Source organism: Micromys minutus (assembly GCF_963924665.1).
Source record: "Micromys minutus genome assembly, chromosome: 5".
Classification (NCBI taxonomy): Eukaryota; Metazoa; Chordata; class Mammalia; order Rodentia; family Muridae; genus Micromys; species Micromys minutus.
The window spans coordinates 13,914,312-14,202,669 of record NC_137974.1 but is presented as its reverse complement, the minus strand read 5'-3'; the positions used below and the strand labels follow the sequence as shown (position 1 = coordinate 14,202,669).

Here is a 288,358-nt window from a genome sequence, read left to right as displayed (position 1 = left end):
AAGATTATTCTGAGCCCCAGTCTTGTTCAAGCTCCAGATCTGACTCTAATTGTTCTGGTATCTTAAAGTGGCTCTACAGAATTCTTCCTATCTTTTGAAGAAAAACTCTAACAAGCCTGCTTTTTTGTTTGTTTGTTTGTTTGCTTGCTTAGGTTGTCGTAGTTCAACTTGGTGCTCTGTGAAATAAGCGAAGCAAAAGCTTGAGTTCTTCTACCACCCAAACCCTCTGTGCACCATGTGAGGGAAGAAATGTTTCTAAAACAGTCAGCTTCACTGGATCACAGCCTTACCTTATTTTATTTGTGCATGTATGCGTGTGTGTGTGTGTGTGTGTGTGTGTGTGTGTGTGTGTGTGTGTTGTTAAACAAAGTGATCTCTCATTTTATTAATTATGAAATAACATTTTTCTTCTTTATGATTACACTAATTTCCATATGTCATCCTCCAACATTTCTACCAGGAATCCACAAAGTGAGGAACATCTACTGTAGATTTCATTTATTGACTATGGTGAGTTATGCTCTATGAATGCATAAGTACATCTTTGTGTTCTTTTCTACATGCCTGGGTTCTATGTAGCTAAGTACATCGTAATGGTAATTTTTTCGAAGGATTTTTTTAACGACTTCCATAGTGTCTGCCAAAGCAATCCTGAACAAAATGATCAATGCAGGAGTTCCCACAAAACTTGCTTTAAAATTCTATTAGAGAATCACAGTAATAAAATGAGTATGGTGCTGATAAAAGAAGACATAAATGATGAAAGAAATTGTGTACATAGAAATAAATCCATGCAGCCATCCACTATTTTTAATAATGTTGGCCAGATCTATCTGTTTCAAATAAAAAACAAAATACTGAGAAAATAGTATATGCCTACAGAAAACTATACACAATTCGTTATTCATACAGTGACATAGCTGATTTGATTGTTGGCTATTGTGAATAATGTCATAATTAAGAAAACTACCAAGATATATTTTCAACATGCTAATTTTATTTTTTAAACATAAATATTAAATATTATTGTTGCTATGATATTTATATTCTTGGCAGTTGAGGACAATCCTAAAATGTTTCAGAACAACCCTAGTAATTTGCAGTCCCAAGAACATTTCACAATGGTTTTCCCTTTTATGCACTATCTTTTTCTGTATAATTTTAGTTCATATCTCACTGTGGCTTTTATTTATATTTAGTTAATGGTTTATAATATTGATCATTATTTTTAATGTTGCTGGTCATTTGCATGTCTTGTTTTAGAAATGAAAATTGAGTGGCAGAAAATTTTGGCTCAATAGATCAGGAGCACATTTTTAAATAGCCTGATGGCCTAAGTTTAGACATTAGGACCAAGTCAAAACACGGCAACGCTGGGCACTGCCACATGGATACCTATTACCCTAACAAAACCACACTAGGATATAAAATGAAGTGTAGAGAAAAAAACTCAGGGTAGCCAATCTGTGTACCGAAGAGGAAATAAGAAGACACTCTTTTAAGGTAGATCATGAGAGAGACCACTGTACATGTCCTCAACACACACACACACACACACATGCACACACACACACACATGCACACACACACATGCACACACACACACACACACATGCACACACACACACATGCTCACTCACTCAAAAGAAGAATTGTACATTGAGGCTTTTCCTCATTTGTAAAATGGTGTTTTACTCTGTCAGCTCACTCAAATAATACTTTTTCATTTTTTTTTCTACTTCTGTTGTTGCTGTTGTCCGTGTTCAGGATTACCTTCCTAATTTACTTATATTTTATTTGGCCATGATAATAAAATTATACATAAATAAATTGCATATTTATTTTTCCTATGATTTTTCTGATCCACTTAAATATATACATCTTTGTCTTGGTCCATTTTTAAATGTTGTCACAATTATATGTTGCATATAACAATAGACTATGTTATCAATATCCAATGTTGTTCCACAGTAAAGTAATATCTAATCCATGTATCGAAACTTCTACTTAAATAGTATTTTTGTTTGTGCCGAAATATAAGTAGTCATCTTTATTAAATTTTTGGAGGGCACCAGCTGCTATTGTAAATAGAATAATCAAGAAAATGACTCCCATACATTACTACAAGCCATGCTTATAGAGGAAATTGTTCAATCACAGTTATATTTCCTTGGCTGTGTCAAGTTGACAATGGCATCTTACCAAAACATTATAAGTACAATCTAATCAGTGCAATGTAAACTCTGACATCCTTAAATGTTGATTAACAAATACTAATTATAAATGGTCATAAGGTAATATATGACATTCCAATACAGTGTGGACTCTGTACTTAAATTCCTGGCTGATGAGATACAGGTATGAGACATAAAAGGCCTTCTTTTCTAGCTATTTACAATGTACAGAATCTGGTATTTTAAACTGTAAACAAGACACTGATTCCTGAAATAAAATACACAAAATTAATTTTATCTAAATATGCTTAAGTCCTTGTTATCAAATTTCAATCCTCCTATCAAGCTTATTTGAATTGCTAGTCATCATTAAATTTCCTGAGAGTATCAAGTACAAGACTTTAATATTTTTCTTTTTGGAACATGGGTGTATGGGTATGATTTTTTTCAGAAAGTGTGTGTGTGTGTGTGTGTGTGTGTGTGTGTAAATGTGAGTATGTAAGTGTGATGTGTATGAAGGTTCACAGTCACACACAAAGATTTGCACTTAAGGATTTCACTTATTATAGTTGACCTCATTGTTGAGAGTTGAATCTCTCACTGACCTTGGGGCATTTGAATTAGCTAGGCTGTCTGGCCTACAGGAGCAGAAGAACCCCCTGCTTTTCTCTCCCCTCAATGAAGGACTCACAGGGAAGCAAAAAACTACCACCTCCTGCTTTTTACTTAAATTTTAAGATGGCTACTGAGTACAATTCTGGGGTACTCCAACTTATGTACAATCACATTACTGATTAATATGTCTTCCCCAGTCTTCCCCTCCTGTTTTACAGACTATCTTTGGACTTTTATAAGACTTTAAAAGTTATAATAATATACAATTAAATGGCATTTAGTACTGTATAGAAAAACAAAATAAAAAATTAAAAATTTGCCCTAAATAGTCTTGTCTAGAAATACTAAAAAAAAAAAAAAAAAAAAACAACAAAAAAAAAAAACCAAATATGATGGAGAAATATATATATGAGGCATTTATGAGAAAAATAAGGTGCACTTTTGAACAAATAGAGGTAAATTTATATTACTAACACAATTTAAACAGTAGGTAAATTATCTAACATATAGTTGAGGAATATGACTTGGCTAATGGTTAGGAAAAGTAATATATTATTTTCTGATTCACAAAAGAAATTGTAATTCTTTGATTTACAATAATGACTTTTTATAAAGTTTACTAGAATGCTTGCATAAGTCAGTTTTCTCTTTCCAATATGAAGATTCGAGTCAAACTGAGCAGGTAATCACAGGTTTTTTGTGAGAAGGTATGAAATCCCAGGAGGCTGTTTTAATACCAGATGAAATATCTATATCCTGCAATGTGGAACCCCTGGAATAATAATTTGCCTGAGTTCTCATCTGAATCCTGGCTCTCTCCCTCCTGGCAACACTGTATAAATGTTGATTACCCTGAGTAGTTAATGTCTTCCTGGCTTTGACAGCAAACATCCATTAAATTCAGATTACTCTCCTTTCAGATTTCTAAATTAGAATCACTGACACCTTGAAATTAGCTACAATACATCAGCTAAAATTATGAATGTTTTATACTCACTTCTGTGTCAGGTTTCTTCATGATCCATTGAATTACTATTGTTTGCGTCTAAAGATGAATCTTTTTCTAATAGTATAAATTTTCAAGTTACATGCGGAAAATCTTAGATTTAAAATCTTTTTAAAAAATGTTTAAAATGCTTAATAACAATAATGATAATAATAATAATATAAAAACAATCAATTTTATTACAAGTAGATCAGTCCTTCAAAGGGAAATATTATAGATTTTTATCTCATATATACAGTAAATATTGACTCACCATTAGATGTTACATTTGCTTAAAATATTAATTTGATTGAAACTTGTTTCACAAATTATGTTATCATATTTGTACTTCACCAACAATTCCCAGAACCCACCCATTCTCCTCCTCTTCTAACTGCATTCTGATTCTCCTGTTTTTATCTGGTTTTATTAACCATACTCAAAGGGAAGCTTCATGCTCAGTACTAGTTGGCAAATACAAAATAGATTCTATTATTTTTATTAATGTATTGAATATTTTTTACTTACATTTCAAATGCTTTTTTCTTCTGCAGATTTCTGTCTAGAAACTCCACTTCCATCTCTTCCTCCCTTTGCCACTATGAGATGGTTCTCACTCCAACCCATTTCCTCCCATCTAACCTCCCTAACATTCCACTTCAAAGGGCTATTGAGACTTCACAGGGCCAAGGGCCTCTCCTCTCCTTGATGCCTGTAAAGGCCAGCTTTTGCTACATATACAGCTGGAGCTCTGGGTCCCTCTAAGTGTACTTTTTGGTTGGTAGATGTGATGGTTTGCATATGCTTGGCCCAGGGAGTGGCACTATTAGAAGGTGTGGCCTTGTTGGACAAAGTGTGTCACTCTGGGGGTGGGCTTGGAGACACTCCTCATAGCGGCCTGCAGATGCTTAATCTGTTTCTGGCTTCCTTTGGGTGAAGATGTAGAACTCTCAGCTCCTCCTGTAACATGCCTTCCTGGATGCTGCCATGCTCTTGTTGTGATGATAGTGGGATGCACTTCTGAACCTATAAGCCTTCCCCAATTAAATGTTGTCCTTTATAAAACTTGGATTGGTCATAGTGTCTGTTCACAGAAATAAAACCCTAACTAAAACAGTTAATTAGGGCCTGAAAGTTCTGGGGGAGGGGTGTGTGAATGGGGTGGTTCTGGTTTGTTGATATTGTTGTTCTGCCTATGAGGTAAGCAAACCCTTTACTTCCTTCAGTCCTTTCTCTGACTCCTCCACTAAGAACCCCTTTTTCAATCCAGTGGTTGGTTGAGAGCATCAGACTCTATTTCTCAGGCTCTGGCAGAGCCTTTCAGGAGACAACTATATCTGGACCTGTCATCATGCACTTCTTAGCATCTACAATATTGTCTGGGTTGGTGACTCTATATGGGATAGATTCCTGTGTGGGGCAGACTCTGGATATCTTTTCCTTCAGTATCTGCTCCACACTTGCTTAATGTATTTCCCCTTTAAAATATTTTGTTCCCCCTTTTAAGAAGGACTGAACAATTCACTCTTTGTTCTTCCAACTTCTTGAGCTTTTTATGGTCTGTAGATTGTATCTTGTGTATTCTGGGGATTAGGGCTGATATCCACTCATTAGTGAGTGTATACCATTTTTGTTTTATTGTGATTAGGTTTCCTCATACAAGATGATATTTTCTGTTCCATTAACTTGCTCAAAATTTCAGAAACCCATTGTTTTATATTGTTGACTATTACTCCATTGTGTAAATATACCATATTTTCTGTATCTATTCCACTGTTGAAGGACATCTGGATTCTTACCAGCTTCTGGTTACTATAAATAAGGCTGCTATGAAAATAGTAGAACATGTGTCTGTGTTATATGTTGGAGCATCATATGGATATAGTCCAGGAGTGGTATAGTTGGGTTATCAGGTAATACTATATTCAGTTTTCTAAGAAACCCCAGACTGATTTCAAGAGTGATTGTATAGATTGGAATCTCACCAACAATGGAGGAGTGTGCCTCTATTTCCACATCCTCTCCAGCATCTGCTGTCACCTGAGATTTTTATCATAGCCATTCTGACTGGTGTGAAGTGGAATCTCAGGGTTGTTTTGATTTGCATTTCCTAATGTCTAATGATGTTAAAATTCCTTTATGTGCTTCTCAGAAATTCAATATTGTTCAGTTAATAATTCTTTGTTTATCTTTTTTCCCCATTTAAATGGGGTTTTTTGATTCTCTGGATTCTAACTTATTGAGTTCTTTGTATATAATGAATGTTAGCCCTCTATCAGATATAGGATTGGTAAACATCTTTTTGCAATATGATGATTGCCATTTTGTCCTATTGACAATATATTTTGCCTTACAGAAGGTTAGCAATATCATAAGGTCCCATTTGTTGATTCTTGATCTTAGAGCATAAGCCATTCATGTTCTGTTCCAAAAAATTTCCTCTGTGCCTATATGTTTGAGGCTCTTGACCTAGCATTTTGCTGCATACAGGAAACACACATCAGTGCCAAAGACAGACACCATTCACTATTGTCACCAAAAAATATAAAATACCTTAATGTGAATCTAGCCAAGGAAATGAAAGGTTTGTATAACAAAAATTTCATGTTTCTGAAGAGAGAAATCAAAATAGATCTCAGAAGTTGGAAAGAACACCCATGCTCATAGATTGGTAGTTTTAATATTGTAAAAATGAACATGTTGCCAAAAGCAATCTACTGATTCAATGCAATCTCTATCAAAATTCCAACTCTATTTTTATAGAGTTGGAAAGAGCAATTTGCAAATTCATCTGGAATAACAAAAAGACCAGGATAGTTAAAATTCTTGTCAACAATAAAGAACTACTGGGAGAATCATGATCCCCAACATCAAGTTGTATTACAGAGCAATCCTGATAAAATCTGTATGGTATCAGTTCAGAGATGGGCAGGTAGATCAATTGAATAGAATACAAGAAGTACCAGAACTGAACTCACACACCTATGGTCACTTAATCTTTGATAAAGGAGCTAAAAACATTCAATGGAACAAAGACAGAATCGTCAACAAATAGTGCTGCTTTTGTGGCCCTTAGCATGCAAAAGTATGCAAATCAATCCTTTCTTATCAGTTTGTGCAAAGCTCAAGTCCAAGTGGATTAAGGACATCCACATAAAACCAGATATACTGAAACTAATAGAAGAGAAAGTGGGCTCGATTCTATTGTTTAAATATGTTTATTTGTGTGTGTGTGTGTGTGTGTATGACAAGCTTTCTGTTTTTTGTTTGTTTGTATTATTCATTTGATTTTTTTATAAATAAGGGAATGTTCTGATTTTACATTGGTTTACACAGATGAACTATCTTTGTTTAACCATAGTTCAAACACAATGATTATTATTTCACATTTTAGATTGTAATACTCATTTGTTTTGCAGTAATTGCAATTTTATACCATTAAAATTATTTCCTCAGTATGTAAAATACCTGACCATTTTATATAAATAACTATACACTACTGATATGCATATAGGCATAAATATATATTTACTATAAAATAAGAGTTATATGACTATTTAGAAATTTTAGCTTAAATCTTATTAATATATTATTTATTTATTATAAAATACGTATGTAGATAGTCCTGAAGCAGTTTATATTTTAATGCTAATTCCAATTCCCCAAGAAGGGCCTCCTAATCACTATTCAAGAGGTGACTTCATCTGGTCTTTCCAATTTCAGTTAGTAAAATAAAGAAAAGCCAGTGACTGGGTGGAGCAAGGGGGTGAAGAAGGCAGAGAGGTCTGGAGAGGCAGAGAACAAGGAAGGATCCATTGCAAAATGGAGTTTCCCAAGAACCAGCTAGACCCAGGTGATATATATTGGTATTAAATAGCTATGAACATTAATGGTTTTATAGGTCTAGTATCTCATATAAAAAGGCAGTTTGTATCTTTGTCTATTTGATGCAATCTTCTTGGTATAGAGGGTTTGTGGATTGAGAGTTGAATATATAAACCTGTAAGAAAAGCTATCAGATTGCAGAGTTGTGTTTCTGAAATTTTGGGATACAGAAATACCCCAATACAGAAGCTAAGAGCAGGCGGTAGTAAACCACCAAGGGAAGGGAGTTGTGGGAATGGAGTGAAATCCGGGTGGCGGGTTAGACTGGGTGTGCACGCCTCTGTATCGGTCAGGACTGAGGAAAGAAACCTCAGGCCCGGTAAAAAGATAAAATTAATATAATATTTAATATTTACTGCAACAAGTGGCACACCAACATGTTAGACAAGAATCCACTAAAAGGCTTACAGCTATCCGCCTAAGAGTTAGTTAAAAAGCATTTATTTTCTGAGTAAGAGGTGGTAAGCACCATTTTGAGTCATGTGGTGACTCAGTTTGGGAACCCTAAAGAGATAGCCTTTGCTGACAGGCTGTAGTGGCCTGTAGCAAAAAAGCAGGTGATCTAGGTACACACAGAGATAGAGAAAAAAAGATATAGGGAAAGAAAGAGATGAGAAAAAGAGAGAGAAGGAGAAATAGAGAGAAAGAGAGATAAGTAACTATTCGATTCATTAAAAATTGTTTTCAAAAATAAAAAGGTTATTTGTTTTAAGATGGTATAAAGAATCGAGATACAAGTCAAGTTTGTTTTTCTACTTAGAAGAATAGTGTATAGAATTTATGGGAATCCCATGGGAATCTTCATCAGTGGTTCAGGACTACGATAAGTCTGTACACAAGAAAAGTAAATACACACATATTAAGTTAGGTTTTAATAAAGAAGCTCTGATTATACAGACTGAGGGAAAGACAGATCGAAATAGATTGGGGTAAGGTACTTGATTTACAGTATTGTTTAGTAAATATATAAAAGATTGGTTCAGAATTAGATAAAGAAAATTAGTCACTGACTCCAAGAGAGAGAATGGTGATTTTTGCAGATTAAAGATTTCTCACTGATAGAAATCTATGTCACAGAGAGTATATACAGACATATATTAGGGAAGTTATTAATAATTAAAAGTCTGATAAGCCAGATTGAGTGGTAGAAAGATCAAAATATATAAACAAAGCTCTTGGTTTTACACATTGCTTACTTATTGATTTGTAAGTGATCGTAATTTTTTGTGAATTATCCTGCTTATCAGATGCTGGCTAGCAAGACTTTATAATTATCTTAATTGTTTACATTATTTCAATATATATATATGGTGTTGGGTTTTGTGTTTATAGTATTTCTGTGGGAGAGAATACAAGATACAAGATACTCGAGTTGCCATCTAAAGAACATGCTATTTTGGGAGAAAGGTTTTGTCTTTGTGTTCATAAAAAGTGTGATTCCACACTATGTGCCTTCCACAGTTATATAAATTAGATTTGATTGAGATAGACCTCTTGAAAAACAGAATTTAAAAAGATCAAACAAAATATTTCTTGATACTAAAATGTTTTCTGTTGAGTTTTATATGTTTCCGAATTTATAACTATGATAAAACTTGTCATCAGAATGTTGAACTGGCCTGATTTCAGACATCAGAGACTTCAACAACCTTCAGTGTGGCTTTTTCTCTTGAGGGCTGCCGGCTTCTTGATTCCCTTGCCCTCTTCCAAATTCTCAACACCCATATATTCAGCTTGAAAAAGCTTAAGATGAATTGTCCAATTCCCTGGACTTTGGGGGGTTGTGAAAGTGGTTATTATAAGGTTGTTTTTATAAAAAAATGATCATAATTATACAGGAAAGAATTAGCCAGACTTTATTATATAGTCATTATCTTATTTTGGTAACTATGTGAACTCATATCTTCATTGGTAAGAATCTAATTGATACAAACTTAAGGTTATTATCCTTACAGTACTAAAAATTAATTTGATACAGATTTAAAGTTTAAACATTGTGTTTAGTTGGTTAAATAATACTAGTTGAGGGCTAGATAGAAAGCTCATAGTTCTGAGTCATTAAAGGGTGCTTTTTAAAAAGGACAATTTCAATTTAAGATAGCCAAGAATAGTCAAGGTTTAACAGTTCTGAGATGCTTTATATAGATAGATAATCTTCAAAGCATCAGAAGACTACAGAATATAATATGTATAGAATTTTTTAAATTAAATATTAATTTACTAGAGACCTGTCTGCTCCTGAAAGCACCCCTTCTTAGATTCTAAGAAGAAATTGAGCATCAATAGAGTTATTGCAGTTGTGGTGAGACAGCCACTTGGCAAGAATTGCCTCATTCATCTACAGACAGTACTGTCCAGAAATGACTTTTTGCGGAATAGTCGACTGATAATCTTTGGCAAGCCAAAATTATCAACCCTTAAGATTTCTGCATTAAAAAGTCTGTCAGATATGATCCTGGGCCAGAAAGCTAGAGACTGATCCTCTAACATTTTGAGAGATGTGAGACTGTTCAAGTGATTAGCAGCAGTCTGTATATAGTAGCTAGTTTTGAAAGCTCTGTTTTTTGCTTCTCATTATCAGGTAATATTCATTATTCTGAGATTTTCTGATGTTGTGGAAGACTGGTAGCCTTATAGCCAAACCAGCTCTTTGGCATTACGAAAGTTAATATAGATCTTAAAATGTGATTTTTCAGATGACATACAATCTAAAACTGAGATATAAGTCAGATATAGAATTATGGTCTTTCAAGATAGATTAAAAAGTTACTTTATTTGATAAACAAAATTGGTAGGCTATATGTTAAGGCTGTCTTATATTTTATAAATTGTAAAATGGTAATAGTTATATTCACCTTACAGTTAAAAAATGGCAGGGGGAGACCTGTTAACTGAATTAAAAGGAGGAAATGTAGATTGTCCTGAAGCTGTTTGTATTTTAATGTTAATTTCACTTCCCTAAGAAGGGGTGCCTAGTCTCTACTCAAGAGGTGACTCCATCTGGACCTTTCCATTTTAATTAGTGAAATAAATGAAAGCCAGCGACTGGGCGGGGCGAGGGAGTAGAGATGTGGAGAGGTCTGGGGAGGCAGAGAACAAGGAAGGAGGAAAAATCTTTGACAACATGGAGTTTTCCAAGGACCAGCTAGACCTAGATGACATATATTGGCATTAAATAGCTATGAACATTAAGGATTTTACAGGTCTAGTATCTCATAATAAGGCAGTTTGTATCTTTGTCTATTTGATGCAATCTTGTTGTGTAGAGGGTTTGTGAATTGATAGTTGAATATATAAACCTGTAAGAAAAGCTATCGAGCTGTAGAGTTGTGTTTGTAGGATTTTGGGCTACAGAAACACCCCATCACAGAGGCTGAGAACAGGTGGTAGTAAACCAGCAAGGGAAGGGAGTTGTGCAAATGGAGTGAAATCGGAGGAGGGGCTTGGACCAGGTGTGCAGTGCTCCATATCAACTTCAGGCCTGAGGAGTGAGAACTCAGGGCCTGTAAAGAGATAGAATTAATATAATATTTAATATTAACTGCAACATACTTAGATTTTAATGAGTTCTATAAGTGTCTGCTATCACTTTGAGGCATATTACTTCACCTTTACCAAATTAATCAGTTCCAATAATAAATGTTTTGGCACTCTCTGATCATACATGTCAGGGATAATAGAATACTCTAAGAATTTTTCCATGTGCTCTATGGATTAGCAAACTTTTACTTAATGAACTAAGCAGTGTGTGTCGCAGGCAATTGCAGCTTATGCTCTTATTTACAAGTACAGATATCCATTATTTGGGAACAAAATGAGCCATAGTTAATAGTTAAATGAATTTTACAGGACTTTACCAACATCTTATTTTACTGATATTTTATTTGTTATTTTATTTACTTACATTTCAAATGTCATCCTTTTCTGTGTCCCCTTGGCAAACCCCATATCTCCTTGCTTCCCCTACATACCCACTTGCTCTTGCCTCACCATCCTATAATTCTTCTTTCCTGGGGCATTGAGTTTCCACAGGAAAAAAGGGCTCCTCTCTTAGTGATTCCAGACAAAGTAATTCTCTGCTACATATGCAGCTATACACATGGATCACTCCATGTGTACTCTTGTTGGTGATTTAGTCAATGGGAAATCTAGAGTGTCTGGTTCATTGCTATTTGTGTTCTTCCCCCTTCAGTCCTTCCCCTAACTCCTCCACTGGTGTCATTGTGCTGCATCCTTTGGTTGCTGCAAATCCCCTCATCTGTATTGGTCAGGCATAGAGTACAGCAAATCACTCCATATATGGGGAAACTGATGCCAAGAGGGACAATGCTTTCTGATGATCAATAGTGGAAGCTACCATGATTACATTTACTAAAGTTCTTAGCTTCATAAATACTTTTGTGTTTAGGGAATTTTATTTATAGTATATTGCATAAAGTATTTTTCTGCATATTGAACCTATTAATTTTGTTTTTCTGTGTAATAACTTGTATTAGAGGCAGAATGGAAATCCCTTTATCAGGCAGAACCTGATAAGGCTAAGGTATAGTTTTATCCCAGAAAGACTACAATGACTGAGTCTGAGGGCCAGAATTCAGTTCATTCTATTATCTTTTCAAAATTACAAATTCTCCAAGTTTAAAAAAAAACATGTCAAATTAAAAAGAAGCTGGGTAGTTTTTTTTAAGGCTGGATATAAGGATAAGTTTATTATAATATTTAGTAACAATATCATTTTTTGAGCTACAGACATATTCAATAATGTTTGTTGAAATGTTAATAAGCAAATTGTTGTATAAATACAATACAGATTACATAGGATATAAACACTAAAATGTGAAATGTAAAAAGACACATTTATCAAAACCATAAAGCAGTCAATTACATGCAAATGACATATACATTTTTATGAGGAATAGGGAATAGGCGTCCCTGGATCTCCACTGGTCCAGGTGGCAGATGGGCCCAGCCCTGTTCTATGCCTCAGGGTCGCCGGGTGGGAACAGAGATTCCAAAGTTCTGTTCCTGGTCCCTGGATCAGGCAGGTAGGAGGGTGCACCCCGCGTGTGCACTTCGCAGAGATCTCTCTACTCCCTGGCCGCCCAGATCTCCCACTCACCAGTTTCTCAACCCCTAGGGGCTCGTGGTTTGCATGGCAGATGGGCCAGGCTCTCCATACATCATTTCTTATTCTTATCTGAGTAATTTACTAATTTTTGTATTATCATAGTCACTAAATTGTCTGAAAACACATTGTATATGTATGCATACACACACCCACACACACACACACACACACACACACACACCTTTTGTCACAGACCAAATCAGATAGTTTAGTACAGAAACATTACTTGAACTTTAATGTGTCAGAGAATTGTCTCAGTTACTAGTCACCTGTGTGTTTGGCACCACAGGATAACAGGGGTAGAAATTGTGTTTCGGCTTAGATTAATCCAGTTAGAATGGAGCATCATAAATAGTGAGAAAAAATATTACTTACTAGATAGACATATTTAATAACTGTATATGTTAAAAATTTAATAGAAAATACCTACAAATGTATTCACCTAGGTATATACTATTGGTAAATCACTTATTTGCTTGACACGAGAACTAAGAAAGGGAGCAAAGGTCTATAAGGTTTGTAATTATGGAATCTTCTATAGAAGAACCATGGCTTTCCATGATTTATATTAAATTTATCTCAGCTCCTTATACATCGAAACGCTGCATTTATGGTTTTCGTCTTAACTTCCCTTGGCACTCAATTCTTTTTGAGTAAACATAAAGTTTGGTACCAAGTACTCAAAAAATGTAGAAAAAATAATCAATATACAAAGTACATACATAAAATTTTAACATCTGGTTTATTGTGATTATACTTAAAAAATGATAAAGGTGTCAAGGCAGTGAGACTCAGTTGCTAAAAACAATTCCTGCTCTTCTATAAGATTTGGGTTTGAATCCTAGCACCCATATGGTAGTTTATGACCATCTATAACTTTCTTTTGGATTCTGGGAGCCATTACACAAATGATGCATAGACATATGGAAAAGTAAGATTAGCCAGATGAAGACTCATAATAGATAAAACAAAAACCAAAAAAAAAAATTACATTATCATCTTTAGCATTATCAAGATTAGGGATTTGATAGACAGCTTAGTCATTGAAGTAATTAATATAAACAATTGAGGGCTGGAGTTTACACTTTTAGAATCTTTCAAAAGTTCAGAGGGTTATCTCAGGCACAGATTATCTGAAAGAAAAGACAAATGATTCCCAGGGTAAGTTGGTTATGGAGAAAAGTTGGAAATTGTTTGCTCCGGGTAAAGTTAGACATATGGTGGAGGTTTGAAGAAGAGACAGGGTCTTAATGCTCTCTCTCTCTCTCTCTCTCTCTCTCTCTCATTCTCTCTCTCTCTCTCTCTCTCTCTCTCTCTCTCTCTCTCTCTCTCTCTCTCTCTTTCTCTCTCTCTCTCTCTGCTTTTTCCCCAAAGCTTAGGCATTAGTATGAAAGACTCAGAAAAAAAGATTTCACACTTAGAGGCAGTAGATAACAATAAAGAAACACTGCTTTCTGGACACAGAAGCATAACTGTATATATAAACCAACAACAGTTGTGACAGGACACACAAATCATGCAAGCCCAAGCCAGCATTAATTGAGTACGGATCAGTCACAACATATTACCTTTGTCTGAAAAATTACTGTCAATTGATAGCTCCTGTGAGAAGAGAGTTAGATTTCTTTTAAAAAACATACCCCATGAAAGATCAACCAGTCTATAGTGGAAGGCCACGTTTCCAAGAAAATATACTTAGGCCAAATTTGAATTGGCAGGTTGAAACTCTACACAAAGATAAAAAGTTAATTAAGGAATGTGGAGAATATGAGAAATAGTTTCCCTAGGGGAGTCCACAAGAACTGGCTATGCAATCCCAAATGGTCAGTTTTGGCAACACACATAAAAGTTATATGATGCAGCTGAGAAGGTTATATGTAGTACTTATATGAATATATAACAACTAAAGAAAAAAGAGTGGCAAGGAGAGAGGGGCACATAAAAGAATTTGGAAAAAGAAAAGGAAAAGTGAAAAAGATGTGATTATATTAGAAGCTCAAAAAAAAAAAAAAATAGAAAAGAAATAAATCCACTCTTTGAAATGAATGTAAATATCAGTGAGTACACCCAAGAGAAGCCAGCAAAGGAGATGAATTTGATTAAACTACCATGAATAAATTTTTCAGCAAACTAATAAGAAACAAAAAAAATAGCAAGTGCTCAGAAAGTCGTGTTAAACATAAAACTACATCTTTAATAACAAGAAAATATTTTTGAAGTCTGGAAGCATGCAAATTATTCTCAAAAGTGATGATTTAATTTAGTATGAAGGAAAGAAGAGAAAGAGTGACTTTTTATAGTGCTTATTTCCCACACATAAGAAATGACACACATGAAAACTTGAGGAGCATGTGTAACAATAGCTGACAGAGAACTTTTATTATAATCTGTAATATACAAACCTTGGCGACATAGGACATAAACACAATACAGCATTGCTATGTAAAAAGACAAATACTAAGAAGAAGCACAAAGATATGAACTATAACTATGAATATAAAATGGAGAGAGATTTAAACATAACATTGAGAGTGAATATTTATGATCACGTTTTGATGTAAAGAAATTCAAAATGACTTTACTTTGATCTACATAAAATTGCTCTACACTTCTTTGAGCTTTCCTTCCCTATCTACCATAATGTAAAATGAAACATAAATCATGTCTTCATTCAGCTGGTGACACTATAGTACCTATTGCAGTCTGCGGTCTTGTATAGGTATCAGAGAGGAAAAGATAAAAAGCAAAATCCCATATGGAGTTGCAGAGGACGCCAAAATAAATGAATAAATATCCAATGTCCATCTTCTAAGTCTTATGCCCAGAGGTGGAATGAAATCACTGAAGGTAGGAGTCTATCAAGACTGCTTAATCATACCTCATGGTCACTGCTGTCGAGCGCTCCTGTCACTAGAGGCCACATTGCTCAGTATGAGAAATTAATAGAGAAAAACTCATTTTTTCAAAAATCTAATTCCTGTTTCAGGTGCCTCTGGATATAGGTTGCTGCTTTCATTATAATGTATTGTATAAGATCAACATCTTAAAAATGGCCATCCTACCAAAAGCAATCTACAGATTCAATGCAATCCCCATCAAAATTCCAACCCAGTTCTTCATGGAATTGGAAAGATCAATGTGCAATTTCATCTGGAATAACAAAAGACCTAGAATAGCGAAAACCATCCTCAACAACAAAAAAACATCAGCGGGAATCACTATCCCTGACCTCAAGCTATATTACAAGGCAATTGTGCTGAAAACTGCATGGTACTGGTACAGAAATAGGCAAGTGGATCAATGGAATAGAATAGAAGATTCAGAAATGAGCCCTCATGTATATGGTCACCTGATTTTTGACAAAGGAGCAGTAAACATTCAATGGAAAAAGGACAGCCTATTCAACAAATGGTGCTGGTCCAACTGGCACTCAACATGCAAAAGAATGAAAATAGACCCGTTCTTATCTCCTTGTACAAAGCTCAAGTGTAAGTGGATTAAAGATCTCCACATTAAACCTGATACACTGGAATTATTAGATGAGAAAGTAGGGAAAACCTTAGAACACATAGGCACAGGAGAAAATTTCCTAAACAAAACACCAATGGCTCAAGCTCTAAGGTCAAAGATTAACAAATGGGACTTAATGAGATTGCAAAGTTTCTGTAAGGCTAAAGACATAGTCAAGAAAACAAAACGGCAACCAACAGAATGGGAAAAGGTCTTTACCAACACCACATCAGATAGAGGCCTAATATCTAAGGTGTACAAGGAACTCAAAAAGCTCGACACCAGAGAATCAAATAACCCTATTAAAAAATGGGGTACAGAGCTAAACAAATCTTTTTCAGTTGAGGAACTCCGAATGGCCGAAAAACATCTGAGGAAGTGCTCGACATCCTTAGCCATCAGGGAAATGCAAATCAAAACAACCCTAAGATTCCACCTCACTCCAGTCAGATTGGCCAAGATCCAAAACTCAGATGACAGCAGATGCTGGCGAGGCTCCGGAGAAATAGGAACACTTCTCCACTGTTGGTGGGGTTGCAAGCTAATACAACCACTCTGGAAATCGGTCTGGCGATACCTCAGAAAATTGGATATAGTACTACCTGAAGACCCAGCTATTCCACTACTGGGCATATACCCCAGAGACACTTTAATACACAACAAAGATATATGCACCACAATGTTCATAGCGGCTCTATTTATAATAGCCAGTAGCTGGAAGGAACCCAGATGTCCTTCAGAAGATGAATGGATACTAAAATTGTGGTACATATACACAATGGAATACTACTCAGCCACCAGAAACAATGACTTAACCAAATTCTTAAGAAAATGGCTGCATCTAGAGAAGATCATCCTGCGTGAGATAACCCAGTCACAAAAGAACAGACATAATATGCAGTCACTGATAGTGGGATGCTAACCCCAGAGGCTTGCACTCCCCCAGAAACAACTCACAGACTGTATGAAGTCCAAGAAATAAAGAAAACAAAAACTATACATATATTCACAAAACAAGAAGACTTTGACTATTCCCATGTTGCGTTTTGTTTTGCATGTACTTTACGCTTATTGCAACTAGTACGTTTTCAATGCATACTGTGAAGCCCTTGAAAAAAATCAAGTACCGACTAAAAAACATATTCACATGGTTTTATGTAAAATTTATTTTAATGTCTGAAAAAACAGTACTGACAAAAATGTATAATTTTAAGCAAAAAATGTTTAAAATCTTTACACCTATCTTTGTTTTGAAAAATAAAATTGTTTAAAAAAAAAAGAATTTGAAAATGGTCTAGAATTTGTGGTAGAGGCTACAAAAATAAAAAGAAACAGGAGATAATGGAAAAAAAATAATGTATTGTATAATTTTGTGCAAAAAAATGCTTGAAATCTGTACATTTACCTTTGTTTTGTAAAATAAAGATGTTAAAAAAAAGATTTTCTCTTGAGGAGATCTATGATAAACCTCTATGTTTAGAAAAAAAAAGTCAGAATGTGCACACCTAAAAGTAAACAAATTATTTAAAACACAAAAGAAAGGAAGCTAACCAGGAAGATGTGGAAATATGAGTGTTAGCCCATTTTCATGTAGTAGGTGATTAAACTGATATTTAAAATACAAAAAGGGGTTTTTATAAAAAGCAATCAATATATATAATGGAACAGAAAAATACTTCTAAATTAGAAACAAAAAATTGAAGATTTGCAAGTTTTATTTTAAAGACTTTTAAAGGGTAATTAGAACAAATTATAGAAAGCAGTCATTGATACTGTTTTATTACTTTTTTCTTTATTGGTTTATTCTTATATTTCTTTTTTCTGTTTTTGAAAATTAAATTTTTCCTATATAATGTATACAGATTATGGTTCTTCTTTCCTATATTCCTCCCAGTTCCTCCCCACTATCCCTACAAGAAAATGCATCCACTTTCTGCATCTCATTAGAAAACAAACAGGCTTCTATGCCACTAAAGAATATGTAAAATAGAATATAAAATAGATAAAATACTAACACATTGGAATAGGACAAAAGAAATAAAGGAAAGGAGTTCACAAAAAGAGAAGAAACACATACACACAGACACTCTCTCAATCCCAAACTTGGGAAATGATCAAAAACACATAGGTAGAAACACAATCTTTGTGGCACTCTCAGGGAAACAAATGGTTTTTAGCATACCTTATAAGAGGCCATCTTGAAACTCATGTATCCTGCAGTTAACTTATAAACAATATATATTTTTTATTTTAGTTTGCTTATTTCTGAAACAGACTTTACTTTCCAGCAAGAAGACTTACGTCCCTCTGATGAAGTAGAGTGCTGATGTACTCTGAGGTAGCCATTCACATACTCCAGCATCTACTGAACATCATGAGGAGATTGTGAGGTTTTAAAGAATTTTTCCAAACTCCTGGTCATACACACAACAAAAAATATTCATAAATGTGGAAAGGAAATTTCTAGAAAGAATAAGAGGACAGAGGCCAAGAGAGAATAAAACCTGTAAAGTTAAGGTTATAAGAATGAAGTATTAAAATGACAAAGAACATTCTAAGGGATCTTTAGAAAAAGTTGAGACAATCATTATATGTACATTAGTATGCAAAAAAACCCAAAGTGTAAGTTATGACTTTCATTTATTTTGAGGCTACAAACTTTGCTGGTGCATATTGTTGTTATAACATGATTGATTTTTAAAATCTCCACATAATGTCCTAAATTTATAATTTAACAAGAGGTACTGATGTATGTATTTATTGAAAGTATATTGATTGCACAAACAACAAAATGCATATCTGTCAATTTTGTATTAGTTTGGGTTACTATCATGCCATTACAAATTGTGGCCAAGAACAATAAGGCAGGAACTGATGTAGAGTCCATGGTGGAATACTGATTACTGCCTTGCTCCTCATGGCTTGCTAAGCTTAAGATCTAAAGACCATTAGCCCAGGGCTACTCACAATGAGGAGCCCTCCGTAATCAATCATGAAGTAAGAAAATTTCTACAGGCTCTCCTACAGCCATGTCTAATGGAATGGTTTTCTCATTTAATGTTCCCTTTTTTCAAATGTCTCTGGCTTGGGTCAAGATGACATTAAAGTAGCCAAAATAATTCTTAATAGCTTTTTCCGAGAAGTTTTAGATTTAAGTCAGTCGTTGTACCAAATTAATGAAGCAAATTTAATCTTTCCACGGAATTACTAATCTATTGTATATTATTTTTGGAATTGAAAACTTTGACTATATTATTTTTAAGAGATTGACCCACCTTGGGATCCGTCCCATCCACAGTCACCAAACCCAACACTACTGATGATTTGAAGAGGTACTTGCAAACAGGAGCCTGTTTTAGCTGTCCTATGAGAGGTTTTACCAGCACTTAAGACAGATGCAGATACTCACACCCAACTGTCATCAATGGACTGAGCCCAGGGACCCAAAAGTAGAGTTAGGGGTGGAACTGAAGGAGCTGAAAGTAATTGCAACCCCATAGGAAGAACAACAACATAAACTAACCATACCCATCAGAATTCCCAGGGAGTACACCACCAAAGAAAGAGTTTACATGAGTGGGTCACTGTCTTCTATCTTCTACTACCTATGTCACTGAGAAATGCCTTATTTGGCATCAGTGGGATGGGAGGCATTCAGTCCTGTGGAGGCTTGTTTCCCCCACCAAAAGGGGAAGATAGATGGGTGAGGCAGAAATGGGTGGAGAAGAGAATACTATTAGAGGCAGAGGTGAGGTTGTGGCAGGGAGACACAGAGAGCAGACATTAGAAACAAAAAATGATAATAATTTATTATTAAATAAATTTTAATTATTATTTAATTATTAAATAATTATAATTTGTATATACAAAAATGTATATATTTGAATATAATATTTTATTGCATTAGTTGTGTGTATGTGTGTATGCCAATGTGCAACCATTACCGTGTGGAACTCAGAGGAATCCTGACTAGAATAACCTCTCATTTTATAATACGTGTCGCAAGGGTGAAAGTTCAAACTTAGATTTCTGCTCTTGGGAGAAAAGCTTTCATTTGCTGAGACATCTTACATGACCAGAAAAACGTGTTTTAAATATTAGTGAAATTCAAAATATTTCTTTTTTTGCATTTATTAGTAGATAATTCCACGAGTACAAACACATAAGATTGAATTCTTTCTATCAAGGGAAATTACTGTGTTCTACATTTTCTTTCTTAATATTTTCAATTCTCCTCATTTTTCCTCATATATTTATTATATTACATTTTATATAGTAATTATATATAAGCCAAAATGTTATATATAACTAAACAATATACACCTATAAAACAAATATTAAAATAATTTAATCAAGAAAATTTCTAAATTAGATTACTAATATCAACATTTTGTTAAAACCTATGTTATAATCCACCTCCCTCACCTCTTGTGTGCTGAGATTATTGGATTCTACTTTCAAGCCCAAACCTTTTATATCATAATGATATAATCATTATACCATAGACATACATTCATTTTCTGGCTTCAACGTTTGAATTATCTTTACATATCTTTGTAATCATGTTAGAATCAGATTTATTCTTATTCTCTAAATTTATTTGCATTTAATATTTGTTTCTCATTTTTACCATATTTTTTAAATAAATATTTCAGTCTTTTTTGATACTGAATTTTTGTAATCTATGTACACATATACAGTGGAATATAATTTTAGTTGTCAAAGATTATTTACTGATCACAGTGATGTTCCTTAGTCTCTTAATGTTAACATTTTAAGATTTTTTGTTAAATCATGCTGTTGTAGAAAACAAAGCATTTAAGATCTCTGAGACTTTTCCAAAACACCCATTTTTGAGACAGTAGGCAAAGACAGAATTTACTTACTGACAGCCACAAGGTCTTGTAACAAACTCCAAATATGCATCATCATCAGCCTAAACTTCTCAAAATTTTTGAAAATGTATGAACAAAGTTTTAGTAGACAGGTCAGGCTACACTGACTAAGCTGAGTAAAGACAAACAATTCTCAGAAAAAGACTCTCTATCCCTCCCAGTGATAAATTTGGAGTAAAACCAGCATGAGTCAGCCTGACCATGCCTGACCACTCAGTTCCTCTCCTCTCAGAGCCTTTCAGCTTGGCCCTTCACCCAAGGCCAAGCACAGGGCTAAGTGAGGAAATTATTAACTGAACCAAGAACAGCCCCTTGAGCGGGGTTAGCCAATGCCTGTGAAGATCCACCAATGAGAGTAAGCCAACTACTCAGTCCAAGCGCGTTTGAGTATTAATTACATTTATGGACTGCTCAACCTCTACAGCCACAATAGCGATAACATTCAACTATTCCTACTTAAATAACATGGGGATCAATATATAATTAAATACGTTACCTAGGTAAATTACAGAAAAATTACTGTGTCTTCAGTGGTCAAACTAATGAGGCATTATTTAAATGTGGCTATGGACATTCTTTGGATGTCAGAGTGGTTCTTAAAGAAAAGTTTAGTGACAATTATTATTATTGTAAATTTAGTACATCTATATTTTGTTTCTGTTTTCAACTTTCTTATCCTTGTTCCCTTTTGGTAAATGGTGTAAATAATTTACACCTTTCAATTAAATATTATGGATATTAGAGTTGTATTACTATGTGTTTGTTCTTTCTGCTTGAACATTTTATACAGAGAGACAATAAAGAAATCATATTTAAAGAATTACTTCAGTTTAAAACACTGAACTATTAGAATGTAAATGCAATTATCCAGCGGTTAGCAGTAATACCTTTTTTTTCTTATATTGAATGGCTTTTTTATTTAGATATCAAATATGATCTCCTTTCTGGGTACCCCTCCAGAAACACCTTATCCCCTTCAACCGCCCCCTATGTTTTATGAGAATGATCACTCATCAAATATCCATCCAGTCCTGTCACCCTGCTCTGGCATTCCCCACTTTGGGGAATCTAGCTTTCAAAGAACAAGGACCCCTTCTCCTATTGATATGCAAAAAGGCCATCCTCTGCTACATATGTGGCTGGATCCAGGGGTCCCTCCATAGGTATTCTTTGGATCATGGCTTATTCCGTAGGAGCTCTGGGAAGGGGATTGGTTGGTTGATATTTTTGTTCTGCCATACAAAAGCTTTGAAATTTCATAAGGTCTTATTTGTTGACTCATTATCTTAGAGCATAAGCCATTGGTGTTCTGTTCAGTAAATCTTCACCTGTGCATAAGCATTCTAAGCTCTTCCCCATTTACTTTTCTAATAGTTTCAGTGTGCCTGCTTTTATTTGGAGGTCCTTGATCCACTTGTACTTGAGCTTTGTACAAGGAGATAAGAAAAAATTAATTTGCATCCTTCTGCATGCTGACTACCAACAGAACCAACACCATTCATTGAAGAGGCTGTCCTTTTTTCATTGAATGTTTTTAGATCCTTTGTCAAAAATCAAGTGACCCTATGTGTGTGGGTTTATTTCTGGGTCCTCAATTCAGTCCCATTGATCTACTTGCATATCTCTGTACCAATACCATGTGGTTTTTATTACGATTGCTTTGTAATATAGGTTGAGAACGGAGATAGTTACTTATATTACTTATATAAGTAATTACTTATATTATTGAGAGTATATTTTGCTATTCTAAGTTTTTTGGTTTTTTTTTTTTTTTTTTTTTTTTTTTGCTTTTCCAGATGAATTTGCAAATTGCTCTTTCTAACTCTATGAAAAATTGAGTTGGATTTTTGATAGGGATTGCTTTGAATCTGTAGATTACTCTTGGCAAGACGGCAATTTTTACAATGATGACCCTTCCAAACCATGACAATGGGAGATCTTTAGATCTGTTGAGAATTCCTTCAATTTCCTTCTTCAGAGACTTGAAGTGCTTATCATGCAGATCCTTCAGTTTCTTGGTGACAGTCACCACATGGTATTTTGTAGTATTTGTGACTATTTTGAAAAGTATTGATTCTCTAATTTCTTTCTCAGGCATTTATTTTTTGACTGGAGGAAGGTGGTTGATTTGAGTTAATTTTATGTCCAACTACTCCACTGAAGTTGTTTATCAGCTGTAAAAGTTCTCTGGTAGAATTCTTGGGGTCATGAAAGCATACAAGCATACTGTCATATTAGTGATATTTTGACTTCCTCCTCCCAATTTGTATCCCTTTGCTTTTTTTTTTATTCTAGTCAGGACTTTCACTACTATATTGAAGAGGTAGGGGGGAGTGGGTGGCATTGTGTAGCCCATAATTTTTATGGGATTGCTTCAAGTTTCTCTCCATTTAGTTTGATGTTGGCTACAGGTTTACTGAATATTGCTTTTACTGTGCTTAGGTATAGGACTTTGATACCTTATCTTTCCAAGACTTTTATCATGAAGGGGTATTGAATTTTGTCAAATACTTTCCCAGAATCTAGTGAGATGATCACTTTTTTTGAGTTTGTTTATGTAGTGGATTACATTGATAGATTTCTGTATGTTGAACCATCCCTGTATCCCTGGGTTAAAGTATACTTTATCACAGTGGATAATTGTTTTGAGGCACTCTTGGATTTGGTTTGGAAGAATTTTACTGAGTATATTTGCATCGATGTGAATAAAGGAAATTGATCTGAATTTCCCTTTCTCAATAGTGTCATTGCCTGATTTATGTATGATTTTGGCTTTGAAGAAAGAGTTCGGTAGTGTTACTACTGTTTCTATTTTGTGGAATAATTTGGAAAGTCTTGGTATTAGGTCTTCAATAAAAGTCTGATAGAATTCTGAACTGAAGTGTCTGGTTATGGTCTTTTATCTTGTTAGGGGTTTGAGGACTGCTTCTATTTCTTAAGTTGTTATGGTACAGTTTAGTTGGTTTATCTTTTCCTTATTTAACTTTGGTATCTGGCATCTGTCTAAAAATTTGCCCAATTCCTCCAGATTTTACAGTTGTGTTGAGTATAGGCTTTTGTAATAGGACATGATGATTTCTTGAATTTCCTCAGTTTTTGTACTTATGTTTCCCCTTTCACTTATGACTTTTTAATTTTAATTGTCACTTTGTGCCTTCTAGTTAGTCTGGCTATGTGTTCGTTGATCTTATTTAGTTTCTTAAAGAACCAGCTATTTGGTTTGTTGATTCTTTGTATTGTTCTTTTTTTTAATTGAACAACTTTATTTTAAAAAACAAAGATAAATTTACAGATTTAAAGCAGTTTTGTATAAAAGTATACAAATACATTTTTGTCAGTACTTGTTTTTTTTTTTAAAGGTTGATAGTGTGCATTAAGATCTTACTAGTTACAATGAGCATAAAGTACATGTAAAATAAGATGTAACCTGGAAATATTAAAGTTTTCTTGGTGTGTAAAGATTAAGCATAATGATTTTTCATCATTTTATTTTTGCCCTTTGTTTTTCTTGAACTTCATATAGTCTGTGAGTTGTTTCTGGGGTGTTTAGAGCTTTCTGGAGTTAGTATCCAATTATCAGTGACTGCATATTATGCCTGTTCTTTTGTGACTGGGTTACCTCACTCAGGATGATATTCTATAGATGCATCCATTTTCTTAAGAATTTAATGAAGTCATTATTTCTGATAGCTGAGTAGTGGTCCATTGTATAAATATACCACAAATTTTGTATCCATTCATCTACTAAATGACAACTGGGTTCTTTCCAGCTTCTGACTATTATAAATAGGGCTGCTATGAACATTGTGTTGCATGTGTCTTTGTTGTATGTTGGAGCTTCTCTGGGGTATATGCCCAGAAGTGGAATAACTGGGTCTTCAGGTAGTACCAATGGGGGGGTGCACTTACTGAGCACTAGACCCAGACCTCTCTGCGCCCTGGCTACTTCCAGTTCAGTCTCACCAGTCCTGTGTCCCTGGACCTCTGCTGTTCCTGGTGGCCTCTATTTCATTTTACAATTCCATCACCTGTTTGTGTTTTCCTGTAGTTTTTTAGTGATGTTTGTGTTTTCGTTGAGGAATTCTATTTGTTTATTATGTATTCTCCTAAAGTTGTTTAATGGACTTATTTATGTGTGTCTTGAAGTTTTGATGTATGATTTCAAGTTTAAGACTTGTTTTTTCTGCTGTGTTTGAAAATCCACTGCTTGTTGTAGTGGGAGAGCTGGATTCTGATATTGCCAGGTTGTCTTGGTTTCTATTACTTGGGTTCTTTTGCTTTCCTATTGCCATCTTGTTATCTGTGATTATAGGTGATCTAGTTGTCTCTCACTGGAGCTCGTCTCTTCTGTGTATCTAATGGCCCGTGAATTCAGGTCAGAGTTTGCACCTGGGTGTTTGGCTCCATGAGGGCAGCAGGCATTGGGTTTTGATGGCAGTGCCTCCATTCTGTCTTCGTGGGCTCAGGTGGGAGAGTACTTGAGAGTCTATCGTGGGAGCTCAGCTGTCTGTGGGCTGGTCCTGTGACCTGATGACGGTCACCCTGATGGAATGACCTGATGCCAAAGTACATCAAGCTATATGCCCTCTGAGAACTCCAGCTGTTCCCTCCCAGGACAGCAGGTGCTGTTTGTGTCAGGCTCCTTGTGGGTTCAGGTGGGAGAGCAGCTTGGAAGTTGTTCTGGGAGCTCAGCCATCTGTGTGTGGGTCCTCCTTTCAATGCTATCTTAATTGATTTTTCCTAGAGAAACAAATAAATAATGTAAGTAATTATTTGTCACTGTATGCCATTATGTAGTAGTATCCCATTTGACAGGAATATGAAAAAAACATTTCTTTCTTTAATGTCCAATAAAATAATGAGTGTTTTGCCTATTCTTAAGTGGCTACAACCACTTCTGGTTCCTATATTGCATCATTAATTTGACTTTATCAATCTTTATCAGCAGCAATTGATAGTGAATTTTAATATATATATATATATATATATATATATATATATATATATATATATATATAATTTACATTTGTGTTTTATTTTTTTTCTGCTAAAAGAAGACTGTAGAAGAAATAGTGGAAAGAGGATGAGAGCCACATACTGTGATTGTTAAGAAACATTTTCTTGGGACACAGCAGGGCAGCAGCATATAGGTACTTTGTACTGTAGTGACAGCAGGCACAAAACCTGTAGAAGTCATCACAGTTCTATTTTCATACTCTGATAGTGAGCACATGCATGTGTGCACACATGGATTGTGCTTGCACATACATATAGACAAAGCAATGAGACACACCCAAAGAAAGGTTAAAAGAGAGTGTAATGTTACCTAAGAATGTTACCAAAACATTGCAAAGCCATAAATGAGTCATTCAAATCCAAGTAAGCTAATTGAGATATCTGCAATGTATTCAGACTGTTTCTGGCTCCATTTTACAATAAAAATTTAAGAAAATATTTCTTGATTTTAATACCAGTAAAAAAGGAATGTCTCCAATTAGCAGAAAAGCAGACAGATGCCTCACATATTTTGATGTAAATAGTATCTGTGTAACTGATGCTGAGATTTCAAAGTAGTTCTGTTTGCCCATATAAAAAATATTTGGAAAATGGCAAAATAGAGGTAATTTTTACAAATGTCCTGATAATTATAGTAAATTATTCAGAAAATTGTGAAAAGCAGCTATGCAAAAGATAATATTATTTTAAAAGATTTTTAAAGGTTTATTTCATTTTGTGTGTAAGTTGGATGTGAGTGGGCATGCCATGTGAGCATGACTGTCATCGCTGTAAAAGGCTAGACGTGGATAGTAAAGCTGGAATCACAGGATGGAGATTCCTCATATAGGGCTAAGGAGTAAACTCAGACTCTCTCTCTCTCTCTCTCTCTCTCTCTCTCTCTCTCTCTCTCTCTCTCTCTATCTATCTATCTATCTATCTATCTATCTATTTATCTATCTATCTATCTATTTCTCTCTCTCTCTCTCTCTCATGGAAAAAGGGCCAACATCAGGAGAGCCCTGCCTCCCCATTCCATCATATGCCTGTTCTACCCACCTGGGTGATGAGTGGGGACATTGCTGAAGAAGTACAGCCAGTCTCACAGAAAAGACATTCATTGTTGGTTGGAGGTGGGAAAGGTATGGGTGAAGTGTAGGAAGCCGTTGGCGCCAATAGATGGAGCCAGCTTCCCGCCCATTGTTCAGCCTGCAAAAACCTTTCCCCTCGTGTTCCCTGGTAACCACATAAGTCACAGCCCAATCTCGGGGCACGTGATTGAGCTACTGGAGGATGCACCAATCAGGTAGCAACACAAGTCTCTTAGGCATTTTATAAGCAGTGCATTTCTCCCCCATGTGAGGAGATTGCAAGAGATAGTGGAGAGATTGCGGGAGACACCACGTGGAGAGATGGCAGAGAGATACCACGTGGAGAGAGACCCGATAGTTGAGATTGTGGGAGATCCCACGTGGAGAGAGACTTGGTAGGAGAGATTGTGGAGAGATCCCACGTGGAGAGAGACTGGGCAGAGAGATCGCACGTGGGAGACTGCACGTGAGAGGTCGCCTATACAGTAGACCCCGGTAGGGAGTCCCCGGCTCAGAGAGAAGTTTCCTGCTCAAGAAGTCCCCTGCTCAGAGTGCTATACAATAAAGGTTGTCCGCAGAAAAATCTTGTTTGTTGTTGCACTCCTGTTCCTACCTGCGGGAAGCGTGGGCACGTGACAGGTGAAGTACAGTAAAAATGCATAGGTTTCCATGTTCTCAGCTACAAAAATTACAGTCCTTACGCAAGAGAAATGGGAGAGCTTAGTAAGGGTGGATTGTCCTATATGAGCCTGGAGATATCTGAGGTCCTAGGACCTTGGAAGTGCCCTGGTGAGGTAGGATAAGAATGAGAGCCAAGCATCCAAACTCCCAGTGTCCAAACTTACATAGTTCTAGGAATGGGTTTCATGTGCCAAGTGAGAAATGAGATTGCTTCCTCTTGTTCTGGTCTAAGAGAAGCCTCCCTGAAAGGGAGGCTGGCCCCCTTAGTGTAGTGTTATTTACCTGTCCTAGTTCACTGAGGACAGCTAAATGGAAAGGGAAATGTTCCCTTGAAATATCCATGGACCAAACCTAGTAGAAACAGATCTGATTGAGGCAGCAGAGGGAGTTTCAGAATGTACATGTGGGTAGAAATGTAAGCACATGATATGGATGTATTGCCACATATGCATGGGGAAAGAACATACCTGGAGCTCTGGCAATCATGTGTGTAGATGAGAGGAGGAGGGAGGCTGACTTACAAGGTCTACAGAGGAAAAAAGAGTGACACTTATTTTTTCCCAAGCTGTCCTGATCACATATGGTGCTGTGACTGAACAGTGAACTAGATAGGAGAGTGACAATTAGGAGGGTTCCCTGAATCTAAGATGAGTGAGACCAGAATGCTCCAGGAGGAGGAATGGGACACTGGAGCCCTGCTAATAAACACTCCTCCATGTGCATGTGTGAATGTAAGGAGGACTCGAGTAGCTTGTAGAGAGAGGTCTTGTCTGAATTCAGGACTACACGGGAAACAGAGGGCGGTGACATTGAGACCATCTGCAATGCCCTACCTAAGAAGAAGAGGACAGATGGGAACATAACAAGATAAGAAGACAGTTCTCCTCCCATATTTTTAGGTCAAGAGATACAAACTGGGTCTAGATTTGAGGAGTACTTGGTTCTGGGGGAGCACCTTTCTTTGAGGTGTACCTGTAGTCCTGGGCTGTTCACTTGTATCTTGGAGACTGAAGAGGGGAGTCTGTTTAACCATGCCTCTGGCCAGCCCTATAGAGAGATCAAGAACTTAGAAGGAAATGGAGTCCGGAGCTTAAGAAACAGATGTGTTGGTGGAGGGTGTGGATGTGTGGCTCAGCCTAGGTCACATAGGCTGGCTTGGAAGAGGCTAGGTTTGTTTGGGACTCTAGGCTCAGACAGAGCTCTCAAGTCACTGCTCTACAATCCATGTGTGTTTTCTCTTCTCCAGCATTCAGCTGAGCTCCTCTGCAAAGGAGCAGGGCCCTGCTGGCACGCCACAGTTTCTCTGCCTCAGGAGCATGTAACTTGAGATTCTGGTAACAGACACACAAGTGGAACAGAGTGGAAACTATGGCTTCTATGCCCTGCCTCAGCTCCCCAAGCCCCTGCCACCCTTGGGACATAGACGGAACATGACGAGATTGCTCTATGAGGTGGCCATTGCTATGCTTGGTGGCTTCTGCTTCATCTTAGCATCTTCCCTCCTCTTTGTGGTTTGTATGCTGGGAGGTAGACAAGGAGGAAGATGAAAATACTCATTGGATCAGGCTGACTGGGCAGGGGGTTCAGCTGTGCAACTGCAGGTTGTCTCAAGCCTGGAGAGGAAGATAAAGGTGATGATGTGGAGGGAGCTGGAGTTCTGCAGAGTGGCTGCCATCAAACCATCCCTTGGGAAGGAGCTCCAAACCCAGCTGCACCAGATCCCATCAATGGGATGGTGGCACTGCCCAGATGGCAGGGGAGGATAAACTCAGGATCTCAATAAAAACACATGGTATGTACTCACTGATAAGCGAATACTAACCCAAAATTTGGGAATACCAGAGAAACAATCAACAGACCTTATGAAGCTCAAAAAGAGGAAGGCCAAAATGTGTATGCCCTATTCATTTTTAGAAGGGACAACAAAATACTCATGGGAGGAAATGAATGGAAAAATAGAGGAGCAGGGATTAAAAAATATTTCATTCATAGACTGCCTCACCTGCAGATACATCCCATATGCAGCCATCAAACCTAAGAACTACTGCTGATGCCAAGAAATGCTTATGGGATGGAGCCTGATATGGAGGCCTCCTCAGAGGCTCTGCCAGAACCATACTTATACAGAAGAGCATGCTTGCAGCTAACCATTGAACAGAACATGGGAACCCCAATATAAGAGCTAGAGAAAGAGCTAAAGGAACTGAAAGGGTTTGCAACCCCATGGGAGAAACAACATTATCAACCAACCAAACACTTCAGAGCTCCCAAGGACTGAAATTATAACCAATGAGTACTCAAGGAAAGATCCAGGGCTCCAGATGCATATGTAGCAGACGACAGCATTGTCTGGCATCAATCAGAGAAGAGGCCTTTGGTCCAGTAAACTCTTGTGTTCCCAGAGAAGGTGAATGACAAGGCACTGAGGTGGGTGAGGGTGGTTGAACGAGGGAACACCTTCATGGAAGCAAGGGGAAGGGAGATAAGAGTAGGGGAAGGAGATAACATTTGAAATGTAAATACAGAGAATATCCATTTAAAATAAATAAATAAATAAAAACAGTGCATGTTCACAACTACTAAAGCATTTTCGCCCTGGAATTTAATAATAATGATGAATTTTAAAATATATATCTAATTTTCTAATAGTAATAGCTAAACAATAAACTTACATAGGTTTACACATGTACAGATCAAAGCTTTGGAATTGTTAGAACTGATTTTAAACCATTCAACTAGACAAGTTCTTTACTAACATTCTCCAAAATATTTTTCTATAAAGATCAGCAACTTAAAATTATTCATGCCTATATTTTTATCAATACTGCTTTTAAAAAATCTAGAAAGCAAATAATGCTTATCACTGCCAGCAATATAGCTTTGCCAAAATTAAGCAAAACTTCCTGAGTGATTTCTCTTAACTTGGTGTTTTTGGATCAACCACCCCTCCAAAAAAAATAATAAAATAAAGAAAAAGCTGGAACATGTTCTGTTAAAATATTTCAGACCATAAATTTGACTATTCATGCCTTCCTATTATTTGACTTCTGGTTGAAAAGAAACATAAATATATTAGAAGATATAGCACTAAACTCAAACAAAATCCAACTGTATAAAATTTGGTGCCAGGTTATTTTGTCCTAGACATCAGAATTTAATGTGACTTTAATAGTTGGAATGTTACTTAATAAAAACCTGTACTCACTTTCAGATGACAGAGTTTGGCATTTCTAGGTCTACTTCACAGTAAAGAACATCTTAGGCTTTAGAAAATCTGTCTCTTGGAATTAATCTATTATGTGTAACTGCTTAGAAAATGTTTTAGTGTCCTAGAGAATATTCTATACTCTGGGCTGAAGGCTGCAGGCTCTGAAGATTTTATGATGGCTCCCTTCAATAGATCAAAGAGGATATATAAAATTCAATGATGATGTTTCATTCAATCTTTTCTATAGACACAATGTGATCTTGAAGGTTCAGGAGGCAAATTGTTTCATCAGAGATTTAAAAAAAAATAGTGTCCAGTGGATGCCACTAAGATAGCCTCTTGGCAAGGGTCCATTTAGTAAAAGTGTCTGGTGAAGGCTAATAAATTATGAGTAGATATGAACACAGTTAAGAGACTGCCACATACAAAATAAGGAGAAATTGAATGAACATACTTCATAGTAATAAGACCATGTATCTGTAAGTTTAGGGGCACAAAAGTAATCCTCAGAACCGGCACCACCTGAATAAGGTAGACTTCAAAGCTGTGTATGTTTTGATTAGTTATCTCCAAATATCTCATGATGTTTAGGTGACTCCATGCATCCAAGCCAATAATATACACCAACAAAGGCCAAAACTTAGCTATCTACACAGAGAACAACTTCATTGCTTCCAGCTTTCCATCTGATAGTTTCAAGTTCCTGTTGGTAATGGCATTATATTAAAGGTTAGAATAGGTTTTGCTGCAATTGCATTTCATGTATTTTTAGTTCATTGCATTATTGGATACAAAAAATTGATAATACTCTGCAATTTTCACACTTATTCTTAGTGTTCGGCATTTGTGCCTCATATAATGCTAGATCTTCAGAAAGAAATAGTCCAGTTTTTATGTTCAAATTTTGAAATGTAAACGAATAACACTGATAATGATTGAGATGTTAAATTATGAGATATTGATAATATACAAGAGGCATTATAAAAAGATTGTTACACACAGAAAAATATTTAGTTAGACTAGTACAATAGTTTGGAAGAATAAAGTTTGGAGGTATTTTCAGGAATGAATGACATACATGTGGGAGTCAACATTCTGTCTACTAGCCGGAGACCAGACTTAGTCCTTGTTATATGTCAGGGCTTCCTTTACACACTGACACTTATCAAACCGTAACACTTTCTTCACACTGCACACCTGCCATGTAAGTAGGACAAGCTACAAATACACAAGTTAATGCTGCAGAAGCATTATTTAACAAATGTCATTCATGGCATTGTTAGATAAGTTTTCAGCTGTCTTGTTCAACATTTGTAACAACTCTGAAAACAATTAGGGATGCCTTATGCCATGGAAGTGTTGAATCAAGCTGTATCTAACTAGCTACTGCATAAAACCCAACTCATAAAACACATTTCTTGTCTTTCCTACATTCTATCCATTGTTTGTATACCTTTATATAATTATTTTGAAATTTTTCTGCCAACAAATTACCCACTCAGAACATATAACCTCATTTTGGTACCATTTTTAAGGGCACCTTAGTCAAAGCAGAATTGACAGAAAATGTTTAGGAAAGAGGAAATGAGTGTATCCAGACATAAGAGTATTGGTTACTTCAATTATATAAATATGATGCAGCTCAGAAGAGAAAGTGAATCCAATGCCAAAGTTAAAAAAAAAATTAACAAGAGAATAATGTAGTAATGAAGTAACATAGGATTGTCTGGGTCTAAATGATTTAACTTTTCAGTTGCTTTTTGAAAGTATAAAACATGATTATCTGAGGTAGAAATTAAATAAAACAAAAAGCAATGCAATAAGTAATTTCTACCCATTCCAGTAGGAAAGATTGTCTATAATGACAATTTAAAAAGAAAAAGCTCACTTAAGTATAAAACAAGATTATTATTTTGTTTTTGATTTATAGCAAAAAATTAAATTTGTGTGTGTGTGTGTGTTTTATTGAGCAAATGACAATTACTTTGAAAGAAAGGAAGAAGTGTGTGTGGGATTGATTAGAGGAAGAAGAGTAAAGTAGATAGGGATACAACTCTATTCAAATCACAAAATGATACTTATTCAACATAAGAAAAGTAAATATAAGTTTATTAAGTATAGGGTAAATATCTGCAAATGTATCTGAGAAGATAAGACAATTGTATATCAGGGGTTCTATTCAGTAACCTATTTGTGTATAGGAAGATAAAATGAGAGACATTGCATATATCAAGACAGAACAACTCGACTAGCTAAATTATCTATTCTTTCTGTAGTCATTAAAATATGGATCCCTATAGGACTCTACTCAAAGTTTAAATTCTGAAGCTGTAATATGAATTTCAGGATGGCTTAAAGATTTATAATTTAGGGCCTAACCTTTTTTTTCTGATCTTTCTTAAACTTTATTTTAACAAAGGAAGATAAAAGAAAAAATTTTAAACATTTTTGCATAAATGAATATAAATACATTTTTGTCAGTGATTACCTTTTTTTTTTCTTTTTGTTTTAAGGCTTGATACTTTGCATTAAGGTCTTACTAGTAACAATGAGCAAAAAGTACATGTAAAAGAGGATGTAACCCAGAATTAGTCAACGTTTTCTTGGTGTGTAAGGATTGAGGATAATGTTTTTTGTTTGGTTTTGTTTTTTTTCTTGAATTTCACACAGTCTGTGAGTTGTTTCTGGGGCAGTCCAAGCCTCAGGGGTTAGTATCCCACTATCAGTGACTGCATATTATGTCTGTTATTTTGTGACTGGATTATCTCACTCAGGATGATATTCTCTAGATGCAACCATTTTCTTAAGAATTTGGTTAAGTCATTGTTTCTGATAGCTGAGTAGTACACCCTTGTGTAATGTACCACAATTTTTGTAACCATTTATCTACTGAAGGACATCGGGGTTCTTTCCAGCTTCTGGCTATTATGAATAGAGCTGCTATGAACATTGTGGTGCATGTGTCTTTGTTGTATATTGGAGTGTCTGTGGGGTATATGCCCAGAAGTGGATTAGCTGGATCTTCAGGTAGTACTATGTCCAATTTTCTGAGGACTCGCCAGACTGATTTCCAGAGTGGTAGTAGCAGTTTAAAACCCCTCCAACAGTGGAGAAGTGTTCCTCTTTCTCCACAACCTCTCCAGCATCTGCTCTCATCTAAGTTTTGGATCTTGGCCAATCTGATTGGTATGAGGTGGAATCTCAGGGTTGTTTTGATTTGCATTTCCCTGATGTTGAGAACTTCCTTAGATGTTTCACAGCCATTCCATATTCCTCAATTGCGTACATTTTGTTTAGCTTTGCACCCCGTTTTTAATAGGGTTGTTTGATTTTCTGGTGTCTACCTTTTTGAGTTCTTTGTATACCTTGGATATTAGGCCTCTATCTGATATGGAGTTGGTAAAGATCTTTTGCCATTCTGTTGGCTGCCTTTTTGTTTTCTTGGCAATGTCCTTAGCCTTTCAGAAACTTTGCAATATCATTATGTCCCATTTGTTGATCTTTGATCTTAGATCTTGAGCCACTGGTGTTTTGTTCAAAAAAAAATTTTCCTGTGCCTATGTGTTCTAAGGTTTTCCCTATTTTCTCATCTAATAGTTTCAGTGTATCTGGTTTAATGTGGAGATCTTTAATCCACTTACAGTTGAGCTTTGTACAAGAAGAAAAGAAAGGGTCTATTTTCATTCTTTTGCATGCTGAGTGCCAGTTGGACCAACACCATTTGTTGAATGGACTCTCCTTTTTCCATTGAATGTTTACACCTCCTTTGTAAAAAATCTGGTGACCATATATGTGAGGGCTTATTTCTGGATCTTCTATTCTATTCCATTGATCCACGTGCCTATTTCTGTACCAGTACCATGCAATTTCAGCACAATTGCCTTGTAATATAGCTTGAGGTCAGGCATAGTGATTCCCGCAGATGTTTTTTTTTTTTTTTTTTTTTTTTTTGAGGATGGATTTCGCTATTCTGGGTCTTTTGTTATTCCATATGAAATTGCATATTGATCTTTCCAACTCAATGAAGAACTGGGTTAAAATTTTAATGAGGATTGCATTGAATCTGTAGATTGTTTTTGGTAGAATGGCAATTTTTAAAATGTTGATCCTTCCAATCCATAAGCATGGGAGATCTTTCCATTTCTGAGATCTTCCTCAATTTCCTTCTTTAGAGGTTTGGAGTTTTTGTCATACAGGTTCTTCACTTGCTTAGTGAGAGTCACACCATGGTATTTCATAGATTTTGTGACTATTGTGAAGGGTATCTTTTCCCTAATTTCTTTCTCCACATGTTTGTTCTTTGAATATAGGAAGGCTACTGATTTGTTTGAGTTAATTTTATATTCAGCCACTTGGCTGAACTTGTTTATCAGCTGTAGGAGTTCTCTGGTGGAATCTGTGGGGTCACTTAAGTACACTATCATGTCATCTGCAAAGAGTGATGTTTTTACCTCTTTCTTTTAGATTTGTATCCCCTTGATCTCCTTTTTCTGTCTAATTGCTCCAGCCAGGACTTCCAGTATTTTGTTGAATAGGTAGGGGGAGACTGGGCAGCCTTGTCTAGTCCCTGATTTTATTTGGATTGTTTCAAGTTTCTCGCCATTAAGTTTGATGTTGGCTGTTGGTTTGTCGTATATTGCTTTTATTATGTTTAGGAATGGACCTTGGATTCCTGTTTATTCCAGGACTTTTAACATGAAGGGGTGTTGAATTTTGTCAAATGCTTTCTCAGCATCTAGTGAGATGACCATGTGATTTTGTTCTTTGAGTTTATTTATATGGTGGATTATATCAATGGATTTCCTTATATCAAACCATCCCTGCATCCCAGGGATAAAGCCTACTTGGTCATGGTGAATGATCGTTTTGATGTGTTCTTGGATTTGATTTGCATGAATTTTGTTGAGTATTTTTGCATCAATGTTCATAAGTGATATTGGTCTGGATTTCTCTTTCCTTGTAGGGTCTTTGTATGGATTAGGAATGAGGGTTATTGTAGCCTCAAAAATGAGTTAGGTAGTAATCCATCAAATTCTATCTTGTGGAATAGTTTGGAGAGTATTGGTGTTATGTCCGCAACAAATGTCTGATAAAATTCTGCACTGAACCCGTCTTACCTGGGCTTTTTTTGCTTAAGAGGCTTTTAATTACTTATAATTTTTTAGAAATTCTCTTTAAGCCCCACTTTTTATAAGCTAGACAATGTGCCTACATCTTTTAAGCTATTTAGATAAATGGTATGCTAATACCTTAACATACACTGCTTGAATTGCCAAATCCAAATACAAGCATTTATTTCTATTTTAAGCAGTTTCTCCCTATATCAATTCCATGAATTTCTTTCATACCTAAAGTATTTAATTAATGTATATTGACACATTTTCCATGTTTTTTTTTTTTTTTTTTTTTTTTTTTTTTTTTTTTTTTGTGCTTGATTTGAGCTGGAGCTGATCAAGATGTATTTTATTTTCATTGAGTTCACTCTGCTATGGTAACTATCCTGCAACTTTTTGACTTCAATCTGGTAGCTTTCCTATATTATATTTCATACTCCCAATGATTCTCTTGATCTCTTTATAAATAGAGCTTCATAAATAGTGACCCAGTGTCAGGAATACAATATTAATATAATTAATGGTTCCTCAAAAATGTGCATAATAGCAATTTCTGTAGAAAAATTTAAAGGAACAACATGGCTACTCTGGCTGAATTCCAGACATGACCTTAGTACACACCTTTAATCCCAAACCATGGAAGCCAGGTTGGTTTGTAAAAGAAAACAGCTAGGTTAGAAAGTGAAGTATAACTGAGGGTCAGACAAAATGATGAAAGAGAAAGGGTTGACATAATGATTCAGAGACAGGATATGCCCAATTCTCATAAGAACAGGTTTTGATATTTAAGAGCCATACAGGAAGAAAGAGGTGAGTTGAAGTCAACTCAGTTCAATTCAGTTAGGTTAGCTGGAAGCCACTGTATTTAGTGCAGTCCAGGGGAGTTGAGTTGTTGAGTTCATGCATTTTAGTGCAGTTCAATAAAGAGAGTTGAAGCCATAGGATAAGATGGAGCTGAGCGATTAAAAGAAATTGTGAGTTAGTCTGAGGCCAAACAGAGCAATGCAATGGGAAGCTTAAAGAAACCAGACTGAATCAGTCAACTTGGAGAGAAGTTTCAGCCAGAACAGCTGACTTGAACTTGGCAGCCCAAGTTCAGAAAGAACTAGAAACAGGGAGCTTTTCAGCAGTAAATCTTAGAGGGTGAAACCAACTAGGCTTAAATTAGATTTTACAGTGGTCAGCTTTCAGGAGCAGGTCTAAATTAGCACAAATATATAGTAAGCCTTTCAGACAATGAATTCAGATTGATAAAAGATAATTTCACAAATTTCAAAACCTACAGGATAAAAATTGAGAAGAATCAAAACAAAGTTTCTTCATGTATAACCACAGAATTTGCATAGCATAAAATTTCAATTTAAAGGATAAAGTGAACAACTAGATATGTCCAACCTTATAAAACATAAAAGGAGATATAAGATATTTAATAAATAATTTGTATTTGTTATTTGAAATAAATGCAAATTTGTGTGGCAAAGTAGATGAACACTGGGAGGGAGAAAACAAAGCCAAGTAAAGTAAAGGTAAACAAACAAGCAAAGATATTAATATCCTCAGTCTAAATCCATTGTTTAAAATCCTCAATGTTTTATCTCTGCAAACATCATTTTATGATTGCTTTTCTATGTACTCAAATTAGTAATTTAAAATACCTTCTTAAAGGGAAACATAATGTTTGCAGTTAAGATTTGTGAGCTAAAAAAATAAAGGAATCAATCATTTTAAAAATTGACTAACAGCCATATTCAGGAACTTGACAAATTAGCAAGTTAGATTTTGTTCTGTCATTGTAGGTAGCAGATGTTTACTTATCTATCCAGACTGTCAAGGTTAGTGAGTATACAGTGCTAAGCTGACAGCATTCCCGTGCTTTATGGCCTGATTAAATGCTCAGTCTCTGACACTAAATGATTGCTTAGCTTAAGCATGGAGAAAAAAATTACGTTTTTATTCTGAAATGACTCTGTTTATTTCATTCCCTTCAATTCAACATTTGATGGAAGAAAGGATAAACTTCCTTATGAATTATTTCAAGAAAATGAATTTTAAATGTTCTCCTACAAATATTGACAGGAATTTTCTTAGGTTTAGAAAAATTTAAATAATCATTTTACTCATGCATTAGCCCATTAATATTTGAAGCAGTCAAAATAAGTAAAAATTGATGAAGATAATTTTCTGTTGATTTTAATGAGGAAGAAGGAATAATTATCTGAAAAGACATGTATCATAATTATGAAGTTTGCACTTCACATTTTTTCTGTGCTGTAAATAGTTTTATTTATATTTTATTATTTTCCTTTTCTTCTCGAGTATTTTTATAATGCTCATTTTTAAATGTTTGAATTTCTATGCATTTTCTTGTCAAAATAAAGAATGTATTTTTTGAAATTCAAACCATTCAAGAATAAAAACCAGCTATATCTTATTGAGTACCATATATTCATTATTTTATAGTATATACTCATCCTACAGAATAATGGGCTTTGCTTTGATCTACTATGATTGTATAAAATAATTTGACTATATAAACATTCCTCTAGACATTTGGTTTGTCTTTCTTATTTCCTATTTATTTCCCAATAATTCTCCATCTACTTTATTCTTTATATGTTTTAAAAGCATTGTTCATTGTTAATGGTGTTTCTACAAACATAAATGTGTTTGGACATCAGTTGTGCGATGAGTTTGGTTCCTATGTGTGTTTTCAGGAGTTCAATCACATTGTTATTACTAATTTTATTGGTAACCTCTATTCAGTTTCCCATAGCTCTACAAATTTCTCCTGTAATACAGTCCTTAAAATTTCAGTACTTTAAAAAAAATCCTCAATATATCAGGGCTGGAGAGATGGCTCAGAGGTTGAGAGCACTGACTGTTCTTTCAGATGTCCTGATTTTAGTTCCTAGAAGTCATGCGATGGATTACAACCATTGATAATGAGGTATGGTGCCATTTTAAGGCATGCAAGTACCATATGCATAATAAAATATCCTTTAAAATGGTTCAATTATTTTTTAAATATTGAATGTCTTCTTTTATGTCCTAAATTTGTCAATCATGGCTTCTATATGTTTTTTTTGTTTGTTTTTATTTTTTTATTTTTTTATGTTATATACTCTTTCTCAGCTTCATGCCCCTTGACTTCCTGGTGTTGCCAAAATGTTGCTCTCTAGCAAACAGACTTTGGACAAGCTGGACAGGAATGGGAAGCAAGTTGTGATAAGGGTGGACTTCAATGTTCCAATGAAGAACAACCAGATAACAAATAACCAAAGGATCAAGGCTGCTGTTCCAAGCATTAAATTCTGCTTGGAAAATGGGAATGAAGTCAGTTTTCCTTATAGGCCACCTGGGCTGGCCTGATGGTGTTCCCATGCCTGACAAATACTCCTCAGCACAAGTTGGTGAAGAACTTGAATCTGCTAGACCAGGATATTCTGTTCTTGAAGGACTGTGTGCTCCCAGAAGTAGAGAATGCCTGTACCAATCCAGCAGCTGGAACTGTCACCTTCTTGGAGAACTTCTGCTTTCAAGTAGAGGGAGAAGGGAAGGGAAACAATGTTTCTTGGAACAAGGTTACAGGTGAGCCAGCTAAAATTGATGTTCTTTGAGCCTCATTGTTCAAACTAGGAGATGTCTATATCAATGATGCTTTTGGGACTACACACCAAGCCTACAGCTCCATGGCGGGAGCAGACCAATTTGATGAGAATGCCAAGACTGGCCAAGCTACTGTGGCCTTTGGTATACATGCTGGCTGGATGGGCTTGGACTTTGGTACTGAGAGCAGCAAGAAATATGCTGTGCCTGTGGCTCAAGCTAAGCAGATTGTTTGGAGTGGTCCAGTTGGGCTATATGAATGTGAAGTCTTTGCAAGAGGAACCAAGTCACTCATGGATGAGGTGGTGAAAGCCACTTCTAGGGGTTGTATCACTATCATAGGTGGCAGAGATACTGCCACTTGCTGTGCCAAATTAAACAGAGAGGATAAAGTCAGTTACAGGAGCACTGGGAACAGTGCCTAGCAAGAGCTCCTGGAAGGTAAAGTCCTACCTGTGGTGGATGCTCTCAGCAATGTTTAGCATTTTACTGCCTTTGGTTTCTATGCACTGTCCTTAAGCCCCCCCTAGTATTCTCTGCATCTCTGTTTGATGTTAGTGAAAGACTGAGCAAAAGGAACCCTTGAACAGTTGCACACATCTCAGCTCATCTTTGCTGCATTGGAATTTGCCTAAGTTCTTCAAGATACCATTTAAATTCCTGAGTGATTAAAACCATTGTGCATTGTAGAGGGCATCTATTTATATTCTGCCTGTGAAAGGAAGCAAGCTGTAAAAGTGTGGCTCTCTGATGTGTGTAACCTCTGCTTAGCTTAGTCACTGTTCATGACTCAACATGGAAATACGATGAAATTCCAGCTGTAGTTTGGAGAAGTTGATGGTCTATTAACCAACAAAGATGTCTTGTGGGGGGGGGGGTGTTCATAGTTTCTTATGTCAAAAGGGAAGAAATGGCACAGGCAGAATCAGATCAAACCAAAACTAAAATCCAACTAAGTAAATATCATAAAGTCTAAGTTGGCAACTCAGAATCTTTTGGTCTACTATGGCCTTGGGAGCTCAACTTCTTCTAAATTTCCATCTATCTATAGCATGCAGCTTATCTGGAAGCCCAGTTCCCTTCAGTAGACACTGACTGTTAGCCTTGGTGTTCTTCCCATAATCTGGTTTCTTAAACATGCTCAGTTCTCCATTGCATCGGAGGCTCTTACCTCACCAATGGTCTTTCCCAGTCCTTTCTTTGGGTAGTGCATCCATGTCACATAAACCTGAAGCTTCAGCTGCTGTCCAAGAGCTTTAGTGACTTTAAAACCAACAATACCTGGTTGACTGTTGCACATTATCATGTTTAGCTGCCATTGCAAAACTCACCTTCTTCTTGTCCAGAACTTCTTGCATGCTGGGACTGAAAATACATTTATCCAAAGATTTTTGACAAAGTGATTCTGGTTTATTATGTTTGTTTTTTTTTTCTTTTTTTATTATTAAACGTAAATTCTTCTCCAATTCAACTTGACCCAAGTTGTTTTCCCTGAAACCATTCCTTTCAGTCTCCACCCCACCCTTTCTCTTTCCTCTATTCATTTTTTGTCCATCTTCTTTCAAAAAATATAAACCTCCAAAAGGCAAAATACAATAAGCCCTTACACTGAGGTTGGACAAGTCATCCAATAGTGAAAGAATACCAAGAGCTGGCAAATTAGCCAAAGGCACACTGACTCACACAGTTATGGGTCCCAGAAAAACACCACAATAGCAGCCTCAGGATATACACAGATAACCTGGTAGAGAACCCTGTAGACTCTATCATTTCCTCTACAGTCTCAGTGAAACCTTATCTCTATGATGAGTGAATTTATCAGGCAGTGTTCTCTTGAAATCCCCATGCCCTTTGACTCTGACAATATTTCCACCCCTCTTCTACAGGAATAAAAGAGTTCCTAAGGAAAGGGCCTGAGGGAGATTTCCAATTTATAATCTTTCTCCTCATAATGTCTGGATGTGGGATTTTCCTCCTGTTCTCATATGCTGCAAAGATCTAGGATTATGTTAAGAGTACTATTAGGAATCATTTCACTGACTTCTTTTCAGTTATGCTCATGTCTACCTTAGCTCTCTGAGGTATCCAGGTTCTGGTTCCTTGGAATCTAAACAGTATAGCACATGGGTTCCTTCTCCAGGCATCTGACGTCAAGTTAAATCAAACTTATTCTGCACCACCATTGTCCCAGCACATCTTGAAGATGGATTGATATTTTTATGGCTGGGTTGATGTGTATATTTCACTTTCGGTAGCCTACAGAGTACCGTATCATGACAAAGAGATTAGGATATATACATACAGGTTTTATGTAGGCACCAGATTGACCTCTCTCCTTTCAATGAGTGGTATGAATATTATCCTCATAAATGGGACAGCGGCTTTAAGAGAGTAACCCATTGTCTTAGAAACAGCCCGGGTTGCTTAGGCATTATTTTATGGGATACCCTCAGCTAACAACTCTACAGTATGCACCTAGGTCCCATTACTAGGAAAAGGAGACGGCCAGTTTATAATCCACATGTCATATTACTAAAGGTCTTCACAAAACTCACCCTAATAAATTTCAAGAAGTTTTTAGGGCACTATGTTTCCACCCAACATCCTCAAATACAGACAGACCCCTAATCCACCTGTCTCTTCTAGCACTCTCTCCTTTCATTTCTCCTCCTCAAATCTGATGCTTTCCAATCCTGTCTCTACGAACTCTAATCTCACTTGCCAATTTATTCTATTTATTCTTTGCAGGGAGATGCATACATACCCACCTTACATTCCCAGAGTTATACACTTTACCTAATATCTCTGAGTCAACTGACTATAGTTTGGTTATCATTTACTCTAAAAGTAATATCCACATATAAGTGAATATATATCTGTTTCTGGGTTTCCCAATCCATGAATATTTGTATTAGTTCTATTATTTCTAGTAAGAAATATTTGTTTATATGTGCACATAATTTTAATTGGTTCTCTCCTAGGTCTATGTGCCATACAGCCTCTGGTTTCTGGTTGCACAGGCAATGTTAGGGGTGAGCTCCATCTCATGGGTTGGATCTCAAGGTGCAACAGGAATTAATTAGCCACCCCCACAGTTTCTATGCCACCTTTATGCCAGCACATCATGCTGGCAGGACTAATTGAATGTGGAAGATTTTGTGGCTGACTTGGCGTTTAATATCCTTCACTAGAAATCTTGCCTGAATACATTAAATGGTTGGTTCAGGCCCTCTATACCCTATTACTAAGAGTCTTAGCTAGGTTCATCTTAACAGATTCCTGAGAGCTACCATTACACTAGGCTTCTACCTAGCCTGCCAGTTGCTCCCCAATTTTAGTTTTCCTGCATCCTCTCCCCTCCTGATTCCCTCATACCCATCCCGACCCAACTCCTGTCCACTCAGAATATTTATTCTTTTTCCCTTTCTCAAAGGACCCTTTCACTTTCTCTTGAGCCCTCTTTGTTACTTTCTGAATGTACAGACTTTATTATAATTCTCCTTTACAGTTATTATCCATTTACAAGTGAATACATGCCATGTCTTTCTTTATGGGGTATGATTTATCTTTTTCAAAATATTCTTTCTTTTAGTACCTTCCATTTGCCTGCATATTTGATGATATCATTTTTAACAGCTGAGTAATACTCCATTGTGTAAATGTATAACATCTTCTTTCTTTCTTTCTTTCTTTCTTTCTTTCTTTCTTTCTTTCTTTCTTTCTTTCTTTGGTCTAAGAACATAAAAAATTTTCAAGTTTCTGGATATTGTAAATAAAGCTTCTATGAACATACTTGAGCAAATATCTTTGAGGTAGGATAAAGTGTCTTTTAGAAGTGGTATAACTGATTCCTGAGGTAGATCAATTTTTAATTTTCTGAGAAACTGTCATACTGATTTACAACATGTCCCTACAAGTTTTCACTCCTACCAACATAGAAGTGTTCTTTTTGTTCAACCTCTTTGCTAACATGAACTTTTCTTTTTTCTTTTATCTTAGTCATTCTGAAATGTATAAAATAGAATCTCCGAGCCATTTTGATTTGTATTTCTCACATGACTATGGATTCTGACCAATTATTATTAATGTTAGTGCCTAGTCTGCTTCAGCAAAATATGGAGATCATTCTTGGCACTGTCTGGATATTTGGTGGTGAAAAATCTTACTTTACCAGGACATTCTGAAGCTGATTCAGGAACCTGGCTTTAGTGCTATGCCAGCCCAGGATAGGCCTGAATTAAATACATTTGCATCTGAAGTTCAGGGCAGAACACTTATGATTAAAGCCCAGGGAAGTACTTTGCATTTGAAGCTCAGGTTGGAACCCTTAGAAATGTAGCTCAGGACCACACAGTATCTTTGATCCCCTTTTGTCCCTGATCTTCACACCTGACCTCCAGAAAAGCATTTACCAGATCTTTGATTGTTAACTTGCTTATTCCCAGTCTCAGAACTGATCTTATCTTTCTGCATGTAATTAAAGTGGTTTATAAGAGAACTAAATAAACAAGGCTGGGCATCAGCCACAAGACTGACTTAAATCATGTTACAATTTTGACTAACTGTCTCATTTTTCTTTCAATCCTCACTCTCATCCTGGGGAACCTGTTTGACCATGCTGGTCTCAGACAACAAAACATTGACTTTCAAGAAAGTTTTCAAAAAAACATTATATGACAAAACTGAGTTTCCAATAAAAACTGAAATGTCCACTACTTTATTGTGGATTTTGTTGCTTTCTTGCTTGCTTGTTTGTTATGCTGGCTTATGTCAATGTGCTAATTTCTGGGAAGTGAGCCAAGAACAATCTGTTGAATCCATGAGGCAAAGACAAGGGAAGGAGAGGCAGCAGCTGGGTGAATCTGAGTGATTTATCAGCTGTAGAAACACATTAATTGGGCAATATCTGGGGCAGAGTGTTGAGATTCTGTAAACCCCACCCCTCAATTACCTGGCAGTACCTACCTCTCTCTCCACATGCTCATGGCCGGCCTCTACTCCTCTATTCCTCTTCCCCTCTCTCTCTGCCTCTACCACCCTCTTAACTCTCCCATGACCTGAATAAACTCTATTCTGTACTATACTATTGTGTGGCTGGTCCCAAGGGGGAAGGGATTCCCAACATGAAACCCCCAGAGGCATCCCCCTTACCCCCAGGCCTTGCCACACTTCCATGGGCCATATATCCCCCACTCTCTTCATCCTTCCCCTAACACAGAGCATATAGATTTATGTAAAGTCAATACATGATTGAACAGGTGGGTAGAGAAAGGGGGAAAAAACAAAACAAAACAAACAAAAAAAAAAAAAAAAAACAGAGATTGAGAAGGTAAGCAAGATGGAGCTGGAGAAAGCAAACCTAGATCCAGGTGGACTTAATAGGCCATATGTAGATATGAATATTTCAAGAGTTTTTATAGGTCATTTTATCTCATATAGAAGGGTAGTTGGTGTCTTTGTCAGTTGGATATAATGTTATTGTACAGAGGGTTTGTGAATTGAGAACTAACATGGTGATCCCAATGAAGGAGATAGAGAAGGGACTGAAGTAACTGAAAATGCCTGGAACCCTGGGGGAAGAACAAAATTATTATGTGGCCAACCACCCACCACAGCTTCCAATGATTAAACACCAACCAATGAGTTCAAATGGAGATACCTGTGGCCCCAGGTGCATATGCAGCAGAAGGTAGCATTCTCTGGCAGCAAATGGAGGAGAGGCCATTGGTCTATCGAAGGCTCTTTTCCCAGTGTAGGGGAATGCCAAGGTGATGAGGTGGGAGAAGGAGCCCCTTCATGGAGGCAATGAGAGAGAAAGTGGGGATGGAATTAGGGGAAAGAGGATAACATCTATGTATATAAATACAAAGGATATCCAAGAAAAATGAAGGGAAAGAAAAAGAAAAGAAAAGAAAAGCAACCGGACTTGGGAGTTATGTTTGTGCTGGGCAATAGTAGAAAGAAACACACTGGAATGGTAGAATCTGCTCAAAGCAAAAGCAACAGGACAGGTAGAGGGAACCGCCAGAGAAGGGAATCTCATTGAGAGTGTAGCTCATGGACCCAGGTACAGGGTTCGTTGAACTCCGTACTAAAGCAGCATCTACAGAGTATGACAGCAGCAGGGGCTGATGGGGGGGGGCGATAAGGAGATAAGCCATTCCATTTTAATATCTGGTGCAACAGTTTTTGATCAGGAATAGCCTATGTTCTGCCTGATACTGGGGCTGGGACATAGCAAACATTGAAGGCTAAGTAGCCAGGAGAGGATAGTCTATGTGATCCACAGGAAGCATGGAGAGAGAAGAGGGAACTACATCTAATGTTCTACTGCAGCAGCAGAGAGGATTCTCAAGGGTGGGAGGCACCCTATCCATTTATCTCTATATATACATATAAAATGAATGAATATATATTAGATAATATATGGATCTATATATGTATTAATATGAATGAATACATATGAATATATATATATATATATATATATATATATGAATAGAAAACATATCAAAAGTTTACAAAACATAGCTCTATATATTGAAAAAATATATTTTGTACATATTATAAAAACACTCAAAGAGAATAATAATTAAAAGTCTAGAATGATTTTCAGGAAACCTAAAAAAAACACTTTATTATTTATCTGAAGACTCTTTCAAAAGATACTAAAATATCAAAATATCTATGAGAATTAAGTAATATATTTTAAATATCCAAAATCTATAGACACCAATTGTGCATAAGAAGTATACATTTCTTTCTCTCTCACTTTCTTTCTTTCTTTCTTTCTTTCTTTCTTTCTTTCTTTTTCTTTTTTACAATCCATATTCTATTCCCCTCCCAGTCTACCTCCATATCCCATATATCCTCCATACAAACCCCTATATCTATGCAAATGTCTCTACCCCAGCCCTATTTTTTAAATAAAAATACAGTTTCACTACTTCTTTGTAACCTCTATTTCTACCAACATCTCTCCCCTACTCACTCTCAAATTCATAGACTGTTTTTCTGTAACCATTACTGCTATACATAAACACAGATGTACATGAATAAATATATACATACAGATCACTGAATCTATTTAATTTTGCCTGCATGTATACATTTCAAAGGCAGATCACTTAGCATTGAATAACTGATTAGCTGCCTTATTCTGTCATTCACCTCTCAGCTGTAGCTCTCTATCCAGAGTTGGAGTCCAATGAGATTTCTTAGGACAATATTGTCATGTTATTTCCTGTTGTCATAGTTCAGGTCTTTTTCAGGTACCTATATTGTTAAGACTTCATGTGTTGAAAGTCCCCATCATATCTAGAAGACACTATCTCTAAACAGACTTCCTTGTTCTATGGCAGTACAGCTTTTTCATGAATTCTTCTGAGATGTACCAGTTTTCAGTGGTTATTGTTACACTCAAAAACTCTCTGAATTTTGAGCAGTTTTAAGTTTCTGCAATGTTTTCTGTTTTCTTTAAAATCAGATTTCAGGGATCTGAGGTTGGAGCTACACATAATAGTGGGTATAAAGATAAATATTTCAATTGCATTTTGTAATTGTACAGAAATAGGAAAACGGCAATAATAGGTTCTCCTCTAAGACAGATGACATCATTGGTCATAGGTATTTGGAGTTGGCAAGGTTTTTCCTTCTCTTGAGCTAGCCAGAAATTCAATTATGTAGCTCTTTGTTACCTCCAAGATGTACAGCTCACAATTACACTTTCAGTAGTAATTGTAAAATCTTACAATTCTAATCATTGTGGTCTATAGGAACTTTGGGCAAGGTAAGAGAGATTATTTTTCTCTCTTGAAGAAATCATATGATTTTTTTTTTTGTGCTATAAAATCTAGTGAAGAGGGAGGAAGCTTTCAGATTCATTTCAGCTGGATTTCTCCTAGACCTATCCATGAAGCAAATTATAACTTCATTAATAAGAACTAATGTCCTAGTTCCAGGAAAAACCTAAGGATAGGAACAATACTCAATATTCTATGTAGACTTTCTTTGACTCCTATGACCAACAACTTGAAAGGATAGATCTCATGCCTAGATAAACAGTTTATGGATCTTGTGATAAGCATTACCATTCCACATCTCAGAAATCAAGAAATTCATGAGTATATATTCATATTATACACATATGTGTGTGTGTTAATTACAGGTAAATATAAAACTTCTGGTTGTTAAATAATTTTTAATAATATTTCTATACCTTCCTCTCAAAAAATTACATTCTAATAATGGATAAGAAATTCTAACAGAAAAACAAGATTTTAAAGAAGAAACACAAAATTTACAAATATATCAGTTATAGTAAAGCAATGATCTTAAAAGATCAAAAATTGTTCATTCGAAATTATTTCTCTTTAAAATATTCATGACTATCTTTGAGAAGAATGAAATCTTCCCATATAGACAAAAATTTACTCAAATTTGCTAAAACCTGTAAACAAGAGAAACTATTTAATAAATAAAAAATACTTCTTAAACTAAATTAAATCAAAACTAAAGTATATAAAAATAGTATGCATAAACTGTACACAACATGAATGAAACTAACTGTGAGATAAGGAACTGCTTGCTATGTTTCTGCCTCTAATAATGTATAATATACTCAATTCTACTACTTATTTATAAAGTTACAAATTAATTTGTAGTGTGCACGGTGTATGTGATGGTGTATTGAATGAGAATAGCTCACATCCGCTGATAAAATTGAACTCTTGGTCTCCAGTTGCTGAAATGTAAAAAAGTATTAAAATGGGAGGCAATGGTATGATTATGTATAGGAAGTCAGGAATTTGAACAGAGGTGTATAGCAATGGGGGATGGAGAACTGGAGGTAGCCACCAGCAATTCTGAGATCCCAGGAAGGCAAGAGGCTCCTAGGATCAAACAGTGAAGAGATGAGCTGAAATGACTAACAAAGGGGAGAATGAGCCTGTAGAGACCATAGGGGGGGCACCAACTCATATCCAAATTTTTAACCCATAATGGCTCCTGTCTTAAGGAAAAAATGGACAAAGGAAAAGCCATCTGGAGACAGCTCTACCTGGGGATGCTTCTCATATACAGGTACCAAACCCAGACACTATTCTGGATGCCAGGAAGTGCCTGCTGGCAGCAGCCTGTTACTGTTTTCTCCTCAGAGACTATGCTAGAGCCTGACAAATACAGATGAAGATGCTCACAGCCAACAATTGGACTGAGCATGAAGAACTCAATAGTGGAGTTAGAGAAAAGACTGAAGGAGCTGAAGGGATTTGCAGCAATATCAACCAAGAAGAGCCCACAGAGCTCCCAGGGACTAAACCACCAACCAAATAGTACACAGTGACAGACCTATGGCTCCAACTGCATATGTAGAATGTCCTTGTTGGGCAGCAATGGGAGGAAACCCCTTGGCAAAGCCAAAGTTTGATGCCCCAGTGTAGTGGAAAATCAGCGTGGTGAGATGAGAGTTGGTGGGTGGAAGTGGGAGCTCCCTCTAGAAGCAGGGGGGAGGGGGATGGATGATGGGATGGGGGTTCTGGAGGGGAAACAAAGAAAAAGGATAGCATTTGAAATGTAAATACATAAAATATTCAAGAAGAGTTGGCCTTACTCCCCTGGTCATGGGATGCGGCCACACATTCTTCTCAAAATTTTTAACCCAGAAATGTTCCTGTCCAAAAGAAGAACTGGGACAAAAAACAGAACAGAAACTGAATAAAACGCTATCCGAAAACTGCCCCACAGAGAGATTCATCCTGTTTACAGACACTAAAGCTGACAGCATTGCTATATCCAATAAGCACTTGCTGACAAGAACCAGATATGGCCTCTTCTTGGGAGGTTCAACCAGCAAATAATCAATGAAGATGTGGATACTTGGAGTCAACCAAGAGACTGAGCCTAGGAATTGCAACACCACAGGAAAAACACCATCAGCTAGTTGGACTACCCAGTTCTCCCATGGACTAGATCCCCAATCAAGAAGTATTCAGGGAGAAATACATGGGTTCTGAAACATGTAAAGAAGAGGATGGCCTTGCCTGACATTAAAGGAGGGGAGACTCTTGATTCAGTGGAAGTTTGATGTCCCAGAGTAGGGAGATGCTGTAGGGGTGGGGCGGGAGTGGGTGGGTGAGTTGGGGAGTACCCTCATAAAGGTAAAGGGGAGAGAGGAAAGAGAAGTTGTGGGATGAGAGGAGGCTTGTGGAGGGGTAACCAGGAAGTGGTAAATCATTTAGGATGGAACAGAATGGAATGATTAAGAAAAAAACAAGTGGTCTTGATAGAAGTGGGTCACTGTGAGTGGGCTTGAGGTTTCAAAAGCCTAGATCATTACAGTTATTTTTTTCTCTGTTTTATGGTTCTGGATTAGATATAGGCTTTTATCTTGTAGGCTGCCATGCTGCTGGCCATATTTTTCATGGGTTTGTCACTGTGGGTCTTTCTGCTCTTATGGATTACAAACTGATTTAATCTATGAGGGTAATGGGAACAGAGACAGTTGGTAGGAAGTTTAGAAGCCCTGTGAGTACCTACAGTGAATAACCACACCTAGACTAGCTATTAGCAGGCAGATCAACATTACTTAGGGTGATTCAAGGGTTATTCACGTTACCTGGAGAGTAAGGGTAGGAACACCCATCATGTCCTTGGCTGTGGGCTTAGGGAACCTGAATGCATCATTGGCATAAAAATCATCTCAGACATCTCAAGAAATGGCTGAGCAGGTTCTTATCCAAGGAAGTAAATTACTCCTAAGGATACTCAACATTCCTCAGGTAGAGGCATGTATAGGGGGATAGAATTCCCTAGGGAGACAGGTCAGAGAAGAAGAAGCCCTACTAATGAAGGGAGTTTACCATATTGTGCCTAACCCAGAAATTATCCTAACATGGTGAATTTTAACTTTAATTAGCAGAGTTTCCCACACTCACCCTCTAAAATTATAAACAAACCTCCAATTAAATGATTGATTTTACTGTTCACCTTGGTCACATTCAATCGAAAGTCATCTGAGATACATGGATTAGAATTTTAAATGTGCCATTTGGTCAAATATGTGGTAAACATAGAACACATTTATTTGGTCAGAATATGTAATTATTATTAAATACATTTAATTTTCTGACAAAATTGGACATACCCTAAAAATATAACATCGCTAATTAATCGCTAATCATTAGTTTCTTGGAGGAAATGTTAAAGCATATGCATACTACTATAATTTATTTTATGATTAATACATTGTGTTTATTTTTAGAAATACAAACTATAAAACAGGAGCAACATTCCACCAAAGACGACTGGGAATGTCTATATAGTTAGGTTTTACATATTAGTGAAAAGAAAAGAAAAAAAGTATGATTTATTAATATTTCAAGTTTGTGTTCTGGTGAAACACAGCATCATTCTCATTACAAACTATTTTTAACTTAGCTGCAATAGAAATTAGGTTCCCAGGTAGATTTACCCTGGGAAATTTAACAGGTGTGATGCGGGTTATTAATAGCAAGAACATTTCTTAGGGGATCTGTGCATTGGCTAGTTTAAACAACTTTTCTAATGTTAGTGCTTAGAGGCCTATATCTCTCAATGATGTAACTCCCCTTGGCTAAAAAAAAAAAAAAAACAGGACTCATAGCAATTCTAGAACATACAGAGTCAAAATAAATAAATAAATAAATAAATAAATAAATAAATAAATAAATAAAAGATTGAATAGCCAACCTTAAGGTCATGGCTTGAAAGTGAAGGAAGTCATGAAGTCAATTTTTAAAAAAAAGCCTTATTCATAAATGAAATAATGACTTGGAGGATGGAGAGAGGGATTGAGAGAAGTATTGGAAGGGGACAATCCTAATGCATGTGCTATATATAAATAGTAAAAAGTCCAAGAATAATTATGACAAAAACTTACATAATATCTGAGTCCATTTCTATAACAATTGTAGGAAATGAAATCCAGTCTGTACTAATAGAAAAATGGCTAGGAATAGGGAGAGTGATGCAATGGTAAAGACACAGGCATTAAGAACCCTTTTTCCCTCTGAGAGATTATGCAGTCTCCAATATATCCTAAGCAATTTTTCGTCCTTTCTAAGTACTCAATTATGTAGTCTCTTCTTCTATAATTTTGTAAAAAGCACTGTTTCTAATCTATTTTTCTATTCATTTTAACTCCATTTGCTTTTCTACTTTCCAATTCAAAGTGTTACATTTGTAACAAGAGATTTCAATATTCTGAAAGCTAGATGGAAAAAAAAAAAGATGCATTTCTCATAGCTCATTCAATCCATTCCAAGTGCAGTTTTGTTTTATGGATAGCCATTTCTAATATTATCTTCTCAAAAATATAACTTTAAATGGGTAGCTGTTTTATTACATAGCCACATGCATTAGCTTCTCCTAAATGCTTCCATTCATATTTCTGTTCTAGTGGTACATGTTTGTGTAGACGTATGTGTGTACATGTGTGTTTTCTGAATTATTGATCAGTATTTCTGTTTGGGAGGCTTCACTATTATATACAGCATTTGTGGAGAGACTGTATCTTTGCATTAATAATAGAGATGATTTACATTTATATAAAATATGCATATAAAACTATTACACATTTCCTCAGAAAATTTGTTACTTTATTGTTTTTTGCCAAGTAACAAAAATTAGAAAAATATTGTAATATATTGCATATAGACATGTGAAAAGTTAATGGGGTCTGGGTAGAAAGATGTTCCATTTTATAAAGCACTGCTATAAGATTCAGGATCAATCCACCACCAGGACCAGCAGAGACCCAGAGACACAGGCCTGGTGAGAAGGGGTTAAGACTAGCCAGGGGTCAGAGAGATATCTGCTGAGCTCATGCAGAAAGGGTGCCCTTGCCTTGCTTGATCCAGGGACCAGGAAGCCAGCATTGGACCCATGTTCCCAGCCGGAGGCTTTTGGATGCAGAACAGGGCTCAAACCATCAACCACCAGGACCATCTGAGACTCAAAGATACAGGCCTCGTGAGAGTGAGAGGGGGTTCTGTCTAGCCAGTGGGTTTAAAGATCTCTGGGGAGCATGCAGAAAATGCTCCCCTGCCCAGCTTGATCCAAGGACCCAGGAACCCAGCATCAGGCCCTATGTTCCCAGATTGCATCTTCAGGGTGCAGAACAGCCCTCAGACCATCCACCACCAGGAGCAGCAGAGATCCAGAGACACAGGCCAGGTACAAGGGAAAAGCAAGAACCAATCACTGACAACAATATGGAAAGAGGAAAGTGAAAGAACTTACCCCAGGGAAACCAAGACAACCTGGCAACACTAGAACCCAGCTCTCCCATCACAGCAAACAGCAGAATGCCAAACACTCCAGAAAATAAGACTCAGACCCAAAATCCTACCTCAAGATGATGATAAAGATTCTTAAACAAGAACTAGAGGAAAAGCATAAAGAATTAGAAGCTTTTAAAAAAGAAACAAGAAAAACACTCAAAGAACTAGAAGAAAACAGAACCAAAGAGATGAAGGAATGGAAAAAGAGTTTAAACCAGAAATGGACACTAAAAGAGACAACCCTAGAGGTAGAAATTCTAAAAAAGAAATCAGGAGTCACAGATGCAAGCATTTCCAACAGACTACAAGAGATGGAAGAGAGAATCTTGGGGGCAGAAGACAACATTGTAAACATAGACAAAACAGCCAGAGAAGATGCAAAAACCAAAAAGCTCCTAACCCAAACAAAATGTGCTGGAGATCCAGGACAAATGAGAAGACCAAACCTAAGGATAATAGGAATAAAAGAGAGAGAAGAATATCAACTAAGAGGTACAGTAAATATCTTCAACAAAATACTGGAAGAAAACTTCCCTATCCTTAAAAATGAGATGACCATGACCATAAAAGAAGCCTACAGAACTCCAAATAGTTTGGACCAGAAAAGAAATTCCCAACACATAATAGTCAAAACACCAAGTGCCCAAAGCAAAGAAAGAATATTAAAAGTAATAAGGGGAAAAGGTCATGTAACATATGAAGGCAGAACAATCAGAATCACATCTGATTTCTTAACAGAGACTATGAAAGCTAGAAGAACCTGGACAGAAATCATGCAGACCCTAAGAGAGCACAAGTGCCAGCCCAAGCTTCTATACCCAGGAAAACTATCAATCACTATAGATGGAGAGACTAAGATATTCCAACACAGAACTAAATTCACACAATATAGAACCACAAACCCATTACTACAATGAATTATAGGTGGAAAACCCAATACAATGAGGAAAACCACCTCATAGTAAAAACAAGAAAACTCCTAAGCAAGAAAACTAAAAGAAAGAAGACAAACAGGCACAATTCTACCTAAAAAAGCAATAATAGCAGAAAACAGCAACAATTATTCCTCGATGTCTGTTAAAATAAATGGACTCAACTCCCCAATGAAAAGATATAGGCTATCAGACCAAATACATAAAAAAAAAACAAAAAAACAAACAAACAAAAAAAAAAAAACCCAGCATTTTGCTGCATACAGGAAACTCATCTCAGAGACAAAGTCAGACACTATCTCAGAGTAAAGGGTTGGGAAAAAAAACCTTCTAAGAAAATGGCCCCAAGAAGCAAACTGGAGTGGCTATTCTAATATCGAATCAAGTAGATTTTCAACCAAAAGTTATCAAAAAAGATAAGGAAAAACACTTTTTACACATTACAGGGGAAATCTGTCAGGAAGAAGTCTCAATCCTTAACATATATGCTCCAAATACAAAAGCATCTATATTCATAAAATAAACCCTAATAAAGCTAAAAAAAACCCATTTTACCCCACCCAATAATAGTGGGAGACTTTAATAACCCACTCTCATCAATGAACAGATTATGGAAATAGAAACTGAACAAGAACACTGTTAAATGAGCAGAGATTATGAACCAACTGGAATTAATAGATAACTACAGAACATATCATCTTAAAACAAAAGAATACACCTACTTTTCAGAACCTCAAGGCACCTTTTCAAAAATTGGACACAGAAAGAGGCTCATTCAATATAAGAGGATTGAAATTCTCCCATGCATTCTTTCAGATCACCATGGTCTACGGCTGGTCTTTAATAACAACAAAGACAACAACAAAAAAAAAAAAAAAAAACCCATATACATATGGAAACTAAGCAATGCTCTATTAAAAGATAACACTCAAGCCGAGACCCAAAATAAGACCTTCTCTAGGATGCTTTTGTCAAGTGTTCTGTATCAACAGTGAGAAGATAATACAGCCTCTTAGAGGGGTGTTCTGGGAACCACCAGTCCTTCAGCTCCCTTGCTTCAGCCTGTGATCAGCACTCTCATGGATGTCTCCTATGAACAGAAGCAATAAGTCTTACAAGCTTGCTGAGCCTCTCCTTATCGTCATCTCCCAGAGAGTCTTAAACAATTTCTGTTTCTTCAAGGCTGATCAGAGACATGTTTGCTCCATGGTCCTCAATTCTTGGTAAATTGACACATGCTCATTCGGGCAATATGTGAAGTCACTCAGATGCAGTTCCAATTGTCTCTGGTTCTGAGGGACTCTAAGGGCCATTACAGTCCCACACCCTTCTTACAGCTTCCTCCTCCCACTGAGGGTCTTATAGCTCACCTCTTCCACTGAGGGCTTTTGTGGTCTTGCACCCTCCAGAAAGAAATTCTTCATCCTTATCCGGGCAGCCCTGGAATGTAGGGCATAGGTCCTGAGATACAACCCACACTGGCAGGAACCAATTAATTTAAAAATCAACTAAACCCACCAATGCTTGTATACTTAATCACCATCGTTGTAGCCCACCCATTACTAAGTGTATAAAAACTATACTAATGAAGGGCTCTGGGTTGCCTCGCCTCTAGATGTAGGCCACCGCACTGCACTGGACTAATAAATATCTTGCTTTTGCATCAAAAAAAAAAAAAGATAGCAGGGTGAAAGAAGAAATAAAGAAATAAATTAAGGATTTTCTAGAATTCAATTTAAATGAAAACACGACATACCCAAACCTATGGGATGCAAAGAAAGCAATACTGAGAGGAAAACTCATAGCTCTTAGTGCTTCCAAAAAGAAACTGGAGAGAGCTTACATCAGCAACCTGACAGCACAGTTGAAAGCCCTAGAACAAAAGAAAGCAGATACACCCAAGAGGAATAGAAGGCATGAAATAATCAAACTTAGGGCAGATATAGACCAAAAAGGTGAGACCTTTGGTGAGAATGTGGTATTGAGGTCTCCCAGTATTATTTTATGGGATAAAATGTATATTTTGTGCTTTAGTAGGATTTCTTTATGAATTTGGGTGCTCTTGTATCTGAAGCATATATGTTAAGAATTGAGAGTTTCTCATGACAAGTTTCCCCTGGAATGAATAAAAAGTTTCCTTCCTTAGCTTTTTTGACAACTTTTGGTTGAAAATCTACTTTATTTGATATAAGAATGGCCTCTGACATAGTGTCTGTCTTCGACTCTGAGATGAGTTTCCTGTATGCAGCAAAATACTGTGTTTTTTTTTTTTTTTTTTTTTTTTCTTTCCTGTATCCAGTCTGAAAACCTATATCGTTTTTATTGGTGAATTGGGTCCATTTATGTTAACGTATATCAAGGAATAGTATTTGCTGTTTTCTGCTTATTTTGCTTTTGGAGGTTGAATTGTGTCTGTGTGCCTTTCTTCTTTTGGTTTCCTTGCTTAGAAGTTTTCTTGTTTTTACTAGGATGTCGTTCCCCTCATTGTATTGGGTTTTCCATCTACAATTCATTGTAGTGCTGGGTTTGTGTGTAGATATTGTGTAAATTTAGTTTTGTGTTGGAATATCTTAATCTCTCCATCTATGGTGATTGAGTGTTTTGCTGGGTATAGCAGCTTGGGCTGACACTTGTGCTCTCTTAGGGTCTGCAAGGTGTCTTTCCAGTCTCTTCTACCTTTCATAGTCTCCGTTGAGATATCGGGTGTGATTCTGATTGGTCTGCCTTCATATATTACAAGACTATTTTCTCTTACAGCTTTTAATATTCTTTCTTTGCTTTGGGTACTTGGCGTTTTGACCCTTATGTGTCAGGAAGAATTTATTTTCTGGTCCAACCTATTCTGATTTCCGTAGGCTTTGTTTTATGCTCATGGTCATATCATTCTTAGAGGTAGGGAAGTTTTCTTCCAGGATTTTGTTGAAGATATTTACTGTGCCTCTTAGTTGACATTCCTTGCCTTCTTCTATTCCCATTATCCTTAGGTTTGGTCTTCTCATTTTGTTTTTGATCTCATGGACATTTTAAATTGGAGCTTTTTGGTTTTTGCATCTTCTCTGAATGTTTCGTTTTATGTTTTCAATGTTGCCTTCTGCCCCTGAGATTCTCTCTTCCATCTGTTTCATTCTGTTGGAAACTCTTGCATCTGTGACTCCTGATTTTTTTTTTTTTTTTTAAGTTTTCTACTTCTAGGGTTGTCTCTTTTATTGATTTCTTTATTGTGTCCATTTCCGTTTTAAATTCCTTCTTCCATTCCTTCATCTCTTTGGTTTTGTTTTTTTCTAGTTCTTTTAGTTCTTTGAGAGTTTTTCTTTTTTCTTCTTTAAAAGCTTCTAATTCCCTATGATTTTCTTCCCGTTCTCATTTTTAAGGATCTGTATCATCATCTTTAGGTATGAGTTCATGTCTGAGTCTTCTTTTTCTAGAGTGTTTGGCATTCTGCTGTTTACTGTGATTGGAGAGCTTGATTCTGTTCTTTCCAGCTTTTCTTGGTTTTCCTGGGGTATGTTCTTTTCCTTTCTCTTGCCATCTTGTTGTTGGTGTTTGGTTCTTGCCTTTTCTTTGTCCCTGGCCTGAGTCCCTGGATCTCTGCTGTTCCTGGTGGTGGATGGTCTGAGGGTCTGTTCTGTATCCAAAAGCTGCCAGCTGGGAACAGACAGCCCAATGCCAGATTTCTGGTGCCCTGGACCAAGCAGTGGATGGCTGGCACACTTTCTGAGTGCTTAGTAGAGATCTCTCTGCTCCCCGGCTACTCGGAATACCTTAGTACTAGGCCTTTGTCCCTGGATCTCTCGATTATATATTTTCTAATTAGAGGTCAATTTGTTCTGTTTTTCAAAAACTGGTTTGTTTCTAATGATTATATTTTTACAGTTTTATATTCACCAATATATTTTTATGTGATTTTGAAACATTTCAGGCAATTACTTAAATAAATCTATGAAACTCAGCATAATGCAAATATCTGAAGGAACAGAGATTTGGTAGAGTAGGAAAAGCAAGTCATTAAAACTCTCTTTTCAGGGTGTAAGTATCTGGATAGTAAGTAACATTTCCCCGATTTCTCATATCTTGGAAATAATAGGACTCATTTCAATCAAAGACATCACAAAAGACTCTTTTCATGTATCATTATCATAATTTAATTTTCAGGATCATTGTTAGAAATGACAGTAAAAATGAAGATCAATTTACAATGTACCATACTAAAAACAATTACTGACAAGCCATGTGCAGCACGGTCCCGAAAGAGTGGATATAATTTTAAAAAAACACGAAAATATGCATTTACTTCCAGAAATATGGCATTTATGTTTAAACATGACAGAAAGATATTCACTGGATTTGGAACACATTTACATGAGTAATAGAGAATAATTGGCACAATTATCAAATGTCACTATATAAATGACTTTATAACTGCATCAAATTAATTTTAATCATTTTTCTCCTTATATATCTCCTGATAACAGAAAAAAAAAAATCTGTAGCCCACTGCTAAAAACTGGAACAGCAAGAAACTCGGGATTCTCCACTGAATAGCTACACACTGATATCTCCCATTTCTCATTGCTTTCTTTCTTAGTAAAATTTCTGTCCAATACTCACAGGCTTCTCTTTATTCTTCTCTCCCCTCACACTCAGAAATATGCTTATCAGATATTTCTTGGATACACTCTAATTCAAAGTATCCTCTACTTTCACGACAAATTTATCTTTCCTTTCAAAATATAAATATTGCTTATCATATCTATCAATAAAAAATATAACCATAACATATTCTTAATTCATAAATATAGTTTATAATGTCAAATAGATTCCATATAATCACAATTTTTCTAGTTCATTCCCAATTTTGAACTCAACCAAAATTAAAACGACTTGTCTCTCCATTTTTGTTGAAACTACAATTTTTAGGTCACCCTTCCTTGACTATCATGAATTTGTTCCCTATTTTTCTGAAACTGTCTTTAATGTAACAATTCCATGTGTTTATGAGCAACATTAATTGACATAGGAGGTGATTAAAAACAACAACACAATCAAAAATAAAGAGTGCATGAATCAAGAAGAGAGATAGAGGAGGCATTACTATAGAATCTGAGAGAAATTATAATCCAACTGTATGATCAATATGCATTATATAAAAATTATGTATAAATTTTAAGAGAATAAAAATATTTTTAATATTAAAAACACAAATAAATATTTTATAAACTTGGAAAATATGACAGATCATCACAAACTCAAGGAAATAAAGCAACCCAAAATTAAAAACATAACAAATGTTTGTTATAGACAAAAATTCAGAAATTAGTTACAATAATTTCAAAATAAATAAGAAAGTAAAATTTACATTATGTAACAGTTAAAGAGTGTCAATATTTTAAATTGTTGAGTGTTTGGATTTTTCCAAGCATATAGACAAAAATACAAACCAGGAAACCATTACTATCCCTATGTATTCACTTAAAAATCCAGGTCTAATAAACATTTTGAAAAAGCTACTTAAAAAGTGGAAAATCATAAATATGTATGGTTGATACTAAAAAGAAGTGAGGTAAAACTTTTACACACAGAATAAAATTTATTTGAGTTATACATTCATATATTTATAAATCAATGAAGTGGATTAAATGAGTTAAAAGAGTAATATTTACACATTGAAAAATAACATTCCCAATCTTGTGAATTAAATATTTCTTAAAAGCAAACATCTCTCGTCATAAACTTACTTTATTTACAAGTAGATAGAAACTTAAAAATACAAATGCCTAAGAATTTCATGAAGTCATTGTTTTTAATATCTGAGTACTAGTATTTCATTCTGTAAATGAACCATATTTCCTGAATCCATTCCTCTGTTGATGGACATCTGGGTTCTTTCCAGCTTCTGGCTATTATAAATAAGGCTGCTATGAAGGTAGAGGGTCATGTGTCTTTGTTATATGTTGGAGCATCTTCTGGGTATCTGAGCAGGAGTCATACAGCTAGGTCCTCAGATAGTACTATAACAAAATTCTTAGGCAAATAGAAGGTACCAGAAAAAAATAATCTTGAGTGAGGTAACACATTCAAAAAAGTACACATATTGTATTCATTCTCTGATATGTGGATAGTAGCCTAAATGCTCAAAATACCAAAGACAAAATTCACAGACCATAGGAAGCTCAAGAAGAACAAAGTCCAAAATATGGATACCTCAGTTCTTAGAAGGAGAAAAAATACTCATGGGAATAGAGGATGAGGGTAGAAGGAACTTGAGAGGAAGAGAGCAGGGTAAGGAGAAAATGAAGGAGCAGAATCAGGTATGGGAGGTGAGAAAAGTCTGGAATTTGAACAAAGGTGTGTAGCAATGGGGGATTGGGAAACTTGGGATAACCATCAGCAAGTCCCAGATGCCAGGAAAGCAAGGAGTTCCCAGGACCTCCAATGGCTGAGGTTAGCTGAAATGTCCAACAAAGTGGAGGAGAAACCTGTAGAGACCATAATCAGAGATTAGGCCAAGCCCCAGTTGGAGGATGGAACCACACTCTCATCTCCAAATTTTGAACTTAGAATGGTTCATGTCTACGGAAATACGGGGACAAAGTTTGGAGCAGAGACTGAAGAAAAGGCCATCCAGAGACTGTCCCACTTGGGGATCAAACCTATAGACAGTCATGGAACCAAGACACTATTGTGTGAATGCCAAGAAGTTCTTGCTGACAGGAGTGTGTTAAATCTGTCTTCTAAGAAGCTCTGCCAGAGCATGACAAATACAGAGGTGGATGCTCATAGCAAACCATTGGACTAAACACAAGGACTCCAATAAAGAAGTTAGAGAAAAAAACTGAAGGAGCTGAAGGGGTTTGCAAATCTATAGGAAGAACAACAGTATCAATCAACCAGAACTCCCAAAGCTCCCAGGGACTAAACCACCAACCACATAATACACATGTAGGGACGCATGGCTCCAGCTGCATATGTAGCAGAGGATAGCATTTTCTGGCATCAGTAGGAGAAGCTCTTGGTCCTGTGGAGGCTAGATGTATGGGAATGTCAGGGCAGTGAGATTGGATTGGCTGGGTTGGAAGGGGAGCACCCTCATAGAAACAGGGTAAAGGGAGTTGGGATAGGGGAGTTCCGGAGGGGAAACTGGGAACAGGAACAATATTTGAAACATAAAAACATAAAATATCCAACAAAAATATTTTTAAAAAGAAGTAGCAATGCCTTTCTTAACCAGAAGCTACTAAGAGGCAGAAACTATCTCATTCTTATAAACAACAATTCCTTATGTGAGATTTTATAACTTTTGTTAACTGAATGTCAGAAATGCCATTTCTTTCTAGAATTGGTGGTAAGTGCTTTAACCTATAGGCTGTCTCATCTACCTAGAAATATATATTTGTATTATGCATATTTTCAAAGTTTTTTATGGTACTTAACATTAAATTAATCAAAGTGATGAAAGTGAGAAAGATCACAGATGACACAGATTTTGCTGTCCAAACAGTTGGAATTCAAAATGCTGCCTGTATTTTCCAAGTGTACAAAGGGGGAAAAACACTCCTGATTGTAAAAACAAACTCTCTCCATGCTTAAATAATAGACTTGGCCTAGTTTGTTTCCTATTGCTGTGATAAAGCACTGATCAAAGACAAAATAGGAGAGACAGTTTTATTTTAGGTTGTACATCAGAGTCCAATTATCAAGAAAAGTCTAGGCGACAACTCAAAGCAAAACCCTGGTGACTGAAACCGAAGCAGTAACAAAACTGAAATGATGACAGCCTTGCTCTCTTAGCTTTCATAGTTTTATTTCTTAAATAGTGCAGGCTCTCTTCTTATATTTAATTATCTATAAGAAAAAACACCCCTAGCAGGAACTGAAATTTCCTTTTCTCAGGTGTGTTTGGTGTTCTATCAATTTATAAAAACATATAAGCCCAGGGATAATCCTTTAAGGTTTTTTATTGGTTATTTTATTTATTTATATTTCAAATATCATCCATCCCCTTTCCCACTTTCTTCTCCACAAACCCTCATCTCCTCTCATCTCCTCTCCCATGTACCCAGCTTCTATGAGGGTGCTCCCCCACCCACCTACCCATTCTTGCCTCAGCACCATACCATTTTCCTATGCTATGTCATTGAACCTCCACAGGATGCAGGGACTCCCTCACATTGATACCAGATAAGGCCATCCTCTGTTGCATTAGCAGGTGTAGCCACGGGTCCCTTCATGTGTACTCTTTTATTAGTGGTTTAGTCCCTGAGAGCTTTGGGGGTTATGGTTGATTGATGTTGTTGGCTTTCCTGTGGTGTTGCTTAATCTCCCTCCTTGTTATTGGATATATTCTTTACTTATATTTTAAATGTTATCCCCATTCCTGTTTTCTCCTCTGGAGTCTCCTTATCCCAACCCTCTTCCCCTTGCTTCTATGAGAGTGTTCTCTTTCCTACCCTCTCCCACTGATCTCCCTGTCTTTGAGTTCCCCTAAAGTGGCATATTGAGCCTTTGCAGGGCCAAGGACTTTTCCTTTCTTTGATGCCTGATAAGGCTATCCTTTGCTACATATGTTGCTGAAACCATGGGTTTTGCCATGTGTACTCTTTGGTATGTGGTTTCTTCTCTGGGAACTCAGGGAGGAGGGGTGGGTTCTGGTTGCTTGATATTGGTGTTCTTCCTGTGGAGTTGCAAACCTTTTCAGCTCCTTTAGTCCTTTTTCTAACTCCTCTATTGGAGACCCAATTCTTAGTCCAATGGTTGGTTGGGAGCTCTGACAGAGCCACTTAGGAGCCAGCTCTATCAAGGATATGTCAACATGCACTTTTTGGCATTCACTTTACTGTCTCGGTTTTGTAATAGTAAATGGGATGAATCCCCACAGTCTCTGGGTGGCCCTTTCTTCAGTCTCTGCTCCAAATTTTGCTACTTTTTTCCTTAAAGAGATAAAATAAAGTATTACTGCAAACACCATGCACTTCAATGCAGAGCTCAAACATATCTAAGCTGGAACTGATGAAAAACTCCCCTTGAGAATTAGAATTTGTAGTATCAAATAGTGCCATGCGAGCTTCTAGAGGAAGCCACCAACATTTCTATTCAGTAATGATGTCTAAAAAACACAGAAGAGACAAGAATGGCATCATGAATTTAATGTTAAATTAGGGATGTGCATATGGCAATTGATTATCTGGGTAATTGCAATTAAGACCAGCACAAGAGGGAAATGATGCCTGGTATTGGAAACCTAGCCAAATACTCAAGTCTACTGAAGTCAATGATCTTACATGAGAGTTACTTTATTAGTACAGTATAATTCCTAAGGAAAATTTAACCTTGTCTCACAGATAAGTGTAGACTACCCCTTATCTAGGAAACTTTTTAATTTTTTTTTTTTTGCAAGAGACAGAGTTCATTATAAGAGAGCACACCTTATTAAACTGCCAACTTGTGGAAGCTGTCCCAATAGATAAATCTATAAAACACTCTAGTACCTAAGACTCACAGAACAATGCAGAAGAAGAATACAAAAGATGTATTAGGGGGCTTTCTGTAATGTTGTGTCATTCATAGGTTCCCATCTAATGGCTGCCTAAGCACAAAACTGAACATTGGTTAGAACAATTAATACATCAATTGGACAGAGGAAATCTGAAGCCCTCAACACTATACAAACAACTTCAGGTAACTCCCAAGAAAGAACACATCAATTGGTTATAGGACACCAAGTTGTCAGCCCTAAGGAGATACATCTGAGTAACAGATTGGGCACAGCATATTTAGGAATATAGCTATATGCATGTAAACATTCATAGAATGAAAATTAATGGGAAATTAAACCATTAAGGAGAGCAAGGAGGAATATATGGACAGGTTCCATCCTCACATAGAATATATAGAAAAGATGGTGAATTAGAGCAAGAAATATAAAAAAAACAAAACCTTCTTTTAAACAACTCTGGCCTCTGTCCAGGTCAGAACCAAAGGCATTTGGCCTTCTTAATTTTGGAATTTCAAGCCATTGGCAAAAAAAAAAAAAAAAAAAAAAAATCCCTCCTCATAAGTCAAGAATATTACTGTCTACTGACTATTAGACAAGGGAAAACTGTTCATTTTTGAAGTGCCTTACCTTAAAGGCTTCCATCCAATTCCTATCTTCTGATATTATGAAGACAATATACACTTTAAAACATGTCATGATTTGATGAGAAATGAATTATTGATGATTCAAATAATAAAAGCTAATGACATTCCCCTTCCACAAAAAAGCATAGAACATTTTAGGAAATGAAAATCATAATAAAATTTCTTGAAATCAGGGTGTTATACAAACACTGACTATAAAATTTAGACTAACAAATGCATAAGTATGTATATTTAGATGCATATAGATGTAAGGTAGATGTGAAAGGTATATACATGGTCAATATTAATTGGATAGATTCATTATAAAGCTGTGTTTACAAAATAGTCAGTGCAAGAGTTATATGAAATAATTCAGAAGATAAGATGATCAAGCATGAGATTATGCGATAATAGAGAAAAAGTAATAGCAATGGAAGTAAAGAGCTCCTTTCTGGTAAAATTACTTGACATATGTACAGTACATCCTCAAGAAGAAAAATATATTCAAGTTACTAGTAACTTCATTGTAAAAACATAGAAACATTCTTTAAAACATAGAAACTTTGACCCTGGAGACAACTCTGTGTCCAATCTTTCCACTCACAAATCCTGTCAAAAGAAAACTGGTTTCCCAGAAGTACTGACTCACCCAAGATCACAGGTGAATCCACCATTACTGCTCCAATAGCTGGCCAAAGAGGAAACCTGCAGGACCTGACAGGACACTAGAACCACAAAGCACCTAGTGACAGGATCATTCTGATTTTCATCTGCAACCCTGATGTACCCAAATACCACCATGAGAGAACTGGCTTCCCAAGAGAGCTGACCTACCTAAGAACAGGCTCACAGGCTTACAGCAGGGACAAGTTCTAGTCATAAACAGCAAAACAGCTAACACCAGAGCAAACTAAATAGCAAGAGGCAAGCACAAGAACCTAAGCAACAGAAACCAAGGCCACTTGGCATCATCAGAACCCAGTTCTCCCATCACAGCAAGCCCCAGGTACTCCAACATACAAGAAAAGCAAAGTCCTAATTTAAAAGTACATCTCACAATGATGGTAGAGGACTTTAAGAAGGACATAAATAACTCCAGTAAAGAAATAGAGGAGAACACAGGTAATCAGATAAAAGCTCTTCAAGAGGAAACACATAAATTTCAAAGAAACACGCAAACAGGAAAACAACCAAACAGCCAAACACGTAAGGAAAGTAAAGAAAACCATCTAGTATCTAAAGATGGAAATAGAAAAAAATAAATAGATCACAAATGGAGACAGCCCTGGAGAAAGAAAACCTAGGAAAGAGATCAGAAGTCACAGATGCAAACACCATCAACAGAATATAAGCCATAGAAGAAAGATCTCAGGCTCAGAAAATACCATAAAAAATTGACACAAGAATCAAAGGAAATGTACAATGCACAAAGCTCCTAACACAAAACATCAGGGAAATCCAAGAAACAATGAGAAGACCAAACCTAAAAATGAAAGGTATAGAAGAAAGTGAAGATTCCTAACTAAACGGCAAATAACATATTTTCTACAAAATTATAGAAGAAAACTTCCCTTACCTAAAGAAAGAGATGCCTATAAACATACAAGAAGCCAACAGAACCCCAAATAGATTGGATCAGAAATAAAAATTTTTATACATAATAATCAAATCACCAAATACACAAAACAAAGAAAGAATATAAAAGGCACTAAGGGAAAAAAGCCAAGTAACATATAAAGGCAGACCTATCACCATTACATCAAACTTACCAACAAAGACAATGAAAGCTAAAAGAACCTAAGGAGATGTCATACAAGCTCTAAAAGAACACAAATGCCAGCCCAGGCTATTATACACAGCAAAACACCGAATTACCATTGATGCAGAACCCAAGATATTCCATGACAAAACCTAATATGTACATATTTTTCCATAAATCCAGTCTGGCAAGGGAAAGTAGATGGAAAATTACAAAACAAAGACAGAAACTACACCCCAGAAAAAGCAAGAAAGTAATCTTTTTACAACAAATCCAAAAGAAAATACCAATACAAATATAATCCTACCTCTAATAACATAAATAACAGGAAACATCCATCACTGCTACTTAAAATATCTTAACATCAATGAATTCAATTCCACAATAAAATGACATAGATTAACAGACTGAATTTGGAAAACAAGACCAAGCATTTTGGTGCATTAAGAAAACATACCTCAGTGGCAGATACTACCTCAGAGTAAAAGTCTGGAAAACAATGCAAGCAAATTGTCTCAAGAAACAAGCTAGAGTATACATTACAATATTGAATAAAATAAAATTTCATGAAAAGATACTTAAAAAGGTAAGTAAGGACGCTTTAATCTCAACAGAGGTAAAATCTACCAAGATGAAATCTTACCTCTGAACATCTATGCTCCAAATACATGAGCACCCACATTCATAAAAGAAACCCTACTAAAGCTCAAAGAATATATTGCACCACACACAATAATAGTAGGATACTTCAACACCCCACTTTCATCAATGAACAGGTCATGGAAACAAAAACTAAATGGAAACAAAGAAAAACTACCAGAAGTTATAAATTAAATGGATCTAAGAAATATCTATAGAGAATTTTATCCTGAAACAAAATAATATACCTTCCTTTTAGTAGTTCATTGTACCTTACAAAAAACTGACCATATAATGTCGCAAAACAGATAGATACAAGAATACTGAAATAATACCATGCATCTTTTCAGATCACCATGGACTAAGACTCATCTTCAATAACAAACAAAACAAAACAAAACAAAACAAAACAAAAACCAGAAAGCCCACATATACATAAAAGCTGCACAATGCTCTATTCAATGTTATCTTGGTCAGGGAAGAAATAAAAGTGAAAAATTAAAGACATTTTAGAATTTAATGAAAATGAAGGCAAAACATTTCCAAACTCATGGGATGCAATGAAAACAGTGGTAAGAAGAAAATTCATAGCACTAAGTGCCTACAAAAAAAAAAAAAAAAAAAAAAAAAAAAAAAAAAAAAAAAAAAAAAAACTGGAGAGAAAATACACTAGCATCTTGAAGACATCTGAAAGCTCTAGAGAAAAAGAATCAACTACCCCCCAAAGGAGTAGATAGAAGGAAATAGTCAAAGTCAGGACTTAAATCAACTAAGTAGAAACAAAGAGAACTTTATGAGCAACCAACAAAACCAGGAGATTTATCTTTGCGAAAATCAAAAAGATAAAAAAAGCTTTAGCCAGACTAACAGGAGGGTTCTGAGCCAGAATCCAAATTAACAAAATCAGAAATGAAAAGTGATACATAATAACAGAAACTGGGAAAAAAAAACTCATCAGATCCTACTTTAAAAGCCTACAGCCAACAACAGGAAAAGCTAGATGAAATGGACAATTTTCTAGAACAGGTGTCAAAGTTGAATCTGCATCAGTAAAACCACTTTAAACAGTACTTTTTAGCAAATGCATTGTTTCATAAATGATATCTTTCTAGCCCTTTCTCACAACAAAATTGCTTACTTTAGGGGACAGTAGAAAAAAATTATAGAGTGCTTTATAGTATGGAACTATTCAATTTTGAGCAACATCAAAAGAATAAAAAGTATGTAAAATTTGTGACAACCTCCATTCTTCCATAGATGCTACTAAGAGACAGAAAAGCATCTCGTTGTTACAAAGAGTGCTTATAAAATGTATTGCCAACAAAAAGTGATAACAATCATAACAGATGGAACTAGCACCAATAGTGCCAATTTAGACATTTTTTTAAAAAAAATATATAAAATTCAAAAAAGGGAAGTAGGTCATTATATATGGCCCATCAAGATCCAGGTTCATTTTCCAGCACCATACCGTAACTCACAGAGGTGCATAAGACTAATTTCAGAGAATCCTGTGCAATCTTCTGATCTCCAAAGATATTATACATACATGTTTAGATATAACCACTCATACACATAAAAATACACATAACTAATTCTTCAAAATTTTCAAAACTATTATATATTATAATCTTTAGATAAAAGTGAATTCACTTATATTAGTATACATTGTATTTAATACCTACCATGACACAGATGTCAGACCTTCAAAAACAAAATATAGAAACCATGAAGTGGAAATGAATATATTAAAGTATTCTGAACAATATTAATAATGTTGACAAATAACCCAATAACACCTTATATAGATAAAAGAATGTAGTTCTACAGCCAAGTCTGTCACTGAATTCCAGATCCTACTACATCAACTCTCAAATATTGAGATTACAGAGATAGCATAGCACTACATGTTCTCAACATTTCATATTTTAACATATGCATGCTATCATTATTATGAAAATTGTCCCACACAAAAATCGTTTACAATATGGGCATAACTAAAGACACACATGCATTTATAAATTATATTTTTCAAAATTTGCCATGTGTTATGGTCAGTTTTACCCATGTAAAACAGGTAGAGATATCTAAAAGAAGCAATCACCTTAGCATATGACAACATTAGCATATATTACAGATGTGTCATGACTGATTGTTAATGTAAGAAGTCACACTCATTGATAAGAGCTGTATAAAATAGGAGGCTTTGGAAGCCATATAGACCACCCAGTAACCCCTTTCCTCATTGTGCCTGCTTTAATATCTGACGTCAGGGATATTAAGTTCCTGTCCTGTCCTAATTCCAAACTTAATAGTGGATTATTAAGTTTTTTTCGTTTTTTTAAACTTTATTTTAAAAAAACAAAGATAATAGAAAAAAAATTTAAACATTTTTGCATAAATGTATACAAATACAATTTTGTCAGTGCTTGACATTTTATTTCTTTTTTTTTTAAGGTTTTATACTCTACATTAAGATCTTACTAGTTACAATGAGCAAAAATTACATGTAAAACAGGATGTAACCCAGAATTAGTCAACGTTTTCTTAGTGTATAAAGACTGAGCATGACATTTTTCTTTTTTGTTTTGTTTTGTTTTCTTTTTTTCTTGAACTTCACACAGTCTGTGAGTTGTTTCTGGGGCAGTCCGAGCCTCTGGGGTGAGCATCCCATTATCAGTGACTGCATATTATGTCTGCTCTTTTGTGATTGGGTTATATCACTCAGGATAATATTCTCTAGATGCAACCATTCTCTTGAAAATTTGGTTAAGTCATTGTTTCTGATGGCTGAGTAGTACTCCATTGTGTAAATGTACCACACTTTTTGCATCCATTCATCTACTGAAGGATATCTAGGTTCTTTCCAGGTTCGGACTATTATAAATAGAGCTGCTATGAACATTGTGGTGCATGTGTCTTGGATGTATATTGGAGTGTCTCTGGGGTATATGCCCAGAAGTGTAATAGCTGGATCTTCAGGTAGTACTATGTCCAATTTTCTGAAAAATAGCCAGACTGATTTCCAGAGTGGTTGTATCAGTTTACAACCCAACCAACAGTGGAGAAGTGTTCTTCTTTCTCCACAACCTCGCCAGCATCTGCTGTCATCTGAGATTTGGGTCTTGGCCAATGTGACTGGTGTGAGGTGGAATCTCAGGGTTGTTTTGATTTGCATTTCCCTGATGGCTAAGGATGTCAAGCACTTCCTCAGATGTTTCTCAGCCATTCCACATTCCTCAATTGAGAATGTTTTGTTTAGCTCTGTACCCCATTTTTTAATAGGGTTGTTTGATTCTCTGGTGTCTAGCTTCTTGAGTTCTTTGTATACCTTGGATATTAGGCCTCTATCTGATGTGGAGTTAGTAAAGATCTTTTCCCATTCTGTTGGCTGCCGTTTTGTTTTCTTGACAGTGTCCTTAGCCTTACAAAAACTTTGCAATCTCATTAAGTCCCATTTGTTAATCTTTGTCTTTAGAGCTTGAGCCATTGGTGTTGTGTTCAGAAAATTTTCTCCTGTGCCTATGTGTTCTAAGGTTTTCCCTACTTTCTCTTCTAATAGTTTCAGTGTATCTGGTTTAATGTGGAGATCTTTGATCCACTTACACTTTAGCTTTGTACAAGTAGATAAGAAAAGGTCTATTTTCATTCTTCTGCATGCTGAGTGTCAGTTGGACCAGCACCATTTGTTGAATAGGCTGTTCTTTTTCCATTGAATGTTTACAGCTTCTTTGTCAAAAATCATGTGACCCTATATGTGAGGGCTCATTTCTGGATCTTCTATTCTATTCCATTGATCCAAGTGCCTATTTCTGTACCAGTACCATGCAATTTTCAGCACAATTGCCTTGTAATGTATATAATTAAATTATGGTGATATTTAATTTAGTGTTGCCAACACTAAGTTATATATCCATGTGGGAATATTCAATATTTTTGAGGCTTTATGTAAGTTATGAATGTGTGATTAAGCTTATTCTACATGATATCAATATGTGATAGGAGAGTACTCTGGAAGAATGATTGATGATTTTCTGTCTATGATGATCTCTCCTTACTGGAGCTTGCCAGAGCTTTTCCTTGAAGGAGTATTTTTTTCATTTGTAGGAGATGATGAAGTCAAACTAAAGAATCAAGTTCTGTTTGCTCCAATATAGTGGGTCACACATCTTTTGCAAAACTCTGTCTATATTTAAACTATGATTTATATCAGTAGTATAATTACAGGTGTGACTAGAAATAAAAATAATTTTATGGACAGGCATTACCACATGAAGAACTATATAATGTGATGGCATCATTAGAAAGATTGTGAACAACTTATCCATTACAATACTGAAAATTTATTAAGTCAGGCTATTCTAAATCAGATTACTAACATTAACTAATACATTTTGAATTTTTATCACATTTCACATAACAGGCATATATTTTTTTAGAATACATGATAGCAAACTATCAAACTAAAAATCATAACATCTATAGTGGCTAATCAACATGAGTTTGCATTAAATAATTCTTTGCCTTTCGGCTTTACTTTTATTCATTTTCTATCCATGTATGCATGCATGTATGTATGTATGTATGCATACATACATGCATGTTTGTTTTGTGCATCTGTCTTTGTTAGGGTTTTACTGCTGTGAAAAAACACCATGACCAATGAAAGACCGATAAAGCACAGCATATGATTGAGGCTGGCTTACAGGTTTATATGTCCATTTTCATCAATGTGGGAGCATGGCAGTGTCCTGGAAAGCATGGTACAAAAGGAGCTGAGAGTTCTACATCTTCTTCTGAAGGTTGCTTGTGGTATACTGATTTTTAGGCAGCTAGGGTGAGGGTCTTAAACTCAAGCCCACAGTGACACAACTATTCCAGCAAGGTCATATCTATTGGAGCCACATCCTGTGCCAAGACATACAAACCATCACATTCCACTCCTTGGTGCCCATGGGCTTGTTTAAACATATGGAGGCCATACCTAAACACAGAATAAAGCAAAATATATTAAGATGAACTGCCAAAGTCCTCATAGTTTATACCAGCTTTAACAATGTTAAAGTCCAAAGTTCAAGGTCTCTTCTGAGATTCATCAAAATAGCCTAAGTGTAATCCACAATGCAAGACAGGTAACAAGATGAACAAATTCAAAACTCTGAATCTCCATATCTGATGTTAAAGCAATCTTCAGAACTCCAAAAATTTTCATCTTTGTTTACTGCAACAAACGTCTTTAACCAAGGCTGGGTTCATTCACTGTTAGTAGCTTTTCTCAGAAGGTAGACCAGGGCTCTAACATCTCGAATATCTTGGGGTTTCCAAGGCAACTTCAATGGTACAGTTTCTTGTTTCAGTGTCTGAGATCCACATATAATCTTCTGAGATCCTAGCACAGCTTTTCCAGCTTTTCCCTCTGTAGCACTCTAAGCTCAGATTGATACACTCCACAGTCACTGCTGTTCTTCATGGTCATCCCATGGTACTGCCATTTACATACAATACACTGGGGTCTTCTGCTACAACTAGGTTTCACCAATAGTCTCCTGTGGGCTCTTTTCATGGTGCCAAGCCTCAACTCCTTTGTAATGGTCTCTTCAGTCCTGGGCAATCAACTGCATCTGAGGCTGTACCTTCACCAATGGCCTTTCATGGCCTTTCACAGTGCCAAGCCTCAGCTGCTTTTCATGATCCCTTCATACTTCAAAATCAGTACCACCTGGGTGACGCTTACACATTACAAAGTACACCTGTGGCACGATGTATAACCATGGCTATCTCTGGAACAAAGTTTCTTTAGGTTCTCAGAAAACCTTCCCAAAAAATGTTCACCTCAGTGATGCTGGTCTCTTCTTAATAACCACTAATTTCTTAGCTTCATCTAACTAGCATCGACTGTCTCAGTAGTCCCTTCTATTCTTAACTCCAATCTAATAGCCACATGTCCAAAGCTGACATGTTCTTCTAGTTGTAGAAACTGAAACATGGTTCCTTTGTTCTATTACAATTTCACTGGCTTCCTCTTTTTTATCTTATTTACTGCCTAACCTTGGCTGTTCTGGATTTTACTCTGTGGATTGATCTTGAACTCGAAGATCTGCATGCTCGTTTCTTGGGATTAAGGATGTATACCACCATGCCTGGATCTAAATTTAGCTGGATAGGATCTTGCCCAAAGTCTCTCTCCCCTAATTCAGTGAAATATCCTTGAGTATATTATTCAGCTCTATTTCACTTTCTGGTTCCCCTTTAATGCTTGAACTATATATTTTGTGTTTTTCCTTTCTAAGCTTGCTAATGCTTTTTCAAAATGCCCTTCATTAGACTTAACCAGAGAACAAAGTATATTCTAGTTGTTTCTGAGACTTTTTTTGTTAATGCAATAAATATAAATCTCTTTACCTTAGCTTTAGGTAGACACTTCAGACAAGGGCAAAAGCAGCCTCATTCTTCACCAAAATATCACAATTATAGTCTCTTAGACACATATTAAAATTTTCTTCTGAAACCTCTAAAGCTAGGCTTCCACAATTCAAATCACCCTCAGCAACAAAGTCTTTCATACTCCTACTAGGATGACCCACTGAAGCCCACTTAAAGTATTCTACTGCTTTCCAAATCCAAAGCCCCCAAATGCATATTCTGCCAAAGAAAAGCTTAGTCAGGCTTGTCACAGCAATACACCAGTCCCTGGTACCAGTCCTTGTCTTAGTTAGGGTTTTGCAGCTGTGAACAGACACCATGACCAATGCAAGTCTGATAAAAGACAATAATTAATTGAGGCTGGTTTAGAGTTTCAGTGGTTCAGTACTTTATCATTAAGGAGGTAGAATGGCAGTATCCAGGCAGGCATAGTACAAGTGTTGCTGAGGGTTCTATATATTCATCTAAGTCTGACTTCCAGGCAGCTAGGGTAAGGATCTTAAACTCATGCCCATAATGACACAGCTACTCCAACAAGGTCATACCTCCTAATAGTGCCACTTTCTGGGACAAGCATATATAAACCATCACAGCATCTGATTTAAGGCATTCAAAAAAGACAGAAGAGAGTCTGATCCCCTAGAGCAGGAGTTGCTAGCTATTTTGAGCCAAGTGTAATGAGTATTAAGGGTTGAATCCCCATCTTTTTATGTAGACAACAAGTGATTCTGATTTATGAGTTTAACTCCAGACCTAAAATGAATACTTCATATATACAAGATATGACAGTAATCCCAAAGAAAGATAAATCTGATTTTATAAAAATTAAAATTATGTAATTCTGAAGGCAACAGAAGTGAAAGATAAGTCACAGACGGTAGAAAACAGTGTTAATAAAAACGGACTAGACTAAGAGTGTAAACAACTGAGTGTAATAAAAATATGAAAGTCCATTTATGAAGAGGTGAAAATGTTTGAAATATTGTACTTATGCGTGGCTTTGTCAGAGTAAAAATATTGACACCTTCAGTAATTTATCCAAGAGTGAACTAGATTTTCCAAACTGGGCCACTCCTATTATTTATTGAATAATACATTAAATATGATAAGGGAGATTAATGAAGAACTTTGCTCTTAATCAGTCACTTGCAAGAGTTCCAAAAGAGTGGGTAGATGTTTTCTGATCTCAGTGACTCAGAGCAGCTGACAGAAACACAAGCATTTTATAACTTCATTCACATATTCTGCTTTAAACATATTTTTGAAAATGATTACTTATTACATATTATACTATAATGTTAGGTTCAGAGCAGATCAGTTCCTAGATCCTCTCATCATGTCTTACATGCATGGTTTTGAGTCAGGAACATGCAAGAAGCTATAATGAGTTTGTTCTCTCCAGCCTGTATGTCAAGTCATTAGGTATTGAAACTGTCTTTATTTACTGAAGCACCATGCTGGTACCTCACACATGAAGTTTTAAATATCTCTGATTAATAATTTAATCATGAGATGGTCATATCACTTTGAATGGATTCTCTGCTAAAATTAAAAAAAAATGCCCGATGTTAGATAATCTGAAAGCATAGTCATTCAAATCAAAATGTAACTTTTTTTGCCACAAGAGTTAATTTTCTTATTAGCTAAATCTTGTTTTTTTGGTTTTTTTTCAAATGTTCTTTGCACTTCCATATTCTTTTTTAAAAATGGGTCATTTTGTTTATTTACATTTCAATGTTATTCCCCCTTCCAGGTTTCCTCTCTGAAAATACAACAAATCACTTCCCTTCTACCTTCATGCAGCTGCTCCTGCCACCCACCCAATTATGCCCCATTGCCATAGTATTCCCTTATGACAGGGCATTTAGGCTTCATAGGACCAAGGAAAATAATGCCAGACAAAGCCATCATCTGCTACATATGCAGTTAGAGTCATGGGTCTCTTCATGTGTGCCCATTGATTGGTGGTTGAGTACCTGGTAACTATAGGGGGTCTTGTTGGTTAATATTGTAGTTCTTCCTATTGGGTTGCAAGCTCCTTCAGTTCCTTCAGTCCTTCCCCTAACTCCTTCATTGGGATCCTCCGACTCAGTCTGATGGCTGGTTGCAAGCATCCCCATCTATATCAGCAATGTTCTGGCCAAGCCTCTCAGGAGGCATCCATATTAGGCTCCAGTCAGCAAGCAATTTCTGGCATTGGCAAGAGTGTCACTTTTGGTGACTGAATATGGGATGAATCCCCAGGTGGTGCCATCTCTGAATGGCCTTTCCTTCAGTCTCTGCTCCATTTTTTGTCCCTGTATTCCCTTTAGAAAGAAGCAACTTTGGCTTAATTTTTTGAGAGGGGTCAATGCCCCACATCCCTCAACAAGGGGCAGTAACTAACCCCTGGATATTATTTCTGTGCCCTTTTTTGGATATTTCAGTTAATGTTATCTCTGTTGGGTCCTGGGAGCCTCTTGCTTTCTTGTCATCTGGGACTTTCTGTTGACTTCATGGTCCCTCACTTCCACACACCTCTGTTCAGAGGCCCATGAGGTGGAGCTGCCGTGTAAGACAGAGGCAGAAAAGCTGGATCTACCGCTGGCCCTGTCCACCACAAAGCTAGCTGTGACCCAGGAGTCTGTGTTTCTATTGATGTGCGACGGCATGTTGGCGGAGTCTGACTGTGAGAATGAGCCAGGCTGTGCGAAGCAAAGCTAATGGTGGGCCTCGCCCACTGGTTCTTCTGGTCCTCAGAAGAACATGGAGAAGAAGAGCGAGCAGTAGCGGCAGAGGAAGAAGGCTGCTTGCAAGCTGCTCGCAAGCTGAGGATACAGCCGGCTGCACTAAGGGCACCCCAGCTTTAGCAGCAAAAACTGTTCAGGCTGCTTGGGATCAAGGCCCAGGTGGCCCAGCGGCTTGCAGAACTGGCATGCAGGAGAGAGCAGCGGTGCATGCTCTGACTGGTAGAGGCTGGCAAGCCCAGGAGGCTCTGATGGCTCAAGTACCAGGCCCCTGACAGTGATGTGCAGCTCAGTATGGCTCAATCAAGACACTGAAGCCAGAAGGTAAGATTCTCCAAGAAATGGTCAAGAGCTTCCAGAAGAGAAATAGGATATGTTTGAGCCAAGTTCAAGTGCAAACACAAAGTGAAGCTGATGGGGAAGCGGGCCTACTGTGAGATTTGTGAGTGAGATTCAGTTGTAGCTATGCAGACGTCAAAGCCCTGCCCCTCAATAAAGTGTTGTGACAAAAAAAAATAAAGAAAGAAAGAAAGAAAGAAAGAAAGAAAGAAAGAAAGAAAGAAAGAAAAAGAAAAGAAAAAAAAGAAAAAGAAAAGAAAAGAAAGAAAGAAAGAAAGAAAGAAAAAGAAAAGAAAAAAAAGAAAAAGAAAAGAAAAGAAAGAAAGAAAGAAAAAAAGAAAGAAAGAAAGAAAGAAAGAAAGAAAGAAAGAAAGAAAGAAAGAAAGAAAGAAAGAAAAACATTTTGATGGAAACAGTGATGATGCTACATTTCTACCAAGACATGTTTGAATAGAGTAGTAAGGAGGTTTTCCTCAGTGTGAATATGCATTCTGTGTCAAGATCTATCAAAAGCTCTATTACTTCATGCCCCAAGCTTTGTGACAGGTGTTAAACTGAGAAAGGATGTTGACTAGTCCTATTCAGTAAGTTCCTGGGGCTTCCTATAGTAAGAACATGCTCTGTACATCCTGACCAAGGCTTGATAAATATCTGCAAATTTAAACTGGAAATGTACTTCACAGTCCAATTAAGTACTTCAGAGCCCAATTAAGTATTTGCAAGTCTTAATTCTTGTGAGAAGATAATCATTAAAGTAATATATTTTTGAAAATATTTGTCTAATTAAATCTTAAAATTCTATGTCAGCAAAATATCTTTATGATTGTGACTGAAACAAAACCATTGTACAAGTTTTGTACAAAACCATTGCCAAATATGTGTTTATACAGCAAATATCATCTGCAATGCATTTGTGTGTGTGAATTGCTTAATTCCTCTAACTTCTATTATCACATGTATGAGAGGATTTATTGATGGTCTGTTTCTGGTAAACCTGCAACCGACAGAAACTCATGAGCTATCATCTATGAAATTTCCTGTTCCGAAAAATCATACTTTTAGAGTTAAGTTTAAATCAACGTTTTATGTATCAAAAATATGCACTAGTTTATAGCAGTATTAAGTTATTAATGGGTATTCTTTATTAATTATTCCTATGAATAAATAAAAATATTGTTGAAATGTTTATATTTTTAATTTCCTTCTGCGTTTGAGATAATAGGTACATCAATTCTTTCCTCCACTCTCTCTCATTACTCACTTTAGAATTCATGGACTCTTTTTTTTAATTTTTATTTTTTTTTTATTTAAGTTTTTATTTTATTTTTTTAAACAACTTTATTTTACAAAACAAAGATAAATGTACAGATTTTAAGCATTTTTTCATAAATTATACAATACATTTTTGTCAGTACTTTTTTTTCAGATTTTAAAAAAATTTTTACATAAAACTATATGAATATATTTTTAGACAGTACTTGATTTTTTTTTAAAGGTTTGATAGTATGCATTGAAAACTTAATAGTTACAATGAGCATAAAGTACATGTTAAACAAAATGTAACATGGAAATAGTCAAAGTTTTCTTGTTGTGTAAAGATTTTTTTGTTTTGTTTTCTTTATTTCTTGGACTTCATACAGTCTGTGAGTTGTTTCTGGGGGAGTGCAAGCCTCTGGGGTTAGCATCCCAATATCAGTGACTGCATATTATGTCTGTTTTTTTGTGACTGGGTTATCTCACTCAGGATGATATTCTCTAGATGCAGCCATTTACTTAAGAATTTGGTTAAGTCATTGTTTCTGGTGGCTGAGTAGTATTCCATTGTGTAAATGTACCAAAATTTTTGTATCCATTCATCTACTGAAGGACATTTGGGTTCTTTCCAGCTTCTGGTTATTATAAATAGAGCTGCTATGAACATTGTGGTGCATATATCTTTGTTGTGTATTAAGGTGTCTCTGGGGTATATGCCCAGAAGGGGAATCGCTGGGTCTTCAGATAGTACTATATCCAATTTCTGAGGTATCGCCAGACAGATTTCCAGAGTGGTTGTATTAGGTTGCAACCCCACCAACAGTGGAGAAGTGTTCCTCTTTCTCCACAGCCTCTCCAGCATCTGCTGTCATCTGAGTTTTGGATCTTGGCCAATCTGACTGGTGTGAGGTGGAATCTCAGGGTTGTTTTGATTTGCATTTCCCTGATGGCTAAGGATGTCAAGCACTTCCTCAGATGTTTCTAAGCCATTTGGTGTTCCTCAACTGAGAACATTTTGTTTAGCTCTGTAACCCATTTTTTAATTGGGTTATTTGATTCTCTGGTGTCTAGCTTTTTGAGTTCCTTGTATACCTTGGATATTAGGCCTCTATCTCATGTGGTGTTGGAAAAGATCTTTTCCCATTCTGGTGGTTGACGTTTTATTTTCTTGACAATGTCCTTAGCCTTACAGAAACTTTGCAATCTCATTAAGTCTCATTTGTTAATCTTTGACCTTAGAGCTTGAGCCATTGGTGTTTTGTTCACAAAATTTTCTCCTGTGCCTATGTGTTTTAAGGTTTTCCCTACTTTCTCATCTAATAGTTTCAGTGTATCTGGTATAATCTTTGATCCACTTACACTTGAGCTTTGTACAAGGAGATAAGAAAGGGTCTATTTTCACTCTTTTGCATGCTGAGTGCCAGTTGGACCAGCATCATTTGTTGAATAGGCTGTCCTTTTTCCATTGAATGTTTACTGCTCCTTTGTCAAAAATCAGGTGACCATATACATGAGGGCTCATTTCTGGATCTTCTATTCTATTCCATTGCTCCACATGCCTATTTCTGTACCAGTACCATGCAGTATTCAGCACAATTGCCTTGTAATATAGCTTGAGCGCAGGAATAGTGATTCCCGCTTTTTTTTTTTTTTTTGGTGAGGATGGATTTCAGTATTCTGGGTCTTTTGTTATTCCATATGGAATTGCACATTGATCTTTCTAATTCCTTTAAGAACTGTGTTGAAATTTTGATGGGGATTGCATTGAATTTGTAGATTGCTTTTGGTAGGATGGCCATTTTTAAGATGTTGATCTTTCCAATCCATGAGCATGGGAGATCTTTCCATTTTCTGAGATCCTCCTCAATTTCTTTCTTTAGAGGTTTGAAGTTCTTGTCATATAGGTCCTTCACTTGCTAAGTTAGAGTCACACCAAGGTATTTCATAGTTTTTGTGACGATTGTGAAGGATAGCTTTTCCCTAATTTCTTTCTTTACATGATTGTCCTTTGAGTATAGGATGGCTACTGATTTGTTCAAGTTAATTTTGTATCCAGCCACTTTGCTGAACTTGTTTATCAGCTCTAGGAGTTCTCTGGTGGAATTTTTGGGGTCACTCAAGTACACTATCATGTCATTGGCAAAGAGTGATGTTTTTATCTCTTCCTTTCCAATTTGTATCCCCTTGATCTCCTTTTGCTGTCTAATTGCTCCAGTCAGGACTTCTAGGACTATGTTGAATAGGTAGGGGGGGAGTGGGCAGACTTGTTGAGTCCCTGATTTTATTGAATTACTTCAAGTTTCTTGCCATTAAGTTTGATGTTGGCTGTTGGTTTGCTGTATATTGCTTTTATTATGTTTAAGTATGGACCTTGAATTCCTATTCTTTCCAGGACTTTTAAAATGAAGGGGTGTTGAATTTTTTCAAATGCTTTCTCAGCATCTAGTGAGATAACCATGTAATTTTGATCTTTGAGTTTATTTATACAGTAAATAACGTTGATGGATTTCCTTATATTAAACCATCCCTGAATCCCAGGGATGAAGCCTACTTGGTCATGATGAATGATCTTTTTTATGTGTTCTTGGATTCGGTTTGCAAGGATTTTTTTGAGTATTTTTGCATCAATGTTCTTAAGTGAGATTGGTCTGAAGTTCTCTTTCCTTGTAGGGTCTTTGTGTGGTTTATGTACAAGGGTTATTGTAGCCTCAAAAAATGAGTTAGGTAGTATTCCATCTGATTCTATCTTTTGGAATAGTTTGGAGAGTATTGGTGTTATATCCCCAATAAATGTCTGATTTAATTCTGCACTGAACCTCTCTGGAACTGGGCTTTTTTTTCATGGGAGGCTTTTGATGAATTCTTCTATTTTTTTAGGTGTTATAGGGTTATTTAGATGTTTTACTTTGTTCAGGTTTAACTTTAGGATCTTGTATCTTTCTAGGAATTTGTCCATTTCCTCCAGATTTTCCAATTTTGAAGAGTATAAGTTTTTTTAGTAGGATCTGATGAATTCTTGAATTTCTGCAGTTTCAGTTGTTATGTCTCCACTTTCCTTTCTGATTTTGTTAATTTGGATACTCTCTCTTTGCCCTTTCGTTAGTCTTGCTAGGGGTTTATCAATCTTATTGATTTTCTCAAAGAACCAACTCTTGGTTTTGTTGATTCTTTCAATGGTCCTTTTTGATTCTATTTGGTCCATTTCTGCCCTAATTTTGATTATTTCTTGCCGTCTACTCTTTTTGGGTATATCTGCTTCCTTTTGTTCTTGGGCTTTTAGCTGTGCTGTCAGGTTGCTGATGTAAGCTCTCTCCAGTTTCTTTCTGGAAGCACTTAGGGCTTTGAGTTTTCCTCTCAGTACTGCTTTCATTGCATCCCATAGGCTTGCGTATGTTGTGTTTTTGTTTGCTTTGAATTCTAGAAAATCCTTAATTCCTTTTTTTATTTCTTCTTTTACCCTGTTAACTTTTAACAGAGCATTGTTTAGTTTCCATGTGTATGTGGGCTTTTTGTTGTCTTTGTTGTTGTTAAAGACCAGCCTTAGACCATGGTGATCTGAGAGGATGCATAGCAGTATTCCAATCTTCTTATGTCGATTGAGGCTTGCTCTGTGTCCAATTATGAGGTCAATTTTCGAGAAGGTGCCATGGGGTGGTGAGAAGAAGGTGTATTCTTTTACTTTAGGATAATATGTTCTGTATATATATATATTAATTTTAGTTGGTTCAAAGTCTCTGCTAGTTTTGCAGTGTCCATGTTCAGTTTCTGTTTCCATGATCTGTCCATTGGTGAGAGTGGGGTATTAAAGTCTCCCACTATTATTGTGTGGGGTAAAATGTATTTTTGAGCTTTAGTAGGGTTTCTTTTATGAATGTGGGTGCTTTTTTAGTTGGAGCATATATGTTAAAGATTGAGAGTTCCTCCTGACAGATTTCCCTGGTAATGAATAAAAAGTGTCCTTTTTTACTTTTTTGATAACTTTTGGTTGGAAATTTACTTTATTCAATATTAGAATAGCCACTCCAGCTTTCTTCTTAAATCAGTTTGCTTGAAAGTTTTTTTCCCACCCTTTTACTCTGAAATAGTGTCTGTCTTTGTCTCTGAGATGAGTTTCCTATATGCAGCAAAAGGCTGGATTTTGTTTATGTATTCAGTCTGATAGCCTATGTCTCTTTATTGGGGAGTTGCGTCCATTTATGTTAATAGATATCAAGGAATAGTTGTTTCTGTTTCCTGTCATTATTGCTTTTGTGGGTTGAGTTGTGTCTGTATCTTTTTCTTCTCTTAGTTTTCTTGTTTAGGAGTTTTCTTGTTTTTACTAGGCTGTATTTTCCTTCATTGTATTGGGTTTTCCACCTATAATTCGTTGTAGTGCTGGGTTTTTGGTTAGATATTGTGTAAATTTTGATTTGTCTTGAAATATCTTCATCTCTCCATCTATGGTGATTGATAGTTTTGCAGGGTATAGCAGTTTGGGCTGGCACTTGTGCTCTCTTAGGGTGTGCATGATGTCTGTCCAGGCTCTTCTGCTTTCATAGTCTCTGTTGAGAAATCGGGTGTGAGTCTGATTGGCCTGCCTTTATATGTTACCTGACCTTTTTCCCTTACTGCTTTTAGTATTCTTTCTTTACTTTGGGCACTTGGTGTTTTTACTATTATGTGTCGGGAGGTATTTCTTTTCTGATCCAACCTATTTGGAGTTCTGAAGGCTTCTTTTATGCTCGTGGTCATATCATTCTGAGGGTAGGGAAGTTTTTTTCTACGATTTTGTTGAAGATATTTACTGTGCCTCTCAGTTGATACTCTTCTCCCTCTTCTATTCCTATTATCCTTAGGTTCAGTCTTCTCATTGTGTCCTGGATTTCCTGGACATTTTTGGTTAGGAGCTTTTTGTTTTTTGCATCTTCTCTGGCTGTTTTGTCTATGTTTACAATGTTGTCTTCTGCCCCTGAGATTCTCTCTTCCATCTCTTGTAATCTATTGAAAATGCTTGCTTCTGTGACTTCTGATTTCTTTTTTAGGTGTTCTACCTCTAGGGTTATCTCTTTTTGTGTTTATTTTTTATTGTGTCAATTTCCTTTTTAAGTTCTCTCTTCCATTCCTTCATCTCTTTGGTTATGTTTTCCTCTAGTTCTTTGAGTTCTTTGAGTGTTTTTCTTGTTTCCTCTTTAAAAGCTTCTAAATCTTTTTGCTTTTCCTACTGCTCATGTTTTAGTATCTCTATCAGTATCTTGAGGTATTATTTCATGTTCCCCTCTTCTTTTTCTCGAGTGTTTTTCATTCCAATGTTTGCTGTTATGGGAGAGCTGGGTTCTGGTGTTGCCAAGTTGTCTTGGTTTCCTTGGGATATATTCTTTTTCTTTCCTCTTGCCATTTTGTTGTCAGTGATATGTTCTCGCCTTTCCCTTGTATCTGGTCTGTGTTCCTGGATCTCAACTGGTCCAGGTGGCAGATGGGCCGAGCCTTGTTCTATGCCTCAGAGTCGCTGGGTGGGAACAGATGTTCCAAAGTTCTGTTCCTGGTTTCTGGATCAGGCAGGTCGTTGGGTGTGCTTTCCATGCGCACTCCGCAGATATCTCTCTGCTCTCTGGCTGCCTATATCTCCTACTCACCAGTTTTTCAACATTTAGTAGCTCATAGACTCTCTTTTTAATTATTATATATATTCCTAACTATAACATTCTTTGACTGTATATCATTACTTAGATATATGTTTTTAAAGACAGATCAACTAACATTGGACAACCACATAATATGTGGATCCTTGGGAATGATAATTTCTCCCATTTTTATTGTTCCTTAGATGTTTCTAATACTTTCTGTCATGTTGAGGCCTCATAATTTTTCCTTGTCTGTATTAGCACGTCTACTGTTATTGTCTTTATCCAGCTCACATTTAGGTTGTCCCTGTCTCACATTCAGGGGTGTGGCATCTGTGGTTGTTAGAATACATACTATCACAGAAAACTCCCTAATCATCTGGGTCTTAATATTTTTGCCCTTTATTTTGCACTGTTTCACTATCTACAAAAGCTAAAGATGTTTAGTAGATATAATTGCTCTGGGTCAGTCCCACACCTCTGTAGTTTAATTGGTTATGATGTTCTATACATATTTTCTGTCGGTTACAATGAGTTCCCTTGGTGTACAATAAGGACTAGATGAGTCTGTGGTGATAAGAGCAAAAAATTTGAAATGAGAAATGGATAACTCTTATTCGGGTGAAGTGGTGGTTATAGGATTTTCTCTAAAGTCACTGATTTCTCTAGCACTGAAAATTTAACTGCTTACAATATGAGTTCATTTTGTTGAGTAGGTTTAGACTCCAGCTAGGTGTTGGTTATTGCCAAGTTACCCATGTTTCTACAGCACCCTTAAGGTTACCGTTCTTTGGTAGTCATGGTTGAGTAAGACATCTGTTTGATTACCTTCTTTGGAAGCTTTCACCTTGTGGTGCCATGAAAACTATTCCTCAGGGATGATGCATTAAGGTTAGTTCCATCTTAGATATCTTGAATACCTGTGTCATATATGCATGACATTTTCAGTGGTAGGGGCTTATGTTATAATTCTGAAGGGAAACAATGAGACATAGCAATAGTCTGTAATATTTGTGAATCTCTTAAACAACCATCACCAAAACCTCAGAACTTCTTATGACTGGTTTGGGGTTTTTGTTGAGTGGTGTATGGCCCTTAGAGGGAACATTAACATTCCAGGTGAAAGGAAAATCATATCTGTGTGTTTATGATAGTGGGCATTATAGCTTTGTATGAAGATAGTTATTATTAATAGGATTCTTTGTAAATATTGTGTATGTCTTAGTATTATTTCCCTGGTCACTTATATTATAAGCACTGAAGAACTCATGTATGGTAAGTAATGTCATAATATATTTTGTATATAAGTGAAAGTATATAAATTATTTTTCTTATTGACTTACCTATTTATAAAAGTTATCTCAAATGACATTTTTGGGTTTAAAATCTTAACAGTGTTGTCTCACTGTCTGTACATACCATGGTTCCTTGGTCCATTAAGCTATTGATAGACACTCAGTATGCTTTGTGCCTAGTTATTGTGAATAATTAAATAATGAGAAAAGTATATACTCTAATCACCTACTGATTAAAAATGCTTTAGAACCATTTATTGAAATTGAACTAATTGGATAATAGTAAAAGTATCTCTTTCAAAAACTGAGGAACGATTACCCAAAATTGTCTTAAGAATTACAATTCAGACTATTAGGTTTCAAGAGCTTTCTCTACCAACTCTCCATCATGAACTGTTGATCATTCTAACTGAGCTAAGGTGATATTTTATTATGTTATTAATTCTTTTCTAATTATTATAATATTGATAATAATTTAAGAATTGTGTCATTTTATGGCTTTTTGTTTTTTTATTTCTTCTTTTATTATAGACTTTCATATACTACCACTTCTTTTTTCTTTACTTATACTCTACATTGGTCCTCTCCAACTCCTCCCGTGCCTCTACTCACTTTCCAATTCGTAACCATTTTATCATATATATGTACGTATATGTGTGTGTGTGTGTGTGTGTGTGTCTGTGTGTGTGTGTATGTGTGTGTGTATATACAGACATATAGTTTAGAGGACAAGAATACCTAGTGTTAGCAATAATTTTCTACGTATGACAAAAAAGTGGTACTCGCAAAATTTTAAATTTATTGTTGTCTAAGTTCCACACATTTATAACTCTAGTTTAAATGCCAGCAAACATGACTAAATCTCAGAAGGCTTCAACCCTAAAATAGCTACATAATTTTTTCTTGCTTTGGATAATTATTTACTCAAACATTTTTCTCATTTTTACTAGTTTATTTTTAATATTGTAAATAAAATGTTCTATATTTTTAATAGGATACTAAGTATTCTTCTTTCCACTATTTCATAGTACAATTAGACACTTAAAATAAGTATGATATACTTTGTTAATATTTCTTTTCATTTTTTAAAGATGTATTTATTTTATGTATTTGAGTACACTGTCCCTGTTTTTAGACACACCAAAAGAGGGCATTTCCATCATAGATGGTTTTGACCCCGCATTTGGTTGCTGGGAATTGAGCTCAGGACCTCTGGAAGAGCCGTCAGTGCTCTTAACAGCTGAGCCATTTATCTAGCTCTATATTGCTCATATTTTCAATGGCAATAATCCTTTTATAGCAAGGAAGACAAAGCAGTTTGATGTCTCTATCATTAATGGGTGGAGCTTGTGACATAGCTTTTTCATATTGGTACATCAGAATGTAGAAGGTGGAAAGAAATGTAAGCAAACCCATTTTGTATATGAATTAACATATTTATTAAAAACTTTATATCATGTTAAATATTTTTAAAATGATTTGCTTATTTACTTATTTATTTATATGAGTACACTGTCTTCAAACACACCAAAAGAAGGCACTGGTTCCCATTATAGATGGTTATGAGCCACCATGTGGTGGCTGGGAATTGAACTCAGGACATCTGGAAGGTCTTAAACACTGAGCCATTTCTTTAGCCTCTAAATACATTTCAACATGTCAAAAATCAAAGCATTTTGATGATGAAAGGGTGTTATTATTGGAATTAAATTGTTATTCAGCTTACTAATATCCTATATATATATATATATATATATATATATATATATATATTCATATAGAAAGTTAATGGAGCTAACATACTATTGAAAATTTTAAAATTAAGAAAATTATTAATATCCATCTGGTATATATTGAGTACTGAATGTGACATATGCTTCAGAATAGAAAGTGGAGATACAATATTGTGTAGTGATGTCAGGTCCTTAGCTTTTCTGTTTTTTTTTAAATTTTTATTGGTTGTTTATTTATTTACATTTCAAATATTATTCATTCTTGGGGGTTTTGCCTCTGGAAACCCTGTACCCATTCCTGTGGGTCCTCCCACTCCATTAACCCATTCCATCCTCACCACCCGAACATTTACCTAAGCTGTGCTTCAAGCCATCTCAAGACTCAGAGTCTTCCCTCCCATTAATGGCTCCCAATAAGGCCATCCTCTGCTACATATGCCTTTACTTTTTTCTTTTTTTTTAACATGGAAATTGTCTTTGTTAATCATTTTATAGGATATTCTTTGTATTTACATTTCAAATGTTATCTCTTTTTTCCTTTTCCCATCCTCCATCCTCTTCCCCTTGCTTCCATCAAGATGAACCTGCTCCCTAACACCTACTCCAAACTCAGCACCTTGCATTCCCCTACATTAAGAAAACAATCCTTCACTGAATCCAAAGGCTCTCCTCTCATAGATGCCAGACATGCTACATATGCAACTGGAGCCATGGGTCTCTCCATGTGTACTCATTGGTTGGTAATTTAGTCACCAGGCACTCTGGGGACTATGGATGGTTGATATTGTTGTTCTTCCCATGGCATTGCAAACCCTTTCAACTCCTTCAGTTATTTCTCTAGCTCCTTATTTGGGGTCTTTGTGTTCAGTCTGATGGCTAGCTGTAAGCATCCTCATCTGTATCAGTATGGCTCAGGCAGACCCTTTGAGGAGGTGTATATATATATATATATATATATATATATATCAGGGTCCTACCAGTAAGCACTTCGTGGCATCATCAAATACTACTTAGGTTTGGTGGCTGCTTATTGGATGGATCACCAGGTGAGGCAGTTTCTGAATAATCTCTTTTTCAGGCTCTGCTCCATTATTTGTCCCCGTATTTTCTCCCATGACTATTTTGGTTTTCTTTTTTAAGAAGAACTGAAGTACGCATAATTTGGCCTTTCTTCTTTTTGAGCTTCATGAGGTCTGTAATTCTTTCTTGCATATTCTGATCTTTTGGGATAGTATCTGCTTGTCAGTGAGTGCATGACATGTATGTTCCTTTGTGTCTGAATTACCTGAGTCAAAATGATATTGTCTATTTATATTCATTTGCCTAAGTATTTCATGAAATCATTGTTTCTTAATATCTAAGTAGTACTCCATTGTGTAATGGTACCACACAAACATAATTCTACCTCTAACAACAAAAATATTAGGAAAAAATTCAATATTCCTTAGCACCTCATAACATTAATAACTCAATTATTTCCCCAATTAAAAAATTATAAACTAAGATATACTGGATATGTAAAGAGGACCTACCTTTTTTGCACCACACAGGAAAATAACAGAAGTTATGAACCAAATGGACTTGAAAGTCATCTATATAACATTTAATCCTAAAACAAAAGAATATACCTTCTTCTCATCACCACACAGTCCCTTCTCCAAAACTGTCCATATGTCACAAAACAGGACTCAGTAGATACAAGAAGAGCAAAATAATCCCATGAATCCTATAAGATCACCACGAACTAAGGCTCACCTTTAATAACAACAATCACAACAAAAAACCCACATACACATGGAAGCTGAAAAATGTTCCACTCAATGATAATTTGTTTAAAAAAGAAATTAAAGACTTTTTAGAATTTAACGAAAATGAAGGCAAAACATGCCCAAACTTATGGTATACAATGAAAGCAGTGCTAAGAGGAAAACTCATTGCCCTGGGTGTCTCCAAAAAGAAACGAGAAAGCTTACAGTACCAGCCTGACAGCACACCTGAAAGCTCTAGAACAAAAAGATGCAATTATTCCCAAGAGGAATAGACAGCAGGAAATTATCAAACTCAGAGCTGAAATCAACAATGTGGAAACAGGAAGAACTATACAAATAAGCAACAAAACCAGGAGCTGGTTATTTAATAAAATAAACAAGATAAACAAACCCTTAGGCAGACTAAGGAGAGGGCACAGTGGCAGTATTCAAACTAACATATTAGAAATTAAAAAGAAGACATAACAACAAAAACTGAAAAAAAAATTTAAAAAATTATCAAATCCTATTACAAGTCTATACTCAACAAAACTGAAAAATCTGGAAGAAATAGACCAATTTCTAGACAGATACCAAAGTTAAAACAGGATCAAATAATCCATCTAAACAGTCCCATTACCCCTAAAGAAACGGAAGCAGTCATCAAAACTCTCCCAACAACAAACAAACAAAAACCCAGGACCAGATGAGTTTAGCAAAATTTTATTAGAAGTTTATAGAAGACCTAATACTAGTACTCTCCACACTATTCCACAAAACATAAACAGAAGGTACACTATCTAATTTATTCTTCGAAGTCACAATTACGTTCATACCTAAACCACAAAAAGACCCCACACACAAAAAGAACTGCAGAATGATGTCCCTCATGAACATCAATACAAAAATACTCAAAATTCTTGCAAACTGAATCAAATAACACCTCAAAATGATCTTTCAAAATGATCAAGTAGGTTTATTCCCAGGGGTGCAAGGATGTTTCAATATATGGAAATCCATCCACATAATCCACTATATAAACAAACTCAAAGGGAAAAAAAAACACATGATCATCTCATAAATTGCTGAGAAATTATTTCACAAAAATTCGACACCCCTTCATTTTAAAAAGTCTTGGAAATATCAGGAATTTAAAGGCCATACTTAGACATAGTGAAAGCAATATACAGTTAACCAGTAGCCAACATTAAACTAAATCGAGAGGAACTTGAAACAATCCCAGTAAAATCAAGGACTAGACAAGGCTGCCTACTCTCCACCTACCCATTTAATATAGTACTGAAATCTTACCCAGAGCAATTAGACAACAAAAGGAATTCAAAGGGATACAAATTGAACAAGATGCAGTCAAAACATCATTATTTGCAGATGACATAATATACATATGTGACCCCAAAATATCCACAAGAGAACTTCTACAGCTGATAAAAAACTTCAGCTATGTGTTTGGATATAAAATTAACTGAAACAAATCAGTAGCCTTCCTCTACTTAAAGGATAAATGCACTGAGAAAGAAATTAGAGAAATGGCTTTTCCGTAGTATATCTTAGATAAAAAAATAGACATAGAATTAGCCAATTCAGAATTCTTTTCAGTTATTCCAAGAAGACTTGGCTTAAGAACCTACACCAAAAAATACATTGACTATGCATCATTGCTATTTTCACAATACAGAGAAATGTTATTTTTACTCCTTTGCATATGATAGCACATTCAAATAATGATATCTTCATTTCCATGTACTGTGATAAATTATGTATGTATCCTGGTGAAAGAAGCCAGAGAGTAACATGAGATTTTTGTTTGAGTGTTCAGATGTTGTTTCTTTATTTCATTGTCAATATTCCTTGATTGATTTTTAAATTATCATTTTGCTAGCAAGTACCAGTGTTAAAAACAAAATTAACAGTATAACTCAAAAAATATTAATATTACTTTGATTGTCAGAAACCATCAACAACCAGGTTGATCTTGCTAACCATTACAAAGTTCTCAAACTGTTTTATAGGTAGTCCCTACATCAATCTTTATTCTACCTTATAAACAATGTATGAGATGCTTCAGCTTTAATGCAGGGTTATCTGTGATGAAATAGATCATTTGATAACTAGCATTAGCATTTATAGGGTAAGCTGTTCACATATAAATGTAGGCAAGGCATTCATACTCTACCTTCTCAATTCTCAGATAACTTGATTTTTTTAACTTGCATAAGGCAACGGACAGAAAAATTATAATATAGTTAGTGGTCAAGGTAGGCTCTTTTACATATGTCACCTATTTATGTAGACTCTCCAAAGATAACACAGGTCTCCATGCTTAGAAAAGAGATGCAGAACAAGATAATTCTGAGTCAGCTAATACAGTGGAGACAGATAAAGACAGTTGTATCTCCGCTGATTTACAGAGTGAATATATTACAAACAAGGAAAATGAGGACTTAGAAAAAACTTAAAATGTGGAGATGGATTATTGTACTTTGAATCTATTCAATTTTGGTTTGTCAAGTTTCAGATGTGAAGAACAACATGGTGATGAACTTATGTTGCCTGGCAGTTCTTAAACCCCTGATATATACAAATTGAGGCAATAAATACTGGTTAGAGGAGTCTCATAGATCCTGTGCATAGACATAGAATGACTGGGCCCAATTTTTACTTATTTTATGTATTTTAATGTTAATTTCTTGACTAAATATATACTCTTTATTTCCAGGCACCTCCACAATTTTTGGCTAAAAGAAACAAAATGTGGCCTGATGGTGTAAAATATAAAACAAGTCCCAGAAGAACTTGTGATAATTTAGAAATGCTGAAAATGAGGAACCACATTTCTCATCCACGGTGTTTAAACAAATGTTCACTGTGGTTAAGTGTGAGACGAATGGCATCCATACTTGTTCTAGAAAGAAAAAATAATCAGATAAAGCCCTTCTTTGTATTTTATGACATAATGAACACATTTTTTCTTTTTTATTGGATGTTATTTGTATTTACATTTCAGAAGTTATTCAATTTCCCTAATCCCATTCCCCTACTCTTTTTATTGGCTCCATGAAGGTGCTCCCTCTCCCAACCACCATCTCCTACCTCAGCCTCTTGGCATTCTTCTATAGTGGGAAAATGAGCCTTCACTGGACCAACGGCCTCTCCTCCAATTGATGCCAGAGAATGCTATCCTTTGCTGCATATGCACCTGGGTACATGGGTCTCTCCATATGAACTCATTAGTTGGTGTTTTAGTTGCTGGGAGCTGTGGTGGGTTTGGTTACTTCACCAATTTGTTCTTTCCATGGGATGAACACATTTTAAAATCAAAACTAAACAAACACAGTTACTACATTAATCCTGCAAATCCATAAGCATGGAATAATTTTCTATCTTCTGAGATCATCTTCAATTTCTTTCTTTAGAGACTTGAAGTTCTTGTCATATAGATCTTAAACTTGCTTGGTTAGAGTCACACCAAGGTATTTTACATTATTTGGGACTATTGTGACTATTATATCTAACCAGGATGTAACTGCATGTCGCAGCTTATTTTTATCGTGCTTTTGAAGAATTACAATGTATGTTCAGAAAGTTAAGTAAATTATTTTCTTCATGTTGATTTATATGAATAAATATTTTATGTTGGATATTGAACCATAGCAGTTTCTATGAACACCCTACTTAAGGAATAGGTTAAAAAATGTTTAATAATTCACTATTTCGGAATATTACTGACTTAAGAATTGGGTTATACATTTGTTGTATTTATTTGTTTAAAAGAGATATGAGGAAATAACTTAGTATTGATTTTATACATTTAACATGTTTAATTATGCATATTTTTTATGTGTCTGTAAGTGATATAGTAACATGGAAGCGTGTTATTTGATAGATTTTTCAGCATATCAGTGAAAACTGTTAGAACTATAAAATATCACTTTGAGACATTAAAACATGATAGAGCCTCTTGAAATAATACTGCTTGATAATTTTGTTACCACAAAGTGCTTTCCTTCTTAAATAAATATTGATGTTCAATATCAATAGAAAAAAAGAGATATGAGGAGAAAATCCAAGGTTGAAGTCAATATTGTATGTGTGTGTGTGTGTGTGTGTGTGTGTGTTGTGTTTGAAAGTGAATGTAGATATGCACACACACACAAATACACACACACATTTGGAGGACATTCATTGGCTAGGTTGATATCAATAAATCTACAGCACTCTCTGGTTCTATATGTTGGTGCTAAGATTACTTGTATGCATGTGCATGTGTAGATTTTTATATGGGTGCAAAAAATCTAATGTCAGGTCATTTTAAATATACAGCAAGCACTCTTACCCACTGAGTCAGCTAAACTGCACCCAAAGTTAATATTTTGATATAATCAAGGTAAATTATTGAGTTCTATAGTGTTTTATAGCTAACAGGTATTTGGACATAAATTTATGGTAAGTGATTGTGAGATAGAATTAATTATCATGATCTTGTAAATATCCCATTTGGAATGTGTTTGACAAACAGCATGTAGTACTAAATATATGTATAGAATATCTTCTAGAATATCTGGATTTATATGTTTGCACCTCTTTATTTTAAATAATGGATGAACGGTATAAAATTTAAAATTGCATTGAGTAGGCAATTATAAACATACAATATATAGTATACCATATAAATTTTCTTCCATTAGAAGCATTGATTTTAAAGTTCTTTTCTAAGACTGTTGAAACGTGCTCTGTAGTTTTCTGAAAATTTTTTATTTTGACCTGCTAATGCTTAACAAATTCTTTATGATATATTCATCTTCACATATGTTTTCATATTACGTTAAGTATATTTGTAGCTCTTGTATACATAAAAATTAACAAAAAGAATTTCTAAGTTGAAGACTTAAGTTACAAAAGACAGTCACAGGACCAACAGCTAAATTAGCTGATAAACAGATGAACAATGGTATTGGATATAAAAAATTTTAAATGCTCAGTTATTTTTCCCTGAAGCAAGTAATATTTCAATTTTGCTTCTGAACTGTACTAGTAGAACCCAACTAAGAGAGTTCTCAGAACAATCAACAGGAAGTCAGAATGCAGGTCTCATTCCCTAAATAGTTGTAATTATTGTTCATTGTTTATTTATTTTACTTACTTCAGTCATTTTAAAAATCAAATTAGTTGAAGGATGGATAATTTAAGCTGAGATGAATAAATGTCTTTGTTCAGTTGAGCTTTCTGTATGTAAACATTCACAAAAGCAGTGATGAATTGTTTTAAGGAAGTGAAAACTGACAAATGTGGAAGTAAAATTATATGTTGCCCAGCTAGTGACATAAAAATGACATTAAAATGATGTAACTAAAAGTATTCGCTCATAGTATTTTCTATAACCTGTAGATGAGAACGTGAATCTTGCAATATAACAGAGATTTTTGTCCTAAAATAGTTGGAGTCACACACTTCACTGTTTTTTCTTCTTGCAGAAGAAGCTTAAAGACAGACATGGTCCTTTTAGCTAGAAGCAATTCACTTCATTTAGACAACTTAGAAAAAGTTTAATATTATACTGTTTAAATTCTGTCAACTTGAAAGAAACTACTGTTATTCAGGAAGAAGGAATCTCAAAAGAAAAAAAAATGCCTCCATATCATTGCCCACTGTCAAGACTGTGGGACATTTTTTGATTGATATGCCAAGTCCAAATTCACTGATGCACAGTACCAGTCCTGTACATATGTTAGGGTGTATCAAAAAAAGCAGTTGAGCAATCCAAGCAGAGCAAGCAAGGAAGCAATATTCCTCCATGGTCTCTGCCTCCATTCCTGTCTCTAGGTTCTGCTTTTAGTTACTGCCCTGAATTGACTCAGTAATAGACTGTTTCCTGCACATAGAGAATCTGAGATACTTTAAGTCATGGATTTTCTCACAGCGAAAGGAAGGAAACTGGGACCAAATGTCTTATGAACCTTAAAACAAAGATAAAATGGTAATTTTGGGTATAATATTCAGTAATTGACTTTATTCCACTGTTACCCCTCTATCCAATAGACAAACCAGAAGACCGTATGCAAGTAGAAGTCATGTCCCACAACATCAATATGTGTGCACATAGCCACATGAGCAGGGAGAAGAAAGCTACTTATTCCCCTTTTACATTTTACAGTACAACCATGAACCTCAATATTTACTTATGAATTGCAAGCTTAAGAATTTTAAACTAACATTCACAAATATGTAGTGGTGATCTTGAGCTTATCATTAAGTTCTAAGTAATAATTTTATGCACTTTTATTGGTAAACATATAGAATATTTATTTCAACCATTTAAACTAGAATTTCTTTGATGAGTCAAGATTATAGCATCACATAATCTTGCCTATATTTTTCTTATAGCTACTTTAAAAGAAGTCAATAAAACACTCACATATTCCACCAAAGCATAAAGTGCCTGAATAAAATACATACTCTGCTCCACTCAAGCTGTTTATATTTCTAACAGTAAAATGCCCAGAGAATTTTTTTCACATATTTGATGGAAGTGATTTAACAAATAATAATTTCTGTCCAAGAGCTGAAAACACACTGATTGCTCTAAAGGTGATACTACACAGGAAAATTTTAATTTTTTCAAGACAGTCTGGCTTCAAGGATTACAGCTCTAAAAATGATAACAGAAATGTATAAGGTATTTCAGTATTTGTCTCTTCACTGTGCAAAAGTTTTAATGCTTTTCATCTGCCTCATTTTTGAGAAGATGCAACAATTAGAGTGTGAATTGAATTATGTTTTGTATGTGTGGGAAAATAGATCCATTAATATCTGAATAAGAATGCACTCGCATCTCATACTGCTTCTAAACCAGCCAAATGGTTTTGAATTTCTATTTTAACTGAAGAAGCTTCACAATGCTTGAGAAAATGCAGCTATGTATCTCTAATTCAACATTATAAGTTTATAGTTGCAATGAGTTAATTAGAGGATCGAGTGAACAAGCCTGCTTTGCTAAACATTTCCTGGGTATATAATTAACACTACATATGTGCTAGCTCATGCTTATAAGAGTACAGATGGTATCAACCTAAAGCTTATTAGAAGAAGCATCTTAGCAGAGGTATACTCTATCTAAAACCTTAATGTAGAGAGGTGCTTGGGTTTTGTTTGTTAGTTTCAATTTTAGGGAATGAATACAGAAAATTCTGTTACATGTATTTTTCTACAATAATGCTCTATCTGCAGCCATAAAATTTGTTTTATAAATAAAAACTAATAACTAAAAGAAGGACAAATTAGGTCTTTATCTAATTAACCGCAGTGCTTACAAAATATGTATTAAAAACAAATTGAGTACACAATGAAGAAATTTCCTTTTATATTCTGAGAGAATAGAAGATGAGTAATAAAAATAAGTGAATTATCTTTTCTATTCTAAACAAAGAAATATAGAGTTTCATTTTTGTATTTGTATAAGTAATTCATTCACAGATATTTCATAAATATAATAAAATCATATACTACAGTCAAGTTATATTAAATACTAAACATTCAGCACATAAAGCAAAATAAAAATGATATTTGCTTCCTTAGTTTGTATTATGAGGTGCTTCCCACTCAAAGGAAAAGGGGAAAGGGATATATAAGGAACTCTATGAGGAGAGTCTTGAAGTGGGCAGCATGTAAATAAATATTTTTAAATGCATGTGGAACTGAATCCACGGTACAAACTGAAATTAAAGCACTAAAAACAGAAAAAAATCAATCCTGAATATTGCAAAAGGAGGCAAATAATGTGACATAAAACTGAGGTTGCCTTTAGAAGAGATAAATGTGACAAAATTAAAATCACTTTCTTGAATTTTACATTTAATTTTTAGTGAAAATAAATTCCTTTCTCATAAAATATGTCCAATCATAGTTTCCATGCTTTTACTTCTTCTGGCGTCCGTCCCCAAATTCCCATCTCCTCCAAATTCACGCCCTCCTGATTTTCTATTCAGACAGAAAAAACAGGCCTCCAAGAGATAAAAACCAAACAGAACAAAACAAGCTCCAAGAAAACAAGGCAGCCTAATAAGAGGAAAAGAGTCAAAGGAGCAGACCAAAGGGCTCAGAAAAACATGTACTGCCACTGTTAGGAATTCCAGGAAACCAACAAGCTAACAGCCACAATGCAGACACAGAAGAGCTGCTGAAAAGCCACGCAGACCAGATGACAACTGAGTCTCTGTGTGCCCATGGGAATGAACCCTCATTACACGATTCAGCGGACCATGTTTTCCTGGTATCCCCCACCTCTCTAATCCCAGAAATGAGTTTAAAACTGTAAAATTATAAGTGAAGAAGAAATATTTAGACTCTAAATCTAATTTCTCTAATGTTTAGTTAATTTTTTGAGAATTTTATACCACTGTGTTTGGATTATTTTAACCTCTTCACCCTCCAAGACTTTCCAGGGACATCTCCTTTCCTATCCATCCTCATTTATGTTTATTTTCTCCCTGAAGTCATATCGTTGCTGCCTATAAACACTTGGAAATATTCCTTTCACTTTGTTCAATGTACCAGATGCTAAGATCTTAACAAAATGTTGGCTTTCACTTTCCCAGTAGACTTCAATTGCGAACAGCTCCTCAGCTAAATGACTGACATTGTGACCTGCTCATCTCTCCATGCCATGATTTCCTTTGGCCTGAGCTTGTACAGGTCTTAATGCAACTTAACTTTTGTGAGTTCATAGGTACAGCTGTCCTGCTTGGTCAAGGAAACCTCTCATACATTATATAATGAATATGTAAGCACCTACAGCTTTCTAAGATTAAACTAAAAATTAGTTGGGGTCAGAGAATGCATCAGCCAATAAAAATCCATGCTGCTATAACTAATCATCTGAATTTAACTCCAGGTGACTTGATATACATTTTAGCAAATATATATTAATAAATATGCTAAAATAATTCTGCAAAACAGTAAGTGATGTATTTGTCAAAAGATAAGGAAGAGGTATGTTAAATGGAGGTGTGATGAGGTGTGGGGGTGCCTCTAGTGGGACTCTGTTGAGACATCCTTTCCTCCTGAGGGAACAGACATATGAAGGTAGAGTATAAAATAGAGTTTATTCAAGGCATGGTGAGAGCAGAGAGAGAGAGAAGAGGAGCAGAGAAGTAGAGGCCAGTCATGAACATGTGGAGAGATAGGGGAAGGGAATATAAAAGATGGGGGAAAGAAAGGCAAGAACAAGAGCAAGAGAGGAGCAAGAGAGCAACAGAACAAGAAAATGAGGAGGAATAAAGCAGCCCCTTTTATAGTGTCAGACATACCTGGTTGTTGCTAGGTAACTGTGGGATGGAGCTTAGACAGAATGCTAACTGTAACCACTGAAACATTATTCATCAATAAGCAAACCAACCTATTCCCCCAAAAAGATAGATATGTATGTATTCACCTACATGTAGATGTCAGTCTTTAATTAAACTATAGCCAAGCAATAGACCCAGAGATGATAGGAATAAATAACAGAACTCATGTCAGAGACAGGTATCTCTCTGGAATGGACTGAAGGCAGGGAATGGAAAATGATAAGATGAAACGCTGAATGGGTATGAAGATAATATTGAGGAAGGAGAAGTATCTACAAGGAAAGAAAAAACAAATTGAGGGCGAGTGGAGGGTTGCTGCTAAAATCTAGTTCAGCGGAAGCTTAGTAAAATATACGAAGTGATTCATAATTTAAGATTTCAAATAAGGAGGGATCTAGAGCCTCAACTGGCCATCTCCTGTCCCCAAATAAAACATTCAAAGCTGAAACTTGTTGGCCAAAGGGTTTAATAAAAATTATCAAAAAAGCCCAGGCCGTTTCCAAGAACTAGGTTGTTGTCTGAAAACTAAAAATGTAGGGCCTCATTGCTGAAGACAACACCTGTACAATTCAATAAATGTGGAGAGGGTGAGCTGGTTCCTGCAGAGAACTATCACCCATGTTCTAGTGCCTAAGGCATGGAAAATGCAGGCAACAGTGAAATATTACTGTCAAACCCATCATTAAAACCTTCTATGCATATTCTGTCCTTCTTGCGAAATACATTAATGCAGTGAAGTTTCAATGCTTTCCAGAGAATCAACAAAATGGGATTATTCTTAAAGACCCTTTCTTATCTCCTTGTGCAAGGTTCAAGCGTGAGTGGATCAAAGACCTCCACATAAAACTAGGTACACTGGAACCAACCCTAACCCTAACACAATTATATTTGTATACATTTATGCAAAAATGTTTAAATATTTTTTCTTTTATCTTTGTTTATTAATATAAAATTTTTATTTAAAATAAAAGATCAGAAAGTGGGGAAGAGCTTAGAACACATAGGCACAGGGGAAATTTTCTTTAACAGAACACGAATGGCTTACCCTCTAAGATCAAGAATCGACAAATGGTACCTCAGGAAACCTTAAAGCTTCTGTAAGTGAAAGGACACTGTTAAAAAGACAAAATGTCAGCCAACAGATTGGGAAAAGATCATTTAAAATCCTACATCTGATAGAGGGCTAGTATCCAATATATATAAAGAACTCAAGAAGTTAAACTATAGAGAATCAAATAATCTTATTAAAAATCGGGTACAGAGCTAAACAAAGACTTCTTAACTGAGGAATATTGTATGACTGAGAAGCACCTAAATAAATGCTCAACATCCCTAGTCATAATGGCAGAACAAATAAAAACATCCCTAAGATTTCACCTCTCACCATTAAGAATGGCAAAAATCAAAAATTCAGGTGACAGCAGATGCTGGCATGGATGTGGAAACAGAGAAACGTTCCTCAACCAATTGTGAAGTTGTAAACTGGTACAATCACTAAAAAACAGCCTGGTGGTTCTCAGAACATTGGGCATAGTATTACTTGAGGACCCAGCTCTATTACTCCTGGGCATACACATAAATGAAGCTTCAACATCTAACAAGGACACATGCTCTACCATGTTCATAGCAGCTTTATTTATTATAATGGCCAGAACCTGGAGTGAACCCCGATGCCTTTCAACAGAGGAATGAATACAGAAAGTGTGGTACATTTACACAATGAAGTACTTCTCAGCTGTTATAAGCAATGACTATATGAATGTGCTAGGCAAATAAATGGAACTTGAAGCTATCATCCTGAGTGAGGCAACACAGTTACTCAAGGGAGCATTCATGTTATGCACTGTCAGATAGACAGAAACTAGCCATAAAATCTCAGAATAATCAAGAAAGAAGTGACAGAAATTATGTAGCTCAAAGACAAGGAAGAACAGAAGGTCGATGCCTCTATCCTTTTTAGGAGGGGAACAAAACGCTCATGGGAGGACATAATGGGACAAATAGAAGACCAGGGATTAAAGTAAAGATCGCCTAAATAATGCCTCACCTGGGGATTCCTCCCATATGCAGCAACTAAACCCATGCTCTATTGCTGATGCCAAGTAGTGCTTACTAATAGGAAACTGATAGGGATGCCTTCTCAGAGTCTCAGCTATAGCCATACAGATATGGAGGAGCATGCTCGAAGCTAACCTTCGGACTAAACTCAAGGACCCCAAAGAAGGAGCTAAAGAAAAAACTTGAAGGAGCTTAAAGGGTCTGCAACCCCATGGGAAGAAAAAAAAATTATCAAGTAACCAAACCCACCACCTCTCACAGGGTCTAAAACACCAAACAAGGAGCTTTTATAGACAGACTTATGACGCCAAGTGTATATGCAGCAGAGGATAGCAATCTCTGGCACTAGTTGTAGTAGAGATCTTTGATTCAGTGAAGGCTCCTTTTCCAAATTAAGGGGAATGCCAAGGTACTGAAGTAGGAAAGGGAGGTTGGGAAAGAGAGCACCTTCCTGGAAACAATGGGAGAGGAAGAGGGAGGGGATTGGTGGAAAGAGAACAGCACTTGAATTTTAAATACAGGAAATATCCATTTTTTAAAAAAATCCTAGTTAGCAGTACTGAGAGGAAAACTCATAGCTCTGAGTGCTTCCAAAAAAAGTGGAGAGAGCATACACTAACAGCTTGACAGAACAATTGAAATTTCTAGAACAAAAGGAAGCAGATACATCCAAAAGGCATAGACAACAAGAAATAATCAAACTCAGAGCAGAAACTGACCAAATAGGAACAAAAAGAACCATTAAAAGGATCAACAAAACCAAGAGCTGGTTCTTTGAGAAAATTAACAAGATTGACAAACCCGTAGCCAGACTAACTAGAGGGCAAAGAGAGAGTATACAAATTCACAAAATCAGAAATGATAATATAGACCTAACAATTGAAACTGAGGAAATTCAAAAACTCATCAGATCCTACTACAAAAGCCAATATTCAACAAAGCCAAAAAATCTGGAAAAATGGATGAATTTCTAGACAAATACCAAATACTAAGGTTAAATCAGAACCAGGTAAACCATCTAAATAATCCCATAACACCTAAAGAAATAGAAGCAGTCATCAAAAGCCTCCCAACCAAAAAAGCCCAGGTCCAGATGGGTTCAGTGCAGAATTCTATCAGAAATTTATTGACTACCTAATAACAATATGGTCCAAACTATTCCACAAAATAGAGTCAGATGGAACACTACCTAACTCACTTTTTGAGGCCACAATAACCCTTGTTCCTAAACCACACAAAGACCCTACAAGGAAAGAGAACTTCAGACTAATCTCACATATGAACATTGATGCAAAAATACTCAGCAAAACCCTTGCAAACTGAATCCAAGAACACATCAAAAAGATCATTCACCATGATCAAGTAGGCTTCATCCCTGGGAGGCAGGGATCGTTTAATATACAGAAATCCATCAACATAATCCACTATACAAACAAATTCAAAGAAAAAAAAACACATGGTCATCTCTCTAGATGCTGAGAAGGCATTTGGTAAAATTCAGCACTCCTTCATGTTAAAAGTCTTGGAAAGAACAGGAATCTAAGGCTCATACCTAAACATAATAAAAGCAAAATAAACAAAACCAATAGTCAACATCAAACTTAAAGGTGAAAAATTGAAGCAATCCCACTAATATCAGGGATTAGACAATGCTACCCACTCTTCCCCTGCCTATTCAATATAGTACTGAAAGTTATGGCAAGAGCAATTGAACAGCAAAGGGAAATCAAAGGAATACAAATTGGAAAGGAAGAAGTAAAAACATCACTGTTTGCAGATAACCTGATAGTGTATGAAAGTGACTCCAAACTTTCCAAAAGAGAACTTCTACATCTGATAAACAAGTTCAGCAAAGTGGCTGGATATAAAATTAATTTGAACAAATCAGTACCCTTACTTTACTCAAAGGAAAAACATGTGGAGACAGAAATTAGAAAAAAGATACCCTTCACAACAGTCACAAACATTATGAAATACCTTTGTGTCATTCTAACTAAGGAAGTGAAGTATCCGTATGATAAGAACCTCAAATCTGTAAAGACGAAAATCTAGGAAGATCTCAGAAAATGAAAGCTCTCCCATACTCATGGATTGGAAGGACCAACATTGTAAAAATGGCCATCTTACCAAAAGCAATCTACATATTTAATGCAATCTCCATCAAAATTCCAACCCAGTTACTCATAGAGCTGGAAAGAGCAATGTGGAATTTAATCTGGAATAACAAAAGACATAGAATAGCAAAATCCATCCTCAACACAAGAAAAAGTCTGAAGGAATCACTATCCCTGATCTCAAGATATCTTACAAGGCAATTATGCTAACTACTGCCTGGTACTGTTACAGATATAAACACTTGGATCAATGGAATAGTAGAGAAGATCCAGAAATGAGCCCTCACATATATGGTTACTTGATTTTTGATGAAGGAGCTCTAAACATTCAGTGGAAAAAGGAAAGCCTTTTCAACCAATGGTGTTGGTCCAACTGGCACTCAGCATTCAGAAGAATGAAAATAGACCCTTTCGTATCTCATTGTACAAAGCTCAAGTGCAAGTAGATTAAAGATCTCCACATTAAACCAGGTATACTGAAGCTATTTGAAGAGAAGGTAGGGAAAACCTTAGAACACATAGATACGGGATAAAATTTCCTGAGTAGAACACAAATGGATTGTGCTCTAAGGTCAAATATCTACAAATCGCACTTAATGAGATTGCAAAGGACACTGTCAAGAAACCAAAATGGCAGCCAACATTGTGGGAAAAGATCTTTAACAACCCCTCATCTGATAGAGGCCTAATATCCAAGGTATATAGAGAACTCAAGAAGTTAGACACCAGAGAATAAAATAACCCTATTAATAATGGGGTACAGAGATAAACATAAAGTTCTCAATTGAGGAATCTTGAAAGGCTAAGAAGCATCTAAGGACGTGCTCAACATCACTAGACATCAGAGAAATGCAAACTAAAACAACTTTGACATTCTACTTCACACCAACCAGAATGGCTAAGATAAAAAACTCAGATGACAGCAGATGCTGGTGAGGATACAGAGAAAGAGAAACAGTTCTCCATTGTTGGTGGGGTTATAAACTGGTACAACCACTCTGGAAATCAGTCTGGCGATTCCTCAGAAAATTGGACATAGTACTACTTGAACTCCCAGTTATTCTACTTCTGGGCATATAACCCAGAGAAGCTCCAACATACAACAAAGACACATGCAACACAATGCTCATAGCAGCCCTATTTATAATAGCAAGAAAATGGAAAAACCCCAAATGTCCTTCAGTAGATGAATGGATACAAAAATTGTGGTATATTTACACAATGGAGTACTACTCAGCTATCAGAAATAATGAATTTATGAAATTCTTAAGAAAATGAATGCACCTAGAAAATATCACCCTGAGTGATATAACCCAGTCACAAAAGAACAGACATAATATGCAGTCACTGATAATTGGATACTAACCCCAGAAAGCTCTGAACAGCCCAGAAACTACTCACAGAATATATGAAGTTTAAAAAAAAAAAAAAAAAAAAAAAAAAAAAATCCACTGGGCTTAATCTTTACACACCCAGAAAACTTTGACTATTTCCAGGTTATATCTTGTTTTCACATGTACTTTATGCTCATTGTGAGTAGTAAGATTTTAATGCATCCTATCAAACCTTTAAAAAAAAATCAAGTACTAACAAAAATGTATTCCTATACTTTTTTGCAAAAATGCTTAAAATCTGTATATTTATCTTTGTTTTTTAAAATAAAGTTGTTTAATTTATTTAAAAAAGAACAATAAGATGCCTTATCATTTAGATAAATTAAAGATACATGTTGTGATGATGATATATACATCTAACAAGAGCAGATGCTCCAGCATGTTCCTCGCAGCCCTATTTATAATAGCCAGAAGCTGGAAAGAACACAGATGTCCTTCAGTAGAGGAATGTATAGGGAAATTATGGTACATTTACCCAATGGAGTACTACTCAGCTATTAAAAACAATGACTTTACAAAATTCCTAGGAAAATGAAAATAGATTGATCTAGAGAATATCATCTTAAGTAAGATAACCTAGTCACAAATGATCAGACATAATATGCAGTCACTGATAATTGAATACTAACCCCATAAAGCTCTGAACAACCAAGAAACTACTCATAGACCATATGAAGCTCAAAAAAAAAAAAAAAAAAAAAAAAAAAAAAAAAAAAAAAACGGTCAAAAAGTGGAAGCCTCCGTTCTTCTTATGAAATAAATAAATAAATAAATAAATAAATAAATAAATAAATAGGTGTATAGCACCCTCTCACAATATGATACACCTTGACATTAAATCATTAATATTCAAAATCTAAAAGTGTAGCCTTGTGTCAATTCTTGGTATTTATAAAGCAACATGTTCAATCTTTACACACCAAGAAAAATTTGACTATTTCCATGTTTCATTTTGTTTTATGCATACTTTATGCACATTGTAACTTGTAAGATTTCAATGCATGCTATCAAAACTTTTAAAAAGTCAAGTACTACCAAAAATATATTCATATAGTTTTATGAAAAAATGTTTTAAAATTTTACATTTATCTCTGTTTTTTAAAATAAAGTTGTTTATAAAAAATCCTAGTTATAAGGGAAAAAATGGAATCCATATCAAATACAGTTTGTGTGACTAAGAACCAGAGACACAATAGACCAGAGACCTAGGGTAAAAATCAAATAACATTGTCTTAAAAAGAAAATAAAAAGTAGATGGTTTCTGTTGGAGGTAGAGTATAGAACAACGCAGATGTCCTTAAGAAAGGCTTTGCCTAAGTAGTGAAAGCATTACCATGCTTTAGTGTATATATGGTTATCTCAAATAATACTTGGTATTTTTTTATTTTTTTTTTCATCTTTATTTTGAAGGAGGTCACAGGGTATGTAGAGTGGACATGACAGTACTTGGAAATAAATATTATTGAGGTATTATGTTGAAAAATGTAACAATAAAATTACTCATGATATTCTGTTACAACCAGAGATGGATGCAACAGAGAAGCTTGGTTCTGAGGTAGACTCGCTCAATAACCAGATAACTATAGATGGGATGTCTCCATCGAATCTCTTCCCTTTGTGTTCAGGCAACTCCTTAGAAGAGAAGGCAGAAAGAATGTGAGAGCCAGAAAGAGAACAAGACACTTCAATCAACAAAAAGCTCATTTGAACTCACAGAGACAGAAATAGTAAGCACATGATGACATGAGTCAACAGGAGATCTTGGACATACATATTATAGCTTTCAGTTTAATACTTTATAATACTTATGAGTGTGTGACTGAGTCTTAGAAAAAAAGCTAATTCTTGTATGTTTTCTTAGAATGCTTCCCTGCTGATGATTTGCTCTGCCCAATTTGAATGTGATGGTTTTTTTGTTATTGTTTTAATTTTAAGTTGTTATAGTTTACTGTGTTAAGAAAGGTATTAGTGGATGAGAAAATTCCAGTGTTGACCACTACAAGTGTAAAATGATACTCTTATTTATTTAACTTATACAATATACTTATATATCTCATATTATATAGATAACCATGTGCTGTGCTAAATTTTTAAATATTCATTAAATTTTTCATGTCAAGCGTAGATTAACTTGATTTTATTCAAACATATTTAATCATACAGAACAAAGAAATTAATTTCATGTTTCTTAAGACATTTTCTCCCTCAAATACTGCTTAGTATCCTTTACATGAATGTTATAAAATAAATACCAAAAAAGCTAGTGTAGTGTAAAAAATGCAATTATTTGAAATAGTGCAGTAAATTGTAAAAAAAAGTCAAATATGCTTGCATTTCAAGAAAAGTATGAAATGTTTCACTTTTTCCATATTTCTCAATGCAACACTATCTTAGGACATCATTGCATCATTGATTTTCATTCCCTTTCCTGTTGAATTGCACCTTCAAGGTCTGGTACACTGAAAGAAAAAGACAAGCATATGTTCTGCTTTTTGATCTATGAAGAGGTCAAATTCATTGCACTTAGTTATCAATAACAATAAAATTCCTGTCTATAAACATTAGCACACTTAAAGATGTAATTACATATTTTTATATTAAATTATCTCTCTTTTTTATATAATCCTAGGGTCAATTTTTACATTAGTCCATTTGATTTACAACATATTAACTCCATCCAAATTTTATATGCATTAATGCTCACAGTAAAACTGGGCATTGTTATAGAGATAAGAATCTCTTGAAATGGAGTTATTAATCTAAAACAGTGAATCTTCAGAATATGCTGACTCTCCCTTTGACACAGCCTCTCAATACCATTTTACTTTTAGTAAGTATTTTTCGCACCATTAGGTTGAACCCAATTTTTGTGGTCTTGTGTTTCAGAAATTTCTATTCCCTCCACCTTCAAGGTTCTCCGGTTTTCATTTGATCTTACTTAAGACTTAGTATAACTATCTTTGATTCAAAATGGGCAATAGTTTATAGCCAATGCAGCAATTTATTTGAGGCATAAGTCACACTATTTTTCTTCAAATACATAAATGTTTGAACTAGTGAATTACTAGGAATTTGATTCAAAAATCAATGAATCATTTTCAAACTGTATACAAGTATATCCTCTAAGAATTTTGTCAAAAAATGTCATCATAAATAAAACCTAGCTGTTGTTTTAGTAACTCTTTTTTATAATATCTATTAGTGTTAAGAAAGAAGGCATTTTTATGAACTCATTTCCAAGTTTATTAATTAAATGTGTGTTTTTATTTTATATATAATTTTTTCTAAAAACTTTTTTGGAAATAATACAGTCATATTTAATACTCTTATTTTACATAAGACATTGAAAAGTTTGTATGTCAAATATATCAGGCATATTTAATGTGAAAGGAAGAGAATATGTACATTTCAGATCCTTGACATCAAAAGCATACACATACTATTACCTATGGTCTCTCGTTTTCATTCCATCGACCCCCTATTTATGCTTTCCTTAACTTTATTCACTTTCTCCTTTTTTCCTCCTAGGTTGCCTTTTAGATATTTGTTAAAATATTTCAATAACATCTTCTAACATCATGAATTGTAATACAGTATACAATATACCATAATAGGCTCCAGGCTTTATAAAACTGTACATATTTAGGCTCCTACTAGAAGTTTGCACATATAAAAAAATTAAAAAAAAAAAAACAACTAATTTCAACTTTCTCTTTATCCAGCCTGTGTCAAATAACAATTTATTATTTTCTCTGAATATAGTTACTTCATATACTTTACAAATATAAAAATGTACAATATCTACCTATTTCATTGCTTATAATAAATGACTCTTTAAACGTATACACTACACAAACCAAAGAAATATTTAACCATACAATGGAATATCAAACAATTGACAATAATAACATTTTCTAAAGGAATCAGCTTTAGAACACACACACACAGACACACACACACACACACACACACACACACACACAAAGGGGGGGAGATGAAAGCAACACTACAAGAATAAACATATAGTTTGAACTCCAGTAATCCTGTAATGTCCAGAAATTTAAAGAAAGCTATTCAGTTAAAAGGACATACTGTATTTAATGAATAAAGAAAAAATTAATCAGATATTGAATCAAAAATTCAGAAAAAGTAAAGTCTATAAATCATAGAGATTTATTCACACATAAGAACCGACCACAGAAATACCAACATTGACACCAGTAAAACTCATGGTGGATCTGCACTCTACAAACTCTAATTTTCTCTCATATGCACAATAGTTTATCTTTGACTGTTCCAATCCTATTCATGTCTAGTAATTTGCATGGGTTGTGGTCAGATAACTTGTCTCCAAAGCTTATTAAGAAAGAATGTTTGAGGTCAAGGATGGTGAATCCTCAATATTTCTTTTATTATTGAGAATGATTTTTGATATTTTGGGATTTTTTTTGTAATTTCAGATAAATTTGAGAATTGCCCTTTCTATCTTTGTGAAGAATTTAGTTGAAATTTTGATGGGGATTATATCAAATTTGTAGATTGTTTTGGTAAGATGGCCATTTTTACCATGTTAATTCTGCTGATCCATGAGCATGGGAGATTTTTCCATTTTCTGAGATCTTCTTCAGTTTATTTTTTGAGAGACTTGAAGTTCTTACCATACAGATCTCTCACTTGCATGGTTAGCATCACACCACGATATATATTATTATTTGTGACAATAGCAATGGGTGTCATTTCGTTTCCTTAATTTCTTTATCAGCCTGTTTGTCCTTTGAGTAGAGGAAGGCTACTGATTTTATTCAGTAAAGTTTGTATCCTGCCACTTCGCACAAGTTGTTTGTCAGGCATAGTAATTCTCTTGTGGATTTTTTTTGGGTCACTTATGTACTCTATCATATCATCTACATATAGTGATTTCTTGACTTCCTCCTTTACAATTGGTATCCCTTTGACCTTCTTTTTGTTTTCTAATTTCTCTGGCTAAAACTTCAAGTACTATATTGAAAAGATGTGGAGAGTAGGCAGTCTTGTCTTGTTCCTGATTTTTGTGTGATTGCTTCAATTTCTCTCCATTTAGTTTGATGTTGACTATTGGCTTGCTTTTACTATATGGTCCTTGAATTCCTATTCTCTCTAATACTTTTAGCATAAAGCAGTGTTGTAATTTGTCAAAAGCTTTTTCTTCATTTAATGAGCTGATTGTGTGTGTTTTTTTCCCCTTTGAGTTTGCTTATATAGTGGATCAAAATTGATGAATTTCTGTATATTGAACCATTCCTGCAACTCAGGGATGAAGACTCCTAGATCATGGTGAATGATCATTCTAATGTATTTTTTTTAATTTGGATTGCACGAATTTTATTTAATATTTTGGCATCAACATTCATGAGTAAAATTGCTTTGGAGTTCTCCTCCTTTGTTGGGTCTTTGCATGGTTTACGTATAATTGAAACTGACTTCAGTTGGAAATAGTTATACCTGAGTACTCAGCTATACCACTCCTGGGCATAAACCCAAAAGATGCTCCAATATATAATAAGGACACATGCTCCACTATGTTCAGAGCAGCCTTATTTATCGTAGCCAGAAGCTCGAAACAACTCAGATGGCCTTCAGCATAGGAATGGACACCAAAAATGTAATCAATTTACACTATGGAGCTTTACTCAACCACTAAAAACAATGATTTTATGAAATTTGCATTCAAATAAATGGAACTTGAACGTATCACCCAGTCGCAAAAGAACACACGTGGTTTGTACTCACTGAAGTGAATATTGGCCAAAACAAGCTCAGAATTGTTGCAATAAATATTAAAAATGTGGCAAACTGTTGGAGGGAGAAACCAAGATAGAGGAGGAAGAAGATGATCCACCTCCATGTAGCTATAAATAGCCACAAGAAGCAATGAATATATTTTATGGGATGGATTTTTGTAGGACAATTTGTTTTATCTAGGTGGACATTTTATTCCTATATCTATTGGCCCTGAGTTTATTGTGTGGACATTTTGTGGAGTGGAAATGTATTGATATAAATCTGATTGATGATTTACAAGCCTATAGAATTTTGATTTTTGTTAGGATAGTGTGAATTGTGACAATAACCACAGGGCATGGTTTCTGGGTATTTGAGCAGGGTCCACTGCACAAAGACCATCCATGCGCAGGGAATCAACAGGGCTGCTGCCTGCTTGCAGCAGAGTTGCAAGAGCGTAGACACTGCTGGCACAAGATAATAACCAAAGACAAACTGGGATGGGAAATGGGAACTTAGAGAGTTGGGGGAGATGTTTTACATCATTAGATTATGATAGCCTGCAGATGCCATGTGGCTCTACAGTGATAGCGAGGGTTGACCTTTCTTTTCTAAATATGCACTGCTACATAGAACACCCACAATACAACTAACACATCATATGAAACCCAAGAATAAAGATCAAACCAAAGTGTGCATGACAGTTCTACTCAGTAAGGGAAGAGACTAATCTTTGTGAAGTACAGAAAGAGAAAACGGCAAGAAAAGAGAAGGGAGGGGGGAGGAGGGCCAGTTCAGATATGAAAGATGGGGGAGAAATACAAAGTGTCAGGAATTTGAAAGTAGGTTTGTAGAAGCGGGGGAAGGGGTGCTAGGGTAGCCACTAGAATATCACAGGTGCCACGTACCCAAAAGTTTCAAGGATAGGGAAACACTAGGCTTTTGTGGCAGGAATGCATAGGAGGATAGAGTCGCACTATCATAGAGGTAGAGGAGAGGGAGGAGGGGATAGGAAGCTTGTGAAGGGGAAACTTGGATGAGGTTAACATTTTAAATGTAAAGAAATAAAATAATCAATAAAAAGAAAGAATATTTGTGAAGATAGAAATACTAAAAGTCCATTCTGAATACACTGACTTAGATGTTGGGTGGGTCTGCATTTTGATCTCATATATAATGAAGTACTTGGAAACTTACCAGGATTAGAAAAAAAACTTTTTTTTCTAGGCTTAACAAGCAACGAATTGGGACAACCAATACTTCAGAGTGATCTTCATCAATTTTTTCCTCAATTATTCACACACACTTGTGAAATTATATCTATGCAGTAACAGGTATTATTTGCATATTTCATATTAGATAGTTTAAGTCTGGCTGATTCAAGAGCAAGTCCTCTGAGAGTAGAGATCCTCAATTGAGAAAATGCTGCCATAAGCTGGGTTGTATACATAGCTGTAAGCTATTTTCTTTTTTGAATTTATTCTTTTTTTCATTAAGTTACATTACAATGAAAAATTTCCCTTTCATCCTCTCCTTGAAGCTCCATTCCACCAATCCAGTCCTTCATTTTCATTCAGAAAAGAGCAGGCCTTCTGTTTATATCAAACAAATATATAGTAAATTAGGTTATAATATGACTAGACACTTATCCATAGATGGAAGTGGCAACCCAGTAGGGAGAAAAGGGTCCCTAAATTAGGCAAAGGAGTCATAAACAGACCTTATTTCCAGTAAGAAGTCTCATAAGAAGACCAAGCTACACAGGAAATAGATCAAACCAATAAAAGCTCTCTGATGGTTCATTCTCTATGAGCCCCTATGAGCCCTGGTTTATTGATTCTGTGGGTTTTATTATTGTTTCTTTGCCACAACATTCTTACCTCTACATTCCTTCTTCTCCTCTTTTGCAGAATTTCTTTACATCTCCTAGGAATGTCTTTCTTTGTTTCTTTTTTTTTTAACTTAAAAATTATTGGATATTCTCTATATTTACATTTAAAATGTCATTCCCTTCCCAAATCCCGTTCCCATCTCCTCTCTCCCTCCACTCGTCTTCAGCAAGGTGCAGTTGCTCCTAATCACCCTCTCCACCCCATTGCCTTAGGATTTCCTTACATTGGAAAAACATGCCCTCCCTAGACCTAAGGCCTCTTCTCACATTATTGCCAGATTCTGCTATCTTCAGGTACATATGCAATTGCAGCCATAGGTGTTTCAATGTGTGCTCAATGGTTAGTGTTTTAATACAGAGGGGTTTTGGAGGGTTTAGTTGGTTGCAAATGTTCTTCCAATGAGGATGAAACCCTTTCAGTTCCTTCAGTCTTTTTTTACCACCTTCATTGGGGTCCCTGTGTTCAGTCTGATGGTTAGCTGCAAACATGCTCAGCTGTATCTGTATGACTCTGGCAGAACCCCTGAGGAGGTATATCTATCTGGTTTCTGTCAATAAGTACTTCTTGGCATCAGCAATAATATTAAGGGTTGGTAGCTTCATATGGGCTGGATCCCCAGTGAAGCAGCCTCTCAATGATCTTTTCTTCAATTCCTATTCCTCTATTTGACCTTGCATTTCCTCCCATGAGTGTTTTTCTCTCCCTTCTAAGAAGGACTGGAACATTCTCACTTTGGCCTTCCTTCTTTTTGGGCTTCATAATGTCTGTGAATTGTTTCTTGGATATTGAGAGTTTTTTGGGGCTAGTATTCACTTAACACTGAGTGCATACTATGTGTGGTGTTGAGTGACTGGGTTAACTCACTCAGAAATATAGTCTCCAGTTCCATCTATTTGCCGAGAAATTTCATGAAGTCATTGTTTCTTATACCTGTGTAGTACTTCATTGTGTAAATGTATCACACTTTCTGTATTCATTCCTATGTTGAAAAACATCTGTTTTTTTTTTTCCAGCTTCTGGCCATTACAAATAAAGCTGCTATGAACATGGTGGAACATGTGTCCTTGTTAGATGTTGAAGCTTCTTACGGGTATATGCTCAAAAGTGGTATACCTGAAAAACCACTGAAATGATTTCCAGAGTAGTTGAACCAGCTTACAACCCCAGCAACAGTGGTAGAGTTTTCCTCTTTCACCACATCCTCACCAGCATCTGCTGTCATCTGTGTTTTTGATCTTAGCCATTCTGACTGATGTGAGGGGGAATCTCAGGGTTGTTTTGATTTGCATTTTCATGATGACTAGGAATGTTGAACATTTCTTTAGGTGATTCTCAGCCATTCTGTATTCCCCAGATGAGAATTCTTTGTTTAACCTTGTATTCCATTTTTAATAGGACTATCAAAAACTCAGCTTGTTGTGTTCTTTGTATATATTGGATACTAGCCCTCTATCAGATGTAGAATTGGTAAAGACCCTTTCCCAATATGTAGGCTGCCATTTTGTCTTATTAACAAGTGTCCTTAACTTTACAGAAGCTTTACAATTTCATGAGGTCCCATTTGTCAATTCTTGATTATAGAGCATAAGCCATTGGTGTTCTGTTCAGATTCTATTCCAGAGTGCCCATGTGTTTGAGGCTCTTTCTCATTTTCTCTTCTATTGACTTGAGTGTATCTGGATTTATGTGGAGTACCTTGATCAACTTGAACTTGAGCTTTGTAAAAGGAGATAAGTATGGGTCAATTTGCATTTTTCTTCATGCTGATTACCAGTTGAACCAACACCATTTTTTGAAAATGTTATCTTTCTTTCCACTGGATAGTTTTAGGTTCTTTGTCAAAGATCAAGTGACCATAGGTCTTTGGGTTCATTGCTAGGTTTTCTATTCTATTCCACTGATCTACCTTCCTCTCTCTGTACCAATACCTTACAGTTTTATTACTATAGCTCTGCAATACATCTTGAGGTGAGAGATTGTGATTCCCCCAGAAGTTCCTTTATTGTTCAGATTTTTTTCTGTATACTGTGTTTTTTGTTATTACAAATAAATTTTCATATTGCTCCTTTCAACTCTATGAAAAAGTTTGTTAGAATTTTGATGGAGATTGTATTGAATCTGTAGATATTTTTGGCAAGATGGCCAATCATTGAGCATGGGAGATCTTTCTTCTTCTGAGATCTTCAATTTCTTTCTTTAGAGACTTTCAGTTCTTGTTAAAGTAACATTTGGTAAGAGTCACACCAAATATCTTATATTATTTGTGACTCTTGTGAACAGTGCTGCTTCTATAATTTCTTTGTCAACCTGATTATCCTTTGAATATAGGAAGGCTACTGATTTGTTTGAGTTAATTTTATATCTATCACTTTGTTGATGTTTTTATCAGCTGTAGAAGTTGTCTTGTTAAATTTTGGACTCATATCAGTATACTTCTATATCATCTACAAATAATGATATTTTGACTTTTTCCTTTCCACTTTGTATTCCGTTGAATTCCTTTTGTTGTCTAATTGCTCTGTCTAGGACTCTGAGTACCATATCGAATAGGTATGGGGAGTGAGGGTATCCTTTTTACTCTGATTTTAGTGGGATTGCTTCAAATTTCTCACCATGTAGTTTGATATTGGCTACTGGATTGCTGTAAATTGCTTTTCCTATCTTTAGTTATGGGCCTTGATTTAATTCTTAATTAGTGATTGATGGAGTGCACAGAACTAAGGCCATTGTTAGTGATACAGTCCTTAGAAATGAGGTTCTGGCTTCTATAGAAAAGCAGGCTGAGCAAGTCATGGAAAGCAACCCTGTATATAACAAACATCTCAGACTTCTGCACCTTCTCATACCTCCAGATTTCTGACCCAGTTTAATTTCTGTACTGGCTTCATTCTATGATGAACAGTGTTATAACAACATAAGCAAAATAAGCTCTCTAACCTACATGTTGCTTTGGTAATGGTGTTTCATCATTGCAATAGTATCCTAAAGACCCTTTCTACTTCTGTGTATGCTGTTAACCATTCCAATCTAATACCTGCTAAAACAGCACATACAATATCCTCATTGTTTTAGTTACCAGGAATTGTGGCACAATTTAACCACTGTCTGTCAGAGTTGTTACAATCAATAATTAGTAAACCACATTCTCATCATAATACTGTGTCTTAAATAGTGACCAAAAAATTTAGAGTATGACTGGCAGTAATCAGTCATTCAGAAATTTGTAGACTGAACATATGCATTATTTTTATAGTATCTTTTTATTTCTTTCTGAGATTGGTTGCTCACATTCTTATAGTTAATATTTTCTCGTTTTATTTTTATAGTACATGACAGACTTTACATCCAACCTAAAAATAATTTCTGTCCTGCCACTTGTCATCTGTATGTATGGACTGAACTATTTAGTGTAATTTTGTATCTTAAAGTAATTATGTGTACAAGCCCCACTCCAATGTTTTGAGGATTAAATATAAATATTCAGGTGAAGTGTTAATATACTATTGATAATACCAAATAGGTGTTAACTAGTATTCAAATTATGCAAGAATACAAAAATATTAGTCTAATCTACTGATATAAAAATGAATGTATTATTCAATGTGAAATTTCAAACACTATGCATGCAAGTTCATAAGTTATAACAAAATTAAACTGTACAAATAACATCCTCAGTATATTTTGCTGTACTTCTTTCAAGTTCTCACAGTTCATTTAAGATTTAAAAATACTGTTATGAAAATCATTACTATCTATGAAAAAAATAGCCAAATATAGGAAAATATACTGCATTCAAGAAAAACTTTAGAGTTTTAGTCACAGAGAAACATTTGGTAGAGTTCTTCATGGACATCTGGGGATGAGAACATGAATAAATGAAGAATACCTCTAATTGGTTTTACAGAGAATCATTCTCACATTACTTTAAGCAAGAAAACTATCTCTAGAATGTATTATCATATTATACTAAACAGCAGTGATTTTCTTCTATTACATGTAACAAATTAAGTTTATATGAATTTATAAAGCTTCTAGAAATCTAAATTACTCATTAAATGTACAAATTAGTTCTGTTTAATGATGCACACTAATTTAAAAGCTTGTTATTTACTGTAACTTGTATAAACTCTATTATGTGATTGCTAACAATATATACTATCAAATATCATTCAATAAAATTCAAAGTATTACACTCATATTCAATTATGAAACAAATAACTAAAATAAATATTGTTTGCCTATAAGATTTTAACAGTTTACTCTAAAAGTTATTTACTCTCTCAAAAATATAAATTGCATGATTAATAAACGTTTATGTCCTACTACTAAAATTATTCCAGAAACGGCTTCTTGCTAGTTATTATCGAGGTTGGAGAATGTCCAAGAAAAGCAGAATCTTGGCAAAGAAGCAATCCATCATCAACACTCAGGCTCTCAGTTCAATTATTTTTCTGATATGCCAGAAACAGGGAGGGTGCTTTCTAAATTGTAGGATTGGAAATGTGTCAAATAACAATACAGTTATTGATGATGTATCCTTCATGCCACATTTTTAAATGTAATTATTCTTAAAACTAAAACTTACCTCTGCTTTTCCCAGAGAAACTTAACTCAGCTATTGACACGCAGCCATACTAAGCCCTACATAACTGTACCAAATTATATATATATATATATATATATATGATTTAATCATGAATTACTCCCTTATTATATTTTCTTCACTGTTTCTATGTCAGTAATAATTTATAGTGATCACATATCCAAATAAGTAAATAGATGACAAATAAATAGGTGAATGATAGATAGATAGATTAATAGATAAATAATAGATAGATATTGATAAATGATGTGTGTAAATGTTATTCTCCTTCCCAATTTCCCATCCAGAAACCCCCATCTCCTCTCCAGCCCTGGCTCAATGAGGATGCTCCCCTACTCACCCACCCACTCCTGCCTCAGTGCCCTAGCATTCCATTATCCTGGGTCATCACCCCTCCATAAGACCAAGGCCATCCTCGGATACATATCCAGCTAAATTTATTTTTTCTCTTTACAACCAAATATTAATCCTTTCATTTTTCATAGAACCCACTCACGCAAGTCATCCCGCCATTCCACCTTCGCTTTCTCTTTTGAGAAGGGAAATTTCTCCCATTTACGTGGCACACCTACTAACACTCCTCCTTTAACCCCCTTGCATCAAGTTGCTATGGGACTATGTGCAGCCTCTCCCAGTGAGAACAGAAAAGGCAGTTCATTTATGGGTTCAGGTTCCACGGGCAGACAGGCAACAGCCTCAAGAACAGACCCTGCCTCAGTTGTTGGGGTATCCAAATAAAAACCAAGCTGCCCATCAGCTACATATGTGTAGGGGGTTCCAGCCATTTTGTTTTCAATGGTCCAGGTTAATTGATTCTGTTGTTCTTCTTGTGGAGTCCCTGTCCTTTGTTCCCTTCCATAAAACTCTCTGAGCTTCATTAAATGTTTGGGTATGAATCTCTTTCCATTGGATGCTAGGTCGAGCTTATTAGAGGATAGGTGTGCTAGGTACTGTCTGCAAGCATGATAAAGTATCATTAATAGTGTCAGAGATTGCTTCTGTCAGTGGGATGGGTCTCAAATGGAAGCAGTCATTGATTAGCTATTTATTCAGTTTCAGTTCTATTTTTTTTTGTCCATGATATCTTGCAGGCATTACACACTTTGGGATGAAGGTTTTATGTGTGGGTTTCTGTCCTTATCCCTACACTATGAGTTCTGACTGGCTACAGAGAGTGGCCATCCTGAAGAGTCCATAACCCCCACGGCTAGGAATCTCAGTTAGAGTCAACCCCATTGACTTTCTGGAGCCACCCTGATCTTAGATCATAGGTTTCTCATCAATTGACTATCAGTATTTCTGAATACATGCTAGTGAAATTCACTTGGACTGTAGTCTTCATGAAAATTGACACTCCTTAGACTTTGAACTTTGTAGCTAATGATAGTAATAGGCCAAACTCTTGAGTCTTTTCTTTTATGACTGTAGTAATTTACATCTGTACTAACTTACACGAGAAGTCTTTTTCTGTAGCCTTTCCAGGACTTGTTTTGCCTGTGTGAAAATAATCATTCTGACATATGAAAGATGATGTTATTCCATTGCTTTATTTTTCATATTTACTTATCACTAATGATAAATAGCCTTCTGTGATTTTTTTTTCATTATTTGAATAATTTCTTTCAGGCAGAATGTAACCAAGCCCTTTTCTAATCTGTATATAGTTTATTTATTTTATGCAGTTGGCTTGAGTTTATTAAAATATAGATATATTAGCCATTTAAAATGCAAAATATCTTTATCATTTTTAAAAATTTCTGTAGCAAAGTGACACAAACCTGGTACTTTTAAAACAACAGCAATTTATTTTTAATAGTCCTAAAGTTGAAGGATCTACAGTCATTTCTTCTTTCATTGAGGTATGATGAAGTTTGAATATGCTTGTTTTCTGATGTGTATGCACTATGTTCTCTGCTTCATCATTCAGAAAAGATAAGTGTTACTGAAATGTTACCCAAGATCTAAGAACAAAAGGACTGAAGAATGTAGGGAAAGGTATATATTTGCCTACATGGAATTATTTTATATTTAAATGTGTATCTCAAATCTTAATAATTACTTAGTGCACCTTTTAATAATGTTGTACTATGTGTAACAAACAATGCAACATGACTAGAGTATACTTAGTCAAGGAACGGGAAATAATCAACATTGGCCTATAATTTTGTTATAAATATATACTTATATAATTTTTGAGAGCAATATGTGGACTCATAAAGTAATGTCCAAATTATTGTTGATGTTGAAGCTAAATTACTTCATCTTTCACTTAATTTTCCAAGTGATAAATATTCTTCCCCATTTTGTGAACTTTAGGTTTTTTTTTATTGTTTAGTTTTTTGTGGTAAAACATGAAGTTACTTGCTTACAATCATGAAGTGTGGTTTATGTACACTTGAGAGAAAAATGTGTATTCTGTCATTTAAAAAATTTTGATTATTTAATCATATGTAATATATGACTATAAATGCAACAATGAAACCCTTATCTCAGGTTTCTCTCAGGTTGATAGCAGAGAAATTAACAAATGTTTTATAATATAGAAATATCTCAAACAGATCCTTAGCTCTCATACTGTAATATAAATGTGCTTAATCCTGAGTCAATCATAATATTCCTGCCAACAGCTTATTCTACAATGGCATAATGAGTTATATCAAATTTGAAACATGAAGACCACAATCTGTGACTACAAATTCACTACTTATCTGTAATTAAATATTACATTAAAGAATAATAAGTTTTAACATATTTTAAATGACAGTGATAATGATGCACATTAATTCCTCTCTAATGACTTTGTTATAACTTATGTTTGCTAAATATTACATTATGTTCCCTGACAGGGTGACAGATTTCCTATTGGAAATAATTTTATAAAGTAAAAGATTTAAATGTTTTTTATTGTGGTGCAAGCTCTTTTTTTTCTGATGTTTTTTTATTAATTATTTTGTATATTTACACTTCAAATGCTGTTCCCTTCCTCGTCCTCCCTCTGCAAACCATCCACCTCATCTCCCCTCCACTTTGCCTTTCCGGGGGTACTACCCCACCTACCCCCTCACTCCTGTCTTATCCATCTAGCATTCCTTTGCACTGAGGGAACAAGCCTCCACAAGACCAAGTACTACCCTTCCCACTGATGCAGATAAGGCAGTCTTCTGCCTATATATGTAGCGGGAACCTTGGGCCTGCCCACGTATACTCTGGTTGGTGGTATAGCCCCCGAGAACTCTGAGGGGTCCAGTTAGTTGATATTGTGGTCCTTGCTAAGGAGGTTGAAACTCCTTTAGCTCCATCAGCTCCTTCCCCTAACTCTTCCATTGGGTTCCCTGGGCTTACTCCAATAATTAACTGTGAGTATCTGCATCTATCTTAGTCAGAAGCTGACAGAGCCTTTTAGAGGACAGCTATACCAGGTTTCTCTCTGCAAGAAATTCTATCAGAAATAGTGTAAGGGTTTAGATGGATCCCAAAGGAGGATGGTCTCTGTATGGCCTTTGCTTCAGTCTCTGCTCCATTTTTGCCACAGTGTTTTCTTTACACAGGAACAACTGAGTTAAAGATTTTGAGATGGGCAGGTGACCCCTTCCCTCTCCTGGATGTCATGTCTACTGGAGTTGGCCTTTTCAAGTGCTATGTCACTGCTGTTAAGTATTTTGGCTAATGCCATCTCCATTGGGCCTTGGGAGCCTCTTGTACCCCTGGTGTCTGGGATATACTAGTTTGTCCCCCTATTTCCAATCCCCTACTCCAAAAATATTTCTATTTATTTTCCTGGCCCGTAGGACTTCTCTCCTATCTCTTCCTATACCTAATTCTGCCCTCTCACTTTTTTCTCTTAATTTTTTCCTCTCACTTTCCCCCTTCCAGTAAATATTTTGGTCCCACTTCTATATGGGATTGTAGCATCCACATTTTGCCCTTCCTTCTTGTTAAGTTTCCTATGATCTTTGAGTTGTATCATGGATATTCTGAGATTTGGGGGTTAATATCCACTTATCAGTGAATACAGACCAGCTATGTTCTTTTAGGTCTGTGTTACCTCACTGAAGATATTTACTAGTTCCATCCATTTTCCTGGAAAATTCATAAAGTAGTCATTTTAATAACTATGTAGCATTCCACTGTGTAAATGTATCACATTTTCTGCATCCATGATCATTTGAAAGTAAATGTGCTGATTCTAACAGATGAGACAGTGGGGAAGGACCTTAAACACATCAGCAAAGGGGGGAAACTTTGCTAAACCAATGGCTAAGACTCTAAGATCAACAATGACAAATGAAACCTCATGAAATGCAAAGGCTTCTTACTGCAAGGCAAAGGACACTGTCAACAGCACAAAATGTTAACCTACAGATAGGGAGATCTTTACTAACACTACATCTGAAAAAGTGCAAATATCCAAAATAAACAAAGAGCTCCAGAATTAGACTCTAGAGAACCAAATAACTCTATCAAAAATGCATATAATGCTAAACAAAGGATTCTCAACTGACAAATTCAAATGACCAAGAAGCACATAAGAAATGTTCAACTAACTTAATCATCAGGAAAATGTAAATTAAAACAAACTTGAGATTCTACCTTACACCAATTAGAATGGCTAAAGAATACTCAGGTGATAGGAGATGCTGGCAAGTATGTGTAGAAAGAGAAACACCCCTCCATTGCTGGTATAGCCACTTTTGAAATTAATCTGGTGATTGCTCGGAAAACTGGAAGTAGTTCTACTTGAAGACCCTGCTATAATACTCCTGTGCATATAGCAAAAGGATTTTCCAACACATAACAAGAATACATTCTCCACTATGTTCATAGCAGCCTTACATAAGTAAGGCTGGAAGTGGTTAAATCTAATTTCATGACGTTCAATAAATATTAGCAGTTACTTTTATTGCTTATTGCCAAAAAAATGAGAAGGTGACTTTCTTTTCTGTTTATTATACTTGTTTTACTTTTAAATTTGTGTATATCTGTGCATCTCTCTGTAGATATGTGAATGTGGTGTGGTACTTGTTATATATGTATATCAAATGCAGTATATATGAAATGCAACGCTAATGGAAGTTGAAGTTCTAGTAACATGGTAAGCTGCCGTATGTGGATGTTGGGATACAAACTATGTTTTTAATCCTTTTAAAATTAGATACTCTGTATTTATATTTGAGATGTTATTCCTTTCCCCTGCACAGCTCCTATCTGCCTTCCCCTTCATTTGCCTTCACAAAGTTGCACTCACTCCTAATTATCATCTCCACCCCATTGAGTTGGCATTCCCCTACATTGGAAAAACATGCCCTCCCTGGACCAAAAACCTCTTCTCACATTGATGTCAGACACTGCTATCTTCAGGTATGTATGCAACTGCATCAATAATTCTCTCAATATGGGCTCAAAGGATGGTGTTTTAGTACATGGGAGTTGTGGAGGGTTTGATTGGCTGATTTTTTTTTTTTCCCCTGAGGGATTGCTGAGGTTGCAACTCCTTTCAGCTTCTTCAGTTCTTTCGTTTACAACTTCATTGGCATCCCTGTGTTCAGTACCATAGTTAGCTGGAAGCATCCTCAGCTGTATCTATATGACTCTGACATAGTCCCTGAGGAGGCATCTCTATCTGATTTCTGCCAGTAAGTACTACTCAGCATCAGCTATAGAGCTTTAATTTGGTGAGTAAATATGTGGTGGATCCCAAAGCGAGGCAGGTTCTGAGCGATCTTTTCTCCCATTACTGTTGCTCTATTTGACCTTGCATTTCCTTCCTTAAGTGTTTTGTTTTTCCTTTTAAGAAACACTGAGCAATCACACTTTTGGCCTTCCTTTTGAGCTTCATAATATCTGTGAATAGTTTCTTGGCTATTCAGACCTTTCTGTGGCTAGTATCTGTTTATAAGTGATGACATACCATGTGTATTCTTTTGTGATGTGGGTTACCTACTTCAGGATGATAGTCTCTAGTTCCATTAATTTGCCTGTGAATTTCATGAAGTCTGAGTTTCTAATAACTGAGTTTTTGTCCATTGTGTAAAGGTACCACAATTTCTGTATCAATTCCTCTGTTAAAGGATATCTGGGTTCTTCTGGTTATTATAAATATGGTTGCTATAAACATGGTGGAGCATGTTTTGTTTTTATATGTTGGAGCATCTTTAGGGTATATGCCCAGGAGTGGAATAGCTGAGTTTTCAGGTAGTACAATGTCCAATTTTCTGAGAAACCATCAGACTGATTTCCAGAAAGGTTGTATGAGTTTACAACCCCACTAACAGTGAAGAAGTGTTCCTCTTTCTCCACATCCTCACCAGAATATGCTGTCACCTGAGTTTTTGATCTCAGCCATTCCCTGTGCCTATGTGTTCTATACTCTTCCCCATTTTCTCTTCTAGTAGTATCAGTGTACCTGGTCTTATGTGGAGATCTTTGATCCTCCTGGACTTGAGCTTTGTGCAAGGCTATAAGAAAGAATTGATTTACATTCTTCTGCATGCTGAGTGCCAGTTGAATGTACAACATTTGTTGAAGAAGCTATCATTTTACCATTGAATGTGTTTAGATACTTTGTCAAAGATCAAGGGACTGTAAGTGGGTGGGTTTATTTCTGGGTCCTCAGTTTTGTTCTACTGATCTACCTGCCTGTATTTGTACCAATACCATCAGGTTTTTGTCACAATTGCTTTGTCACATAGCTTGAGATCAGGAATGGTGATTCCCCAGGAAGTTCTTTTATTGTTGAGAATAGATTTCAATATCCTAAGTTTTTTGTTATTCCAGATGAATTTGAAAATTGCTCTTTCCAACTGTAGGAAGAATTGAATTTGAATTTTGATGGAGATCACATGGAATCTGTGGATTGTTTTTTGCAAGATGGCCATTTTTACAATGTTGATCCTTCTAACCATTGATCAAGGGAAATCTTTCCATCTTCTGAGATCTTTAATTTCCTTCTTCAGAGTCTTGAAGTTCTTGTCATACAGATCTTTCACTTGCTGCTTAGGGTCACTCCTAGATATTTCATAGTCTTTGTCACTATTCTGAAGGATGTTGATTCCCTAACTTCTTTCTCTGCCTGCTTATCCTTTAGGTAGAAGAAGCCAATTGATATGTTTGAGTTAATTTTATATCCAGCCACTTTGTGGAAGTTGCTTGTAAAATTAAAAGTTCTCTAGTGAAATTTTTGGGGTCATTTGTGTACACTATCATATCATCGTAAAACAGTGGTATTTTGGCTTCTGTCCTTTAAATTTGCATCCTTTTTGCTTGGGACTTCCAGTAACATATTGAATAGGTAGGCGGAGAGGGGACAGCCTTGTCTAGTTCCTTATTGTAATGGGATTGCTTCAAGTTTCTATCCATTTAGTTTGAAGTTGGCTACTGGTTTGCTGTATATTGATTTTACTATGTTTAAGTATGGGTCTTGGATTCCTGATCTTTTCAAGACTTTTATCATGAAGGGGAATTAAGCTTTGTCAAATGCATTCTCAACATCTAGTGAGATAATCATGTTTTATTTTATTTTTTTTTTTTTTAGTTGTTTACATGGTAGATTATGTTGATAGATTTTTTTCTTTTTCTTTTTCTTTCTTTCTTTCTTCTTCTTCTTCTTTTTTTTTTTTTTTTTTTTTGATGGATTTCTTTATATTGAACCATTCCTGCATCCCGGGGATAAAGCCTACTTGATCATTTTGGATGGTTGTATTGATTTGTTCTTAAATTCAGTTTGCAATAATTTTATTGAATATTTTTGTGTTGATGTTATTGAGGGAAATTTGTCTGAAGTTGTCTTTCTTTTTTGTATCTTTGTGTAGTTTAGGTATGAGCATAATTTTGGTTTGGAAGAACAAGTTGAGTAGTATTCCTTCTGTTTCAATTTTGTGGAATAGTTTGGAGAGTATTGGCATTAGGTCTTCGGTAAAAGTCTGATAGAATTCTCCACTAAAACTTGGCTTTTTTTGGTTGGGGGGCTGTTGATGACTGCTTCTATTTTAGATGTTACAGGACAGTTTAGATGGTTTATCTGAACCTGATTTAACTTTGTAATCTATTATATGTCTAGAAAATTGTCTATTTCTTCTAAAATTTCCAGTTTTGTTGAGTATAGATATTTGTTGTAGGATTTTGTGATTTCTTGGATTTTCTTAGTTTCTGTTGTTTGCCTGGCTAAGGGTTTATCGATATTGTTGATTTCTCAAAGGATCTGCTCTTGGTTTTGTTGATTCTTTGTATAGCTCTTTTTGTCACTATTTGGTTGATTTTAGTTCTGAGTTTATTCCCTGCTGTCTACTCCTCTTCAGTGTATCTACTTCTTTTCTTTTCTAGAGTTTTCAGCTGTGCTATCAGGCTGCTAGTGCATGCTTTCTCCAGTTTCTTTATGGAGGAGCTCAGAGCTGTGCAATTTTCTCTTAGTACTGCTTTCATTGCATCCCTAAGTTTGGGTATGTTGTGCATTCATTTTTGTTAAAGTCTACAAAAATCCTTAATTTCTTTCTTATTTGTCATTTGACCATGTTATCATTGAGCAGAGCATTATTCAACATCCCTGTTTATGTGAATATTTTATTTTTATTAAAGATAAGCCTTAGTTCATGGTGATATAAAAGGATGCATGGGAGTATTTAGATCTTCTTGTATCTGTTGAGGCAGGTATTGAGACCAACTATATGGTCACTTATGAGATGGTAGAGTGAGGTGCTGAGAAGAAAGTATAGTCTTTTGTTTTAGGATAAAATGTCCTGTAGATGTATGTTAATTCCAGTTGGTTCATAACTGTGCTAGGAAGCTATGTTTCTGTTCAGTTCTACTTACATGATCTATCAATTGATGAGAGTGAGGTGTTGAAGTCTCCCACTGTTATTGTGTGTGGTACAATATGTGCTTTGAACTTCAGTAGAATTTCTTTTATGAATGTGGGTGTCCTTGAATTTGGAGCATAGATATTGAAGATTGAGAATTCATCTTGACAGATATTTCCTTTGATAAATAAAAAGTGTCCCCTCTTATCTTTTTTTGAATAACTTTTTGTTGAAAATCTATTTTATTCAATATTTTACTATCTACTACAGCTTGTTTCGTGGGAACATTTTCTGAAAAGTTTTTTTTTTCCCCAGCCTTTTACTCTGAGAGAGTGTCTGTCTTTGTCTCCAAGATGAGTTATCTGCATGCAGCAAAATGCTGGATCCTATTTATGTATCAAATAGTGATTGTTGTTTCCTCTTATTTTTGTTATTAGATGTAGACTTATGTTTGCACTCTCTTTGTCTTTCGGATTTTTTGCATGATTATATTTTTGGTTTTTGGAAGATGTAGTTTCCTTCTTGGTCTTGGATTTTTCCATCTATTATCCTTTATAGGGCTACATTTGTGGAAAGATATTGTGTAAATTAGTTTTTGTCCTAGAATATCTTGGTTTCTCCATCTATCATAATTGAGAGTTCTGCCAGATATAGTAACCTGTGCAGGCATTTCTGTTCTTAAGGTCTGTATGATGTCTGTCCAGGACCTTCTAGCTTTCATAGTCTCTGTTGAGAAGTCAGGTGTGATTCTGGCTAGTCTACCTTTATATGTTACTTGTGTTTTTTCTCTTACAGCTTCCAGGATTCTTTGTTTTGAAAATTCAGTGTTTTGAACATTATATTTTGGGAGGAGTTTCTTTTCTGGACCAATCTATTAGGAGTTCTGTAGGCTTCCTGTAAGTTCATTGTCATCACATACTTAAGGGTTGAGAGTTTACTTCTTTGATTTTGTTGAAAATATTTACTGTGTTTTTAGGTGGGAGCCTTCTCCCTCTTCTACACCTATTATCCTTAGGTTTGGTCTTCCCATTGTGTCCTGGATGTCCTGGATGTTTTGAGTTAGGAGCTTTTTGCTGTTTGCATTTTCTCTGACTGTGTGTCAATGTTTTCTATGTTTTCTTCTGACCCTGAGATACTCTCTTCCTTCTCTTGTAGTCTGTTGACGATGCTTGCATCTGTGGCTCCTGATTTCTTTCTTAGGTTTTCTATCTCCAGGGTTGTCTCTTTTTGTGATTTCTTTATTGTTCCTATTTCCTTTTTTCAATTCCTTCACCTGTTTAATTGTGTTTTCCTGTAGGTCTTTGAGTTATTTTGAGTTTCCTCTTTAAGAGCTTCTATTTCTTTATGTGAGTTCTCCTGTAATTGTTTAAGAGAGTTATCTATGTACTTCTTGAAGATCTTCATTATCATCATGTAGTATGATTTTAAGTCTAGGTCTTGTTTCTCTGGTGTGTTTGAAAATCCACTACTTGCTGTGGATGGAGAGCTGGATTCTGAAGTTACCAGGTTTTCTTGGTTTACCTTGCTTATGTTCTTTTGCTTTCCTCTTGCTATCTTGTTATCAGTGACTAGAGGTGATCTTGTTATCTCTCACTGGAGCCTGTCTCGCCTGTTGGTCTGAGGGCCTGTGGGCTCAGGATGGAGATTTTTTCAGGGTGTTCGCCTCTTTGTGGGCAGGCAGTGAGTTTTGATGACAGTGACTCTGTTCTGCCTCTTTGTGCGCAGGTGTGAGAACACTTGAAAGGCTGTTCTGTGAGCTCAGCTGTCTGGAGTCAGGTCGTGAGTCCTGATTGTGGACAGCCCCTGCCTTTTCTCTGGGCCAGGAAAGACCCATTCTCAGCATGTACCAAGCTATCTGGTCTCTTAGAGTTCCAGGTGTTCCCTCCTTTTATAGCTGGTAGTGTTTGTGGCAACCTCCCTATGGGCGCAGGTGGGAGAAGTGCTTTGGTCGTCCGGTGGGACTTGAGTCTTAATGGTAGTCACCCAGACCTTTTGCTGAGCCAGAAAGCCCAAACTATGGCCTTATCAGTGAGTCATAAATGCTTAACTCAAGGTATCTCTCCGCCACACATTCACCTCCCTCAGCAGTTTCTAACTTTTTGTATTAGTTTATAAAGTCATGCATGCTTGAGAAGCAGTGAATGACTCTTTGTTTATTTTTATTTAAAAAAATCAGACAAAAGCACCTCTATACTAAATAATTTTATTAAAATTAAATAATTTTAATCATTAATTAATTAATATATAAATCATCCTATTATAATTCTTTTAAAACCATGGAGCACAATAACAAATATGATTATAGCTTTTTTTAGGGTAAGTGTAAATATATAAGTTGACAGAAATTAGTATTTGTTTATTTTTTACCACTTAATACATGTTTAAGTGTGTGAGTTTTTTACATTAAATCAGAAACTAATGACATTTGCAGGCATCAACTATCTCAACATCTTCCAAATCATGCTACATTCTAACACATTGGAGTATTGTATGTATAGTCAATTCAGATTGCTGACATTTTTGGCAGTATACAAAAAAAGCACATGCTTCAGCTTATGTTGTTATAATGAATGAAAAATGTGTTAGAATATGTGACATAAACTCACTTTATAAGAATCAAATTATAAAATGGCAGACAGAAAATTTTTTCAAGGTGCTAACATATTATGAAATCCAGTGTCAGATGAAGGCAAAAAGGATTGCTTTAAAAGTTATGTGGCAACATTTAGAGAAAAATGTAATTTATTCAAAACCAGGGCAATTTAAGTCACTAACACTCAAGTATTGGAGTAGTTCAGACATGATATCCATGTTTAATGAATAACACCCTCCTCGAATAACTTAGAACTATAATGTTCTCACTGAAATTTTAACCAACCAATATATTTTTCAATATGGGTCCATTCTAAGGCAGATCAAGATCCACATTTTTTGATAAGAAAAACAACAGTTTTCTGAGAAAATAGACAGCTTTGGAAAATCACCAATAGAGCATTTTTTTTCCTATCATATAGACACCTACATATAGTTATAGTGGCTGAAGTTGGAATGAAAATTTGAATGCAGATTTAAATTGTTGAAATGTTTCCTTTAAAGTTGTTGACACCATAAGAATCTCTTGGTATCACATATTTTCATGAGAATCCTGAGTATAAGGAAATGGCTTGAAGATAGGGATTCTGTTCTTGGAGAAACTGATGTGTGGGAAGATTTTAATAAGCTCTCCTGTTTAGAAATAGCCTATGGTGTCTTATTTCTTTTCCATGTTCATGTATTCAAATATATTGTTAGTCATCTTTGGCAACTTGTAAACTGTTCATCGATGAGCAAAAATGTAATTTAGCAACCAGAAGCCCAGGGAATATTGGCAAATATATTTTATGTTAACTACTTTGTTATGATTTCTTGAATTTTCCCTAAAATTGCTGAAAAAATCCATTTCTTGAAATTAACATAAACTAAAAAATGTACAATATTTTTTGTCCTAAAGCTGGTGTTATACTTCCCCCAAACATTAACTAAAATGCACTGTTAAAAAATCCAATTGTAGTGAATCACTTCAAAAGCTGCATAATACTTAATAAAGTTAATTTTTTTCTTTATTTTTATTATGTTTTTATTCAAACATGATTAATAGCACCTGCCACAGTTAACATGCAAATGGGAAGGCAAGATACAATATGGAGAATGATCAGGCATAATTAATATTAAAATAGTTTAGAAGAGCCATGTAAAAAACTAATACTATATCATATAAATGTATATTATATAGTCAAGTATGATATATGTATATATATATATACATGTATCATTATATGATTAGCTTTTTATTTTATTATATATATTAGGTATGGCTAACATATACTTCATTTGTGGGTAAGTGAGGTCCCATAGATTCTATCATTACAGGCTTTTGCCATTGTTCTTAATTATTCTCCAAACTTTAATGTTAAGATTCTACTTTAGAAGACAACACCTTTTTGAGTTATAAAACAAAAAACTATAGTACTGACAGAGAACTTCAATCCCTATTAGCTTGTTTTTGGGGTTCTGTGTTTGCTACCTGGGAAGAAATTGAATCAACCATCTTTCTTCCTCAGCTGTGAGCATTATAAGCTACACTAATGTCTGACCTGACTAGTTAGCCGCAATGCTTAGATAGTGTCGTAAATGTAATGGGATTAACTAACTAATCTAATCATTTTCAGGTTTGATTTATAGAGTGACCCCAAATTTGGTAATAATTCCAGTTAATGTTTAATAGACGAAAGTCTTGTGGCTAGTGAAGTCATAGGCATAAAGAGAAAACCATTAGTATTCTCCTAAATGGACAACATATCAATCTGCCTCTGACATTCCTGTCCTAATAGACAGATTTGTGTTTCTCACTTCCCTCATCGGAGAAGCTTCCTTTGGCAGTATATCATGATCTATCAGAAACATCCCTCTAGTGAATGTGTACAGAATAAGACTTTGCAGTCTCTTCACATTTAAATAGAACATAAACATTAATTCTTCCATGTCTGAGGGTACATTGCAGAAGAGAAAGAAAAAACAAAAACAACCAAAAAAAACAAAAAACCAATGTCATAACAAGGAAGAGGAGATATCTTATGTAAAACATGGCATTGGCATCTCACTGAAATACCAACAATGGCTGTGATTTCATGAATACTATCTCTATGAGTTCAAGACTGCAAAAATTTCAGCATAGATTAAGAAATGGCTCATGAACATCCACCCACAGCTGAGAAGCTATTGTGATGGCTGGCTGAAAGAGGAGGACCATTTTCTACAAGTATGGCTTCTGAGAGGCTATCTATGTCCCGATAGATGGTGCTGTACCCATGCACATACAAGAAACATTAAGTACATTCAGTGGGTTGACCAAGAAATCACATTAAGTTAGGAGTAAAAGTTCATGATGGAAGAGGAACATGCTGGGGAAGAAGTGAGGATTTAATTTGACCCAACGACATTATATATATATATATATATATATATATATATATATATATATATATATATATATATATATATGTATGTATATATGTGTGTGTGTATGTATGTATGTATATATGTGTGTGTGTGTATGTATGTATGTATGTATGGAATTCTTAAACAATAAAGAATTTTATAAATCTTATAAAAATTAGGCTTCTAGTTTAGAAGAAAATTAATACTTTTATTTTCACAATTCATAGTAAACTACTATTTTTAATGAATTACATATTCATTGAATAGAGAAGTGTTAACCAAGATTGTCTAGGTGACCAACTTTAAGAAGGGTTGAACATTCATTAGGATTTGGGGTGACAAACATAGTAATCTTCTTCCCTTTTTTCATTTGTTTTCTTCCTTCCTCTTTTTCCTTCCTTTTATTTTACATTGTTTAAAGCAGTTTTTAAATGTGAATACATTTTGTTTATACTCTTTTCCCCTCCCTCCTTCCAGATCTTCTTAACTTCCTACCTGCCCAATATTAAGTTCTTTCACAACTTTTACAAAAAACAAAAACAAAAACAAAAACAAACAAACAAAAAAACATGCCAAGCTCCCAAATCAAGGAAACACAAGAAACACAGACAATCTGAAACAACATAACCCAAAAGCCAAAGTAAACCAATCACTTGGGAAATCATGAATTTTAAACACACTGGGATTTCTTCCTAGTGAAAAAGATAAAATATCTGGATATTTTTGTTTGTTTGTTTGTTTTCTAGAGTTTGTTAACAATTTGGTGACCTTTTTGCTATCTGTGGAGGCAGATCTTACCTACCTTTTGCTATAGAGACAATCCTCATCTGAATTCTGTTCATTGCCTACGCTTAGGGGGGATGTCATATGTGCTTTATGGCCTGTTCACCTCTCTGCTGTCTCAGTCAGAGACTACATTAGATTTTAAGCCTTTTAGGCACAGAAGCCATCCTTATGCCCACATATACTTTGTAAATGAGTTTATATTTTGTCACACCTTAAGCTTTACTCAGCAAATGGAATTGGAATGATTGCTACCTGGAAATCTGAAATGGGAATGATTGTGGCCTGGGAACTTTTTCTTAAACTGTACTGCATTTTAAACATGGTGACAATGAATTGCTTGGTCAAGAATCTCCTATGTCTCTTCTACATAGATGACATCAATATGAATGGATTTTTTTTTCACATCTCTTGCCACAGTATGCTTCAATGTTGAACACCTGTGTCCCTTAACACTTAAGGAATTTGACAAAAAGCCCCTATATGAGTAGGTAATGGCAGCTGGGAGCCATTGGAATTTTTTCTGAAATTTCCAAATCCAAAGGGGGATGCCACCTATAGGTCATTGGTCATTAAGGATGGGGGTGGGTGTGAGCTGAGATTTCCATTACCACAGGAATGATATTGCTACTCTTGCCAGCTTCAATACAGATCTAAAAGGTGCACATCTTCTTACTGGAGTCTATTCCTCTTGTTATCAGACATGGAGAAACCAGCCTGAGACTAAGCTAGAAGTACCCTTTCTACTCACAGGCCTCCAGAATGGTAGAAGCTACTATATGAGATTCTAGGAGAATTCTAGCCAACAATCCTGCTTTGTTTCGACCCCAGCCTTCTCCACTTATCTTTTATGGAAATTATAAGAACTCCATAGGATACAGTGAAATGACTATTTTAGGTTCAAGCAAAAGTTTGGATATTGGACCAATAACTTCCCCCTAGGAGGGCATTCACATTTAGTGCTGTGGTCTAAGGAATAGTTATGTTGCTTGCAAGAACATACTGCCTATTTTTAAATCACTATTATATTGTTGTATGGATTTGATGTGCCTATCAAATTGCTTTAGAAGCATTTTTGTTGAGTCTCAGAGATGCTAAGGAATAGTCATAAATTAAGACCTGAATTTAGTTTCTCAGTTCCCACATAAAAGGCAATAATGGCAGCAAGAATCTGTGATTCCCAGTAATGGGGATGGTCAAAATATCCCAGGAGTCCTGTGGACAGCCATTCTAGTCAATTACACAATTTAATTAAAGCCTGCCTTAAAAAAATAGGTGGAAAAGGAAAAGAAAAAAACTTTAATAGGCCTCTGTTTTCCACATGTATGTGAATCCACACATTCATGTTATAATATGCTGATATAATTAATGATAATTGCATTCTGATAAAACAAGTAATATTTATGTGCTTGTCCACATATTGATATTGCTGTATTCACCAATATGAATTTAATCATTCTTGAAAGAAATTCATAAATCTATGACTGTTCAAGCTATTGAAAATAAGTGGTTTTGCTGCAGCATTAGTGTTGAATGTCCCTTCTTCCTGTTTCCTGTCTATGGGCACTACATAATCAGTCATTTCAATTGCTGTTCCAGCTGGAGCTGCTTGCAGTGAATTCCCACCATGATCGACTGTAGGTATGCTGTCAGTCAAGATCATCTCTTCTTTCATTAACTTGCGTTTCCCAGATTTTTTACCACAGTGATCATAAAAATAGCACATATATAAATGTTAAAGCTAATTCATATTGGTTTTTAAAATTGGTTACTGTCCCTTTCTTCATGTCTCTCAGTTTACTTTTTAATGCTTGCTTTCTTCCCTGTAATGGGATAAAGTTTTATTCTTGTATTATGCCTAACTCTAAATATCATTTCCAGTGCACAACTCTGTTTATCTTATAACTGTCACTCTCTTTTTAACCTAATAGTCAAAATCCAGCTATTTGTCATTTCTACATTTCCTTCTACACAAACTGTCACATAATTCTAGGGCAGCTAAAATCGTGTTTCTCTTACACTGTCTGGTTAATGGTATCATTTTGTGTGAAATGTGAATGTGAGTGTCCCCAGCTGTCAGGAAGTAGAACTTTAAGTAGCCTTTACTGCTTCTCAACTTGTTCATATTATTTTCATAATATCATTGAAGAAACAAGTCCTTGTGCACAGTATGTCATAGATTAGTGATATTCTCCACTGTGCCTATTGTTGCTGCATTTTAAAACATAACTATAGAGAATATTTAAGGGAAAGTAATATTATACTGATTTCCAAAGCGATGTTCATTCTCAGTTTACTCTTTCCTAGTTTCCATACATTTTGGTGAGGCTGAATCTTTGCTTTCTCAAATAGTAACCTTCAACATTTGGTTCCCCCAGTAAGGTTTATCATTGTTTGTACTGTAGGCTGATTTGTGACAAGGCTTTATAAATCTGGACTTTGAAGAATTTTAGAAGTAGGAGGAGGTGGAGGAAGAGAAAGAGGAGAATGAAAGAAAGACAGACAGATAGAAAAGAAGAAAGAAAGAATAAAGAGAATAAGCAACAATATATTTTATGTGTTGAGGTTAAGTGTAAAAAATTTAAAATATTATGGGAGACTTTATTATGCTGCAAGGAACATGTAACTGCCTTTGCATATATTAACATGTTACATTTTCACATAGATTCTGATAATTTCCTCATTGCAGAAAGAAAATTATAACTTAAATAACCTCAGTGTTTCATCCAAAATTACAAGGAACTGAGTCATTTGGAAGAGATCTGTATACTTCAAAGTTTTTTATTTGAATAGCCTTCTTTGTGTCTCTGTTCACAGCATAAGTAATGTGTGATGCCAGAACAGTGAAGCTTAATCTGATTAAGAAACATAGTGAAAAAGATATGTTGTCCAGACAGCTATGAAACAAAGTTCTTATATGGAATGAACCATGAAGAACTCCCCCAGTTCTAATTGAAGTTACTTTGAGCTCACAGTTTCCAGGCCATGAGCTTCTATATAAAACTCAGCTTCTTTGTCTATTTCAAAATCCTTTCAATATTGATGTCTCATATGTTTCCTTCTTGGAAATTAAATGTGTCACAGCATTTTCTGTATAAATTCTGTATAGTGCTTATGAGTAAGTGCTAATAGCTAATAACAAGTTGAGACAAACAGGACATTCCATTAACTATATAGTATATTTTCTTTGATAAAACTGTAGGTTATAATTCTGAGTAAAAGATTGTCATGAAACTTCAGTAGTTATCTTAACATTTAGGTTAATCTGTTTATGAGATCAATAGATTATATTCAATTATAAAAATAATAGGGCAACCAAAAACAGAAACATTATACTTGCATTAAAATTAAAAGTTAAAATAAAGACAATAACAGTTACAACAGAGGTTATAGAAAATAATAGATAACAAACTAATTGATTAAATATTATTAACATGAGTGCATTGCTTTTTTGCTTTAATTTACTAATGTAGGCTATTCTAGTATCACTCAAAAGTTGTTTTTTTTTAATTTTTCAATATAAAACAAGGAAATGGGAGGGAATAACATGTGAACAAATAAAATTATTAATAAATTAAAAATATTAACCAAAGGTATATTTTGAAGCCAAAGCTTCAGTAGTTAGTGATAGACAAAATGATATTTTTGTCTTCTTATTATATAAGTCCTTTTTAAAAATCCAGTATGTATCTTCAATGAAAGGGCTAAAATGCTATTTATGAGTTTTATGCACAAGTGACTATTTTCAATGTATTAACATATAATCATCTAAATACATTATATAGAACAGTTTAACAGTAATATTTAAACCACCTTATCCTACCACATTTTCAGCTGTAGCACATCCAACTATGATGTTAAAATTACAAATGGATGGTGAAAATGTGTGAAGCTTTTTTTTTTATTGTGCTGTTATATTCTTGGGGAAGATAAAAGCAAACAAATACCTAAATGCTATAGAGTTCAAGAAAGTGATGACTATTATGAAGGTAAATTAAACAGAAGTTGGTAGCCAGTTTATTAGTAAGGAATGTAGGCACATTTATAGAGTTAAGAAACTCCAGAACCATCTAGGTATGATGGCACTCAGCTCTAATCCCACTACTAAGAAATCAGAAGTGGCAGGATCAGCAAAGTTTGTGCTAGGCCTTGTCTACACAGAAAGATTTGTGCCAGCGTGAGCTACATTTTACAGAACATTCTAGAAACAAATAAGAACATAATGGAAGCCCAGCATTTCTTTGCTGCAAGGAAGAACTACACACTAGGGCACAACTGATTCAAGCAATTGAAACAAGTTAAATGATATTCAAGAGAAGAACTTTAAAAAGTACAAGTAGAGCAGATTTATCTGAGAATGGACTTTCAATAAAGTCCATTGTGAAGATGGAATAAAGAGTCTGAAGCAGTAATGTAGAGGAATTTTAATCCAGCAATATGGCTAATATAGATTATGCAATATGGCTGGAGTGCAGGGATGCCCTTAGCATACACCTGTAAGGTAAATTTAATTTGTAGAAAGAAGCAGCATTTTATCTAAGTCTAATTGAGTGACAGACAAAATGACAAATCAGTGAAAGAAGGAGTCAGAGAGAGGATATGCCCCCATTCATTTAAGATCAGTCCAGGGAAAGCCAATCTATTTTGTTCAGTGAATTTTGAATGGACTCCATGGGTAATCAGTGCATTTCGTACAGTGCAATCAAGTTGAGTATATTCAGAGGGCCATGTAGTTCAGAGAGGTCAGAAAGGCACTTGAGGCCAGAGAATATGGAGGAGGCAGAAGAGAAAAACAAGTTGCCAGAACTTCTTTGAAGTGAAACAGATCAATTCAGTGAGAAACCAAGAGAAGTTAGATTGAATAAGTTAATTTGGTGAAGAGTCTGAGCCAAAATAGCTGAGTTGAATCAGCCAGCGAGAGTTCAGGAAGAAATAAAAAGGGTGAGCTTATTCATCAGTAATCCTCTTAGATGACAATTACATCTGGTAAATAAAGTATAATTTTACACAATAAAGATTCTTACCTTATCTTTTTAGGAATTGAAATGCCTCCTTTCTACTAATGTTAGGTTCCCAGCCTTTCACTCAAACCACTTCTCTTACTTAGCTTTTTTTTTTTTTTTTGTCAGAACCATCAGTTATCTTGTATCTGATGCCTTAAAATGTGAACTGAACTAACAATTAATAAAACTCAGCAGACAGACTTCTGTTAACTCTCCAAAGTATATTTTTACATATATATGTACAGAAACTACACACTAAGAAAGATATGGGATTATTTTTGTTTGCTATCAACATGTGTAATTCTAAAACTACTGTCCATAAACATCCATTTCATAAGTGAAGGCCAAGGAAACAATATAGATTGCCCAACTTTAAGGAGACAGACTAAATATCTGCTAGAGTCTTATAGATCATGATACAATCCTTCAGTAGCACTGAATTCAAAAAAGCCCACGTGCAGTAAGACACATGTGAATACTTGGTAAGAGATTATATCTATATCTGAGCAAGTGGGGAAGAGGAGTCCTGATGCCTGAAAGCTTTGAAACATTGTCTTTTCAGAACACGTGGAAAGAAACATATTCTAGGAAAAATGGCCGCCATGAAACACTTCCCATTTTTGTTCTGTTTATTATATAAGACACACTGAAGACAGAGACACTGGAAATCAATGGACAGCAAAATATTCTGCTACCTTTTCTTTTTTTTATTAATCAGTTAACTGCAGGGAGATTGATGGAAAGATAAGGACATAGGAAAAAGGGAAATGTAATTAAGTTAGGTTTTGCAGTACTTGTGGTAAAAAAAATATGAATGTACTGTAAAATATATTCTATAATTTTACTAATGTGATACTGAGTTAACTGCCTTCTATATGCACCTAAAACTGACATTACACAACTCAATGATAAACAGTATGATATATGCTAATTTTTACTTAAATCATATTAGCTAGCAAATTAAAGAGTGATTAGTAGTTTACAAGTCTTGGGAAATGAATTAAAAGCTTAATATTTTAGCATGTTTAATTCATAATTTATTATGCATTATTAATAATATCATTTTATTTAACGATAAGCACTGAGAATTGTGTCACAAGCACAAATAGCTGGAGGAATTTTAGTGAAGCCAGATATTCTAAGAATGTTGGCTTGAAAATTCTATCTTGCCTAGAGTTTTTAGCTGTCTGTGCTTCAGAGCTACAGAGACTTACATGAGATGATTTAGATGCATGTTATGCCCCAACTGTGACAACCAATGTTAGGTCTTGCAAATCTGTCCAGATGGATACTAAAACTCTATGGGCATCTGGCCTTGACTTTGCTGTGAAATTGAGTACAAGGTTTGAGTGTTGCTGAAAATCAAGCATTAGGGGTGCATTGCATGAGTAAGGAGAGAAGTAGGGCATGGTGACCCAGTAGCCATGTATATAGTGTGCTAGACAATAGCTGCTGAAGAAAAAAAATCAGGCATTATTAGACCTAATGAGAGGAATGCCAAGACGAGCTGCCCAGATATCTCTGAGTCTGAGTAACTGATGGTACTGCCTAGTTAATTTGTAGCAACTTAGCATAACCCTTCAATGTTCCTCCAAAATACAAGGTCTTTTTTATCTTACTTTTGTTCTTTCTTATTTAATTAATTTGTTTATTCATTTTACATCCTGGTCACAGCCCAATCACCTGACAATTTTATCCTCACAAACCCCTCGCTCCTTTCCACCCTCCCTTTTCCTCATAGCAGGGAAGGACCCCCATGGGTACCACCACCACAGGAGCTTTTACAAAGAGAAACAACTTCAGTTTTTTTTTTTTTTTAAATTCATGATCTCTTGCTACAGATCTTTTAAAATGGAATATGCACACAATTTTGAATATTTTAAGAATATTTTTTAATCTGTATCAAACACATCATAGTTATTTCTCTTTCTATGTAGACAAAAACTTTTGCATTAGGCTAGTGCAGCTATAGCAAACTGCCATCTATATGGCTTAAAAGAGAGGGTAGAAGTTCAAAGGCCTCTACAGGGATGGTTCTTCCTGAAATCTGGAAGAGAGATGAGTTTCAGTCTTTCATTCAAGTTGTGATGATGCCTTCCCCAAAAAAGTTTTTCATATCTTTTTCCTTCTATGATTATCATTTCTTTCAGACTATAGAGGACTGGAGATTATCATAAAATTCTCCTTTTAAAATTACTAGTTCTCTGTAGTTTTTATCTTCAAATAAAGCCACATGCTCATGCAAAAGTTAGGACATCACCCACCATATGACATAACTAAACCCAGGACATCCTTCCTCTGCCAGAAGCTCATTTCTGAATGCTTATTTCAATTTGTCTCTCTGTCTGTCTGTCTGTCTGTCTACCTACCTACTTACTACTTTCTATCTATCTATCTATCTATCTATCTATCTATCTATCTATCTATGTATGTATCTATCTGTCTGTCTGTCTATCATACTTATCCACTTTACATCCTGATCTCTGCCCTACTCCAAGTAATGCCTTCCCATAATCCTTCCTTCATCCTTCCCTTTCTTCTGTAAGCAGGTAGAGCACCACCACTAGGCATCCCCAATACACTGGCACAGGCACATAAAGTTTCTGAGGCTCTGCACATCTTTACCCTCTGAAGGTATACAAGGCAGCCCAGGTAGATCAACATATCCCATAAAGTGGCAACATTTTGGCATACCATCTGTACCAGTTGTTCAGGGCCCACATGAAAAATGAACTGCACATATGCTATATATGTGAGGGAATGCCTAAGTCCAGTCCATGTACGTTTCTAAGTTGGTGGTTTAGTTTCTTCAAGCCCCAAGGATCTATGTTAGTTGAAAAGCCTCTCAGAGGAAAGTTATCTTAGGCTGCAGTCTGCAAAAAGAGTATCATTAATAGTGTTCTGGATTAGTTCTTGCCATTGGAAAGTCTCTCAAGTAGGGCTGGTGATATCTTAGCCATTCACTCAGTCTCTGCTTCATTCTTCATCCCTGCATTTCTTGTAAATAGAAAAAAAAATTGAGGTTGACAGTTTTGGAGGTGGGTTGGTGTCTCTATAGCTCCACTGGAGTTTTTACCTGGCAATCAGAGGAGGTAGCCTACTCAGGTTCTATATCCCTAGTGCTGTGGGTCACAGCTAAAGTCTCCTCCACTGATTCTTGGTGCCTCTCTTTTCCTAAGTTTTTGTTTCAACATGGAATGTTCCCCTCCTATGCATAAGTTGCAGATTTACATCCATTCACATGGCAATCTGCCCATCTCCCCGTCACTCCCGACACCTGACACAGAACCCCTATTTCTCTCCCTATTCCCTTACCCACTCATTTCTCTCCCTCCATGTGCCTCTTATGAATATATTAGTTCCCCCTTCTAGTGAGATTCTAGCATCCTTACTTGGGCCTTCCTTCTTACTTAGCTTTTTAATGTATGTGGTTTATAGTATGTGAATGCTGTATTTTATATCTTACTTTTACTTATAAGTGAGAAAATACTGTATGTACTTTTGAGATTGGGTTATATCACTTATGATGTTATTAACAAGTTCCAGCCATTTGTCTTCAAAATTCCTGTCTTTTAAAAAATATCTTAATAGTATTGCATTAAGTGAATCACACTTTCTTTATGTACTCTTCTGTTGAATAATATGTATGTCATATAGTTTCTAGTTACTACAAATAAAACTTCTATGAACATAGTTGAGCAAGTATCTTTGTAGACGGGTAAAGCATCATTTGGGTTGATGCCCAGGAGTGGTATAATTGGTCTTTAGGTAGAACTATTTTCAGTGTTCTGAGAAATCACCCAGTTGATTGCCAAAGTAGTAGCACACCTTCACACTCCCACCAGCAATGATAAACTGTTCCCCTTGCTTGACATCTTCTCTAGCATGTTATAACTTGAGTTTTTGATGTTAGCCATTTTGATAAATGTAAGATGGAACCACACTGTTGTTTTGATTTGCATTTCCCTGATGACTGAAACCTTTGAACATTTTAAAAGTATATCTCTGCTGTTTGAGATTCCTCTGTTGAGAATTGTTTGTTTAGATCTGTATACCATTTTTGGATTGGATTATGTGGGTTTCTGGTATCTAACTTCTTGAGTTATTTATAAATTGTGGATGTTAGCCCTCTGCAAGGTGTAGGGTTGCTGAAGATCCTTTCACAATCTGTAGGCTGCCCTTTTGTCCTATTCATAGTGCCTTTTGCCATACAAAAACTCTGTGGTTTCAAAGAGTCCCATTTATCAACTTTTTGATCTTAGAACCTGAGTAAAGGAAATAGTATCTTTCATGAATGTGTTCAGTGTCATTTCCCACTTTCTCTTCTATGAGATTTAGTGTATCTAGTTTTATGTTGAGGTCTTTGATTCACTTGGACCTGAGTTTTGTGTAGGGATATAAATCTATTTGCATTCTTCTATGGATAGACATCCAGTTATATTAGCTCCATTGTTGACAATATTTTTCCAAGGTATGTGTTTGGTTTCTTTATCACTAATCAAGTGTCCAAAGGTGTGTGGGCTTATTTCTGGGTATTTGATTCAATTGTATTAATCAACATCAATAAACTTGTCTGCTACAAATCCAATACCACAAAGCTTTTATTATTTATTTTTTATCATTAATGTTTTATATTTCAGTTTCAGGTAAAGGATGGTTATTCTTCCTGAAGTTCTTTACTTGTTTGGCATTGTTTTCGCTATCCTGCTGCTTTGATTGTTTGTTTTGTTTTTCCATGTGAAATTGAGAATTACTCTTTCAAGGACTATAGAATTTGAACTTTGATGAAGATTGCACTGAATGTGTAGATTGCTTTTTCTTAAATGGTCATTTTTACTATTGTTTTCCTTCCTACCCATGAGCATGTTATCTTTCCAAATTCTGATGTCATCTTCAATTTCTTTCCTTAGCAACTTGAAATTCTTTCCATTCAAATATTTTACTTGCTTGGTTAGAGTTACATCACAGTATTTTATATTATTTGTGGCTACTGTAGACACCGTTGTTTCCCTAATTTTGGATCCATTTATTATTTGTATAAAAAAGCTATTGATTTCTTTCAGGTAATTTTGTATCTAGAACTTTTGGTAAAGAAGTTTATTTACTGTAGAAGTTCTCTGGTATTTTGGGGTCACTTATATATGCTATCATATCATCTGAAAATAGAGATACTTCTACCTCTTCCTTTTCAATTTATATTCCTTGATGTACTTTAGTTGTTTCATTTTAAAATAGAACTTCAAGTACTATATGGAATAGAAATGGAGAAAATGGAAAACCGTGCCTAGTCCCTTATTTTATAGGAATGGCTTCAAGTTTCCCTTCATTTAGCAAAATGTTCCATATTCGCTTGCTGTATATTGCTTTGATGTTTTGGCATGTGCCTTCTATTTTTTATCTCACTAATACTTTAACATAAAAGGATGTTGGATTTTATTAATGGATTTTTCAGTATCTATTGAGATGGTTATGTAATTTTTTCTTTCAGTTTTTTTTTATAAGGTAGATTATGTTGACGAATTTTTATATATTGGACCATCCCTGTATCACTGGAATGAATCTTACTTAATCATGATGGTTGAAGTCTTAAATATGTTCGTATATTTGTTTTGTGAGGTTATTATTTTGCATCAATATTCATAAGAGATATTTCTCTGAAGATCACTTTACTGAGGATTTGTTTGGTTTAGGTAACAGGATGACTGTGCCTTCATAGAATGTGTTTGTTAGTGCTCCTCTGTTTCTATTTTGTGGAAAAAATGAGGAAAAAATAGCTCTTCTGTTGTAAAACCATCTGGCACTGGACTTTTTTATTCTTAGGGGTTAAAGGGCTATTTATTTTAACTTTGTTAAGTGATGTCTATCTAGAAAAATAACCATTACATTAAGATGTTTCACTTTTGAAGAGTACAGGTATTTAAAATAAGACAGAATGGCTTTTTGAATTTCATCAAATCAGTTGTAATGTCTCCTCCTTTCTTACTGATTTTGGTTATTAGATAAAGACATTTATGCCTCTTGGTTAATTTGGCTAAGCATTTGTTTTTTCTTGTTTATCTTGTTAATTTTCTCTAAGAACCAACATTTGGTTTCCTTGATTCTAGATATTTTTTCCTTTGTTTCTGATTTCAGCCCTAATTTTGATTATTTCATGCCCTCTTTGGTGTTCTTTTTTAAAAATATTTTTCCTCAATTGTATTGGATATTCTCTGTATTTACATTTCAAATGTTATACCATTCCCCCTCCCACTCTATATTCTCCTCCCCCTCAACTTGCTTCCATGAAGGTGCTCCCTCTCCCAATCATCTGGTCTACCTCAGTGCCTTGGCTGGTTGATGATGTAGTTCTTTCAATGAGGTTGCAAACCTTTTAACTCTTTTAGTTATTTCTCTAACTCTTTCTTTCCTTTTTATTGTTCTTTCATTAAGGTCCCTGTATTCAGTCTGATGTTTAGCTGAAAACACCCTCATCTTTTTCTATATGACTCTAGGAGAACCTCTGAGGAGACATTCATTTATGGTTACTGTCAGTAAACAGTTCCTGGCTTCAGCAATAGTGCTTGGGTTTGGTGGCTGCATATGGGGTGGTTCTCCAAGTGAGGAAGTCTCTATGGATCTTTTCTTCAGTTGATGCTCCTCTATTTGAGCTTGTATTTCCTCCATTGTTTTGTTCTCTCTTCTATGAAGGACTGAGACATCCAGATTCTGGTCTTTCTTCATTTTGAGCTTCATGAGTTCTGTATTTTTTGGGTATATTTTTTCAGAAATGGGCAAGCATCTGCTTATAAGTGAGTGCATACCATGAGTGCTCTGTTGTGACTGGGTTACATTACTCAGGATAGCTTCCATTTCCATCCATTTGCCTAAGAATTTCATTAACTCATAGTATTTAATTGCCAAAAGTACTTCATTGTGTATATGTACAATTTCTGTTTCCATTCTTCCTTTTTTAAGGAAATCTGTTTTTTTTTTTTTTCAGTTTTGTGCTATTATAAATAAGGCTGCTAAAAACATTGTTGACCATGTTTATTTGTTAGATGTTGAAGCTACTTTTGTGAATATGCCCAGGAGTGGTATAGCTGGGTTGTCAGGGAGTACTAGGTCCAATTTTTTGAGGAACTGCCAGACATATTTCCAGAGTGGTTGTACCAGTTTACAATTCCACCAGCAGTAGAGGAGTGTTCCTCTTTCTTCACATCATTGACAGCATTTGCTGTTACCTGAGATTTTAATCTTAGCCATTGTGACTAGTGTGAGGTGCAATATTAGGGATGATTTGATTTGCCTTTTCCTAATGACTAGGGATGTTGAGCATTTCCTTAGGTGCTTCTCAGCCATTTGATATATCTCCATAGAGAAGTTTCTGTGCAGCTTTGTACCCCACTTTTTAAAATATTTATTTGAATCTCTTGAGTATAACTTCTTGAATTCTTTGTATATATTGGGTACAAGCACAGATGCAGGGTTGGCAGAGATCTTGTCCTACTGTATTGGTTGTCATTTCATCTTTTTGACAGTGCCTTTGGCCTTACAGAAGCTTTAAAATTTCATGAGGTCCAATTTGTCGATTCTTGGTATAAAAGCATAAGCCATTGGTGTTCTGTTCAGAAAGTTTTCTTTTGTGCCTATGTATTCTAAGCTCTTCCACACTTATTGTTCTATTAGTTTCACTGTACCTGGTTTTATGTGGAAGTCTTTGATTCACTTGGACTTGAGCTTTGTAGAAGGAGATGAGAAGGGATTGATTTGCATTCTTCTGAATGCTGACTGCCATTAGAATCAACACCATTTGTTGAAGATGGTGTCCTTTTTTCAATGAATGTTTTTTATCTCCTTTGTCAATGATCAAGTGAGTATAGGTGTGTGGGTTCATTTCTAGGTCTTTGATTATATTTCATTGTCTAACTGCCTGTTTCTATACAAATACCTGGGCAGTTGTATCTTTTTTTTTTTTTTTTTTTTTTTTTTTTTTTTTTTTTTTTGATTTGGGTTTCTTTTATCTTTTTTCATTGATCCTGGGTTTTTTATTATTCTAAATGAATTTGTAGATTGCCTTAGGCAAGAAGACCATTTTTACAATGCTTATCTTTTTTTTTCCCAATTACAATGCTGATCTTTCCAATCTAAGAGCATGGGAGATCTTTCCATTTTCTGAGGTCTTCTTCAACTTCCTTCTTCAGACACTTGAAGTTCATGTCCTACAGATTTTTCATATACTTTGTTTTGGTCTCACCAAGATATCTTATATTCTTTGTAGCTATATTGAAAGGTGTTGATTCTCTAATATTTTTATCAGCCTGCTTATCCTTTGAGTAGAAGAAGGCAGTTGATTTGAGTTAATTTTATATCCATCCACTTTGCTGAAGGTGTATATCAGCTATAAAAATTCCCTGGTGGAATTTTTGGAATCACTTAAGTATAGTTATATTTTGACTTCTTTCTTTCAAATTTGAACCATTTGACTTATTATTATTATTTTTGGCTTATTGTTCTGGGTAGTACTTCAAGTACTATAGTGAATAGGTAGAGAGTGGGCAGCCTTGTCTAGTCCCTGATTTAAGTGGAATTGTGTCAGTTTTCTCAGCATTTACTTTGCTGGGGGCTACTGGTTAGCTGTATTTTGCTTTTGCTATAATTAAGTATAAACCTTGGATACCTGACCTTTCCAAGACTTTTAACATGAAAAGGTGCTGAATTTTATCAAATGCTTTCTCAACATCTAGGGAGATAATCATGTGATTTTTTTGAGTTTTTTTATATAGTGGATGACATTTATGGATTTCCATATATTGAACCATCCTTGCATCCCTGGGATAAAGCCTACTTGATAATGGTGAATGATCCTTTTGATGTGTTCTTGGATTTGATTTGCAAGATTGTTTGTATATTTTTGCGTCAATGTTCATGAGAGAAATTCGTCTAAAGGTCTCTTTCTTTGTAGAGTCTTTGTGTGGTTTACGCATAAGAGTAATTCTGGCTTCAAAGAATGAGTTGGGTAGTATTCCCTCTGTTTCTAATTTGTATAATAGTATGAAGAGTATTGGTATTAGGTCTTCTGTGTAAGTCTGATTGAATTCTGCACAAAACCCATCAGGTTCTGTGCTATTTTGGGTTTGGAGTGTTTTGAGAAATGCTTTTATTTCTTTAGAAGTTATGGTTTATCTGATCTTGATTTAACTTTGGTACCTTGTATCTCTGAAGAAAATTATCCATTTCCTCTAGATTTTCTAGTTTTGTTGAATATAGGCTTTTGTAATAGAATCTGATTATTTCTTGAATTTCCTCAGTTTCTTTTGTTATATCTCCTTATTCATTTATGATTTTGTCAATTTGGATACATTCTCTGTGCATTCTAGTTACTCTTGCTAAGGCTTTAATCAATCCCGTTAATTTTCTTAAAGAGCAAGCTCTTGGTTTTGATGACTCTTTGTATAGTTCTTATTTTTTTTTCCTATTTGGTGATGTCAGCTCTGAGTTTGATCATTTCCTGCTGTCTAGTTCTCTTGGTTATATCAGCTTCTTTTTCTTTTAGAGTTTTCAGTTATTAGTGTAGGTAATCGCCAGTTTCTTTTTGGAAGTGTTCAGGGCTATCAGTTTTCCTCTTAGCACTACTTTGATTCTATCCCATATGTCTGAATATGTTGTCCCTATATTTTTGCTAATTTCTAAAAGTCCTTGATTTTTTTCTTTATTTTTTCCTTGACTTGTTGAGGCCTGTTTTGGGCTGAATATATGGTCAGTTTTGGAGAGTGTCATGAGGTGCTGAGAAGACGGTATTTTTGTTTGTTCTAGGATGAAATATTCTATAGATGTCTGTTTAATCCATTTGGTTTATAGCTTTTGTTAGTTTCACTGTGTCATCGTTTTACTTTCTGCATCCATGATCTTTCCATTGATTAGAGTGGGATAGTGAAGTTTCCCACTATTAATGTGTGTGGTGTAATATATGCTCTGAGCTTTTGTAGAGTTTCTTTTATGAATGTGAGTGCTCTTTTATTTGTAGCATAAATGTTCAGGATTGAGAGTTCATTTTGATATATTTTCTTTGATGATTAAAAAGTGTTTTTCTTTGTCTTTTCTGATGACTTTTGGTTGAAAATCTATTTTATTTGATATTTGAATGGCTATTTCAGCTTGTTTTTTGGAGCCATTTGCTTGAAAAGTTTTTTTTCCCAACTTTTTATTCTGAGGTAGTGCCTCTCTTTGTTGCTGAGATGAGTTTCCTGTATGCAGCAAAATGCTGGATCCTCTTCAAGCATCCATTCTGATAGCATATATCTTTTTATTGGAGAATTGATTCCATTGATTTTAAGGGATATTAAAAGAAGTGATTGTTGTTTCCTGCTATTTTTGTTGTTAGAGAAAGAGTTATGTTTGTGTGCTTTTCTTCTTTGGTGTTTGTCCCAAGAGCATTAGTTTCTTGATTTGTGGCAGAGTTTTCCATCCTCTATCCTTTGTAGGGCTGGATCTTTGGACATATATTGCATAACTTTGTTTTTTCCTTTTTTTGTCATGATATTTCTTGGTTTCTCCATCTATGGTAATTGCAAGTTTTGCTGGATATAGTCACCTGAACTGGAACTTGTGTAGTTTCTTGTATATTTGTGGTCATCTATTTTTTTTTTTTTATAGTTTTGTTGAAGATATTTATTGGGTCTTTCAGTTTGGAGTCTTTACTACACTTAATATCCTTAGGTATATTCTTCTCATTATGTCCTGCATTTCCTGAATGTTTTGGGTTAGAATCTTTTTTAATTTTTGCCTTTTCTTTGACTGTTGTGTAAATGATTTCTATGGTATGTTCTGTTCCTGAGATTATCTCCTCCATCTCCAGTATTCTGTTGGTTATGCTAGCATCTATGACTCCCAGTGCCTTTTGTAGAATTTCCAACTTCACGGTTGTCTCCTTTTGTGTTTTCTTCATTGCTTCTATTTCTGTTTTCAGTTTTTTTACCTGGTTGTTTGTGCTTTCCTTTAGCTCTGTTAATGATTCTTGTATTTCCTCTTTAAGGGTTTCAAATTGTTTGCATGAGCTGCAAGATTTCTAGGCAGGTACTCCTGAGGTAGACAGTGGACAGAAGAAGTTGACAAACTCCTACACTTAGGATGGAGAGCCCTCCAACTCTTCTGAGGTCCCCAAAAACCAGTGGGCAGGTTGTCTGCTGGTCTTGATTAAACTGCGCGGGGTATGTCTTGTTTGGTGTTCTTTTTTTTCCCTAACACTTTCAGGTGTATTTTGAATTGTTGATATGAGAACTTTCTAATTTCTTTATGAAGTCACTTAGTACTATAAACTTTCCTTTTAGGACTACATTCATTGTGTCACATGAATTTAGATGTATTGTGCCTTACATTTCATTGAATTCTTGAATGTCTTTAATTTCTTTATTTCATCCCTATCCCAGAGATTACTGACTACAGAGTTGTTCATTTCTCGTAATTATGTAGGCTTTCTTGTGTTTCTGTTATTGTTGACATCCAGCTTTAAATCATGATAGTCTGTTCACAAGGTTATTTCAATTTTCTTGTATTGTTATGGTTTGATATGTGACAATCTATATGGTCAGTTTTGAAAGATCCATGAGGGGCTGAACAGAAGAAATATTCTTTTCTTTTTTGATGAAATAGTCTATAGATGTCAATTAGGACTGTTTTACTCATAATATTTGTTAGTTTCATTATTTCTGTTTGATATGATGACCTGTCAATTTGTGAGAGTGGGTGGTTTGTTGAGATCTACCACTATTAATATGTGGGGTTTGATGTGCAGGTTTTGTTTAAACCATGTTTCTCTTATAAATGTGGCTACTTTTGTGCATGTTGAGAATAAATATGTTTATAGTTCAAATATTATCTTGCTAGATTTTTTTCTTTGATGAGTATGCAGTGTAATTACCTTTCTCCTTTGATCTATTTTGGTTGACATTCTATTTTCTTAGATAATAAAATGGCAACTCCAGCTTGTGTCTTGGGTTCATTTGCTTAGAAAACTTTTTTCCTAACCCTTTACTCTTATATAATATCTGTCTTAATTTCTGAGCTGTGTCTCTTGTATGGAGTAGAATGATGGATTATCGTTTTGCATCCATTTTATAATCAAATGTCTTTTGAAGAGGGGTTGAGTGTATTGATGTTGACAAATATTAATGACAAGTTATTGTTAATCCCTGTCATCTTGATGTTAATGGTTTTATTGTGCATGAGTGTGTGTGTGTGTGTGTGTGTGTGTGTGTGTGTGTGTTTACATGTGTTCCCAGTGTTTTGACAGTAGGAAATTACTTATTTCATGTTTTTGGGTATAATTATCCTCCTTGGGTTGGAGATTTTCTTCCAATATTTTCTATAGGGCTGAATTTGTTAATAAAAATTGTTTAAATTTGGATATTTCTTAAAGTACCTTCTTTCCTCTGGTTAATGAAAGTTTAGCTTGGTGGCATAGTCTGTGTTAGCATCTGCAATATTTTTAGAAGTTACAAGATATCTTTCCAGGTCCTTCTGACATTTAGAATTCCTATTGAGAAGGTGGGTGTAAAGTTGATAGGTCTGCCTGTCTATGAACCTTGGTTTTTGTCTTGCTACTTTTAAATGTTACAGTTTTTCATGGTATTCCAGATTTTCTGGATGTTTAGTGTCAGTCTCTTTTTCTGTTGGTGATGCTTTCATCTGTTGTTCCTGTCTTCTTCTTGAGGTTTTCCATCTCCAGGTTTCCCTCAGTTTCTATTTTCTTTATTGCTTCTATTTCTCCTTTCAAGTCTTGCACAGTTTCATTTATTTCCTTCATTTGTTTAATTGCATTTCCTGTATATTTTTAATGATTTTTTTTTTGTATTCCCTTTAAACACCTTTACCAGGAGGGAAGTGTAACTAATCATTTATATATTAGTATTATACATAATTTGGGCACTTCTCACATTGCATCTTAAAATCTACTAAGAGTTTCTCAATCCCTTTCTCCCACTTTTAATAAGAATGTTATAGGTGACTCAGATAGTTTCTTTTCCAGATGGCTCACTTTATCTGAACCTTGTTCTTCTGGCAGCTAGTCTGCTCTGAAAGGAACTTTAGACAGTCCTTACTGCCTAAACTTATTTGTAGATGGAGGGACCTTTTGATTCTGATCAGATTCCAGGACTCTCTGAAGATGTTTTTAGTTATCTACTCCCTGATGTTAATAAACTTCATGAAGAGTGAAATATTTCAACTTCCCCTAGAGCATCCTGCTCTTTTACTTTACTGATGGCCTGCTGTCTTTAATACCCCTGTAGTTCTACCTACCCTTAATTTTCTTCTGTACTCTGCCCTTTTCTCCAGATAGAAAGATTTAAGTCAGAAAAAAAAAAAAAAAAAAAAACAAAAAAACTATACAATGTCCTGTACAAAAATTTATTTAGTCATTTCTGGAATTTCCTCTACATAATATTTTAGTATGTACACATAAGAAATGCATTTATTCGCCAGAAAATTTTGCAATTCAAATAAATGAATATTAGGTATCTTACTTCCAACACCAGTAATTTTCTGCCATAATCCTTAACCCCTTCTATACCATACACATGCCTAGCTTGGTTGCTATTTAATCTTTAGACATTAAGTGATTTTATACTCCTGAATTCTAAGATCTTTTTATTTTTTAAACAATCATTTTACTTTTTAAAGTAATTCATAATGCATTCATTCAAAAGCACACATTTTTCATTATGAACTAACCAAATTGTTTTACACTTTTTAGTTATATTAACAACAAAATATTTTTATAAATATCATTCTATTCAACTATTAAGAACAATGCCATCATAAAATTCATAGAAAAATGGATGTAAAATAGAAAGAATATGTTTAAAATGTGGAGAGCCGGGACATTGGAGAAATGAGTGCCCACAAAATCCTCTTCCTATAACAGAGTCTAATCTCCCTAAGACAGATTGTCCCTGCTGTAGAAAAGGTGTCCATTGGAAATGGCATGTTACTGTTGCATATGATAAGGATGGCAATTCACTGGAGCCTTTAAACATCAAATGGGGCAGCCTTCAGCCCCAACAAGATGAGGGCTAAGTACCCCAACCCCTAGAAGTCTTATGGTTAGTGCACCTTTGTGAAGGTAAATAGAGGAGGGGGGGATGGGAGTGGGACAGAGTGAAGGGATAACATCTCAAATGTAAATAAATACAGAGCATTTAATTAAAAATTACCAAAAAATAGAGTATACCTGTAAAAAAATAATACTAAAAGAAATCTTAAATATCCTCCAAATCACCCCCAATTCTAGAGGTGACTGTTAGATTTAATCTTCCCTCCCTTTATTGGCTCTCAGATTAAGCTGTCTGGGTTCCATGACAGCCTCTATCTAGGGAGAAACTTAAAGCCCTCACACAGCTGCTAGAAGAACAGCTGTTGCTACAACACATTTGCCCCTCCTGCAGCTCATGGAGGACCCCTGTGTTCCCTATAAAAAAGAGATTTGGTGTATGGAGACTATTACAAAATTTGAGGGCAATCAATAAAATCATGGGAGTCTGGGACTCCCCGCAGAGAGGGTTGCCTCAGAGAGGTCAGCCATCCCTGCCAATGTTCTCTTATTGGCAATAGACATAAAAGATTGGGTTTTTTTCCTCCATATCTCCACACCCCCAAGATTGTGAATGCTTTGCATTCTCAGTATCCCCTATTAACAACTCTGGCCCATCCTCACAGTATGAATGGACTGTCCTCCCACAGGAAATAGTGAACAGTCCAACTATTTGTCAGGAGGCTATAGACAGTGCATTAAAACCCTACTTAGATAAAGGACTTACCATATACCACTACATGGATGTTAATATGGGTAAGCTATTCCACCTCCTCCTCCCAGCTTACAGATTAGTTTGTACCATCCCTAACTGCCCTAGGATTCAAAATTGCACCTCACAAAATCCAGCTTGTTCTTCCCATTACATTTTTTAGCAAAAGAGACCTCCTTTATCTCAGTATGCCCCCTCAAACCCACCATGTCATTCCCTTAAAAATTAACTCCTGCTTTCCTCCTGAGATTTTTGGACAATCTTTATTTCCTTTAACCCTGGCTCTCCCTTTCCATGAACACTTTATAACCCCTCTTCTACCTCCTAAAGTGAGATAAAAGGCCCTCATCTCCAGTAACATTATCCTTAGAAGCAATTCAAGCTCTAAATTCTGTTAATGCAGCCTTGAAAGATATAGTTCCTGCTAGATATGTCCCAACATTTCACAGTCAGCTCCTTATCTTTAACTCCTCCTACATTAGTAGGAGCCATATACCAAACTCAAGGGGTGCTAGAATGGCTCCACACTCTGATGAGTAGTGTACTCCATATCTTAAGTGAGGTGGGCATATTTTCTACCATAATTAAACATGGCAGGGATAGAGGCTTACAAAACTTAGGGAAAGAACCTGACATTTTCTTTACCTCCTTTGCCCTCTCTGACATTCAGTGGCTAATCAGAAATCCCTCCCACTTTACTTTCAGCTTTACAGGATACCCAGGACAAATTGACAACCGTTATTCTGAGGAAAAATGGGCCTCTACACTCCATCTGTTGTGATGGCTGTTTCCAAAAGGTTTTTCAACAGAGCCCACAGCAGGAGACCCTTCAATATTTACTGATGGGAAGAGGGAAGCTGCAGTAGTAATGTACTACTTTCCTGAGGATGAACCTTTGATCCTCTGATTCAAAAAACTGCCTTGTCACTCCCCCCACTATAAATTTTTATGGAATTTATTTAGCTCTAAAAGAAGTCAAGAGCCCCCTTAAAATCTTTTTAGACAGAGTATATGCTGTCAATGTGTTCTCCTGGTTGTCATGATTCTTCGTCAAGCTAGACTCCCACCTGCTCTCCCCTCTACTCATATAGGTTTTATGTCCTCCTGTAAGAAAGAACCTCTCCCATCTACATTCAGCATGTCAGATCTCATAGTCCTCTACCAGGTCCTGTATCTGAAGGAAATGTACTCGGCGAGGGGCACTCTTAGCCTCCACTGAACAAGCAGGCAAATGTCACTCACACACACATTCAAATATAAAGAGGCTTCATGCCCACTTAACTCACATTCCCTTTGCTCAACTCCAAAGGATAATAAAAACATGTTCCTCTTGTACATCCCTTGATACCATTCCAGCTTTGCAAATGATGGGCACCAAGCCTCGAGGCCTCAAATCCAATGTCTATGGCAAATCCATGTCACTCATATTCCCCAGTTTGATAGACATAAATATTTCTTTATTATAGACACATACTCACACTTTATATGGGCTACAGCCCAAACAGGAGAAAACCCAAAAAGGTTAATTCACCACAAGCTGTCCACCTTTGCCACCATGGGCATTTCTTAACAGATAAAAACTGATAATGGTCCTGCCTTTGCCAGCTCTCAATTCAAAGCCTTTTGCATACACTAGAAAATTGCCCACCATAAAGGAAGATCTCACAGCCCTCAAGGCCAAGAAATAATAGAACACATCAAACCATAAAAACTCAACTCCCAAAGAAAGGTAAACACCTAACCCCCTAACATACAACTTATGATGGCCCTGACCACTCTAAACCTAGTTAATATCCAAAATCTCTCCTATAGCCCTCCATTGGCACACACCAAAGTTAACTCCCCCATCCTAGTATAATAGCAAGATCCCTTACACAGAATTTTGAAGAGGCTAATCTCCCCTTTAAAACTGGGAGGAGGTTCATTTGTGTTTTCTAACAGTACCAGCCTAAGTCTATCTGGGTCCCTACCAGAAAGGTCCGACACAACCCCATTGACCAAGAAGATGGCCTATTTCTTACTAACAGACCAAGGACGGAGGAGGAGGAAGAGGCAGAGAAAATGTCATATCCAGGGGAACAAGAAGATTTTCTAGGAAGACATCCATAATCTGGTGACAGCTGCCCAAGCCATGTGCCCTCCACAAGCCTCTTTATCCTCTGTTCTTTTGGCTGTGTTTGTCATTCTTCATGCTAACTCTGCCACTGCTCAACCTCCCCCTATCATCCCCAATACATCCCACTGGAGATTCTATGCTAGGAAGACCTACAATGGACACAATAAAATTGAAGGGATTCAAGACTGCCTGCCCACTTGAAGAATGTCAAACCAGAATTGAGATTCCCTTGCACCCAAATTCCATCTTAACTCTCCCCAGCTCCTTCTTCTGTTTTCCTTACCAAAAGGCAGGTGAATGTCTCTGGGAGGTCTCCACATATGGAAGTTGCAGATATTGGAGCTGCAGAATGGAATCCTGAGTAGGCACCATGCTTGCCAACCTTAGAACTCATTTTCAACTTTGCATCGGCGATTCATGGGATGAACTTTTGCGAACTAGTGTCATGGGAAAACTCTACCCTAACAGTTATGGCAAATAGCTGAACTGCATATCTCCCACGAGCTTGTCCCTGCCTCCAAATTAGTCTTTACTCATGTTAACATTATTCACAAGGAAAATCAATCTCAGAAGGAATTTTGAGATACCCACTCCTGGTTACAATTCATCCAATGCACAGCTCACCTTCCCTTAACCACCTATCCCAACTCCTCCCAGTGTTTTTTTCTGTGCCTCTCCCAACCATTATTGGCAGCCGTTCCCATTAACTTTCCCCTTCATGACCACTATGTACCCTCACCTGTAAGAACAGAGGATATTCCTCTTTGACCTACCTGCACCTCTTTGCCTCATAAGACCCTCCTTGAAACACGATCCTAGATGCATCAGAGACATCACCATCAATAAATCAGGATGTGTTAGCTCTCCTGCCCTCATCTGGTACACTACAGGTACCTGTATCGAACCACCCTTTCAGGGTTCCTGCACCTTCGTAATAGTCGTCCCCCATGTATTTCCATGAACCTGAAGAACTCGCCTCACAGACAGGAGAAAGCTGGACAAAAAGAGAAATCATCCCCCTGCTCGTTGGATTAGGCCTCGCTGTCTCACTCGGTAAAGCAGGAACCGCTGGAGCAACCCTTGTCCAGACACAACATCTGCCTGGTGGTTTCCAGAACAAGCTCAACCACGCAATGAGTTCCACTTTAGACAGCCTTGTGTCCCTTCAACACTAGATAACCTCCTTAGCAGGAGTTGCTCTTCAAAACCCGAGAGCCTTGGACTTAACTGCGGAACAGGGACTTTTGCTGGGGCAGGAGTGTTACTTCTATGTCAGTGAATTTGGCTTAGTAGAGCAAGATCTGTGAATGCTTAAAGAACTCTGAAAAGACCTCCAAACACATTATACTCCCAACATCCCTTCCCATCGGTATCTCGGCTTCTCCCCATTTTTGTCCACGTACTATCAGAGCCCTGCTCCTCTTAGCACCCTGCCTCATTCAGTTTCTAAAGCAGCAAATGAGCAGCATTGCAAAAGTCACTACCAATCAGGTCTTAGTTCAGTAACAAACTATTCCCAACTTAGGAGACCACTTTTCTGATGATTCCTCTCCCTTATAAAAAGGAAAGGAGGAATTGTAAGGTAAATAGGCCATGGTTGGAACTCTGATTCTTAGATACAGTGCTGTTTGACAACTCCGGGAGTAAAAACCAGGAGAGGGAAGGGCCTTCCCACACTTGAGGGAGTTCAGAAAATTTCAAACTGCCATAAGCAGTACATGATTGGCCCAACAAGACATTGGCCACGCCCTAAGTCCGGCCTCCCCAGAAGGATGTGAAGTAGATGCCAGACAGATCGACCACTCCCCAAGTCCCTCCCCTGCATGTAGACCTGCAAGTAAGCCTTGAGGCCAAACCCATAGAAATCTAGTTGTCGAATCCAGAACCATTTCAAAACTGTACTTAAACTGAAGGTGAGCGCAAACGTAAAGGAGGTGAGTAGAAATCACTCCTCAAACACTTCTCCACTGTTGGTGTGGTTGCAAACTAATACAACCACTCTGGAAATCTGTCTGGCGATACCTCAGAAAATTGGATATAGTACTACCTGAAGACCCAGCTATTCCACTTCTGGGCATATACCCCAGAGACACTTTAATACACAACAAAGATATATGCACCACAATGTTCATAGTGGCTCTATTTATAATAGCCAGAAGCTGGAAGGAACCCAGATGTCCTTCAGAAGACGAATGGATACAAAAATTGTGGTACATATACACAATGGAATACTACTCAGCCACCAGAAACAATGACTTAACCAAATTCTTAAGAAAATGGCTGCATCTAGAGAAGATCATCCTGAGTGAGATAACCCAGTCACAAAAAAACAGACATAATATGCAGTCACTGATAGTGGGATGCTAACCCCAGAGGCTTGCACTCCCCCAGAAACAACTCACAGACTGTATGAAGTCCAAGATATAAAGAAAACAAAAAATATACATATATTCACAAAACAAGAAGACTTTGACTATTTCCATGTTGGCGTTTTGTTTTGCATGTATTTTACGCTTATTGCAACTAGTACGTTTTCAATGCATACTGTCAAGCCCTTGAAAAAAATCAAGTACTGACTAAAAAACATATTCACATGGTTTTATGCAAAATTTATTTTAATGTCTGAAAAAACAGTACTGACAAAAATGTATAATTTTAAGCAAAAAATGTTTAAAATCTTTACATTTATCTTTGTTTTGCAAAATAAAGTCGTTTAAAAAATAAAAAAAAAAAAAGAAAAAAAAAGAAATCACTCCTCAGCTTGAGTTCCTTTGTTACAAAGGGCTTCAGAGATTTCCTGTGCACTGCACCAGGGCTTCTCATGGCCTTGGCTCGGCACTGTCCCTGAGTGCTCAGTCCTGAGTTCACATGCCAAGCCTAGACAATTTCAGCATCCTGATGAGCGCTGTTTTTACTAGCTCTGGCCTGAGTTTGCATGCCCTGCCTTAACTTAATCTCTGCGCCCCGATGGGCTTTGTTCATAGGCTTCCAAGCCTGAATTTGTGCACACTGGCCAGACTTAGCCATTAAAATAGCAGAGGCTGAACTCTTCAAAAAAGATTCAAGTGGGGCCGCAGAAACAAACTCCCACAGCTCCCTTTACAACTGAGACTCATTTCTACTCATTACATAGGGATATCATATTATTAAATAAATGGAATTTTTAAGGGTAATATTCAAAGAAATGTGTCTTTTATGTTAAAATTAATTTACAAACTAACAGCAAAAGGAAGATTGAAGAAAGAGTTGTGTTGTGATTCCTGAGCCAGAGGAGTTATGAGTTTGAACCAGCCTGTGATGCATGAGACCCTGTTTCAAATCAAAACAAAATAGTAAAAAAGTAACAAAACTTTAAAAGATAATATTTTAATTATAGGATGATCATTTTATTAAATTTTGCTGTCCCCAGTGAATAAATTCTTTCAAATTTTATTTCAGTACTTTGTAATTCCAAACTATTTTCACTTGGTACTTAATTTTAATCAAAATACTTTGTGAAATTTTATGTTCTTTTCATCTTTTATTAATATCTACATTTCAAATGTTATTTTCTTTACAGTCTCCCTATATAAAGCTACCAACCCAGTCACCATCCCCTTTTTCTCTAAAAGGGTGTTTCCCCACTCACACACAGACTCCTGCCTCATGCCTCTAGCATCACCTTCACTAGGGCATCAAGCAGTCACAGAATCAAACACCTCCCCTCTCACTGACTTCAGATAAAGTAATCTTCTGCTACACATGTAGTGGGACCATGGACCCATAAGTGTGAACTTTTTGTTGGGTGGGTTAGTCCCTGGGAGCTCAGAGAAGTACAGTTAGTTGTTGCTGTTGTTCTTCCTATGGAATAGAAATCCCCTTCAGCTCCTTCAGCCCTTCTCCTAACCTATTGATGTCCCTGGTCTCAGTCCAATGGTTGCTTGTATATGCATCTGTCTAAGTCAGGTGCTGGAATAGCCTCCCAGAGGAGAGCAATTGCAGGCTCCTGTCTGCAGGTATGTCATGGGTTCATCAATAGTGTAGAGGTTTGATTTCTATGGATAGGATGGAACCCAAGGTGGGGCAGTCTCTGGATGGCCTTTTTTTCAGGGACTTCCTGTTGAAGTGTTCCTGTATTTCCTTTCACCAGGAACAATTCTGGGTTAAAGATATTGAAAAGAGTGATGGTTCCATCTCTCAAAGGGGAGCCATGTTTACCTATCTGAAGTGGTTTCTCCAGGTTCTATTTCCCCTCTATTGTATACGTTGGCTAATGTCATCCCCATTGGGTCCGGGGGACCTCTTGCATTCCTGGCCTCTGGGGCTTTTTAGTGATTCCTCTTTTCTTTCTGCCACCCCCCTGCTCCATACTTTTATTCAGTCTTCTGATGCTCTAGACTCCACTCTTGTCTTTTCCCTTACTTGATCCTGCCATTAGCTTTTTCTCTCCCTGTCCCTTCCCCAACCCAGGATCCTCCGTTCCTCTCTACACCTCCAGTGATTATTTTATCCCCCCTCTTAAGTGGGACTGAAGCATTTACACTTTGGCCTTCCTTCTTTTTGAGCCTCATTTTACTTACACCGAACTTACCAGAGGGTATTATACAGCAGGTTCTATAGTACTGCCCTCCAACATTTTTTTTCTTTTGTAATGCTATCACTAAAAACAATTCAGTGTAATTTTACTAAAGACTAAGATAAATTAATGACTATCATTTTACTGATAAATTAATAAAACCAATTCATTTTAGAATTTATTTTATCATGTTGCAACATTTGTCTTTTTGTATTTGTCACTATACTGAAAAGCATTTTAAAAGAAGAAACAGTATTAAGCTAAACAAACGTTATTATTTGGGCAAAAGTTGGTCCACGTAATTAGATTTAATGTATAAATACTTCTTAAATAAAGGCATGTCTTTATTTTTCTATATCACATGTCACTAGATTCAGCAAATAACACATAGCAAAATGAGTCTAGTTTAACATACAATGTTTAACTTTCTTTTCAACATTGATAGTAGTGTCTCTATTAACTTTTAGAAAGCTATTATAAATATATTTCCTTATAATGAGGTCAAAAGTATTTCAGAACACCTAATAAAAAACTTGATTGAGTGTGCTTTAAATTACTTTTTTTATTATTATTTTAGTGCATTCCCAAGGACACAGTAACAAACGAAGTGGAATAAAAAATAATTGAGTGATCAATATCATCATAAGCCAAATTACTCTCAATCATTTGCCCATCTCTAACTGTTATGAGCAACGTGACTTGTCCTTTTCTATATCAATTAACGTTATACTGAATATACTTAATTTCATTTCATTTAAAATACCCTTTTTATATGCCACATGGAACCAGATCCTGTGGTGCAGTCTTCATTTTCCATTTATATTCTTCACTTGAAAGGTAATATGATTGCTTTTCTTTGTGTCAGCTAGAATTTTGTTCAAAAATTTCACTAAATATGAACTTGAAATACAAGGTCTAATTCTCTAGGTAAGATTAACTAGTCTTTTCCTATGATTGGTTTTCCGAAGTATTAGTATTTCTAAGTGGTCAAAGTCATAAAAGTAGAGGAGAACTGAAAGTCAAAATTCAATTATATAGCCATTCTAAAATATGAATCATGCTCCAATAGTTATTATTAAAATTTTCTTAGATTCAACGTTTAGCGAACTTTCTTGTAAAATTTTAGCAAATACATAAATATGTTTTTTGTATCATTAGAGACTAGGTTTCAGCTCATTTAAAATGGACAGAATGATCTTTCTGAAATCTATTGTATAGTCACCACTTCTCCACTTTAAGAAAAATTACAGTTGCTATTCGCTGGAACCACACTATTTCTGTAATTTTGAAAATGCCAAAAATAAAATAAAATAAAATAAAATAAAAAAGGTGGTGATAGTAGAGACACCAGGCACCACAACTTTTAGGTACTTTATGACACTTAGAAAACAGAGTTGTTTTTCAGATCACATAAAAGAACCCAATGACCTGATAATATCTGATATATCAAGACAATAGGAACATTTATAACCTCCTCACAAATGCCACCATGACAAAATTGGAAGAGTCTACATTATCCCTCAACTTGTTGTTGACCTTGTTATAAATAAGCACATTAGGGGAGGATTCTTCCCAATAGCAGTAGCAGGTTCTAATACTGGAACTAGGCTCCTGAAGGTGGTGAAAGGAAATCAAAGAAAGGTATCTGTTCTTGCTAAATGTACTTGATGTATCAGTTTTTTTTTTTATTTTTCTCATATGTATCAAGTAAAATTCTACTGTATATACAGAATCTATTTGTACTCTGTAGTTATTGCACTGGTCTACATAACCAAAACTCCTTTTCTCCAGCTTTATTTAGTTAATATGTAATTATATTATTTCCTCTTTCTTTTCTCCATGCAACTCTCCTACATAGCCTCTTCAGTCTTTTTATCTCTGTATCTGTTTTTGTCTTTCTGTGTCTGTCTCTGTTTCTGTCTCTCTCACTCTACACGCATGCGCACACACACACACACACACACACACACACATACACACAAACACTAGATATAAAGAGTATATATATATATATATATATATATAATTATACCTTATGGTATATATATATATTTCATATACAATGCATTATATATAATATATATATATTATATATGTATATATCTTTTGTATGTTTGTGTCTGTGTGTGTGCACACATCTGCATGTGGGTGTGCCTTAAGGTATGTATATTTCATATAAAATAGCATATATACTATGCATGTGTGTTTATAATTTTGAAATTTGTGTCTGATTTATTTTATTTGTGTGTATATGAGTTCAGCACTGAACACTAACTACTGAATGACCAGTTAGGGTACTCATCTCTGAAGAAAACTACAATTTTTCTTTGATGTTCTTAGTCTTCTGTAGACTTTGTCTAAGGGTGGATTCCTCAGAACAGTTCTGTTGTCATTATATGCATTACGTATGTCGTTCAGTGGGTTACATTGTCGAAGTATCATGCGTATAATTTCTCTGTCATTTAGAGAAGACACAATCTTGTTACAAATGTTCAGGTCCTCCAACTCAGCATTTTTCCTCCTCATCTTCAACATTACTTTGTGTCTTTACATGCATAGTTGTCTTGTATATTTTTAAGTTTGGAGTGTATACTCAATAACAAGTTTTCTACATTTTGACCAGTGGTAGCTTTCTAGATACAGTTCTCTGTGGCAATGAAAAACCCCTATTCTGAATGGTAAGGGTTTCATGTATCTTTTGTATAACAATGACAATTTAGAATGTACATAACTACAAAGTTTTACATGAACATATAAATGGTATTAATGAATTAGTATTTCTACTGACATCCTTGTCCCTACCTTTACTCTATTCTCTTCTCAATGAATATGAATCAATTTGAAATATAGTAATGTGATGACCAGATCATGTGAGTAGGGCTTAAAATTCTCTTTTCTCTTTTGATTCTCTCTTAGTAATTATTTTTCATATTCTATCCAGATCACAGTATCACTTCCTTCTCTCCCCCCATTTTCACACTTGCAACACTCCACCTCCCCTCATCAGAGAAGTAGAAGACCCCCTCAGGGTACTAACCTATCCTGGGTTATCAAGTCCTAGTAGGACTAGGCACATCCTCTCATGCTGAGATCCAGCCAGGCATAACAGGTAGAAGAAGGGATCCAATGACAGCCAACTGAGTCAGAGACAGTCTCTGCTCCAGTTGTCACTGGACTTATAGGAAAGTCAAGCAGAACATCTGCAGCAAAGTTTTAGGTTTTTTGGGTTCATCTCTTACATGCTTTATGGAGGTTGTTATGTCTCTTTGAGTCCCCAAGGCCCCAGGTTAATTGACTCTAGACTTTCTTGTGGTGTCCCTGATTTCTTCAGCTTACTCAATTTTATGCACCTCTCTCCTTCCTCCTCTTCTACATGATTTGCTAAACTTCAGATGATCTTGGTTGTAGTTCTCTGAATCTGTTTCCATTCCTTGTTTGATAAAGCCTCTCAGGAGACAATTATGCTAGGTCCCTGTCTGCAAGCGCAGTAGAGAATCATTAATAGTGTCAGAGATTGGCACTCGCTCATGGCTCTCATGGGATGGAACTCAAGTTGGGGCAATCATTAGATGGCTGGTCCCTTATTCACTGTTCTATCCTGTAAGCAGAAAAAAATTGGGGTTGAATGATTGGTGGGAGGTTGATATTTCCCCTTCTTGCAGTAGAAGCCCTGTCTGACTACAGAAGGTATCTACTACTCTAGTATCTACATCTCTCACTGGTAGGGTATTAGTTAGGGTCACCCCATTAGCCTCCCTGCATTCTCACCAAAGGCCTCCAGCCAGTTTCAGAAATGGCCATTACCAAATTCTATTCCCAATCCCAGTCTTCTCCAGACCCCCTTTTCCCACTTCTGGTACTGTAACCCTGACCAAAATGACACGCATGCTATGCACTCACTTGTGCCATAAATTACAGAATAATCATGCCAAAATTCACAGATCAAGAAACTGGGCAATACAGAGAGTCCAAGCAAGGTAGGATGTATAGCTCTCTCAGAATGGAAAACAAAATAGTGGATGAAATGGGAAAAATGTTTGGAAGAGTGGGTGAGGAGGGGAACAGTAATGTCAATTACCCTTCATTACACAATAACAGCAAAGCACAGAATCTTATCAGAATTTAGCAACTTGACTTTACTTAGTGGTCACAGAAACTCACTGCTCATCTTGCAGCCTGGTATGAAATAGATTACTCCATCAGAGCTTTCAAGTTTGCTTTCCTTCCATGTAGCAGATCATACTTTAATAATCACATAATTAATTGACATCTTTATGCCTTGCATGCTTTGGGAAATTGCTATCTCTTCTTTAATTTTTATCATGCAGTATCAAAATCTATAGTGAAAGACTTTTCAAACCAATACAAAGTTTTTATAACATTTAGAAGAAAAACATGAGTTTGAGTTAATTCCTTAACCACAGTGATGAGATGAATTTTAAAGTTGTACTTCACATAAAAAGACATTTCTTAATGAAAGTAATTATTTTAATACCCTTACATTGATGGTATACAATAAGATAATTTATGTTTGTGTAACTGTATCATATTCAAAATATAAAAGTTCAATTTCCTTCTCTTTAGTCACTAATTATTTCTTTGTATTAGGAAAATCTAATATTTTTTCTATAATTCTTCATAAATCATTCAATAAACTGTAGTAAACTGTCATCCAATACTATAGATATAAATATTAGAATATTGTCTTTTCTGACTTGTACAGTTTAATGCAGGTCAGCAAAGGCAATTAAAGCTAGAGAATAAGAAGTCAAAAGGTTGTAATAAATTATAGAATTAGTTTAAGGACAAGCACAACAATCTAGTGAGAATCTTATAGAAGTCAGAATGAATCAATTATTCTGAAAAGTAGTTTGAATCAGAACAGCTGAATTGAACCAGCAAGCCAGAGATCAGAAAGATCTAGAAAAGATGAGTTTCTTTATCAGTAAGCCTCTGAGAGGACAATTACATCAGGTGCATAAAAGTTACTTTTACACTAGATAACTTATTTTTAAAAAAAATATATTCTCACTGTTTTGGGGACTTAGATATACAAAACTCGGGTAATTTTTAAACTTATAAATATTGGAATATTAACTTCTAAAACAGGAACTGGAACATTTCATTATCTTGGGAGGGATTAAATCAGATTCTTAAATGACAAAAAAACAGGCTAAAAATGAAAGAGAGAGAGAGAGAGAGAAAGAGAGAGGGGGAAGGGAGAGAGGGAAAGAGAGAGAGACAGACAGACAAACAGACAGACAAAGTGACAGAAGCACCTTCAGTACAGTCATTTCCACAGTAATATTGATGAAATCTGAGGGGTTTGTTTGTGATAGTGTCACCTTACATGAGACTAAATTGTTGCACTGGAAACTAAGTTTGTAACAGGTACATTTAACATTAAAGATCAATTCAGAATTTATCAGCTTTGCACTTATTTCCTTCTCAGGATCCCAAAAAATGTTAATTAATTCAATTACAAGAAGAAAATACTAATATAGATATTTCTGAATGTAATATATATATATATATATACATTCATATAACTAGATAATAATCATGGTACATTATATACAACCAGGACATTTTCAAGAATATAATTTAAGGTATATTAAAATATGAATTGTGTATTAAAACAAACACTTTATAAGTCTCTTTAGGCTGTTGTTCATAAAAATCAAATAAAACAGGCACACAGACCATCTGCCAAGAGGAACAGCAGAGATCAAGGTACACAGGACTGGTGAGAAGGCGTTCTGAGTAGCCGGGGTTCACAGAGATCTCTGCAGAGAGATCTCTGCTGAGCGTGTGGAAAGTGCGCCCCCCACAACTGCTTGGTTGAGGGAACCAGTAACCCAGCATTGGGCTCTTCCCAGCCGGAGGACTTTGAATGCAGAACGGACCCCCTCAGACCATCTACACCAGGAACAGCAAAGATCAAGGGACAGAGACCTGGGGAGAAGGCACTCAACATAGCCTGGGAGCAGGAGATCCAGAGACGCAGGCCAGGTACAAGGGAAAGATAAGAACCAATCACTGATAAGATCATGTGTAAACACAGACAACAAGATGGCAAGAGGAAAGCAAAAGAATAAATCAAAGGGATAAAAATTGGAAAGGAAGAAGTAAAAACAGCACTATTTGCAGATGACATGATAGTGTACTTAAGCAACCTTACAAATTCAATCAGAAAAATCCTACAGCTGATAAACAAATTCAGCAAAGTGGCTGGATATAAAATTAACTCAAACAAATCGTAGCCTTCCTATATTCAATGGACAAACCATGTGGAGAAAGAAATTAGAAAAAAGATACCCTTCACAATAGTCACAAAAACCATGATATAACTTGGTGTAACTCTAACTAAGCAAGTGAAGATGTGTATGACAAGAACTTGAAACCTCTAAAGAAGGAAATCGAGGAAGATCTCAGAAAATAAAAAAATCTCCCATGCTCATGGATTGGAAGGATGAACATTTTGAAAATGGCCATCTTAGCAAAAGAAATCTACAGATTCAATACAATCCCCATCAAAATTCAACACCAGTTCTTCATTGAGTTGGAAAGAGCAATGTGCAATTTGAAATGGAATAACAAAAGACCTAGAATAGCGAAATCCATCCTCAACAACAAGAAAACATCTGCGGAATCACTATCCCTGACTTCAAGCTATATTACAAGGCAATTGTGCTGAAAAATGCATGGTACTGGTACGGAAATAGGCACGTGGATTAATGGAATAGAATAGAAGATCCAGAAATGAGCCCTCACATATATGGTTACCTGATTTTTGACAAAGGAGCTGTAAACATTCAATGAAAAAAGACAGTCTATTCAACAAATGGTGCTGGTCCAACTGGCACTCAGCATGAAGAAGAATCAAAATAGACCCTTTCTTACCTCTTTGTACAAAGCTCAATTTCAAGTGGATCAAAGATTTCCACATTAAACCTGGTACACTGAAACTATTAGATGAAAAAATAGGGAAAACCTTTCAACAAATAGGCACACGTGAAAATTTCCTGAACAGAGGAAATTTTGCTCTAAGGTCAAAGATTGACAAATGGGACTTAATGAGATTGCAAAGTTTCTATAAGTCTAAGAACACTGTTAAGAAAACCAAACAGCAGCCAACAGAGTGGGAGAAGGTCTTTACCAACCCCACATCAAAGAGAGGCCTAATATCCAAGGTATACAAAGAACTCAAGAAGCTAAACTCCAGAGAATCAAACAACCCTATTAAAAAATGGGGTACAGAGCTAAACAAAAGTTCTCAGTTTAAGAATATCAAATTGCTGAGAGGCATCTACAGAAGTGCTAGACATCATTAGCCATCAGGGAAATGCAAATCAAAAGAACCCTAAGATTCCACCTCACATCAGTCAGATTGGCCAAGATCAAAAATTCAGATGACAGCAGATGCTGGCGAGGTTGTAGAGAAAGAGGAACACTTCTCCACTGTTGGTGTGGTTGTTAACTGGTACAACCACTCTGGAAATCAGTCTGATGATTTCTCAGAAAATTGGGCATTGTACTACCTTATTGCACTTCTGAGCATTTACCCCAGAGACTCTCCAACATATAACAAAGACATATGCACCACAATGTTCATAGCAGCTCTATTTATAATAGCCAGAAGCTGGAAAGTACCTAGATGTCCTTTAGTAGATGAATGGATACAAAACCTGTGGTTCATTTACAAAATGCAGTACTACTTAGCTATCAGAAACAATGACTGTATGAAATTCTTTAGGAAATGGATGCATCTAGAGAATATCATTCTGAGTGAGGTAACCCAGTCACTAAAAAACAGACAAAATATGCAGTCACTGATAATTGAATACTAACCCCAGTAAGCTCTAAACACCCCAGAAACAACACACAGACAGTGTGAAGTTCAAGAAATAAAAGAAAGAAAAGAAAAAAACATTATGCTTACTCCTTACCCACCAAGAAAACTTTGACTAATTCTAGGTTACAACCTGTTTTACATGTACTTTTTGCTTATTGTAACTAGTAAGATCTTAATGCACACTATCAAACATTAAAAAAAAACAAGCAATGACAAAAACGTATTTACATACTTTTATGCAATAATTTTTTAAAATTTGTACATTTATCTTTGTTTTATTGAAATAAAGTTCTTCAATAAAAAATCAAATAAAATTAGACTTAGAGATGTAAAAGAAAGAGGATCAGATGATCCAGAATAGGCTTGTTCATTTGGAAAATAATTTATAAACAAATTACTGACAGGCAAATGCACCGTACTCACCTTTAGTAACATTTTAAAACGCAAAAGAACAAAACAAAAAAATTCATGATGTGTCTTTATAATATTTCAATGTAAAACACTATAATTTATTTAAGCATATGAAGAAACAAGAGTCAATAACACCAACTTCACCTAGAAAATTGCTAAGAACATGGATAATCAAAGACATAGTTCAGCTCATTGCTCGAAACTGCAGTGGAAATAACCACAATTTAGAGAAAAAAATCCTACAATTGAAGCTAAATGGCTTATTGTAGAAAGCAAGACAAATCAAAAGTACTGCCCCTCTTTCAAGAAGATAGCACAGGACATGACAACTGATAAACAAAATGGGTTCTTTGAACAAATTAGTATCTCTGGATATGCAGAAATTGGGAAAAACCAACAATATTTATGTGTTGAATTTATTGATTTCTCTAAAAATATATTAAATAAAGCCTACTCTAACTAGATACACATGGAAACAAGTTAAGCTCTGAAATGTGGCTCAGTGATTAAGAGCAAATAGAAGTATTTCTGTGGATCTCAGCGAAGTTTATAGCACTCAACTGACCTAAGTCTTTCTTCTGAATTCTGGAAATTCGTGCAAAAGTATACATCATTATATACTAGTTACACACACACACACACACACACACACACACACACACACACACACAGACATACTAGGGCACACAGAGAGAGAGAGAGACAAATGCATAGGGAGACAGAGACAGAGATGAGAAAAGGCATTGATTTTAGAATTATTAAACTAGTTAAGTTTCATAGGAAAGGTTTTACAACTTAGTAATAAACTCCATAAACACTTTTAAAGTGACTCTTATTTTTCCAGTGACTTCCATCTAGCAAGTCAAAAGTTTGGACTGCAGAAGTTTGTGCTGAGAGTGCAAAGGCTATTTATTTATTCCTTTGCTGATTTAGGTAGTGGAGCTAAATTCCAGAGACTGCAGTTTCTGGCCTCACAGGAACTAAGAAGGCAGGTCAGCTACAATAGCATAGCAACTTAGACTTAGATAAATACATTTTATTATTACACAGTGACCCTAAATATCTCCTAAGGTAGTGTCTTACTTTCCACTAACACTCTCACCTTCTATTGATTCAGTAAAGAAACATCAATAAAGAAGACCCCAATCCAGAGCTGATGCCCTGCAGTTCTTCCTTTGAACAGGAACCGTTTTGGTTAAAGCTCAATTATCAAATAACCAAACCCACCACAGCTCCCAGGGACTAAAACACCAACCAATGATTTCACATGGAGAGACCCATGGCCGAGGTGCATATGCAGCAGAGGATTGCAGTGTATGACATCCATGGGAGAAGAGGCCTCTGATTAAGTGAATTTCCCAGTGCTGTAGGGGAAAGCCAAAGTACTGAGGTGGGAGAGAGTGGTTGGGAGAGGAAGCACCTTTATCAAGACAATGGGAGGCGGTTGGGATCTGGGGAAGGTAATAACATCTGAAATGGAAATGCAGGGAATATTCAATGAAAAAAGTGAAAAAAAATCAAAACTTATTCTCAACAATAAAAATAATCCTACATCCTATAGAAGGTTAAATAATCTTATTAATAATGGGGAACAGAAGTAGTAAAGCTGGATCCTCAAGTAATACCTTGTCCAATTTTTTGTGGAACTTCCAAACTGATTTCCAGCATGGCAGAACCAGCTTGCAACGCCACTAACAATGGAGTAGTGTTCCTCTTTCTTCACATCCTCCACAGCATTTGCTGTACCCTAAGTTTTGATTTTAGCCATTCTGACTTGTATGAGGTGAAATCCCAAGATTGTTTTGATTAGCATTTTTCTGATGACTAGGTATGTTGAGCATTTCTTTAGGTGCTTCTCAGCCATTCAATATTCCTCAGTTGAGAATTTTTTTGTTTAGCTTTGTACCCCATTTTTAATAGGGTTATTTGATTCTCTGGAGTCTAACTTCTTAAGTTCTTTGTATATGTTATTTATTAGTCCCTTATTGAATGGATGATAGCTAAAGAGCTTTTTCCAATCTGCAGGCTGCTGTTTTGTCCTAAAGACAGTGTCCTTTACCTTAAAGAAGCTTTGCACCTTTATGAGGTCCCATTTGTTTATTTTTGATCATAGAACATAAGCCATTACTGTTCAGTCTAGGAAAATTTCCCAAATATCCATATGTTTGATGTTCTTCCCCACTTTCTCCTCTATTAGTTTCAGTGTATCTGGATTTATGTGAAGCTTCCTGATTCACATGGACTTGTGCATTGTACAGGAGAAAAGAATAGATTAATTTGCATTCTTCTATATGCTGACTTCCAGTTATACAGCACCATTTGGTTGAACTGGTTGAAAATACTGTCTTTTTTTCCACTGGATGATTTTAGCTCCTTTGTCAAAGATCAAGTGACTATAGAATTGTGGGTTCATTTCTGGGTCTTCAATTCTTTTCCATGATCTACCTGCCAGTCTCTGTACCAATACCATGTGGTTTTCATCATAATTAATCTGTAATACAGCTTGAGGTCAGGGATGATGATTCCCCCAAAAATTCTTTTATTGGTGACAAGAGTTTTCAGTACCCTGAGTTTTTTGTTATTCCAAATGGATTTACAAATTACTCTTTCTAATTATATGAAGAATTTAGTTGTAATTCTTATGGGGATTGAATTGAACCTGTAGACTGCTTTCAGCAAGATTTTGATTTTTACTATATTTATTCTGCCAATCCATGAGATGCCAATCCAAATTCTAAGAACTCCTCAATTTCTTTTTTCAGAGACTTGAAGTTCTTGTCATACAGAAATTTCAGTTGCTTGGTTAGCATCACAACAATGTATTTTATATTGATTGTGTCTATTGTGAAGGGTGTCATTTCTGTAATTTTTTTCTCAGCCTATTTTTCCTTCAAGTTGAGGAAGACTACTGATTTGTTTGAATTAATTTTCTATGCAGCTACTTCGGTGAAGTTGTTTATCAGGTATAGAAGTTCTCTTGTGTATTTTTGGGGGTCACTTAGGTATATTATCATATCATCTTCAAATAGTGATATTTTGTCCTTTTCATTTTCAATTTACATCTATTTGATCTCCTTTGTTGTCTAATTTATCTGGCTAGAAATTGGAGAACTATATTGAATAGGTAGGGAGAGAATGGTCAGCCTTGACTAGTCCCTGATTTTAATAGCAGTGCTTCGAGTTTCTTTCCACATAGTTTGATGTTGGCTATTGGTTTGCTGTATATTGCTTTTATTATATTTAGGTGAGCTGGGCATATATCCAAAAGATTCTCCAATATATAACCAGGACACATGCTACACTATGCTCACTGCAGCCTTATTTATAAAAGCCAGAAGCTGGAAAGAACCTAATTCTCCTTCAATGGAGTAATAGATACAGAAAATATGGTGCATATACACAATTAACTACTACACAGCTATTAAAACAATGATTTCATGAAATTCTTAGGTAAATGAATGGAACTAGAAAATATCATCCTGAGCGAGAACACAAAGTCTCTTTCTCTATCTCTCTGTCTTTCTGTCTGTCCATCTCTCTTTGTCTCTCACACATGCACACAATAAATAAATACATACATACATACATACATAAATTCATAAATAAATAAAAAACAAAAAAGCAATACATTGTATGCACTCACTGATGAGTGAATATTAGTGCAAAAGTTCAGAATACACAAAATACAATTCACAGTTCATAAGAAGCTCAAGAAGAAGGAAGACTAAAGTGTGGATGCTTTAGGTCTTCTTAGAAGGGGTTAAAAATGAGAACCCTGAGTTTCCACCTCACACCAGTCAGATTGGCCAAGATCCAAAACTCAGATGGCAGCAGATGCTGGCCAGGCTGCGGAGAAAGAGGAACACTTCACCACAGTTGGGGTTGCAAGCTAATACAACCACTCGGCAAATCAATCTGGCGATACCTCAGAAAATTGGATATAGTACTACCTGAAGACCCAGCTATTACACTGCTGGGCATATACCCCAGAGACACTTTAATACACAACAAAGATATATGCACCACAATGTTCACAGCGGCTCTATTTATAATAGCCTAAAGCTGGAAGGAACCCAGATGTCCTTCAGAAGATGAATGGATACAAAAATTGTGGTACATATACACAATAAAATACTACTCAGCCACCAGAAACAATGACTTAACCAAATTCTTAAGAAAATGGCTGCATCTAGAGAATATCATCCTGAGTGAGATAACCTAGTCACAAAAGAACAGAAATAATATGCAGTCACTGATAGTGGGATGCTAACCCTAGAGGATTGCACTCCCCCAGAAACAACTCACACACTGTATGAAGTACGAGAAATAAGAAAAACAAAACAAAACAAAAAAAATATTTAGAAAACAAGAAAACTTTAACTATCTCCATGTTACATTTTGTTTTACATGTACTTAAGCTCATTGTAACTATTAAGTTTTCAAGGCATACAATCAAATCTTGAAAAACATCAAGTACTGACTAAAAAATATATTCATATAGTTTTATATAAAAATTATGTTAAAATCTGAAAAAAAGTACTGACAAAAATGTATAATTTTAAGGAAAAAATGTTTAAAATCTGTACATTTATCTTTGTTTTGTAAAATAAGGTTGTTTAAAAAAATAAACAAAATAAATAGAGCTGCTATGAACATTATGGTGCATATATATGTGTTGTGTATTAAAGTGTCTCTGGGGTATATGCCGAGAAGTGGAATAGCTGGGTCTTTAGGTAGTACTATATCCCATTTTCTGAGGTATCGCCAGACTGATTTCCAGAGTGGTTGTATTAGTTTGCAACCCCACCAACAGTGGAGAAGTGTTCCTCTTTCTCCCCAGCCTCTCAAGCATCTGCTGTCATCTGAGTTTTTGATCTTGGTCAATCTGACTGGTGTGAGGTGGAATCTCAGGGTTGTTTTGATTTGCATTTCCCTGATGGCTAAGGATATTGAGCACTTCCTCAGATGTTTCTCGGCCATTCGGTGTTCCTCAACTGAGAATGTTTTGTTTAGCTCTGTACCCCATTTTTTAATAGGGTTATTTGATTCTCTGGTGTCTAGCATTTTGAGTTCCTTGTATACCTTGGATATTAGGCCTGTATCTGATGTGGTGTTGGTAAAGATCTTTTCCCATTCTGTTGGTTGCCTTTTTGTTTTCTTGACAATTTCCTTAGTCTTACAGAAACGTTACAATCTCATTAAGTCCCATTTGTTAATCTTTGACCTTAGAGCTTGAGCCATTGGTGTTTTGTTCAGGAAATTTTCTCCTGTGCCTATGTGTTCTAAGGTTTTCCCTACTTTCTCATCTAATAGTTTCAGTGTATCTGGTTTAATGTGGAGATCTTTGATCCACGTACACTGAGCTTTGTACAAGAAGATAAGAAAGGGTCTATTTTCATTCTTTTGCATGCTGAGTGCCAGTTGGACCAGCACCATTTGTTGAATAGGCTGTCCTTTTTCCATTGAATGTTTACTGCTCTTTTGTCAAAAATCAGGTGACCATATACCTGAGAGCTCATTTCTGGATCTTCTATTCTATTCCATTGATCTACAGGCCTATTTCTGTACCAGTACCATGCAGTTTTCAGCACAATTGCCTTGTAATATAGCTTGAGGTCAGGGATAGTGATTCCCGCAGATGTTTTTTTGTTGTTGAGGATGGGTTTCGCAATTCTAGGTCTCTTGTTATTCCATATGAAATTGCACATTGATCTTTCCAATTCCTTAAAGACCTGGGTTGGAATTTTGATGGGGATTGCATTGAATCTCTAGATTGCTTTTGGTAGGATGGCCATTTTTAAGATATTGATCTTTTCAATCCATGAGCTTGGGAGATCTTTCCATTTTCTGAAATCCTCCTCGATTTCTTTCTTTAGAGTTTTGAAGTTCTTGTCATACAGGCCCTTCACTTGCTTAGTTAGAGTCACACCAAGGTATTTCATAGTTTTTGTGACGATTGTGAAGGGTACCTTTTCCCTAATTTCTTTCTCCCCATGTTTGTCCTTTGAGTATAGGAAGGCTACTGATTTGTTTGAGTTAATTTTGTATCCAGCCACTTTGTTGAACTTGTTTATGAGCTGTAGGAGTTCTCTGGTGGAATTTTTGGGGTCACTCAAGTACACTATCATGTCATCGGCAAAGAGTGATGTTTTTATCTCTTGCTTTCTGATTTGTATCTCCTTTATCTCCTTTTGCTGTCTAATTGCTCCAGCCAGGACTTTCAGTACTATGTTGAATAGGTAGGGGGAGAGTGGGTAGCCTTGTCGAGTCCCTGATTTTAGTGGGATTGCTTCAAGTTTCTCGCCATTAAGTTTGATGTTGGCTGTTGGTTTGCTGTATATTGCTTTCATTATGTTTAGGTATGGACCTTGGATTCCTGTTCTTTCCAGGACTTTTAACATGAAGGGGTGTTGGATTTTGTCAAATGCTTACTCAGCATCTAGTGAGATGACCATGTGATATTGATCTTTGAGTTTGTTTATATGGTGGATTACATTGATGGATTTCCTTATATTAAACCATCCCTGAATCCCAGGGATGAAGCCTACTTGGGCATGATGAATGATCATTTTAATGGGTTCTTGGATTCAGTTTGCAAGGATTTTATTGAATATTTTTGCATCAATATTTATAAGTGAGATTGGACTGAAGATCTTTTTCCTTGTAAGGTCATTGTGTGGTTTAGGTATGAGGGTTATTGTAGCCTCAAAAAATGAGTTAGGTAGTATTCCATCTGAACTTATCTTGTGGAATAGTTTGTAGATTATTGGTGTTATATCCCCAATAAATGTCTGGTAAAATTCTGCACTGAACCCATCTGGACCTGGGCTTTTTTTGGTTGGGAGACTTTTGATGATTTCTTCTATTTCTTTAGGTGTTATAGGGTTATTTAGATGGTTTACTTGGTCCTGGTTTAACGTTGGGATTTTGTATCTGTCTAGGAATTCGTCCATTTCCTCCAGATTTTCCAATTTGGTGGAGTATAAGTTTTTGTAGTAGGTTCTGATGATTTCTTGAATTTCCTCAGTTTCAGTTGTTATGTTTCTTTCCTTTCTGATGTTGTTAATTTGTATACTTTCTCTTTGCCCTCAAGTTAGTCTTGCTAGGGGTTTATCAATCTTGTTGATTTTCTCAAAGAACCAACTCTGGTTTTTTTTGATTTTTTCAATGGTTCTTTTTGATTCTATTTGGTCTATTTCTGCCCTAATTTTGATTATTTCTTGCCGTCTACTCTTTTTGGGTATATCTGCTTCCTTCTGTTCTAGGGCTTTTAGCTGTGCTGTCAGGTTGCTGATGTAAGCTCTCTCCAGATTCTTTTTGAAAGCACTTAGGGCTATGAATTTTTCTCTCAGTACTGTTTCATTGCACCCCATAGGTTTGGGTATGTTGTGTTTTTGTTTTCGTTGAATTCTAGAAAATCCTTAATTCCTTTTTTATTTCTTCTTTGACTCAGCTATCGTTTAACAGAGCATTGTTTATTTTCCATGTGTATGTTGGCTTTTTGTTGTCTTTGTTGTTGTTAAAGACCAGCTGTAGACCATGATGATCAGAAAGGTTGCCTGGGAGTATTTCAATCTTCTTATATCGGTTGAGGCTTGCTCTGTGTCCAATTATGTGATCAATTTTCGAGAAGGTCCCATGGGGTGGTGAGAAGAAGGTGTATTCTTTTACTTTAGGATAATATGTTCTGAATATATCTATTAATTCTAGTTGGTTCAAAGTCTCTGCTAGTTTTGCAGTGTCCTTATTCAGTTTCTGTTTCCCTGATCTGTCCATTGGTGATAGTGGGGTTTTAAAGTCTCCCACTATTATTGTGTGGGGTGAAATATATTTTTTGAGCTTTAGTAGGATTTCTTTTATGAATGTGGGTGCTTTTTTATTTGCAGCATATATGTTAAGGATTGAGGGTTTCTCCTGACAGATTTCCCCAGTAATGAGTAAAAAGTGTCCGTCCTTATATTTTTGATAATTTTGATTGGAAATTTACTTTATTCATATTAGAATAGCCACTCCAGCTTGCTTCATGGAGCTGTTTGCTTGGAAAGTTTTTTCCCACCCTTTTACTCTGAGATAGTGTCTGTCTTTGTCTCTGAGATGAGTTTCCTGTATGCAGCAAAAGGGTGGATTTTGTTTATGTATCCAGTCTGATAGTCTATGTCTCTTTATTGCGGATTTGAGTCCATCTGGGTGAATAGATATCAAGGAATAGTTCTTTCTGTTTCCTGCCATTATTGCTTTTGTGGGTTGAGTTGTGTCTGTGTCATTTTCTTCTTTTAATTTCCTTGTTTAGGAGTTTTATTGTTTTTACTAGGCTGTATTTTTCCTCATTGTATTGGGTTTTCCACCTATAATTCGTTGTAGTGCTGGGTTTGTGGTCAGATATTGTGTAAATTTAGATTTGTCCTGAAATATCTTCATCTCTCCATCTATGGTGATTGATAGTTTTGCTGGGTATAGCAGCTTGGGCTGGCACTTGTGTCCTCTTAGGGTGTGCATGATGTCTGTCCAGGCTCTTCTAGCTTTCATAGTCTCTGTTGAGAAATTGGGTGTGAGTCTGATTGGCCTGCCTTTATATGTTACCTGACCTTTTTCCCTTACTGCTTATATTATTCTTTCTTTGCTTTGGGCACTTGTTGTTTTTACTATTATGTCGGGAGGTATTTCCTTTCTGGTCCAACCTATTTGGAGTTCTGAAGTCTTTTTTTATGCTCGTGGTCATCTCATTCTTGAGGGTAGGAAAGTTTTCTTCTACGATTTTGTTGAAGATATTTACTGTGCCTCTTAGTTGATACTCTTCTCTCTCTTCTATTCCTATTATCCTTAGGTTCGGTTTTCTCATTGTGTCCTGGATTTCCTGGACAATTTGGGTTAGGATCTTTTTGTTTTTTGCATCTTCTCTGGCTGTTTTGTCTATGTTTACAATGTTGTCTTCTGCCCCCGAGATTCTCTTTTCCATCTCTTGTAATCTATTGGAAATGCTTGCTTCTGTGATTTCTGATTTCTTTTTTAGGTGTTCTACCTTTAGGGTTATCTCTTTTTGTGTTTTCTTTATTGTGTCAATTTCCGTTTTAAATTCCTTTTTCCATTCCTTCATCTCTTTGATTCTGTTTTCCTCTATTTCTTTGAGTTCTTTGAGTGTTTTTCTTGTTTCCTCTTTAAAAGCTTCTGAATCTTTTTGCTTTTCATCCCGTTCTTGTTTAATTATCTTTATCAGCGTCTTGAGGTATGATTTCAGGTCTGTGCCTTCCTTTACTGGAGTGTTTGGTATTCAGATGTTTGCTGTTATGGGAGAGTTGGGTTCTGGTGTTGCCAGGTTGTCTTGGCTTCCTTGGGATATACTCTTTCGCTTTTCTCTCACCATTTTGCTCTCAGTGATATGTTCTTGCCTTTCCCTTGTATCTGTTCTGTGTCCCTGGATCTCCACTGGTCCATGTGGCAGATAGGTCGAGCCTTGTCTATGCGTCAGAGTCGCCGGGTGGGAACAGAAGTTCTAAAGTTCTGTTCCTGGTCGCTGGATCAGACAGTGTGGGGCAGGGCAAGGCAGGGGGTGCACTTTCCGTGTGCCCTCAGCAGAGATCTCTCTGCTCCCTGGCAGCTCAGGTCTCCCACCCACCAGTTGCTCAGCCTCTACAAACCGCCGTTCTGGGTGGCAGATGGGCCAGGCTTCGCTCTGCGTCCTGAAGTTGCCTCTGGGTGGGTACAGAAGTTCCTAAGATCTGTTCCCGGTCACTGGATCGGGCAGCACAGGGCAGGTTAAGGCAGGGGGGGCACTTTCTGTGTGCACTCTGCAGAGATCCCTCTGCTCCCCAGCAGCCTAGGTCTCTTACTCACCAGTTGCTCAGCCTCTAAGAGCCTCTGTTCCAGGTAGCAGGTGGGCCAGGCTCCACTCTGAGTCCTGAAGTCGCTGTTCCGGGAGGCAGATGGGTGAGGCTCCGCTCTGTGTCCTGAAGTCGCCTCCGAGTGGAAACAGAAGTCCTTAAGATCTGTTCCAGGTCACAGTTGCTCAGCCTCTATTAGCCGCCGTTCCGGGTGGTAGATGGGCAAGGCTCTGCTCTGCATCCTGAAGTCACCTCCAGGTGGGAACAGAAGTTCCTAAGATCTGTTCCCGGTCACAGTTGCTCAGCCCCTATGAGCCACCGTTCTGGGTGGCAGGTGGGCCAGGCTCCGCTCTGTGTCCTGAAGTCACCTCTGGGTGGAAACAGAAGTTTTTAAGATCTGTTCCCGGTCACAGTTGCTCAGCCTCTACGAGCCACTGTTCCGGGTGGCAGGTTGGCCAGGCTCCGCCACTATTAAGTTTTCAAGGCATACTATCAAACCTTGAAAAAAATCAAGTACTGACTAAAAAATATATTCATATAGTTTTATGTAAGAATTATGTTAAAATCTGAAAAATAAGTACTGACAAAAATGTATAATTTTAAGCAAAAAAAATGTTTAAAATCTGTACATTTATCTTTGTTTTGTAAAATAAAGTTGTTTTAAAAAAACTATCACAGGAAAAAAAATACTCATGAGAGAAAATAAAGAGACAAATAGTTGAACAGAGACAGAAGGAAATGTCATCCATAGAATGCCCCATATGGGAAACCATTCCTTATATTGTCATCAAACCCAGTCACTATTTCTGATGCTCAGAAGTGTTTCCTGACAGGATCCTGACATAAGAGGCTCTACCAAAGCCTTACTGATAAAGATAAAGATGCTTGAATTTAACCATCAGATCCAGCACAGGGACCAGAATGGAGAAATTAGAGAAAGGACTGAAGGAGCTGAATGGATTTGAAACCCCATAGGAAGGACAATATCAACTAACTATAGCCTTCCGGGGTTCCCAGGGACTAAACTACTAATCAGAGTACACATGGAAGGGGGAAACAATGGCTCCAGCAGCCTATGTAGCAGAGGATGGCATCAATAGGAAATAAACCCTTAGTTCTATGAAGGCTCAATTTCCCAGGGTGGAGGAATATCAGTGAGGTGAACTGGGAGTGGGTGGGATGAACTGCCCAGAAGGGGGATGGGGGAATGGAGTAACTGGGAACGGGAAATAACATTTGAAATGTAAATACATAAAATATTCAATACAATGTTTTATATAATAAAAAAAAAGGAAAGAAAAAAAAGGAAAAACTTTGAGATAGTGGGTGGCCCTATCCTTGGCTCCTTAATAGGGGCCATGCCTATTTACTAGAGATGGTCTCAATAGATTCTATTTCTCCCTTTTTTGAGCATTTCAGAGAAAGTCATGCCAGTTTGGTTAGAGGAGGCTCAGGTTTTCCTGGTGTTTGGGACCCTCCATTGATTATCCCAAGGTGGGTGGATGTGGAATGGGGGGGGTTTGTGGAGGAGTAACTAGAATACAGGATATCATTTGGGATGTAAACAAATGGGATGATTAATGAAAATAAAAATGAAATATAAAAGAGACCAAGTTGAACTGACTACTGAACTAAACATATGACTTGGAGTCTGCAACTTTTCATACACCCCCCCCCAACATAAAGCTTAACTGCTCATTATCTTCACAACTTTCTGAAATAATCTCCCAGTGTCGTACCTACCCTCAAGGATTCAGTCTCTGCTACTCATTTCATCATCTCAGAGGCTGGTGGAAACCACAAAGGAGAACTTCATGGCCACGCCTCCTTTGTGTTTTTTTATGCCTCTAAATGAGAAAGAAGCACATGGGAGATACTAAAAGTTCTGCTAACAGTTCAAATTGATGCCCAGATGGACTGGAGGATGTTTATGGATGATTCCATAAAAGAATCTGTTCTGTTCAGAAAGCTTCTATTCTGAAAAAAGTGAAAACTAGACCAAAAACCTCAAAATACCCGAGAAACAATTCATAGACCTTATGAAGCTCAAAGAAAAGGAAGGCTAGTTTTTAGATGACTCAGTTCTTCTGAGACGGCAGAACAAAACACTCATGGGAGGCAATATTGGGACAAATAGAGGAGCAGGGATTGGAGAAAAGATCATCTAGATACTGCCTCATCTGGATATCCATCCTATATGCAGCCACTAAACCCAGGCACTATTGCTGAAGCCAAGTAGTGCTTACTAGCAAGAACCTGATATGGATGCCTTCTCAGAGGCTCTGCCAGAGCCATACTGATACAGAGGAGGATGCTTGCAGCTAATCATCAGACTGAACATGAGGACCCAAATGAAGGAGCTAGAGAAAAGACTGAAGGAGCTGAAAGGGTCTGCAACTCCATGGCAAGAACAAATTTATTAACTAACGAAACCCACCACAGCTCCCAGAGTCTAAAACATTAACCAGTGGGTTCCCATGGAGAGACTCATGATTCCAGGTATATATGCAACAGAGCCTCACATTCTCTGGCATCAAGGAGAGGAGAGGCACAGCGAAGAGTTGCTCTTCCAGTGTAGGGGAAAGCCAAGGTGATGAGGTGGGAGAGAATGTTAGGAGAGGGAGCACCTTCATGGCCCCACTGGGAGGAGGAATGTGATGGGAGGGAAGGGGATAACATCTAAAATGTAAATACAGAGAATATCCATTTTAAAAAGGGAGAGAGCAAACATAGAGAAATGAGGGATGTAGAAATGTACTACCCTAAAGTAACAAAAATTCTTCCAGGAATATTAAAATTAAAAAAATTGAGCCTCATAAAAATTTTAAGACACTCAGAATAGAGCCATAGTTTATGATATATGTATATATTATAATAAAAAATCAGTCATGCCCAAAACTCATTATAAATAATTTTGTAATAATAGTTAAATGTATAAAAATATCTAAGAGAACACTGAAAGAGATCAGAATTTATCTGCTTTGAAATGTGTTATGTTATTTTATGAATCTAATTTGAACCTTAATATTTTTCTTGTAAAAGGATAGTGTGTGAAAACCTGAGTAGTATTCAAGCCACTAGAAACCATGACTGGCCAAAAAGAAATAAATGGCCAAAAAAAGGTAATAATGTGAAGTCAAAATTAGTATACAAATAAGCATCTCATCCTACTTAGCTTAAAAGACAAAAAAAAAAAAAAAAAAAAAGGAAAGAAAATTAAGGTATATCTTAAGTAACTCTTTAACTAAGCTTTGTGCAATTAATCAAAAAATGTAAAGGCTTCACATAATCGAATTTCATCTGATGCTCTATGAGGATTATCTGTAGGGCTCGCCTCATTTTATTTTTCTCTTCATATCATGCTCTGCCTTCATATGTATTTGTGTGAAACAAATTATTAACTGACAATGGTACTCTAACTGTCCATTCACAATCTTTTCAAAGAAAGACAAGGACATGAAATTTAATTCTTAGGTATCCTGTTTTCTTTTCTTTGACCTTCAAATCTCTTGAAGGACATTGATAACAGGGTAAAATGTTAACTATTTCTTGCACCCAATTGTGGACTTTCAACTTCAGGGATTTAACATATTTATGTATATTCTAATCACCAGGTATTAAGCTATGCATTCTGTTGAAATGTTCTAATGTGCTGCTATACAACTGTGTAAGCAAAATAATAACTTAATTGCATGTTTCATAAAAAACAAAGGTTGAATATTTCACCATTAAAATAAAACACTCATTTTTAATTAATAATTAAACTTTTAATATATTTTTTTCATATACATATATATAGAAAGATATAGATAGATAGATAGATAGATAGATAGATAGATAGATAGATCTTCAGGAAGAAAGGAAGAAAAGAGTGAAGTCTGCAAGGAACCAGAAGTCTCATTTCAATTACATGCAGATCAGTGAAAAGAACAAAATGTTAGGAATTCAGTTAGAATTAAATATAGGATTATGTGCTTATAAAGTCATTGTGTTTTAAAAATCCTTTAGATTGAACCCTCAGAACAATTTCAGAACACAGCAGAAATCAATTTTTTAGAGTTAGTACAACTGGCAAAGCAAAAATTAAAAGGCTAGAATTGAAGCAAAACAACATAATGAATACAACGGACAAAGAACAAAATTAGCCATTGTGCCAAAATTTCCAACTGTTACTTTATAAAGCTCTGCCATGGTGAGATTCCTCATATATGCTACAGACAATTAGGTCTGTGGATGGCTTCATTTTTATTGAGTCACATCAAAAATTATACTAAATTTTCTGAGTTCACTGAGAGTGACAAGTGGATATAGTTCAGACCTAGTCCCCAACAGTAGATCTAGACTGCCATCATCAAGTTGGTACCCATGTCTGGTTGTCTGCCTCACTGTCTATTTACTTATTCACTTATCAATGCCAGCTAATACTCTATAGATCTTTGCCCTAAATCCAATAGACAATAACAGTAGGTCTTATATTGTATCAGAATATCTAAATTATTACTTGACATTTAAGTTTGTCATACCTTCAAGCAATCTTGGCACAGATTTTTTCTTCTTAAGCAAAAATAAAATATTTATACTGCATGTTCATATATATATATATATATATATATATATATATATATATATATGCACAAAACATTTGGATACTTGCATACAAAAGTTGTTTGTTTTTTTTTTCTGATTCTAATTGCATCACTTTTTATATGGTAGCAAGGAAACCAAGGCAAACACACCAAAACAGACCCCAAACATTTATAACTAATTAAGTTCATAATAAACTAAGTAACTCCACTTGTTCTAAATACCCTCTGAGTTCATTCAGAATAAAATAATAGAGATGAATACAAACATGTCCATAACCAAAATCCCAGAATGTGGACGCCAACATGAACAAAATTTAATTCTATAAACTTAACAACATCCAGTTATTACTTCTGCACTCCAAGCACCTGAGTAAATGCTGGTAGTGAGTACATATAGCCTTCCTGGGATATTCACAGAGGATAGGAGGATGGGGAGGATATCTTTATGACCCCTGTGAATATCAAAAATTTAAGACAAGTCAAGTCTTATAGATAAGATTCTATAACGTTTGGTATAACTTAAGCAGGTCCTATGGTATACTTTTATTTATATTTTTGTGTTCATTATAAGCCGGAGTATGCCCTTATACACATAAATAAACATGCATGAATGAATGTGTATATGAAGGTTAGAGATGAACCTCTCATGGCAGTTATCCAATCTATATTGAAGACAAAGTTGCTCACTGAACTAGGAACTCCTAGACTAGATCAGTTGGAAAGCATGTTGCAGGGATCCAACTGACTCCAATACCACATAATTTAGCATAACAGATAAATACTACATCCAGTGTTTCCTTTCAGCACTAGGTATCTGAACTCAGGTCTTCATGCTTACACAGCAAGAACTTTACTGTTGGAGCCAATTTCCCCGTCTTCTCCTACATATTTTACATTATCTTAAGATAATTTATAATAATGATAATTGGTGCCATGTAGGTACTATGCAAGCATCTTCTATATTTAGAAAATATAAACATAAATTGCTCCAATGACCAATATGGGTGAAATTATAAAATGTGTTTTCAGCTCTATTTTGGTTGAATCCACAGATTTATTGGAGCTATAGGACAATTCATATTATTAAAAAATAAGGATTAAAAAACATGCTTTTATGTTTTAATTTTTTAATAATACTGTTAGGAACCCTGAGACACTTTAGTAACTATACTAAATACTTTATTAAATGCTGTATGTGAAAAGATTTTTTTGTTGTTTCTCTTTTGCATTTTTATTGGAAATTTTATGTATTTAAACTTCAAATGTTATCCTCTTTTCTGATTCACTCAACCTTCTTTTCCTTTCTCTCTACTTCTACAAGAATGCTCATTTCCCAACCTACCAATTCCCAATTCTCCACCCTGGCATTACCCTCCAATGTGGAAAGGAGCTTTCACAGGACCAAGGTCTTCTCCTTCTATTAATACAAGAAAATGCCACTGTCTCCTACATATGCAGCAAATCCCTTCAGCTCCTTTAGTTCTTTTTGTAACTTCTCCATTGGGGTCTCCGTGTTCAGACCAATGGTATATATCTAGAAGCTGGGAAGAACCCAGATGTCCTAAAAAAGGGGGAATGGATACAGAAAATGTGGTACATTTGTACAATGTAGTACTAATTGGCTATTAGAAACAATGACTTGATAGAATTCTTAGGCAAATAGATTGTCATGCGCCTAACATCTCGCCAGCAAGAATGATTCTCGATAACAGGATTCTTCTGAGAACAACCTTTATTGTCCAGTACTCTTGAAAGGGGACCACATGGAAGAAAAGTGCACTGCTTATATATGCCCAGGAGACTGTGTCGCTACCTGATTGGTGCACCCTCCAGTATCTCATTAGCATGCCCCAAGAGCATGCTGTGATGTGCTTGGTACAAACGCACTATGTCTCTCAGGCTAAACAACAGCTCTGTTTGCTGAATCATCAGCGGGAAGCTGGCGCCATCTTTGGGTGCAGCACAAACGGGTACCGGCAATGGATGAAACTAGAAAATATCAACCAGAGTGAGGTAACCCAGACACAAATGAACACACATGGTATGCACTCATTGATCCGTGGATATTAGCTCAAAAGCTCAGAATACCCATGATGCAATTCATAAACCATAAAAGTTCGAGGAAAAGGAAGAACAAAATGTGTATGCTTCAGTTCTTCTTAATGGGGAACAAATATATTCACTGGTGGAAATACAGGGACAAAGAGTGTAGTAGAGATTGAAGGAAAGCCAGGCAGAGACTGCCCCAACTGGATATTCATCCCATATGAAGCCACCAATTCCAGTGATACCAAGAAGTGCTTGCTGACAGGAGCCTGATATGGATGTCTCCTGAGAGTGTTTGTCAGAGCCTTACTGATGCAGATGAGGATGCTTGCAGCAAATCATCAGAAAACATTATTTATTTGAAAATATGGAAGAGTAATTTTACCTTCTACAATAGTTAAAATACACAAGTATTTGCCCTTGTAGACCTTTGAAATGATGGAGAATTCATCAGAGAATATTTGTTTTCAAAGAAAACCCCATAGTATATTGAAATACTGTGATATTTTAAACTATTGGAATGTTATTGAATATCTTCTTTGAAGAAAGGAAACTTTAAAGATTAATTTTTGGATTATATTGTTTCCATTATAGCAATAAAAATGTTTCTGTATTATCTAATTTGACAATATAATTAAGATTTAATAACTCACCTAATTTGTGTGGCCATCATCAAGAATATAAAGACATATGAGGTACAGGTGTGTAAGAATTAGCATCCTTGATGAACCACTTTGGAAATCAATATGGATCTCTCCATTCTAAAGTGGTCCATCAAGGGTGTATAAGAATTCATATTTTTCCACACCCATACTATCATGTGCTATCTTTTGTATTCTTGCACTAAACCTGCAATACAGCAGTGTATTCAAGAAAAAGAGTGGTGAAATATATTTATTTTTATATATTTAAATATAAATTTATATATTTATTAATTTATATATTAAAATATATAAATTATCTCTAATTTTATCTATAATGAATATTGAAAGGTTCCCACCAAAGTAAACAAATCCTGTGTACTGAAACCTCTTCAAAATCAAAGTTTTTTAAGCATATTTTTATAGTGACATTGTATTGCTATAGAAATGTAGCAACATTCAATTATGAAAAAAGCATTTAAATATTGAGATAAATTAAAGAACATCAAAGTTTAGTTTGTTTTCAGGTTGTTCATTAATAGTACCATATATATTTTTATCTGAATTTGCATATTCAAATTGAATAATTAATTTATCTTCAATCAAAATAAACAACATATTTTGCAGAAACTAAGACAACATCTGAAGAATTGATAATATTAAATTTAACAAACAGATGATATGTAGACTACCACTTAATTTCTGTTGGGCATTTAGTTCACTGAAGCATACTTAAATTAACAGATTTTTGGGATTTAATATTCTGTCATTTTGTGCAGATGAAGATATTATATAATATGGTACAAATGGTTCAAAATCATCACAGTTTTTTTTGTACTTTTCAGATATTCCAAAATCAGACATTGTACCTAGTTTTTGAAAATTTTCCCAGATCATATTGTGAAAATAGGTGTTGATGAAATGAGAATGGCACTAAATTGTTAATAAATATACCAATAAAATATATTTTATTATAAATTGTTCTATGTGAGCCTATGATAATCAGACATCACATTATAATAAATGTAAATTATAATTGATTTTAACTACATATTTTAATTTTTGTGCAAATTGTCCTAAATATTGTATCACTAATTCACAAATGCATGAATACTTAATTAAATCATAAATATTTTTTTCTGTTACTAGGGATAAACAAATTAAAACTTAGTATATTTTAAAACCAAAAGTGTCAAACTTGAGATAAAAAGATGTTAATATTTAAAAAAGATTGTTTAAACATTTAGTTTAATTTAGTTACATGGGTTTTTTAAATATAAGGAAATTATTGTTAAAAACTAATCATTTCTTCAATAAAGGATTAAGGAATTTAATACATTCATTAACATGTTTACCTTAAAGGAACATGATTCATGGTGCAATGTGATCAGTCTCCTAGACTCTGCCATTATCCAAGAAGAAATAAGTTTTGGACTTTTATAATCATATTTTAGATATGCAAACTAATTAATTTTCATTAGCAATTTTAAGTACTCATAATTATTGCCATGCTGAGGTTAAACACCTAAATTTCAATGTCAGTCTTGATGATTATTTTAACCTGATACCTTTACTTTGTTGCTATAGCAACATTAAATTTATAGCAAGTAATGGGATATTATGTCTATCTACATTTGCACTTTACAGTAACTCAAAGAAATAAAACAATAAAAGATGCTAAATAAAAATGTAGCATTAAGATTTCAAATATCAATCTCGACTGTATGAGAACAGGAGTAATTTTAAAGCAAATGGATAGATTTAATAATATAAATGTAATCTACATAGACTAGAATTCATTTGGCAGCAACAAACTCAATTCAAATGATCATAGCAATCTGTGGGTTGACACACACTAATAGAGCAGATTGGACAGCTGAAACAAGCACTTGGAGGCATCAGTTACTATTCAATTCCCTTTTTCCACCAATGGTAAGTTTTTCATGAAATTTTAATTAATCAGGCAATTAGCTAGTGTAGAATCTTATCATACTGCCTAGAATTATTTGAAAATTCTGTAACTGAGCACAAAGTGTTCACTAATATTAAGAGAAACACGCTCAGGACTTCATATCTGTAAAAAGACATATACAGATAGATGTTATTGATGCTTATGAACACTTTGAAACTTCATAGTAAGCTGTTGATGTCACCTTTAAGCTTTATTCAATCACTAAGGTACAAGCTCATTGATCTGGAGACAGGGACATGTTGAATTTAACAAGTGAATTCACATTATCTCTAATAAAACATAAGTCACTGTATGCACCTTAGGCTGCAAGATGAGCAGACCCCTGTCTTTAGCCTTTGAGGATACATACTTAATTGTATCAGATACTAATTGAGAAGTAATTGATATTCATAAATTAAAACATTAAAGAAGTATACAGGTTTGATTCCAGTCATTATAGTTCTTAACTTGTTCAGTCTAATTTTACATTCTACTTTTGCTAAACAGTCAACTTGCAGTGATACTATAAATGAGATTATAATTATACAATGCTTTTATGCTATTACTCAACATATTGTGACAATTTCTAGCATATATTGCTCTGACATTTACTTTAGCTTTGAATTTGTCAGTTTCCATGTATTAAACACAATATTATGCATGCATTTATATAATGTCTAAATTTTAAGTATTTTTAATGTAATATGTAAGCTCATATATCTTGTTCTAAAAATATTTAAATAATATTTAAATTCATATATCTTATTCTAAAAACATTTAATAAACTATTACTATATGTACTCATCATATTATATATAGAATATAAAACATATAATTATATACTGCCATTCTTTAAATTTATTTTGCTTAAGTTTTAAAGATTATTTTATATTAAAATATGAGTATGTGAAATATTTTAAACTATTATTTAACATAATTGCACTATGAAAAACAAAAGAAAACATAAAAGACTAGTGATGAAAAAAGTAACCAGACCCTCATTGCCTGGCATAGCTGCTATTAGTATTATTATTATTTGCTTTATTTTTTTACAGTCTAATCATTATCCTCCTTCAGTCTACCCTCCAACAGTTCATCACATTTCTCATCTCAGTCTTCCTTCTCTGTCTCCAAGATCATATCTCCACCCATAACACTACAGCACACATTTTTCCACCCTAAGACCTCAAGTCTTTGGAAGGTTAAGTGATTCTTCTCACACTAAGGCCAGACCAGGCTATCTGCTGCTCTTTATGTGTCAGGGTCTTATATCAGTTAGAGGATGTTACCTGATTGAAAAAGGAAATAGAAACCATAAATAAAACACAAAAAGAAACAACCCTGGAGATGGAAAACCATAAAAAGAAATCAGGAGTCACAGATGCAAGCATCACCAAAAGACTATAAGAGATGGAAGAGGATCTCAGGGGCCTAAGATAACATAGAAAACATTTACAAAACAATCAGAGAAGATGCAAAACCAAAAAGCTTCTAAACCAAAATGTCCAGGACACAATAAGAAGACCAAAGCTAAGGATAATAGGTGTAGAAGATTGGGAAATATCAACTAAAAGGCATAGTAAATATCTTCAGCAAAATCATGGAAGAAAGCTGTCCTGCCCTTAAAAACAAGATTACCATCAACTTAGAAGAAGCCTACAGAACTCCAAATAAATAGGACAAGAAAAGAAACTCCTCCTGACACATAATAGTCAAAACACCAAATATTCAAAACAAAGAATCCTAAAAGCTGTAAGGGACAAAGGATATATAACATGTAAAAGCAGATATATCAGAATTACACCAGACTTCTCAACAGAGAGTATGAAAGCTAGAAGATCCTGGACAGATGTCATACAGAGCCTAAGAGAACACAAATGCCAGCCCAGGTATCTATATTTACCAAAACTCTAATTACCATAGATAGAGAACCCAAGATATTCCAGTACAAAATCAAGTTTACAAAATATTTGTTCACAAATTCAGCCCTACAAAGGATGGTAAATGAAAAAACCCAACACAACACAGAAAACTACACCCAAAGAGAGAAAAAAAAAAAAAAAAAAAAAAAAAAAACAGGAAACCAAAAAGAGAAAAAAAAAAAAAAAAAAAAAAGAAAAGAAAAAAGAAAAGAAAAGAAAAGCACACCATGGAGACAGAAACTGTATAGAGACACAGTGAAACTAGCAGAGGTTATGAACCAACTGGAATTAACAGACATCTACAGGACATTTTATCCAAAATCAAAAGAATATATTTTCTTCTCATTATCTTACGATACCTGCTCCAATATTGACCATATTGCCAGTCACAAAACAGGCCTCAACAGATACAATATGACCAAAATAATCTTATGCATCCTAGCAGATCACCATGGACTAAGGCTGGATTTTAATAACAACAAATACAACAAAAAGACCACATACACATGGAAACTGAACAATGCTCTGATTAATGATAGCTTGGTCAAGGAAGAAATAAAGAAAGAAATCAAGGATTTTTTTAGAATTTAATGAAAATGATACCTATACATACATAAACTTGTGAGATGCAATGAAAGCAGTACTGAGAGAAAAGCTCCTAGCTCTGATTGCCTCTAAAAAGAGACTAGAGGGAGCATACAATAGGAACTTGACAGGACAGCTGAAAGATCTAGAACAAAAAGAAGCAGATACACCCAAGAAGAGTAGACAGCAGAAAATAAACTCAGAGCAGAAATCAACCAAATAGAGACAAAAAAACTATGCAAAGAATCAACAAGTTTTTTTTTTTTTTTTTTTTTTTTTTTTTTTTTTTTGAGAAAATCAACAAGCTCGATAAGCCCTTAGCCAGACCAAAAGAGGGCAAAAAGAGAATATTGAAATTAACAAAATCAGAAATGAAACAATAGAAACTGAGCAAATTCAAGAAATCTTCAGGTTTCATTACAAAATGAGTTGGGTGTGTTCCTTCTGTTTCTAATTTGTGGAATAATTTGGAGAGTGTAGGAACACACCCAACTCCTTCTTTCAAATCACAATTACTCTCATAACTAAACCAGACAAAGAACAATTTCGCTCATGAACATCAATACAAAAATACTCAATACAATTTTTGCAAATCGAATCTAAGAACACATCAAGACAATCATCCACCATGACCAGGTAGGCTTTATCCCACAGATACAAGGATGGTTCAACATACTGAAATCCATCAATTTAGTCCATCATATAAACAAACTGAAAGAAAAAACCACACATGATCTCCTCACTAGATGCTGAGAAAGCATTCAACAAAATTCAACATCTCTTCATGATAAAAGACTTGGAAAGATCAGGAATACAAGGGCCACACCTAAACATAGTAAAAGCAATATGCAGAAAACCAGTAGCCAACATCAAATGAAATGGAGAGAAACTTGAAGCAATCCCATTAAAATCAGGGACTAGACAAGGTTGCCTACTGTTCCCCTACATATTCAATATAGTACTGGCCAGAGCAAGACAACAAAAAGAATCAAAGGAATTAACATTGGAAAGGAAGAAGTCAAAATAACACTATTTGAAATTGATATCATGGTATACTTAGGTGAACCCAAAAAAATTCTGCCAGATAACTTTTACAACTAAAAAACAACTTCAGCAAAGTGGCCTGCTATAAAATTAACTCAAACCAATCAGTAGCCTTCCTATACTCAAAGGATAAACAGGCTGAGAAAGAAATTAGAGAATCAACACCCTTCACAATAATACCAAGAAATATAAAATAACTTGAAGTAACCCTAAATAAGCAAGTGAAGGACCTGTATGACAAAAGCTTCAAGACTCTATAGAAGCAAATTGTAGGGGATCTCAGAAGGTGGGAGGATCTCCTTGCTGATGGATTGAAAGGGTCAAAATTATAAATATGACCATCTTGCCAAAAGTAATCTATAGATTCAATGCAATCTCCATCAAAATTACAACTCAGTTCTTTATATAGTTGGAAAAAGCAATTTGAAAATTCCTCTGGAATAACATAAAACCTAGAATAGCGATCTCTATTCTCAAGAATAAAAACACTTCTGGGGGAATCACCATCCCTTATCTCAAGCTATATTACAAAGCAATTGTGATTCAAAACTGCATGGTATTGGTACAGAGATAGGCAGGTAGATAAATGGATCAGAACTGAGAACCTAGAAATGAACCCACTATGTTCACTTGATCTTTGACAAAGGAGCTAAATCATTCAATAGAAAAAGGACAGCCAAAATGCTTTTAAAATCTATACATGTATCTCTCTTTTTAAAATAAAGTCGTAAGAAAAAAATAAAAAAGAAAGTTAAGGAAATGACACAGAATCAATTCTGTTAGCTAAAAAGCTTTTCAGGAGCATCAGAAAAAAATGTGTGATGACATAATATAATTAAAAATTAGAGACTGTAAAACAATTCATGAAGCATGGAGAAGAAAAAGGCCTGAAATGTTTGGGAAAAAAAAAACCTATTCAAAAAATGGTGTTGGTTCAACTGGCAGTCAGAATGCATAAGAATGTAAATCAATCTTTTCTTTCCCCTTGTACAAAGCTCAAGTCGAAGTAAATCAAAGATCTCCACAAAAAAAAAAAACATGGTATACTGAAACTATTAGAAGAGAAAGTGGTATAGATTTTAAAACATGTTTGCACAGGGGAAAGTTTCCTGAACAGGACACCAATGGCTTATGCTCTAACATCAAGAATCAACAAATGAGACTTCATGAAATTGCAAAGCTTCTGTAAGGCTAAGGAACAAACAGCCCTGAGATTCCACCACACACCAGTTTGAGAGGCTAAGACTAAAAAAAAAATAAATTAATAATAAAAAAATAAATAACCCTCAGCAGATGCTGGCCAGAATGTGGAGAAAGAGGAACACTCCTCCACTGTTGGTGCAGTTGTAAGCTAGTACAACCACTCTGGAAGTCAAACTGGCGGTTCCCCAGAAAATTGAACATTGTACTACCTGAAAATCCAGCCATTGAACTCCTCGGCATATACCCTAAAGATGTTCCAACCTATAACAAGGATACTTGCTCCACCATGTTTATAGCAGCCTTATTTCTAATAGCCAGAAGCTGGAAAGAAACCAGATGTCTATCTATAAATGAAACAGAAAATGTGGTACATTTGCACAATTGAGCACTACTCAGCTATTAGAAACAATGACTTTATAAAATGTGTGGGCAAATGGATGGAACTAGAGAATATCATTCTGAGTGAGGTAACCCAGTCACAAAAGAACACACATAGTATGCACTCATTGATAAGCAGATAGTAGACCCAGAATGCTCTGAATACACAAGAAAAAATTTACAGACATTATGAAGCTCAAAAAGAAGGAAGACTAAAATGGGGAGGCCTCAGTCCTTCTTGGAAAAGAGAACAAAACTCTCATAGGAGAAAATGAAAGGTCAAATAGAGGAACTGGGATTGAAGAAAATATCCGTCAGAAGCCACCTCACCTGGCAATCCACCATATATGCAGTCACCAAATCTAAGCACTATAGCTGATCCCAAAAAGTACTTACTGGCAGAAACCAGACAGAGATGCCCCCTCAGGGTCTATGCTAGAGTCATATAGATATAGCTGAGCATGTTTGCAACTAACCATCAGTCTGAACTCAGGATCCCAATGAGACTGCTAAAGAAAGTACTTAAGGAGCTGAAAGGGGTTGCAATTTTATGGGAAGATAACAACATTATCAACCAAACAAACCCTCCAAAACTCCCATGGAGTAAAATACCAACCTCTGTGTGCACTTTCAGAGACCTGTTGCTCCAGTTGCATATGTATCTGAAGATACCAGTGTCTGGCATCAGTGTGAAAATAAACTTTTGGTCCAGGGAGGGTACATTTTCCCAATGTAGAGGAATGACAAGGCAAAGGGGTGGAGAGGGAGATCAGAAAAGAGTGCACCTTTGTGAAGGCAACTGGACAGGGAGGGGGTATGAGACCTGGGCAGGGTAAATAAATAACATCTCAAATATAGATACAGAGTATCTAATAAAAAAGAAAGAAAAAACAAAGAAAAATTTAAAAAAGAAAGAAACTAATCTCAAAAATTTCAAAGAACCAAATTTTAAAATGGGGTATAAAATTAAACTGAGCATTTACAAAAGAGCAATCTTCAAGAGCCAAGAAACACTTAAGGAAATATTCAAAGTACCCTTGCTTCCATGAAGGTGCTCTGCCTCCCAAACTACCTTCACCACCTCATCACATTGGCCTCCCCCTATGCTGGTAAAAAGTGCCTTTACTGAACCAAAGGCCTCTTTCATTGATGCCAGAAAATTCTATCCTCTGGTACATATGCAGTTAGAGCCATGAGTCTCTCCATGTGTACTCACTGATGGGTATTTTAGTCCCTGAAATCTCTGGAGTGTTTGGTCGATTGATAATGTTATTTTTTCCATGGGGTTGCAAATTCTTTCATCTCCTTCAGTCTTTTCTCTAGCTCCTTCATTGGGGTCTCAGTGTTCAATCTGATGATTACCTACAAGCATCTTCATCTGTATCTGTATGCCTCCAATGGAGCCTCTGAGGAGGAATCCATATCAGTTTCCTGCCAGTAAGAAATTTCTGATATCAGGACTAGTGACTGGGTTTTGTGAATACATATGGGATGGATGCCCAGGTGAGGCAGACTCTGGATGATCTTTTTTCAATCCCTGTTCTATTATTTGTCTCTTATTTACTACCATTAGTTTTCTTCTTCTGGCCTTACTTATTTTGAGTTTCATAAGGTCTAGGAGTTGTTTTGGGGCTAGTATCAGCTTATTAGTAAATTCTTACCATTTGTGTTCTTTTGTGACTGAGTTACTTCACTCAGGATGATAGCTTCTAGTTCCATTTATGTGCCTAAGAATTTCATGAAGTCATTGTTTTTAATAGCTGAGTAGTACTTCATTTTGTAAATGTATCCCAATCTTTGTATCCATTCCTCTGTTAAAGGATATCTGGGTTGTTTCCAGCATTGGTTCTTTATAAATCAGGCCACAGAACTCAAAGGGATACAAATTGGAAAGTAAGAAGTCAAAATATGATTATTTACAATTGATATGATAGTATACTTAAGTGACTCCCAAAATTTCATCAGAGAACTTTTACAGCTGATAAACAACTTTAGCAATGTGGCTGGATATAAAATTAACTCGAACAAATAAGTAACCTTCCTCTACTTAAAGGATAAATATGCTGAAAATATTATGGAAATGAAAGCCTTCACAATCATTACAGGCAATATAAGACACCTTATGTGACTCTACACAAGCAACTGAACGATCTGTATGACAAGAACTTCAAGTCTCTGAAGCAAGTAATTGAAGATTTCAGAAGATGAACAGATTTCCCATACTCATGTATAGACAGAATTATGAACATTGTAAAAATGGCAATCTTACCAAAGTAATATACAGATTCAATGCAATCCCCATCAAAATTTGAACAAACTTTTTATAGAGTTAGAAAGAACAATTTGCAAGTTCATCTGGAATAACAAAAAGCTCAGGATATCAAAAACTGTTCTCAACAATAAAAGAACTTCTGAGGTAATTACTAGCCCTGACCTTAAGCTGTATTAAACATAAATTTTGATAAAAACTGCATAGTATTGGTACAGACACAGGCAGATCGATCAATGAAATAGAATTGAAGACCCAGGAATGAACTCACAATTCTATGGTAACTTAATCTTTGAGAAAGAAGCTAAAACCACGCCATGGAACAAGGACAGCATGTTCAACAAATGGTGCTGGTTCAACTGACAGTCAACATGCAGAAAAATGCAAATAGTTCTGTTCTTATCTCCTTGTACAAAGCTCAAGTGCAAGTAAATCAAAGATCTCCACATAAAACCATATGCACTGAAAGTAATAGAAGACAATGTGAGGAAGAGTGTAGAACACATGGGCACTTGGGAGCATTTTCTGAACAGAACACCAATGGCTAATGCTCTAAGATCTAGAATCAACAAATGGGACATCATAAAATTACAAAGCAAAGATACTGCCAATGGGACAAAAGAACACAAAGAAGATTTGGCAAATATTTTTACCAACCCACTATCTGATAGAGAGTTCATATCCTATATGTAAAAATAACTGAAAAAATTAGACTCCAGAGAATCAAATAATCCTATTAAAAATGGGATACAGAGCTAAAGAACAAGTTCTCAACTGAGAGATATTGAACGGCCAAGAAGAACCTGAAAAGAAATGTTCAGCATCCCTAGTCAAAACTCTGAGATTCCACCTTACACCAGTTAATATGGCTAAAAAGCTCAGGTGACTGCAGATGCTGGTGAGGCTGTAGAGAAAGAGGAACACTCCTTCTTTTTTGGTGGAATTGCAAGATGTCACTACCACTCTGGAAATCAGACTGGAAGTTCCTTAGAAAATGGACATAGTACTACCTGAGGACACAGCCTTACCACTCCTAAGCTTATACCCAAAATACCCTACAACATCTAACAAGGGCACCTGCTCAGTCATGTTCATAGTAGCTTCATTTATAGTAGAAATGCTACTTCTAAATTCTAATGTGTCTCTCTGTCTTCTCAATGCTCTCTGCTTCTGCTGCTTAAAGAAATTAATATTTCTCACATAATAGGCACATATCAGCAAACATATCTATCACTTCATATTTTGCAACCTAACATTTTGATCAGTGTGCTGAAACACTGCAAGCTGTCACATTCAAGTTGTATAGATCAAGTGCTATCATTGAGTATATTTAAAAGCTCTAATTTAATTAGTAATATACATTAATAAATTTTCCCAGGATCACATTTAAAACACATAAAAGATACATTTTAGTTAACCGTCAAATATACACTAAAAATAAAGCTTACAAACTTAAAATGATTAATACTTGATTAACTACTACCACATTGTACAAATTTAGTTCAAACCCTACTTCCTCTTTTCTCTGTCTTTGTCTCTCCCCGTCTCTCTCTTTCTCAGTCACTCTATATGTCTTACATGTGTTTGTGCATAAGCTTGTAGTGTAGTTTTCCTATTCCCACTTCTGATTTTATAATTTATCAAGTGAGAAAGACAAAGATACAAAGACAAATTGGAGACAGAGAGGGAGAGGAAGAAGGAGACTGAGAACGAGATGGTGAGGGAGTAAGAAGGAAATAGAAATGAGGTGGGGGCTTGATAATCGTTAAATATCAAGTTAAGTAACAGATATTTGGTGAATAATTGAATACAGTTAATAATGGAATAAAAATAAAACTTGACTAAAAGCAGTTATTAGCTGGTAATATGCCAAACAGCTGTATGGTCCCTGGCTACCATTCTTAGAAAGGTGACCATGTATAGCAATTTGAATGTTAGAAAGACACTTGGAGTAGGCAAACCACATTAGCACATGTTCCTAAGGAGTTTTAAGAGGATTAACTGAGTGGTGTGAGTCTAAGTGCATTTTTCTTTATATGCTAGGTTAGAGCTGTAGAGGAGATTAAAATGTGAAAACAAAAGAAAGACAGTGAAGTCACTCCATCTCTCTTGGTTACAACAATATATTTCTAGTTTCTCTTCTCATCATGATGTTCTGAGAGCATTGAAGCTGCCACGTGTCAGAATAAATGTTTAGCAACATTTTCTATTTATAATTCCATATACAAATTCCATTTAAAATGGAATTTCAATGTTAATTTGAGAAATCCCAAGACCAATAAAACATGATCACAGATTATCATTAACAGTGAAGTTTCTATGTCAGAGTTCATTAGAACACCCTTGACTCTTCAATATGCCATATGCATTTATATTTGTAAGTGTATACATGTATTTATATGTATATGTATATGTGCGTATGTCAATAAAGATTATGATATGAAGTCATATATATTATTATAATATATTATAAAGCAGTCTTGTTCGATAGGAGTTTGGAAAGTACAAATTGGGTGCCTGTTTTTAGAAAATAAAACAAACAAACAAAAACTATAGAGTAGCTCTTCAGCTGATGATGCTGAGTCCCTCAGATCTATCCATTGGATGCTGAAACATCCTTCAGTCATTCCCATTGAACCCACATCAAGAACAATGTAGAAAATAGATTCCATCATCTGCAGGAAGGCAAGGAGGAAACTCATTATATATGATCACACTGGGTTTTAAGCCACAGCTCCTTTTAAACTGGACTTGTCCTTATTTCATTCCCTGTGAAGAGCAGTAAAAACATTCCCTCTGTGCCTTTCCCACTTATCATGACTGCTCTGCATGTCAATCTTTTCAGGAGGCACTGAAGAAGCAAAGAACAATGGAAAAAATAGGAAGAAGAAATGAAGAAAATGACAAAAACAACGGTCTATTTGGTCATTTTTTTAGGGGCCACATTCTGTTAGTGGTTTTTATGAGACTCCTAATATAATGTGAGGGCTCCACACAGATGAATCTATATCTTGATTTATATTTTTTTTTCAAAGGTTTGATAGTGTGCATTAAGGTCTTACTAGTTGAAATGAGCATAAAGTACATGTAAAACAGGATGTAACCTGGAATTAGTCAAAGTTTTCTTGGTGTGTAAGAATTGAGCATAATGGTGTTTTCTTTTTCTTTTTCTTTTTTTGTTGAACTTCACACAGTCTATGAGTTGTTTCTGGGGTGTTCAGAGCTTTCTGGGGTTAGTATCCCACTATCAGTGACTGCAAACTATGTCTGTTCTTTTGTGAGTGGGTTGTCTCACTCAGGATGATATTCTCCAGATGCATCCATTTTCTTAAGAATTTTGTTAAATCATTGTTTCTGATAGTTGATTAGTACTCCATTGTGTAAATGTACCACAATTTTTATATCCATTCATCTACTGAAGGACATCTGGGTTCTTTCCAGCTTCTGGATATTATAAATAGAGCTGCAATCAACATTGTGGTGCAGGTATCTTTGTTGCATGTTGAAGCTTCTCTGGGTATTATCCCACAAGTGGAATAACTGGGTCTTCAGGTAATACTATGTCCAATTTTCTGAGGTATCACCAGACTGATTTCCAGAGTGGTTGTACCAGTTTACAACCCCACCAACAGTAGAGGAGTGTTCCTCTTTAACTCAACCCAGTCTAGCTGTTAACCAAGATGAAGCTTTATATTTTCTTATGTTGAGCATGTCAGATATTTTATAGTAGGCAGTATTATGGGACCCTAAAGACACGGAAATGGCTGAAGACAGACTCAGACTTTCCATTCATCCCAAGGCTGAGAGATCCTGCCTGTGCCCTACAAATAAAAACAATGGTCCAGAGTAATTCTTAGAAAAAACACAGAATATACTGACTGATAGCCACCTGGTCCTCTGGAAAGCAGTAGATAGGGTCCCTGACTCGTGTTAAAATTAGCTCATGCTCTAATCACCCAATTCTGAGAAACAAAACAAGGACAAACCCCAAAGAATTTGTTGACTGACAGCCACAAGGTCTCACAGAAAAGACCCAAATATATATCAGCAGCAGCCTGACCCTGCCAGACCACCCAGCTCCTCCTCCCTCCTAGGAACTTTCCAAACTGACCCCTTTCCCAAGGCCAGGTACAGGGCTAGATGAGGAAATGACTAACTGATCCAAAAACAGTCCCTTGAGCAGAGCCATCCAATGTCTGATCCTTTGTCCTAAGGATCACCAATGAGAGTAAGCCAACTACCCTGTTGCTGAAATCTGCCCACTGTAAAGTATAAAAGCTGTGTGCTTTTTGATTTCTGGGTTGACTATCCCTGTGAGGATGAGCAACCCCATATATGTAGAATTAGATTTAAACCTCTTGTTATTGCAGTCGTCTATCATTTAATTGTGTTCTGTGGATCACACTCCTGAGCTAAAACTTCTTGGGGTCTTACAACAGTATAGCATTTGATGTGGAATTACAACTATAAGTAAATTTTTTTCATTACAAGTCTGAAGTTTAGGTAGTTTAAAAAGATATTTCAAAGTGCTTTTTCAAAGAATTAAGACAAGATAATCTTAAAGAATCTTATGTCAGGATTTTTATGAGAAGAACATAGGCTCTATTTTGCTAAACACTCATTCTCATTATATGTGAAATCTGTCTCACACTTAATCTTATGAAGAATGAAAGTCGAGGCCATTTAATGACTGATTTCATGGACTGTGTTTTACCTCTGTAGTGCCATCAATTTATAAGTTATTGTGGAGAAATATTGCAGAAAGCCATTTATCTACTAGAGGGCATCTGACCGATAAAGGGCAGCTAAATATCTTTTGGTGAAAGTTGATTGTGAACAATTAGTACTTGTAGACAATCTCCTTGTAACTGGGAAAGTATGAAAGAACAAATCAGGAGAGCCTTCTAGTAGATAAATGACTATAATTTTTTAGATATTTTATATGTTACATATGTATTATAATATATATGTATTTAGATATTTATATATTATATATGTATTGTACACATATATGTATAATTTTTCTATATAATGTGTTTGCATGTGTAAAAAAGAGATGGAAAAAGACACACAGAGAGATGAAAGAGTTATCAGTCTATTTCACTGCCTAAATTCTCTCTATACAATTTTTGATTCTGGGAATTGATAAAAGTCATTAATGATATTTAAATTCCTTAAAGAAACCTTTTTTAATGGAAAATCTATTAAAACCAGGAATACCAAGGAAGTGCTGGCAGCAAAACACTAGATTCCCCATATACTCATCAATCCAAAGGATGCCTTTAAACTGCTTTTTTTTGCATGACTAAAAATTAATTTTCTGCTATGAAGCACATTGAACATTGAATTAAATAGCCTATATTGTTGCATATGGAACATCCCTTCAGCAGTTTAATACTATTTTAAGTAGCCCCAATGAACTCTATAATCATTTTCATGTAGCCTGTTTGATAATATATTTTTTTCTACACAAGTATTACAAATTTATTTTTACCTAACAAACACTATAAATAATGCTTATGCAATGATGTGTATACAAAGTCATATGAATTTCTGACTCATATATACAGAGCAGAAGTACTAGATTGCTAATTTCATGTATTAATTTCACTTTTAATTTTCATTTAGTATTGTCTAAAGTTTAAAAACAAGTACTTTTAATTCTTCAAATGCCCAAACTCACACAGTAGCTTTAATAAAATTAAAATTTATATCTTTATCACTAGCAAGTGTGTATGTAGGAGTGTGCTTAAGTGGACACACTACCTTTAAATTAGTATGGGCTTTCTGGATAAAGTATAAACATTAATAACAAGGATTCTAAATTTATTGCTTCTCTTTTAATATTCATTTACTGTTTACATTATTTCATTGCATAAACAAGATTTTTTTCTTAATTGTTTTTAAAAATTGTTTCAAATTTTATTACTAAAATTTTTGCTTGCTCACAATTTTGGTAATTAGGAATAAAGATACTTATATTTTCCTCTGGTGTTTTATACACCTATTTTGTCATAAGGTGTTTTAAATTTTATCATACATTTTTCATGTGTCTAGGAAGAATTATATTAGGACCATCTTGACAAATCATCTCAAATTGGTGAATAAAACCAATCTCATACTTTGGGAGTTTTAAAAAGCATATGCTCTAAGTATGCTCTCTGAAAGTTATTTTCTCATCAAAGGAGAGGTGTTTCGGGCTTGTCCAAGCTTCAGGTGCACTAAATATTGCTTGTTTGTCTACAGTATAACTATTATCTCTTCTTCCATGCTCTCACAACATTCTCTTCCTTATATTCCCTTTCTTTTTTTAACCCCCCTTCTTCTTAGCTATTTTTCAATTTCCTACTAAAAGGTTTATGTCATGCAATTGAAAATTTTGGTAGGAGGTAATCCAAGATAAACACTTCCATTCAGGATGCAGAATTTAATATAAAATTTCACAGCAAAGCAAAGGTGTTTGTTGATATCTGTTGCCTATGTTAGCACTAAAGGCCATGAGGTTGTCTCTGGTATGTTCTCCAATTTCAATTTAACTTAATGTTTGTGCCCATGCTGCCAACACAGAGTCCATAAATTGATATGATTGTCCAGATGAATTATGCTCCTAAAGGCTGCAGAAGCTACCTTCCCTCATACACTCAGTGTGAAACTGCACTCCCTCAGACGGGCTATGTGGGACTGAACTGAGTCCAACACGTATTCTAAATTCTAATTTCATATATCTGTGCTCAGTCTTGCTTCTGATGAAATGATAGACTGTTCCAAAGACAAGTGTCAGAATGAAAAGGTTATTTAATGAAATAATCCAGTCATTGTCTTTTCAGTTGTGTGATATTATTCAGGACTACAAAATGTCTGAAATTAATTTGCACATTGAAATTACTGCTTTATTCTTTCCTTTCTGGGAAGATAGGGATTGTTTCTTAGTTTCACCATAATGGAAACTAAGAAGCTAACTCAAGATTTTGTGACTAGCTGTTAATGTCATTTCTGTCCTGGATTATTACATCTATCCATCTACTGTCACCTGAGTTTTCAATCTTAGCCATTTTGACTGATGTGAAATACAATTCACAGACCACAATGAGCCCAAGAAGAAGGAATACCAAAGGATGATGCTTCAGTTCTTTTTAGAAGTGAGAAACAAATACTCATAGGAAGAAATATGGAGACAAAGTATGGATCAGATGCAAAGAAATACATGCCGACATGAGCCTGACATAGCTATCTTCTTAGTGGCTGTGCCAAATTATGAAAAATACAGAGGTGGATGCTTAGAGTCAGCCATGGAACTGAGCAGGTGTCCCCAGTGGAGTTAGAGAAAGGACTAAAGGAGCTGAAGAGGTTTGAAAACTGTAAGAACAAAAACAATATCAATGAACCCAACTGCAGAGGTCCCAGGGACTAAATCTCACAATCATCTCATGTTTATGTTAATCAAACTCTAGTCTAAGAAACCAAAAATATTTGCCAATGAGGACAGTATAAGAGACATTATTCATGTACTTTATTTACATTAAGTTATAAATATTAAATTCTTTTTATAATGTAATAATACTAATAATTATCAATAAACTTATAAAATGTTCATATATTCAAACATACAGCTACAAATTATATACTAATCAAAGAAGATAGAATATATAAATTAGCAAATACATCTATTATATGATAACACTTTAGTCAAGAGTAGCAAAAGTCTAAGTAAAATTTGTAACATTAGTTTGTGAAAAACAGTATGAATTTATTGCTAAAATCTTTGCCAAAAAAATCCTGATATAAAAAGAAATCTCATCAACCTATAATAAAGATTGTTATACATGTTTTCAATTATAAACAAAATTAATTAAAAGTAAATCAAGATTTTATTTAAAAAGTCAATAAAATTTGTTTAGACAGATTAATCAAAATAAAACTCAAGAAGCTACACAATAGTAAAGGTTAAAAAACAAAATAATATTCCTAAAATCTGAATAACCATGAAATAATAGGAAGATTTTACAGCAGTTCATCAATCTGAAGAAATAACATAATATAGGAAACAACCAACAAATTTCACTAGCACTAATCAAATTACAAATTTTAAAAATAAGGGACCCAATAGTTAATGCAAACTCTATAGTTGTGCTATTGTTTCATCTCTTACTAAAGACCTGAACCATCAACCAACATAAAAAGTACTTGTTAAATTAGGCAGAAATATGTCACTGAGTTAAAAACCAAAAGCACCATGCAATGATTTTACAAAATTTTTCATATAGAAAATTACCTCTGAAAACTGAAAAACCTTAAGAATATCAGCAATAAAATCCAAGGAATAAAATGGATTTCAGGTTCAAACTATTTTGTTTGATTGAAGTTATGAGCAGTATTTTGAAGAAGAGTTCAAAAGTAATAATCTAAATTTTATGGCCTCTGCACAAACAAGGAGATATTCTCCTAGCAAACACAGAATTTTTTTCTTATATAAAAGAAACTATAAACTAGATGTTTTGAAAGTTATTCATACAAAACGAATGACCATGTACACATATTATAGTAAACTTTTAAATGATGATTAACATGGGTGTAAAAGTAATGCATATTTATCAAATAAATGGATCATTTTATTAAAAGCAAAAAATAGACTTTATTTATTATGTATTATACAGTATTGTGGTATTATATTGTAGTATTTTATCTTAATATTATGTTTTAAATCAAAGTTAAGCAAGCATCAATCTGTAAAATTATAGAAATTTGGTAAAGGCTTAAGTGAATAGGGGGAAGAGGCAGACTCTTATAGGTGAAAAAAATAGTTATGCATGGATAAAGTAAAAGTCTAAAAGGATTAAAGAATAGAGGAAAAATAACCAGAAAGAAAATACAAAGCATGTCATCTAAAAATAATGGTCTTTTGAGGTGTCATATGTTAGTCCAAGAGTAGAAACTTTCTAAATTATATGCATATATGAAGGTGATCTAATTAAAACTACTAAATAGCAAGGGCGTTAGAGGTCTGCCAGAGACAGTGAGGCAGTAAACACAGAAACCATGACAGGTAGACTGGGAATGATTATAGGAATGGTAGAAAAATGATGAAAGAGAGATTCGTGAGTGATAGTGGCAAATATCCAGCTAGTAGAGAGCTGTATATTCTCAGCATCTTTTAAAGACAAGAAACCAAAAGATTGATCAATTCGAGGAAGTTTAATAATGACCATAAATGGGTTATATTGAGAGTTTATGGTCCACAGTGTCTTTGTTGGACTAAGGCCATTTCTTTATGCTTATTCTCTCAAGTGCATAATTGCAGGAATTTGGCAGGAAATAAAGCACGTATTAATGATAAAGACAGATGTCATACATTGATTCTTAGCTAAGACTCATCACAAGCAAGAAATCAGCCAAAGTTGATTATGGTATTGCTGTGCACATTTCCTCATTTTTATCTGTACAAGCCAAAGCTGTCTCAGCTATTGGCACAGAAAGACTGGCCTGTCTTAAATGTCCTGTGAGAAAGAGTTGATCTTACCTGTCATTGGTACACAAATCCGAGCATCTATGTCCTGTCTTAGGTTGATCCAACTCTGAATCTTACCCACCTCCTTTATGTGTATTTGAAGCACCTTATCAACCACAGAGGAGAAAGTTGTTCCTGTCTTAGGTTGCCATCCAAAAAGAAACTCTTACCTGTCATTGGCACATGAATAATATTGTATTCATGGCCTGTCTTAGGTTGAAAACTTTTTCAAGATGATCTTACCAGTCATTGACTATGAACTTCAGCTAGGGAAGACATTGGATTTTGAATTTATGTAACTCTGCTTTGACATCTGTAAAAGCTCAGATGGTTCTTCTAAAAACAGTTAATAGGCATGTGATAAAATGGATTATAAAACCAAGTCCTGCTATCACCAACAAAAGAGATATAAATAAGAATGATGAGGGAAAATTGGACTTTCCCTTTTCAGACACCCATTTGTAACTTTTGCATTTTCAATAGATAAATGTGTTGAATGTCTTATATTAAAAAATTCACAATTCATTCACTCTTAAAAAAAGAATAAAATGAAATGGGCCAGGAAATTATTAGCCATAGAAGCTGGGAGTGCGGGTTGGGAAAATGCTGGATATAACAACTGGAAGTGAAAGGCATTTGTGATACAGTGTAAAAACAGTGAAATGGAAAAAAAAATCTCTTAAATCTATGAGATAGATTCTACATAAGACTCTTAGTAATATACAATATGGAGTCCAAACTGGCCATTTCTATATCCAAGTAAGACTCCTTTTATGGGGACTAAAACATAAACCCGGCCACAAAATCTCTGACCTACAATCAGTGCTGATTTCAAGATGTGTTTGGTCAGTAGTCACATAGAATGTTACTGACAGAAAGAAATGAAAGGAAAAGAAAAAAAAGGAAAAGGGAAAATAAAAGAAGAAAAAAATTATTCTTATATTTTGCTATACTAATAGACAGCTACCTAACTCAATTTCCATCAAAGAGGTTTTACCCTGAAACTTGTGGAATACACTAAGAGGAGCCAGGGGAACCCTCACAGACCTATAGGAGCCAGAAGAGTAGAGGCCACCATGAGAACACTGCCTGAGCTAGTTCTTCTGGATATACATTATGGTTGTAGCTTTGTGGTTTTGTGGTCCTTTTAACAATGGGAATACAAAGTTTCTCTGAATAGTTTATCTAGGCTTGTGACCATTTTCCTCCGTCTGGATTGCCATGTCTATCCTGGACAAGAAAATGTTTGTTTACACTTATTGAATCTTATTAGCATGTGTTAGTTAAATATTCCTGGAAGATTTATTCTCATTGTTTCTTTGTTTGTTTTGTTTTTGTTGTTTTAAAGTTACACAGAAGAGAAATCAATATAGGGAAGTAGAAAGTTGAAGGGGATCTGGGAGAAGTTGAGGGAGATTAAGCTGTTTCAGGTGTGTTTAGACAAAAATAAAGGGAAAGAAGAATAAAAAGAATAGAGTAAATAAACCTTAAACCATGCTAATTAATAAAAATAGAAAGAAATATTCTACCTCATCTTTGATGCACATCAAATTTTGATTACTTTATAAAATACACTGAACATAATTTTCCAGTTTAAACAAATATTTAAAAACGAACTATTTGCATGTTTATACCACATATATTAGAATTTTGTAAAGTCTATGGAAGTTTTTTATATAAGAAGTTATAAAGTCAGAACATAACTACTCACACAAAATGTTAGAATGAAGACATAAATATGTAAATTTAAAACTAAAGCAATGGTGTAAAAGACATTTTCAAGGATGGTAATAAATTGTAACATTACAAATAATAAAATTACAGAAATAATTTTGTAGGTTATTTCAGAAAACAAAGGATCCCTGATTCCTGTTAACTGTAGTATATGGTTACAACTGGAAGAATCTCTTTTAGGCTTATGACTGGAAAGTCTCTTGTCTACCTTTTTGAGCTATGTTAAAAGCTGTGAGACACTTAAGGATGAGCTTCAGTAGTGGAAGTAGCCCATAAAGTACAAGATTAATTGTCCTTAGATTATGCTTTGGACCGCATGCCTGGTTGGCAATGGTGGAAATGTCTCCAGAGCAGGCTCATTTTGACATGGAATAAGATTCTCTTGCCCCCATTTAATTACTCTAACTCTGTGAAATGAAAATGCATTTATCTAAGTTGTGTTTATTTTGGTTACAACATGACTTTAGTGATTAAATATATTCACTGAAACAGTAATATACATTGCCATGTACTATAATACCTGGTAGTTACTTATTTAGAGAGCAGAAAATAGTAAAAAATGCAATACATAGAGATTTTCAGGACAAAATGTCTAAGAAAAGGCTTTTTCTGACTTTTGGAATACCACTAAATAAGCTGTTTCATTACCCTCAACATTTAGCACTTACTGAAATTAATTGGAATAATTAAAATACAAATTTTAAGCATTTTTGCATAAAACTAAAATATACATTTTGGCAGTGATTGGGTTCTCATTATAAAGGTTTAACAGTGTGCATTAAGATCTTACTAGTTACAATGAGCATAAAGTATATGTAAAACAGGATGTAAACTGAAATTAGTCAGTTTTCTTGGTGTGTAAGGATTGAGCATAATGTTTTTTTTTTTTCTTTTCTATTTTTTCTTTTCTTGAACTTCATATAGTCTGTGAGTTCTTTCTGGAGTGTTCAGAGCTTTCTGGGGTTAGTATCCCATTATAAGTGAATGCATATTATGTCTATTCTTTTGTGACTGGGTTACCTCACTCGGGATGACATTCTCTAGATGCATCCATTTTCTTAAGAATGTCATATAGTCATTGTTTCTGATAGCTGAGTAGTACTCCATTGTGAAAATGGACCACAGCTTTTGTATTCATTCATCTACTGAAGGACATCTGGGTTCTTTCCAGGTTCTGGCTATTATAAATAGAGCTGCAATGAACATTGTGGTGCATGTATCTTTGTTACATGTTGAAGCTTCTTTGGATATTATCCCACAAGTGGAATAACAGGGTCTTCAGGTAGTACTATGTCCAATTTTCTGAGGAATCACCAGACTGATTTTCAGAGTAGTTGTATCAGTTAACAACCCCATCAGCAGTGGATAAGTGTTCCTCTTTCTCCTCATCAATGCCAGCATCTGCTCTTACCTGAATTTCTGATCTTGGCCAATCTACTGGTGTGAAGTGGAATCTCAGGGTTGTTCTGATTTGCATTTCCCTAATGGCTAATGACATAGAGCACTTCCTTAGATGTTTATCAGTCATTCGATATTCCTTAATTGAGAACTTTTTGTTTAAGTCTGTACCCCATTTTTTAATAATGTTGTTTGACTCTCTGGTGTGTAGCTTCTGGAGTTCTTTGTATACCTTGGATATTAGGCCTCTTTCTGATGTGGGGTTGGTAAAGAACTTTTCCCACTCTGTTGGCTGCCATTTTGTTTTATTGACAGTGTGCTTAGCCTAAAAGAAGCTTTGCAATCTCACTAAGTCACACTTGTCAATCTTTGACCTTAGAGCACAAGCCATTGGTGTTCTGTTTAGGAAATTTTCTCCTGTACTTATGTGTTCTAAGATTTTCACTACTTTCTAACCTAATAGTTTCATTGTATCTGTTCTAATGTGGAGATATTTGATCCACTTACCCTTGAGTATTGTACAAGGAGATAAGAAAGGGTCTATTTACATTCTTCTGCTTGCTGATTGCCAGTGGGACCAACACCACTTGTTGAAGAGGCTGTCCCTTTGCCATTGGATGTGTTAAGCTCCTTTGTCAAAAATCAGGAGACCATATATGTGAGGGCTCATTTCTGGATCTTCTACTCTATTCCATTGATGCACGTGCCTATCTCTGTAGCAGTACCATGCAGTTTTCAGCACAATTGCCTTGTAATATAGCTTGAGGTCAGGAATAGTGATTCCTGCAGATGTTTTCTTGTTGTTGAGGATGGATTTTACTATTCTAGGTCTTTTGTTATTTCAAATGCAATTGCACATTGTTCTTTCCAATTGTATGAAGAACTGGGTTGGTATTTTGATGGGGATTGCATTGAATATGTAGACTGCATTTGGTAGGATGGTCATTTTTACAATGTTTATCCTTCCAATCCATGAGAATGGGAGAAGTGACCATTTTCTGAGATATTCGTCGATTTCCTTCTGTAGAAGTTTGAAATTATTGTCAAACAGGTCCTTTATTTGCTTAGTTAGAGTTAAACCAGGTATTTCATATTTTTTGTGACTGTATTGAAGAGTATCATTTCCGTAATTTCTTTCTCCACATGTTTGTCCTTTGAGTAAAGGAAGGCTAATGATTTGTGTGAGATAATTTTATATCCAGCCACTTTGCTAAACTTGTTTTTCAGCTTTAGGGTTTCTCTGGTAGAATATTTTTGGGCCACTTAAGTACACTATCATGTCATCTGCAAATAGTGATGTTTTTACTTCTTCCTTTCCAATTTGTATCACTTTTATATCCTTTTGCTGTCTAATTGCTCCAGCCAGAACTTCCAGTACTATTTTGAATCAGTAGGGGGAGAGAGGGCAGCCTTGTCATGTCTCTGATTTTAGTGGGTTTGCTTCAAGTTTCCCACAGATAAGTTTGATGCTGGCTGTAGGTTTGCTGTATATTGCTTCTTATCATGTTTACATATGGGCTGTGGATTCCTGTTTTTACAAAGACTTTTAATATAAAGTGGTGTAGAATTTTGTCAAATGCTTTCTAAGCATCTAGTGAGATGACCATGTGGTTTTTTCTTTGAATTTGTTTATATAGTGGATTACATTAATGGATTTCCATATATTAAACCATCCTTGCATCCCAGATGAAGCCTACTTGATCATGGTGTATGATTGTTTTGATGTGTTCTTGGATGAGTTTTGCAAGGTTTTGTTGAGTATTTTTGCATAAATATTCATAAGTGAGATTGGTCAGAAGTTCTCTTTCCTTGTAAGGTCTTCGTGTGGTTTAAGAATGAGGGTTATTTTAGCCTCAAAAAATGGGTTAGGTAGATCTCCATCTGATTCTATTTTTTGGAATCATTTGGAGAGTATTGGAATTATGTCGACAGTAAATGTATGATAAAATTATGAACTGAATCAATCTGGACCTAGACATTGTTTTTTGTTTTTTTTTTTTTTGTTTTTTTTTTTTTTTTTTTTTTTTTTTTTTTTTTTTTTTTTTTTTTTTTTTGCTTTGGAGGCTTTTGGTGACTGCTTCTATTTCTTTAGGTGTTATGAGATTATTTAGACGGTTTACCTGGTCCTGGTTTAACATTAGTATCTGTTATCTATCTAGGAGTTCATCCATTTCTTCAAGATTTTTTCAGCATTGTTGAGTATATGTTTGTATAGTAAGATCTAATGATTTCTTGAATTTCCTCAGTTTCAGTTATTGTGTCTCCACTTTTACTTCTGATTTTGTTAATTTGGACACTTTCTCTTTGCCCTGTAGTTAGTCTGGCTAAGTGTTAATCAATCTTGATAATTTTCTCAAAGGACTAGCTCTTGGTTTTGTTTATTCTTTGAATAGTTCTTTTTGTTTCTATTTGGTTTATTTCTACCCTAAGTTTGAATATTTCTTCTCATCTATTCTTCTTTGGTGTATCTGCTTCTTTTTGTTCTATAGCTTTCAACTGTGCTGTGAAGTTGCTAGTGTATGCTTGCTCAAGATTATTTTTAGAACCACTCAGAGCTATGAGTTTTCCTTTCAGTACTGCTTTCATTGCATCCCATAGATATGGGTATGTTGTGTTTTAATTTTTATTAAATTCTAGAAAATCTTTAATTTCTTTATTTCTTCTTTGACTCTGCAATAATTTAATAGAGCATTGTTTACTGTCCATTTGCATATGGGCTTTTTGCTGTCTTTGTTGTGATTGAAGACCAGCTGTAGACCATGGTGACCTGAAAGAATGCATTGGAGTATTTCAATCTTCTTATATCTATTGAGTCTCATTTTGTGACCATTTATGTGGTAATTTTACCAGAAGGTGCCAAGAGGTGATCAGAAGGAGTTGTATTCTTTTGCATTAGGATGGTATATTCTATACAGATCTATTAATACATTCGGTTCATAGCCTCTGCTTGTTTTACTGTCTCCTTGTTTATTTTCTGTTTCTATGATGTGTCCATTGGTGAGAGTGCAGTATTGAGGTCTCCCACTTTTATTGTGTCAGGTGCAATGTATTTTTTGAGCTTTAGTAGGGTTTCTTTAATGAATATGGGTGCTTTTGTATTTGGAGAATATATGTTAAAAATTGAGAGATCCTCATGACAAATTTCTCCTGTAATGAGTAAAAACGTGTCTTTCCTTATCATTTTGATAACTTTTGGTTGACAATCTACATCATTCGGTATTACAATGGCCACTCCAGGTCGCTTCTTGGGATCATTTTCTTGGAAGTTTTTCTCCCAACCTTTTATTCTGGGATAGTGTCTGTCTTTGTCTCTGAGATGAGTTTTCAGTATGCAGCAAAATGCTGAGTTTTTTTTTTTTTTTTTTTTTTTAATGTACTCTTTCTGATAGCCTATATCTTTTTACTGGGGAGTTGAGTCCATTTATGTTAACAGATATCAAGGAATAGTGATTGTTGTTTCCTGCTATTTTTGCTTTTGAAATTTGAATTGTGCCTGTGTCTTTCTTCTTTTGGATTTCTTGCTTAGCAGTTTTTTTGTTTTTAATAGGATATAGTTCCACTTTTTGTATTGAGTTTTCCACCTATAATTAGTTGTAGTGCTGGGTATGTTGTCAGATATTGTGTAAATTTCCTTTTGTCTTGGAATATCTTAGTCTCCCCATCTATGGTGATTGAGAGTTTTTCTGGATATAGCAGCTTTGGCTGACACTTGTGCTCACTTACAATCTGCATGATTTATGTCCAGGCTCTTATAGATTTCAAAGTCTCTGTTGAGAAATAGGGTATGATTCTGATTTGTCTGCTTTTATATGTTACATGTATATGTCCCCTTACTGCTTTTAGTATTCTTTCTTTGCTTTGGGCACTTGGTGTTTGACTATTATGTTTTGAGAGGAACTTCTTTTCTGGTCCAACCTACTTGGAGTTCTGTAGGTTACTTTTATGCTCATGGTCATCTCATTCTTAAGGTTAAGAAAGTCTTCTTCAACAATTTTTTTAAAATATTTTCTGTGCCTCCTAGTTGATATTCTTGGCCCTCTTCCTTTCCGTTTATCCTTAGGTTTGGTCCTCTTAGAGTGTACTGGATCTCCTGTTCAATTTTTGTTAGGAGTTTTTGGTTTTTGCATCTTCTATGACTGTTTTGTCTATGTTTTCAATGTTGTCTTCAGCCCCCGAGATTCTCTCTTTCATCTCCTGTAGTCTGTTGGACATGCTTGCATCTGTGACTCCTGATTTCTTTTTTAGGTTTTCTACCTCTAGGTTTGTCTCTTTTAGTGTTTTCTTTATTGTGTCTATTTCTGTTTTAAATTTCTTCTTCCATTACTTCTTCTCTTTGGTTCTGTTTACCTCTAGTTCTTTTATTTCTTTGAGTGTTTTTCTTGTTTTTTTCTTTAAAATCTTCTACTTCTTTATGTTTATCCTCCCATTCTTGTTTAATGATCTCTATCATCATCTTGAGGTATGATTTCGGGTCTGAGTCTTCTTTTTCTCTAGTGTTTGGCATTCGGCTGTTTTCTTTGATGGGATAGCTGGGTTCTGTTGTTGCCAAGTTGTCTTGGTTTCCCTGAGGTTTGTTCTTTCACTTTCCTCTTGCCTTCTTGTCTGTATTTATCTGTGGTCTTGTTGTAACTGTTTGGTTCTCACCTCTCCCTTGTACCTGGCCTGTGTCTCTGGATCTCTGCTGGTTCCAGGTGGCAGATGTCCTGAGTGTCTATTCTGTATACACGGGCCACCAGCTCATATAACAGACAGCCCAAAGCAGGCTTCTTGCTTCCCTGAATCAAGCAGGGGGGTGGGGGGCTGCACTTTCTACCTTCTCGGCACAGACCTCTCCGTTCCCTGGGTACTTGGCTACTCAGAGCACTATCTTACTAGGCCTGTATTCCTGGATCTTGGCTGTTCCTGGTAGCAGATGGCCTGAGTACCAGTTCTTCACACATAGGCTACTGGCTGGAATCACACAACTCCAAAGCTAGGTTCCTGTTCCTATGAATGAGTTGGAAGGGGGCACACTTTCTGCATGCCGGGCAGAGGTCTCTCTGCTCCCTGGCTACTCTGAACACCTTCTCACCAGGTGTGTGTCCCTGGATCTCTGCTGTTCCTGGTGGCCAATGGCCTGAGCACCTGTTCTTCACCCAAGAGCCACCAGCTAGAAACTGATAGCCCAATGCAGGGCTCCTGGTTAAGTGAAACAAGCAGGGGAAGCCAATTTTCTGTGTGCTCCCCAGAGATCTCTCAACTCCCTACTCAGAATGCCTTCTAACAAGGCCTGTGTACCTGGATTTTTGCTGTGACTAGTGGCAGATGGCCTGAGCTCCTCTATATTTGGTTGTTAAACATAATTTATCACATATTATACATGGTTTTATCAAAGAATAAGTAAAGGTATACAGCTAAAGTAATAAGATTTCAAGAAAAACATTTTAGGCTTTTTTTTAAAAAATAAGATTTGATAGTGTGCATGAAGATCTTACTAGTTACAGTGAGCAAAAAGTACATGTAAAACAAGATGTAACCTGGATGAAGTCATGGTTTTCTTGGTATGTAAAAAGTAAACATAATGTTTGGTTTTTCTTCTTTTTTTTCTTGAACTTTACACAGTCTGTGAGTTGTTTCTGGGTGTTCAGAGCTTTCTGGGGTTAGTATCCAATTATCAGTGATTGCACATTATATCTGTTCTTTTGTGACTGGGTGATCTCATTCAGGATGAGAGTTCCTCCTGACAAATTTCCCCTGTAATAAGTAAAAAGAATCCTTCCTTATTTCTTTTTTGAAAAGTTTTGCTTGAAAATATACTTTATTCAATATTAGAATGACCAGTAGTCCAGCTTGCTTCTTGGGGCCATTAGCTTGGAAGTTTTTAACCCAACCTTTTATTTTGAGATAGTATCTTTCTTTGTCTCTGAGATAAGTTTCTTGTTTGAAGCAAAATCTTGGGTTTTGTTCATATATCCACTCTGATAGCCTATATATTTTTATTGGGGAATTGAGTCCATTGATGTTAAGAGAAATCAAGGAATAGTAGTTGCTGTTTCTTGCTATTTTTGCTTTAGGAGACTGAATTGTGCTAGTATGTCTTTCTTGTTTTGGTTTTTTGGTTAGCTTCTTATTTTTATTAGAATGTAGTTTCCATTGCTGTATTGGGTCTTCCCCCTATAATTCATTGTAGTGCTGGGTTTGGTGTCAAATAATATTTAAATTTAGTCTTGGTATATGTTAGTCTCTCCATCTATGGTGATTGAGAGCTTTGCTGAGTATAGCAGCTTTTGCTTAAACCTGTGCTCTCTTAGGGTCTGCATGATGTCTGTCCAGCCTTTTCTAGCTTTCATAGTCTCTGTTGAAAAGTCAGGAGTGATTTTGATTGGTCTGCCTTTATATGTTACATGGCTTTTTTCTCTTACTGCTTTAAATATTTTTTTTATGCTTTGGTCTCTTGGCATTTTGACTATTATGTGCCAGAAGGAATTTCTTTTTTGGTCCCACCTATTTTGAGTTTGGTAGGCTCATTTCATGCTCATGGTCATCTCATTCTTAAGGGTAGGAAAGTTTCTTCTACAATTTGGTTGAAGATATTTACTGTGCCTCTTAGTTTATATTCTTCGCCCTCTTCTATTCCTATTATTCTTAGATTTGGTCTACTCATTGTGTGCTGGATCTCCTGGACATTTTGGGTATCAGGAGCATTTTTTTTAATTGTTTAAAAATCAAAGATAAATGAACAAATTTTAAGCATGTTTTTATGAAAGTATATGAATATATTTTTGTCAGGGCTTAACTTTCCTTTTCTTTTTTTTTCCATAGGTTTGAAAGTGTGCATTAGGTCATACTTGATACAACGAGAGAAAAAGTACATGCAAAACAGGATGTAACCTGGAATTAGTAAGTTTTCTTGGTGTTCTGTCTTTTTTTAAAAAAACTTTATTTTAAAATGCAAAGAAATATGTACAAATTTTAAGCATTTTTTGCATAAAAGTATATAATACATTTTTGTCAGTACTTTTTTTTTAAAAAAGGTTTGATAGTGTGATCAAGATACCACCAGTTACAATGAGCAAAAAGTACATGTAAAACAAGATGCAACCTGGAAAGAGTCAAAGCTTTCTTGGTGTCTAAAGATTTTTTTTTTTTTTAACAATGAGCAGACAGTACAGGTAATACAGGGTACAACCCGGAATTTGTCAATGTATTCTTGGTGGGTAAGGATTGAGCATGACTATTTTTTATTCTTTGTTTTGTTTTCTTTTTTTTCTTGGACTTCATACAGTCTGTGAGTTGTTTCTGGGGCAGTGCGAGCCTCTGGGGTTAGCATCCCACCATCAGCTACTGCATATTATGTAAGTTCTTTTGTGACTGGGTTATCTCACTCAGGATGATATTTTCTAGATGCAGCCATTTTCTTAAGAATTTGGTTAAGTCATTGTTTCTGGTGGCTGAGTAGTATTCCACTGTGTAAATGTACCAAATTTTTGTATCCATTCATCTTCTGAAGGACATCTGGTTTCTTTCCAGCTTCTGGCTATTATAAATAGAGCTGCTTTAAACATTATGGTGCATATATCTTTGTTTTGTATTAAAGTGTCTATGGGTTATGCCCAGAAGTGGAATAGCTGGGTCTACAGGTAGTACTATGTCCAATTTTCTGAGGTATCACTAGACTGATTTCCAGAGTGGTTGTTTGTATTAGTTTGCAACCGCACCAACAGTGGAGAAGTGTTCGTCTTTCTCCACAACCTCGCCAGTATCTGTTGTCATATGAGTTTTGGATCTTGGCCAATCTGACTGGTGTGAAGTGGAGTCTCAGTGTTGTTTGGATTTGCATTTCCCTGATGTCTAAGGATGTTGAGCACATCCTCAGGTGTTTCTCAGCCATTCGATATTCCTCAGCTGAGAATGTTTTGTTTAGCTCTGTACACCAATTTTTAATAGGGTTGTTTGATTCTCTGGTTTCTAGCTTTTGAGTTCTTTGTATACCTTGGATATTAGGCCTCTATCTGATGTGGAGTTGGTAAAGATCTTTTCCCATTCTGTTGGCTGCCGTTTTGTTATTCTTGACAATGCTCTTAGCCTTACAGAAACTTTGCAATCTCATTAAGTCCCATTTGTTAATCTTTGACTTTAGTGCTTGAGCCATTGGTGTTTTGTTCAGAAAATTTTTTCCTGTGCCTATGTGTTCTGAGGTTATCCCTACTTTCTCATCTAATAGTTTCAATGTATCTGGTTTAATGTGGAGATCTTTGATCCACTTATATTTGAGCTTTGTGCAAGGAGATAAGGAAGGGTCTATTTTCATTCTTTTGCATACTGAGTACCAGTTGGACCAGCACCATTTGTTGAATAGGCTGTCCTTTTTCCATTGAATGTTTATGGCTCCTTTGTCAAAAATCAGGTGACCATATACCTGAGGGCTTATTTCTGGATCTTCTATTTTATTCCATTGATCTACACGCCGATTTCTGTACAAGTACCATGCAGTTTTCAGCACAATTGTCTTGTAATATAGCTTGAGGTCAGGGATAGTGATTCCCACAGATGTTTTCTTGTTGTTGAGGATGGATTTCGCTATTCTAGGTCTTTTGTTATTCCATATGAAATTGCACATTGATATTTCCAATTCAATGAAATACTGGGTTGGAATTTTGATGGGGATTGCATTGAATATGTAGATTGCTTTTGGTAGAATGGCCATTTTTAAAATGTTGATCCTTCCAATCCATGAGCATGGGAGATCTTTCCATTTTCTGAGGTCATCCTCAATTTCCTTCTTTTGAGGTTTGAAGTTCTCATCATAAAGTTCCTTCACTTGCTTAGTTAGAGTCACACCAATTTATTTCATAGTTTTTGTGACGATTGTGAAGGATACCTTTTCCCTAAATTCTTTCTCCATATGTTTGTCCTTTGGGTATAGAAAAGCTACTGATTTGTTTGGTTAATTTTGTATCCAGTTACTTTGCTGAACTTGTTTATCAGCTGTAGGAGTTCTCTGGTGGAATTTTTGGGGTCACTTAAGTACACTATCATGTCATCAGCAAAAAGTGATATTATTATATCTTCCTTTCCGATTTGTATCCCCTTGATCTCCTTTTGCTGTCTAATTTCTTCAGCCAGGACTTCCAGTACTATGTTGAATAGGTAGGGGGAGAGTGGGGAGCTTTGTCGAGTCCCTGATTTTAGTGGGATTGCTTCAAGTTTCCCAACGTTAAGTTTGATGTTGGCTGTTGGTTTGCTGTATATTGCTTTTATTATGTTTCGGTATGGACCTTGGATTCCTGTTTTTTCCAGGACTTTTAACATGAAGGGGTGTTGAATTTTGTCAAATGCTTTCTCAGCATCTAGTGAGATGATCATGTAATTTTTGTTCTTTGAGTTTGTTTATATGGTGGATTACACTGATGAATTTTCTTATATTAAACTATCCCTGCATTCCGGGATGAAGCCTACTTGGTCATGATGAATGATCGTTTTGATGTGTTCTTGAATTCAGTTTGCAAAGATTTTGTTGAGTATTTTTGCATCAATGTTCATAAGTGAGATTGGTCTGAAGTTCTCTTTCCTTGTAGGGTCTTTGTGTGGTTGAGGTACTAGGGTTATTGTAGCATCAAAAAATGAGTTAGGTAGTATTCCATCTGATTCTATGTTGTGGAATAGTTTGGAGAGTATTGGTGTTATATCCGCAATAAATATCTGATAAAATTCTTCATTGTACCCGTCTGGACCTGGGATTTTTTTTGGTTGGGAGGCGTCTGATGACTTCTTCTATTTCGTTAGGTATTATCGGATTATTTAGATGGTTTGCTTGGTACTGTTTTAACTTTAGGGTCTTGTATTTGTCTAGGAATTCATCCATTTCCTCCAGATTTTCTAATTTTGTTGAATATATGTTTTCTTAATAGATCTGATGATTTCTTGAATTTCCTCAGTTTCAGTTGTTATGTCTCCACTTTTCTTTCTGATTCTGATAATTTGTATACTCTCTCCTTGCCCTCTAGTTAGTCTGGCTAGGGGTTTATCAATCTTGTTGATTTTCTTAAAGAACCAACTCTTGGTTTTGTTGATATTTCAATGGTTCTTTTTGTTTCTATTTGGTCTATTTCTGCCCAAATTTTGATTATTTCTTGGCGTCTACTCTTCTTGGGTATGTCTTCTTACTTTTGTTCTAGGGCTTTTAGCTGTGCTGTCAGGTTGTTGATATAAGGCCCCTCCTGTTTCATTTTGGAATCACTTAGGGCTATGAGTTTTCCTCTCATTACTGCTTTCATTGCATCCCATAGGTTTGGGTATGTTGTGTTTTTATTTTCGTTGAATTTTAAAAAATCCTTAATATGTTTCTTTATTTCTTCTTGACCCTGTTACCTTCTAATAGAGTGTTGTTTAGTTTCCATGTGTATGTGGGCTTTTTGTTGTCTTTGTTGTTGTTAAAGACCAGTCGTAGACCATAGTGATCTGAAAGATTTCATGGGATTATTTCAATCTTCTTATATAGATTGAGGCTCGTTCTGTGTCCAATTATGTGGTCAGTTTTTGAGAAGGTGCCATGGGGTTCTGAGAAGAAAGTGTAGTCTTTTACTTTAGGATGATATATTCTGTATATGTCTATTAATTCTTGTTGGGTCAACGTCTCCGCTAGTTTTGCAGTGTCCTAGTTCAGTTTCTGTTACCATGATCTGTCCATTGGTGAGAGTGGGGTATTAAAGTCTCCCACTATTATTGTGTGGGGTAAAATGTATTTTTTGAGCTTTAGTAGAGTTTCTTTTGTGAATGTGTGTCCTTTTTTATTTGGAGCATATATTTTAAGAATTGAGAGTTCCTCCTGACAGATTTCCCTGGTAATGAGTAAAAAGTGTCCTTCATCATGTTTTTTGATAACTTTTGGTTGGAAATTTACTTTATTCGATATTACAATAGCCACTCCAGCTTGCTTCTTGGGGCTGTTTGCTTGGAAGTTTTTCCCCCACCCTTTTATTCTGAGATAGTGTCTGTCTTTGTCTCTGAGATGAGTTTCCTGTATGCGGCAAAAGGCTGAATTTTGTTTATGTATCCAGTCTGATAGCTTATGTCTCTTTATTGGGGAGTTGAGTCCATTTGTGTTAATAGATATCAAGGAATAGTTGTTTCTGTTTCCTGCCATTATTGTTTTTGTAGGTTGAGTTGTGTCTGTGTCTTTTTCTTCTTTTGGTTTTCGTGCATAGGTGTTTTCTTGTTTTTACTAGGATGTAGTTCTAGTAGTTCATTGTATTGGGTTTTCCACCTATAATTCATTGTAGTGCTGGGTTGTGGTCAGATATTGTGTAAATTTAGATTTGTCTTGAGATATCTTCATCTCTCCATCTATGGTGATTGATAGTTTTGCTGGATATAGCAGCTTGGGCTGGCACTTGTGCTCTCTTAGAGTTTTCATGATTTCTGTCCAGGCTCTTCTAGCTTTTATAGTTTATGTTGAGAAATACAGTGTGATTCTGATTGGTCTGCCTTTATATGTTTGCTGACCTTTTTCCCTTACTGCTTTTAGTATTCTTTCTTTGCTTTGGGCACTTGGTGTTTTGACTATTATGTGTCGGCGTTCTTTCTTTTCTGATGCAACCTATTTGGAGTTCTGTAGGCTTCTTTTATGCTCGTAGTCATCTCATTCTTGAAGGTAGGGAAGTTTTCTTCTACGATTTTTTGAAGATATTTACTGTGCCTCTTATTTAATACTCTTCTCCCTCTTCTATTCCTATTATATCTAGGTTCGGTCTTCTCACTGTGTCCTTGATTTCCTGGACATTTTGGGTTATAGCTTTTTGCTTTTTTGCATCTTCTCTGGCTGTTTTGTCTATGTTTACAATGTTGTCTCCTGCTCCCGAGAATCTTTCTACCATTTTTGTAGTCTATTGTAAATTCTTGCTTCTGTGACTCCTGATTTCTTTTTTTAGGTGTTCTACCTCTAGGGTTATCTCTTTTAGTGTTTTCTTTATTGTGTCAATTTCCGTTTTAAATTCCTTCTTCCATTCCTTCATCTCTTTGGTTCTGTTTTCCTCTAGTTCTTTGAGTGTGTTTCTTGTTTTCTCTTAAAATCTTCTGTATCTTTTTGCATTTCCTCTCGTTCTTGTTTAAGTATCCCTATCAACATCTTGAGGTATGATTTCAGGTCTGTGTCTTCTTTTTCTGGAGTGTTTGACATTTCAATGTTTGAAGTTATGGGAGAGCTGGGTTCTGGTATTGCCAGGTTGTCTTGGTTTCCTTGGGACATACTTTTTCACTTTCCTCTTGGATCTTGTTGTCAGTTATATGTTCTTGCCTTTCCTTTGTATCTGGTCTGTGTCCCTGGATCTCCACCGGTCCAGGTGTCAGATTGGCCGAGCCCTGCTCTGTGCCCAGTCTTTAAACATTTAGGAGCTTCTGATCTGGGTAGCAGGTGGGCCGGGCCCTGTTCTGCTCCCTGAAGTCACCGCCCGGTGGAAACAGAAGTTCTAAAGTTGTATTCCTGGTCCCTGGATCAGGCAGGGCTGGGGGTGCGCTTACTGTGCCCACTCCGCAGAGATTTCTCTGCTCCCTGGATGCCCAGATCTCCAACTCACCAGTCTTTAAAGCTTCAGGAGCTGCCGATATGGGTGGCAGATGGGACGCGCCCTGTTCTACGCCCTGAATTCGCTGCCGGGTAGAAACAGGAGTTCCAAAGTTGTGTTCCTGGTCCCTGGATCAGGCAGGGCTGGGGGTGCGCTTACTGTGCGCAGTCCGCAGAGATCTCTATGCTCCCTGGATGCCAAGATCTCCTACTCACCAGTCTTTAAACCTTTAGGAGCTGCTGATCCAGGTGGCATGTGGGAAGGGCCCTTTTCTGTGCTGAACCCTGTTCTTGGTGTTCTGGATTGAGCATAATGCTTTTTTTTCCTTTCTTTTTTTCTTTCTTTTTCCTTTTTTTTTTTTTTTTTTTTTTTGAACTTAACACTGTGAGTTGTTTCTGAGGTGTTCAGAGCTTTCTGGGGCTAGTATCCCATAACAGTGACCAAATATTATGTCTGTTCTTTTGTGAATGGGTTATCTCACTCAGGATGATATTCTCTAGATGCAACCATTTTCTTAAGAATTTCGTTAAGTCATTGTTTCTGGTGGCTGAGTAATATTCCATTGTGTAAATGTACCACAATTTTTGTATCCATACATCCACTGAAGGACATCTAAGTTCTTTCCAGCTTCTTGCTTTTATAAATAAAGCTGCTATGAACATTGTGGTGCATGCATCCTTGTTGTATATTAGAGTGTCTCTGGGGTACATGCCCCAAAGTGGAATAGCTGGATTTTCAGGAAGTACTATGTCCAATTTTCTGAAGAATTGCCAGACTGATTTCCAGAGTGGTTGTATCAGTATACAACCCCAACAACAGTGGAGAAGTGTTCCTCTTTCTCCACATCCTCACCAGCATCTCCTGTCATCTGAGTTTTGGTTTTGGTCAATCTGACTGGTGTGAGGTGGAATCTCAGGCTTGTTTGGATTTACATTCCCCTGATACTAAGGATGTTCAGCACTTCCATACATGTTTCTGAGCCATTCGATATTCCTCAATTGAGAAGTTATTGTTTAGCTTTGTACCCCATTTTTTAAAAGAGTTGTTTGATTCTTTGTTGTCTAGCTTTTTGAGTTCTTTGTATACCTTGGATATTAGGCCTCTATTTTTGGGGGGTTAGTAAAGATCTTTTCCCACTCTATTGGCTGCCATTTTGTTTTCTTGACATTGCCTTACCTTAAAGAAACTTTGCAATCTCATTAGGTCCCATTTATCAATCTTTGACCTTAGAGATCGAGCCATTGGTGATCTATTCAGGAAAATTTCTCTTGTGCCTATATCTTCTAATGTTTATCCTATTTTCTCATGTAATACTTTCATTGTACCTGATTTAATGTGAAGATATTTTTGCACTTGCACTTGACCTTTGTACAAGGAGATAAGGGTCTATTTTAATTCTTCTGCATGCTGATTGCCAGTGGGACCAACACCATTTGTTGAATAGGCTCTCCTTTTTCCATTGAATTTTTACAGCTCCTTTGTCAAAAAGCAGGTGACGATATATATGAGGGCTCATTTCTCGATCTTCTATTCTATTCCATTGATCCACCTGCCTATTTTGGTACCAGTACCATGCAGTTTTCAGCACAATTGCCTTGTAATATAGCTTGAGGTCGGGGATACTGATTCCCACAGATGTTTTATTGTTCTTGAGGATGGATTTTGTAATTCTAAAACTTTTTGTATACCAAATAAAATTGCACATTGCTCTTTACAACTAAATGAAAAATTGGAATGGAACTTTTATGGGGATTGCATTGAATCTGTAGACTGCATTTGGTAGGATCGCCATTATTAAAATGTTGTTCCTTCCAAACCATGAGCATGAGAGATCTTTCCATTTTCTGAGATCTTTGTCGATTTCCTTCTTTAGAGGTTTAAAGTTCTTGTCATACAATTCCTTCACTTGCTTTGTTAGAGTCACACCAAGGTATTTCATATTTTTTGTGACTATTGAGAAGGGAATCTTTTGCCTAATTCCTTTCTCCACATGTTTGTCCTTTGAATATAGAAAGGATACTGTTCTGTTTGAGTTAATTTTATATCCAGCCACTTTTCTGAACTAGTTTATCAGCAGTAGGAGATCTCTGGTGGAATTTGTGAGGTCGCTTAAGTACACTATCATGTCCTCTGCAAATAGTGATGTTTTTACTTCTTTCTTTCCAATTTGTATCCCTTTGATTTCCTTCCCCATCTACTTGCTCCGGCCAGGTCTTCAAGTACTATGTTGAATAAGGGGGCGGGGGAGATTGGGCAGCCTTGTAGAGTCCCTAATTTTAGTGGGATTACTTAAAGTTTCCAAGAGTTAAGTTTGATGTTGGCTGTTGGTTTGCTGTATATTGCTTTTATTATGTTAGGTATGGGCCTTGGATTCCTGTTTTTTCCAAGATTTTTAACATGAAGGGGTTTTCAATTTTGTCAAATGCTTTCTCAGCATCTAGTGAGATAACCATGTGTTTTTTTTCTTTGAGTTTGTTTATATGGTGGATTACTTTAATGGATTTCTGTATATTAAACCATCCCCGCATCCCAGGGAATAAGTCAACAAGATCATGGTGAATGATCATTTTGATATGTTCTTGGATTCATTTTGCAAGGATTTTGTTGAGTATTTTTGCATTAATGTTCATAAGTGAGATTGGTCTAAAGTTCTCTTTCCTTCTAGGGTCTGTGTGTGGTTTAAAAATGAGGGTTATTGTAGCCTCACAAAATGAGTTAGGTGTATTCCATCTGATCTATCTTGTGGAAAATTTGGAGAGTATTGTTATTATGTCATCAATAAATGTCTGATAAAATTCTGAACTGAACCCCTCTGGACATAGCCTTTGTGGTTGGGAGGCTTTTGATGACTGCTTCTATTTCTTTAGGTGTTATGGGATTATTTAGATGGTTTACCTGGCCTGTTTTAACTTTAGTATCTTGTATCTGTCTTGGAATTCATTCATTTCCTCCAGATTTTTCAATTTTGTTGAGTATATGGTTTTGTAGTAGGAACTCATGATTTCTTGAATTATCTCATTTTCAGTTGTTACTTCTCCACTTTCTGTGGGATTTGTTAAATGGGATACTCGCTACTTGCCATATATTTAGTCTGGCTTAGGGTTTATCAATCTTGTCAATTTTCTCAAAGAACCAGCTCATGGTTTTGTTGATTCTTTGAATGGTTCTTTTTGTTACAATTTGGTCTATATCTGCCCTAAGTTTGATTATTTCTTGCCTTCTACTCCTATTAGGTGTATCTGCTTCCTTTTGTTCTTGAGCTTTCAACTGTGCTTTCAAGTTGCTAATATATCCTCTCTCCAGTTTCCTTTTGGAAGCGCTCAGAGCTATGAATGAGATTTTTTCTCACTACTGCTTTCATTGCATACCATAGGTTTGGGTATGTTGTGTTTTCGTTTTTATTGAATTCTAGAAAATCCTTAATTTCTTTCTTTATTTCTTCTTTGGCCCTGCTATTGTAAAATAGAGAACTGTTTAATTTCCATGTGTGTATGGGCTTTTTGTTGTCTTTTTTGTTGTTAAAGACCAGGCTTAGACCATGGTGATCAGAAAGGATGCGTGGGAGTGTTTCAATCTTCTTATATCTATTGAGGCTCATTTTGTGACCAATTATCTGGTCAATTTTCGAGAAGGTGCCATGAGGTGCTGAGAAGAAGTTGTATTCTTTTGTTTTAGGATGGAATGTTCTGTAGAAATCTATTAATTACAGTTGGTTCATAAATTCTGCTAGTTTTACTGTGTCCTTTTGCAATTTTTGTTTCCATAATCTGTCCATTGGTGCGAGTGGGATATTGAGGTTTCCCACTATTATTTTGTGGGGCAAAATTTATTTTTTGAGCTTTAGTAGGATTTCTTTGATGAATATTGGTGCTTTTGTACTTGGTGCATATATGTTAAGGACTGAGCATTCCTCCAGACAAATTTCCCCTGTAATGAGTAAAAAGTATCCTTTCTTATTTTTTTTTTTGAAGACGTTTGGTTGAAAATCTACTTTATTCAATATTTGAATGACAAATCCTGCTTGCTTCTTGGGGTCATTTGCTTGGAAGTTTTATTCCCAACCTTTTACTTTGAGATACTTTCTTTCTTTGTCTCTGAGATAAGTTTTAGGTTTGTAGCAAAATCTTGGGTTTTGTTTATATATACAGTCTGATAACCTATATATTTTTATTGGGGAATTGAGTCCATTTGCTATTGGAGATTGAATTGTGCTTGTATGCCCTTCTTGGTTTTTTTTTTTTTTTTTTTTTTTTGCTTAAAAGTTTTCTTGTTTTTATTAGGATGTAGTTTCTGTTGTTGTATTGGCTTTTCCCCCTATAATTCATTGTAGTGCTAGGCCTTGTGTCAAATAATATTTAAATTTAGTTTTGTCTTGGTATATCTTAGTCTCTCCATCTGTGGTGATTAAGAGCTTTGCTGAGTATAGCAGCTTTTGCTTAAACCTGTGATCTCTTAGGATCTGCATGATGTCTGTCCAGGCTTTTCCAGCTTGCATAGTCTCTGTTGAGAAGTCAGGTATGATTCTGATTGGTCTGCCTTTATATATTACATGGATTTTTTCTCTTACTGCTTTTAATAATTTTTTCTTTGCTTTGGGCTCTTGGCATTTTGACAATTGTGAACTGGGAGGAATTTCTTTTCTGGTCCTACTTATTTGGACTTCGGTAGGTTTGTTTTATGCTCTTGGTCATCTCATTCTTAATGGTAAGGAAGTTTCCTTCTACAATTTGGTTGAACATACCTACTGTGCCTCTTAGTTGACATTTAGTTGATATTCTTTGCCCTCTTCCATTCCTATTATCATTAGGTTTGGTCTTCTCCTTGTGTCCTGGATCTCCTGGACATTTTGGTTGTTATGAGCTTTTTTTTTATTGAAAAATGTTAGTTTAAAAAACAAAGATAAATGAACAAATTTTAAGCATGTTTTCATAAAAGTATATGAATATATTTTTGTCAGTGCTTGGCTTTTTTTTTTTTCTTTTTTTTTTCAAAGTTTTATAGTGTGCATTAAGGCCTTATTAGTTACAAAGATCAAAAAGTACATGTAAAACAGGATGTAACACTGAATTAGTCAGAGTTTAAGGATTGAGAATAATGGTTTTTTCTTTTCTTTCTTTCTTTCTTTCTTTCTTTTCTTTTTTTTTTTTTTTTTTTTTTTTTTTTTTTTTTTTTTTTTTTTGAACTTCACACAGTCTGTGAGTTGTTTCTGGGATGTTCAGAGCTTCTCTGGGTTAGCATCCCACTATCAGTGACTGCATATAATCTGTGTTTTCTGTAACTGGGTTATCTCAATCAGGATGATATTCTCTAAATGGAACCATTTTCTGAAGAATTTCCTTAAGTCATTGTTTCTGATAGCTGACTAGTATGCCATTGTGTAAATGTACCACAATTTTTGTATCCATTCATCTACTGAAGGATATCTGGGTACTTCTGAGCTTCTGGCTATTATAAATAGAGCTGCTATGAACATTGTGATGCATGCATCTTTGTTGTATATTGGAGTGTCTCTGGAGTATATGCCCAGAAGTGGAATATCTGGATCTTCAGGTAGTACTATGTCCAATTTTCTGAGTAATCGCCAGACTGATTTGCAGAGATGTGAAAATTTAAAACCCCACCAACAGTGGAGAAGTGTTCTTCTTTCTCCATATCCTCATCAGCATCTGCTGTCACCTGAGCTTTGGGTCTTGGTCAATCTGACTGATGTGAGGTAGAATCTGAGAGTTGTTTTCATTTGCATTTACCTGATGGCTAAGTATGTCGAGTACTTCCTTATTTGTTTCTGAGCCATTCAATATTCCACAATTGAGAATTTATTGTTTTACTCTGTACCCCATTTTTAAAGGTAGTTGTTTGATTCTTTGTTGTCTAGCTTTTTGAGTTCTTTGTATACCTTGGATATTAAGCCTCTTTTTCTTGTGGGGTTAGTAAAGAGTTTTTCCCACTCTGTTGGCTTCCATTTTGTTTTCTTGACTGTGTGCTTAGCCTTTCAGAAACTTTGCAATCTCATTAAGTCCCATTTGTCAATCTTTGACCTTGGAGCACGAGCCATTGTTTCTCTGTTCAGGAAATTTTCACCTGTGCCCATGTGTTCTACTGTTTTCCCTACTTTCTCATCTCATAGTTTCAGTGTATCTGGTTTAATGTGGAGATCTTTGATTCACGTACATTTGACCTTTGTATATGGAGATAAGAAAAGTTCTATTTTCATTCTTCTGCATGCTGAGTGCAAGTTTGAACCAACACCATTTGTTGAATAGCTCTCATTTTTCTACTTGTTTATGTTTACAGCTCCTTTGTCAAAAATCAGGTGACCATATATGTGAGGGTTGGTTTCTAGATCTTCTATTTTATTCCATTGATCCAAGTGCCTATTTCTGTACCAGTACCATGCAGTTTTCAGCACAATTGCCTTGTAATATAGTTTGAGGTCAGAGATAGTGTATCCGGCATATGTTCACCTGATGTTGAGGATGGATTTTGCTATTCTAGGTCTTTTGTTATTCCAGATGAAATTACACATTTCCCTTTCCAACTCAATGAATAATTGGGTTGGAACTTTGATGGGGATTGCATTGAATATATTGATTGCATTACATTTGGTAATGTCACCATTTTAAAAATATTGAATCAATTCATGAGCATGGGAGTTATTTCCATTTTCTGAGATCTTTGTCTAGTTCCTTCTTTAGAGGTTTGAAGTTCTTGTCATACAGGTCCTTCACTAACTTAGTTAGAGTCACACCAAGGTATTTCATATTTTTTGTGACGATTGTGAAGGGAATCTTTTCCTAATTTCTTTCTCCACATGTTTGTCCTTTGAATATAAAAAGGCTACTGATTTGTTCGAGTTAATTTTATATCCAGCCACTTTGCTGAACTTGTTTATCAGTTGTAGGAGTACTCTGGTCGAATTTGTGGGGTTGCTTTAGTACACAATCATGTCTCCTGCAAGTAGTGATGTTTTTACTTCTTACTTTCCAATTTGTATCCCTTTGATTTCCTTTTGCTGTCTAATTGCTATGGCTGAGACTTCCAGTACTATGTTGAAAGGGAGGGGGAGAGTGGGCAGCCTTGTAGAGTCCCTGATTATAGTGGGGTTGCTTCAAGTTTGCCAGAGTTAAGTTTTGTGTTGGCTGTTGATTTGCTGTACAATGCTTTCATTATATTTAGGTATGGGCCTTGGATTCCTGTTTTTTCCAAGACTTTTAACATGAATTGGTGTTGAATTTTTCAAATGCATTCTCAGCATCTAGTGAGATGACCATGTGGTTTTTTTCTTTGAGTTTGTTTTTATGGTGGATTAAATTGATGGATTTTCATATAATAAACCATTCAGTCATCCCAGGGTTGAAGCCTCCTTGATCATGGTGAATGATCTTTTTGATGTGTTCTTGGATTCGGTTTGCAAGGCTTTTGTTGAGTATTTTTTCATCAATGTTTATAATGAGATTGGTTTTAAGTTCTATTTTCTTCCAGGGTCTTTATGTGGTTTACGAACGAGGTTTATTGTAGCCTCAAAAATGAGTTACATAGTATTCCATCTGATCTCTAATTGGAAAATTTGGAGAATATTGTTATTATGTGGTGAATGTCTGATAAATTTCTGAAATGAACCCATCTGGACATAGGCGTTTTTTGGTTGGGAGGCTTATGATGACTGCTTCTATTTCTTTAGGTGTTATGGAATTATTTAAATGGTTTACCTGACCTTGTTTATCTTTAGTATCTTGTATCTGTCTTGCAATTCATCTGTTTCATCCGGATCTTCCAGCTTTGTTGAGTATAGGCTTTTGTAGTGGGATCTGATGATTTCTTGAATTACTTCAGTGTCAGTTATTATTTCTCCACTTTCCCTTCTGATTTTGTTAATTTGGATATCCTCTCTTTTCCCTTTAGTTTTTCTGGCTAATGGTTTATCAATCTTCTTAATTTTCTCAAAGAACCAGCTCTTGGTTTTGTTGATTCTTTGGATGGTTCTTTTTGTTTCTATTTGGTCTATTTCTCCCCGAAGTTTGATTATTTCTTGCTATCTACTCCTCTTTGGTGTATGTACTTCCTTTTGTTCTAGACCTTTCAATTGTGCTCTCAGGTTACTAGTGGATGCTTTCTCCAGTTTCTTTTTGGAAGCACTCAGATGTATGTGTTTTCCTCTCAGTACTGTTTTCTTTGCATCCCATAGATTTGGGTATGTCATGTTTTCATTTTCATTGAATTCAAGAAAATCCTTAATTTCTTTATTTCTTCTTTGACCCTGCTATTGTTTAATAGAGAATTGCTTAGTTTCCATCTGTGTATGGGCATTTTGTTGTCTTTGTTGTTATTAAAGATCAGCATTAGACCATGCTGATATAAAAGGATGCATAGGAGTACTTCAATCTTCGAATATCGATTGAGTCTCATTCTGTGTTCAATTATGTGGTCAATTTTCAGTAAGGTGCAGTGACGTGCTGAGAAGAAGGTAAATTCTTTTGTTTAAGTTGATATGTTCTATAGATATCTATTCATTCCGGTTGGTTCATAATCTCTGCTAGTTTTACACTGTCTTTGTTCATTTTCTGTTTCCATGATCTGTCCATTGGTGAGAGTGGGGTATTAAAGTCTCCCACTATTATTGTGTGGGGTGAAATGTATTTTTTGAGCTTTAGTATGGTTTCTTTTATGAATGTGGGTGCTTTTGTATTTGGGGCATATGTGTTAAGGATTGAGAGTTCCTCCTGACAAATTTCCCCTGTAATGAGTAAAATGTGTCCTTCCTTATCTTTTTTGATAATTTTTGGTTGGAAATTTACTTTATTAGATATTATAATAGCCACTCCAGCTTGCTTCTTGGGACCGTTTGCTTGGAAGTTTTTTTTTTTTTTTTTTTTTTTTTTTTTTTTTTTTTTTTTTTTTTTTTTTTTTCCCAACCTTTTACTCTGAGATAGTTTCTGTCCTTGTTCTGAGATAAGTTTCCTGTATGCAGAAAAATGCTGGATTTTGTTTATGTATCCAGTCTGATAGCCTATGTCTCTTTATTGGGGAGTTGAGTCCATTCATGTTAATAGATATCAAGGAAGAATGGTTGCTGTTTCCTGCTATTATTGCTTTTGTAGGTTGAATTGTGCCTGTGTCTCTTTCTTCTTTTGGTTTTCTTACCTAGGAGTTTTCTTGTTTTTACTAGGATGTAGTTCTCCTTATTTTATTGGGTTTTCCACCTATATTTCGTTGTAGTGCTGGGTTTGTGCTCAGATATTGTGTAAATTTAATTTTGTCTTGAGATATCTTCATCTCTCCAACTATGGTGATTGATAGTTTTGCTGGGTATGGTAGCTTGGGCTGGCACTTGTGCTCCTTTAGGGTGTGCATGATGTCTGTCCAAGCTCTTCTAGCTTTCATAGTCTCTGTTGAGAAATTGGGTGTGATTCTGATTGGCCTGCCTTTATATGTTACCTGACCATTTTCTCTTACTGCTTTTAGTATTCTTTTCTTTCTTTGGGCACCCGGTGTTTTGACTATTATGTGCTGGGAGGAATTTCTTTTCTGGTCCCACTTATTTTGATTTTTGCACGCATCTTTTATGCTCTTGGTCATCTCATTCTTAAGGGTAGGGTAATATTCTTCTACAATTTTTTAAGATATTTACTGTGCCTCCTAGTTGATATTCTTCTCCCTCTTCTACTCCTATTATCCTTAGGTTTGGTCTTCTCATTGTGTCCTGAATCTCCTACACATTTTGTGTTAGGAGATTTTTGGTTTTTTCATCTTTGACTGTTTTGTCTACGTTTTCAATGTCGTATTCAGCCCCGAAAATGTCTTTTAGTTCTCTTGTAGTCTGTTGGAGATGCTTGCATCTGTGACTCCTGATTTCTTTTTTACTATTTCTTCCTCTAGGATTGTCTCTTTTTGTGTTTTCTTTATTGTGTCCATATCCATTTTAAATTCCTTCTTCCATTCCTTCATCTCTTTGGTTCTGTTTTCTTCTAGTTCTTTGAGTGTTTTTCTTGTTTCATCTTTAAGGCTTCTAATTCTTTATGCGTTTCCTTCTGTTCTTGTTTAAGGACCTCTATCATCATCTTGAGGTAGGATTTCGGGTCTGAGTCTTCTTTTTCTGGAATGTTTGGCATTCCGCTGTTTGCTGTGATGGGAGAGCTGGGTTCTAGTGTTGCGAGGTTGTCCTGATGTCTGGGGTACATTCTTTCACTTTCCTTTTGCCATCTTGTTGTCTGTGTTTATAGGTGATCTTGCTGTCCGTGATTGGTTCTTGCCTCTCCCTTTTACCTGACCTGTGTCCCTGGATCTCCTGATCTTGGGCTACTCTGAATGCTTTCTCACCAGGCCTGTGTCCCTGGATCTCCACTGTTCCTACTGGTGGATGGCCCAGGTGCCTGTTCTTTCAACAAAAGCTGCCGGCTTGGAACAGAGGGCCCAATGCTTGGCTCCTGGTCCCTGGGTAAAGCAGGGCAGGGGCATACTTTCTGCGTGTGCTCAGTAGAGATCCCTCTGCCCCCTGATTATTCAGAATCCCTTCTCACTAGGCCTGTGCCTCTGGGTCTCCAATGTTCGTGGTGGCAGATGTTCCCAGCCCTGAGCTTTTTGGTTTTTGCATCTTCTCTGACTGTTTTGTCTGGTAACATAGAAACGCAGACCAATCATAATTGCACCCCACTTCTCAAAAGATACTATGAAAGCTAGAAGGACCTGGACAGACATCACACAGACCCTAAGATAACACAAGTGTCAGCCCAAGCTGCTATACTCCGCAAAACTCTCAATCACCATAGTTGGAGAGACTAAGATATTCCAAGACAAAACTAAATTTCACAATATCACAAATCCAGCACTACAACAAATTATAGGTGGAACACAAAATACAGGGAGGGAAACTATATCCTAGTAAAAACAAGAAAATAAATAAGCAAGAAAACCAAATAAAAAAGACACACAGGAATAATTCTACCTCCAAAAGCAAAAATAGCAGGAAACAGAAACCAATATACCTTAATACGTGGTAACATAAATGAACTCAATTCTCCCAAAAAAGTCATAGGCTATCAAAGTAGGTACATAAAAAAAAATCCAGTGTTTTGCTGCATACCGGAAGCTCATCTCAGAGCTAAAGACAGACAATATATCAGAGTTAAAGGTTGGGACTAAAAATTCCAAGCAAATGACCCTTAGAAACAAGTGGGAGTAGCTATTCTAATACTGAATAAAATATATTTTCAACCAAAAGTTATCAAAAAAGATAAGGAAGGACACTCTTCACTAATTACAAAAAAAAAATTGTCAGGAAGAACTCTCAATATTTAACATATAGGCTTCAAAAAGAATTGCATCCATATTTATAAAAGAAACCCTACTAAAGCACAAAAAATACCTTGCACCCCACACAATAATAGTTAGAGACATCAACACCCCACTATCATCAATAGAAAGATCATGGAAACAGAAACTGAACAAGGACACAGTGAAATTAACAGTGGTTATGAACCAAATGGAATTAACAAACATCTATAGAACATTTCAACATAAAACAAAAGAGCACACTTTCATCTCAGCACCTCACAACACCTTCTCAAAAATTGATCATAAAATCGATCACAGAACAACCCTCAACAGATATAAAAAGATTAAAATACTGGAATGCATCTATCATATCACCATGGTCTAAGGCTGGACATTTACAACAGGAAAAAAAAAAAAACAACAAAAGCCCATATACACAATGCTCTATTAACAATATCATAGTCAAAGAAGAAATGAAGATAAAAATAAAGAACTTTCTAGAATTTAATAAAAATGAAAGCACAACATACCCAAACCTATGGGAGGCAATGAAAGCAGCACTGAGAGGAAAATTCATAGCTCTGAGTGCTTCCATAAAAAATAAATAAATAAACTGGAGAGAACATACACAAGCAAGTTGAGAGCACAGTTGAAAGCTCTAGAATAAAACAAAGAAGAAGATGGGAAGAAATAATCAAACTAAGAGCAGAAATTGACACAATATAAACAACAACAAAAAAATTCAAAGAATCAACAATACCAAGAGCTGGTTCTTTGAGAAAATTAAGAATAATAAACGTTTAGCCAATCTAACTAGAGGACAAAGAGAGAGTATCCAAATTAACAAAATGAGAAATAAAATTGGAGACATAACAACTGAAACAGGGAAATTCAAGAAATCATCAGATCCTACTACAAAAGTGTATACTCAACAAAGCAGGAAAATCTGGAGAAAATTGATGAATTCCTAAATAGATACCATATACAAAATTAAATCAAGACCAGGTAAACCATGTAAATAATCCCTTAACACCTAAAGAAATAGAAGCAGTAATAAAATCCTCCCAAACAAAAAATACCCAGGTCCAGATGGGTTCAGTCAAAAATTCTATCAGACATTTACTGACAACCTAATACCAATGCTCTCCAAACTATTCCCCAAAAAAGAAGTCAGATGAAACATTACTAAACTCATTTTTCGAGGCCACAATAATGCCCATTTCTAATTTAAACAAAGACCCTAGAAGGAAAGAGAAATTCAGACCAATGTAACTTTTGAATATTTATGCAAAAACACTCAACAAAATTCTTGCAATCTGAATCTAAGAACACATCAAAATGATCATTCACCATGATCATGTAGGCTTCATCCCTTGGATGCAGGGATGGTTTGATATACAGAAATATATCAACATAATCCACCATATAAACAAACTCAAAGAAAAAAAACCAATGGTCTTCTCACTAGATGCTGAGAAAGCATTTGTTGAAATTCAACACCCATTCATGTTAAAAGTGTTGGAAGAACAGAAATCCGAGGCCCATACCTAAACATAATAAAATAATACACAGTAAAGACGTATCCAATCTCAAACTTAACTATAAAAATGTTGAAGCAATCCCACTAAAATCAAGGACTAGCAAGGTTGCCCAGTCTCCCCCTACCTATTTAACTTAGTACAGGAAGTCCTGGTTGGAACAATTAGACATCAAAAGTAAATCAAAGGGATACAAAGTGGAAAGTACGCAGTAAAAATATCACTGTTTGCAGATAACATAATAGGGCATGTGTGTGACCCCAAAACTTCCACCACAGAAAATATACAGCCGATAAATGAGTTCACCAATGTTGTTGGATATAAAATTAACTCAAGCAAATGACTAGCCTTCCTCTACTCAAAGGACAAACATGCACAGAATGAAATTAGAGAAAAGATGCCTTTTTCAATAGTCACAAAAATATGAAATAACTTGGTGTGACTCAAACAAAGCAAGTGAAGATCTGTATGACAAGAACTTCAAATCTGTAAAGAAGGAAATCGAGGAAGATGTCAGAAAATGGAATAATCTCTAATGCTCATGGATTGTAAGGATCAACATTGTAAAAATGGCCATCATACTAAAAACAATCTAGAGATTCAATGCAATCGCCATCAAAATTCTAACCAAATTCTTCATAGAGCTTAAAAGAACAATGTGCAATTTCATTTGGAATAACAAAAGACCTAGAATAGCAAAATCCATTCTCAACAACAAGAAAACATCTGAGGGAATCACCATCCCTGACCTCAAGCTTTATTACAAAGCAATTGTGCTAAATACTGCATGGTACTTGTACAGAAATAGGCAATGGAACAATGGAATAGAATATAAGATCTAGAAATAAGCCCTCACATATATGATCACTTGATTTTTGACAAAGGAGCTGTAAAAATTCAATAGAAAAAGGACAGGCTCTTTAACAAATGGTGTTGGTCCAATTGGCATTCAGCATGTAGAAAAATGAAGAGACCCTTTATTATCTCTTTATACAAAGCTCAAGTGCAAATAGATCAATGATCCCCACATTAAAGCAGGTCCACTGAAATTATTAGATGTGAAAGTAGGGAAAACCTTAGAACACATTGTCACAGGAGAAAATTTCCTGAACCGAACACCAATGGCTTGTGTTCTAAGGTCAAATATCGACAAATGGGACTTAATAAGATTGCAAAGTTTTTGTAAGGCTAAGGACACTGTCAAGAAAAGAAAATGGCACCCAACAGTTTGGGAAATGTTCTTTACTAAGCCCACATCTGATAGAGGCCTAATATCCAAGGTAAACAAAGAACTCAAGAAGCTAAACAGTATAGAATCAAACAACCCTATAAAAAATGTAGTATAGAGCTAAACAAAGAGTTTCCAACTGAGGAATATCTAATGGCTGAGAAGCATCTAAGAAAGTGGCTCAACATTATTAGCCACCAAAGAAATGCAAATGAAAACAACCCTGGAATTCCACCTCATACCAACCAGTATGGCTAAGATCAAAAAGTCTTATGATAGCAGATGCTGGCGATGATGCAGAGAACAAGGAACACTTGTCCACTGTTGGTGGTGTTGTAAACTGGTAAAATCACTCTGAAAGTCAGTCTGGTGATTACTCAGAAAATTGGACATAGTACTACCTGAAGACCCAGTTATTCTACTTCTGGGCATATACCCCAGAGAAGCTCCAATATAAAACAAAGACACATGCACCACAATGTTCATAGCAGCCCTATTTATAATAGCCAGAAGCTGGAAAGAACCCAGATGGCCTTCAGTAGATGAATGGATACAAATTTTGTTGTGTATTTACACAATGGAGTACTACTCAGCTATCATAAACAATGACTTAATGAAATTCTTAAGAAAATTGATGCATCTAGAGAATATCATCCTCAGTTAGGTAACCAAGTCACAAAAGAACAGACATAGTATACACTCACTGATAATTGATACTAACCCCAGAAAGCTCTGGACACCCCAGAAACAACTCACTGACTATATGAAGTTCAAGAAAAATAAAGGCCAAAAAATAAAAAATAAAAAATAAAAAAAAACAGTATGCTTAATCTTTACAAACCAAGAATACTTTTACTATTTCCAGGTTACATCTTGTTTTACATGTTCTTTATGCTCATTGTATCCTGTAAGATATTAATGCATACTATTAAACCTTTAAAAAAATCAAGTACTGAAAATAATTTATTCTCATTCTTTTATGCAAAAATGCTTAAAATCTCTACATTTTTCTTTGTTTTTAAAAATAAAGCTGCTCAATTTAAAATAAATAAATAAATAAACAAACAAACAAACAAACAAAAGAACACAATGGCATGTGCTCTAAGGTCAAAGATCAAAAAATGGGACTTAATGAAATTGCAAGGTTTCTGTAAGAGTAAGGACACTGTCAAGAAAACAAAAAGACAGCCAAAAGATTGGGAAAAAGTCTTTACCAACCTCACATCTCATAGAGGCCTAATATCCAAGGTATACAAACAACTCAAGTAGTTAATCAAAAAACTCTATTAAAAATGTGGTACAGAGCTAAACAAAAAGTTCTCAACTGAGAAATATCAAGTGACTGAGAAGCATCTAAGGGAATGCTTGACATCCTTAGTTATCAGGAAATGCAAATCTAAATAACCCTCAGATTCTACCTCACACAAGTCAGAATGGCTAAGATCAACCTTCTAATGACAACCAAATCTGAGGAGGATGTGGTGAAAGAGAAACACCCCTCCACTGTTGCTGGGGTTGTAAACTGGTACATCCACTCTTGAAATCAATCTGGTGGTTCCAATATACAATAAAGACCCATGTACCACAATGTTCATAGCAGCCCTATTTATAATAGCCAGAAGCTGGAAGAATCCAGATGTCTTTCGGTAGATGAGTGGATACAAAAATTGATGTATATTTTATTATGGAGTACTACTCAGCTATGAGAAACAATGTCTTTTTGAATTTTCCAAGAAAATGGATGCATATAGAGAATATCATCCTGAGTGAAGTAACCCAGTCACAAAAGAACAGTTATAATATCCAGTCACTGATAATTAGATACTAACCTCAGAAAGCTCTAAACACTCCAGAAACAACTTGAGGCTATATGAAGCTCAAGAAAAAAAAAAAAAAAAAAAAAAAAAAAAAACCTAAACCAAAATTAAAACCTCAGTCCTTCTTAGAAAAAAGATAGATGTATAGCACCCTCTCAGAGTGTGGTATACCTGGACCTTAAATAAAAAGAAAATTAAAAAATAAAAATATTTGTAGTTATAATGTCAGCTTGGATAAAACAAAATTTGTGTTTCATCAATATAGACTAAATTGTTACCTTTCAAACCAGTTTTACCCATTTGTTATCCTTGACTTGTATACAATACAGATACATGGCTCTATGTGCAGCAAATACAATGGCAAGTGAGCAAAAAGGCGTGTCACATTGAAGTGTGTGTTTTATAGAATGATTAACATATATTAAAGCAAAGTATATAATTCCTAGCATGTCAAGTTTTTACAGAATTTTTATGATAGATTTCCAGAGAGATCTGCAGAACAGTCACATGTGTATACACATACAAACACCAGCATAAGTGAGAGAGAAAACAAAAACAAAGCTCTGAATAAGGGTTATTTAGACTGGGTCCTGAATTACAAAAAGAAAAAAAAAATGCCTGAATTTAGTAATATGTAAAAGGAGTGTCAAAATGCAGTATTTCTCACCACAGGTCCTTGAATGAAAAGGCCGTAGTGTGAGGAAACTAGTGGAAGTACACTGAAGAAAGAATAAGGCTACTATTATAAGATAATTATTGTGGAAGTTGTAAAACAGCCAATATTATATGCTTCCAATCAAACAAGAAATTTTCTCCTTATGTGCAGATGAGGGCCTTCTCAGAATCAAATGTGAAGGAAGATGGAGTGAAGAACTTGTGAAACGGGGACCAGGAAAAGAAACAATGTTTGGAATGTATATTATAAACAACAATAATAAAAAGCATAAGAGACACACATTATAAAAAAGAAACAAACAAGGGTAGAGTAAAAGAAAGAGAGGGAAGAAAGAAGGCCAGGTGTCCACCATCAAGACTCAGGACCTGCCTGCAGGAGGCTGAGCTACTAGGCCTCATAAGCACACTTCTACCTCAGGCAAAGGTGAGCCTGACAAACAAGCCCGCAGGCTATCTAGGGAGAGAATGCCTGGAGTTCTCAGAGTGCAGGGTGCATGGTGCTCTCTAGAAAAGGGAGCATGTGGCTCTCTTTCCAGCCCAGAGAAAGAGCTGGGTCTCCACCATAAAGACTCAGGACCTGCAGGCACAAGGCTGAGCTCCCAGAACAGCCTCACAAGAGTACTCACACATGAGCCTCTGAAGACAGAACCAAGTGACAGCCATCAGACCTCACTGTCTGCCCCAAAAAACCTGAAAACTCAGGAGTAATATTCCTCCTGAGCCCACTGACCCCGAGAGAAGAGACAAGTACCAGTCAGAGACAAAATGATCACCTATAATCACAGACAACAAGATGGCAAGAAGATAGTGCAAGAACCAAATCAGTAGCAATCAAGACAACCTGGCAACATCAGAACACAGTTCACCCAAAAGAACAAGTAGTGGATTTTACAACACACCAGAAAAACAAGAGTTAGACTTAAAAATAATACTTCATGATGAAGATAGAGATCTTCAAGAAGTGCATAAAAGAATCCCTTAAACAATTACTGCAGAACCAGGAAAAATGACTCAAAGAACTAGAGGAAAACACAACCAAACAGGTAAAGGAATTGAAAATGGAAATAGAAACAATAAAATAATCACAAAAAAGGCAATCCTGGAGATATAAAAGGTAGAAATAAATCAGGAGTCATAGATACAAATATCAGCAACAGACTTCAAGACAGGGAAGAGAGAATTTTAGGGGCAGAAGACAACATAGATAAAAGACAAAATCATCATAAAAGATACAAAAATCAAAAAGCTCCTAAACCAATATGTTCAGGATTTCCAGGACACAATGAGAAGACCAAACCTAAGGATAATAGGTATGGAAGAGGGCGAAGAATATCAACTACAAGACACAGTAAATGTCTTCAACAAAATCATAGAAGAAAATTCCCCTACTCTTAAGAATGAGATGACCATGAACATACAAGAAGCCTGTAGAATACCAAATAGATTGAACCAGAACATTTATAAAAGAAATTCTACTAAAGCATATATTGTACAACCCAAGATAGTAGTAGGACACTTCAGCAACTCACTCTCATCGATGGACAGATCATGGAAGCAGATACTGAGCAGAGACATGGTGAAACTAGCAGAGGTCATAAACTAATTGAAATTAGCATATATCTAGAGAACATTTTATCCTAAAACAAAAGAATATACCTTCTTCTCGGGACTTCATGGTAAGTTCTCCAAACCTGACCATATAGTCTGTCATAAAAGAAGCCTAAACAAATATAAGAATATCAAAATACTCCCATGCATCTTATCAGATCAACATAGACTAAGGCTGGTGTTTTATAATGACAAAGACAATAAGAAGCCCACATAAAAGCTGAACAATGTCCTACTCATGGTCAAGAAAAAAAATAAGAAAGAAATTAAGGATATTTTAGAATTTCATGAAAATAAAATCACAACATTACAAACCTATGCAACACAATGAAAGCAGTACTAAGAGGACAAGTAATAGCTCTCTGTATCTCCAAAAAGAAACAGAAGATGGAATACATTAGCAGCTTGACAGCACATCTGAAAGCTTTAGAACAAAAAGAAGCAGGTACATCCAAAAGCAGTAGACTCCAGAAAATAATCAAACTCAGAGTAGAAATCAACCAAATAGAGAGAAAAGATACTATAAAAAGAATCAACAAAACCAAGAGCTGATTTGAGAAAATCAACAAGACTAACAAGACAGCACAGAGGGAATCCAAATTAACAAAATCAGAAATGAAAGGGGAGACATAACAACAGAAACTGAAGAAATTCAAGAAATTATCAGATCCTACTACAAAAACTATAGTCAAAAAAAAACTTGAAAATCTAAAAGAAATTGACAAATTTCTAGACAGATATCAAATACCAAAGTTCAATCATGAACAGATAAACGATCTAAACAACACCATAACTCCTAAGGAAATAGAAGCAGTTTTTAAAGGCTTCCCAATCAAATAAAGCCCACATTCTGAGGAATTCAATTTAGAATTCTATCAGACATTCAGAGAAGACCTAATAACAACAATCTCCAAAATATTCCACATAATACAAACAGAAGGTACACTACCATACTTGTCCTTTGAAGACACAATTACACTTATACCTAAACCACACGAACACCCTACAAATAAAGAGAACTTAAGACCAATTTCCTTCATGAACGTTGATGCAAAAATAGTCAATAAAATTCTTACAAACTGAATCCAAGAACACATCAAAACAATTATATACATGATCAAGTATGTTCCATTCCAGGGATCTAGGAAAGTTCCAATATACAGAAATCCATCTACATAATCCATCATATAAACAAACTAAAAGAAAAAAACTACATGTTCATCTTACTAGAGGCTGAGAAAGCATTTGACAAAATTCAACACCCCTTCATGATAAAAAGCTTTGAAAAAGCAAGAATTCAAGGCCCATACCTAAACATAATAAAAGAAATATACAGCAAACTGGTAGTCAACATCAAGCTAAATGGTGAGAAAATTGAAGCAATCGCAGTAAATCCAGTGACTAGAAAAGGCTACCCACTCACCTTTACCTATTCAATATAGTACTAGAAGTCCTGGGCAGAGCAATTAGACAACAAAAGTAAGGCAAAGTGACACAAATGGGAAAAAAAGAAGTCAAAATATGAACATTTTCAGATGATGTGATAGCATAGTTAAGTGACCATAAAAATTCTACCAGAGAAATTTACAGTTGATACATAACTTCAACAAAATGGCTGGATATAAAATTAACTCAAACAAATCAGCAGCCCCCCTCTACTCAAATAATAAACATGCTGAGAAAAAAATTAGGAAAAAGACACCTTTCACAATAGTCACAAACAACATGAAGTACCTTGGTGTGACCCTCACTAAGCAAATGAAGGACCTTTATGACAAGAACTGCAAATCTCTGAAGAAGGAAATTGAAGAAGATCTCAGAAGATGGAAAGATGCCCCATTCTAATGAATTTAAGGATCAACATGGTAAAAATGAACATTTTACCAAAAGCTATCTACAGATTCATTTAGTCCCCATTAAAATTCCAACTCAATTCTTTGCTGAAGTGAAAAGAGCAATTTGCAGATTCATCTGGAATAACAAAACACCTGGGATAGTGAACTCTGTTCTCAACAACAAGAAAACCTGGAGGAATCACCATCCCTGACTTCAAGATATATCACAATGCAATAATGATAAAAACCCCATGGTATTGATACAGAGTTAGGCAGGTAGATAAATGAAACAATTAAAAACACAGAAATTAATTCTTACAGCTATAGTCACTTGATATTTGACTAAGGAGCTAAAAATATTCAATGGATAAAGAACAGTGTCTCCTGTTGAACCAACCAATGGTGTTGTTTCAACTGGAGGTCAGCATGCAGAAGAATGGAAATTAAAGTGAAGAGGGTGATTGTGAAAGGAAACACCTTTCATGGAAACAAGATGAGGGGAAGGAAGGAGGTCAGTTGGGGAAGAAAGGGTATAACATTTGAAATGTAAATACAGAAAATAGCCAATAAAATTTAAGAACAAAGCAAAACAAAACAAGAAAGAATGCAAATTTATCCTTTCTTATCTCCTGTGCAAAGCTCAAGTACAAGTGGATTAAAGATCTCCACATAAAACCAGGTGCACTGAAACTATTAGATGAGAGAGTTGGGGAAAGCTTAGAACAGATAGGCAAAGGGGAAAATTTCCTGAACAGAACACCAGTGGCCTATACTCTAAGATCAAGAATCAAAAATGAGAACATATGAAATTGCCATGTTTTTATAAGGCTAAGAACACTGTCAAGGGCAACATAAAAGCAGGCAATAGACTAGGAAAGAATCTTTACCAATCCCACATATGATAGATGGCTAATATCAAACATATACAAATATCCAGAAATAAGACTCCAAATAATCAAACAATCCTATTAAAATTGGGGTACAGAGCTAAACAAAAAATTCTCAACTGAGGAATACTGAATGGCTGAGAAGCACCTAAAAAAATGTCCAACATCTCTAGCCATCAGGGAAATGCAAATCAATATAACCTTGAGATTATACCTTATACCAGTGAAAATGGCTAAGATCAAATACTCAGATGACAGGAGATGCTGTCAAGGATATGGAGAAAGAGGAACATTCCTTCACTGTTGGTGGTGTTGTAAGCTGGTACAACCACTTTGGAAATCAGTCTGGTGGTTCCTCAGAAAATTGAACACAGTATTACCTAAAGACCCAGCTATTCTACTCTTGGGCATATACCCCAAAGATTTTTCAACATACAATAAGAACACATCCTATTTATAATAGCTCAAAGCTGGAAACAACTCAGGTGTTTTTCAGCAGAGAAATGGATACAGAAATTGTGGTACATTTACACAATGGAGTATACTACTCAGCTACTAGAAACAATGACTTTATGAAATTCCTTGTCAAATGGATTTAACTAGAGAATATAATCCTGAGTGAGAGAATGCAATTACAAAGGCACACACATAATATGCAGTTACTAATAATTAAAAACTAACTCCAGAAAACTCCGAATAGCCAAGAAACAATTCACAGACCTTATGAAGCTCAAAAATATGGAAGGCCAGACTTTGGAAGTTTCATTCGTTCTTATAAAAGAGAACAAAACAGTCATGGGAGAAGATAAAGGACTGAGTGGAAGAGCAGAGATTGAAGAGGTTCAGGGTCTGCCTTACTTGGGGATTTATTCCATGTGCAGCCACCTGGACCAAGTATTATAACTGATGCTGGGAGGTGCTTCAGGGACTCTGCCAAAGTCAAGCAGCTGAGCATGACTGTAGCTAACCATCAGACTGAGCACTGGGACCCCAGTAAGGGTGCTGTTGTAGGGGAATGAAGGAGTTGAAGAGGTTGTTGCCTCATGGGAAAAACAACCTATTCAACCAACCAAATTCTTCTTAGCTTTCATGGAACACCTACTATTGAGCACGCACTGAGAGGCCAATGGCTCCAGCTGCATATGCAGCAGAGAATAATATTGTCTGGTATCAGTGTGAGAAGAGGCTTTGGGTCCAGGGAGTACATGTTTTCCCAATGTAGGAGGATGCCAAAGTATTGAGGTGGAGAGGGTGTTTGGGAGCTAGTGCACCTTTGTGAAGAGAAGTGGTGGGTATGGCAGCATGGTGGGCAAAGGGAGTAAGATCTCAAATATAAATACAGAGAGTTTCTAATAAAAATTTAAAAAGAGAAAGAGAGAGAAAGTGTGTTAATATCCAAGAGATATAAACATGCCACATTTCTATTTAATAGTGACCTCACTAGTTTTTGTGAGTTTAAATGGAAACAGAAATGTATATAAAACAGTAAAATTTAAATGATGCTGTAACAACATTGTTAATGCATGATTTTGTGTAAGTGAGATTGTGGCAAATGATATGAAATTTTTAATGCACTTATTTGTTTGTGTGCCTTTGTGTGAGTTCAGCTCCTTGTATTTATGTAGGGAAATACCTACATGCAATCTAGATGGTATTTTTACTTTACTTTGTTAGGTAACATTCAAATTGTTTTGCATAAATACACCTCTAGTGTGTATGATCATGTGCAAGAATGTCCATAGGTTCACACATGTGATAAACATTACTGTGTCAGTGCATAATTGTTCATATATGCATACATGTGGGGGCATAGAGATATAAGATTCCTTCCTCAGTATCTATCTTATTTACTGAGACAAGATAATTTGTATTTGAACTTGTTTTATTTAATTTGATTTTCTAGAAACTCCCTTATCTTAGCTACCTATGCTGCTGTTGAGATCACACACACACACACACACACACACACACACACACACACCACACAGACACACACATTTATTTATTTATTTTTGGTTCTGAAGAATCAAAACTCTGGTCTTTGAACAGGCCTGGCAAACACTGTATCCACTAAACATATCTTTCTCCCTATCTCCACAGATGATTTAAACAAAGTCTATATATTAAAAGTATATATAATAACAAGACACAGTTGGATATAAATGGTGAATGAAAATGAGAGGCAGGTAGGAACAACTTGATTTGTGCACACCCTTTCTTCCTTTCATTAACATTTACTAACTACCTGGCAATTAACAATACACTTCAGGTTATGTTACAGAGAGGCTGAAATTGAAAGTGTTATTTGGGGTCAGTGATTCAGAACCCGCATATAGGGGAGATGTTTGGTATTGTGTTTTTGTTGCTCTTAAATCAATATCTTATACAATTTCTTTCTAAGCAAAAGTGTGACTTTCATTGTTCTTTTGTTTTAGTATGCCTGGTTTTGTGTACTTTGAAATACATCCTCAAATCTACTGTTTACTCAAGATTAGACTTATAAATAATTTATGCCCATATCCTTGCTACTGTTCTGTAGCTTGGAGTTCCTTGACCTATTAATGGATTTATCACATGATGGTTAACAGAATATTTGTCACTTACATAGAAGCACAACTTATCCTTCAGTCTATCTCAACCATGTTCATAATAGCAGCCTTTTTTATTATAGCCAGAAACTGGAAAGTACCCAGATGTTCTTCAGTAGATGAATGAATACAAAAATTTTGGTATATTTACAGAATGGAATACTACTCAGCTATTAGGAACAATGACTTCATGAAATTCCTAGGAAAATGGATGTGTCTAGAGAATATCATCCTTAGTGAGGTAAACCAGTCACAAAAGAACACACATAGTATGCAGTGACTGAAAATTGGATACTAATTCCAAAAAGCTCTGAATACCCAAGAAACAACTCACAGACCATATGAAGCTCAAAGGGGGGGGGGAGGAGCACAAGGTGGAAGCCTCAGTCCTTCTTAGAAACACAAAAACTAAGAAAACAAAAACAGAACCTAGGGATAATAGAATTAGAAGAGGGAGAAGAGTATCAACTAAGGGGTACAGGAAATATCTTCAACAAAATCATAGAAGAAAACTTCCCTACCCTCAAGAATGAGATGACCACGAGCATAAAAGAAGCCTTCAAAACTCCAAATAGATTGGACCAAAAAAGAAATACCTCCCGACACATAATAGTAAAAACATCAAGCGCCCAAAGTAAAGAAAGAATACTAAAAGCAGTAAGGGAAAAAGGTCAAGTAACATATAAAGGCAGACCAATCAGACTCACACCCGATTTCTCAACATAGACTATGAAAGCTAGAAGAGCCTGGACAGACATCATGCACTCCTTAAGAGAGCACAAGTGCCAGCCCAAGTTGCTATACCCAGCAAAACTATCAATCACCATCGATGGAGAGACAAAGATATTTCAAGACAAATCAAAATTCACACAATATCTGACCACAAACCCAGCACTACAACGAATTATAGGTGGAAAACCCAATACAATGAGGGAAAATACAGCCTAGTAAGAACAAGAAAACTCCTAAACAAGAACAATAAAAAAGAAAAAAACACAGACACAACTCAACCCAAAAAAGCAATAATGGCAGGAAACAGAAACAACTATTCCTTGATATCTATTAACATAAATGGTCTCAACTCCCCAATAAAGAGAGACTATCAGACTGGATACAAAAACAAAATCCAACCTTTTGCTGCATACAGGAAACTCATCTCAGAGACAAAGACAGACACTATCTCAGAGTAAAAGGGTGGGAAAAAACTTCCAAGCAAACAGCTCCAAGAAGCAAGCTGGAGTGGCTATTCTAATATCGAATAAAGTAAATTTCCAACCAAAAGTTATCAAAAAAGATAAGGAAGGACACTTTTTACTCATTACCGGGGAAATCTGTCAGGAGGAACTCTCAATCCTTAACATATATGCTCCAAATAAAAAATCACCCACATTCATAAAAGAAACCCTACTAAAGCTCAAAAATACATTTCACCCCACACAATATAGTGGGAGACTTTATTACCCCACTCTCACCAATGGACAGATCAGGGAAACTGAAACTGAACAAGGACACTGCAAAACTAGCAGAGACTTTGAACCAACTAGAATTAATAGATATATACAGAACATACTATCCCAAAGTAAAAGAATACACCTTCTTCTCACCACCCCATGGCACCTTCTCGAAAATTGACCACATAATTGGGCACAGAACGAGCCTCCATTGATATAAGAAGATTGAAATACTCCCATGCATCCTCTCAAATCACCATGTGCTATGGCTGGTCTTTAACAACAACAAAGACAACAAAAAGCCCACATACACATGGAAACTAAACAATGCTCTGTTAAAGGATAGCAGGGTCAAAGAAGAAATAAAGAAAGAAATTAAGGATTTTCTAGAATTCAACGAAAACAAAAACACAACATACCCAAACCTATGGGATGCAATGAAAGCAGTATTGAGAGGAAAACTCATGGCCCTAAGTGCTTCCAAAAAGAAACTGGAGAGAGCTCACATCAGCAACCTGACAGCACAGCTAAAAGCCCTAGAACAAAAGGAAGCAGATATACCCAAAAAGAGTAGACGGCAAGAAATAATCAAAATTAGGGCAGAAATAGACCAAATAGAAACAAAAAGAACCATTGAAAAAATCAACAAAACCAAGAGTTGGTTCTTTGAGAAAATCAACAAGATTGATAAACCCCTAGCCAGACTAACTAGAGGGCAAAGAGAGAGTATCCAAATTAACAAAATCAGAAAGGAAAGTGGGGACATAACAATTGAAACTGAGGAAATTCAATAAATCATCAGATCCTACTTCAAAAACTTAACTCCACAAAATTGGAAAATCTGGAGGAAATGGATGAATTCCTAGACAGATACAAGGTCCCAAAGTTAAACCAAGACCAAGTAAACCATCTAAATAAACCTATAAAACCTAAAGAAATAGAAGAAGTCATCAAAAGCATTCAAACCAAAAAAAGCCCAGGCCCAGACGGGTTCAGTGCAGAATTTTATCAGACTTTTATTGAGGATATAACACCAATACTCGCCAAACTATTCCAAAAGATAGAATCATATGGAATATTGCCCAACTCATTTTTTGAGGCTACAATAACCCTCGTACCTAAACCACACAAAGACCCTACGAGAAAAGAGAACTTCAGACCAATCTCACTTATGAACATTGATGCAAAAATACTCAACAAAATCCTTGTAAACCGAATCCAAGGACACATCAAAACGATCATTCATCATGACCAAGTAGGCTTCATCCCTGGGATGCAGGGATGGTTTAACATAAGGAAATCCATCAACATAATCCACCATATAAACAAACTCAAAGACCAAAATCACATGGTCATCTCACTGACACTGAGAAAGCATTCGACAAAATCCAACACCCCTTCATGTTAAAAGTCCTGGAAAGAACAGGAATCCATGGCCCATACTTAAACATAATGAAAGCTATATACAACAAACCAACAGCCACCATCAAACTTAATGGCGAGAAACTTGAAGCAATCCCACTAAAATCAGGGACTCGACAAGGCTGCCCACTCTCCCCCTACCTGTTCAACATAGTACTGGAAGTCCTGGCTGGAGCAATTAGACAGCAAAAGGAGATCAAAAGGATACAAATCGAAAAGGAAGAGATAAAAACATCACTCTTTGCTGATGACATGATAGTGTACTTGAGTGACCCCAAAAATTCCACCAGAGAACTCCCACAGTTGATAAACAAGTTCAGCAAAGTGGCTGGATACAAAATTAACTCAAACAAATCAGTAGCCTTCCTGTACTCACAGGACAAACATGTGGAGAAAGAAATTAGGGAAAACGTAACCTTCACAATCGTTACAAAAACTATGAAATACCTTGGTGTGATTCTAACTAAGCAAGTGAAGGACCTGTATGAAAAGAACTTCAAACCTCTAAAGAAAGAAATTGAGGAGGATCTCAGAAAATGGAAAGATCTCCCATGCTCATGGATTGGAAAAATCAACATCTTAAAAATGGCCATCCTACCAAAAGCAATCTACAGATTCAATGCAATCCCCATCAAAATTCCAACCCAGTTCTTTATGGAATTGGAAAGGTCAATGTGCAATTTCATATGGAATAACAAAAGACCTAGAATAGCGAAATCCATCCTCAACAAAAAAAAAAAAAAACATCTGCGGGAATCACTATCCCTGACCTCAAGCTATATTACAAGGCAATTGTGCTGAAAACTGCATGGTACTGGTACAGAAATAGGCATGTGGATCAATGGAATAGAATAGAAGATCCAGAAATGAGCCCTCATGTATATGGTCACCTGATTTTTGACAAAGGAGCCATAAACATTCAATGGAAAAAGAACAGCCTATTCAACAAATGGTGCTGGTCCAACTGACACTCAGCATGCAAAAGAATGAAAATAGACCCGTTCTTATCTCCTTGTACAAAGCTCAAGTGTAAGTGGATCAAAGATCTCACATTAAACCAGATACACTGAAACTATTAGATGAGAAAGTAGGGAAAACCTTAGAACACATAGGTACAGGAGAACATTTCCTGAACAAAACACCAATGGCTCAAGCTCTAAGATCAAAGATTAACAAATGGGACTTAATGAGACTGCAAAGTTTCTGTAAGGCTAAGGACATCGTCAAGAAAACAAAACGGCAACCAACAGAATGGGAAAAGATCTTTACCAACACCACATCAAATAGAGGCATAATATCCAAGGTGTACAAGGAACTCAAAAATATATATATACATATATATATAAAATTCTTAACCTCTACATAATTAGTGTGTTTCTAATAACAGAAGCTAACCACAAAATGTCTGAGCAAGTCCATGATATCATTTGTGTCCTTGCTCATTTAGGTTCACCAAATCTCTGTGAGCCAGGTCCTATTTCCAGGTCCTATTTCTATCAACTATGCATTATTCATGAGGAAAAAAATCAAAAGCTTAAGTTTCATGCTCAAGGTCAAAAAATCTAGTAGAGAGAAATAGACTCACTTGTAGATAACTTGTCTTCAGTTACTGCCTTTTCCAGCAACTGCTTTCTATTTCCTTTCATTCATTTTAATACTATACTTTTGCTTCAATTAACTTGTGTAGATGATGCTTACCCAACTGAATTTCATTTTATCTACCTAAAGAGCATAAATTCCCATCTGATTTGCTGCATTTAAGTCTCACAAACTCTCATGGATAATTATTTAAATTTCAGCTTTGGGTACTTTTTCTAACCAGCACTATTTTACTTCTGTTTTGATATTTTCTTTGACCTATCATTTGTTTACAAAATGTTATGTTGAACACCAAAGATCATAGTTATTTCTCACCTATCATTTAAAGTTAAAGACTCTTGTCCTTATGTTTTTGTCTAAATTGTCAATAAAACAAAAAAATAAAAGATACAGTTACATAGTAACTTAAACTATGAAGTTAACTGATAAGTATTCCTAGATAAATGTTGAAGTTTAATTTTGTGTCTTTAATGTACCAGATCTTCTGGGTCTAATAACATGAGGAGTGTTTTATATACACAAAAGACAAGACAAGATAATGACCAGGCTTTTAAATAGAGCTTAAATTTAGACTCATCATCAAATCATGCTGAAATTTTGTATTCCATATGTAAGTGAAATTTACACACACACACACACACACACACACACACACACACATACATACATACACACCACAATGAATCATAATTAACTTTAAAAATGTTTGCACCAAGAAATAGACTATACTATCTCTCTATTTGTTTCTATTCTATACATGTATGTATATGTATATGTGCCTATTTCTATTGCTATACCTATATCTGTACTTATATTTATTTTCTCCATATCTATACCTTCAAAATACTTTCCCTATGGAGTATACATTCACTTATAGAGAATAAATCTAGATTCATGAAATACTATGTCATGTTCCTTTACAATTTGTGTTCTTTCAATTACGATTTTGTAATAATCACAGTCTAGTAAGTCATAGAGAAGTAACTAGCAAAAAGATTTGAGTATTTATTCTTCTGCATTTATGTTTCGGAATAGCAATTACAGAACTATTTCATCAAACTTATTCATTCAACAACTGTACAAATAGTCTAGTAATATTAAAAAAAATAGAAAAAGTCTTGGAAATACTGACTTATATATTTTATTGTTATTTAATTACAAGCATCATTATTTTTATTTATTTTCTGAGTAAGTTTTACTGTATATTAATAAGCTATGAGATTAAAAAATAGAATACAATAAAGACAGAAAAATAGCAAATTTAATACTTGAGTAAATTTGAAATACAAATCAAATAAGTAATACATAGCTATGAACAAAGGAAGGTTTTCCTGCTGTAACAAACTAGATCTTCCCTGTATTGTCTTATAAACTTTTTCTGTACTTGGTTTTCATAACCTCAGTTATCAAAATGATTCTTAACATATGATCTGACCTCATAGGCTTGAAATGGAGATAGAGAAAATAATGTGCTTTCAGTAAAAACAAACAAAAAAAACCCATTCATTCTTTACAGCAGTGTGCATTGTCATTTCTTCCAAAGTCGGTTTATCCAGTTCTTCCTTAATTAGTAATTTACTCAGTTCTCAAGCCAGTCCACAGAACAATGAGGTGCAAGTTCATTTTAACATTTCACATTACTCAAGTAAACTACACTATGAACACACACACACATATAAATATATATATATATATATGTATATACGTATACACACATACACACATATTATATATATATATATGTAGGTAAAGACTCCATGAAGGTGCATAACTGATTTCACACACTAACCAACCTAATCTTGAACTGCAACATGTGATATTGTTAGTAAGGTTTTCATGCTAAGCAGTATTTATTAAATAAATGATAAAAAGTAAATTGTAAGTAGTTCTGCTATGATGACTTCCTCAAACAAATCAGACAAACCTTTTCTTTGTAAAACACTTTTGCATTTTTCATATTTATAAATATTAGTAAGGGCAAATGAGTTCTAATGGATACTTACTATCATAAGATAATATGCTTAGTATGTATTTGGTTACTACCTGGAGGTATGGAATAAAATACCTTAAATTATATTGATTACATTGTTGCCATTTTCAGCATAAATATTTAATAAATTTAGTTAAAAATCTTATAAATGTATAAAATATATTAAATTTTTTAAATTTAACTACCAGAATATTACTAGTTATGTTAAATTGACAGAGGTGAGACTGCACACTGGTAAAGTGATTGCCTAGCATGTTCCTGCACCTGGGTATGGAAGATATTACCAAAAAAACTAATACAAAATGCATATCATTAAATAAGGTAAATGTACATTTTAATAAAATGTAAAAACATTTTAATCATCTAATTCACCCAGAAAATATGGCAGCATGTTTTTAAATAGTATCTCCTCTATCATAATATGTATACTTCCAATTTATGCAAAATCAACTCTAATATTTTGTTATGCCAAGTATGTCAGTCATTAAATATATGATTGCATTATAAAACTATTGTCAGCAGTATTTCCTAAATGGGTATTATGATATGGCTATGAACATATTCCTCCAGGCTACGAATTAAAAGAGAAAAATCTAACAGAAAATTTCACTGGTAGACTTCAATGAAACAATAATAACTTTAATCTTTAACTGTACAAACATAATATTCTAATATCATACTTCACAAGATTATAGTATTATAGCAAATGTTCAAAAGTAAATTTTAAATTAAATTAAATTAAATTATTAAATATGATTAAGAAACATGAAAAGAATTTTAGCCTTGAAAACTATTAAATGGCTTACAATAAAAATTTTATTATATATGTAAATTATTTAAATTCAAAATTATAACATTAATCCAATGCACCTTCCAAAACAGCTTAAACGTGTTCTCTGAGATGGCACTAATCAGCCATTTGCCTCAATTATCCACTCTATTGCACAGAACAAAATTATCAGACTTTAAAGCTAAGCTTCAGCACATAAATTCCAGCACAAATTTAGAAATAGGGAAAAATTACAGTTTCCTTAACATGATTCATCACGCACCATGTCAATCTGTAATGCCACTAGCTAAGTGGTGCATTGAGGCATCAAAATATGTAATTTTAAATGAAATGATTTATACTTTTACAGAATATTGGTTATGAGTTATTTTCTAGTTAACTCTTTCCTAACATCACAAGTGTCACTTGAATTATTCAACATTTCTTCTTTCTTTCTTTCTTTCTTTCTTTTCCTTTCTTTCTTTCTTTCTTAATTTCTTTCTTTCTTTCTTCCTTCCTTCCTTTCTTCCTTTCATCTTGTTTACACTTCAGATTTTATCCCACTGGACATTTTATCCCAACATCCTTTGACTGTTCCATATCTCATACTTTCTTCAACCTCCAGTCTCTAAGAGGATATCCCCAACCCCCACAACTCTCACCCCACCAGACCTCCCCACATGCTGAGTACTCTAGTCTCTTGAGGGTTAGGTGCATCTTCTCTGACTGAACCCAGACCCAGCAGATCTCTACTGTATATGTGTTGGAGGTCTCATATTAGCTGGAATATGCTACATGTTTGGTGGTCCAGTAATGAGAGATCTCAGGAGTCTGGGTTAATGTAGGTCACCCTTTCTACAGTGTCAACCTACTCCTCAGCTTCTTCAACCTTTTTCCTAATTAAATTACAGGTATCAGCAGCTTCTTTTGGTTGGTTGGGTGTAAATATCTGCATTTGAATCTTTGGCTTCTTGCTGGGTCTTTTGGAGGGTAGACAGGATAGGTTCCTTTGGTGAGCACTTCATAGCCTCATGGGTTCATTTCTGGGTCTTAAATTATACTCCATTGATCAACTTCCCTGTACCAAAACCATGAGTTTTTTTTTTTTTGTTTGTTTGTTTTTTGTTTTTCTTTTTTTTTTTTTTTTGTTTTTTTGATTTCTTGTCACTCTTGATCTGTACAATACAACTTGAGTACAGGGGTGGTAATTTCCCCAAATTATTTTATTGTTGAGAATTGTTTGTAGATGATAAGATAGTATACATAAGCAACCACAAAATTTCTACCAGAGAACTCCTACAGCTAACAAACAAGTTCAGTAAGGTGGCTGGCTATAAAATTAACTAAAAAACAATGAGTACCCTTCCTTATACTAATGATAACTGGACCAAGAAAGAATTTAGGGAAATAACATCCTTCATAATATCAATAAATAATATAAAATATTTGGAGTAACTTTATCTAAGCAAGGAAATATGTGTATGAAAGAACTTCAAGTCCCTGAAGAAAGAAATCAATGAAGACTTTAGATAAAAGACCTACCATGCCCATGGAACAATAGGACTAACAGTGAAAATGGCCATCTTACAAAAGAAATCTACAGATTCAATGTAATCCCTAATCAAAATTCCAACACAATTCTTCAAAAACAAGGAAAAAGCAATTCTAACCTACATATGTAAAACAAAACCCAGAATAGCTTAAAAAACCACAGGTACTCTTAAAAAATATTTAATTAGGGCCGATTTACAGTTTCATAGGCTTAATCCACTATCATATGGCTGGAAGCATAGTAGGATATAGACAGACAATGTGCTAAAGAAGGAGTTGAGCGTTTTACCTCTGCATTGGCAGGAAAAAGGAAGTGAATGTCACACTAGGCCTGACTTGAGCATTTGAGCCCTCAATGTCCAACCACTAGTAAAGCACTCTTTCCACAAAAGCTGCACCTTATCAAACAATACCATATCTTATAATTTTAGTGACTGTAGGGCTTTGGGGTTCATTTTCTTTCAAGCCACTACCTTAAATATAGGAAATAAACTGAATTCTATAAGCTGATTTTCATTTTGTTGAATAAATAAAACTTTTTAGAAGTTCTCTTGTACTACTTTTGGGGTCTTTTGGTATAATAACATATGATCTGAAAAGATATTATAATTTGACTTCTTTTCCTAACAGTGGCTTATTGTTCTAGCTAAAGTTTCAGATTCTCTTTTAAAATGTGGTTTGTTTTTTGGAAAGTCATATTTTATTACCAATTTCAATGGAACATTTTATGTTTTTCTTTATTTTGAATGATGCTGTCTGTAGTTGGTTATATTTATTATATTGAGGTTCGTTTATCTGTATTCTCCTTAGGAGTTTTATCCTGAAAGAATATTATCTTTTTCTTAAAGAGATTTTCACAAAATTTAGTTTTGTGTCTATTTATATTATTGATTTATTAATATATAACTAATGAAATAATTTCTGGAGTAAAGCCAACTTGACGATGATGACATGTTTTTAAAATATATTTGTCTTTCAAGTATTTTAGTGTGAATATGTGCATATTTATTGGAGAATATCAGTTTCTTATTGTTTTATGGATTCCTGGCTTTAATATTCGAAAAAAAAGCTAGCTTTTTAGAAGAAGTTGGGGAAACTTGAAAGAGGAATAACATTTAAAATGTAAATAAATAAAATAATAAAATAAAAACAGAAATAAATGCGATATCCTAAAAAATAAGTATTTTAAGAATCGTTGTATGTAGTTATGTAAATGTCTTATAGAAAACTTTTGTGACTACATAGTATATTACTATTACCACTGGCTATATCCTGAAATTCAAAGTAAGACACTCTTGTTGAAAACATCATACAATTCAGACACTAGACTAGCAGGAATATATAGAGAACTGAGCAGTAAACATATTTCTCAAAGACTAGTCCTCATATGAGCTATCAAAGGATAATCCTAATCAAATGTCCTACCTACCTGTAAACCTACAAGCAACAATAAAAAAGCCAAGTGTTTTATCCTCAGTGATGCATTTATATATTGAGGGAAGACAATACCTTTCTAATTGAATATATGGATACTAAATACTTGGAAATTCATGTTTGTTACTGAAAAAAGCCAACTATTTATGGTTGCTGAAGTTATAAACCAGAAGAAAAAATGTACTCTGTAATTTCCTGATTTCAATACAGTTTAAAACATACATACTTTTCTGTTTTTGTTTTGTTTATTTCCTTATTTAATCATTCCATTCATTTACTTTTCAAAGGATACCCTCTTTCTTGTTACACTTCCATGCACACCCATCCCACATCTGCCCTCTCAGCTCCCCTTTTGCCTCTATGAGGGTGCTCCCCCACACTCCCCCACACATTATTCCACCCCATTTCCCTAGCATCTACCTATGCTGGGGCATCAAACCTTCACAAGGCCAAGGGTGTTCCTTCCCACTGATGTCATACAAGGCTATAACATATACAGAAGAAACTTCTCATAAAAGAGAAAGGATAATATAGAGATTCCAACTGATCAAAGTACAAGGAATTAATCAATATGATAATCACATTCTCAAATGGAGGTCTCAATAATGTACTCAATGCAACCCTAACAAGTAAACTCATAAAAGGGGATAGAATGATTGAAAAGCTAGAAAACCAGGAGAATCTGTGTTCTGAACCTGATAGGTATACTATACTCATGAAATCTCAATAATATAACCAAATTATATGGTTACCCAGAGAAAATCAGATAGCAAGACAATGTGAATGGGGAGATTTCACAAAGTCCAAGATATAGAGACATATAGAAAATCAGTAGCTGTTGAGAGAGGGTGAACCACTTTTCTCCAGTTATTCACTGATATGCTAGCAACACTGAATGTACTCAGCAATACACACACACACACACACACACACACACATATATATATATATATATATGTATGTGTATACATATATATATACTCTGTGTGTGTGTGTGTGTGTGTGTGTGTGTGTGTGTGTAAATAGATGGATGAATGGATAGATATGACTCAGAAAGAGAATAAGGCTACATAAAATGAGCTGAAGTAGAATGGAAGCAGTATGGATGGTATAGAGGCAGTACTCATATATGATATTTCCAAAGTATTTTAAAATTAACAATAATTAATAATCAATTATTAGTAAGCTTTCTGAGAAAATGTACTATAATTTATAACTCATTAAATGTAGTCATTTTTAAAGGCATAGCTGATAGTAATTTGCAAGAGATCAAATTTTAAACCATGCCATCTGTGTGAATGCCTCAGAGTTCACTGTTCAGGTAGCTTTCAGGAAATTTTAATACCTAGTGTAAAAAATATCATACTCTCGTTCCTCTACTATACTTTCCAATAGCTTTGATTAGAATTACAAAAGTCATAGGCCTTATTGCTACACCATAGGGAAGACTACTGCATTTAATATTTCAAGAAAAATAAAACTGTTTCCTCTGGGAATAATTTCCTACATAGTAACTGTGAACACAGAAAAGCATGTATGTGATTCATGTATAACACCTAAACCTTAAATCATTAATAATTCAAGAGCTAAGAATGTAGCCTTGTGGTAATTCTTGTTATTTAAAAATCATCATGTTTAATCCTCACACACCAAGAAAACTTTGACTAATTCCAGGTTACATCTTGTTTTACATGTACTTTATACTCATTTTAACTAGTAAGATTTCAATGTACAGTTTCAAATCTTAAAAAAATCAACTACTGACAAAAATATATTCATATAGTTTTATGCAAAAATGCTTTTAAAAATCTGTACATTTATCTCTGTTTTTAAAAGTAAAGTGGTTAAAAAAACTTTATGGAATGTGAAAATATCATTTATTTTGCTATTGCACTGGATAACTTCCAGCTTGAAACCATTGATATAAATTTGTTTTCTAAGTTGAAATGCTAAGAAAGACTGAACTATCAACTCTGAAAGGTATATGGCAGCATTTATAAAGTAATATGAAATGTTTAAATTACTTGACCATATTATCTGCATTGTGAAATCTCAAATTAACAATAGTAAGTCCTCAGAGCAAGTTATATTCAACAACATCTGTTTGCCAGTGAAAGATCTTGTTGGTAATTTTTTAAAAGCAAAATGCGTTACTTATATGAAATAAGTAATTTATCACATTTTGTACTAATATTCAAGAAAATGGTACATAAATATTAAGTATAAATTCATACTGTAAGAGCCCCAATGAACCAGGTTAGTTGATTCTGTTGGTCTTCCTGTGAAGTTTGTATCCCCTATGGGGCTTCAGTTCCTCTTCTTATTCTTCCATAAGAGTCCTCAAACTACATCCACTGTTTGGACCTGAGTATCAGTATCTGTCTGAATCAGCTTATGTGTGGAGCCTCCCGAGGATAGCCATGCTAGACTCCTGTCTGTAAACATAATAATTCATCAATAATGTCAGGGATTGCTGCTTGCCCACGAGTTAAGTTTCAAACTGGGACAGTGATTATTGGCTATTACCTCAGTCTTTGCTCATCCCACATCCGTGAATTACTAACAAGCAGGATAAACTTTGTGTCAAAAGTTTTGAAGCGTGTGTTTGTGTCTCTATTATTCAAAAAATGTTTCTGCCTGACTAGGGGAAGTGGCCTCTTCAGGTTCCATATCACGAATGTTGTGAGTCACAGCTAAGGTCACCCCGCTAAAGTTGAGCCACCAAACACAAAACATACTTAGGCTAGACATTAAGCCTCCATGGGCATATGTTTCAAAAAGCTCAGTCTTCACGTGGGTTCTGAAAACAGGTGTGGGAACTATTCCATAAAGTGTGTCTGAGATATGTTCTTCTAGCTGGGATGCCTTGTCTGGCCTCAGTGGGAGAAGAAGCACCTACCTTACCAGAGTACATGAAGTGGCAAGGTGGAGGGAGAGCAGGGGACTTACCTGCTCAGAGGAGAAGAGGAAGGGGAGATGAGGAAGGTTTGTAGAAGGGGTAATCAGAAAAGAAGTGAGCAGAATGTAAAGTTGAATAAGTAAAAAAATTAATTTAGAAGAGAAAGAAATGTTATACTTAATGAAGAAAACAAATGTCACTTTTAAACAAACAAAACAAGGGAATTCTTATAGGCATGCATATATAAATTGAAAGCCATGACATGAAGACAAAGATGTTCTCTGCATCCATACCAGCACCTGCTGTTACCTGAGTTTTGGCTCTTAAGCATTCTGACTGATATGATATAAAATATCAGTTGTTTTGATTTGCAATTCCCTGATGACTAAGCATTTTGAATATTTCTTTAGGTCCTTCTCAGCCATTTAATATTTCTCAAGTTGAGAATTCTTTAATTAGCTCGGTGTCCCATTTTTAATAGGGATATTCATTTCTCTGTTAGTTTCTCGAGTTCTTTGAATATATTGGACATTAGCCCTCTATCAGATGTAGGATTGGTAAAGATCTTTTTTCCATTTTGTTGGTTGGTGTTTTGTACTATTGACAATGTCATTTGCCTTACAAAAGTTTTGCAATTTTATGAGGTCACATTTTTCAATTCTTGATCTTAAGATAAGCCGTTTGTGTTATGTTCAGAAAAAAATTCCCCTCAGTTCATGTGTTTGAGGCTCTGCCCCCCTTTCTAGTCTATTAGTTTCAGTGTATTTACTTTTATGTAGATTCACTTGGACTTGAGATTTGTACAAGGAGATAAAAACATTCCTCTACTTGATGGTGACCACCAGTTGAACCAGAACCATTTGTTGAAAATACTGTATTTTTTTCCACTCCATAATTTTAGCTTCTTTGCTAAAGATCAAGTGACCATAAGGGGTGTAGGTTCATTTCTGAGTCTTTAGTTCAATTCCACTGATCTCCCTGTTTGTCTCTATACCAATACCATGCAGGTTTTAGGAACTATTGCTCTGTAATACAGCCTGATGTCAGGGATGGTAATTCTACTACAAGTTCTTTTATTGTTGAGAATAGATTCCATGATTCTGCATATGTTGTTATTCCAAATGAATTTTCAAATTGTTCTTTCTAACTGGATGAAGAATTTAGTTGGAATTTTGATGAGGATTGCATTAAATCTGTAGATTTCTTTCAGAAAGATGGACATTTTTACTATAACGATCCTGCCAATCCATGAACATGGGAGTTCTTTCCAACTTCTGAGGTCATGTTTCATTTCTTTTTCTGAGACATGAAGTTATTGTCATATAGAAGGTTCATTTGATTGTGTAGATGCACAATTAAAGCACTTTATATTATTGTAACTATTATGAAAAGTGTCATTTCCCTAATTCATTTCTCAGCCTATTTATCCTTTGAGTAGAGAAAGGCTATAAATTTGTTTGAGTTAATTTTATAACCAGCCACTTTGCTGAAGTTGTTTATCAGTTTTATGAGTCCTCCCATAAAATTTTGGAGGTCACTTAATATACTTTCATATCATCTCCAGAGTGATATTTTTAACTTCTTCCTTTCTAATTTGTATCCCTTTGACCTTCTTTTGTTCTCTAAATGCTCTGGCTCAGACTTTTAGTATTATATTGAATAGGTACTAGGCCTTGCTGGGTCCCTAGTTTTAGTGTGATTGCTTTAATTTCTATCCATTTGAATTAATGTTGGCTACCGGTATGTTGTATACTGTTTTAATATGTTTAGGTATGGGCCTTGAATTCCTGACTTTTCCAAGACTTATACCATGCAAAGGTCTTGAATTTTGTCAAATGCTTTTTGAGGATCTAATGAGATGATCATGTTTTTTTTTTTTTTTTTTTTCCTGTGAGCTTGTTTATACAGTGGATTATGTTGATGGGTTTCCTTATATTGAACCACCACTGCATCCTTGAGATGAAGCCTACTTCATCACGATGGATGAGCATTTTGGTGTGTACTTGAATTAGGTTTGGGAAAATTTGAATAAGTGTTTAGTTCTCTTTCTTTGTTGGCTCTTTGTTTGGTTTAGGTAACACCCCTTAATAGTTGTTGGAATTGCAAGCTGGATCAAATACTCTAGGAATCATTCTAGTGATTACTCAAAAAATTGGACATACTACTATCTGAGGACACACCTATTCCACTTCTGGACCCAAAAGTCAGTCCAACATATAAGAAGGACACAGGGTCTACCATGTTCATAGCAACCTTATTCATATATAAGTGAGAAGCTAGAAAGAACCCAGATGTCCTTCAACAGAGGAATGTATACAGAAATTTCTGTTACATTTACACAATGGAGTACTACTCAGTTATCAGAAACAATGACTTTAAGAAGTTCCTAATCAAATAGATAAAACTACAAGATATGATCCTGAGTTAGGTAACACAGTCACAAAAGAACACATATACTATGCACTTAGCAATAAGTGGCTATTAGCCCAAAAGCTAGGAACTCAGAAGCTATAATTAACAGACCACATGAAGCTCAAGAATTAGGAAGACCAAAATGTGGATGTTTCAGTATTCTTAGAAAGGTGAAAAAAATACTTACTGGAGGAAATATAGAGACAAACTGTGGAATAGAGACAGAAACATGGGATATTCAGTGACTGTCTCACCTGGGGATCCATCATGTATACAGTTACCAAACCCAGACAATATTGAGTCTTATAAAAAGTGTATGTTGACAGGAGTATGGTATAGCTGTTTCCTGATAGTCTCTGCCATAATCTGACACATAGGTGGATGCTTGCAACCAACCATTGGACTGAGAAAGAAGTCCATAATTGAAGAGTTAGAGAAAGAACTATAGGAACTGAATGGGTTTGCAATCCCATAGGAAGAACAACCATATCAACCAACAGACACCACCCCTCAGAGCTCCCAGGGACTAAACCACAAACCAGAGAGTATCCAGCTGCATATATAGTACAGGGTGGCCTTGTTCAGCATCAGTGGGATGAGAGGTCTTTGGTTCTTTGAAGGGTAGTTGCCCCATTGTAGTGGAATGCCAGAGAGTTGAGGCAGGAGGGAGTCAGTGGGTTGGTAGGGAAGTATCCTCCTAGAGAAAGGGTTAGATGGCATGAGATAGGGTAATTTGGAGGGGAAACCTGGAAGGGGAGTAACATTTGAGATGATATTCATGGTCTTGCAAGCATTCAAATAAATGAGCTCTGTTCCACTTTACTTTTTTTCATGTTCTACATTTCTTTTTCATTGTTATTTTTTTCTTACAACTTTATTTAAAAAACAGAGATACATGTACAGAATATTAAAATCATTAAAGTATAAATATATATGAATATATTTTTTCAGTACTTGATTTTTTAGAAGTTTGATAGTATGCATTGAAATCTTACTATTTACAAAGATAATAAAGTATATGTAAAACAAACCATAACATGGAAATAGTCAAAGATTTTTTTGGTGTTTAAAGATTAAACCTAATGATTTTTAACTACCAAAAATTGCCACACAGCTATCTTCTTAGCTGTTGAGTTATTAATGATTTAAGGTCTAGGTGTACCCCACTCTGAGAGGGTGCTATACACTTATTTTTTTTTTCTAAAAAGGACTGAGGCTTCCACTTTTTGGCATTTGTTTTTATTTTCTTTTCTTTCTTTCTTTCTTTCTTTTTTTTTTTTTTTTTTTTTTTGAGCTTCATATGGTCTGTGAGTTGTTTCTTGGGTATTCAGAATTTTCTGAGGCTAAAATTTAATTATCAGTGACTGCATATTATGTCTGTTCTTTTGTGACTGAGTTACCTCACTCAGGATGACATTCTCTAGATACATCCATTTTCTTATTAATTTCATAAAGTCATTGTTTCTGATAGGTGAGTAGTACTCCATTGTATAAATATACCACACATTCTGTATCAGTTCATCTACTGAAGAACATCTGGGTTCTTTCCAGCTTCTGGCTCTTATAAATAGGGCTGCTATGAACATTGTGGTGCATGTGTCTTTGTTGTATTGTTGGAGCGTCTCTGGGATATAGGCCCAGAAGTGGAATAACTGGGTCTTCAGGTAGGACTATGTCCAATTTTCTGAGGAACTGGCAGACTGATTTCCAGAGTGGTTCTATCAGTTTATAACCCCACCAACAGTGGAGAAGTGTTCCTTCTTCTCTGCATCCTTGCCAGCATATGCTATCATCTGAGTTTTTGATCTTAGCCTTTCGGACGGGTGTGAGGTGGAATCGCAGGGCTGTTTGATTTGCATTTTCCTGATGACTAGGGATGTTGAGCATTTCTTTAGGTGCTTCTCAGCCTTTAAATATCCCTCAATTGAAATTTTTTTTAGCTCTGTACTGCATTTTTAAATAGGATTGTTTGTTTCTCTTTAGTGTCTACCTTCTTGAGTTCTTTGTATATGTTGGATATTAGAACTCTATCAGATGTGGGATTGGTAAAGATCTTTTCCCAAGGCTAAGGACACTGTCAAGAAAATAAAATGGCAACCAACAGATTGGGAAAAGCTCTTTACCATTTTACTTGTTTTATACTTCCATTTTTTCCTAGGAATTTGAGATGGAAATGATGAGTTTTTTACCATGTTTGAAATCATCAGGTTTGTCTTTAATCTTTTATGTAAAATTCTTACAAAGACTAATTTACCTGTAACATTCAGATTCATTGAAAAACATAAGCATACTTGCTTATTCCATAAGCCCCAAATCGTTATTTATAGTATGGAAAATCTGAAGATCTGGTTTGAATTTATTCATTCATAACTGAAACTGCTTCCTATAGTAATCCTTTAAAGATAGAATATGTATACCATATGCATACATATCCATATGCAGATATACATACACATGTCGATTCATTCTTCTTAGGTCCTAGGTAAAGTACATGTTGCTTAATTTTAATTAATTCTTAAAATAGACCACTTTATTTGGTGCAGGTTTGTTACTTTAGGAGGTTTTGTGAAAGAAACCCTGGGTTAGGTGAAGATAAATTGTTACCATGGAATCACAGAAGTAAAAATAGCATCCTGTGAGTTGGTGCACTTAGCTCTCATCTCCAAGAAAGATGTCAAGCAAAGTAGCTTTTGAGTCAGGGATTTCATCTCCTTGTTTAAATCCCATTAGGTGATAGTTTTGTGTCTCCAACTGCAATTCAGCTAAAAGTCTGAGAAAGTGCAATATAGAATTTTTTTTCCTTATGTCACATTCAACACAAAAAATACAATACTTTTGTATGAAACATCTTTATTCTCCCAAATCATACTGTATTATGAATTGATCAACATGTTAAAATTAATAGTAATAAATTAAATATTTAAACTTAATATTGAAATAGTCTAACAGCTGTGATGTCTTAATCTTCATAATATTTAATATAATATTATATAAGTTCAAATGTTCTGGAAGAATTATCAAATTTATAGACATTGGCAATGATTTCTAAATACAAAATACAAAGGAGCAATAAATGAACTTGTACATTTTAAATGATACCATTAATATTTAAATTAATATTCAAAAAAAAGCAAATAAATATTTCTTATATCTGGAAGTAACCTTACATATATTATGACAACTTGGAACCAGTAATGCCTTAAAACTGATATGGCTACATATTAAAATATTTTCAGGTGTAAATCTCAATGAATGCAACAAAAATAACATGTTAGTGAGGTACAAAGAAAGGGCAGAGTAAAACAGATAATCCAGTAAAATCCCTCTCTTCCATGGTATAATACTTGAATCTTTTGAATTCTATTTTTATACTATTTTAAATTCTTCATTTGTTTCACTAATAAAGGTGCCCTAGTAAATGTTTCCACTGAATTACTTTAAAACTGAAATAATTTCAGAAAGAAAAATTTTGGATATTGAGAAATTTAACTTTCAATTGTTAAAAGTTTTTAAGCCCACTTTTGGATGTATTTTATTTCAATTACAATTAGTAACTAATATTGTCTCTATTGGTTAACTTCAAACTGTTGCTAACATCATCAACACTTCTACACATTATAGCTATATGGTGTCATTTTATTATAGAACTGACAAGTTTGGGAGTTTTATGTAAGTGAGAAAATTAGATTCATTTCTTCCTGGGTCTTGCCTCTCTGTCTTAGTGGTCTATATCATCTATTTTATACAAGATTCAGTATGTTACTTTTAATGAATGTAATATATTATAGAAGCTATATTGGTATATATATGCATATAATATGTGTGTGTTTTATGTAAGTAATTCAAAATAGATGACGAAATGTGTGAATTGTAATGTAATATAACAGCCAGGCCTTAGTTATTGTGCACAATGCTACAATAAACACATGTGGGCTAAAATTCTTGTTTTTCTGATTTAATTTCTCCTGAAAGTATATAGAAATAATTTAAAAGCAAATTTATTTTAAGACTTTCTTCATGTATTTTCTTTATTTTTTTCCTCATGGGATCACTTGATTTCCCAGCACTGGTATATGAGAGTTTGATCTTCTCCAACTTTTACCAGTATTTATGTTTCCTGATATTGATAATAGTTAATTTAAATCATACAGGTCATTGTATTGTCCTTAATTACTGAATTATGTACCATCAATAATTATTGAAAAAAGGAAACACCATCAAGTTCCCACAAGACCACACAAATAAGTTCAAAATTCCATATGCACCATGGGTGTTCACATATACTTTGGATAGTATGACCATTCCAGAGACTAAAATGGGAAGATCATATTTCCAAAAAAGTTTAGACTTTTCTGTTTATTTGAGAGAAACCTCAGTTATACAATAAACTATAAAATATCATTAATTAAGATAAGAAGCCTAGAGGCAACACTGTATGTAATTAAAGACAAACTATAAATCATACTAACCATATACCCTGGTACTCATATAAAAGTAAACAAACCAATGAATAAAGGAACATATACATCTCAGAAATACAATAATACAACACACATACACCTGCACACACACACACACACACACAAAATTGATCCCCAAAAGTACTTAAAAATCATATATCATGAAAAGTCGTAATTTCTGCCTGAAAAATAATGTATCTGTTTGTGTACAGTTGAAATGACCACCAGTTTACATTTTGAACACAATTAAGCCTAGTACGTATCAGAGACTGAAGTAAAAATCCAGAATCTCACAAATTATAGAAGAATATTCGAGGGTGACTGTTTAAGATATTGCCATAGAATTTTGATATGACCCCCAAATGAACAGGGTTTCATATCGCAAAAAGACAATTGGATTTACATCATACTGAAAGAATTCATCACAACAAAAAAATACCAAAGTTAAAACAACAATCACCAGAAAGAAGAAAATATTTCACAGTACTCTTCTAGCAAATAATTATTAAGAATATAAAGAATTTAAACCTAAACTCATCTTTATTGTCACACCTGATCTTAAAAGTAATGCTATGTTCTTTGTCAAATATTCTTTTACATATGATCACCAGGATGAGTGAATCTATTTATTATCTTTTATGTTGAAAGATTCTAAAAATATACTGAACACTTAGGCTTATGCTCTAAGATCAAGAATGGGACCTCATGAAATTGCAAAGTATCTGTAAGGTTAAGGACACTGCTAAGAAGACAAAATGGCAGCCTACAGATTGGAAAAGAATCTTTACCAATTCTACATGTGGTAGAGGGTTAGTATCCAAATTATACAAAGAACTCAGAAAGACTGTACTGAATTAAATAATTCTATTAAGCAACTGGGTACAGAGCTAAACAAAGAATTATCAACTGAGGAACATCAAATGGCTGAGAAGCACCTAAAGGAATATTCAACATCCTTAATCATCAGAGAAATGCAAATCAAATAAAACCCTGAGATTCAACCTCTCACCAGTTAAAAGGGTTAAGATAAAAAACTCAGGTGACAGCAGATGCTGGCAAGGATGAGGAGAAAGAGGAACACTTCTCCACTGTTGGTGGGGTTGTAAGCTGGTACAAGCACTCTGGAAATCAGTCTGGTGGTTCCTCAGAAAATTGAACATAGTATTATCTAAAGACCGTTATTCCACTTCTGGGTGTATACTCCAAAGATGTTCCAACATACAATAAGGACACATACTCAGGCATGTTCATAGAAGCCTTATTTATAATACCCAGAAGGTGGAAAGAATCCAGATGTCCTTCAGTAGATGAATAAATACAAAAACTGTGGTATATTTATACACTGGAGTACTACTCAGTTATTAGAAACAATGATTTTATGGAAGTTCTAGGAAAAAGGATGTATCTAGAGAATATCATCCTGAGTGAGATAACCCAATCACAGGAGAGCAGACATAATATGCAGTTACTGATAATTGGATACTAGCTCCCGAAAGATCTGAATACCCCAGAAACAACTCACAGACTATAGGAAGCTCAAAGAAAAGAAAGTCCAAATATTGGAAGCCTCAGCCCTTCTTAGAAAAAAATAAATAAGTAAATAAACAATAAGTGTATAGCACCCTCTCAGAGTGGCAAACACCTAGACCTTAAGTCATTAATAACTCAAGAGCTAAGAAGATAGTCTTGTAGCAATTTTTGGTATTTAAAAATCATTATGTTTAGTCTATACATACCAAGAAAACTTTGACAATTTTCATGTTATATTTTGTTCTACATGTATTTTATGCTTATTTTAACTAGTAAGATTTCAATGCAGACTATCAAACCTTTAAAAAAATAAAGTACTTACAAAAATACATTCACATAATTTTATGTCAAAAATACCTTTAGAAATCTGTACATGTACCTCTTTTTTTCAAATAAAGTTGTAAGAAAAAATTGTTTAGTACACTTTGCTATCTTAAAATGTAGATACAGTTCTGTATTCACATGTACAGTAACCTATATTTTTGTGATAATTCACTATCACTTTATCTTTAACTAATTTGAGTTTATGGTAGTAGCTTAAATGTTCACCCATGTTAGGAGAATCATATGGTTCTCTGTTCTTTAGGTTCTATTTAATATTTTCTTTATAATGTTATTAAAATGCATGTCCTTAATTCAACTGAAGTAGTGTATTTTACATCGAACTGATACCACTTCCAGTTATAACAATGTGTGTATATATATATATATATATATATATATATATATATATATATATATATATATATATATATATACATATGTGTGTATGTATATGTAACACTTGAGATGTTATTTCTTTCCCCTGCCCTGCTGCCATCCTCCTGCCCCTCTCCCATTCCCACTCACCTTAACCCTCATTTTCTCCAATCATGATGCAGACACAGAAACATCAAAGGACCATCCCCATCACATGCAGACCACACTTTCTATTCTTGATCACTCCTGCTTTGAAGTAATTGACTGTGAGATATTTTAAGATATTAGCTTGTTTCCAATAATCTTTCTATAGTCATGAATAAAATCAATAAAAATGTCTATGCTTTTATTTCACTTTTGGAAACTATATTAATACTGTTTAGAATTTGTTTAATCCAGATTTTTTTTCTTTTCTATCAGGAACTTCAGTAATACCGTGTTTCTGCTATGATCAGGTCTAGGAGGTGACTGGGATGATATACAGAGAGTCAGGAATTTGAACAGAGGTGTGTAGCAGTGGGAATGGGGAACTGCAGTTAGCTCCAGCAATTGCCAGATGCCAGGACAACAAGAGGTTCCCAGGTAACAAGAATGAGATTATCTGAAATGTCCAACAAAGGGGAGAAAGAACCTGTAGAAACCAAATCCAGAGGATAAGCAAGGCCCATGTTAGTAAAAAGGAACCACCCACCATCACCAAATTCTTAACCCAGAAGGGCTCCTGTCAATAGAAGATACTGGGAAAAATAGTGGAGCAGAGACAGAAGGGCCATTCAGACTGCCACACCTGGTGATTAATCCCACACACAAACAACAAACCCAGACATTATTGCAAGTGCCAAGAAGTGCTTGATGAAACAATCATGATATGGCTGTCTCCTCGGAGGTTCTGCCAGAGCCATACTGATACAGATAGTGATGCCAGCCATCAGACAGAGCACAGGAACCTCAATAGAAGTTTTAGGAGAAGGACTGAGGGAGTTGAAAAGGTTTTCAACCCCATAGTAAGAACAACAATATCAACCAACTGGACCCCCCAGAGCTCCCATGGACTAAACCACTTCCCAAAGATTACTCATGGAGAGATTAGAATTACTCAGGCATCAATAGGAAAAGGGGCCCTTGGTCCTGTGAAGGTGCAAAGTTCCAGTGAAGGAGAATGTCAGGGCAGTGGGGAAAAACTGTGTGGTTAGAAGGGGGAACACCCAGGTAGAAGCAGAAGGAGGGGGATAAAATAGGTGTGTTCCTGAGGAAAGACCAAGAAAGGGGATAATATTTGAAATATAAATACATAAAATATCCAATCCAAAAAAGGGTGAGTGAACGAATATAGTTCTAAAGAAAAGAAAATAAATTATATGTAATTTTCCAAAAATAACAAAAAAGAAAAACAAGAATAAAGTCAGTATGGCTTTCAGCAGTTTACAACAAGCTGAAGCAAAGGAAAAAATGGCAATTGTTTATTTGTATTTAACAGAGAGTAAACAGATTTTTCTTACGACATACCTTAAGGAAGTACTGTATAAACATTAATTCTTGAGAATTAATTCTAGGTTATCTATATTGAGGCAGGAAAGGATAAGACTGCTTTACACTTATCAACTTATAACTTCTAAATACAGGCAATGACGAAGTAAGAATTCTGAAAGATTTAGTGCTATAAGGAAATTTTTCATTGAAGGCCTTGGAGTAATGATTAAGCATACTTTTCCTTAAATGGACAAAATTCAGAAAAAAAAGTGTAGAAAAAAGGGACCAAGATGCACAGTTACAGCCACCCAGGTCAACTAGCAAGAGTCTGAAATTAGTTTGAATTTGGTTGTGACAGATCCAAAAGTAATTTAATAGATAAGAACTATACTTTTAATATACCTATATCTTCATTTCTATCTCACTTACCTGGATGTAATTTACAATGTCATATGGCATTCCTGAGGACATCTTGACTCAGTAGCCCGTGATTATAGGAATGGCTGTCTCACCAACTTTAGAATATATCTCAAAACAGTTCTGTTCATAATAAATCTCTTACCTTTGTCTTGATCACCACTCCAGCAGCCATTCTCTGGGGACCGGTTGCTCTGTTCATGAATGCAGGCAGTCCAGAGAGACACATTGTGGATCTTCAAATCTTTACCCTTCCTCCTTTTGTGGCATCTTCTCCTCTGGCCCCAGTGTTGGAGTACCTAGTATATCTATGTGGTCCAACTGCTGTCCTTCCTCTTGTTGATGACCTCTGCACCTCTTCCTAGCCTATGTCCAGTCCTAAGTGTCAGCTTCCCCTACCTGAAAAATATTCTAGACGGAACCCCTTGAGGTCACAATGGCAGGATTATGTAATTATTCTTTAACCAGATAACCCACAGCCCCCACGTTTTTCTAATAACAAGGCATGTTAACAAAAAACAAAGAACACATTTTTATAGAAAAAAAGTCCAGTTGCTATCACATAGAATAACAATTATCTCAAACAAAATAAATGTGTATCAGATTTAAAACATAGTCAATAACAGCAAGACTATATATGTGTCCACTAGAACCTAGCAAAAGCTAGCATAGCCAGCCCTGAAAATAAAATATATTTGAGGCATAAGCCAAGTATTTCCAAACTTTTTTTATGAATAATATCATTTCAAAAATCTGTGGAAATACAAATACAGAATAGAATGAATTTTAAAAAAAAATCATTAAGTCTCACATGCAGAAATAAAGCCAATCCCTGTTTTGGTTTTTCCAAGGAAGGCAGAAAGAATGTGGATATTGAAGGAAGCCTTTAGTGCCAAGAACCTGGGTGAAGTTCTGAGATGGAAAACAGAAATCAGAATTTACTGTTTGAAAAAGATATCTTCAATTCTTAATAAGTAGAATTAAAAGAAATACAACAAGAAGAAAAATATAATAGAGTATAAAGGCTCATAAGATTATAACCCAGCCAAAGTATTCACAGGCTTTGTAACTGGAGCTGAAGATTTCTCATGGTCGCTCCATTCTTTTTAACTATTGGAAGCTATATTTAATTAAGTTAGTGCTCTCTAGAAGTTGTTCTATCCAGAACTTTTTCTATCAGGAACTTTGATAATGCTGTAATTCTACTATTTTCTTTCAGATATTTTTAAAAAGCATTTCCATATATCTATCTTTCCACATTTTCTTAAATTATCCAAATTTGTTTATTGTTCAATATGTTATTACATATGATTTTATGTGCAACTAATTAGCAGCAAGACACTTAGCAAAGATACAAGTAAAATAAACCAATTAGCAAGAAATGTTTCTGAGTATAAAAAAGTTTTTTGTACACAGATTATGATAACTTTGTAAAATTAATACTACTACAGAGAACAAAATTAACTGGATACAAGAAAGAAATTTAAGTTTTTACATATTATGCTAATAAAATATTAAAATAATATGAATTGTAATCGCCTAAATGTTGAGAAATTCCTTTTGATTTCTAAAAATGTGCATTTATAAATGATATTGTAATTAGCTAGACTTAAGTAGGTTATTCCACTTATTATTGTCCATAACCCTCACAACTAGAGAATGAATTATACTGAGTTTTAATTTTTTATGTTAATTGAAAATACTTGATACATTAGTATTTTTCTCTAGTCAATTGCTCCACTTAATTAAATGAGCTTATTTCCTTAATCCCTGCTTTATATTTATACATTCTTAGCTTACTACACAAGCTATGCTCTCCATTAGAGTGATGGGACACAATGATATGGTAGGTGTGTACTACTAAGTTCTATCTCTGGCTGAATGCTTTTAACTTTTGCAGTGTTGACATTGACATTTAGTACAGCTGAAGTCATGACACACTCTAAGAAAGCAAGGCAGCCATATATATATTTTTGAAATGGCTTTCATATATTTGTTTTGTATAAGATATTTGATGAGAGATCTAAGGCCACTGAAAAGAATACAGTAAAGCAATCATCTTATGTGTGTACTTTACATAACTATGTAATTCAGATTGGAAGAATATGTAACACATTCAGCAACAGTGCACACAGTCAGGGGAAAAATATGAAATGTAGAAAAGATAGGAGACAAACTAGAACCTCTGAAGATAAACATGTATCCACAACGATTAGTAACAGTCCAATGTTAGTAATACAAAGCACAAGATTTTAAGTTCAATATTTTGAGTGGTCAGAAGATTTTCAATTAACCTACATTTCAAAGTGCAGAAAATAACACTGGAAACTGTAGAACATAATTTCATAAGTCATTACTATATGAAAAAAATAAAAGAGTATGTATGATTCACAACAGTTAATAACATGCTGAAGTTGAAAAGTGGCAACTGCATATTTGCATTTAACAGAGAGTAAACACATTTCTCTTATGACAAACCATATGGCAGTAGTGCTTTAAAAAGTTAATTGTGAGAATTAATTCAAGTTCATCTATATGGACACAGGAATGGGTGAATGACGTCATTACAGTTATCAACCTATAACTTCTAAATTCAGTCAATATAGCTCTAAAATATATAAACTTCTAAATGATATAACTTCCAAATTTAGTCAGTATAGCTCTAAAGTAAATAAGATGAACTATATGCAATCCCCCAAAAAATAACAAAAGAGAAAAGCAAAAAAAAATCATAAAATATGTGGGAGGAAGAGACATTGATACAGTACTAACGATTTCATGTCAGGTAGCCAGAGACTTTAATTATTTAAGTTTAGTGTGACAGATGCAACAACAATTTAATGAATGGAAACTATACTTTGAAAATACCTAAAACCTAATTTCTATCTCACTTAACTGGATGTAGTATACAATGTCATGTGACATTTCTGGTGACATCCCATGATTATAGGACTGGCTGCCTCACCAACTTTAGAATATATCTCAAAATAAATCTGTTCAGACAAAGTCTCTTACCTTTGTCTTGATCACCACTTCAGCAGCCATTCTCTGGGTACCTGTTGCTCTATTCAGGAATGCCGGCAGTCCAGGGAAACCTCTGCACCTCCACTTAGCCTGTGTCCAGTCCTAAGTGTCAGCTTCCCCTACCTAGAAAGTATTCTACACAGAACCCCTTGAGGTCACAATGGCAGGATTATGTATTCATTCCTTAACCAAATAACTCACAGCCACTACATTTTTTTTAATAACCAGGGATATTAACAGATACCAAAGAATAAATTTTCACACAAAATACAACACCAACAAATAAATTCAATTCCTGTTTTTGTTTGTTTATTTTATTTTGTTTTGTGTTTTAAGGAATAATAGGATCTGGAAGGGATCAATTTGTGCCAAATAACTGGGTACATGAAAGTAGAAGATAGGAAACAGTAATTAAAGTATACTCTTAAAAAACGTTTTCTGTTTTTAAAAAGGTGATTTAAAGAACAACCAGAACAAAAAGAAAAATAGAATAACAGAGTATCAATACTCATGAGACAATATCTCCTCCTATTTATAGACTTTCTAACTTAGCTATAGGGATCTCATTGTTACACCTTCCCTGAGGAGCTATAGGTAGTTAGTGTTTACTGGATGAATGAACAATTTTTCAAGCAGTATATCCTTTTCTAAAATGTCTATGCTCCAGTAAATGCAACTGGCCCAATATGTGACCAATCCCATGGGCAAGCATCTGTCCCCAACACTATTAATGGTACTCTGTCATGATTGTAGACAGGAGTCTAGATGTGTTCTTATAGGCTTATCCAAGAAGCTGAGTCAGACAAGTTCAGACACCTATATCCAAACAGTGGATGGAAATTTGGGACTCTTATGGAAGAATAGGAGGAAGGATTGCAGCCAGGGATGGAATAGAAACTCCCCAGGAAAACCAGCAGAGTCAACTAACCTTTACCCTTGAAGAAATCAGAGACCATCAACCAAAGAGTTTGGACCCAAGCCTCTCTGCACATATGTAATCATCATGTGACTCTCTAACAAACGGAGCAGGTGTAAGTACAAAAATCTGTGGCCTTCCTATGAATTATATTCTTCTATCTGGGTTTTTTTATTTACTTATTTTTGTCTGACATCAGTGGGAGAGGATACATCTAGCTTTGTAGAAACTTGATCAGCAAGAAGAGGGGAATATGCAGGAGGTCTTCCACCCTCTCAGAGAAGATGCAGAGGACCTTGAAGGGAATAATTGTAGGAGGCGTTGACTAAGAGAGGGCCAGTGAACAGTAGGTAAATTCAAAGGTAAATAAATAAATAAATAACCCCATATTCTTGCTTTTTAGTAACCCTGCGTAAACCCATTGATTCCTCAAAAGAAAAGACATTAAAATAGAAATGAGACTACATGGATAACAGGGAGCCAATAAAAGTGATTGCTGAAAAAGAAAGTTTAATTGATGGTAATCAGACTATTATGCATTATATACATGTATGAGATTATTGTAATAAAATAATACTGTGTATAATGCATCTGATATGTATGTGCTATTTGTATGGATATTGTGCTGGTTTGTATATGCTTGGGCCAAGGATTTTTACTATTAGGAGGTGTGGCTTGGTTGAAGTAGGCGTGAAACTGTGGGTATAGGCTTCAATACCCTAATCCTAGGTGCCTGGATCCAGTCTTTCCTTAGAGGCCTGCAGATGGAGATGGAGAACTCTCAGTTCCTCCCCCTCTATGTCTACCTGGATGTTGCCATGCTCCTTCCTTGATGATAATAGGCTGAATCTCTGAATCTTTAAGCCAGGCCCAATTAAACATTTTTCTTATACGACTTGACTAGGTCAGTATGTTTGCTCATAGAAGTAAAATCTTGCCTGAAACAGATATATAAATATTTTACACAAAACATAAAGACATCAAATAAAACATAAAGCCGAATTTAAATGTACATTTACTTAGTATAGTGTTACAAGTGTCTGACAAATAATTCTGACATTTCTGTCAATTGTATTCAGAAAATAATGTGTGGAGTTAAAAACACTATGTAACATATATCAAATTTGAGCAAGGTTAAAAATAGTATGTAACAAAACATGATAAGCAGTCTATATATTACTTGTACTTCCTGAAAAATATGAAAGAAATGAACGAACAATTTTGAGTACCTGTTTTCAGATTGAGCATTCACAATTTAGATTGCAAAATTCCATGCAGTTGATAAATGCTCAGTTCCATCTTTATGTACATAACAGCAGCAGGAAATTACATTGAACATTTTCCTCCTGGAATGTTCCTATTCCCTGGACAATCATGTTAGACACTCATCTTTTTCTTCCAGATGAGCATTTCTCAGCACTGTAGTACATCTCTGTCACAATACCTCAATAACACGGAACATCTGAAAATTGACACTACTTACAAAGTAACAGACATGTTAACACCTATTATTATATCCTGGAGAAATCACTGAGGATGTGACATTACTATCTGCAGTAAACTATTATTGTACCAAAAGATAAAAGAAGTCAAAATATACTCATTGTTGTATAATCCCTGAGGCCTAAAAGTGATAGATATTGCCAGTCTATCCCACAGTAAATAATATTACAGCATTATCTATCTTATGTTTTATTTTTTTTATTTTTTGTGTTTTTTATTCCCCCCACAAAAATTTATTAGAAATTATATGCATTTACATTTCAGATGTTGTCCCTTTCTCAAAATCTCATTGTACCTCCCCCTCCCATTGCCTCCATGAAGGTGCTTCCTCTCACAGCTACCCTCTCCCACCTCAGAACTTTGGTGTTGCCCTACACTGGGAAAAGAGCCTTTGCTGGACTAAAGGCCTATCCTCCCATTGATGTCAGAAAATGCTATCCTCTGCTGCAAATATACCTCAGGCCATGGGTCTTTTCATACAAACTCATTGGCTGGTGCTTTAGTTTCTGGGAGTTGTGGTGGTTTTGGTTTGTAGATAATTTTGTTTTCCCCATAGGTTTGCAGACCCTTTCATCTCCTTTAGTCCTTTCTCTAGCTCACTCATTGGGGTCCTCATGTTTAGTTTGACAGTTAGCTGTAACCATACTCCTCTGTATGTGTATGGCTCTTGCAGAGCCTCTGAGGAGTCATCTACCTCAGGTTCTTGCCAGTGAGCACTACTTGGCACCAGCAATAGTACTTGAGTTTTATTGGACACATATGGGGTGTATCCCCAAGTGCGTCTCTGAATGGTCTTTTCTCCAATCCCTGCTACTCCATTTGTCCCTTTATTTTCTCCCATTACAGTTTTGTTCTGCCTTCTAAGAAATACTAACAAATCTACTTTCTGGCCTTTCTTATCTTTAAGATCCATAAGTTTGGTGAATGGTTCCTTGGGTATTCCAAGCCTTTTGAGCTAGTATCCACTTATAACTGAGTACATAGTATGAATATTCTTTTGTGAATTCACTCTGGATAATAGCTTCAAGTTCCATCCATTTGCCTAGATTTCATGAAGTCATTGTTTTTGATAGCTGAGTAGTACTCCATTGTGTATATGTACCACAATTTTTGTACCCATTCCTCTCTTGAAAGACATCTGGGTTGTTTCCAGCCTCTATTATAAATAAGGATGCTTTGAACATGGTGGAGCATGTGTCCTTGTTAGATGTTGGAGCTTTATTTGGGTATATGCCCAAAAGTGGTATGGCTTGGACCTTAGTTTGTACTATGTCCAATTTTCTGAGGAACATCCAGACTGATTTCCAGAGTAGTTGTATAAGTTTACAGTCCAACAACAGTGAAGGAGTATTTCTCTTTCTCTACATCCTTGTCAGCATCTGCTGTCATCTGAGTTTGTGATCTCAGCCATTCCAACTGGTGTAAAGTGGAATCTCATAGTTGTTTTAATTTGCATTTCCCTGATGACTCTGGATGTTGAGCATTACTTTAGATGATTCTCAGTCATTCAATATTTCTCAGTTGAGAATTCTTTGTTTCGCTCTGTATCCCCCAAAATGGGGTAGATTGTGTTTTAGATTTCTTACATTTAATAAATCTTATATTGTAAAAATCTAATAAAAAATACCACTCAGGTAACTTAGCTTTATGTTACATGAATAAAGATCTTGTTCAATTCACAAGCTGAAATCCTCCAGAAAGTATAAGCTCAGCATTTATGAATCGTTTGAATATAGATTGTAAAGAGAAATTAAAGGATATTAAGTACTAATTCATCTGTATTCTACCAAAAACAACATCAGACAAAACTGCATCTTTTATTTTCTACCACATGGCTAACTTATGAATAGTTCTCAAAATTCAATGTTTGTTTCAAAAATTTTTCTGGCCCCAAAATATTGAAAACTGACAGTTTGTAGAATCATTTAGTAAACAAGTCAACAAAATAATAAGTGTATTTCCTTTAGTATACAAAAAGTAATGCCTAGTATATATTGTGTAATTTTTCTCTCAATGTTAACAAGTTGCCAGATGTAGAAACTAATCTTCACTAAATTTAAAACTATGTCTCCATGACTTCATAGATTACTTGAAATTTTAACAAGATTTTTATTGTATATGATTTATTTATTCCTCACTGGCAAGTCTGAGTCTTATAAAAGCATCCTAAAATATTTGCTAATTTTTCCCCAGTCCAAATGATAAATATAATGAAGCCGCATGATGTCACATATAATAGAAAGGCATTTGATGTTAGAAAGCTGAAGTAGATGTGAAGAACTGAGAAGTTTTATGGCTGCCAATGGCAGCTGCATAAAAACCAACCAGTGATGATCATTAAGTAATAAACATAGAGAAGAAAGCATTGACTAGATTAATAGCCACTTACTAAGTCTCAATGAATACGTTGATTTTTTTCTCCAGCAATGGAATCACATGTATTATAGCTCTTGTAATTAGAATAGAGTCAATTAAGTTTGCAATAATGCCTTGTTAATCTCTAAAATCCATCTGTCTTCTGAATAGACCAAATAGGTAAGTAGACAGGGTCTGGGTAATAATCATTATCCCTGAATCGTTAAAGTTTCTAATGATGCAGCTAGTTTCTGCCAACCTTCTAACAGTGCATTATGTAGTAAGCTCGTGAACATTTTTGTCATTATGAAGCACTTTTGTTGACCCCTTTTAGTGTACTTTGACACCATACTTCTCACTTCACAGATCAGGATGCCCAAGTTGTGATTTTATGCATGGCTGAGTAAGCCTATCCCCTTTTAAGCATTACTGACTGAGTATGTATTCATAGAGACAATGCATGTTTCAGTGAACCTGCTCTGAAGATGACTGAAACCAAATTCCAATAATGATGCAGCCTCCAATAGTTCGTAGTATGACTGATGACCACAATTGAGAGTTTGGTTCCTGAGAAATGTCACTTCGAAGCTGAAAAATTACAAATACTATTGTTTCTCTTGCACTGATTTATTGTTGCATAGTATATAATCACAGATTACAAATTGTATAAGATTTGATATATTGCTGTTGAAAGTATAAGCAGTTTATTTCTCTGAAAGACAACATACAGTTAATGAAATGGTATTAGTGCTATGAACTAGCTGAAAAACACAGTTCCTCATGGTCTTGTAACTAATATGGTATGTGTATAAGACTCAGGTTTATCACATTAGAGTTTTCAGATTATTCAAGTCAGAAACAAGTAACTTACAAATCAGTTTACAGTATCTATTGTTACTATAATTAATTAAGATTAAAAAAACATAGAATTTTAAAATGAAGGGTATACATGGATAAAGAGTTATAAACATATGAGTCTACTTAAGTGAGTCTATATATTTATGATGTATTGCGTGATAAGTATTTATGAAATTTGCTAATCTAAGCAATCATATGTGACAAAAACATGGAAATAAAAATCTTATTTGTTTTTTTTTTTTTTTTAGTTTACCCAGGAAAGGCACATTAATCGTCAAACAAATGATCCAAATTGTTCTAAGCTGTAAATGCCATCTTTGCCTTTTGTTATATCAGATAATTAAATTGTCTTGGTGACTAAGATTGGAAACATTTTTCCATTATGAAAAGGAAGGAATACAATTATAAACTGATATTAAATAGATGTTTACAAATATGCATATGAATATCCTTGTGAATGGAGAAATTGGAAGTCATATGAATGTATGATGTTACCTAAATGTATAGACTTTACCTGAAGTCTATAGTGTACTCTTATAATGTTACAAATTATTATTTTATATATCAACTATGTATTAATATATAGTAATTAATTATATACATGTGTGTGTGTTTGTGGTTTAAGTTTGGTATTTCAATAGGCTATGCTTCATCTGAATTGTAAAAGAGGACCTGGATTACAATCTGCTCAATCCTATTGATTAGAAATGTTTTTAAAAGGATGATACACATACTAATATGTGTATACACATATTAATAGTGTATAGATTAGTTTAAGACTCTGGTCTTTCATGACAAATTAACCAGGGTCCATTCATTTCGGAAAATGTGTGTGTGTGTGTGTGTGTGTGTATGTGTGTGTGTGTGTGTGTGTGTGTGTATGTGTGTATGTATGTCTGTTTGAAAATATATGTATATGTATGTATATGAAAATATATGTCATATTTTAAGTATTCTTATAAATATTGTACCTACACATTCACACACACACATATACAATGTAACCATCAGTGCTCCTATGGTAGTTTTTCAACTGTGGTATGATTTTGTAATAAATCAAACCTTATTTTAATTCAGAAATGTTGTATTAGGTCTACTTAGAGAAGGTTTAAATTGGTCTAATGGGGTAGGTAGGGTGGGAACATCCTCTTGAAGATGGGGGCAGGGAGGAGGTATAGGATGTGTAACAGTTGGAAGGTGGACATAGATGGGAATAAAATCTGGAGTGTAAAAAATTAAATTATAATAAAGAAAAGATTTAAATTGTTTTTCAGCTCTTGAAAATTATGTATGAAAGCATGTATTTTCTTGATATTTTAAAGTAACAGATTTGTGATTTCAGATACAAACATCTCATTAGTTTTTGTTCCTGTTGTTCAACAGAAGAGCATGGTGACCTAGCAGTTACTGACTGACAAACAACTAAAAACCCAGAACCATGGTGATAGTGCAGGCCAGGTCCCAAAGCTTGGGTTCTATTTATACAGCACTTCAGCTGTTCATTTATAACATCATAAAATAAGATACAAAAATCAGGATGGGTGCTGATAAATCTATGGATTTAACATGTCAGTTGCACTATCTTGAACCTAATATCTTATCCAATTAAGTACAAATCACAAACCAATCTTAATTTACTAACCCAAAGCCATAGAATTCTCTTTTTCTTATTTATGTATTTATTCATTTTATATCTCTATTAGAACCCCATCTCTCCTCTTCTTCAGTTCTCTCCTCACTCATTTCACCCCCCACTTCTTCTCAGAGAACCCCCCCCCCATGATTTACCAAGACATCCTGGCACATCCGTAGGACTGAATACATCCTCTTCAACTGAAGCAAGATAAGGCAGTCCAAATAGCAGAAAGGGAAGCAAAGTCAGGTAACAGAGGCAGAGACAGCTTCTGTTCTAATTTTTAAGAAACAAACATGAAGACCAACTCTTAGTACTATTTTTTAAAGAAGTTTTTTTAGTTTTAATAATATTTTATATAGAAAATGACTTAAAACTTAAAGAAAATGTCACCCATTATAAGTTATATGCATGTAGAAAACATCATATTATATGTAGATGTTAACACCAGTTTTGTTTTAGATATTTTTGGAAAAATTTTGGAACATGTGTGTTTCATTCTTTTCCCTACACATATTCCCTACTATGTGTCCTACATTAGTATGGACATAAATATACATGAGTAGTTTAACACGTAAAGGTTTCTGAAATAGAGAATAGAGTAGAAAAGACAACTCAAATTCATTATAATCCATGAATTTAGTTATACCAACTGTAATTCCTGAATGGGATTTGATGCAGCAGAAAGGCCGAAGATGCCAGAAGAAGGGAAGTTTGAGAGAGTGAAATTCCTGATATGAAGATGGGACCTGGCTTCTATAGAATGCTGTAAGTCTAAGTTATCTAGTTCCTACCCTGGTAACTAAAATATAAATTTAGAGACACAAAGGCCTGCCCACTGCCATCAGGACTCATACCCTAATTTTAGATTGCTGAGCACTCAGAGGAGTTTCAGGAGCGCTCTCCCTCCTGAGCTCATTGGAGAGTCCTCACCTTCTCACCACTAACTACCTGTGGGGAGACCACCAGGGATTCTCTGCACTTAGGTTTCCCAGTGTTTCTTGAGCACAGATTGTTCTGGCCTCTGTGTTTATAGCAAGAGTAGGCCCACCTCCATCAGGACTCATGGAGTGCCTGCAGAGAGCGAGCTGAACACTCAGAGGAGCCTCAAAAGCACTCTCCCTCCAGAGACCATAGGAGAGTTCCTACTTTCTCTCCACAGAATATTTGGGGAGAGACCACCAGAAACTCTTGGGGTACAGGTATCTCAGTGCTGCTTCAAAACAGATTGTTCTAGCCTTCATCTGTGCCCAAAGCTAGAGCTGGCTCACTGCCATCAGAAGACACAGCCTACCCACAGTGAGCTGAACATCCAGAGGCAATCTCCTTCCTGAGCCCATGGTCCCACAGACCTATAGGAGAGACAGTCTCCTGTCGGAGACAATAAGACAATAAGACGATACTATCATTTAAACTCCCAATCCTGAACATCTATGTCCCAAATACAAGGACTCTCACATTCATTGCAAAATACCCAGTAATATTATTATATAGGATTCCAGCAACATATCAAAACCACCATTCATCATAGTAGTTTTCATAGGCTTCATCCCAGGGATGAAGGGATGTTTCAATATATGGAAACCCATCAATATCATGCACAATATAAACAAACACAAGGGAAAAAAACACATGATCATCTACATGCTGAGAAAGCATTACAAAATTCAACACCCCTTCATGTTAAAGGTCTTGGAAAGGTCAGGAATTCAAGGCCCATACTTAAACATAGTAAAAGCAATATACAGCAAACTAGTAGCCACCATCAAACTAAATGGTGAGAAACTTGAAGCAATCCCACTAAAATCAGGGAATAGGCAGGGCTGCCCACTCTTTCCCTATCTATTCAATATAGAACTTGAGTACTAGCCAGACCAATGAGACAGAGCAAAGAGACAGCAAAGAGAGATCAAAGGGATTCAAGTAGGAAAGGAAGATGTCAAAATATCAGTATTTGCAGATGATGTGGTAGTATACTTAAGTGACCCCAAAAAAATTTCACCAGAGAACTCCTACAGCTGATAAACAACTTCAGCAAAGTGGCTGGATATAAAATTAACTCAAACAAATCAGTAGTCTTCCTCTACTCAAAGGATAAACAGGCTAAGAAAGAATTTAGGGAAATGAGACCCTTCACAACAATCACAAATAATATAAAATACATTGGTGTGACCAGAATAAAGCAAGTGAAAGATTTCTATGAGAAGACCTTCAAGTATCTAAAGGAGAAAAGTGAAGATTTCAGAAGATTTAAAGATCTTCCATGCTCATGGATTGGAAAAAAAATCATAATAAAAATTGCCATCTTGCCAAAAGGAATCTACAGATTCAAGTCAATCCCCATCAAAATTCCAACTCAATACTTCAGAGAGTTTGAAAGATGAATTTTCAAATTCATTTGGAATAACAAAAGCACCAAAAAAAAAAAAAAAACATGATAGCAAAAACTATTCTCAACCAGAACTTCCAAGTGTATCCTTATCCCTGACCTCAAGTTGTTACAAATCAGTCATGGTAAAACCTGCCTAGTGTTGGTACAGAGAAAGGCAGGTAGATAAATGTAAAAAAAATTGAAGACATAAAAATGAACTCACACAACTATGGTCACTTTATCTTTGACAAAGGAGCTAAAAAACATTCAATGGAAAAAGGACAGCCTCTTCAGCAAATGGTCCTGGTTCAACTGGCAGTCAGCATGCAGAAGAAAGCAATCTAATTTGTTCTAATCTTTATTTACATAACTCATATCCAAGTGGATCAAAAACTTCCACATAAGGCCAGGTACAATGAAACTATTAGACAAAGTGGGGAAAGCTTAGAACATATGGGCAAAGGGGATATGACTGATGCTCCAAGATCAAGAATTGATACATGGGACTTTATGATATTGCAATGTTTCAATAAGGCAAAGAACACTGTCAAGAGGACAAAACAATAACCAACATATTGAGAAAGGATCTTTAATAATTCTATATCTGATAGAGGGCTAATATCCAATATGAACAAAGAACTCAAGAAGTTTAGACTATAAAGAACCAAATAATTCTTTTAAAAAATAGAATACAGAGCTTAATAAAGAATTCTCAACTGAAGAATATAAAATGGCTGAACAGCATCAAAAGAAATGTTCTACATCCCTAGTCATCAGGGAAATGCAAATAAAAACAACCCTGATATTTTATGTCACACTATTCGGAATGGCTAAGATCAAAAACTCAGGTGACAGCAGATACTGGGGAGGATGTTAAGAAAGAATAACACTCCTCAATAGTTGGTGGGATTGCAAGCTGGTAAAATCACTCTAAAAATCAGTCTGGCAATGCTTCTGAAAACAGCACATAGTACTACCTGATATACCACTTCCAGGCATGTACCCAAAAGATCTTTACACATATAACAAGGACACCTGCTTCACCATGATTATAGCAGCCTTATTTATAGTATCCAGAAGCTGGAAAGAACCCAGGTGTCCTTCAACAGAGAAAAGGATGCAGAAATTGTGGTACAATCACACAGTGAAGTACTACTCAGTTATTAGAAATTACTTCCTGAATTTCCTAGGCAAATGGATTGAACTAGAAGCTCTCATCCTGAATGAGGTAATCCAGTCACAAAAGAAAAAACATGGTATGTACTCAGTGGTGAGCAGATACTAGCCCAAAAAGTTTGAATACCCATGAAACAATTCACAGACCATATGAAGCTCAAAAGAAGAAAGCCCAGAATGTATACTCCTCAGTTCTTCTTAGGGAGGAGAACAAAATACTCATAGGAGGAAATACAGGAAACTATAAAGGAACAGGAATTGTAGAAAGGATCATTCAGATACTGCCTCACCTTCAGATCTATCTCAACCAGACACCAAATCCAAGCAGTACTGCTGATGCTAAGAAGTGCTTACTGGCAGGAACCCGATATGAATTCTCCTGCAGAGGTTCTGCCAGAGTCATACAGATACAGCTCTGGATGTTTTCAGGTAAACATCAGAGTGAATACAGAGATTCCATTGAAGGAGGTAGAGAAAGGACTGAAGGAGCTGAAAAGATCTCTAAACTCATGGGAAGAACAACATCAACTATCCAAACCTTCCAGAACTCCAAGGGACTGAAACACCAACCACTGAGGACACATGGAGAGACCTATGGCTCCAGTTGCATATGTAGCAAAGTATACCCTTATCTGGCACCAATGGGAGAAGAGGCCTTTGGTCCAATGAAGACATGTTTTTTTCAGAATAGGGGAATGCCAAGGCCCTGAGCTGGGGAGGGTGGTTGGGAGAGGGAGCACTTTCATGGAAGGAAGGTTTGGAAATAGGGGACTAGAGTGGGGGAAAAGAGGATATCATCTGAAATGTAAATACAGAAAATATCCAATAAAAAAGTATCACCAACTTCAAGAAATATTTTTCTTCTCAAATAGATGATATTATGGAATATATTAGTCTCATCATATGCCTTTTGAAGAGTTTTTGCTCAAAAACAGTTGAAACTACAAGTAGAGATAACTTTTTCAATTATTTCAACTCATAGAAATTCCTGTAGTAACGGTACTTGTACAATCAGTTGTAGTAAGTTATTTTACTATAAATAGTCTGTTTACTCTGGTTCCATCTTGGTGTTCTTAACTAATGATTAGTGGAAATTGTCTAAAATACTACAGCAATTTAAAATGTTCTTAAACTTAATTGAGCACTGGGAAGATATGACAAGATTCTAATTCCAGCTTTCTATATTTTATCATCTAAATTCCTCTGGAGCAATATATTCTCAAACAAAATAAACAAAGCAATTCTGGGTACAATATATGGAAATAAAAATTTAAACATTTAAACATTTTTGGAACGAACATTTTCAGTGCAGTGGCAGGTAGAATAATAGTTTCAAAATTGTGCATATGCTGGAAACTAGAGGAACCATCTTTGTGACAGGAAAGACAATTATATTTGCTTTAGATTTTAAGAATGTAGAGGATAAATATTACCCTTGTTAAGAATGTACAGTAATGGGTTTTGGCAGCACATGTCTTTTATTCCTGAACTTAGAATACAGATGAAGGAGGATCTCTAAGAGTTTGGAGATAGCTTGGATTATATAAAAAGGAAAGGGAGCAAAGAAAAATAAAGAAAGAGAGAGGGAGGAGGGAGTAAAGAAAGAATGGAAGTGAGGGATGAAATAGAGAAAAAAGAGAAAGAGACAAAGAGAGAGACACAGAGAGAAAGATAGGAAGAAAAAAGAAAGAAAAAAAGGAAGGAAGGAAAGAAAGAAAGAAAGAAAGAAAGAAAGAAAGAAAGAAAGAAAGAAAGAAAGAAAGAAAGAAAGAAAGAAAGTGGAAAGACAAAAATGTTAGGGAAGTCTATAAGGGAGGGTAGGCAGGAAGGATGCCAAAAAAGCATACCATTGTTTTCAGTAAATGAGAATCTGATTAGCTTTCTCTTGAAATATGATTTCCAGGAAGAGATAAGAAAATGAAAAGACTATAAAGGTATATAAAGAAGAGGTCATCTGCAAGAACCTCATCTGTAGTTGTATGGCTCAGTCAGAGTCTCTTAGAAGACATCCATGTCATGTTCCCTCCAGTTAAGCACTTCTTGGCATCAGCAACAGTGACTGAGTTTGTTGACTGCATATGGGATGGATTTTCAGGTGAGGCAGTTTCTGAATGACTTTTGCTTCAGCCCCTGCTCCACATTTTGTCCCTGTATTTCCTCCCATGAATATTTTGTTCTCGTTTCAAGGACTGAAGCATCCACATATTGGTCCTCCTTCTTTATTTAGGGGAATGCCAGGGCGCTAGGGTAGGAGTCGGTGGTTGGGAGTGGGAGCATCTTCGTGGAAGCAAGGGGAGGGGTGAGTGAGATGCGAGAGGGGAGAAAGGAGAGAACATTTGAAATATAAATACATAAAATATCTAATAAAATTATACAAAAGATGAAGAGGTCTGCATGTAAGCTAAAACAGATGCCAGGAAAATAAAATACCTCCCTTGCCACCAATGCAGAGATGATCTTATGGGGATGAAGCATTATAGCAAGAATAGCAGGCCATTCTGAGACCTGGCATGCAGACCCAATGCTGCTTAGGTTCCAAGAACCTAAAACTAGATATCCCAGGACTTAGGGGATAACCAAATACTTATGTAGTAAAATTATGATTCCAAATGGCATTGTTCTTAGTACCTTGCTCAGCCATCATTAGAGAGACATAGTCCTGCTTCAGATAAGAACAATTAGACTTATGTACAGACAATATGCATACATTTAGAAACCTTGGAATACTCAGCACTAATTAGGATATTTCTAAAAAATCCCTTTCTATAAGACTCATGGTGCCCTGGAGAAATGTACACAAGAGTGTAAAAGCCAGAAGGCATGTTGGACACCAAGTAAACAAACTCTTCTCTACAAATTAGAAAACAAATAAATTCATAAGATCTCACAGAGACTGATGTATGTGCAAGGTCTGCTCACATTTCTTGTAGTTTTATTACTCATATTGATTTCCTTTAATTTGAAACAAATCAAAAGTCAAATTTAAAATATTCTGTAAAACACATTAATATATAATTAGAAATTATCTGAAATTATTTTCTAGATAAGGTATTACACACACACACACACACACACACACACACACACACACACACACACACAAACAACATTTTCAGTTTTAATATACATTACTCCTTGTTACAAAGAAACAGACAATATTATCACTTCCATTTTGTAAACTAGATTTAGATGTACACAGATCCTGAAAAAATTCACCATGGGGAAACAGGTAGAAGGGTAACAGCTCTCCTCAATACAATGTGTCTTTAAATAGGAAGTTTTTCTGTTCAAGCACAAAGCACTGCTTGGACAATAGTAGCCTTTACTTTAAAAGTTTTTATCTGATACTACCACTCTGGAAATCAGTCTGGCAGTTCCTCAGAAAAATGGACATAATACTACCTGAAGACCCAGCTATTCCACTTCTGAGCATTTACCCCAGAGATACTCCAACATACAACAAAGATACATGCAGCACAATATTCATTGAAGCTCTATTTATAATAGCCAGAAGCTGGAAAGAACCCAGATGTCCTTCAGTAGATGAATGGATACAAAAATTGTGCTATATTTACACAATGGAGTACTACTCAGCTATCAGAAACAATGACTTTATGAAACTCTTAAGAAATTGGTTGCATCTAGAGAATATCATCTTGAGTGAGATAACCCAGACATAATAAGCAGTCACTGATAGTGGGATACTAACCCCAGAAAGCTCTGAACACCCCAGAAACAACTCACAGACTGTGTGAAGATCAAGAAAAAAGAAAAAAAAGAATATATTTTAATTAAAATAGAACTGTATCACATCCCCCTTTTTTTCCTACAGCCCCTCCCAGTTTCTCTCCTACCTCCTCAAATTAATAACCTCTTTTCCTATATTATTGTTACATATATACATATGTGTACGTATAGGTACCCACAAATACTTAATTACAACCTTATAAAAATGTGTTTGTATATTTTTATGCAAAAATGCTTAAAAATCTGTACATTTATCTTTGTTTTTTAAAATAAGGTTAAAAAAGTTTTTATCTTCATTATATTTTTATTTATATTTTCTCTCTCCCTCTTTATCTCTCTTTTAACTGAACAGGTTCCTTGACTGTGCATGTATTATAAATTCCAGTTTTGAAGTTTTAGGGGATTTCTGAGTGTGAATGAAGGAGTTTCTACATTTGTATCAGTTTCTTGTGCATTTTACTTTTTTTTTTTTTTTTGTCCTATTCTGATGGGGGTAGTTTTTGTTTTAAATTATTACATTATATTTTATTTTATTATTAACCCTTAAAGAATGTTTGTTTTCTAATGAGTGATAGAAAGGGAGTGGATCCAATTTGAGAGAAAATTGTGGAGAATTGTTGGGAGTAGATGGAGGGGACTATTAGCTACATCATATCATATAAATATGTTTTAATAATAAATAATTATATTAAATGTACAATTATTAAGTCAAACTTAATAATATCTAAGTATGTTTTAAGAAAAATAAGGTATAAATTTATAAAGGTTAACCACTATGTAATAATGACTATCTTAAAATATAACATAAATTTTGTAACTACATTTTTGTTTTGTTTTGTTTTTGTTTGTTTCTTATTATTAGATATTCTCTATTTACATTTCAGATGTTATCCCCTACCACCAATCTCCTCCCTCCACTCCCTCCCATTGTCTACATGAAGATGTTCCTTTTCCAACCATCCTCTCCCATTTCAGCACCTCGGCATTTCATTACACTGTGAAAACGAGCCTTAACTGGACCAAAGGCCTCTCCTCCAACTGAAGTCAGAAAATGCTATCCTCTGCTGCATATGCACCTAGGGCTATGGGTCTCTCTGAGTGAACTCATTGATTGGTGCTTTAGTCCCTAGGAGCTGGGGTTAACTGATCATTTTATTCTTCCCATGGGATTGCAGACCCTTTCAGTTATTTCAGTCCTTGCTTTGCCTCCTTTATTGAGGTCCCCATGTTTAGAATGATGATTATCCGTAACCATCCTCCCCTGTATCAGTATGGCTCTGACAGAGACTCTGAGGAGGCATCCATATCAGGTTCCTGCCAGTAAGAACTACTTGGTATCAGCAACAGTGCTTGAGTTTAGTGGCTGCATGTGGGGTGGATCTCAAGGTGAGGCAGTCTCTGGATGATCTTTTCTATAATCCCTGCTCCTCTATTTGTCCCTTTATTTCCTCCTATGAGCATTTTGTTCTCCCTTCTAAGGATGACTGAGGCATCCATCTTCTAGCCTTCCTTTTCTATGAGCTTCATAAGGTCTCTGAATTTTTTCTTGGGTATCCTGAGTTTTCTGGGCTAGTATCTGCTTATCAGTGAGTATATACTATGAGTGTTCTTTTGCGACTGAATTACCTCATTCAGCATGATAGCTTCAAGTTCCATCCATTTCCCTGAAAAGAAATTTCCCATGAAATAGGAATTTCACGAAGTCATTGTTTTTGATAGCTGAGTAGTACTCCACTGTGTATATGTACCACAATTTCTGTATTCATTCTTCTGTTGAAGGACATCTGGATTATTTCCAGCTTCTGGTTATTATAAATAAGGCTGCTATGCACATGGTGGTGCATGTTTTTTTGTTAGATGTTAGAGCTTCTTTTGGTTATATGCCCAGGAGTTGGATAGCTGGGTTTTTGGGTAGTACTATGTTAAATTTTCTGAAGAAATGCCAAACTGATTTCCAGAGTGGTTGTACCAATTTACAATCCCAAAAACAGTGAAGAAGTTTTCCTCTTTCTCTGCATCTTTGCCAGCATCTCCTGTCACCTGAGTTTTTGACCTAAGCCATTCTGTCTGGTGTGAGGTGGAATTTTGTGGTTGTTTTGATTTGCATTTTCCTGATGACTAGGGATGTTGAGTATTTTTTAAGTACTTCTCAGTCATTTGATAATCCTCAGCTGAGAATTCTTTGTTTAGCTCTGTACTCCGTTTTAATAGGATTATTTGATTCTCTAGAGTCTAATTTATTGAGTTCTTTGTATATATTGGATAGTAGCTCACTATCAGATATAGAATTGGTAAAGGCCTTTCCCCAATCTGTTGGTTATTTTTTTCTCCTATTGACAGTGTCCCTTGTCTTACAGAAGCTTTGCAATGTTTTGATGACTTTTGGTTGAAAATCTGTTTTATTTGATATTAGGATGGCTTCACCAGCTTGTTTCTTAGGAACATTTGCTTGTAATTTTTTTTCCAACTTTCCACTCTAAGGTAGTTCCTGTCTTTGTTGCTGAGATGAGTTTTCTGTATCCAGCAAACTGCTGGATCCTGTTTACATATCCAGGCTGATAGCCTATATCTTTTTATTAGGGAATTAATTCCATTGATATTAAGAGATTTTAAGGAATGGTGATTGTTATAATCTGCTATTCATGTTGTTAGAGGTAGAATTGATGATTTTCTTTTCTTCTTTGGGTTTTGTTGCAAAAAGATTAATTTATTGCTTTACCTAGGGTGGAATTTCCCTGTTTGTGGTGATTTTCCATCTATATTATCATTTGGTGGCCTGAGTTTGTGTACAGATATTATATAAATTTTCGTTTGTCCTTGAATATCTTGGTATCTTCATCTATGGTAATGGAAAGTTTTGCTGAATATAGTAAACTGGGCTGGTATTTGTGTTCTCTTAGGGTGTGTATGATATCAGTCCAGGCGTCCATAGTCTCTGTTGAAAAGTCTGGTGTAATTCTGATTGGTCTGCTTTTATATGTCACCTATCCTTTTTCTGTTACTGCTTTTAGTATTGTTTCTTTGTTTTGAACATTTGTTGTTTTGACTATTATGTGTCAGGAAAACTTTTTTACTGGATCAATCTATTTGGGGATCTGTAAGCTTCTTGTATATTTGTTGTCACCTCATTTTTTAGGTTAGGGAAGTTTTCTTCTATAATTTTGATGAAGATAAATACTGGGTCTTTGAGGTGGGAGTCTTCGCTCTCTTCTACACCTATTATCCTTAAGTTTGGTGTTCTCTTTGTGTCTTGGATCTCCTGTTTATTTCTACTACATGTATATATAATTTTTTAAAAAAACTTAGAATCTGTTATGCTGTTTTAAAGAGTTTTTGTTATTTTCCTATTTTCCCAGGGTTTTGTTGTTGTTGTTGTTTGTTTGTTTGTTTTGTTTTTGGTTTTGGATTTATTTTTTAATTGAATATATTGTATTTATATTTCATATGTTATCCCTTTTCCAAGTTTTCTCTACATAAACCCCATCCCATCCTCCTTCCCCTGCCTCTATGACAGTGCTTCCCCCCCACACATCCCCACACCCTCTCCTTCATCCCTCCTGATATTCCCCTACACTGGTGCATGGAGCCTTGGGGGGACTAAAGGCTTCTCCTCCCATTGATGCCCAGCAAGGCCGTCCTCTGCTACATGTGCAGCCAGAGCCATGCCAACACACACAAGTTATAGACCCTCATATATAAATACTCACATAACAACAGTTAATGAAAAAGTGGCATTAAATAGCAAGAAATTAAGGCAGATATTTATAGGAAGTTTAAAAGGAAGAAAAGGGTATAGTTATAATCTCTATAATATTTTAAAACTATATGAGATACATAAAGAAGAAAAATTTATTTCAAGTAGTATATGAATAAGAGATTTACTTCATTTCTTTGTCATCTATATACTTAATAAAGTTACTTTATATATAATCAGGGGTGAAAGTAAGAAGAACTTACTCTTTTAATACATTTAAAAATTACAAATAACTGAATGTTGAGTAATTCATTTTTTCCTAAGGGATTTTCACAGTGTAAGATGTTTAAATGATCTAATTACTAATACACCAGTCATATTGGGAATTAATGCCACATCTCCTCAATCTGCTATTCAACATGTTTGGGGAAATTAGTTATTAGAGTTAGATGTCAAGATAATATACAAACAAGCAAAACAATTATAAAAGCCAACCATTTCCCAACTAGGGCTCTGTGATCTTACAAAGAAACTCACCATTTAAACCTACAATATATTAAGCCTAGAGTTCCCCCTTTTGTTTCTTTTCCTCAATGTGAAGTTTGTTCTTGATTAATGTAAACCTATATCTAGTTCACAACAGAGGAAGTACTTTATTGAATCTTTACTTTAATGAGTACTAATATACATTAAAACTGTAACAGCTTTTCTGTAAATATTTGCCATATTCAGAAAATAACTATATAATTTCTAAATACATAACATGTTCTTTATTAAATTAAACAAAATCTGACTTTTAATTTATTTTTTCAGATTAAAAATATCAACCATAATCCCAGCACTAAGAAGACAGAGGCAACTCGATATTTGAGTTCAAAGCCAGCTTGGTCTAGTGTGATTTTCTGATATAACTTATAACTCATATTTTAGCCTTTATGATATATATATATATCTATATCTATATCTATATATCTATATCTATCTATTTAGAGAGAGGTGGGAGAAAAGAGTGTATTCATGAAGCTGTGTCTATCTGTATGTGTTCGCATGTGTGGTGATCAGAGGACACCACCCAAGACAGCTAACAGACCCTATTAAAAAAAAGAAAGAAAGAAAGAAAGAAAGAAAGAAAGAAAGAAAGAAAGAAAGAGTAAGATGATAAATGTAACTCTGGAAGATATCTCAGCATATTTGATAGGATATTAATATTTATGAGGTTAATTTGTACATTCTTTTTGTCTTACTTACATAAATTTAGGGCTGATTTTTACTATATTGATATCTTCTAGCTTAGAGATGATTGAAGTTCAGATATTTTCAATACACTCCATACAAATCTCCCATTTAAATTAATTGTTGAGACAACAGCTCCAATAGGCATGCAAATCTTTTTCAGAATCAAGAATTTATAGGAACAAATATCTAAACCTGGCATTGTCTCATACATAGAAACATTACTTTTACTGTTGTCAGTCATAATCCCAAATTATTCCATGTCAACATTAAACTGTAGAATTGGGAAAAGTCAAGTGCTTTTAAATATGTTTGTCCCAAATATAGTGTCATAAACCATAATATGTGAGCAAAAGATCTGTGGAATGAGAAAAATAAGGTCTATAGAGTGCATTATGAGACAAAAAATGACAAAGTCAGAAAAAGCCTCCAAAAATATAGCATTTGTTCATTTTGTGTTGGCCATGTACTACTGAGAATGAGTCTAGTCTTAAGACATGTTTGTATACCCAGTGAGAATCATTTGGGGAAAACTTATTTTTCATTTGCTTGTGGTTTTCAATAGGAGATAGCATCAGAGTTATAAATGGGGTTTAAGTCCCCTTACCCTCTCAGTGTTCAGACCTCATGATATGAAGAAGTTCACATATTGCCAGTCTCTGTGCATTCATATATGCATCATTTTTGCTGTTTCTTTGTTTTCCCCCTGTTTCCTTGGTACTGTCCATCATCTGTCTTTAAAATTTTTGTCAGCTTCTCTTCCACAGCGGTCCCTGAGCCATAAAGGAATGGGAATGGAGGAGAAGTTCTATTTAAGACCAAGATATTCAAAGTCAGCTGGGCATTGCTTATCTGTACGTCTTTGAATTTGTTTCCATCTACTGTAAAATAAAGCTTCTCTGGTTATTGATCATCAAAACACTGATCTATGAACATAGCAGATTGTCATTAGGAGTGATTTTATAGCTAGCTTCCTTTAGCACATAGTTTCTCAACCTATTAATTGTAACCCCTTTGAATGTTGCATATCAAATATCCTGCATATCAGATACTTATACTATGACACTATACAATAGAAGTAGCAACATTACAGTTATGAAATAGCAACTAATAATTTTATGGCTGTGCTGTTATTACATGAGGAACTGTGTTAAAGCATCATGGCATTAAAAAAGTTGAGGATCACTACTATAGAAGAACAGCTTTATTTGATTTTCCTCTCACTGATCTAGTCTCAAGTTCTTGGCCACTTGAGCAGTGTTAGTATGTGCTCCATCTTGTGGAGCAGGCTGTATGTCAAAGTGTGTATTAGATGGTTTGTCTCTGATGCTTTCTGCCATAGTTTCACTAGCACATTTTTCGTGCAAGTCATCACTGTAAATCTAACATTCTATACCTGGGTTGATGTCTACCTCTACTGTTTAGTAGCATGCAGAGTACCTTCTAATACCATGACCATAGTATATTGGTGAAAACACTAGCTCTACTTCTTCGTGATCAATGAATGGTGTAGGTATTATCTTTTGAAAACAGCACTGCTTTCAGTTTTCGGAGTTTACTGATTTGCATTGGCAGTAGCCAGAATTGTTTGTGGATTCCCAACAACTTGATTGGATGTAACCCATTCCCAGAACTGGTGACTCCATTGGTCATTGAGACATATAGAGTTGGTGTTATGTCTGTCCTGTTATTTGGCAATCCAATTCAAATTGCAGAAGAGGAAGAGAGAGAGAGACATTGAATATTCTGCGACATTTAGTTTTCAAATAACCCCTCAGATGCCGCTTAAATTTAGCTGTTCCTTCCTCAGTTTCTACTCCTGTATCCTTCCCTTCTCCATTTGATCATCACCTTCTAGGTCCTCTCCACCCTTCCTGACTATCTATTCTATTTTTGCTTTCTCAAGTAATCCAGGTCTTTCACAGTATCTTACTTCATGCCAAACTACTGCAACTATGGATTGTGTCCTGATTGAAGATTTAACTAACACCAGCATGCAAGTTAATATATAAAATTTTTGTTGCGTTTTGTCTGAGTTATTTTACTCATATCATTTTCTCTAACTCCCTCCACTTCCATGATAATTTTATGATTTCATTATTTTAAAAGTTGAGTAATATTTGGTTCTGTGCTTTCTTTACCTACTCACTATCACAATCACTGACAGGTATCTAATATATTTTCAGTTTCTGGCTATTATTAACAGAGCAGCAATGAAAATGTTTGTGCAAGTATCTCTGAAACAGACATTATTCAGATATGACCAGTGTGACATAGCTCAATCTAAAGGAAGGTATACTCTGTTTTTATAAGAACTATCATATCTATTATCAAAATATTTGTACAAATTTGTACTCTCAACATCAATGGATTGGTCTTCCCATTATTGTCATTCTCACCTGCATTAGCTGTCATCTTGTTTAACAGTGTACACAATTTTGAGGGGTATAAGAG

General features: G+C 35.4%; 1 pseudogene across 1 annotated transcript; it reads left to right on the top strand.

The window, feature by feature from the left end:
* The first annotated feature begins 39,446 nt into the window (after positions 1 to 39,446).
* Positions 39,447 to 40,312, top strand: LOC308420887 (phosphoglycerate kinase 1-like; annotated as a pseudogene). The gene has a single exon. The product of its transcript is annotated as a phosphoglycerate kinase 1-like (transcript).
* Positions 40,313 to 288,358: the final 248,046 nt, after the last annotated feature.